Consider the following 288358-nt stretch of genomic DNA (forward strand, 5'->3'; position numbering starts at 1 on the left):
GAACCCCGGAGTTTCTGACATTTCAGCATACCTATCCGAACGGCATACTGTGGGCTAATGCGCATGCGCAGAACGTTAACACGCTATTTACGCATGCTCTAAACTTTGTTTTGCTCTTGTCTATCATTTCAGGATATCGCCGACTAAAGGTAAGTAGTTGCGCATTATTAGTACCATTTTTACTGTCCATTTGTTATATAGCTACAGTTAAAAAACATAGTTGTACTGTTTGAAAGTGAAGTTTTATTATACAAACCAGATTCCAAAAAAGTTGGGACACTATACAAATCGTGACTAAAAACTGAATGCAATGATGTGGAGGTGCCAACTTCTAATATTTTATTCAGAATAGAACATAAATCACGGAACAAAAGTTTAAACTGAGAAAATGTATCATTTGAAGGGAAAAATATGTTGATTCAGAATTTCATGGTGTCAACAAATCCCCAAAAAGTTGGGACAAGGCCATTTTCCCCACTGTGTGGCATCTCCCCTTCTTCTTACAACACTCAACAGACGTCTGGGGACCGAGGAGACCAGTTTCTCAAGTTTAGAAGTAGGAATGCTCTCCCATTCTTGTCTAATACAGGCCTCTAACTGTTCAATCGTCTTGGGCCTTCTTTGTCGCACCTTCCTCTTTATGATGCGCCAAATGTTCTCTAGAGGTGAAAGATCTGGACTGCAGACTGGCCATTTCAGTACCTGGATCCTTCTCCTACGCAGCCATGATGTTGTGATTGATGCAGAATGTGGTCTGGCATTATCTTGTTGAAAAATGCAGGGTCTTCCCTGAAAGAGATGACGTCTGGATGGGAGCATATGTTGTTCTAGAACCTGAATATATTTTTCTGCATTGATGGTGCCTTTCCAGACATGCAAGCTGCCCATGCCACACGCACTCATGCAACCCCATACCATCAGAGATGCAGGCTTCTGAACTGAGCGTTGATAACAACTTGGGTTGTCCTTGTCCTCTTTGGTCCGGATGACATGGCGTCCCAGATTTCCAAAAGAACTTTGAATCGTGACTCGTCTGACCACAGAACAGTCTTCCATTTTGCCACACTCCATTTTAAATGATCCCTGGCCCAGTGACAACGCCTGAGCTTGTGGATCTTGCTTAGAAATGGCTTCTTCTTTGCACTGTAGAGTTTCAGCTGGCAACGGCGGATGGCACGGTGGATTGTGTTCACTGACAATGGTTTCTGGAAGTATTCCTGAGCCCATTCTGTGATTTCCTTTACAGTAGCATTCCTGTTTGTGGTGCAGTGTCGTTTAAGGGCCCGGAGATCACGGGCATCCAGTATGGTTTTACGGCCTTGACCCTTACGCACAGAGATTGTTCCAGATTCCCTGAATCTTCGGATGATGTTATGCACAGTTGATGATGATAGATGCAAAGTCTTTGCAATTTTTCGCTGGGTAACACCTTTCTGATATTGCTCCACTATCTTTCTGCGCAACATTGTGGGAATTGGTGATCCTCTACCCATCTTGGCTTCTGAGAGACACTGCCACTCTGAGAAGCTCTTTTTATACCCAATCATGTTGCCAATTGACCTAATTAGTGTTTATTGGTCTTCCAGCTCTTCGTTATGCTCAGATTTACTTTTTCCAGCCTCTTATTGCTACTTGTCCCAACTTTTTTGGGATTTGTTGACACCGGAGGAACTTATGGCCATTACTGTACATTAACAAATCCATTTTGAAAGGCTCTAAGACTGAACATTGTAAAAGACTTTATAGTAATTACTCACTATAAATGAAACAGAAAGCTTTATATTTTGTCAAACACAAGAGCAAATTTAAAATGAAGGCTTACCTCTTGCTATCGATGTTGGGACAACCTATTTTTTCTTAAGCAAGGAAATAATCTGCGCCATAAAGCTGAAGGGTGATGCACATATCTTACCACTGCTCCATAGCATCTTTACAGTTGTGCTTAAAGGTTTGTGAACTGTTTAGAATTTTCTATATTTCTGCATAAATATGACCTAAAACATCATCAGATTTTCACTCAAGTCCTAAAAGTAGATAAAGAGAAACCAGTTAAACAAATGAGACAAAAATATTATACTTGGTCATTTATTTATTGAGGAAAATGATTGAATATTACATATTTGTGAGTGGCAAAAGTATGTGAACCTCTGCTTTCAGTATCTGCTGTGACCCCCCTTACTAAACGTTTCCGGTAACTTTTGATCATTCCTGCACACCGGCGTGGAGGAATTTTAGCCCATTCCTCCGTACAGAACAGCTTCAACTCTGGGATGTTGGTGGGTTTCCTCACATGAACTGCTCGCTTCAGGTCCTTCCACAACATGTCGATTGGATTAAGGTCAGGACTTTGACTTGGCCATTCCTAAACATTCACTTTATTCTTCTTTAACCATTCTTTGGTAGAACGACTTGTGTGCTGAGGGTCGTTGTCTTGCTGCATGACCCACCTTCTCTTGAGATTCAGTTCATGGACAGATGTCCTGACATTTTCCTTTAGAATTCTCTGATATAATTCAGAATTCATTGTTCCATCAATGAAGGCAAGCCATCCTGGCCCAGATGCAGCAAAACAGGCCCAAACCATGATACTACCACCACCATGTTTCACAGATGGGATAAGGTTCTTATGCTGGAATGCAGTGTTTTCCTTTCTCCAAACGTAACGCTTTTCATTTAAACCAAAAAGTCTCATCCGTCCACAAAACATTCTTCCAATATCCTTCTGGTTTGTCCACGTGATCTTTAGCAAACTGCAGACGAGCAGCATTTTTTTTTGGAGAGCAGTGGCTTTCTCCTTGCAACCCTGCCATGCACACCATTGTTGTTCAGTGTTCTCCTGATGGTGGACTCATGAACATGAACATTAGCCAATGTGAGAGAGGCCTTCAGTTGGGGTCCTTTGTGACCTCGCCGACTATTACACGTGTGCCTTGCTCTTGGAGTGATCTTTGTTGGTCGACCACTCCTGGGGAGGGTAACGATGGTCTTGAATTTCCTCCATTTGTACACAATCTGTCTGACTGTGGATTGGTGGAGTCCAAACTCTTTAGAGATGGTTTTGTAACCTTTTCCAGCCTGATGAGCGTCAACAACTCTTTTTGTGAGGTCCTCAGAAATCTCCTTTGTTCGTGCCATGATACACTTCCACAAACATGTGTTGTGAAGAGCAGACTTTGATAGATCCTGTTCTTTAAATAACACAGGGTGCCCACTCACACCTGATTGGCATCCCATTGATTGAAAATACCGGAGTCGAATTTCACCTTCAAACTAACTGATCATCTGTGAGGTTCACATTCTTTTGCCACTCACAAATATGTAATATTTGATCATTTTCCTTAATTAATAAATGACCAAGTATAATATATTTTGTCTTATTTGTTTAACTGGTTTCTCTTTATCTACTTTTAGGACTTGAGTGAAAATCTGATGATGTTTTAGGTCATATTTATGCAGAAATATAGAAAATTCTAAAGGGTTCACAAACTTTCAAGCACCATTGTATCTCTGCTACTTCGTGATATTATAACTCTACACTTCATTCTATTCACATGTAGATCCAATTCTGAACCATGCAAAGTCAAATTTGCTGCTTGATCTACACAAAAAGCAATGAAAGATTAGCTCTAATTTTAGTGCAAACGTAAAAAGCTAAAGGAAATGCATTTTCAGTCTACTGCTTTGTTCTAAATACACCGTGAACACAAACTTCCATATTCTTGAGAGGTCTTTTATTTAATTTAATGGAATGAGGTATAGGGGTCAGAGTTACATCACAACTTAAAATTGGAGAACCACTTTATCTCTAAATTCTCCCCACTGGGAGCCGCCACCTGGAAAGAGGATTACTTGAAACTTCTCATTTCCTGTAACACATGAACATAGGGAGAGAAATCCACACCCTGGATTGGTTCACACTTTGTACAAAACGCTGCAGAGCTCAACACCAGACCACTGCAACCCCGAATGGGATAATCAGGTTGCAAATGAGCCAGTAGACTAATATCGAGCATTGCATCTACATTTTGTGACAGGCTGAGCCATCAAAGCAATTATTTCTCAAAAAGAACAAATCCATCCACTCGCAAAGAACACAAACCTTTTAAAAAGTGGTTTTCATTTTTTTTTTTTTTAATTCGTCATATAACTTTAAAATAAGGTCTGGTTATGTTTGGCTTTAATCATCAAGTCCACATTAAGAAACCTGGCATTTCACAAACACATTACTTGATGTCCTTTTCATAGGGAACAATATACACTGTGATTTAAGAAACCTGTCGGCAGTTTATATTTAGTCTTTCCAAATTCAGAAATAAAAAAAAATAATCAAAAATTAAATGCACTTTGAAACCAGCTTGATAGTTTGTTTTTTTTAAAAAAATACTTTTGGATCTTCTTGGTCAAAGCATCTTGTGGACCCTAGGGGTCTCTACTTCTCCACACCCCACCCCCACTTCTCACAGAGGAGTGGCCTCCCTGCTGGATGAAAGAGCCAACGTTAACTGGGTATGCGGCCTACGAAAAAAGGCTTACATTTGAAAATGAATATAGAAAGGAAAAGCTTGTAGAATTGCTGGGGTTACTTTTCTTTTTATTTTAATCATCCAGGAAAAAATAGTTGCCGCTCTTCTTTTGTTCCACATCCTAAAAGACAGAAACAGAAACATGTCACTTACACATTTTAAAAGAGTTTGTTAGATTAAAAAAAAAATATATAATGTATATCTATATAATATCTATCTCTATCTATATACTGTATCTATATATATCTATATATTTATATATACATATATATATATACAGTGGAATCTCGGTTTTATTTCAGCATAATTCAAAAGTGAAACTCGTAATTAGTGCATTCATTACAATCCAAAGCTTCGTATATCAAAGTTTATTTCCCCATAAGAAATAATGGAAACTCAGATGATTCTGCTCCACAACCCAAAACTATTCATATAAAAATGATTAATACAAAATATAAAGTAAAAATACATAAAACAAATTAACCTACACTTTACCTTTAAAAAGAATCATGGCTGGTGTGAGTGAGTTTCTAAACTCATGTGGGATTCCACCCAACGGGACGACCAACGCTTGTGTTAGAGCGGATGCCCCAAAGCAATTGCAGTCTCCCAGCGCTGTAGCAGTTCGCCGTATAAGCACATTTAAAAGATCACAGACATGCTATAGCGCCTGCCGTCAATAAGGGCTATACAAGAAACATTATAAACATCCTGCTGCAATAAATAACAGCGCTGTTGCGGTTTCAAGCTGAAGGCGGCTGGTGTTGTTAAAGTAATGCGACTCAGCTTCGAGTTTTGGGGCGCAAGATGGGGAAATCGCACTTCACAGCGCGCACACAGTCACAATGCTGTAGTAAACAGTATACGCTCGTACAGATGATGACTATATGAGTGAGGCAAACAGACTCAGACGGAGAATAGGAGACAATTGCCCTCAAGAGGAGAGAGAGAGACTGCACTGTGAGCGGCGGCGGCGGCGAATAAGGAGAAAAAGACGCGCTTTGAGCAAGAGATAAGATAGAGAGAGAGAGAAGAACCATCAGCTCAGTTGTGATCACATGACACTCAGCAGACAAAGTGTATCCATACTGCTTTCGTATTGCAAGACATGCTTCGTTTATCAAGTCAAAATTTATTAATACATTTTGCTCGTCTTGCAAAACACTCGTAAACCAAGTTACTCGTAAACCGAGGTTCCACTGTGTGTGTGTGTATATATATATATATCTATATATATATCTATATCTATAATATGTATATATATACACATATATACACACACACATACATATACATACATACAGGTGCTGGCCATAAAATTAGAATATCATGACAAAGTTGATTTATTTCAGTAATTCCATTCAAAAAGTGAAACTTGTATATTAGATTCATTCATTACACACAGACTGATGTATTTCAAATGTTTATTTCTTTTAATTTTGATGATTATAACTGACAACTACCGTAGATCCCGTTATATAAGCCGAGAATTTCGTCCTAGATTTTTGGCTTGGAGTTTGGGGTCGGTTTATCACGAGTATCGTTTCAGATTCAAGATTTCCAGCGCAATGCGGTTTTGCCGATGAATACGAAGTAAATAATGACGAAACCACAGAGCCATCTTTCAGATGAAGAAGTAACTTTGCATGCCGGTACTTTAAATTAAATAAAGAATTTATTCAAAAAAGTGTTTTAGTTGTTGATTTTATGAATAAAATTTACAATAAATTATCGGGAAGTTTAAAATAAAAATTTTTGTTTTGATTTACGACCAACATCTTGCGTTACGACCGGATGCGGTCCGCGTGTATCGCTTGCGATTGTAAACAACCAACCGAGAGCGTTAGTAGCGTCAGTCGGAGCCCAGATACATGTGGTTGTGGATGTAATTTCCGTCATTGCAGTGATTTACCTATATATTATTTTTATATATATATATATATATATATAAATAAATATATAATTCATTAAGACCATGCAAGCAAGACACATAATTGCTAAGAGAGGAAGAGAAGGTAAAGAAAGCGATCACAATCGAAGCGAAGATGGACATTGTGTGGAAATATGAGAGTGCTGTTCGTGTGGCCGATCTCGCTAATATGTACAGCATGTCGAAATCCACCATCTCGACAATTTTACAAAGAAAAGGATTTGCATAAGGAGGCTCCTTCTAAACAATAACAACCTTCTGTTTCATTCTCCTCCCTTCCTGCAGCCCTAAAGATGTAAAATTAAATGGCGAGTACAGTATGAAATTGTTGTTTCTAGAATATAATGCCTTTTATTGTCACTATACACATCTACATGAGATTAAAAGCAGCTCCTTCAGTGCAGAAAAAAAAAGTTCTGTATAGGGCTTGTATGGTTGATTTTTAGCCTTTGCATAACGCCGGATCTGCGGCCCCTGCTTTCTTTCCCTCCTCCGTCTGTGTCATCTCCTAGACCCGACAACAATCCACGGAGAGACGGCTGGACTCGCTATGTTGTCTGGGATGTTGTGCGTGTGATGAAAAACACTCGAAACAGATGTCTGGCTCTGGACACCAATGTCTATAAGGTTCTGACGGGGACTGAAAAGGAGAGCCATGAGCCGCTGCGACCATGCGCGCCGCCATGCTCCTAGCTTAATGGAAGTAGGCTAGGCACATTTTATAACTTTTTGGTTAGCATATTAGAAAAATTATTGGTGTTTTGGTAAATTATGCACATTATACAACCATTTTTTATTATGAAAAGGTTAAGTAAGTGTTGCAGTGGGAGGTCCGGAACGCATTATGGGTTAGCCTTCGCAAAGGAATTAAGTTCATAAGTCAAGGGTCCACTGTATTGCGTATTTAAGTTAATCAAATTTATAACGAGTCTCCGGAAATCCACCCGCCGATGTACCGTATTTGCGTATATAGCTTCAACACAAAGGTTTCATTTTACCAAACTTCTCCGCAATCACTTCCTGGTTTCCATCAAAAATGCCGGCAGTCTCAAATTCTCGCCGATAAACATGATAAATATACCTGAAGAGATTGGAGAAGGGGGTCGGCTTAGATACCGGTCATCGGCAAATACATGTAATTTAGTAGGTAGAGAAGGGGGTTGGCTAATATACCGAGTCGGCTTATATTCCGGGATCTACGGTAATGAAAGTCCCAAATTCAGTATCTCGGAAAATTAGAATATAGTGAAAAGGTTCAATATTGAAGACACCTGGTGCCACACTCTAATCAGCTAATTAACTCAAAACACCTGTAAAAGCCTTTAAATGGTCTCTCAGTCTAGTTCTGTAGGCTACACAATTATGGGGAAGACTGTTGACTTGACAGTTGTCCAAAAGACGACGACACCTTGCACATGGAGGGCAAGACACAAAAGGTCATTGCTAAAGAGGCTGGCTGTTCACAGAGCTCTGTGTCCAAGCACATTAATAGAGAGGCGAAGGGAAGGACAAGATGTGGTAGAAAAAAGTGTACAAGCAATAGGGATAACCGCTTGTACCCTGGAGAGGATTGTGAAACAAAACTGTGGGGGAGATTCACAAAGAGTGGACTGCAGCTGGAGTCAGTGCTTCAAGAACCACCACACACAGACGTATGCAAGACATGGGCTTCAGCTGTCGCATTCCTTGTGTCAAGCCACTCTTGAACAAGAGACAGCATCAGAAGCGTCTCACCTGGGCTAAAGACAAAAGGACTGGACTGCTGCTGAGTGGTCCAAAGTTATGTTCTCTGATGAAAGTAAATTTTGCATTTCCTTTGGAAATCAAGGTCCCATAGTCTGGAGGAAGAGAGGAGAGGCACAGAATCCACGTTGCTTGAGGTCCAGTGTAAAGTTTCCACAGTCAGTGATGGTTTGGGGTGCCATGTCATCTGCTGGTGTTGGTCCATTGTGTTTTCTGAGGTCCAAGGTCAACACAGCCGTCTATCAAAGTTTTAGAGCACTTCATGCTTCCTGCTACTGACGAACTTTATGGGGATGCAGATTTCATTTTCCAACAGGACCTGGCGCCTGCACACAGTGCCAAAGCTACCAGTACCTGGTTTAAGGACCATGGTATCCCTGTTGTTGATTGGCCAGCAAACTCGCCTGACCTTAACCCCATAGATTTTATTGTGAAGAGGAAGATGCAATACGCCAGACCCAACAATTCAGAAGAGCTGAAGGCCACTATCAGAGCAACATGGGCTCTCATAACACCTGAGCAGTGCCACAGACTGATCGACTCCATGCCACGCCGCATTGCTGCAGTAATTCAGGCCAAAGGAGCACCAACTAAATATTGAGTGCTGTACATGCTCATACTTTTCATGTTCATACCTTTCAGTTGGCCAACATTTCTAAAAATCCTTTTTTTGCATTGGTCTTAATTGATATTCTAATTTTCTGAGATACTGAATTTGGGACTTTCATTAGTTGTCAGTTATAATCATCAAAATTAAAAGAAATAAACATTTGAAATACATCAGTCTGTGTGTAATGAATGAATCTAATATACAAGTTTCACTTTTTGAATGGAATTACTGAAATAAATCAACTTTGTCATGATATTCTAATTTTATGACCAGCACCTGTACACACACATACACTCTATATATAAAATCCTCAGCCTAAAAGTGCAACCATTTTATGTCACATTTTTTAATCACGCTTTAAATCAGGCTTATTTTAAAACCTACATATACATGTTTGGTATCATTCTTTTCAGAATTTTAATGTTGATGTTGTCAGATTTTCACATTCTTATTCCGTTTTTAAATTATAAACTAAAATATCAAGAACTTGTGTCCCGCAGCACGAGACTTTGTGGCAAGAGATTTAACCATACCCGGGTCTGGAAATAAAAGACAAAGAGTAGGACAGCTGCTGTACAGGCTTTTAAATGTTCGAAGCGCCGTGCGAGATGCAGATCATGCAGTACGGCGGCAGAAGGAGCAAGCCAGCAGCTGATTGAGCAAAGAGGAGATAGAAAAAAAAAAGTTTCCTATTGTATCACCATTTAAGAGGGGGCAACCACATCTCCTTGGGTGCGTTCAGCCCCCCTCTTCCCAATGTGAGTGGCAGACTGGCCACAACTAGGGGTTTGGCGACTAAGGCACCTTGGGGGTATATATATATATATATACAAATTATATTATACTATATTATATATATGTAAATTATATTATATTATACTAATACTAACTGCCATTTTCATCAAGATGGAGGAGAATATGACTTAAAATTACTTTAATGCGTTCATTTTTGTTTAAAGATCTGCCCATTAGAAGGTTCGAAAAATCAAGAGGACCACTCACAGGTCCTTTCCACCCAATTTCTTCAAATTAATAACACTAGTTTGAGTTTTTAAGGCCCCCTAAAGTTCTACTCTCTACCACACTATTTGGGAACTTATTCCATGTGTCTGTGGTTATCTATGGGAAGAAAAACTTGAATGTTTGTGTGGTGTTTCCATCCCTCTCTGTCTTGCGCCAACACTTTTAATGTGAGGTATGACTTAAGTCATATCTCACTGAGCTGGTCTAGATGGGACGCTCTACACAAATTGTACATCAGTACTCAGCCACTACTGTAGAGATGCGATTCAATTGCTGGTGAGCTTTGCCGTCAAGTTTCAGTTATCTACTACAGTGCTGCCATCTAGTGGAAAGATTTTTTATTCTTTTCAATACAATAGTGTTACAAATAGTTCATAGTTACGTCATCACAAAAAAAGCATAAAGCTGCTGATGTTTTGAAACAAGTAGATTAGTTGCAAATTAATATTTTTATGATAATAACAGTGATCAAGATAATGACAACTGACTGAATGATGTGGAACTTGTAAGCTGTGGCACTGATGCAGAGAGCTACTCCTAAGCCTTTTCTTTATCCTAAGGCATCCAACTTGTCACGACTATCAGAACAACACTACCGCCCGCTGAGTGCAAACTGTCACCAACTATCACGCCCGCTGAGTGCAAACTGTCACCAACTATCAAATGTGGTGTATGCAACAAGCCTGGAAAGTGCAAAGAAACTCGTTACAACCCTACGTGGTGCCATCTTTCAAGGACTCTCATTCAAATGGGGCCTTTTAGTCATGTTGCTGGTCAAAATAAAGTACAGTACTAACCCCTAATTTCTCTTCTGCTCTTTTTACAGTTTTCTGTGGAGGCAACCTGCACCATCTAATCAAAGCACATCAATGTTCCTACATTGACGGATTAAAAGCCAGAGGTCTACATGACCATCATCATCAAGTCCTTCCATGAGAACCCTAAATACAAAGAGGACCGTTTCATTTATGTTAGGTATTAAAGATGGATTAAAGGCCAGAAATCCACATAACTGTCCATTCATCCATTTTTTTCTAACCCGCTGAATCCGAATACAGGGTCACGGGGGTCTGCTGGAACCAATCTCAGCCAACACAGGGCACAAGGCAGGAACCAATCCCGGGCAGGGTGCCAACCCACCACAGGACACACACACACACACACACACACACACACACACACACACAAGCACACACTAGGGCCAATTTAGAATCGCCAGTCCACCTAACCTGCATGTCTTTGGACTGTGGGAGGAAACCACGCGAACACGGGAGAACATGCAAACTCCACGCAGGGAGGACCCGGGAAGCGAACCCGGGTTTCCTAACTGCAAGGCAGCAGCGCTACAACTGCACCACCGTGCCGCCCTCCACATAACCGTCATCAAATTCTTCCATGTGAACCCTGAATACCATGAGGACTGATTGAGATCATCTTTTTTCTCTTTCTTCATCATGTAAAGCACTTTGAGCTCCATTGTTTGTATGAAAATGTGCTATAGAAATAAATGTTGTTGTTGTTGTTCATGTCTACAATTTGTCATTTAATACTAAAACATGAAAAACATTTCTGTTTTAACAATGTAATTACATAGATTGTTGTAGACGCACATCAAATTATTTCCCCTTACAATTCTGGGTAGGTCAATTACAGATGATCAATCAAGGCAGGAACTGGGAGAACTTCTTCCCCGTTCTGCGGCGGTGGGCGGGATTGTATAGCAGGCTGCTTGGGCTTATCGACACTTTTACAAGATAAAAGAGGCAGACGGAGAGGTGCAAAGGGATTTAAAGTGGGCCGGATTTACGAGTTTTTTCATTGGCTCTGGTAATTCTAGTGTTAAAACTTGAATCCAGCGGCCTGTGTTTAGTCGAGCTACTGATTCCTTCAAGAGACGGTCACAGAAATTTTTTTTATAGCAGTGTAAAGTCTCACCTTCTTTTAACTTATTTTGTTGGGTCATTATGAGAAGCCCATTTTAATTCTCAGTACCAGCAAGTGGCTGTGGTGCACTGTGCTGAGCATAAACGCAAAGACCACTAAAGAGGCATTTGAATGCCAAATGTAAATGTCAATTAAAGATGGAATCTATTTTCAACAAAACGCGGACCAAAGGCATTTTTTGTGAAAACTAACACTTGTTGCGGGCTGTATTTAACCTTGGACATCCGGACCTTGAACATTTTAATGCAGCCCATAGGCCTGGATTTTTGACTTTTTTCTAGAGCTGTTGTGTCTTTTATTGTAATATGGAGGCCAAGCCTGCACACAGTACTCCAGGTGAAGCCTCAGCAATACGTTACATTGCTTAAGCATGACTTCCTTTGACTTGCACTTGTGCTGTATACAGTGCATCAGGAAAGTATTCACAGCGCATCACTTTTTCTACATTTTGTTATGTTACAGCCTTATTCCAAAATGAATTTAAATCTTTTTTTTTCCTCAGAATTCTACACACAACACCCCATAATGACATGAAAAAAGTTTACTTGAGATTTTTGCAAATTTATTAAAAATAAAAAAATTGAGAAATCACATGTACATAAGTATTCACAGCCTTTGCCATGAAGCTCCAAATTGAGCTCCGGTGCATCCTGTTTCCCCTGATCATCCTTGAGATGTTTAATTGAAGTCCACCTGTGGTAAATTCAGTTGATGTGACCTGATTTAGAAAGGCACACACCTGTCTACAGAAGGTCCCACAGTTGACAGTTCATGTCAGAGCACAAACCAAGCATGAAGTCAAAGAAATTGTCTGTAGACCTCCGAGACAGGATTGTCTCGAGGCACAAATCTGGGGAAGATTACAGAAAAATGTCTGCTGCTTTGAAGGTCCCAATGAGCACAGTAGCCTCCATCACCCGTAAGTGGAAGAAATTTGAAACCACCAGGACTCTTCCTAGAGCTGGCTGGCCATCTAAACTGAGCGATCGGGGGAGAAAGGCCTTAGTCAGGGAGGTGACCAAGAACCCGATGGCCCTCTGTGGAGAGAGGAGAACCTTCCAGGAGGACAACCATCTCTGCAGCAATCCACCAATCAGGCGTGTATGGTAGAGTGGCCAGATGGAAGCCACTCCTTAGTAAAAGGCACATGGCAGCCTACCTGGAGTTTGCCAAAAGGCACCTGAAGGACTCTCAGACCATGAGAGACAAAATTCTCTGGTCTGATAAGACAAAGGTTGGACTCTTTGCTGTGAATGCCAGGCATCACGTTTGGAGGAAACCAGGTACCGCTCATCACCAGGCCAATACCATCCCTACAGTGAAGCATGGTGGTGGCAGCATCATGCTGTGGGGATGGAACTGGGAGACTAGTCAGGATAAAGGGAAAGATGACTGCAGCAATGTACAGAGACATCCTGGATGAAAACCTGCTCCAGAGCGCTCTTGACCTCAGACTGGGGTGACAGTTCATCTTTCAGCAGGACAGCGACCCTAAGCACACAGCCAAGGTATCAAAGGAGTGGCTTCAGGACAACTCTGTGAATGTCCTTGAGTGGCCCAGCCAGAGCTCAGACTTGAATCTGATTGAACATCTCTGGAGAGATCTTAAAATGGCTGTGCACCGACGCTTCCCATCCAACCTGATGGAGCTTGAGAGGTGCTGCAAAGAGGAATGGGCGAAACTGGCCAAGGATAGGTGTGCCAAGCTTGTGGCATCATATTCAAAAAGACTTGAGGCTGGAATTGCTGCCAAAGGTGCATCGACAAAGTATTGAGCAAAGGCTGTGAATACTTATGTACATGTGATTTCTCAGTTATTTTATTTTTAATAAATTTGCAAAAACCTCAAGTAAACTTTTTTCACATTGTCATTATGGGGTGTCGTGTGTAGAATTCTGAGGAAAAAACTGAATTTAATCCATTTTGGAATAAGGCTGTAACATAACATAATGTGGAAAAAGTGATGCGCTGTGAATACTTTCTGGATGCACTGTACACCTAACAGTCTGGTAGTCTTCTGTCCACTGCCAGTACACCATGACTCCCAGGTGCTTTTCAATAAGGGGAACTTTCAAGTTTCAGACTAGCCATCTATAGATTCAAATCTAACATTTTTACTTCCCATGTTAAATACATTAAACTTACTAACATTAACATTAAGTCTGAACTGACAAAAACCTTCCCAAGCCTGCATTCAATTGTTAATCCTAGGTTAACTGCCATTCCACCTAGTTTGGTATCATGTATAAACCTTAACGTATTGATAGAGGTTTGTACCCACGGTTACGCCCGTTTACTGCCCCTTTGCTGGCTTTGCGGGAAGTGAAATCGCTGGCTGAGCAACAGGTGATATTAATCACTGATTAAGCCTCTGGGAGGGTCATGATGCATAAAAACCTGGATTTTTCCTTTGGAGGGGAGTCAGGTTTTGTGTTTGCTTGTGTGTTTTTTCCCTTCTTCTTAGCTTTTCTATTAATTACTCGCGCGTGTATAATTTTATTTTCCACCCCTAGACGTCTAGTTTTGTTATGTAAACTTTTCTTATTTTGGGTAAATAAATGGAGTTTTCCCCAAGAATGTGGTGTTGTGCCAGCCGTAACACCACAGTGAAGACATGATGTGTTTTATCACTTTGGTTGTCAGATGTGGCTGCTTCAGTTCTAGAGGTTCTAGAGTAACAATTTAAACAAAAGGCACAGGCTCAAACCTATGTATGGATTTAAAATTGTGTTATACATTTAAGAAGTTTAGCTTTAACGACAACTAGAAAATGTAAACTGAAGTTTAGTGAATATGGTTGTGCTAATGCCATAAAGTATAGTTATAGTGTCTTTTAACAATTATCACCATACTATTTTGCACTATTACATGTAAACATAGTAGCTACAATAATCTATGGTTTGTAATCAAACCATTTTTGCTGTTCACTTTTATCTTTAAGGGGTCAACCAGCTAACTTGGGTGAACCCAGAATTTGGTTGTTAAACCAGCATAGAGTGTCTTTTAAGATAGATCACATGCAGATATTTGTCTCATGTCAATTTAAAGCACAGAGTGTACTCTCTAACAAGTCTTCTGCGGAGAACAGGATATCCTTAGTAAGCAGACAGAGTCTAATGCAAGGATATGAAGACATGCAGACTATCCTAGCAGTGTTAAAAGTAAATCTGAAAAAGACATTAACACATTGCAGCGTTGTCACCGACAAACACACCCAAACTCACTCACAATGGGCTAATTCAGAGGCACCAATTCACCGAATCTGGGATACCAGAATAAGTTGAATGCCCTGGGGGGAAAGTCTCAGTGAAAAACAAAATGCAACAAACTAACTCCACACATGATGTATCTTGACCCAAAACACTAAGGCAACTCTCATTGATAGTTATTTATGCGGTGAACAAACATCTGATAATTTGAAACTTGCTAATATTAATGAATGGCTGTCCCCCTGCAGCTCCACTCATGTAGTAGTGAAACAGGACAAACTTTAAAAAACAATTTAAAAAAAAAAATAGAATTCTGGCCAAGCGGAAGGTAGGTACGCTCCAACGTCAAACACTAGCACTATATCTGACCGTGTTCGGCTCAGATGGAGAGCGTCCCCCACGTGGGGAGAAGAGCACAAGGCCGTGATATCTCTGCCAGTGAGCAGATAAACTCTAAAACACACGTAAGCTGTGATCTCTCTCTCAAAAACCCCAAACATTACTCCTTAACAATCTAGAGATGATAATGTCTGCTGAATAAACAGGTATCGCTAGCTAAGTGGCTAGGCAGGGTACGCTCCAACACGTGACCAGAGGTGGGCTGACCTGAACAGAGGCTGGTGTGTGAGTGAGAAGGGGGGCCTGCCCCCCTCGACCTGCTGCGCCTCTCTCTCGGGTTCACCCAAATAAATCAGTACCGCAAGCGAACTATGATACTTGGTATGATGAGAGAAGTTGGAAAATCAACCAGAATGTTCATGTAAATTATAGAAAAAAATCCCAATCTAAATCCATTAAGTAGTTTTCTCGTGAAAAACAGATATAGACAGACAATGGAGACAGACAGAGGAGATAGACACATAGACATACAGACATTGCAGATAGACAGACAGACACTGAAGAGATAGGTAGACATATAAACAGAAAGACAGACAGAGGAGATAGACAGATAGATAGATTTATATCTATATCTATATACATATGATATAAGGCCAGATCACCATTAAAAGAACATCAGCCTGTTCCACTGTGGATCAAATGCAGTCTACCTGACATAATCTGCTGGCAGGTCACCTGCTCCTAAAATATGATCTAAAAGCACACGTCAGTGGTGTAACTTTAACCGTACCATGTCAGTTAGTCAGTTTTCAAAGCAAAAGTTAAACAAGAAAGGCTTTGTGTTTTCCTCTTGCCATTGAAATTACTCGAAAAATAGACAATAATAAAATGTCACAGGTGTCTTTGTATGAAAACATACAAACATAAAAAGTGCATTCCAGTGTGCGACTTGGACTGAAATTAAAATAGCACCTACAATGAGAATTTGTGACAAAAATAGTATGACGCTTTTGTTTTTAAATTTAAGCATATAAAAAATTTAATTCTGGAAATGTAACTGCTTAAATAATTAAAGGGAATCCCTCCAATGTTTCTTAAATGATCCTTTTAAGGGAGTTCATGCTTCATTTGGTTAGCTGAGCTCACAAGTTTTCACCTAATTTCATACATTGGATGTTCAGTAACATTTTACTATTAGTTTATATTAAAAACAAAAAAAAAATTACAAGATATGTTTGCACGATTCCTGTTGGACAAGGAGATGCACATAATTTGTTGCTTACACCCAACTGTCAGACGGATGTCAGTGGTAGTCAGCTCTACTGAAATAGTTGCACGTGGGTAGTCATTTTACATCTTTGACATCTTGTAAAGCACTCTGAGCTCACTGTTTGTATGAAAATGTGCTATTTAAATAAATGTTGTTGTCATGCACTCATTGTACAGTCGGCCTCTTTCTTTTAAACAGATACTTCTAACTAACATGTTAAAGATGCTTCATGACCAGAAACCTAACTTTATTTGGATCACTACACCACAGCTTTGAATGCTATGTCAGTACCTTGATAGAGTTCATCTTGTTAATCCTTGGCCTGAAGTTGTTTGGATCTCTTCTGAAAGTGATCTCGAGCTGTGCTAAGAACTTGTTCATTCCAGCAAGTAGCGTCTGGGGTCTGAAGAACACAAAGGTCACAAATGCTTTTTAAGATCAGATCCACAACTTCGACATACTTCTGTAGAGCAACCCTACACTCTGTGCATGCACAGTGCTGCACAGATGATGAAATCATGATTTAAAAATCATTCAACTAATTCTTCAAAAAATAAGAAATCAAAAAGACACAGATTATGCAATGTAGTTAACAATAAATCTCAAAAGTACAAATTATGCAAAGTTGTATGCTGCAGACTAGCAAGTTAATATCTAGATAAAACAAAACTCCAGGGATCCACTTTGTTACAAAAAAATGAAACCCTTGGCTGATTAAGAAAGTTGGCCAACTGGCATCTACCTGGGAAACAGTGCATTTGGAAACTGCCCACTCAGAGGATAAGGATTTAATCTGATATGTGTGAAGAGAAACAGCAAAATCCACTCTGAATGAATTTTCAAGCACTTTACTGTGGATTATTATGCCTTGTAGCAGGAAGAAAACCATTTTACTTCAGAGTGGCAGTCTCTATGGTAGTAATACCTTAAAGAGCTCATGGTACACACAAAGACTGGCAGATGTACTCACGTGTTGGCTATTGTACACTGAGAGGGAATCCCATCAAATACAATAACTCTGTCTGCTAAGTAAGTGGCCATGATAAAATCGTGCTCCACAACAAAGGCAGTCTTCTTAGCATGAAGGATAAAACTGGAAAACATACAAATAAAACTCTTAAAGAAAATATACTTTAACCTACAAATAGATAATGAACACAAGCCAAGCCAGTATTTGATAAAGAAACAAAAATGAAATACCCACCAAGTAAATGAAAATGTCAGCACGTGGACATAATGTGACAAGTTAGGAACTTACTTTTTAGGAAACATACAACATCAGTATTTTTAGGTTAAATTTATTTAGCAGCTTGACAATTTGGACATTTCTCATATAGTTTGCCATTGTACAGTATTGTTCAACACTGACTTGCATTACAGCATAACCCCTTTTTTAAAATCTGTTCTCTGTGAAAACATGAGATTCAAAATTTTTCTTGGGCTGGGTTTATACTTCACACGATGCAACGCAAACTCCAGCTGACGCTCCTGCTACGTAAGCATTTTACTGTTTACTAGATAGCCGACGCCCGCCGTAGCATACGGCGGTGTAAGAATTGGAACGGAAAACGGTGCATTGCCTTCATCAAACGTTTGTGTCAAGAAATAACCCACTGATAGGAAAAGGCAGTTGCTGGATCCTGGAAAATAGATGACGTTGTACAAAAACCCGTCGACAGAGAAGATACTGTCGTTCATTTTATAACAAAGGCTTAGGAAACAACCACTGCAGTAAAACAAAAATAGCAAGGAGCGAAACCAATGCCAATGGTCGAGAGAGTACCTTCCTGTAGCAGGCTACAGAAAAGACTCCCAAGGCGCACATGTGGCCGAAGTGAAAGGTAACGCGGTCAGGCTAGATATCAGGCGGTGACGGGACACCAATGGAGTCATGAGAGAGGAGCGGGGAACGCGGTAGTCCAAAGGAGAAATAGGACTCGAGAAAAGCAGTGTGGGGAAAGGCTTGGAAGATGACGAATAGGAATCGAGAAATGCAGTGTGGGCGGGATTGGGTTTGAAGAGGAAGCAGGACGAACCAGAAGAGAAATATATATAAGAGATACTTGCATGAGTGAGTACTTTACGTAAACCTGGAAGAATCCACCAGGTGGCAGTACGAGATATTATCATGGTGAGAAAAGGTTCGGCTTCGCTGTGCTGTGAATTGCCTGGAACACCCGTTAAATTCTGATTACACCTTACCGCAATATCTCTGAAAAGGATGTTTAATGATTACATCCATCAATCCAGGGATGTGCCCATTCCAACAAGCATTGGGCACGAGGCAGCAACAATCCCTAGACAAAGCATCAGCTCATCGCAAAGTGAATACAAGCAACTCTCACATAAACTGGTGTCATTTTAGTGTCAGCAAATCTGCATATCTTTGGTAGGAAACCGGAGCACTCTTGTGAAAACCCAGCAGGAAAACATGAAAACTCCAGGCAGGGAAGACCAGTGATGTGACTCCCTGTGAGACAGCAGTGCTACCGCTCCGCCACCATGTCACCCCCATGTGTGTAATTATTAACAGTATTCATTATTTAAACAAAATTAACGATTTACCTGTAAAATGTAGCATACATACTTAAATGCATTTCATCATGAAAGTGGTATTAAGTATAAATATGAGGATTCTAAATGTGCAGAGAGTTGGAATATCGTACATTTAAGGTGTGCTGTGTGGAGATCTATTAATGCTGTCAGGTCAGGAGAAAAATCCCAGAAAAAAAAAGACGGCACAAAAGATGGTATATGAGACTTGTAAAATATGTCGTGTCATTAAAATCGGGAATATGCGACGCTTGAATATAAAAGCACCACGAATGCACCTGTATGTCGGCATTTTGCTTCACCACATCGAACCATTCATCAAACATCGAAGCGCGCACATCGATCCTGTAGGATCCGCATAGCGGCTTTCTGTCACATGTAGATAGTAATCAGAAACTCTGACATCACATTCCAACTTTTATCACACTGCGCCCCGTGACTTTTTGCATCACATTAATTTCTGAAGACCTGCTCAGAGGATGCATCAAATGAACGCTGGGAACGCGTGGCAGCCATGATGCATGTGTGGAGCATGAAGTATAAATGAGCCCTTAGTCATCACTACAGAACACATGGGGTAAATAACATAAAAAAAAATATATCTTTGGACGGAGTATGTTTTTAACGGGTCAATGTTCTGCTATTATTGTAATACATTTGTAAGTGAAACAAGAATACATTTACATTTGGACAATTCTTGAAACTTGAAATATCACAAGATGCAGAGTTGAGCCTGGTGCCCTGCCACTGCTGGGAATGCCAATTTCAATCCAGGGATGTGTCCAAGTGTAGTTTCACTCTTTCTATCTTCAAACTGTCTGTGCATGTGGACGTTTGCAACCTTGTTCATGCCACTTGAAAGTTGTGTGGTGAGCTTTGTCCTGCCTTCACTTTGTCTTTCCAACATATTTCTTTATACACATTTCTGCCTGCAACCTTTCAAATCAAGTGTTCTGTTCATTTCCACCTTTTTATGCTTTAACTTCATGCTCTGCTATTTCCTCCTACAACAGTGCCTTGGTGATGGGCCAGTTTAGATTGCACGCCTTGTTATCTCCTGGTTAGAGCCCAGAGTAGACATGTAGGCCTCCAAGTTAGTTAATGACTCAAGGGAGGACACTAAACACCACTGCAACTTTACCCCACTGTCATGCCATTTCTGGTTCCGAATTGAGAGGCAAATAACCTGTATCAGTATACAGTTGTGCTTGAAAGTTTGTGTACCCTTTAGAATTTTCTATATTTCTGCATAAATATGACCTAAAACATCATCAGATTTTCACTCAAGTCCTAAAAGTAGATAAAGAGAAACCAGTTAAACAAAAGAGACACAAATATTATACTTGGTCATTTATTTATTAAGGAAAATGATCAAATATTACATATTTGTGAGTGGCAAAAGTATGTAAACCTCTAGGATGATCAGTTAGTTTGAAGGTGAGGTATTGGGTGTTTTCAATCAATGGGATGCCAATCAGGTGTGAGTGGGCACCCTGTGTTATTTAAAGAACAGGATCTATCAAAGTCTGCTCTTCACATCACGTGTTTGTTGAAGTGTATCATGGCACGAACAAAGGAGATTTCTGAGGACCTCACAAAAAGAGTTGTTGATGCTCATCAGGCTGGAAAAGGTTACAAAACCATCTCTAAAGAGTTTGGACTCCACCAATCCACAGTCAGACAGATTGGGTACAAATGGAGGAAATTCAAGACCATCGTTACCCTCCCCAGGAGTGGTCAACTAACAAAGATCACTATAAGAGCAAGGCACACGTGTAATAGTCGCCGAGGTCACAAAGGACCCCAACTGAAGGCCTCTCTCACATTGGCTAATGTTCATGTTTATGAGTCCACCATCAGGAGAACACTGAACAACAATGGTATGCATGGCAGGGTTGCAAGGAGAAAGCCACTGCTCTCCAAAAAATACATTGCTGCTCGTCTGCAGTTTGCTAAAGATCACGTGGACAAACCAGTAGGCTATTGGAAGAATGTTTTGTGGACCGATGAGACCAAATTAGAACTTTTTGGTTTAAATGAAAAGCGTTATGTTTGGAGAAAGGAAAACACTGCATTCCAGCATAAGAACCTTATCCCATCTGTGAAACATGGTGGTGGTAGTATCATGGTTTGCTCTTGTTTTGCTGCATCTGGGCCAGGACGGCTTGCCTTCATTGATGGAACAATGAATTCTGAATTAAATCAGAGAATTCTAAAGTAAAATGTCAGGACATCTGTCCATGAACTGAATCTCAAGAGAAGGTGGGTCATGCAGCAAGACAATGACCCTCAGCACACAAGTCGTTCTACTAAAGAATGGTTAAAGAAGAATAAAGTGAATGTTTTGGAATGGCCAAGTCAAAGTCCTGACCGTAATCCAATCGAAATGATGTGGAAGGACCTGAAGCAAGCAGTTCATGCGAGGAAACCCACCAACATCCTAGAGTTGAAGCTGTTCTGTACGGAGGAATGGGCTCAAATTCCTCCAAGCCGGTGTGCAGGAATGATCAAAAGTTACAAGAAACGTTTAGTAGCAGTTATTGCTGGAAAGGGGGGGTCACACCAGATACTGAAAGCAAAGATTCACATACGTTTGCCATTCACAAATATGTAATATTCAATCATTTTCCTTAATAAATAAATGGCTGCCTGTTCCGGCGCCCAGACTGACGTCATTACCACTTTCGGCTTATAAAGCTGCCACCTTTTCTTAACGAGATCAGTTCAGTTTTGAAACTCTACCAAGGCACATCTTTGTTATTCTCTTTGCCCTTCCGCAGCCAGGGAAAATATACCGGTGGTTGTCCAAAACCTTTTTCGTTTGTTGAGACTACTTCTTTTACAATAGCTATACTGAGCTTTACTTTTAACCCCTTAAACTTCCACATACTTGGGGGTTAATGCACCTCTGGACGCCAAATATTTTTTTGCTGCACTTTTTAAGTAAATGTCACAATTCACAAAGGAAATGTGAAATTTTAATGGAACACATTTTTTCATGCAAAGAGCATCACAATTACTGCAACACTGATCATTTTACACCCTGCCAATGAACTGTAAAAACTATTAAAAATAACTACTGCAACAATCTATTATTATATGTACTAGGTGCAACTGACGCCATTGATGAAATTCAGTAAATCACCGAGCCAACTGCGCTTGAACTGGCTGCACGCAAGCACACAGAGGTAAGAGCTGATGCTTGCAGGCTAGTCTAGTGCAGCGGCTAAATCCCAGGGATGCTGCAGTTCTGCCGGGGCCGACAGTGGTCACGAGCTGGCTGCTCAACGAATATATGGCACTGATTGATCGGCTCCAGTGTGCTGGCAAATAGCTCTGGGAAGCAACTATAGCTGGTTCAATGAATATACGTTGCTGAATATACTCGGCTCCAGCATGCTGGCAAATTGCATTAGGAACCGACTATTGCCGTCTCTGGCGGTTTAAGGGTTAAATTGACTCAAATTCAATTATCACAACTACATGCTGTCACCTGTAACATGGAGTGTTTTTTTTTTTTCTTTACCTCAGATTTAAAATACAGGTCTGGACACACAATAACAAAAGTATGCTTACCGTTTGATGACTCTGGCAGCCATGAGACGCTGCTCAGAATCCAAATATGCAGAAGGCTCATCAATTAAATAGACATCAGCTGGTTTACCCAGACAGAGAGCCAGAGCCACACGCTGCAATTCACCTCCAGAAAGATTCTGAACCTATAAAGAATATTTTAAAAAAGACTTTCAATTTAAAAGGTGTCCATGGGAGGAGAGGGTACCGAATAAAGATCAGTTGAAATGAATAAATAATAAATAGAGTCACCAGGACTCATTCCTAAGTGCAGTTTAAAAAAATTACCAATGAGGAAACCATTATGTGTAAAGACCAAGGGAGGTAAACTGTAGACATTCTCTTCTGCAAGCTGGCTCATACATACAACCTACTTACATCTTGATCAATGATGCTTTCAATCTGTAGTGGTTTCATTACGTCTGTTACAAACTGTGGGTGAGTGTATGCATCTCTGATCTTCTCGTGAAGAAGCTGTCGCACACTTCCCTGCAAAGAAAAAGAGAAGCACACCACCATCAGAAAAAAAAAACACTCCATGCTGCTTATTGTACATTTGGAAATATGTGGAGCTGCAGGCTTTCTTACTTTAAACTTTGGGCTGATCTTCTGTGGTTTATAGCTGACATTGAGGACTGGAACCTCTCCTACAAACAGAAGGGGGGAATAAAAAAATAAATAAATAAAAATCAGTCATCTAAATGCTCACACAATGTCTGATGTGCAAAGGTCAAGATAACCAGAGGGACACAGAGACTGCTTTTTTTCAAAATGTTACTCACAAAGGCAAGTTATTTAAATAAGGAGGACATCGACCAACTCAAATCACAATTCATGGCAGTATTTAGATTAGGGCTGCAACTAACAACTGTTAATAACTAGTTTGTTTTTTTATTTTTTTCATAGTTTGTGCCAAATTCCTATCATTTTATTAAAAATGAAAAAGCTTTCTTTCTTACACAATGGTTCCTAACAATAGTACATGATACATGTCAGAGCCCGATAGAGAAGTATACTGATATGCTCCTCTTCTCAGCCTCATATTGTACTGGCGATTCAGGAACACCGCAACTAAAGTAACAGCGGTAGGGTTTCATGTCAAGAAAGAGCACCACAGATACGATGTTTGCTCTGAGGATGTTGATGGAGAAGTAGAGAGATGGCCAGAAGGAGTTGCATTACGTCTTTGTGGACCAGGAGAAAGCATATGACAGGGTGCCTTGAGAGGAGCTGTGGTATTGTATGAGGAAGTCGGGAGTGGCAGAGAAGTACGTAAGAGTTGTACAGGATATGTACGAGGGAAGTGTGACAGTGGTGAGGTCTGCGGTAAGAGTGCATAGGTAGGATTACATCAGGGATCGGCTGTGAGCCCTTTCTTATTTGCAATGGCGATGGAAAGGTTGACAGACGAGATTAGACAGGAGTCCTTGTGGACTGTGATGTTTGCTGATGACATTGTGATCTGTAGTGAGAGTAGGGAGCAGGTTTAGGAGACCCTGGAAAGGTTGAGATATGAGGAGAGAAATGAAGGTCAGTAGGAAAAGATGGAATACATGTGTGTAAATGAGAGGGATGTCAGTGGAATGGTAAGGATGAGGGAGTAGAGTTGGCGAAGGTGGAGAAGTTTAAATACTTGGGATCAACACTACAGAGTAATGGGGATTGTGGAAGAGAGGTGAAGAAGAGAGAGCAGGCAGGGTGGAGTGGGTGGAGAAGAGTTAATGAGTGATTTGTGACAGATGGGTATCAGGAAGAGTGAAAGGGGAGGTCTACAGGACAGTAGTGAGACCAGCTATGTTATATGGGCTGGAGACGGTGGCACAGGAGACCAAGCTGGAGGCAGCAGAGTTAAAGATGTGAAGATTTGCATTGGGTGTGACGAGGATGTACAGGATTAGAAATGAGGACATTAGAGGGTCAGCTCAAATTGGACGGTTGGGAAACAAAGTCAGAGAGGCGAGATTGTGTTGGTTTGGACATGTGCAGAGGAGAGATGCTGAGCATATTGGGAGAAGGATGCTAAGGATAGAGCTGCCAGGGAAGAAAAAGAAGGCAGCCTAAGAGAAGGTTTACGGATGTGGTGAGGGAGGACATGCAGGTGATGGGTGTGACAGAACAAGATGACGAGGACAGAAAGATATGGAAGATGATGATCCGCTGTGGCAACTCCTAACGGGAGCAGCCAAAAGAAGAAGAAAATTTTATAACATTTCAATTCAAATGCAAAACCAGCATGTAATTTTCTTCCCCCCCAAGTCAAAAGATTATCTGCTCAAGTTTTGTAACACTGAAAGCCAAATGTAACAAAATATCCTTTCAACATAATAAAACAGCTCCCACCTTATTGCACTGTACTATTTTCTACAGAATACACCTATGAGCCAAGTCATTCATGACTTCACAAAACTCACTTCTGCAATTTCCTGATCAATGGACAGAACTGCAAGACTGTTCAGTCTCTCTTGATACATCGATATGCACAAGTCAGAAATTTCTCATGGATTTCAGTCAGCCACAGTGGAACAACTGAAATCTGGCTGAGGTTGGGGGACCACTTTAATCCTGTGGCAGGCATGGAGAAAATAGAAGCAGGGAGCCAATTTCTATAATGGCCCACTCTGTTCAAGTCCTCATGCATTCCCACCTTCTGTAGTCACATGCAGTTGTCACCACCACTCTTGCTGCTGTTACAAAAACAATGAATTTCTGCACAGACTGTCCTAGGCCCCCTACAATCCCAGTGCCGGGATAAGTGCTTCCATTTTATCCTTTATTAAAATTTCATCTGTCAAAACAATGCATAGTAACATATCTGGTTAGTAACTTTAAGGTTAAGTGTAACATTATCAGGGCAGTTGTTGACAAACGGTAGAAGGCTTTCAGCACCGTCAAGATGCAATAAGTTTAAATGTGACTGTCACATATTGCAAGCTTTTTTTTTTTTTTTGAATAAAATGGCATTTCGATTATATTATCGAAAGATATATCTATACTAATAAAAGGCAAAGCCCTCACTGACTGACTGATTGACTGACTCACTCATCACTAATTCTCCAACTTCCCGTGTAGGTAGAAGGCTGACCCCATCTTCACGAAATTTGGTAGGTGGCTTCCCTGTGCTAACCGAAACCGATGTACGTACTGGTGGTATGACGCCACTGTCAGCCGCCATATTGAACTTTGCAACGTCACTAATTCTCCAACTTCCCATGTAGGTAGAAGGCTGAAATTTGTTACTTATACCGGTAGTATGATGCCACTGTCGGCCGCCATATTGTCTTTGTTACTTATGGGCCCATCTTCAAGAAATTTGGTACGCGGGTTCCCATTGCTATCTGAATCCTACTTACGTACATATATACGTCCATAGCCTGCAGCTCGGTCACCGTGTGAGGCGGCGTTCGATCCCCAATCCCAACGCCTCCAACGTTGTTGGCTGCCTGCCTATATAAGGCCGTCCGTCTCTCCGGTCTCTACATTCCCTTCCTTGCTTCGCCACGGGATTCATGTCTCCCTGCTGATAACTGCAGCCTTTTTATTTAATCCACGGCTTCTCCGCTGTTTTATTGTTCGTTTATTATGATTATAGTTATTGTGTGGGTATTTTAGACTTACTTTACTTTGTTCAGGTACCCATTTCCTTTATCATTCCAACTGTACCCCCATTAACATGTCTATCGAGGTGATCACCATCGATCAAAGAACTGTCACTTACCGAGTGGTTTCCATGCCCGGAGATGGCACCTACCTTTTCCATTCTCTTTGTTACATATTGCACGGCCATATCAGGCTCACTCTTGATATCCGGAGGAACATTGTGTCTTATGTATTGAATGACTGGGACAGGTTCAAGGTGTGGACTGATGACGGTACAGGAGATAATTAGACTACACAGGAGCACTAGAAGAGTGAAATGCTTAAGCCCTTCACCTATGGATCTGCATGTGAGTTGATGGCTGCCACTGAATTGTTCGGTTGTCGCTTTCAAGTGTACTGAAATGGCCAAATATTTCACACCTTCCGACAACCGCCAATGCCTCTTAAACATCTTAGACTCACAGGTGACGATTTCAGTAGTGGACACTTTGATGTTTATGAAAGTTTAAACTCTCAAAAGATGGATGTGAAGTTATCGATGAAACCGGTTGTGTACTTACAACGCTTGACAGATGCCGAATGTCTCTTCAACACAACAAATCCTACAAATACCGTCGTAATTGAAACAAACCAAGAAACTCAAACCGATTATGACAGCAGCAATCCAAGCTGTGAGATTTGAAACAAGATTACTGTTCACATGGCCAACTGTACGTTACATGCTCAAGAGTAAGCTCAGCGCACAGCTTGGTCATATTACAACCGGAGGGCCAAACTCACAATGTGGTATACAAAGAGATCCTTAACAAATAATTATTGGTATATTTTCCCTCAGTTTAAAAAGGTTCTTTTTTATTTTCTTCTTAATAAAAATTTTAAGGCAGTAGTTCACCGCTGCGAAGCGCGGGTATTTTGCTATCCTACATATTATTGAGGACTCGCATTGTGCCCTGTATAAAGAGGACTTTGAGCTGGCAGAAGAAACAAAAGAAAGTGATATTTAGTATTGTGCTGGGCTATCCACAAATGTGAAGGACAAGACGGGTCACCACTAGATAGGCGTGTTTTTAATTCAGGTGATGCCACATAACTGTTGTGCTCCTGCACACTCATTTTTATAGATCTTACAAGACACCGACTTCTTATCAGATGAAATGACTCCACACTTGAGTTTTTCGACCCTCCATTGGATTTACATTCCTTGTTCCCACCATATATCAAAATGTGATTAATGGTAGTGCTGAAATACCTAACAAGGCAACTAGCCAATAATATTTATCGGCTAGCTGTTTTCATCACTGATTATCATCAATGACACTGGTTAGGTATTGCGCCCATAACTGTGATTGCTCCATCTTAAAGCATCGTTCAAAGAGACAGTAAGAAATGGCAGATATTTGAGAGGAAAACAGTAAGCATTGCACAGGAAAACACATCTTGATATAAACATAAATTCTTTTTGAGCTTGTGCCACAATCCAGCTCTCCAGCAGACTGGAGACAAGATGACCAGCTGGGGGAACTCATACAGAAGTTTACCTCCTTCATCAGGCTTAAGTCTTCCTGCGAGCATCCTGATGAATGTCGTCTTGCCAGTTCCTGAAAAAGTGAAAACATTTTATAAATTAGGAATAAATGTGTGCTTATGTCAGTCAACTTCATTTTTGGAAGAGTGACTTTCAAATTTAACAACAATTACAAATTGGGGAAAGATAAATCAAACATTCCAATACAATGAAACCTAAAAAGGTAAATACTTCTGAGGAATAACCTAATGCATGGCACTGTACAGCACTGTCATTCGTGGTATGGAGGATGCATATACTTCTAACTGCTATAGATTTACAAAAGCAGCTGCACAGATCTCATTCTATTAATATAAATCTTATCCACAAGTGTCCTGCAAATTTCCGGTACATGGCACACAAATGTTAAAGGAGGAGACAGAAACTCAAATAACCTTGTGATTAACTTTACCCATGTTCAAAGTAGGGTCATTTATTAATCACGATTACAATTATGGCAGCCTCGATATACTAATTGTTGAAAGTTGACGGTTACTGCATTTCATGTAGTACTCCTGCTCTCTCAGAAAACAAGCTGCCCGAGTGACAAACAAACATTCAATAAGCACGAGTTCACTAGCAAATCACAGGCACTGACATCACAGGACTATCTATGTACTATACCAGGGATAGCAACTTACGGCATACATGCCAAGCGTGGCACGCAGAATAATTTTCAATGGCACTCTGACTGAATTGAAATATAGTAAAAAAATATATTTATTTTAATTACAGCGCATGCATTCGTTTTGCAAATGTGACTCAAATGTAAAGGGAAACCATGTTTTCGGAGCAGGCTGTGGTACATTGAAACAAACCTTATTATTATTATTATTATTAAGTAATATATTGCCCTAAAATGACTCATAAAAGACAAAAACTTGATGCTCGCTCTTTTCAAGACTCCTGGATGAATGAATAAGGATGTGAACAACAAAAGGATTGTGCTGTGAAAGTGTCATGTCAAGTGTACAAAGACATTATCAAAGTAAACATCAGTTCACATTTAAAAACTGTGATGAGAAAAGTGAAGCTATAAAAAGGGCCGTTTCTGGGTTTAAGAAACAAAACTACTTTTATTAGTCAAATAATTGGAACCAAAAATAAAGCCACTGAATGTAGTTATACAATTGCTTCGTATTAATGGATTAATAGCTCAGATTAATAATAAAGAATGATTAATCATATTAGAATTCTTGATAATTTTTTCTTATTCAAACTATGTATTTTGTATTAAAAAAATGTAAATTTATAATGTGTAATACAATTTTAATAAATGTTTTGAAAATTATAATTTGACAAAACATTCTTTTCACTTATGATCCAATGTATTTTTAAATATTGAATGACCAATAATATAAGATCCGGTAATTATGGGCTTCAAAAGTATGCCCATGATAACTGGACCAATTTTGATACTATATACAGTAATCCCTCGCTATATCACGCTTCAACTTTCGCGGCTTCACTCTATCGAGGATTTCATATGTAAGCATATTTAAATATATATCGCAGATTTTGCGGACAATGGGTCTTTTTACTTCTGGTACATGCTTCCTCAGTTGATTTCATACAAGGGACGCTACTGGCGGATGGCTGAGAAGCTACCCAATCAGAGCACGCAGTTAAGTTCCAGGGTGCTGATTGGCTCAGCGACGGAGTGAAGAATTCAATTCTGCTTTGCGTTAACCAGGAAATCTCGTCTAGCTTATTCAGCAACAATGTGTTTTGCTGTGTAAAGAGTTAACTTTCGTCAATGAGCTGCTCGATCCAAATCTCCAAGACGCTGAGCGATGAAGATTTGGCCGAGATGACCAAGTCAGCGAGCAAGCAAGATAAGGAACAAGAGGACCCAGCACAGGAAGAAGACACCGGCCTAACTCTTGAGCGTCTTGTGACCATTCTATGAATGGCAAAAGGTCTCTAGATATTGGTTGAAGAATGGGACTCGCAAATGATATCGTAATGGCTGTAACATATGTGATTTTGGAGACGCTTGATATCTTTAAAATAACATTTAGGTTGTACTGTATATAAACAGTGTGTTTACATACATAATTTCAACGAATTGTACCAAATATCTAAGAGAATATAAAGGGTTTATGCTGTATAACTGCGCTGGAAATGTTTATAAGAGTGTGGGAGAGTTTATAAGGGCATAAAATATATAAAAATAACCATATAAACATATGGTTTTTACTTCGCGGATTTCACCTTTCGTGGGGGGTTCTGGAACGCAACCCCCGCGATCGAGGAGTGATCACTGTATAACAAAACTGGTAGAATTATGTCGGTATAAAAGGTTCTGCAGGACACCACTGAAAGTTTGCCAACCCCTGTACTATACGCTAAACACTATTTTAGATGTCTGATCCCAAACAACATCCTTTAAAACCTGTGAATACATATGATTTTTTTGCTGTATGGCAGCTGCTAGAACAAGTGAGAAGTATAATTAACTAGCCGGCCTCCAGTGCTCCGCCCACGTAATAGTGAAACAGGACAGCGAGGGGGACCCTGCCTGGCTCCCTACTACTGACATGACGCTTCCCCCTGCCTTCGGCCCGCAGCCGCTGTCTCGGATTAGTGTAAATAAACCGCTCCGGCAAACGAATTATGATTCTTAGTGCGATGAGAGAAGGCGCAAAATCAGTCGGAATGTTCAAGCAAATTCTAGAAAAAAGCCTGATCTAAATCTGTTAAGTAGTTCTCTCATTCGCTAGGTAAGCGGATGTAAAATATGCCCGAGGCTGGATGTAAGATTATATATATATATATATATATATATATATATATATATATATATATATATATATCTATACTAATAAAAGGCAAAGCCCTCACTCACTCACTCACTCACTGACTCATCACTAATTCTCCAACTTCCGTGTGGGTGGAAGGCTGAAATTTGGCAGGTTCATTCCTTACAGCTTCCTTACAAAAGTTGGGCAGGTTTTATATCGAAATTCTACGCGTAATGGTCATAACTGGAAGCAGTTTTCTCCATTTACTGTAATGGAGATGAGCTTCAACGCCGTGGGGAGTTTCGTGTGACATCATCACGCCTCCCACGTAATCACGCAGTACATAGAAAACCAGGAAGACCTCAAAAGCGCTGAAGAAAACATGCATTATATAATTGAGAAGGCAGCGAAACAATAAGAAGCGGCGAGTGACATATACAACCATATTCATGAGTTCTGCTACTTGGAAACAAAGCACGATGTAAACCTACACTTTAAATTAAGTTCATAGACAGGCTGCGCTGGCGTTTGTAATTTAGTGCCTGCCCATATAAGGCCGTCCGTCAGCGGCAATCCAATAGCAAACTGCCACGGGTAAATATTCACGGGTGAAGGACTGTGCTTATGGAGAGGAAGATGAGATGGTCAGGGTGGTGTTTGACACAAACTCAGCGAAACTGCGAGAGAAAGTTTTAAGTGCCAGGACTAAGGTAACATTAAATACAGCCATGGACATAGCACGAGATGGCACCAGCACAGCTGGGAACCTTCGATGCATGTACACCGAGTGGCTCACGTGAACTGGCGCAGTGCACAGATAAAAGCAACAGTTCCAAAGAGCTGAACAAAACCGAATTACACAATTGAAAAGGCAGCAAAAATATGAAGCGTCTGATAAGCATATTCATAAATCCAGCTACTGCGAAACAAAGCACACGTGGAAAAAGTCAATGTCCCGCTAAAGGAAGACAGTGTAAAAAACCGTGCATGCAGTGTGTCAGGTCTCAGATAAAGAAGAAGGCGAGCTGTTTATTGATGCAGTAAGAAACGAATCGATGAATGAAACCTGTCATCTTTACAGCGATTGACAAACACGGAATGTAACTTGAACACAACACATCCTACAAATACGAACCTGATTGAAAGAAATAATGATAATCAAATCCTTGATGACAGCAACACTCAGTAACACTCACAAAACAAATACTGTATATTGACAGTCATGTTACGTTATTTTTAAAATGTTCCCTTTTCTTTTCTAGCTTTTTAACACACTACTTCTCGCTGCGATACGGGTATATATATATGTATATATATATATCCCGATCTACATACTCGAATAATGGATACTTTATTCGCCATCAATGATTGTTTTGGTAAAGCCATACTCAGTGTATTCATTAGATGAACGGTAAAAAGTAAGAGCGAGGGAGGATGACTTATTGAGGCATGCAGGCTGTAGTGCGTCAACTCTATCTGAATTGCGCGATCACATTTGAAAAATATATCTTTTCAAGTTCTATTTAGTCCATATGTGTCAAACTCAAGGGCAAGGCCACATCCGGCCGGTGTAATTATATCCGCCCGCGAGATCATTTTATATACTGTATTATTGTTATTAAAGCCGGGTATATGAAGCGCTGGTAACACAATAAACTACAGATCCCATAATGCAGCGCTTCAGCTGCCTTGCGAACACTTACCGTTAATCAAGTCTACCTTATGATGCTGCAAGTTATTGCGAAGCTAGCTCACACGATGCTGAAGAGAAAAGTTGATTCTGAAAATAGAGCCTTTAAAAACCGATGGGAGGCTGAGTATATGTTTACTGAACCCGTGTGTCTCATTTGTGGAGCTAATGTGGCTGTAATTACAGAATTTAATCTAAGACGGCACTATGAGACAAAACATCAGGGTAACCTGAATGCAATGCAGAAGATACAGAAAGCAGATAATTAAATAAGAATCTGACACTTCAGCGGACGTTTTACCCGTGCACAATCACAAAGTGATTTCAAGTGAAGCTGCTTTTATGGGAGACACAAATGCACCAGTGCAACTTGCCCACTTTCCCTGTTGCCAAGTAATGTTAAACCAAGTCGTCACTACGGTGTTCCCAAATACGCACTTTGCTGATAAACTGAACGCACTGAGTTTGCACGGCGCTTTGGTGACTTTGAAGAACAAAAAAAGTCCGTCTACATGCGGCTCGAACCTTGTGCATGTTTGGTAGCACATATCTGTGTGAGAAGCTCTTCTCAGTGATAAAGACTAACAAAACAGCACACAGGAGTCGCCTCACTGATGAGCACCTGCAATCCATCCTGAGAATCTCCACAACACAGAACCTCACACCAAACAGAAACGAACCTGTGGCCAAGAAAAGATGCCAGGCGTCCAGCTCTAAAATGACATATGAGCAAAGACAACTGAATGATTTGATTTGTTATTGCACGTAAGGCGGAGTCATCCGTTTTAACAAACAGCGTATTGCACTGATACGAAATAGCTGTGTGTGTATATATGTAGATATGTATGTATATGTATATATATGTTTATATGTGTGTGTGTATATATATATATATATATATATATGTATTTGTGTGTATATATGTGTGTGTATATATGTATGTATATATGTGTATATGTATAGATATGTATATATATATATATATATATATATATATATGACAACAACACTCATCACTCACAACAGTGACAAAACAATTACATTGACAATCAGGTTACGTTATTTTCAAAATGTTTCCTTTTCTTTTCATTGCTTCTTTAACACACTACTTCTCCGCTGCGAAGCGCGGGTATTTTGATTGATAGATAGATAGATAGATAGATAGATAGATAGATAGATAGATAGATAGATAGATAGATAGATAGATAGATAGATATGAGAACAACACTCATATCAATGACAAAACAATTACATTAACAATCATGTTACGTTATTTTTAAAATTTTTCCTTTTCTTTTTCGTACCTTCTTTAACACACTACTTCTCGCTCTTGAGCTTGGTATTCTATATATATATATATATATATATATATATATATATTATATTGAACTGTGTACTGGTTTGAGGAGACAAACTAATCCGTGTGGTTGGCAGGACACACCAGTAATTCATTTAGGAATTTCCCTAAAGTTCCAAATCTTATTAACAATGCATATACTTAGACCTACTCTTAAACAGGTTTAGGAACTGATCTTACAACAAATCAGTGCCACATTTAGGCTGAAAAACTATAAATATTACAATAACACTTACCATTCTCCCCCAACATGACCATTATTTCAGAGTCTGTGAATTCTCCTTCCACAATCTCCAAGACGAAGTCTCCCAGCTGCTTTTTCATCCGTGGGTATTGGTACCTACACATCTTTTTAACTTCCTCTTCATTTGCAGTTTCTGCTACCTTAAAAACTAATGATGTTTCCCTAAACCTCAAATTTTCTGTTGGAACGTAGCCATCAAGGAAAATGTTAATACCTATAAGCAAAAACAGACAAACACTTGTTATAGCCAATTTACTGAGAATTCGTTTGTCACTTGAACAATTATTAGATAACCAAGAACAAGATTCCAGAAAAATCGCTTTTATCCATTCCCAATTCCAATATCGATACTCCATTGAAGACAATCCAGCTTTCTATTGTAGGCAGATACAAGGGTGATCACTAAGTTAACACATAAAAATTCTATCTATAATTCAATCTCATCATTTATAATGATAAACAGCTTTCCACATAAAGATTAATGTTTAGTTATATGGTATTATGTACCATTTACCCTAACCGTTAAATTTGTTTTATGAAATCAGCTTACCTTGACAAACTAAAGTTGAACATCCACTACATGCGAGCCTGAGAACTCATCCTAACTATAGAATATGCCAAAGAAGATTTACAGTCTCTGATCTTATTATAAAGTAACAAGATTTTTGTTTTTCATATAAAAAACACCACCACACACAAACAATATTTTCTATTTAAATGAATTTACTATTAAAACTATACACATTTTAAAATTTATAATAAAAAAATCCTGCTATGGTGTTACCTTCCCGAACGCTGAAAGGCATGGTAACTACTCCATAAGCACTTGGCACTCCATACAGACAGCAAATGAAGTCAGACAGGTAATCCAGCACACTCAAGTCATGTTCTACAACTATGATATACCTAAGGAAAAAAAAAAAAAAGTTTTATAATGTTTACAAAGTATTCACATAAAACAGACTATTTAGGATTGGTGAACTGATAACTGAAACTCGTGGATCTTTACTAGCAGTCTAGAGCTAAAGACGAAAGGAAGATACATTTCAGCTTTGGTTTAGGAGATAAAAATGTCTTTATTTTTGTTCCGATTGTTTGACAAGATAGAGATGTTCAATAAAGTTTTCCATTAAAAATATGATATTCTTATATGCCACTTATAAGAAGAACCTGAACACAGTATTGTGTGACACTTTCCAATCACTGGCTTAATGGTGTATAAAGACAACTGTTACGAAAATTCTGCTGGAGATGCACCATTGGTATACATTAAAAAAATATCCTAACTGATTTTCTTAACCACTTATATCGATTGGGGCCAAGTTTTTCCTATCTTTTCTTTCTAGAAAAATAATTGCCCGTCCATTACATTGCACACAGTTGTACCAATACAATTTAAAAGTAAATGGGCTGAACACTATGTCCTTGATCACGTCTTACTGGTGTCTTTGGAGGAAATTTATACACACAGAGAGAACATGTATACTTGACTGGGTGACAACACAGCCTACAAATGAATCTGGGAAGAAGCACTATAAAGATACCTTGCTATTTGGAAAATATGAATAGGTCTTAGATAATTAATTCAGAAAGTATTCACACCCCTGCACTTCCTGCATGCTTTATTGTGTTGTGGTTTAAACTTCAAATGGAAAAAATTGCCATTTTTGTCCATCAATCAACAACCCAAAGTGAAAACAAGTTTTCAGAAAGGTTTACAAATGTATTAAAAAAAAAAAACTGAAATCTCTCATTCATAAAAGTATTCAGGACCCTTAATTCAGTTCTTTATAGAAGTTCCTTTGGCAGGAATACTAGCTTTGAGTCTTCGTGGGCAAGTCTTTCCCCAAGAGGAAATTCACACACTCCAGCAGCAGCATACTGATAAAGAACAATATTAAATTAAAGAGTGATAACAATGCAGATATAACAGACAATAACTTTGTATAATGTTAACATTTACCCCCCCTGGGTGGAATTAAAGAGTCGCATAGTGTGGGGTCTCCTCAGTCTGTCAGTGGAGCAGGACGGTGACAGCAGTCTGTGGCTGAAGCTGCTCCTCTGTCTGGAGATGATCCTGTTCAGTGGATTCAGTGCCCGTCGCTCTGCCACGGATGTCAAACTGTCCAGCTCTGTGCCTACAATAGAGCCTGCCTTCCTCACCAGTTTGTCTAGGTGTGAGGCATCCCTCTTCTTTATGCTGCCTCCCCAGCACACCACCGCATAGAAGAGGGCGCTCGCCACAACCGTCTGATAGAACATCTGCAGCATCTTATTGCAGATGTTGAAGGATGCCAGCCTTCTAATTAAGTATAGTCGGCTCTGTCCTCTCTTACACAGACCATCAGTATTGGCAGTCCAGTCCAATTTATCATCCAGCTGCACTCCCAGGTATTTATAGGTCTGCACCCTCTGCACAGTCACCTCTGATAATCACGGGGTCCATGAGGGGCCTGGGCCTCCTAAAATCCACCACCAGCTCCTTGGTTTTGCTGGTGTTCAGTTGTAGGTGGTTTGAGTCGCACCATTTAACAAAGTCCTTGATTAGGTTCCTATACTCCTCCTCCTGCCCACTCCTGATGCAGCCCACAACAGCAGTGTCATCAGCGAACTTTTGCATGTGGCAGGACTCCAAGTTGTATTGGAAGTCTGATGTAAGTTGGCTGAACAGGAGCGGAGAAAGTCCAGTCCCCTGATGCGCTCCTGTGCTGCTGACCACAATGTCAGACCTGCAGTTCCCGAGATGCACATACTGAGGTTTGTCTGTAAGATAGTCCACGATCCACCAATGCCACCAGGTATGAATCTACTGCCATCTCTGTCAGCTTGTCCCTAAGGAGCAGAGGTTGGATGGTGTTGAAGGTGCTAGAGAAGTCCAGAAACATAATTCTTACAGCACCACTGCCTCTGTCCAAGTGGGATAGGGATCTTTGCACAATTGGGCAGTTTATCCAATTCTTCCTGGTAGATCCTCTTGAGTACGGTTAGACTGGCATCTTCAGGTCTCTCCAAACGTGTTCTATGGGGTTTATGTCTGGGCCACTTAAGGACAGTCAGAGAGTTGTCTTGAAGTCACTCCAGCATTTTCTTCACTGTATACTTTGGGGGTCATTGACATGATGAAAGGCAAACTGTCGAGTGCACTCATGTATGTGTTTTATTTCAAGGTCCTCTGTGTATTTGACTGCATTTATCCTTCCCTCAGTTCTGATCAGGCTCTCCATACTGGATGCTGAGAAGCACCTCCAAAGCAAGATGCTGCTAACACCATGCTTCACTACAGTGATGGTGTTAGGCAGGTGGTGAGTCGAGTCTGTACTTTGCCAGACATATTATTTGGGGTCCTGCCCAGTGAGTTAAAATTGTCTCATCAGACCAGACAATCTCTTCCCTCAGGTTCTTAAGAGTCCTTTAAATGCCGCTTGGCAAACTCCATGTGGACTGTCACGCCTTTTCCTCAAGAGTGTCTTCCGTTAATCCACTTTACCATAAATGCCTGACTGTTGGAGTGCTACTATGATGGCAATCCTTCCAAAAGGTTCTCCCATCTCAACAGAGAACTTCTGAAGCTCTGTCAGAGTGACCTTTAGGTGCTAAGTCATCTCCCGGAACAAAGCCCTTTATGCCCAGTTGAATGGCAAACTCTAGAAAGAGTGTTAGTGGTTCCAAAAGTCTTAATGGTTCCAAAAGAGTTACTGAGGCCAATGTGTCCCTGAGACCACTCAAAGTGGTTTTATTCCCTAGTCCTAATCTATGCCTTACCACAATTAGACCAGCGACATCAAAAAGGAGTTAGTTCATTGGGCTTCACGCCTTGGTCTTTGTCCTGACAGGCAGTTTGAATTATAGGACCCTAGATAACCAGGTGTATGTGTGCCTTTCTAAGCAAAGTCCAATCAATTCAACTTGTCACAGGAAGACTCCAATCACGTTCTAGACACATCAAGGAAAATCAAAGCAAAAACGATGCATCCGAGTACAATTTGGAGTGTCACAGCATAGGGTCTGAATACCTCTAGGAATGAGAAATTTCAGTTTTTGATTTTTAATAACTTTGCAAAGCTTTCTGAAAGCATGTCGTCACTTTGTCATCACTGACTATTCAGTGCTGACCGAAGGGTGAAAATGGCAATTTTATACATTTACAACTAAATCTATAACAGAATGAAGTGTGCAGAAAGTGAAGGGGTCTGAATACCTTCTGAATCCGCTATACATATACTTTTACTTTTAACGTTTTCCCAATTTTTTTTTTGTGTGACCAGATTCTTTTTAAAATCATTTTAGAGTTTGTGAAGACAAATAAGCAGTGTAAAGTACATACATACCTGTCAGGGGTAATCAAAGACCGAATCGTAATGGCAGCTTTCAAACGCTGCTTGACATCCAAGTAACTGGACGGCTCATCAAACATAAAACTACAAGAAGAAAAAAAAAATATATATATATATTTATAAATAAATAAATTTATAAATAAATAAATAGGGGAAAAAAATTTTGAATTTGTTAAAGAGAAACCTGAAAGTTGGATCTTACATGTCTGCTTTTTGAATGCATACCACCGCACAAGCAAAACGCTGCAGTTCTCCACCAGAAAGGTCTTCCACATTTCTACCTCTAAGATGAGTCAAATCTATTTGAAGGAAGAACGAAACAAAAAGAGAAATTTAATATTTGTAAGCGACAAGCACAATACAGAGACTTTCAGTGGGACTAGCATTACTATGATGTCCCACAATAATAAAATGGTTATAGGAGATGAATATGCTAGACAGTACTGCTTCCCGAGTACCCTAGAACTCCGTAAAGTCAAGAGCTAAAAGCAAGAACAGGCTTCAAAAACTGCACTTTTGATATTGTGGAAACATTTGACTATAACAGTAAGAATGATGCAATATACCGTAAATACTTGCGGATAAGTTTTCCCGCAGATAAGTCAGGACTTGATTTTACTGTATAATTTCCGTTATTTTATAATGTTGGTCATATAAGTCAAATGTGGAAAACTCCCGCTATTGGTCCAAGAGATTACGATATGCTAACACCCACCTGAGAGAGTAACCACGGAGCACACAACTTTTTATTTTCTATGTATTGTGCCTACGTGACCACACGGTAATACCCGCACTATTCTGAAGCAACGTTTGCACAGTTTTGTGTTTTTTGTATGTCACACCCTCATAACACCTTTATCGTAAGAGCATCCCTTATCTACGATGGAGCGCTTGATCACAAGAAAATATGAAGCTGGTTTTAAATTAAACGTCGTTGAAAGTACCGCAAGAAATTGATAACTGCACTGCTGCAACAAAATTCGATGTGTCTGAAGACGACGTAAAAAAAATAAAAATACATACATACATACAAGTGTCATATTTTTGAACGGGCGTATAAATCAAGGTCTGATTTTAAGATCGATTTTTTGGGTTTCAAGAATTATACGTGAGTATTATACGGTAATTACTAAAGAAATTCACTGAGCTGTCATCCTTTTACTTTACCATTATGCCTGACATACATTGGCAAAGTATCCATGTCAATCTGGCCTGTAACCACTTTGAACAGTTTTAACACCTAATTTGTTTCTAAGATTAAAGAATCAACGAAACATGCTAGATGTTAAGCGAGAATGCAATACCGTATAGTACAAAGTAGTTTTAGGAGGGGGGAAAAAAAAAAAAACGATAAAGGAACCCAAAAGAGCATGTCTGCCATTATATTGTACTGTACAATTAGGGGTGTAACTAACAACCATTTTGCCAAATGATTAGTTGTTTAATTATTGTTTCAACTGACTGATTTAGCATATGCAAGTATTTTATTCAAGAACTAGCTCCGTTACCTGTATAAGATAGGTGGAAATCTAAGTAATCAACGTAGACCTCAGCATTAACATTTGCAGTGCACCATGCTCTCTGTTATATGGCATTTGGTATGGGATACTTAAAAAGCAGTGTTAATGTGTTTGTGATGTGCCATCGTTTGGAATGAAAGAGATATAGCAACCGGACAAACACACACACACACACACACACTTATCCTTATGTTAGATTAGATAACTTTTCTTAATCCGTTGGGGAAATTTAAATGCATACAGCAGCAGAAACATAAAAAACAAAGATACAGACTTACAAGACAGATAATGCAGCTAATCAATCAGTCAAGGTGGACAAAAGTTTCATTCCTCACACACTGTTCTCTTTTGTAACAATTGGTACAAGTATGATCTAAAATTATATTTCCCAAAAATGTACAGCAATAAGTATTGCTACTAACTTCCATCTAAAATCCAGTTTAACATTTCAAAAATTGAGGTTTACATGAACAGGAGGACTGAAACAATTGTTGAGCGATGACAAAAGTTTCATAAAAGTGTATTGTCTGATTTTATCCACTTGATGGCAGCAAAAATCACTAGATGAATTTCAAACTTTTTTTTTTTTTTAATACAATACTGCATCAAGTAGTGGCCACTGTGATTATTAAGAGAGATACTTTGCAAAATAACTTTTCTATATTGTGCATTATTTGGTGTTCTGCACTGTTTAAGCTGCCAAAAGAAACATAAGAAGGTGACAGAGAGTAGCTGGATTGTCCCCAATAATGAGTGAGAGTGGAGCATTATGGTTCTTCTCCCATATGGAGTGAGCTCAACTTTGCACACCTAGAAAGATAGACTTCTTACTACACGTGAAGGTGAAATGACTCAACAAGTTTGAGTTCATTGATTTTCAGTCCTCCACCAAATTTTAAAATGAGATTAATGTTATTCTTAAGTCAGTAAAATGAAACAGCTGTAAATAACAAGGAAACCGATTAATACAATTAATTGGCAACTATTTTTATTTTCAATTAAATCGCCCCCCTCCAGCTACCGCTCGCAGTGTCCCCAGGCTGAAGATGACGGAGAGGCAGTTACTGAGGCACATGCGTCACAGCTGCTGACCCGTTCGTAAGTCGAAGGTCGGATGTCTGTAACCTGGGGACTACCTGTAATGGCTTTCATTTTGAACATATTCTACTCAAGCAAACATTGGGTGGATACTTTAAAACTAGACAATATGGCACAAACACTTGCTAAGAAAATGATCAATTTCTGTAAATGCAAAAGTAATGCTGGCTAACTTTCATAGTAAAATAAACTCCGCAAAGGAATTTCTGTTGGACCAAATTCAACGTAGAAATATTAAAATAATAAGATGTTCAATTACACTATGACCTCAACTCCGGACAGGAATTACTAGGCCCAAATGAATAAGTGGTATGAAATCCAGCAAGCTCAGTTGTACTGCTGGGGGAATTATGGGTGACAGTGCTGTAAAGCACATTAAAAAAAGAGCGAAGTGAAGAACAGAAGAACACAAATATAACTGAAATTGGGGTAATGTGGTGCAGTGGTTAAAGCTCTGAAGTTCAAACCCTTGAGGCTGTGGGTTCAAATCCCACTAATGACAGGGTGTGACGCATGTCACTTCACCTGCCTGCGCTCCAATTGGAAAGACAAAAGGAATGGAACGAACTTTATCTGTCAGACGCTGCCTTGGATAAAAGGCATCAGCCAAGTAACAACAATACTATTTTCACACCAGTAGGTGGCAGTAAAATTTGCATTTTTTTTTTTTACAAAGCATAAGGCCCTTAACATACAATTGCTCCATCCTGGGTATGACATTAATCTGCATCCATCCCTTCATGTAGGCCCTCCAACCTCCATCCATCCTCTTCCGCTTATCCGAGATTAGGTCGCGAGGGCAGCAGCTTGAGCAGAGAGGCCCAGACTTCCCTTCTCCCCAGCCACTTCTTCCAGCTCTTCCGGGAGAATCCCAAGGCGTTCCCAGGCCAGCCGGGAGACATAGTCCCTCCAGCGTGTCCTGGGTCTTCCCCGGGGCCTCCTCCCAGTTGGACGTGCCCGGAACGCCTCACCAGAGAGGCGTCCAGGAGGTATCCTGATCAGATGCCCGAGCCACCTCATCTGACTCCTCTCGATGTGGAGGAGCAACGGCTCTACTCTGAGCTCCTCCTGGATGATTGAGCTTCTCACCCGATCTTTAAGGGAAAGCCCAGACACCCTGCAGAGGAAATTCATTTCAGCCACTTGTATTCGCGATCTCGTTCTTTCGGTCACTACCCATAGCTCATGACCATAGGCGAGGGTAGGAACGTAGATCGACTGGTAAACTGAGAGCTTTGCCTTACGGCTCAGCTCCTTTTTCACCACGACAGAGCGATGCAGAGCCTGCATCACTGTGAACACCGCACCGATCCGCCTGTCAATCTCCCGCTTCATTCTTCCCTCTCTCGTGAACAAGACCTTGAGATACTTGAGCTCCTCCACTTGGGGCAGGATCTCACTCCCAACCCTGAAAGGGCACTCCACCCTTTTTCGGCTGAGGACCATGGTCTCGGATTTGGAGGTGCCGAATCCTATCCCAGCCGCGCTAGTGGGCATACCTTCTGGGAACTCCCTCGTTCTGCTGGGAGACTTCAATGCTCACCGCTCACAATGGGCAATGACCGTGAGACCTGGAAGGGCGTGGTTGGGAGGAACGGCCCCCTGATCTGAACCCGAGTGGTGCTTTGTTATTGGACTTCTGTGCTCGTCAAAGATTGTCCATAACGAACACCATGCTCAAGCACAGTGGTGTTCGTATGTGCACTTGGCCTCAGTTCGATGATCGACTTTGTGGTCGTGTCGTCGGACCCGAGACCAAATGTCTTTGACACTCAGGTGAAGAGAGAGACGGAGCTTTCAACTGATCACCACTTGGTGGTGAGTTGGCTTCGATGGTGGGGGAGATGCCGGTCAGGCCTGGTAGGCAAAAACGTATTACAAGGGTCTGCTGGGAACGCCTGGCAGAGTCTGCAGGGCAAAACTTGGGGTTGGTGGCAGAATTGGCACTACAGCCACCATAAAAAAAACTCAACACTCTTCCACTCCATCTGAACTAGTATGGTGCTGAGGTATCACCCATTGCATGGCTGCACTTGGGTCCTAATCTGGATCCTGAGTTGGTTTGTCGTGGGGTCGTTGCGGCAGTGCACTGTATCAGTGCGTGCTCCTAACCCCTTATAGCACTTCGCTTCTGCACAAACTGTCCCAAAGTCATTTACTTGTTTTGGTTTGAAGAGAGAAATCCAAACACATTTGAAACCACTTTCTGGGGGCTTCTGCATCCCTATAATATTCAGTGCAGTGACAATGCAAAAAGTGGACTTTTCATTTTAATCCATCCACAGATTTCTCTAACTTGTTCATCCAGTTAAGGGCCTTTCCAACTACCCTGGGTTGGGTGGTAGATCATAACAAAGCACACTCAATTTTATAGACCTACATACAATCACCAATGAATCTAACATTCACATCTTCGAGATGTGGAAGGACAACTGGAGTACTGAAGAGATAACACCAAGCAGACAATGGAAGAAAATGCAAACTCTGCAAAGACTGATGTTGACAGGATCAGGATTCGTACCCAGGACTCTGATGCTGTGAAGTGACAGCACTAAATCACCACACCACACCACCGCTACTTTCTCTATAAACCTAACTGTGTAGCTTACCAAGTTGATCACAAACAATATCCTCAGTCTTGGTGTCATCTTTTCTGCTCAAGATGGAACCCACAGTACCCTGTGAAAAGGTTAAGAAAAATCAATGAACACGTTCTTGAAAACTTAAAAGCAATCTTAACTCACTGTCCATCTACAATCTTATATTATGTTGGCAACATTTGAGGGAAAAAAAATAGCAAACAGACCCTTTGGCAAATAATGTAGAAAAATAACCTTTCCAGAATGTGTGAGGCAGATATAGACAATAAAGTACTTTATAGCTAACCTTACAATAAGAATATAAACAGGATCTGTTAGAAATGGAATTATAGTCTTGTTTATATTATAAGTCAAGCACAAATTAGAAAATATAAAAAGATTCTGCTGCCTGCCAGATAAATAAAATGCCGACATCTTAAACTTTTATGACACACGATAAACTGCAAAGCTTTATTTTTCCCCTCACGAGTTGCTCAACATTTAGATGATTTGAACAGGTTTCAGAATATAACCACATGCAAAACTCAAAGCCAAACAGCATAAAACTTTTTCTTTTTAAATACTTAAAACTGTGAATAAGTATTAGGGGAAATAACTTTCCACTTAGGTGGTTATTAACTTTCTAACCTATTGTGTTGCAGATTTCTACTGCTAAGAATTCCATGTTTGACTCAACACCCAGGTAATACTGAAGTTTAACACTCAGAATATGCTTTTAAACATTTAAGCAAATCCAATCTGATTTTTCATATACAAGGTGAAAATGTCTATTATCGGTGCAGAAAACTGAATGGGGACTGAATTCTGTTTTGTTAGACTTTGTCTCTTTTTGTTTTGTTTTACTTTCTGATTTTTTTTTTCTAGTTTGTCTATGAAGTCATATGTTGTATAATTTTGACTCTGACTGAATGCAATGTTATTTTCTTCAAATACAGTCATATGAAAAAGTCTGGGAACCCCTCTTAATTCTTTGGATTTTTGTTTCTCATTGGCTGAGCTTTCAAAGTAGCAACTTCCTTTTAATATCTGACATGCCTTATGGACACAGTAGGATTTCAGACAGTGAAAATATGCAATACACATCATAAAATTAGACAGGGGCATAAATGTGGGCACCTCAACAGAGATATGACATCAATACTTAGTTGAGCCTCCTTTGCTCCAGACGCTGTCCTCCTATAGCCTGTGATGAGGGTCTGCATTCTGGATGGAGGTATTTCTGACCATTCTTCATACCAAATCTCTCCAGTTCAGTTCAATTTGATGGACAGCCTGCTTCAAATCATCCCATAGATTTTCGATGATCTTCAAGTCAGGGGGCTGTGACGGCCATTCCAGAACATTGTACTTCTCTCTCTGCATGAATGCCTTTGTAGATTTCCAACTGTGTTTTGGGTCATTGTCTTGTTGGAATATCCAACCCCTGCGTAACTTCACCTTTGTGACTGATGCTTGAACATTATCCTGAAGAATTTGCTGATATTGGGTTGAATTCATCCGACCCTCGACTTTAACAAGGACCCCAGTCCCTGAAGTAGCCCCACAGCATGATGGGACCTCCAACAAATTTGACAAGAGGTAGCAGGTGTTTTTCTTGTAATGTGCTGTTCTTCTTCCACCATGCAAAGCCCTTTTTGTTCTGACCAAATAACTCCATTTTTGTCTCATCAGTCCAAAGCACTTTGTTCCCAAATGAATCTGACTTGTCTAAATGAGCATTTGATACAACAAGCGACTCTGTTTGTGGTGTGAGTGCAGAAAGGGCTTCTTTCTCATCACCCTGCCATGCAGATGTTCTTTGTGTAAATTGCGCTGAATTGTAGAACGATGTACATGTACACCATCTGCAGCGAGATGTTCTTGCAGGTCTTTCGAGGTGATCTGTGTGTTGTCTGTAACCAATTCTCACAATCCTGCTCATGTGCCGCTCCTGTATTTTTCCTGGCCTGTCAGACCTGCTGCATTCGTTTAACAGCAACTGTGCCTGTGGCCTTCCATTTCCTGATTCCATTCCTTACACTTGAAACTGACAGTTTGAACCTCTGAGATGGCTTTTTGTGTCCTTCCCCTCAACCAGGAGACTCAACAATCTTTGTTTTCAGATCTTTGGAGAGTTGCTTTGAGGATCCCATGCTGTCTGTCACTCTTCAGAGGAGAGTCAAAGGGAAGGAAGCACAACTTGTGATTGACCACCTTAAATACCTTTGACAGGCATTCAAATCAGCACAATGACAAGGGGACCCACATTTGTGCACAGCCAGTTTTTCACATTTGATTTAATTTCATACAACTAAATACTGCGTCTCTAAAAATCTTTGTTTGGAAAACACCGCAGTTCTTAGATGTTCCTAGGATATGAAAGACATACCACTGTTATACCTTTTTTGTTGAAAGGAGAGTCAATTATTATGCAGGCTGAGAGGGGGTCCCAATTTTTTCATCTGACTGCAAATAAAAATGAAAAAAAGAAAACGGAATGCCCAACTGATAAATTTAATTTAATGCCAGTTTGTCTGGCATTAAAAATAAAGAGCAGTGTCTGCTTCTCTTTTAAACTCTCCAAACACGTTTACACAGAAACAGCACTGCACATTGCAAATGACTTGGACTTCATAATCTTTCTGCTGTGCCAGTTTCCCGATTTTACAAGAAAATCACAATACTCACAACGTATCTTTAATAACAAGAGTAACACAAACCTTGACTGTTTTGGGGATTTGGTCCACGTACTGAGGTTTAACAATGGCTTTAAGGTCATCTTCCAAAATCTTGGTAAAGTAGTTTTGCAGTTCAGAACCTCTAAAATAAGTAAGGATTTCCTGCCAATCTGGAGGTGCCTTATTGTGGGGGAAAAAAAGATAAAAACATTTTAAAATTTGCAAGCAAAGTAGCAAAGCCAGGAACAAAATTCCAGTATTATAAACACAGAACATGTTAGAAAATGCACAAGAGGCATCATATTCAGGTGTGTTTGGCAGCTACGTTAAGAGATATGAAAGTTGGAGTATTTCACTTTTTTATTTACTTCATTCAACAATCAGTTATTACATTTTTATAACTAGCTGTGTGAGGCCGTGCTGTAAAAAGCCCGGGCCCCTACAAACTACTGAAATCATCAGAAAAAAAAAAAAAATCATTGAAATGCAGAGTCGTCGGGTTTCATTTTGCTTTTGTGTTTGCCCCCGCTTGTCTATCAGCAGCTAAACGAGTTTCTCTCTCGTTTGTCTTTTCTTGGTGGTTCCATTTTGGTGATGGAGTGATTTTCTATCAGCTTCACGCTGCAGCCTCGTCCTTCTTTCTTCTTCCTACTTGTTACCTTGGGGCCGCCCAGTCAGCTCTTTGAGCTTCATGTTGTAGCCTTGCACTTCTGGGCCAGACAGACAGACACACACACACACACACACACACACACACACTTCCACGCGTAGACGTTTATATACAAGATTTTTGTTCTAGTGAGTCGTATTGAAAAAATAACAGTTATAATCGAATCCAATTACAGGTGTTAAGGGACAAAATCAAATACATACTTTTTAACATCACTTTTTAATGGAGTTAAAAACAAAACAAAAAATGGGATTGTGGTGACTTAAAAGATTTTATAGACAGCAGATTCTAACTGATTTCAAAATGGCATCAAATGATGTGCATTAGTGGTGGAGGGTCTGTGACTAACTGTTGTTCCGTTTCCTTAAATATAAAAATGTTAAAAGAATGCCCAACATAGTATCTAAACAGCAGCAAATGTAAAATAACCATTAGGGCTGTGCGATATGACCAAAATCTTATATCCCGATATTTCATTTCATATCCCGATATCACGATATAGTACATTTTCTTTGTATTCAGTGAATAGTTTATATAATCACCACTCCTTTTTTTCATTTAAATTAAAAAAATCAAAAATGAGAAGTACTCAACTTGTAATTATTTCTGTTCTTTTATTTAGAACATTTGAGCAAATGTTTGACTTAGAATGTAAACATAAAATGTTAATGTATCAAATATAACACACTTTTCAAAAACAAATTACTAAAGGCCCAATATAAAATACTGCTATATAAAATGCCTGACATAAGCAAAATGTGAACTGTAGCAGCAATAACTCTCACAACATATATTAAATATAAAAGAATCAAAGCACTAACAACTAAACTATATAAGGCCAATAAACCCTTTAAACAAAATAAATACAAGTCTAACATTAACTGTCAAAACCAAATGTAAACATTGTACTTCAAACTGTAGCAGCAATAAGGCTTACGACAAAAATATATTAAATATATAATATTAAATATAATATTTTTTAGGCTACATTCTAGTAAAATGTTAATTTGCACATCGTAGTGTGGCAAATCTCCGTTAATGAGTTACAGCTGATCGCCCCGTGGACTGGACGGCGCTAACGTGTTGATGCCGTCCAACCCCAAGCACGGGCGATCCGCGTAACTCGTTAACGGAGATTTGCCGTGTTAATGCAGTTGTGGCGTAAGCGTAATTTTAACAAGATTAACGCTGACAGCAAACGCTGCAGGGAAAATTATGCCTTAAGCAAATTGTTTTGGTAGCAATTAATCTTCCAAGCTTTTAACATGCTCCTTTAAATAGTACCTTTACAACTGTAATATCCTACGTGGCCTGCTTCTCAGTTGTAAACTCTCTGCACGCTCGCTCACGTGCTTTTTGCGGAGGTGGTAGAAGAGGTTTGTCGTGTTGGAGTCTGTGGTAGCGATCGGTTTGCAGCATAATTTGCACAGTACCGTTTTCTGGTCCGTGTCAGACTCTTCAAATCCAAACCATCTCCATACTACAGAGGTAGCCCCTCGTTTAAGAACAAGGTCCTTCTGTGTGGAGCTACCTGGTGTTGCCTCGTCTTCATCAGCTATGCTAGTGTGTCTGCATCCACGTGGTGGCCATCAAAACAATGAAAAAAATATTGCCGTAAACAGTTTATTTTGCGACACCACGAAACAAACGATAGCGTAATGTGCAGCGATAGACGTTTTCATATTGTCATCCGATATATATCGTTATATCGAACAGCCCTAATAACCATTAATACAAAATGATCAAAACCAATAAATACCCAATCACAGTATGAAGAGAGAATAGCAACTGAAAGCAGCTCCCCATCCAGCTGTTCAGGTCAGGGAATACGCACTGGTACAGCACATTGCCAAACCCACCACATGACAAAAGAGCTCGGGATCCCGGTTGGCAACCCCCTAGGGACACACGCAGTCCAGTCCCAACTACCCGGAAATGACCAGCTATCTGCCACAGCCAGGTGTTATGTGGGATCCCTTTGACCTGGTCCAGCCACTCAGGTCCTCAACAATGAGCCGGATCCCCCTCGGGTAACTGCGCCACAAGGATGTAGTGCCATAACTGACACTCCTTCACAAAGCAGGAAATGTGCCTGCTGTTCATCATCAAGTCCTTCCAAGAGAATCCTACAGTTGAGGCCAAAATTATTAGCCCCCCTGGAATCATGGAACATTTTCCTAAACTTCTTCCCAAAGTTTGCGACATTGATGAAACCTGATATAATCAAACATCCACCAGTGCGATTTACTAGCTTTTGATACATTTTGTAATATAAAATATATCTTTAGTCTTGCTTTATATCAAATATAGTAAAAAATGGGGTGGTCAAAAATATTAGCCCCATGTTAATGTTTGCTTTCAAAACACACCTACACTAATTAACCAATCAGCTTTGAAACCACACCTGTGCAATCAATTGGCTTCCTAACAACACTTAATCAGCATAAAAAGACTCCCAAGGCACAGGGCTCTTGAACACATGAGAGTGACTACTGTTACTGACCATGCCAAAGACAAAGGAAATCAGTCTGGAGCTCAGAAACAACATAGTAGAGGCTCATGATAAGGGGCAAGGCTACACTGCCATTTCCAAGCGATTCACAGTGTCTAGAACTGCTGTACGTTGCATCATTGCCAAGTACAAGACGACAAATCAAGTTAGAAACAAACCTGGCCGTGGCCGTAAGCGCACGTTTTCAAGAACTCTGGAGAGAAAAATAGTCGGAGATGTCAGCAAGGAACCCCGGACATCTGCCAAGATGATTGTTGCTGACCTGGCCTCTTCTGGAGTTGATGTTTCAAGGAACACAGTTGTGAGGGCTCTTCACCGTGGTGGGCTTCACGGCCATCGTCCCAGAAGAACCCCTTTACTCAAAGAGCGGCACATCACTGCCCGACTGAGGTTTGCCCGTGAACATTTGAAATGTAAGGATGATTTTTGGAAGTATGTGCTTTGGTCTGATGAGACTAAACTGGAACTGTTTGGGCACATGGATGTTGCTTATGTTTGGCGAAGAAAGGGACAGGTCTTCAAACCTAGGAACACAGTTGCCACAGTTAAACATGGTGGTGGGAGCATCATGCTGTGGGGCTGTTTTGCAGCCTCAGGCACAGGGAGCCTTGTTCGGGTGCATGGCATCATGAAAAAAGAAAATTATGTTGACATTCTGAGGGGGAATATGCAGAAATCTGCTCGTAGTCTAGGCTTAGGTCGTCGCTGGGTCTTCCAACAAGACAATGACCCAAAGCATACATCAAAATTAGTTCAACAGTTTTTCAAGGATACCAAAACCAAGATCTTAGAGTGGCCCGCACAGAGTCCAGACCTCAATCCCATTAAGAATCTGTGGCGAGTGCTCAAAGTGAATGTCCATGCTCGGAAACCACGCAATTTGGACCAGCTAGAACAATTTGCAATGGAGGAATGGACCAAAATCCCTCAGGAGACCTGTGCTAATCTAGTAAAGACCTACTCTAATAGATTGTTGTTAGTTGTGGCTCAAAAAGGGTACAGTATTGACTATTAATGGGCATGGGGCTAATAAATTTGGATGTCTCATTTTTGCCCTTTCTTGTTTCCACTCAGTGTGTCAATAAAATATCCAAACTACAATTAGTGGACCTTGTTATTTTGGACACAGATACGCTTTAAAAAACAAACATTTGTTGTTAATGGTCATTTTCATATTGGAATCAGGAGTGTTGCCTAATTTCATAAGGGGGCCTAATAATTTTGGCCACAACTGTAAATACAAAGAGGAGTGTTTCATTTATGTTGCCTCGAAAGTATGCATATTGTAATCGTTTTAGTTAGCCAATAAAAGGTGTCATTTTGTTTGGCTTTTCTCTACATTTATGTTAGGTAGAATGCCCAGATGGGGCTGGGTGGTCTCGTGGCCTCAGACCCCTGCAGATTTTACTTTCGTCTGGAGTTTTTTTTTTTTGTTTTAGATCACTGAAAGATGCTGAGAAATTAATTCACGCTTTTGTTTTCAGTCGACTAGATTACTGTAACGCACTCCTCTCAGGACTACCCAAAAAAGACATCAATCACTTGCAACGAGTGCAGAATGCAGCTGCTAGAATCCTAACTAGGAAAAGAAAATCCAAACACATTTCTCCAGTTTTGATGTCACTACACTGGTTGCCTGTGTCATTCAGGATTGACTTTAAAATACTGCTTATGGTTTATAAAGCCTTAAATAATCTCGCTCCATCTTATATATTGGAATGCCTGACACGTTATATTCCAAATCGTAACCTCAGATCCTCAAATGAGTGTCTCCTTATAATTCCAAAAGCTAAACTTAAAAGAAGTGGTGAGGCGGGCGGCCTTCTGCTGTTATGCACCTAAAATCTGGAATAGCCTGACAATAGGAATTCGCCAGGCTTGTACAGTGGAGCAGTTTAAAACACTGCTGAAAACACATTACTTTAACATGGCCTTTTTATAACTTCACTTTAACTTAATACTGATACTCTGTATGTTCAATTCTTCATAATAACTATTCACAGTGGCTCCAAAATCCATACTGACCCCTACTCTCTCTTCTGTTTCTTTTTCCGGTTTCTTTGTGGTGGCGGCCTGCGCCACCACCACCTACTCAAAGCATCATGATGCACCAACATTGATGGACTGAAAGCCAGAAGTCTACGTGACCATCATCATCAGGTCCTTCCATGAGAACCCTAAATACAAAGAGGACTGTTTCATTTATGTTAGGTAGATTGCCCAGAGGGGACTGGGTGGTCTCGTGGTCTGGAACCCCTACAGATTTTATTTTTTTCTCCAGCCTTTGGAGTTTTTTTTGTTTTTTCTGTCCACCCTGGCCATTGGACCTTACTTATTCTATGTTAATTAATGTTGATTTATGTTTATTTTTTATTGTGTCTTCTATTTTTCTATTCATTTTGTAAAGCACTTTGAGCTACATTTTTTTTTATGAATTAGTGCTATATAAATAAATATTGATTGATTGATTAAGCCTTAAATAATCTCGCTCCATCTTATATATCGGAATGTCTGACACCTTATATTCCAAATCGTAACCTCAGATCCTCAAATGAGTGTCTCCTTAGAATTCCAAGAACAAAACTTAAAAGAAGTGGTGAGGCGGGCTGGCGGCCTTCTGCTGCTATGCACCTCAAATCTGGAATAGCCTGCCAATAGGAATTCGCCAGGCTGATACAGTAAAACACTGCTGAAAACATTACTATAACATGGCCTTTCTATAACTTCATTTTTTTCTTAATTTAACTTAATCCTGATACTCTGTATGTTCAATTTCCTCAAAATAACTATTCATGGTGGCTCTAAAATCGGTACTGACCCCTACTCTCTTTTCTGTTTCTTTTTCCGGTTTCTTTGTGGTGGTGGCCTGTGCCACCACCACCTACTCAAAGCTTCATGATGCTCCAACAATGATGGACGGATTAAAAGGCAGAAGTCTATGTGACCATCATCATCATCAAGCCCTTCCGTGAGAATCCTAAATCCAAAGAGGACCGTTTCATTTATGTTAGGTAGAATGTCCAGAGGGGACTGGGCGGTCTCATGGTCTGGAATCCCTACAGATTTTATTTTTTCTCCAGCCGTCTGGAGTTTTTGTTTTTCTGTCCCCTGGCCATTGAACCTTACTCTTATTCGATGTTAATGTTGATTTATTTTGTTTTATAATTGTGTCTTTCATTTTTCTATTCTTTAATATGTAAAGCACTTTGAGCTACTGTTTGTATGAAAATGTGCTATAGAAATAAATGTTGTTGTTACTGTAACTCCCTGGTCATCGGACCTTACTCTTATTCTATGTTAATTAGTGTTGTCTTATTCTAATCCTTACTTTGTCTTTTATTTCTCCTCTTCATCATGTAAAGCACTTCGAGCTACCTTATTTGTATGAAAATGTGTTCTAGAAATAACTCCATCTTCTCACTCCAGTGTGAAAGAACACATACACAGCAAAAAAATATGCTCTAAAAATGACCAAATAATCATATTAAGCAATTACTCTACAGAAAAATCAGGGTTTATTTTTCTGAGCCTGCTTTTTCCATTACAGCAACAAAGGAAATCATAGCCTACCACAGTAGCATCAGACATAAGGCAAGAAGAAGCCCCTGAGGCCTGCACATTTCAAGGCATGTTAGCTCATTCTTGGCCAGGTTAGTTAGAAGGACTGCAAATTATCAGTACAGAACTTAGAACAGGACAGTTACAGAAATGTTTGGAACCAAGTTTCACAAATTCCAAACTTGGTGGTTTGAGTTGGCAAAGCTTCTCCTACTAAATCTAATTTCGAGCATATGTGTTAAAGTCTTCTGCATAAAAACAGGAAAATCTTCTAATAGGAGGACATAAACTGAGCAGAGCTGGATGTAACAGGCAGTCCAGTAGTATATAAAAAATAGGAATGGTAAGTAAATTAGCAGCTTTTAACTTCTTGATTTTACTTTTGTAATTTTGTTCAGCACATCTTGGCTAGCGTCAACTTGTCCCTTCAACACTTTTTTGACTATCAATGGTCACAAACTTTTATCAGCGGACTGTGGAGTCCACCCTCCCTGGGGGTATAACATCCCGAAATGACAACCAACTTATCTTATGGCCACAAAATGGTACCGAGTGTGGCTACTGTCTGATACGGTCCCTGTGGAAGATGAATGTTCTCTTCGTTCCCTTGTACTAATTCATGTCTGAGAAGTAAGCTTTACGAAACCATACATTATGTAAAAATATTTGTCCAAAGGACTCAAGATCGAAGCATTCCACACATGAGTCTGCCTTATCACGTTCTCCCTTAGTTTACATCTGAACGCCATAACAAAGGGGCCAAGAAATCAAGTTGCACAAGGGGCGTTGAAAGGGGCTCAAGGATTGTGTATAATAAAAGTGTTGACTGTTGCATTTCATAATGATATTAAATCACGCATTATAGGGGTATAAAAACTTTGCCCCACCCTACAGACGATGTCATGTATATTGATTGTCTGCTTTTCTGAAACTCTTCTCACTGTGACGCTGAAAAATAAAGCTGCTATATAACCACACCTGCTGTTTTGTCTGAAGTCTTCGTCCACATCCCACACTGAAGATTAGTTTTGAAAACAGAAACTGTTGGCATCAGAGGTAACCTACAAAACCGAATATCAAGTTGGTTCACCAGCATGAGGCTAGGGATGTACACTGGCAATCGGAGGGTTGCCGGTTCGAATCCTGTAAAAGCTAAAAATGACTCTGCTCTGTTGGACCCTTGAGCAAGGCCCTTAACCTGCAATTGCTGAGCGCTTTGAGTAGTGAGAAAAGCGCTATATAAATGAAAAGAATTATTATTATTATTAAAGAGTTTAGATAAGATGTGAAGCCATCAGTAGAGTCCCTCAGGTGTCTGTCCTTAGACCAATGCTTTTCTAATCTTCTGACATCGATTCTGGTGAAGTTATTAAACTTGTAGAATTCGCAGATGATACTAAAATTGGGTGGGATAGCAGATTCTGAGGCAGCAAAACAATTCAAGACGAACTGGACAATCTTTAGAACTGGGCAAACACTTAAGATAATGCAGTTTAACACAGAGAAGTGCTGAAAGTGGGCAAAAGGAAAAGTCAGAAAGCAACCGGTGAAAAGTATTTAAGGGTTTCCATTGACACAACATACTCATTAATAAAGCAATGTGCCAAAACAATTAGAAGGGCAAATAAAATGTAACCTATCATAAAAACTGCTGAAAGTAACTCAAGGGACATTACGCATCGATTATATAAGACACTAGCTGAAATACCCAACGTTGCTCGGGAGGAAACTAAAGTGTTTTTTTTTTTAATTGTTTGAGACAAATATAATTACAAAAAAAAAAAAAAAACACAACTTTAAAAATAAATCAACAAACAACGAAGACTCACTAATGTGCTTGTGTTGCGGTCTTGTATGTATGGTATCATCCAGCGGACGCTCAGAAACAGCCAACTCTGTTTAACTGCAAAAGCAACAGGGGTGCAGTGGCAATCAAACATAAAGAATGCTGGCAGTCACCTCCAGTTCGCCCTCTGGTGGTCATGCAGAGTGTCAACTGGATGATAACATGCATACAAGGCCGTAAGATCACTGCCCCCCATCCCACCTCCAGAAGTGGGTGGGTTAGGGTTGATTTCACCCTACAGTATTGTTAGTCAACCAATGAGACACAGGTGTACCAAGCTATATGAAAATCGCTCCGGCCATGATGCTGGAACATACATGCACACACACTGAATTATATATAGATAGATAGAGAGATTGAGAGATAGAACTGGGACAACTGTGTGTAGGGCAAGTCTTCAAAATTCTCAAAAGATAATGATACATTAGATCAGGGCTTCGTAACCTGAGGTTGGACCCTAGGGGGTCCGTGGATGGGTTTCGGGGGTCAGTGAGGGTCAGTGACCTGAGACGAAGACTGGACACCTTTGGTACTGTCTCTCTCCAGAAAATCCTTGGGTGCCGTTGGCTCGACTTTGTGTTGCTCATGGTGTCCCGAATAAGGCATATGACCTGCATTGTGAAGGAGTGTCAGTTACGGCACTACGGTCATGTGGCACCATTACCCGAGGGTGATCCGGATCATAAGATCCTCATTGTTGGGGACCCGAGTGGCTGGACCAGGCCAAGGGGTCGTCCACGTAACACCTGGCTGCGGCAGTTAGAGGGTCATTTCAGGTGGGACTGGACCGCGTGTCTGCCTGGGGGTCTGCCTGCCTTGTGGTTGCCAACCGGGATCCCAAGTTGTTTAGTTGTGCCAGTGCATGCTCCCCAACTTGTGAGGGTCAAATAAAAATTAACATTTATATTCACTATACAGCTCGGTTCTGTTTATTTCTCTCATGCATTACGTCTCTCGCCATTATTTTTCTAATTAGAAATAGATTGGATGTCCAAGATGATTTGCATGTCATCTTGTCGAAGACCACTCCACAGTTTCATATTCTTATTCAAGGCAAACAAGAACCACCTTCGCATTGAAATAAAGGAGATGTAATAGTAGTAATGGTAGTAGAAAACTAGTAGTAATAGATCAGTTTTAATTTACACATGGTTAGATCAGTTATTAATTTACAGGATGGTATTTCACAATCATAATAGGTGGCCATTACTTTTTGCATTAAAAAAGAGTGATTAAAATTGTTTACTTTAAAGTTTAGTAATACTTTGTGTATGTCATACATGTATGAGACAGTCAAATCTCAATAAATAAAGTACATTATAGTCATTGCACGCAAAGCTGTTTTTATGTGAAAATTTCTGGGGAAGGTGGGTCCATAGGTTTCATCAGATTCTTAAAGGTTAAGAATCACTGCATTAGATCTAAATTCTTTTGATTGAATGATGAATCCCATACATGAAGACACAAACATAAGCTAAGAGTGACGCCAAAAAGCACTTCTTTACTCAATGAGTTGTGGAAATTTGGAACAAACTATCAAGTCATGTAGTTAAATTAGAAACCTTGATAACCTTTAAGAGGTGTCTGTAAGAGATAATGGGACAGCTTAGCTATTAGCTAAATAAATAAGTTTAATGGACTGAATAATCTCCCTCTTGTTTGTCAAATTGCTTGTGTTCTTGTGGGGGACTGTGTGCTGTTTTGGTCACCATATTACAAAAAAAAAAATAAAAAGACATAGCAGAGAAAGTTTAGTTTTGATGTCGCTACACTGGTTACCTGTGTCATTCAGAATTCACTTTAAAATACTGCTCATGGTTTACAAAGCCTTAAATAATCTCTCTCCATCTTATATTCCATATCGTAACCTTAGATCTTCAAATGAGTGTCATCTTAGAATTCCAAGAGCTAAACTTAAAAGAAGTGGTGAGGCGGGCGGCCTTCTGCTGTTATGCACCTCAAATGTGGAACAGCCTGCCAATAGGAATTCGCCAGGCTAATACAGTGGAGCACTTTAAAAAAAAAAAAATGCTAAAAACACATTGCTTTAACATGGCCTTCTCATAGCTTCATCTTAGTTAAATCCTGGTGCTCTGTATATTCAATTAATTATCATTACTATTCATGGTGGCTCCAAAATCCATACTAACCCCTACTCTCTCTTCTGTTCTTTTTCCGGTTTTCTCTGCGCCACCATCACCTAATCAAGCACCGTGACGTCCTTACATTGATGGATCAAAGGTCAGAAGTCCACGTGACCGTCATCATCAAGTCCTTCCATGAGAACCCTAAATACAAAAAGGACTCTTTCATTTATGTTGGGTAGAATGCCTAGAGGGTGCTGGGTGGTCTTGTGGCCCCCTGCAGATTTTATTTTTTCTTTGTTTTTTCTCTCTTCCCTGGCCATCGGACCTTACTCTTATTCCATTTTAATTAGTGCTCTCCGATTTAAATTCTTACTTTGTCTTTTTTCCTCTTTCTTCATCAAGTAAATCACTTTGAGCTACATTATTTGTATGAAAATGTGCTTTATAAATAAATGTTGCTGTATAGAACAATGGCTAAGCTAATTCCGGGACTGCATTGTATGAGCTAGGTTTAAACAATTTAGCATCAGTGCATTCAACTTACATCATATTTTCCAAGGTTTGGCTTCTGCTTCCCTGCTAAAATTTTAAGGGCTGTTGATTTACCAATACCATTTGTGCCAACCAATCCTAAAACTTCTCCTGGTCGAGGTATAGGTAATCTGAAACAAAATAATTGATAATTATTTCAACTTTTAAAAGTTGTATCTGTACACATTGAATGATAAGTCTGTACTACTTTTTACCACACTTAAAAATCAACACATTCTGTGCACAGTAATTATACACAAATGTCACTTTACTAGTACAGACAACTATTGTTTTCCCCATAATAATTTAGCTGTATGCTCCATGTTAAACTTGAAATGTTACACAATCTATTACATTTGCTAAAAGTCATACGATGCACAAGCACATAAAAATAATGAAGCTTTCATATGTTAATGCATACCTGTGCAGCTTAAAGGAGTTAGCGCAGTATCTGTGAGTTGTTTCCTTCTCCAGGTTGCTTGGCAAGTTGACGATAGACAAAGCTCCGAAAGGACATTTCTTTAAAACACAAAGCGCAAATGGCAAATTAGATGTTAAAACAACACATGCTGTTATTAATATGAAGTATTTTCATATTAAATGAAAACTGGCAACAACAATAAAAAGAATACAAGCATTAATAGAATATACATTTTCCTTCTGATACAGCAGGGTTAACAATTTTTCCCTTAAGCCCATCAAAACCAAGAAGCAGGATGAAGACTTTAAGAAGCAGAATGCATTGTGGGGAAATATTTGTAGAGGGTCAGCAGCTTTAAGAGTGCCTGGAGTTACCATCACTGAAGTGGGAACACCACAAATTGGTCATATGGCGCTTTTCCACTGCATAGTACGGGCACAGCACGGTTCAGTACAGCTCACCTTGGTTCGGCTCAGTTCGGCTCGGTTTGCGTTTCGACTGCAGTTTAGTACCGCTTTAGAGTGGGCGGGATTATTCACGTGCCGTTATAGTTGCACCGCCTCTACTGCCGTGACATCATCGTAAACGCACCACAAACAAACACACAACAATGGAGCATATTGACGGAATGGTGTTCTTCATTCTCGGCATGTGGATGTTTTTAACTGTTTGTAAGTCCGATGGTAGCCGTGTGCGCCCAAGAGCTTAGCGACCTCCCGAAAAATTTTTTCATTCCGCGTCGCCCCATCCAGCTCTCGCTGGATCCGCTCCTCGGCTACCAGCGAGAGGAACGTCTGTACTTCCTCAATAGACCACGAAACAGCCATTTTTGGTTAAAACAAAATGGTGCGTCCGAACCTTCGCTGGCTGTGCTAAAAATCTAGCGGGTCTGTTGTGTCTCGTGTCGCAAGTTCAGTGACGCACTAATGACGATTTTCTCCGGCCAATCAGTGACCAGCAGAGTTTACACGTCCCGTTTTGGTAACGGTTCGGCGCTTGGAACCTCAACTGAGGTGGTACTAAAAAAAGGACCAGGTACCAGGTACTGTTCCCAGTGGAAAACCCCCCAAAAGTGAGCTGAACTGAACCGTGTCGTGCCGTACTATGCAGTGGAAAAGCGCCAATAGTCAAATAGGCTCACCATAGCCTTTACTTCCCTCAGAAGTCCGAGGAAAGCTCATATGTTTCCATTTATGGTCCGAAATATCTGTAGTTGCCTGGCAGAGTCTGTCCTCAATGGCTGCATTACATTCTAGAATGGCAACCTTCTCAGCCCACACTCACCAAGCACTACAGAGGATGGTGTATTAGTTCAGGTATCAGCATATCAGGATTATCACAATTGATTGTATTTTACTACTGTCATTGCTCGGTTGATGGACATGCAAATAATTTCCACGTACACTTGACATTTAAATTATTTCTAATTGTAAGAGCGAATCTTAGAAACTTAAAGCTGAGAGCTAAACTCAAATTAGTGTTTGCTTAATTTAAATAGAATATAATTTTCTTTCTTAGTCATAGACAATGGTATAGTATTTTCCCCCCTATAAGTTAAGTAAAAGAGAGAACTTTCTTGATATAACCGAGATAGTTATTTGTTAATTGTGTCAGTTGTTGTTTACCATGTTCATAGTAATGATGTCTGGATTTATAGATTAGTTGTTCAGTTTCTTTAGTTGTCAAGAGGTTTAGTTCTGAATGTAGAGCCTGCCTTTTCCTATGTAGAGTCTCGCTTGGTAGTCTCGCTTGGTAGTCCGGCATGTTCTTCATCTATTCTAGTAATTTCAATTTTTATCTCTGCTACTTTCTAGGCTTCGAATTTATTTCTGTGGGAAAGATATGAGATGATCTGTCCTCTTAAGAAGGCCTTAAGAGTTTCCCAGAGTATTCCTGCAGAGATCTCGGAGGATGTATTTGTCTCTAGAAAGAATTTGATTTGTTTAGATATAAATTCCATACAATTCGTCAGCTAATAGAAGCGGGTTGAGGCGCCATCTGCGGGGTGAGTGTATGGGGCTCCAAGATCATAGGTGCATGGTCAGAAATAACAATAGCATCGTATTTGGAAGATTTAATCATAGGCAAGAAGTTATTGTCTATAAAGAAGTAATCAATCCTTGAGAAGCAATGATGTGTTGGTGAGTTGAAAGAATATGTTCTTGAATTTGAGTTTAAAAACCTCCAGGGGTCTGATAAGCTGTGATCAGTTATAAACTTTGTAATTATCTTTGCGGTGTTAGATGCCGTTCCCCCTGTGGAAGAAGTCCTATCTAAAAGTGGATTTAGAACACAAAGTCCCCAGCCATTATAACTTTATGAGTGTTCAGATTATCAGTCAGTTGTTGTTTAGAACAGGTCCCTGTAAACAGGGCCTTAAAAGAACTCGGAGATGCGATGGGCATACAGTTTTCTGACCGTCGTTTTGAAATGGTTCAGTAACGTTTTGAAGTGATTTGTAACAAGATTTAAGCTTTGAACAGAACTAGTTTTAACAAGAAACCTTTCTCTTTTATGCCATTTTAATTTTCTCGTTTTTGTGTAAACTGTTTTACTTTGAATTTGAACTAAAACTTTTAAAAATGAGGCAGCGCGGTGGTGGCGCTGCTGCTGCCTCACAGTCAGGAGACCCGGGTTCGCTTCCCGGGCCCTCCCTGCATAGAGTTTGCATGTTCTCCCCGTGTCTTGTGTGGGTTTCCTCCCATAGTCCAAAGACATGCAGGTTAGGTGCACTGGCGATCCTAAATTGTCCCTAGTTGTGTGTGTGTGTGTTCCCTGTGGTGGGCTGGTGCCCTGCCCGGGGTTTGTTTCCTGCCTTGCACCCTGTGTCGGCTGGGATTGGCTCCAGCAGACCCCCCGTGACCCTGTAGTTAGGATATAGTGGATTGAATAATGGATGGATGGTGGCTCACCGTTTCCACAATTAATCAGTACTATTTTTTTATTCGTTAAAAATATTTCTCAGTCTGAAAAGCATATACTGTACAAATGTGGTATCTACTGAAATCATCACAATATTTTTTATATGACTTTTTGACTGTACTACTCTTTTATTTTATTGACTTTATTAAAATCAACATTCCATAGACATTGATTTTGTTTAAATCAAACAACATTTTATACACATAAATTTAACAAGAAAAAAAAAAAAAAGGTTTGAAACAAATCAACCTCCACCCCTGAGAAAGAGAGCTAGGCCAGCAGTGTAAGTGAAAATAGATATATTAATAAATGAATAGAGATAAATGGAGTAAAAAAGAGGGGAGAGAACCTGCTACCTCAATGTAAATGCTTAAACTAAAATGTTATTAATAAGATCCTGCCAGGTTTTCAACAAGTTTTGTCCAGGTCCTCCAAGTGAGAATCTGATTTTTTCCAGTTTCAAATAGTATATAACATCAGTTACCCACGGACTTCGAATAGGAGAGTTAGGATCCTTCCAATTGAGCAAGACAAGTCTACGTGTCAATAGTGTAGTAAAGGCCATTACAGTTTGTTTGTCCTTCTCCACTTTAAGCCCCTCTGTGAGCCCACCAGACACAACTGATAGTGGATTAGGAGGGATTATGACCCCAAGGCTGTCTGATAGGCATTTAAAGATTTTGGTCCAGAATGATGTTAATTTGGTGTAGGCCCAAAACATGTGGTCCAGTGAGGCTGGAGCTCGATTGCAATGTTCGCAGGTTGGATCTTGCCCTGGAAACATTTTGGACAATTTTAAACGAGAGAGATGTGCTCGATATATAATTTTAAGTTGAATAATTGAATGCTTTGCGCATGTGGAGCTCGAGTGAATTCTCTGCATTGCTACCTTCTACTCCTTTTCTGAGATACTGAGTGAGAGATCCTTTTACCACTGTTCTCTGGAATCTTTGAAAGGGAGGGACTGTAAAATAGTTTTATATATTACAGAAATGCTGTCCGAGTCCTCGAGACTGAGCAATATTTTTTCCGGCACAGAGGTAGGTGTGAGATGAGGAAAATTGGGCAGGTTCTGTTTAATAAAGTTTCTAATTTGAAGGTACTGAAAGAAATGTGTTGCTGGAAAGTTACATTTGGAGTGTAATTGTTCGTAGGATACAAACCCATTGTCTATGTACAGTACTGCTCATTTCTAACCATAATCGTTTTAAATTAACATACGCGGTTTATGTACAGTCAGTCATTCCTATAAGAAATACAACACAGAGATGGATTGCATTTTTTTTTGTCTCATCAATTTTACAATGATGAAAACTAGGAGACATACCGAGTAATACACCCTCTGCAGTTCGCATACCAGGAGAAGGTGGGAGCGGAGGATGCCATTATCTACATTGGGTACGGAAAGTATTCAGACCCCTTTCAATTTTTCTTTTTGGCCTTAATTCTAAGCGGTATGTGTGGAGACAACCAGGCACTGCTCATCACTTGTCCAATACAGTCCCCACAGTGAAGCATGGCGGTGGCAGCATCATGCTGTCGGGGTGTTTTTCAGCTGCAGGGACAGGACGACTGGTTGCAATCGAGGGAAAGATGAATGCGGCCAAGTACAGGGATATCCTGGACAAAAACCTTCTCCAGAGTGCTAAGGACCTCAGACTGGGCCGAAGGTTTACCTTCCAACAAGACAATGACCCTAAACACACAGCTAAAATAACGAAGGAGTGGCTTCACAACAACTCTGTGACTGTTCCTGAATGGCCCAGCCAGAGCCCTGACTTAAACCCAATGGAGCATCACTGGAGAGACCTAAAAATGGCTGTCCACCAACGTTTACCATCCAACCTGACAGAACTGGAGAGGATCTGCAAGGAGGAATGGCAGAGGATCCCCAAATCCAGGTGTGAAAAACTTGTTGCATCTTTCCCAAGAAGACTCCTGGCTGTATGAGCTCAAAAGGGGCCTTCTACTAAATACTGAGCAAAGGGTCTGAATACTTAGGACCATGTGATATTTCAGTTTTTCTTTTTTTAATAAATCTGCAACAATTTCAAAAATTCTTTTTTTTTTGTCTATCAATATGGGGTGCTGTGTGTACATTAATGAGGGAAAAAATTAATTTAAATGATTTTAGCAAATGGCTGCAATATAACAGAGTGAAAAATTGAAGGGGGTCTGAATACTTTCCGTACCCACTTTATATGCTACACCAATCCCTCTCCCACTTGGACAGAGGCAGTGGTGCTGTAAGAATTATGTTTTTGGACTTCTCTAGCGCCTTCAACACCATCTAACCTCTGCTCCTCAGGGACAAGCTGACAGAGATGGCAGTAGATTCACACCTGATGACATGGATCATGGACTATCTTACAGACAGACCTCAGTATGTGCGTCTTGGGAACTGCAGGTCTGACGTTGAGGTCAGCAGCACAGGAGCGCCACAGGGGACTGGACTTTCTCTGGTCCTGTTCAGCCAACATACATCAGACTTCTAATACGACTCGGAGTCCTGCCACGTGCAAACGTTCACTGACGACTCTGCTATCGTGGGCTGCATCAGGAGTGGGCAGGAGGAGGAGTATAGGAACCTAATCAAGGACTTTGTTAAATGGTGCGACTCAAACCACCTACACCTGAACACCAACAAAACCAAGGAGTTGGTGGTGGATTTTAGGAGGACCAGGCCCCTCATGAACCCCGTGATCATCAGAGTTGACTGTGTGCAGAGGATACAGACCTATAAATACCTGGGAGTGCAGCTGGACGATAAATTGGACTGGACTGCCAATACTGATGCTCTGTGTAAGAGAGGACAGAGCCGACTATACTTCCTGAGAAGGCTGGCATCCTTCAACATCTGCAATAAGATGCTACAGATGTTCTTTCAGACGGTTGTGTCGAGCGCCCTCTTCTACGCAGTGGTATGCTGGGGAGGCAGCATAAAGAAGAGGGACACCTCACATCTGAACAAACTGGTGAGGAAGGCAGGCTCTATTGTAGGCACGGAGCTGGACAGTTTGACATCCTTGGCAGAGCGACGAACGCTGAGCAGACTCTTGTCAGTCATGGAGAATCCACTGCATTCACTGAACAGGATCATCTCCAGACAGAAGAGCAGCTTCAGCGACAGACTGCTGTCACCGTCCTGCTCCACTGACAGACTGAGGAGACCCCACACTATGCGACTCGGGGGGTAAACGTTAACATTATACAAAGTTATTGTCTGTTATACCTGAATTGTTATCACTCATTAATTTAATATTGTTCTTTATCAGTATGCTGCTGCTGCAGTATGTGAATTTCCCCTTCATAAAGTATCTATCTATCTATCCACATGTCTCCAATTTAACTAAGTCATCCTACGTACTGATAATAGTGTCACTTATTTCTTGGCATGGAACTTTTTGAAGGTACCTTCAATGAATGACAGTACAGGTAGGTCTCTGATTATAGCAATTCTACAGATACGAACGAGCACATAAAACACCCACATTTTTCTTTTCAACTGAATTTCAATTAACTTTCACCAAGTGACTTATGGACAATGTGAACTAGTTCTGAAGCAAATGAGTATGTAGCAGCCATCACTTCAAGTAAGGGATAGTACAGTACAGACTTTGTGACTTTTTTTTTGATTAATGTGTGTTTTTGTGTGTTTATATTCACAATAATCTCTGGCACGGTATAAGTAGTGCACAGTTGTCACCTGGCAGATTAGGAAAGTGGTAGAAATCACTCCCTAGAATTCCCAGTGTCCTATATACACATCCCAGCTATGCTGTCTCAGGGAGTACAGCTGCTGGGAAAGAAGAGGTGACACTGGAGTGATCACCGTGCAAAGACAGCACACATCAGCCATACAATACATTCTCTCGCAGACAGGCAGGTGAATGGCACCTGGCTGTTTAGCTGAGCTGCTGCTTGTAATTCCCAGCATTCTAAGTTAGCCTTACAGCCATATCATCTCAGCTGCTGGGTGGGGCACGACACTCTGAGAGGTCCCTCCTCAAAGACTGTGACTTTCTTGGCATCATTTGGCCTTTTTTAACTTTGATGTTCTGTGCCATAATCAAAACCTGTAGATTGTTTAAGCAATAGGTTGACATACGGTTACATTCCCTGGTTCAGTTTAGCCTAAATTATTTGTTTTGTGATATCAAGTACACAAATACACATCCTTACCTTAATGCAGATACCGCAACCTATGCAAAGTGATTCTGAAATCCAAACGATTTTACTCTGGGGTGTAACCTCTATACAAAGTTTACCTATAAAAAAAAAACAAAAACAAAAACAAACCACATTATCGGCAAATTTCATATGCAATATCAAGAAGCAAAGTCCAGGCACGTGTTTTGGCTGCTGGTTTCCTGCATATACAGTGGGTATAGAAAAGAATCTCCCCTTTGAAATATTCCCATTTTGTATCCTTTACAGTCTTAAATGAAGACACACAAACAATATTTTTCCAGCTTTTCTTACTAAATGCAATCTCTAACATCCAAGTGAAAGAAATCACAGCCACAGTTCAGAAGAATTATAAAAAATAAAAAACAAGAAATACCGAGATTAATATAGGATCCCCTGCCCCCTAAATTCACTCAGGCATAAGTGCCCACCATTCCCATTGTGGTTACTGGCTTCCTTCCACCTGTGCTCAGCTGTAATGCGTGCGATTAGTGAAGCTGTTCCTGGTCCATTCATTCCCTTGCTTGGTAGAGCAACTGACAGCAAACAGCTCACTATGGGTGGCTGACCACTTTCAAAAGATCTCAAGATAGAGTTGTGGGCAGACATAAAGCAGGAGATGGGAGACAAAAAAAAATCTCAAAGGCTTTATCAATCCTAAGGAGCTCAGTCCATCATGAAGTGTTTGGTACTACTAGGACCCTCCCTGAATCCAGCCGTCCCTCCAAACTGGATGGAAGAGCATGTAGGAAACTGGTAAGAGAGGCTATCAAGAGGCCAATGGCCACTTTGAAGGAGTTACAGGATTTTATGCCAAAGATTGGTCATTGTGTGCATGTGACAACATTTTCACAAGCGCTCCACAATTGTGGCTTGTTCGTGAGAGTCACACTTCTCAAGAAAGGCCACATTAAGGCTCGTTTGAGCTTTCCCAGAATGCACCTTGAAGAATCTGATGCCAAGTGGAAAAAAGGTCTTATGATCAGACGAGACCAAAATCAAAGTATATGGCCTCAATACCAAACGGTCCACCAATGCAGCTCACCATCCACAACAAACCATACCTACAGTAAAGCATGGAGGGGGCAGCACCCTGTCGTGGGGGGCCTGGGGCTCTCGTTAGGGTAGAAGGAGAAATGGAGGGGGCAAAATATCATCAAATTCTTGAGGAAAACCTGCCACCCTCTGCCAGAAAGTTGAAGATGGGCAGAATGTTCACCTTTCAACATGACAACGACCTGAAGGACACAGCAACATTGAGCACACAGTGGCTGAAGGAGAAAAAAAGTGAATGTCCTGGTGTGGCCAGTCAGAGCCCAGACCTAAATCACACTGAAAATCTGTGGAAAGATCTGAAGATATCAGACCACCAACACTCACCAGCCAATGTGACCGAACTTGAACAGTTCAACTGGAAACAAGAGTGGAGGGCAAATATTGAGTGGGCTCAGTCGAGGTGTGCAAAGCTGATAGAGAAAAGTCAAGGCTGTCATTAAAGCAAAAGGAGGGTCAACAAAATGAGATTGACATGGGGGGGGGGTGGTCCTTTATTAATCTCAGTAGGCCTTGTTTTTGATTTTTTATAATTTTTCTGAACTGTAGCTGTGATATCTTTCTCTTGGATGTTAGAGGTGGCACTGAGTAAGTAAAGCGGGGAAGAAATATTTTGTGTGTGTGTTTTCATTTAAGGCTGTAAAGGAAAAAAAGGGAATATTTCAAAGGGGGGGATTCTTTTCTATACCCACTATATATTATATATACATACACACAGATAAACACTCTAATATACTGTATACGCCCTATATATTCACACATACAGGATCTCCAAGGAATTACTGTTGGAGAAATACAGAAAGAAAGTAGCTAGCATCCTTGGGTCACCAAGTCTCATGCCACCTCCATGCCAAAAGATTATTTTGAAGGCATGCCAGTAAAAAAAAAAAGCCTTTCTAGCCATTTAACCACAAACTTGAGTGCCTTGATTTTGGCAAATGCTACTGGAACTTTAAGTGGAACCGTGTTCTATGGTCAGACAAAACAGAAATTGGCCTTTAAGCAACAAACACTCAAGGTGGGATTGGTATAAAAAGGATGGCTATACCAAAAAACAATCTGATCCCCACAGTAAACTACAGTGGACATTCTCTGATGTTGTAGGGCTGTTTTTCCTCCAGAAGCCCTGGGAGCTTTGCTAGAATACCAGGAGATTTTAAATTGAAATCTGGTTGGCTCTGCCAAGAATCTAAAACTGGGGTTAGGATTAGTGTTCTTCCAGCATATCAATTAGGGTTAGGGTTAGGCACATCAATGATCCAAAGTCCATGTCCAAATTAATACAAAAATGGCTAAAGGAACACAAAATCAAGCTACTGCCATGGCCGTCTCAGCCCCCAGAGCTAAACCCCATTAAAACCTGTGGGGTCAACTGAAGAGGACAGTTTTACAAGGGAGGACCCAGAAGAACCCTGGATGGTACAAAGTTACTCTATTAAGAGGAATGGTCTCAGATTCCCTGCCCTATCTTCTCCAACGATATAAGATGTTATAGGAGAAGACTATAGGAGAAAACAGGAGTGCTGTTTTATTGTCAAAGGGAGGTTGGATAAAGTACCAGGGCACACATGGTTTTCTTAAAAATAACTATTTCTTGATGAAGAATTATTTTTTCTCAAAAAAAATATACTTCAGTTAAGGATTACTCTCAGTGTGAGATTAAAGTTAATTGTTTTTGGTAACCTTTCTTTTTTAGCTAATCTAATATGGAGTGACAATCGTAGAGCTGTTATGATCCAATGTATACCATTAAGTCCAAATAACACACAGGACAGTATTCTGTTGCCATCTACTGAATTAAATAACATCAGCCTGAAAATAGTCATGAATATCTGAAAGCGTTTTGCCATTCTAAGCTAACTCGTCAATATTCATTAATAAAGAAGAGTCGTGAAAGAGAAAAACTTATCTTGTTGTGATCCTTTACTCTTACAACCCTCTACATCAGAAATGTCAAACACGTGGCCCGCATGACAGATCCTAGTTAGCACTAAACTTCTACAAAATGTTTACTATCATTTGTGATTGAATCATTCTGCATCTTCGGCGTTACTTATCGACTTTTCTTACTTCCGCCTTCTGACAAAAGCACGTTTTCCCATGGCATTACAGTACCGGAAACGTCATCTGCTAGTATACAGTGGTGTGAAAAACTATTTGCCCCCTTCCTGATTTCTTATTCTTTTGCGTGTTTGTCACACAAAATGTTTCTGATCATCAAACACATTTAACCATTAGTCAAATATAACACAAGTAAACACAAAATCCAGTTTTTAAACGATGGTTTTTATTATTTAGGGAGAAAAAAAAATCCAAACCTACATGGCTCTGTGTGAAAAAGTAATTGCCCCCTTGTTCAAAAATCACCTAACTGTGGTGTATCACACCTGAGTTCAATTTCCGTAGCCCCCCTCAGGCATGATTACTGCCACACCTGTTTCAATCAAGAAATCCCTTCAATAGGAGCTGCCTGACACAGAGAAGTAGACCAAAAGCACCTCAAAAGCTAGACATCATGCCAAGATCCAAAGGAATTCAGGAACAAATGAGAACAGAAGTAATTGAGATCTATCAGTCTGGTAAAGGTTATAAAGCCATTTCTAAAGCTTTGGGACTCCAGCGAACCACAGTGAGAGCCATTATCCACAAATGGCAAAAACATGGAACAGTGGTGAACCTTCCCAGGAGTGGCCGGCCGACCAAAATTACCCCAAGAGCGCAGAGACGACTCATCCGAGAGGTCACAAAAGACCCCAGGACAACATCTAAAGAACTGCAGGCCTCACTTGCCTCAATTAAGGTCAGTGTTCACGACTCCACCATAAGAAAGAGACTGGGCAAAATGGCCTGCATGGCAGATTTCCAAGACGCAAACCACTGTTAAGCAAAAAGAACATTAGGGCTCGTCTCTATTTTGCTAAGAAACATCTCAATGATTGCCAAGACTTTTGGGAAAATACCTTGTGGACTGATGAGACAAAAGTTGAACTTTTTGGAAGGCAAATGTCCCGATACATCTGGCGTAAAAGGAACACAGCATTTCAGAAAAAGAACATCATACCAACAGTAAAATATGGTGGTGGTAGTGTGATGGTCTGGGGTTGTTTTGCTGCTTCAGGACCTGGAAGGCTTGCTGTGATAGATGGAACCATGAATTCTACTGTCTACCAAAAAATCCTGAAGGACAATGTCCGGCCATCTGTTCGTCAACTCAAGCTGAAGCGATCTTGGGTGCTGCAACAGAACAATGACCCAAAACACACCAGCAAATCCACCTCTGAATGGCTGAAGAAAAACAAAATGAAGACTTTGGAGTGGCCTAGTCAAAGTCCTGACCTGAATCCAATTGAGATGCTATGGCATGACCTTAAAAAGGCGGTTCATGCTAGAAAACCCTCAAATAAAGCTGAATTACAACAATTCTGCAAAGATGAGTGGGCCAAAATTCCTCCAGAGCGCTGTAAAAGACTCATTGCAAGTTATCGCAAACGCTTGATTGCAGTTATTGCTGCTAAGGGTGGCCCAACCAGTTATTAGGTTCAGGGAGCAATTACTTTTTCACACAGGGCCATGTAGGTTTGGATTTTTTTTTCTCCCTAAATAATAAAAACCATCATTTAAAAACTGCATTTTGTGTTTACTTGTGTAATATGTGACTAATGGTTAAATGTGTTTGATGATCAGAAACATTTTGCGTGACAAACATGCAAAAGAATAAGAAATCAGGAAGGTGGCAAATAGTTTTTCACACCACTGTAGTTGCAGCTGTGGCATCAGCTCCTTGATACCCTAGACTGGCCACTGGCAGAACTGACCTTCACGAGTAGTAATAGCTGGCAAATTTTCAAGTTTTTTTGCTCTAGTTTTATGTAATTTTGTTACTAGTATTGTAACGAACAGTTAGTCCAGACTACAGCTGAAGATCTGAAGTGGACGCGAGAAGTTGGTGAGTCGTTTATTAATTTTTTATTAATTTTTGAGTTTGTAAAATTAGTGCAGGTCAGGGGTCTTTTTGCATATTGGCTTATTTTACAATATAAACTTTGAAGTAAACTTACAAGTAAACTCAGTAAAGTAAAATTAGATTTTTGGAGGATTTGTTTTCCAACTTGAATTACTGAGCAATGGATTCAGTGAGCGTTTTCGTGATTTCAGTTCACACGAACAGGACTCTGCACGGCTTACATCACTCTTACAACATTGAGAATGTGCCTGAGAATATCCAAATAGAATTGATTGAAATGCAGTCAGATTCTATTCTGAAGCAAATACAACAAAGTTGGTGTGCCAGGCTTGTATGCTTACCTGCCACCCTCGTATGTGCAGATCCGTAAGTTTGCATCGAGAGTACTGTCTATATTCGGAAGCACTTACCTTTGTAAGCAATTGTTTTCGTTAATGAAAGCTACCAAAACCCCACATCGCTCAAGACTTACTGTCGAGCACCTTTCATCCCTCATAAAAGTTGCAACTGCACAAGATTTCAAGCCTGATGTTGACGAACTGGTTACTAACAAGAGATGCCAAGTGTTGGGACAAAAGAAATAGATCTCACACTGCAAGACTCCTATTTAAGGACCTGGCTAAGACTAACTGTACACTGTTGTACGGAGATTGTATGGAAATAAATTGCTTTTCTTTAAACAGTTTTCAGTATTGGAAAGAAAGCTACACTAACTTTGTATAATAGTATTTGTTACAGTGTGGCCCTCTGACGCACATATGGTAGTCGAAGCGGCCCACCGATGGTAGTGAGTTTGACATGCCTGCTCTACATGTACTTAAGTCCACTGGTAATGAACCAAACTGTCTATACGGGGTAGAGGTCATTCGATGAATTCTTTATCACAATTTCCAATCTTCCTTCAAAACTAACCTGAAAACCTCTCTTTTCCAAGTCTTATTTTCTGTAGATTTTGCTTTTCTTTCCTACATTTTGGGTGGTTGCTTTTTGTTTTCGGTTTTCTCTTATTGATACTTCAGTGCTGGTTCTGTCTTTTAATTTCTTTAATCAATGCTAAGTGTAGAAAACTTATGTTTGAGAAAGGTGCGGTATACAATAAACAGTAAATAATGTATTATAATCAAACGTAATCCTGTGTTTTTTTAAATAATAAAGAATATTAAGAAAACGTTTCTTGTATGGTTTTACGACTGGCAGTATTCCGCAGCCTTTAGCATGATGCCACCGCTATAGATCAAGAGAGAAGGACTCCTTTTCCTTACCCATTCGGACCACGGGGCAGCTCTTCTTGCATTCTTGCCTACACTTCTTGGGTTTGCATTTGTCATGGTTCACAATGGCAATCCTTGTTGGTTTCTCTGACATTTTCTGTGCTTATATATAGCCAGGCAGACTTCAAAGAGGTTCTGGGGCTCCAGTCAAACTGTTGGAAAATACAATAAATAAGTTAATTAAAAACACAAAAACCTTCCATAAATAAACAATACAACAAATGTGTCACTTTACTGAACATAAACATTCCATGTTTAGAATTAGGTGGGCATTATTCCACCATCAAAGCTTCTTGCAGTACATTGTAAGAAACCCTCTACATCAGGGGTCGCCAACTCCGGTCCTGTAGGACCACCGTGGCTGCAAGTTTTCATTTTGACACTTTCCAGAATAAGTGACCTGTTTTTGCTGCTAATTAACTTCTTTTGAGTTAATTTTAATTGATTTGTTCTTCAAGACTCGGACCCCTTAATTGTTTTTTTTTTTCTTAATTAGCAGCCAAACAATCATGAGATACAAAATGAGCCAAAACAACTGATGTCCATCATACAATATACAAAGATCTCAGGAATGTCGATCTGCTCAGGTACACCAAAACATTTTAACGGTGCTTTTAGAAAAGAGAAAATCAGCAATGTCAGAAATATCTGCTAATGCACCACAATAGCAGCAACAAGCCATGAAATTAAAGAATGGGTTTAATTAACAACAGGAATCAGCACCTCATTAACACTAGAATTACCAAAGCCAACGAAAAAACTCATAAATCCGGCCCACCTTAAATCCGTTTGCACCTCTCCGTCAGCGTCTTTTGTCCTGTAAATGTGCCGATCAAGACAAGCAGCCTGCTATCGCATCCCTCCACCGCCACAGAACATGCGCAAAGTTCTCCCAGCTCATGCCTCAATTATCTGGGAGTGTGTATTTCTGCTAATTGAAGCAAATCCTAAATGCAGTCATTGCGATTAAACCCCGCCTCCTGCGTATCTTAAACAGTAACAATAATGGCTGAGATGGAGGCAGAAACGAGTACGGTTATCAGCGATGATTTAGTGGCAAAAAAAGGTACAAATGTGACCTCCTTTGTTTGGAAATGGTTTGGCTTTAGACAAAATGATACAGAACAAAAGACTGTTATATGTAAACTTTGTAAGAAAGAAGTAGGAATGAAGAGCGGCAACACCTCGAACCTCTTCAATCATTTGAAAACAAAACACGTTATGAAGTAAAGAAGAATGTATTAAACTTCACGAGAACTCTGCTCAAAACGCAACAAAACACATCCCTGCCGCAAAACAAATCACGCTGGCGGCAACGTTCTCTCGTTGCATACCATATGAAAAAACAAGCCCCAAAGGGAAGGAAATAACAGCTGCAGTAACATACCACATTGCAAAAGATATTGTCCCTGTTGCCACTGTCGAAAAACACGGATTTCAGAAACTACTGAGAACGATTGATCCCAAATATGTAATTCACAGTTGGAAATACTTTGCCGAAGAAGCGCTGCCCAAATTATACAACGAGATAAAGGAGAAAATTCTGAATCAACTTCAGAACGTTCACCATTTCTCCACCACATTCGATCTGTTGACTAATCGTACCATGCAACCATACATGAGCCTAACGGTTCATTTTATTGAAAACTGGGAGATAAGAAGCGTTTGTCTTCAGACAGGATTTGCACCAGATGACCATACTGGAAGAAAACGATTGCGCGGGGGCTCAAAGATGCGCTTAAATCGTGGAAATTAGACGATGTGCAACAAGTGTGCATTACCACGGATAATGCTACAAATGTGATTAAAGCCGTTGATCTGAACAAATGGAAGAGACTGCAGTGCTTTGGTCACCGGCTGAATCTGGCGATTGGTATGGCGTGTGGGTGCGTGCTAGCGATGTGTCGATCACGAACGAAACGGTTCTTTGAGCCAGCTCTTTTAAGCGAACGGTGGGTTGCCGATTCCCGTTTTTTTGGAACCGATGTCTGTGTGGTGTTTGTAGCGAAACACTAAGTGCAAACATCTAATCATGGGTCAGAACACTGCTAAATTTGGCTGAATTATAAAAGGCTGGAGTGGGAAAATGAAGAGGCGTTTGGGAGCAGGAAGAGCCGATTCTTAGTGAGCTGGGCAAAATGAACCAGCTCACAACAAAGAGCCGAAATGCCCATCACTAGTGCGAGCGTGTATGAGAAATGTTTGAAAATAAATAATAACACATAATAAATATAAGAAATTTGTAATAATAAATGTAAAGTGTGTGTGTGCACGTATGAGAAATATGTTAAATTAAATAATAAATATGCTAAGAAATGGTAAATAAATGTAAATAATAGTGTGTATGAGAAATATGTTAAATAATAAATATGCTAAGAAATGGTAAATAAATGTAAATAATAGTGTGTATGAGAAATATTATTAATTAATAATAACGTAAATAATTAATAAGACTGTAATTTGTGTTTGGTGTTAGATAGAAGCATGAGAGATCCCCGCATTGAAGGGGCAATCGGTGTATGCAAAAGAACTGTTGCATGTTTTTCCTTCAGCTGGAAAAAAAGAAGGGATTGACCGCAACACAGAAAGAACTCGGCTCATAACAGAATCCCCCTACAAGATGGGGGTCAAGGGCAGCAATGATAGAGAGTGTTGGAACAAGAGAGGGCCACAACCCAAGTTCTCTCATCTGACAAGAAAACCAGACATCTGGCACTTACATGGCAGGACACAGATGTGCTAGAGTCAACTGATAAAGCTATTCGACCCCTCCTGGAATTTACAGATGCACTCTCGGCTCAGTCCTATGTTACAGTCTCCTATGTTAAGCCAGTGCTACACCTTTTTCAAACCAGCATCTTGGCTCACCAGCCAGAAGACACAGAACTCACTATGTCAATTAAGACCAAAATTCTTGATCATCTGAGAGAGAAATTTGAAGACCCTGCCACCCAGCAACTACTTAGACATCGCTTCTTTGTTGGATCCACGTTTCAAAAGATCATACATTCCTGAGGAAAAGTATGAAGAGCTCAACACAGAGTTGTGTCTGAAGTGGAGACCCTTCAACATGATGAGACCAGGGGCCAGCCTCGCTTAGCTGGGGAACTTTCAGAAGCAGCTGAAGCATCGCCACCACCAGCCAAAAAGGAGAAGCGAAGCCTTGGTAGCTTCTTTAAGAGGCCAACATCTTTATCGACATTGGCTGACAGTAATAATATTGAAGCTGAACTTTCAACCTACCTACAAGCAGCTGAAATTGACACTGAGACAAACCCACTTGCATGGTGGAAAGAGCATGAACCAATCTTTCCAACTCTCAGTCGCCTTGCAAAAAAATATCTCTGCATACAGGCCACTAGTTCGCCCTCAGAAAGGGCATTTAGCACAGGTGGCAACATAGTGAACTGCCACAGGGCATCTTTAAAGCCAGAGGCAGTTGACAGACTTGTCTTTCTTGCACAAAATTTGTGAAATTGTGTTACCTGAATGTATGTTCTTTGCCACGCTTTATTTGTTTATAAAACATAGCTTAACAAGAGCATATTGAAACATTTATTATTTTAAGTTTTTTTTAGGCAAACCTAGTAAAGTAGATAAAGCATCTACTCCTACGTCACCTAATATTCAGACAACTGGCTTTCTTGCGTAAATGTTTAGATGTGTTTCTTGCATTAATGAGTATATTTGGGTTTGTGCCTATGATGTAAAGTAGTAAGTTTGCAATTACATGTACATAACTAAAGAGCTATATAAATGTGTGGCTTCTTTAAGTAATAATAGATAGGAAAAAATATCAAAAAATATCATTGCATATCGTATATTGACTTTTTGTCCAAAAATATCGCAATTTGAATTTTGAGCCATATCGCCCAGCCCTACCTGAACAAATGTATTAGGAACGCCTGCTCCATTACAGGGCTAACCCTGGACACACTGTACTTGGTCTCTATAAGCACTACTGCGAGGGGATTGAAGAGAGCGAGAGGAAGGGGTTTGAGGCTAGTAAAGGATTGCTGGCTGGCTGGCTGGCTATGTAAAGTGCTAGAGCCTCCAACAACTTGAAGATCACTGGAGAATGAGCATCAGATGATGAAATTATGTATAATAAGTAATCTAGAGAGGACTGACGTATATACATTGGGTATAGAAAGGAATCCCCCCTTTCGAAATATTCCTTTTTTTGGCTTTACAGCCTTAAATGAAAACACACACAAACCAATATTTTTCCAGCTTTACTTAATCAATGCAATCTCTAACATCCAAGTGAAAGATATCAGAGATACAGTTCAGAAGAATTATAACAAATAAAAAACAAGATCTACTGAGATGAATAAAGGATCACCCCCTCCTAAACTCACTCAGGTGTCAGTGCCCACCATTCCCATTGCGGTTACTGGCTTCCTCCCACCTGTGCTCAGTTGTAAGGAGTGTGATTAGTGAAGCTGTTCCTGGTCCATTCATTTCCTTGTTTGGTAGAGCAACTGACAGCAAACAACTGACTTTGGGTGGCAGGCCACTTTCAAAAGATCTCAAGATAGAGCTGTGGTCAGACATAAGGCAGGAGATGGAGACCAAAAACATCTCAAAGGCTTTATCAACCCCAAGAAACCCAGTAAAGTCCATCATAAAGAAGTGTTTGGTACTACTAGGACCCTCCAAACTGGATGGAAGAGCAAGGAGGAAACTGGTAAGAGGGGCTACCAAGAGACCAATGGCCACTTTGAAGGAGTTACAGGATTTTATGGCACAGAGTGGTCATTAATGGTGTGCAAGTGACAACAATTTCACAATTGTTGCTCCACAATTACGGCTAGTTCAGGCGACTTCTCAAGAAAGGCCACGTTAAGGCTCGTTTGAGCTTTCCCAGAATGCACCTTGAAGATTCTGATGCCAAGTGGGAAAAGATCTGCTGGTCAGATGAGACCAAAATCAAACTATTTGGCCTCAATACCAAACGGTCCACCAATGTAGCTCACCATCCACAACACACCATACCTACAGTAAAGCATGGAGGGGGCAGCACCCTGATGTGGGGGGCCTGGGACTCTCGTTAGGGTAGAAGGAAAAATGGAGGGGGCAAAATACCATCAAATTCTTGAGGAAAACCTGCTACCCTCTGCCAGAAAGTTGAAAATGGGCAGAATGTTCACCTTTCAAAACAACAACGACCTGAAGGACACAGCAAAATTGAGCACACGGTGGCTGAAGGAGAAAAAAGTGAATGTCCTGGTGTGGCCAGTCAGAGCTCAGAGCTAAATCACACTGAAAATCTGAAGATATCAGACCACCAACGCTCACCAGCCAATGTGACCGAACTTGAACAGTTAAACTGTAAAGAAGAGTGGGGGGCAAATATTGAGTGGGCTCAGTCGAGGTGTGCAAAGCTGATAGAGAAGATTCAACAGACTCAATGCTGTCATTAAAGGAAAAGGGGGGACAACAAAATGACATTGACATGGGGGGGGTCCTTTATTCATCTCAGTAGGTTTTGTTTCTGATGTTTTATAATTTTTCTGAACTGTAGCTGTGATATCTTTCACTTGGATGTTAGAGGTGGCATTGAGTAAGTAAAGCTGGGAATAAATATTGGTTTGTGTGTTTACATTTAAGAGTGTAAAAAAAAAAAAAAAACTGGAATATTTCGAAGGGGGGATTCTTTTCTATACCCACTGTAGGAGGCCAGCAGTAGGTTACACAGATGTGGACTAATTGGTACCCCTCCACGACAAAAGAAACACCCACAAATGTCTATGAAACAACTTGAAACTAATAAAATTAATTGGAACCTATTATTGTTAAATTCCATATTTAACCAAAAAAAGACTTGGCTTTAGAGTATCGATTCAACAGAATATTTCAAAAGAACACAAAATGAAAATGGCATGGACAATGATGGGACCGTTAACCTTGTATCTGGCTACTCAATCACAATCAATTCCTGAAGCACTCCATGAGACCTCTGTGCCTGTCCTAAGATCGTTTGGCCCATTCTTCCTGAGCAAACTATTCCATCTGGGTCAGGTTTGAAGGGGGCCTTCTCCAGACTGCATGTTTCAGTTCCATCCATAGATGGAAGATAGACAGGCAACTTCAGAAGACTCCAAAGTTGTGTTCTTAGCCATTCTTGGGTGCTTGCAGCGGTTGGAGGATCCGTGACCTATGACTGAGACAGAGCTTTCTGACACTGGACAGTCATTTCACTCCAGAATGTCTTGTGTAGGAAACAATGAAATCTCAAGACTAACAAACTCAAGGCAATCCATGCAAGTCATATACAAGCAGCGCTAAACCCTAAAGGAGAGCCCACCATGTTTAACAGTAGTTTTGAGATTCTTTTCCTTGAACACTTCCTTTTTTTTTATCTATGGACACAAAGCTGATGCGACTGGTCAAAAAGCTTACGTTTTGTCTCATCTGTCCAAAGGACATCCTCCCAGAAGCACTGTGGCTCGTCAATATGCATTTTAGCAAATTCCAGTCTGGCTTTTTCTATGTTTTTATTTCAACAGTGGAGTCCCCCGGGATCTTCTTCCATTGAACCTATTGTCACTCGAACAGCTGCGGATCAGACACCGATGAACCTTGACCTTGGAGGCTGGCTTTTATCTTTTCGGAAGTTGTCCCTGGCTTTTTTCCTATCATTCTCATTAACCATCTGCACATTCTGGGGTCGGGCGGCACGGTGGCACAGTGGGTAGCCCTGCTGCCTCGCAGTTAGGAGACCTGGGTTCTCTTCCCATGTCCTCCCTGCGTGGAGTTTGCATGTGCTCCCCGTGTCTGCATGGATTTCCTCTCACAGTCCAAAGATATGCAGGTTTGGTACATTGGCGATCCCAAATTGTGTGTGCCCTGCTGTAGGCTGGCGCCCTGCCCAGGGTTGGTTTCCTGCCTTGCGCCCTGGTGATTGGCTCCAGCAGACCCCCCGCCCCCGTGACCCTGTAGTTAGGATATAGCGGGTTGGGTAATGGATGGATGGACATTCTGGGTTCAAGTTTACTCTTGCAGCCATGTCTGGGGAGGCTGGCTATAGTCCCACGGACCTTAAACTTTTTAGTAATATTTACAGCTGTTGTCACAGAAACATCAAGCTGTTTGGAGATGGTCGTCTAGACTTTGCCTTTAACATGCTTGTCTATAATTTTCTTGCTTATCTCCTCAGACGATCTCCTCTCCATGTTCAGTGTGAGAAACACAATGACAGCAAACAGCCGAGCTACTTCTCTCCGTTAACTCTTTTAGGGCTGATGTCGACTTTTGTCAAAATTCAGGAGTAGAGGACAGTAATCAGCTGTAATCTGCAACAAAACTTACCGTTACATTTTAGTTTGACTCTCTTTGCTAGAAATAAAGTTACAAAGCTCTGTTGATTTAACCTCAATTCCCTGCGCGTGCATAAGTAGCGAAGAGCAAACAACCTCTAAAATGACATCTGGTGAGAGACCAAAGCGAATATGCAAAGCAAAATACTAATAATTTCGTTGAATAGGACTCTGACTTGTCAGACTCCGAGTTTGATGGAAGTAATCTGGAGATGGATATCAGAATTGAAAGTGAGGTACCAGCATCATCTGATCTGTCTCCAGGTGATTGTGGCGCTGAACACTTTCGTGTAGCTGATGCGCCTACAACAGCGTTTGCCTGGGAGGACCACCACTTATGATGACAAGAGGTACAAACCATATTGTGTCACACTGAGACCGCTACCACCACCCACCTGCTGTGCGAAGACAGCCAGGCAGCTGGCCCACCGTGCATTCCTGCTGACCATCGAGGTACCCCCATGCAGCCACTGCCACCAGTGACGCCATATATGCGCCAACAGCAGCCACAGCACATAGCAACAGACGTTTTATGTTGACTTATGTGTGAAACCATTGCTTTTTGTGCTTTTCAGAAAACTGAGTTTTTTGGAAAAAAATATTCAGCCCTCAAAGAGTTAAAACAGGCTGAATGACTGATTGCACAATTGGAGACGTGGGATACGAAGAAAACAGCTAGTTTGAAAAATTTGTCAATTATTTATGATTTTTTCTAGTGGCACCAACAAATGTTTTCAGGTAATTTCAGTAGATCTTTGTAGAAAAAGCAATAATTTACCTCTTGTCACACTTTGCTTTACTGTACTTGATGACAAGTCAAAGGCATGCAGGCATACAGAGGACAACTGGTTTTGATTTAATCACTTTCCAGGAGACATACAGTGCATCCAGAAAGAATTCACAGCTCATCACTTTTTCCACATTTTGTTCTGTTACAGCCTTATTCCAAAATGGATTAAATTCATTTTTTTCCTCAGAATTCTACACACAACACCCCATAACAAAAACGTGGAAAAAGTTTACTTGAGGTTTTTGCAAATTTATTAAAAATAAAAAAACCTGAGAAATCCCATGTACATAAGTATTCACAGCCTTTGCTCAATACTTTGTCGATGCACCTTTGGCAGCAATTCCAGCTTCAAGTCTTCTTGAATATGATGCCACAAGCTTGGCACACCTATCCTTGGCCAGTGTCGCCCATTCCTCTTTGCAGCACCTCTCAAGCTCCATCAGGTTAGATGGGAAGCGTCGGTGCACAGCCATTTTAAGATCTCTCCAGAGATGTTCAATCGGATTCAAGTCTGGGCTCTGGCTGGGCCACTCAGGGACATTCACAGGGTTGTCCTGAAGCCACTCCTTTGATATCTTGGCTGTCTGCCTTAGGGTCGTTGTCCTGCTGAAAGATGAACTGTCGCCCCAGTCTGAGGTCACGAGCGCTCTGGAGCAGGTTTTCATCCAGGATGTCTCTGTACATTGCTGCAGTCATCTTTCCCTTTATCCTGACTAGTCTCCCAGTTCCTGATGCTACCACCACGCTTCACTGTAGGGATGGTATTGGCCTGGTGATGAGCGGTGCCTGGTTCCCTCCAAATGTGACGCCTGGCATTCACACCAAAGAGTCCAACCTTTGTCTCATCAGACCAGAGAATTTTGTTTCTCATGGTCTGAGAGTCCTTCAGGTGCCTTTTGTCAAACTCCAGGTGGGCTGCCATGTGCCTTTTACTAAGGAGTGGCTTCCATCTGGCCACTCTACCATACAGGCCTGGATTGGTGGATTGCTGCAGAGATGGTTTTCCTTCTGGAAGGTTCTCCTCTCTCCACAGAGGACCTCTGGAGCTCTGACAGAGTGACCATCGGGTTCTTGGTCACCTCCTGACTAAGGCCCTTCTCCCCCGATCACTCAGTTTAGATGGCCGGCCAGCTCTAGGAAGAGTCCTGGTGGTTTGGAACTTCTTCCACTTACAGATGATGGAGGCCACTGTGCTCATTGGGACCTTCAAAGCAGCAGACATTTTTCTGTAACCTTCCCCAGATTTGTGCCTTGAGACAATCCTGTCTCGGAGGTCTACAGACAATTCCTTTGACTTCATACTTGGTTTGTGCTCTGACATGAACTGTCAACTGTGGGACCTTCTATAGACAGGTGTGTGCCTTTCCAAGTCATGTCACATCAACTGAATTTACCACAGGTGGACTCCAATGAAGCTGCAGAAACATCTCAAGGATGATCAGGGGAAACAGGAGGCACCGGAGCTCAATTTGGAGCTTCATGGCAAAGGCTGTGAATACTTATGTACATGTGCTTTCTCAATTTTTTTTATTTTTAATACATTTGCAAAAATCTCAAGTAAACTTTTTTCATATTGTCATTATGGGGTGTTGTGTGTAGAATTCTGAGGAAAAAAATGAATTTAATCCATTTTGGAATAAGGCTGTAACATAACAAAATGTGGAAAGAGTGATGCGCTGTGAATGCTTTCCGGATGCACTGTACATTAATACCATTTCAATTGGCTGTTAGGGGACCAACAAATGTGTCCACATCAACCCATTTTACACAAAAGAACTTAAGCATCTGCGGCGGGTTCTGGAAACCAATCCTCTGTGGATACAAAGGGACGACTGTACTAGTACTACAGTATAGTTCAGTGTTCATCAACCTCTCTGAGGTCGCTGCCTACTTTTTCCTCATGAGCGTCATTGGTGCCCTCCTTTGGTAAGCTGATCATCAGAGCGCGTGTGGGTTACTCCTTGGTAATTCAAATGCCATCGTTAGAGCGGGAGGGGGTTTGCCACTGTGATCCACTACCAATATAAACAATAGCAACTCATGACCCACCGGTGGCAGTCCACGACCCTGTGGTTAAGAAACACCAGAAAAGTTCATATACAGGGTGAGCCAAAATGAAGTACCACATTTCTCAAGGTCATTACACGAGGTAGAGGCAGCCGAGTGGGGTGGGTGAGGGTCCTACGATAGGCAATCCCTTGAAGTTTTCAATCGGCCACATGCCTTGGTCCGGTGCATACCACTGCTTTTGCTGTCAAAGTGTTCATCAAAAACAACAAATCCATCACCACTACGCAACACGACTTCTGAACGCACTTCAGCATTCCTCTTGATGGCGATGTCCCAAATCGCAAAACAATTCTTCAGAGGGTGGCTAAACTTAGACAGACGGGTACAACACTGAACAAGAAATCTCATGGCGGTTTGAACACCTGAAAACATCCAAGCTGTAAGGGTATCAATTTTGGAGTCTCCTAGACGTTCAGCCTTAGGCATTTCCAACGCGTCTTTGTGAGGAGGATTTTGCAAAAGGACCTTAATTTCCATCCATACAAAATGATGGAAGTGCAGGAACTCACCAAGAGAGACTGGGAGAGCCGTAGAGAGTTGTGTGCCAACATTCTGCAAACCGTTTACCGAGATGCTACCGTCATGTGCGGCGACGAGGCACATTTAAATTTAAATGGTTGTGTAAATAAGCCAAACTTTTGCTATTGGGCTGAAGCCAAACCTCATAAACCTCATCAGAGACCCCTGCACAGTGAGCACACGTGTTACAGTTTGGTGCCCCATTTCAGAATTTGGTATTGTAGACCCTTACTCTTTTAAGGAGTGGGGGAGCAACAGTCATCGTCACTTCAGAACATTACATTTAAATGGTAGAGAATTGGAAGATATGGACGTGGTGGATGCCTGGTGTCAACAGGATGGAGCAACAGCTCATATGGCGTGAAGATCCATGCAAGTTTTGCGGGAGATGTTTCCGGGGAAGCTGATCTCCCTGCGCGGCAATGTCGGGTGGCCTTCACAATTCCATGCCATTTCTTATCTCAAGTTGAAGGTATCCACACACCGACCTTAAAACCTGGAAGCTTTCAAGAATGCTATTTGCCTCGAAATTGCTGCTATTTCCCCTGAAACGAGTCATGCAAGCGTTCAGAAATCGTCTCAAAGACTGTATTGCTAATGATGGCCAGAACCTTGAAGACACCATTTTTAAAACAAAGTGGGGGGAAAAAAAATCTATTTTGTATACCCTTTCTTGTGTCATAATAAAATGCATTTGATCTTGTAGTATTTTTGTCGAATAAAAGTTTGAAATTTGGTACTGCTTTTTGGCTCACTCTGTACTATACGCCTATATAATCCTTCACTCTCATTCTGACTGCTCTTTAGTTTAAGATAGGCCATTCCGGAGTTTACTTAAAGGGAAATTGTGGATATTTACAGTATTCAATGAGCTTCTGTACAAAAACAAATTTCCCCTTAGGAACAAATAAATTGCTATCTACTGTCTAGGCAGCAGGAGGAACAAAACTGCAATCGATCCAGGATGGCAGCTCAGTTCCTCACAGGTACATATGCACACATTCACACTCACTCACTTGGTGCCAATTTGGAAGAAAAACGAGAATACCCAAAGGAAAACCCCAAACAAACACAGAGACAGCATTTAAAATCCTGGAACACATTTGTTATGTGAGAAGTTTAAAAAAAAAGGTACAGATTATATTGTTTTCTGAGGTTATTTCAGCAAAAAAAGGATAAAGATGGTGGGGCCACCACATGTTCTCTGCAAACGAGTATGAAATTAGGGTGGGTAAGTCAATACAAGCCGGGAATTTGTTGTATACAAGAGTCATGCTGTCACAAATAACTGCTAAATGATTATTATCGCTTGTCACACTATAACTGGACTTGCAGATGGCGACCAAAACGCTGCCGTCTTTGATTAGGGCCACTGGCTCCTGCTGACACTCGCTGGTGACGAGACACTGACACGCGTCACACATTGGCACCACGCACGAGCCTGATGGGCGAATCCGGCCAGCATTAACTTAAAACGTAACGTCGGCATCCCATTGAGTCAGATTTCTAAACTCCATTAATTCCTCAGCTATTCCGCCGATGGTTTACTCTACTGAAACCGCGTCATTTCGTCGCACTTAGCGTCTAAAGCCTACGAGCAAAGATGACGCCAGCTCGAACTCGTCTGGATTAAAACCGTCATTAACTTACGTAGTCACCACCCAACACGCCGCACCGATTCTCGTTCCGACTGATCATAACGGAGTGCCTGCTGACGTAAGGGTCCGGCCTGCACCATCGAGGCCGCCTAGCAGCTAGAACAGCGTTTCACATGGGCCGAGCCGGTTGAGTTTGGGCCGCGGCTCATACGTTAAATCAAAGAAACACGCCACCGTCACACGCGCATTCGCGATCACACTCACCCTGGTGTTGCCTTCTGCTTCTGGTTCCCCCGGCGTGATAACTGTACGTCCGTAGCTTTTTCTTCTCCCTTCTCTACTCCTGCGCAACGTGTTCTCTGCAGGAGACAGAGAAAGCCGGGAACCAAGATGGTGGCAGAACACGCATGCGCAGAGCGCTGCAAGTTTGTTTTTTTTCGCCACACCTCCCGAATACAAAAGAACGATCAGGATTGGCTGAGGTGATCAGTTTTGCCATTGAATAGAGCCGAGAACGGGGAACAGGCAGGGATTAACCGACTCACAAATGGAATAATAATAATAATACTAATAATTTTATATAGCGCTTTTCACACATAAAAATACAGCTCAAACTACTTTCCATCGATTATAAAAATTATTTTAAAATCTCCTCACAGTGGATTGAGAAAGTTTTCAGACTCCTTCACTTTCTACACACTTTATTGTGCTGTAGATTTAATTTTGAATAGATACATTTGTCATTTTTTTCCCATTAATCTACACTTATACACATATCTACACTATAACCCATAATGACAAAATGAAAACATGTTTAGGTGGCATGAAGCAACACTGGAAAAAGTAAAAGCAAGGGGGCCAGAGAATGAAATGAAATCATGTCAGATGTGATGATGGTTTAATTACTAGGTTTTTTCTTAATGATTGATCACCAAAGGATAGAGTAAAGCAGGAAGAACATCGTTATTATCTTGTGTTTTTGTGATGGTTTGAGGTGCATGACCTAAAATCAGGGATCCCCAACTCCTGTCCTGGAGGGACGCACTGGCTGCAGGTTTTCATTCTAACCCTTTTCTTATTTAGTGACCTGTTTTTGCTGCTAATTAACTTCTTTTGAATGCATTTTAATTGACTTGTTTTTAAGACTTGTTCCCCTGAATTTCTTCATCATTCCTCTGAATTGCTTCTTTTCTTTCTTGAAACAGACATGAAGTGTGAAGTGAGGGATCCAAAAGAAGACCAGCTAAGTCAGAGCACTCAAACTCCAACCAATTTCACTCCAACCAGTTGCTTAATGAGGCGCTGATTCTTGTTGTTAATTAAACTCGTTCTTTAATTCCATTGGTTGTTGCTGCTCTCATTGTGCAATAGCAGATATTTCAGAAACTGTTGATTTTCTCATTTCTAAGGGCTCTGTTTGGGGAGATAGATAGATAGATAGATAGATAGATAGATAGATAGATACTTTATTAATCCCAAGGGGAAATTCACATATGGATATGCCTGAGACCTTCATCTTTCTTTATTTTCAGATATTGTTTTCATTTTTGTTTTGGTTCATTTTGTATCTCATTATTGTTTGGCAGCTAATTAAATAAAATTAATCAAAGTAGGAATGATGGATCCCTGCGGCACCCACAAAACCAGACAAGGCTGTCCTAAGAGACTATAGTTCCCAGCATGCCTTGAGGGAGGCTGCCACCTAGTGTGTCTGGGGAGCATGTAATCTTGCCATGTTGTCTCCTGCTGACCTTCTACTACAGTTGTGCTTGAAAGTTTGTGAACCCTTTAGAATTTTCTATATTTCTGCATAAATATGACCTAAAACATCATCAGATTTTCACTCAAGTCCTAAAAGTAGATAAAGAGAAACCAGTTAAACAAATGAGACAAAAATATTATACTTGGTCATTTATTTATTGAGGAAAATGATCGAATATTACATATTTGTGAGTGGCAAAAGTATGTGAACCGCTAGGATTAGCAGTTAGTTTGAAGGTGAAATTCGAGTCTGGTGTTTTCAATCAATGGGATGCCAGTCAGGTGTGAGTGGGCACCCTGTGTTATCTAAAGAACAGGATCTATCAAAGTCTGCTCTTCACAACACACATTTGTGGAAGTGTATCATGGCATGAACAAAGGAGATTTCTGAGGACCTCACAAAAAGAGTTGTTGATGCTCATCAGGCTGGTAAAGGTTACCAAACCATCTCTAAAGAGTTTGGACTCCAGCAATCCACAGTCAGACAGATTGTGTACAAATGGAGGAAATTCAAGACCACCGTTACCCTCCCCAGGAGTGGTCGACCAACAAAGATCACTTCAAGAGCAAGGCACACGTGTAATAGTCGGCGAGGTCACAAAGGACCCCAGGGTAACTTCTAAGCAACTGAAGGCCTCTCTCACATTGGCTAATGTTCATGTTCATGAGTCCACCATCAGGAGAACACTGAACAACAATGGTGTGCATGGCAGGGTTGCAAGGAGAAAGCCACTGCTCTCCAAAAAAAACATTGCTGCTCGTCTGCAGTTTGCTAAAGATCACGTGGACAAACCAGAAGGCTATTGGAAGAATGTTTTGTGGATGGATGAGACTTTTTGGTTTAAATGAAAAGCGTTACGTTTGGAGAAAGGAAAACACTGCATTCCAGCATAAGAACCTCATCCCATCTGTGAAATGGTGGTGGTAGTATCAGGGTTTGGGCCTGTTGTGCTGCATCTGGGCCAGGACGGCTTGCCTTCATTGATGGAACAATGAATTCTGAATGATATCAGGACATCTGTCCATGAACTGAATCACAAGAGAAGGTGGGTCATGCAGCAAGACAACGACCCTAAGCACACAAGTCGTTCTACCAAAGAATGGTTACAGAAGAATAAAGTGAATGTTCTGGAATGGCCAAGTCAAAGTCCTGACCTTAATCCAATCGACATGTTGTGGAAGGACCTGAAGTGAGCAGTTCATGTGAGAAAACCCACCAACATCCCAGAGTTGAAGCTGTTCTGTACGGAGAAATGGGATAAAATTTCTCCAAGCCGGTGTGCAGGAATGAGCAGAAGTTACCGGAAACGTTTAGTTGTAGTTATTGGGGGGTCACACCAGATACTGAAAGCAAAGGTTCACATACTTTTGCCACTCACAAATATGTAATATTCGATCATTTTCCTCAATAAGTAAATGACCAAGTAGAATATTTGTGTCTCATTTGTTTAACTGGTTTCTCTTTCTCTACTTTTAGGACTTGAGTGAAAATCTGATGATGTTTTAGGTCATATTTATGCAGAAATATAGAAAATTCTAAAGGGTTCACAAACTTTCAAGCACAAGTGTACCCCTGCCCTCCAGTTGGGTACTGTTCCTTGGTCCAAACACTACCCATTGCTGGACTGGCAACTTCTGCCTGTCCCCTGGCTGAGGCAGGATGATCTTTGCCCTGTATCTTGTGCAGCTGAAGGGTTGGCCTCCCATCTAGGTAAAGAACCTTCCCGTATCCCAGCTGGGATGCTCACCCATGTGTGCAAACCATCATAATATTTAAATTGAAACATCCTTGATTTGGATGCTTTTTTCATTTACAGCTAGCCTACATGATACTTTTAATAACGTTTTCATTTTTATTTTAGCTATTACTTTGTATTGACTTATGTTATATTACTAACTAGCTGTCCCCCTGCGGCTCCGCCTGCCTAGTGAAACAGGATAAACTTTAAAAATCAATGAAAAAAAAAAAGTAATTTGTATTGAGAAGAATTTATATTGATAGTGGCGGCCAGGTGGCGCAGTGGGTAGTGCTGCTGCCTCACATTTAGGAGACCCGGGTCCTCCCTGCGTGGAGTTTGCATGTTCTCCCCGTGTCTGCGTGGGTTTCATCCGGGTGCTCCGGTTTCCTCCCACAGTCCAAAGACTTGCATGTTAGATGCATTGGCGATTCTAAATTGTCCCTAGTGTGTGCTTGGTGTGTGTGTGTGTGCAAGCGCCCTGCAGTGGGCTGGTGCCCTGCTTGGGGTTGGTTTCCTGCCTTGCGCCCTGTGCTGGCTGAGATTGGATCCGGCAGACCCTGTAGTTAGGATATAGTGGGTTGGATGATGGATGGATTATATTGATAGCTTTCCTACCCTTTGGGAATCCTTCCTTTCCTATCCTTCCTTTAATATACCATATTTTTGGTTTTGCTATCACAATGCATGCTCTTCAGTTGTCTCACGTTCTCTCGCTTTGCCCTGAGGCGCGATGCACGCTCTTCAGTTGACTTGTACTCTCGCTGAGATGTGTGCTGTTGTTGATCCACTCTGAGGTGAGCAGTTCGCTCTTCTGAGGTTTCTCTTTGTCTGGATAAACTTTTTCTCTTTGCATCTGCAGTGTAACTTCTTCTTCTTCTTTCGGCTGCTGCTGTTAGGGGTCACTACAGCAGACCATCTTCTTCCATATCTTTCTGTCCTCGTCATCTTGCTCTGTCACACCCGTCACCTGCATGTCCTCTCTCACCACATCCATAAACCTCCTCTTAGGCCTTCCTGTTCTCCTCTTGCCTGGCAGCTCTCTCCTTAGCACCTTTCTCCCAATATACCCCTCATCTCTCCTCTGCACATGTCCAAACCTATGCATTTGCAGTGGAACATCCAATTGAAGAACTTTGACGGCGGGGCATATGTTTTATCTTGATAAATGAATAGGTATCAATGTAGCTGTGATCTCTTTCCAAAAAATGTAAAAATTTAGCAAGGTATCTCTGGCCAAGCGAAAGGTCGATGCACTCCAACTTCAAATGTTGCCACTGTATCTGATGGTGTTCAGCTCTGACGGGAGAGTGTCCCCCGCATGGGGAGAAGAGCATGTGACCGTGATTATCTCTGTCAATCAGCAGCTACACTCTAAATCACACGTAGCTCTGATGGTCTCTCTCAAAAACATCAAATGTTACTCCTTAACAATCTCTCGATGATAATGTCTGATGAACAAATAGGTATTGCTAGCTAAGTGGAGACAAGGTGGGTAGAACGACTCGAACAGAGGCTGGAGCATGAGTGAGAATGGCCCCGCTCGCTTCCTGTCTCTGGGATTTGTGCGAATAAAACGTTACCACAAGTGAACTGTGATACTTAGCGCGATGAGGGAAGTCGCAACATCAGCTGGAAGGTTCAAGCAAATTATAGAAGAAAAAACCCAATCTAAATCCATTAAGTAGTTCTCTCGTAAAAAGTGAACAGACATACAAACAGACAGACGTTGGATTTTATATATATGCTAGCCATCCCCCGTGGCTCTGCCACGTACTAGTGAAACAGGACAGTGAGGAGCATAAACATATATAGATAGATTCTTTTTTTTGTCTGTCAATATGGGGTGCTGAAAAAAATTAATTTAAATGATTTTAGCAAATGACTGCAATATAACAAAGAGTGAAAAATTGAAGGGGGTCTGAATACTTTCCGTACCCACTGTAAGTAACATTTCTCGGACTGCCTTCTTCCATCTCCAAAACATTTCTAGACTTCGTCCTATTCTTACACAACACAGCACTGAAGTATCGGTCAATGCCCGAGTCACCTCACGTATAGATTACTGTAATGCTATTCTGTCTGGCATCCCACAAAAACGTATCCATCACTTACCACTTCTTCAAAATTAGATAGATAGATAGATGTGAAAGGCTCTATATAAAAAATAGATAAATAGAATTTAATTTTTTTAGTGTAGTAGGGAGGATAGATAGATAAATAGATAGATAGAATTTATAACAACAACATTTATTTATATAGCACATTTTCATACAAAAAGTAGCTTAAAGTGCTTTACATTCTGAAGAAAAGAAAAATAAACGACAAAATAAGAAATTAAAATTTAATTTTAGTATAGTAGGCAGGATAGATAGATAGATAGATAGATAGATAGATAGATAGATAGATAGATAGAGTGAATGGTGCTATGTGATAGATAGATAGATAGATAGATAGATAGATTAGATAGATTAAATCCCAAGGGAAATTCACATAATCCAGCAGCAGTATACTGATACAAAGAAACAATATTAAATTAAATAGTAATAAAAATGAAAAAAAATGAAAACTATTTAAATAAAATTAATGTTGGCATTTACTCCCCCGGGTGGAATTGAAGAGTCTGCTGCCAGGGTGATAACCTGCTGCTCTAAATCCACTGAACACATCACACCGATTCTCTCTCAATGTCACTGGCTCCCTCTTCACTACTGAATACAACACTAAATCTCACTCTGAACATTTAAAGCTCTCCACACCTCACTGATCTCCTCCAGACTGGCACTCCTCTCGCTCACTCAGATCCTGTAATTTGAGAGTATTCAGTCTGACAATATGGTGCAGCCTTAGACACAACTAAAGAATGACCATGAAATGATGGTTGTCAGTTTCAAACTGTGTTTCCTTGATGTGCTCCTTGATAAAAAACACATCATTTGAACCAAAATCAGCCCGAACAAACTGATTGATCAAAGATACACGGACAGCTTGTCCTCATGTCGACTGTCAGATAACACGCTCAGCTACTTTGACCACCTTGACTGGAGCCTTAGAAGGAATCATCAAACCTCCTTTGTTTTTTAATGTGAGCGAGTGGTAGCTTTGATCATATGATGCCAGTACAGCGTCTTTTACCAAACTAGCACGGCACACGTCACAGGACAGCTTTCTCAAAATCCTGTCTAAGGGCTACCTGACCTCCCACTGCTTCCTGAGGTGGATTTATTTAGGAAACCTTCAAAGTTTGAGAAATGTTAACAGCTAACAACAACCTACATAGTTAGTGACTAAATACGTTTAGCCAAAACGCTGTTTGGAGGCTCACTTGAGCACATAAATGCATTGCTTTGCTATCTTAGGCTGGTGTAGCTAAAGTTAAGATTACAAAAAACGGGATTTTCAAATGGTCAAATATAACCAAAGCAATTGTTCAGCCTAACCTATGAAATGTAATCCCTGTGATCTGATTTGGAGCGTACAGCGGTTTGTACAATCCCAAACAGCACATGCGTCAGGCATCTTTATCCATTACTTCACTCCACAGAAGTGCCACTCGCAATATGGCAGCAACGTTGACGTGCAATGCTGCTGGTCATGCGGCGTCTAGTAATTCTATGTCTATGGTGAGGAGGGCCCCGCCCAACTCCCTACTCCTGACGTCATGCTTCCTCCTCCCCTTGGCCCACAGCCTCTGTCTCAGATTAGTGTGTATATATCGCTCCTGCAAGCAAACTATGATTCTTAGAGTGATGAAAGAAGTCGCAAAATCAACCAGAATGTTCAAGCAAATTATAGAAAAAAAAGCAATCTAAATCTGTTAAGCAATTCTCTCGTTCGTTACCTCAACGGATGTGTTATGCTCCGCGGTTGATGCGTGAGTGAGGAGGGCAACACCCACTCCCATCAGCCTGCTGTGTCTCTTGGACTTGCACAAATAAACCGGTACTGCAGTGAACTATGATTCTTAGCTCGATGAGAGAAGTCGCAAAATCGACCGGAATGTTCAAGCATATTCTAAAAAAAAGCCAGATCTAAATCCATGAAGTAGTTCTCTCATGAAAAGCGGACACGCAGATAGACAGACATTGGATTTTGTATATATAGAGATATCACCATTTTTTTAAAAACCTCTTCTCATACATTAGACACCCAAAATGTTTAAGCAATGTGGACTAAAGTCACTTGTGGGGCCCTTCTGAGATTAGGGGACCCAAAACTTAAGCTTCATTAATTTCATAGTAGATCCTGGAGGCTGAAATAGCTCTGCATGAGTTCTTCCAAATGACAGACTGGGACATGACGTGCAAGTCACATGGGGACAATATTGAGGCACTCAGTCACTGCAACACAGATTATATTAATATCTGCATCGACGCAGTGGTACCCTCAAAGACTGTACTTTGCCTTCCAAACATCAAGCCCTGGATTACGAAGGAGCTAAAAGGTCCTCTGAAATAGAAAAAGAGAAGAGCATTCAAGTCTGGTGACAAGAAAGGCACTGAAGGACGTTCAATGTGTACTAAAGATAAAGCTGAGTGATGTAAAGGAAGCTTACAAAGCTAAAACAGAAAAACAACTCACTCAGAATAACATGAGAGATGTCTGGAATTGACTTGGCAGCGTCATTACTGGACTCAAGCAATCCAGGGCTCAGGTGCTAGAAGGAGATGTGGACAAAGCTAACACTCTGAACCAATTTTTTAATAGATTTTCCATCCCACTGCCACCTTCTTCCAATGCCCAGTCTCCACACACCATCCCTACTACATCAACTAGAATGGCCAGTGACAAGTCCACCTCTGACCATCGGTGTGGCCCGTCCATAACTAAAGACCAAGTAAGAAGACAACTGAGGAACACAGGAAAACTGAGGGTACAGTTGGAGTCGGTTCTCAAGTACTTAAAGCCTGTGCTGACCAGCTTTGTGGTGTCCTCTGTCACCTGTTCAGGTTTTCACAAAGGCTCCAGAAAGTGCCACTGCTGTGGAGAACATCCAGCATTGTTCCTTTTCCAAGCAAGGCAGGAGCCTCTTCTCTTAATGACTACAGACGAGTGGCACTTAAGTCTCAAAATATGAAGACCTTTGAGAGGCTGCTCCTGGACTATATGAATTCTCTAGTGGTAGACCACCTGGACCCACTGCAGTTTGCCTATCGGACAAAGATTGGAGTGAAAGATGCAGTGATCTGTCTGCTCCACAAGTTTGGACAAAGCTAACAGTACTGCGAGGATTCTGTTTTTTTGATTTGTCCAGTGCCTTCAGTACCATCCAGACCTCCCTGTTAAGATGTAAACACGGAGATACGCAGGTGGATGAGCCTGTGGGGTCCTGGATGATGTACTATCTGACCGGCAGACCACAGTTTGTGAGACTCAAGGACTTTGTGAGCAACACTGGAGCACCACAAGACACAGGCCTGTCTCCTTTAACTTCACTCTGTACACGTCCAACTATAAATATAACAGCAGGCGAGGTCACCTGCAGAAATTCTCAGACAATTCTGCACTCATGGGGGCGTTTTGATAAAGGGGATGAGACAAAGGAGAGGGGTCAGGGGGAGATGTTTGTTTCTTGGTGCAAAGAGAATTGTCTGTATGTTAACATCAGCAAAACCAAGGAACTGCTTATTGACTTTGACTGCACCCAAGAGCCTCCATATCCGGTCACTACTCAAGGAGGTGGTCCACTGCTACCAGTAATTGGGGGTCCATATCAATGATAGGTTGGAATGGTCCTTGAACACAGAGGAACAACAGAAGAAAGGGCAGAGCTGACTCTTCTTCCCTAGGAGACTGTGCTCCTTTAATGTGGGGAAGTGACATCCTTCACATCTTCAGCAAATCTGTGATGGTCAGTGTGGTGTGCTGGGCTGGTGACATCACTTCAAGGAAGGCCCACCGAATCAACATGCTAATTAAAAGGGCAGGCTCTGTTATGAGAGGACACACTCTGGACCCCCCTACAGGTAGAAGGAGAATGAAAATGGCTGAGAGTTTGAGAGCCATTATGAACAACGCTGCACATCCTCTCTCTGACACAACAACACTGAGGACTTCCAGCCAATGAATTATTCAGCAGTACGGTGTGTCAAAAAACACTACTCTCGGCTCCTTTATCCCAAAAGGGCAATACATCTTGTCAACGACCGACAAATAAATGAGCCAGAAAAAAGGTTTGGTGCAGCCACCCATATAATATTCCTGGCTGCAAATGGATAAATTAGTTATACAGATGTGTACAGGTTCAAGTCCAACACAGAACTGATTTGAGATTGACAAGATGGCAGTCTTAAAGGCAAGCAGAGGAAGTGACGTCATTGATGTTGCCGGAACCGGAAATGGTGTTGTCAGCATAGACATAGAATTACTAGACGCCGCACGACCAGCAGCATCATACATCAACGTCGCCGCCATATTGCGAGTGGCACTGCTGTGGAGTGAAGTGATGGATAAAGATGCTTGACGCATGTGCTGCTTGGGATTGTACAAACCGCTGTATGCTCCAAACCAGATCCCGGGTGGATTACATTTCATAGGTTAGGCTGAACAATTGCTTTGGTTATATTTGGCCATTACAAGATCCTGTTTTATAATCTTAGCACTCAAAGTCACCTTACAATAAAATTAAACAACATTAGTAAAATTAAAACAAGAGAATGATAAATCAAAAAGCAATAATTAATAAACAAACAAAGATAACTGGCAGCAACAGTGCAAAATTCACAAGTGGTATGCCAGTTTGAAAAGAGTTTTGAGGGCAGTTTTAAAATGTGTTATTGAATCGAGCTGACGGATATGAGAGGGAAGAGAATTCAGGAGTTGAGGAGCACCAGGAGAGACGCTCGAGCTCCCATAGCACCGAGTCTGACGTGTGGTACAGAAAGTCGAGCTGCAGAGGAGGATCTGAGTGAGCGAGAGGAGTGCCAGTCTGGAGGAGATCAGTGAGGTGTGGAGAGCTTTAAATGTTCAGAGTGAGATTTAGTGTCGTATTCAGTAGTGAAGAGGGAGCCAGTGAAGTCGAGAGAGAATCGGTGTGATGTGTTCAGTGGATTTAGAGCAGCAGGTTATCATCCTGGCAGCAGAACTTTGAAGGAGTTGTAAGAGATGGATACGTTTTTGTGGGATGCCAGATAGAATAACATTACAGTAATCTATACGTGAGGTGACTCGGGCATTGACCGATACTTCGGTGCTGTGTTGTGTAAGAATAGGACGAAGTCTAGAAATGTTTCAGAGATGGAAGAAGGCAGTCTGAGAAATGTTACTTATATGGGAGGAATTATTTAATAATAATAATTATTTAATAATTGCCATTATTAGTGTATTAATGGATATAAATAATTGCATTTAAACGATTCACCAAAATGTGTTGTATGTAAACGATACTGTTTTAAACGTTATTGTTTTTTTATCAGAAAACCCGGTTTCCACGTCTACCTGTATTAGTTTAAAATGACACTTTTGCCACTCGCAATGTGGCGGATGCGCTGACGTATCGTGTCGACTGGGCAACACAGCGAATGCGGCGTCTACTTGATTTGGACTGGCCCGAGGATTTGTCGTCATCACAAACGCGACGAAGGTGGAGGTCGGTGACGTCATCTTCCTGCTGCTCGGGCTGAAGCGCAAGAGGGAGATTCGAAAGCGTCGCGCCCGATCAGGCTTTAATAACCTCTTAGTGCCAGCAGGACGATTTTGAAAACGCGAATCTGAGAGCCAACTCCCGTTGTCATTGGTACGTAATTTCTTTTTTCTTGCGCTTTCGGCTTCTCGCGGCTCGACTTATGTAAGGCGTTCCTTTATTTATTAACACAAGCATTGTAGCGTTTGGTAACTTTATTCCGATTTCTAAAATCGCTCCTGCAGGTTGATGTGTTTGACTGTCAATGAGCACATAGACAACACCCGCTTCATTAAATGGTGTTTCGTGTGGTGTTGCTGAAGAACTCAATTCAGTTTAATTTTGTATAGCGCTCTTTACTGGGTGCAGGCGGTAACGGTGTGACAAATTCTTCGGTAAAAATGCAAGTATAACTTTTACAGACTACTAAATACAGAATTAGCGCACATATTTGTTTAAACCTCAGGAACACAAAAATGTTTTTTTTTTTTTTTTTTTAAACAAAGTAGTAAATACAGAAATAGTGCACATTAAGAGGCAGATTGGTTTAAACACACAGGAAAACAAATGCTTTGAAACTGATAATCATAAACGGAACTGCACGATATTCTGACGACAACGCACACACTAAGGAAAATAGAAGTTTGTAAACGTATTTGGCCTCGGGCGCTGAAGTTTTCTTGAGGTTATCGAAGCTGGTTTATGGTGCGCTGTTTTCGATAAACTGGCAAACCTCTAACACAACCTGTGCCACAAAAGAAAACTTTTCTTCTCCCTCAGACAACCTGCCATAGCTTATTGTTTTTAATATACAGTGGGTTGAAAAAGTATTCGACCCCCTAGACAAAGTTTAAATTTCCTGTAATGTTTTTCTTTGAAAATTCCTCTTTAGTTTCATACTGTTAAATGAGGGCCTCTTGGACAATACATTTTCACTGAAAAATCCTGAAAATCAAATTATGCTGCAACGATAAAGAACATAACAGTGAAATGTGCTGTTGAATAAGTAGCCTGGAGCCTGTGTGATTGTTTACACCTCTATTCATTACCCTTATTGATTTGTTAACATTCAAGCCATTAATCCTCTAGCTCAAGAGTTCCCAAACATTTTTCGTCCGCAGACCCCTTTACCAAAAACTTTTAAAACCGTCGATCTCCAGGCCATTTATTTTACTTACTCAAATGAATACATTTGTACAGTACTTGATATGAAATATTTCACTAGATATCAAACTTCTCATTTTAATCACTTGTAATTAATGATTGAAAAAGATAAAAAGGACTAGGGAATATGGCATTATCTTGTGCAACATTTAATACTGAAACCTGCACTAACAAAAATGAAAGCAAAAAAATACGAGTTTTTTTTTTTTACATTTTTGACATTTATGAAATGTGTAAATTCAAAATAAGTACAAATAGTCCAAGCTGTACTGTCTGCATTTCTTTTTTGGTTCAGTCATATTATTATCTGAAGAAATAAAAACTTTTAGTAACAATTTTGACAGCCCCTGTGATAAAAAAACAATAAAGTATGTACTTACTTGAAACAGAAGATTTTTGTTCAAACTCGAATAAATAAACTGTGTCCTCTGACTTTCTTTTTCGTAGTACTGCTCCTCAATAAATAATTACAGTAATCCCTCCTCGATCGCGGGGGTTGCGTTCCAGACCCCCCCGCGATAGGTGAAAATCCGCGAAGTACAAACCATATGTTTCTATGGTTATTTTTATATTTTTTAAGCCCTTATAAACTCTCCCACACTGTTTCTAAATATTCCCTGCAGAGTTATACAGCATAATCCCTTTGTATTCTCTTAGATATTAGGTAAGATTTATTGAAATTATGTATATAAACACACTGTTTATATACAGTAAAACCTAAATATTATTTTAAAGATATTGAGTGTCTCCGATATCACATGTTACAGACAGGCCACCAGCAATAAATACGTACAATGCAAGAAAAACAGTACTGTATACAGTAAATGTGTGTACAGTGACACCAAACATACGTACATGTACTAAGTACTGTAAGAAGAAAATTAATTATGGTTACTCACCAACAATGACACGATGACTTGTCCGATAACAATGAGTTTAATTTTACTGCACACCAAAGGAGAGCGTTACAGCCCTTAAAGGAGCCACTTCAGGCGATTGTGTAGCACTGCCGTTGTTCTTCTTCAATCCAAATCCCTAAAGCAGATTCCATCCAGACTACTGCCTTATTATATCCACTAACAACTCGTTTTGCACCCTGGTTAAGAGGACACTGCGGCCATAGATCTTATATTCCTTTCCTACTTGTTAAATAAAAAGTATCGTAGCCTTCATCAAATCCAAAATGTCTACCTTTTCGGCAATCGTTAACATCTTCTTCTTGCGCTGGGCATGGCCCCTGAAGCAGTAGCAGATCGTTTTGGAGCCATAATGAAGGGCTTGACTATGCACAAAGATAAACACAAAAGAGCACAACTCTTTACACAGCGAAACACGTTGATGCTGAATGAGCGAGACTAGACTTCCTGGTTAACACTGCATTCAGCAAGCAGGAACTTAACTGCGTGCTCTGATTGGTTAGCTTCTCAATCATCCGCCAATAGCGTCCCTTGTATGAAATCAACTGGGCAAACCAACTGAGGAAGCATGTACAGGAAGTAAAAAGACACATTGTCCACAGAACCCGCGAAGCAGCGAAAAATCCGCGTTATATATTTAGTTATGCTTTCATATAAAATCTGCGATAGAGCCAAACCGCTAAAGTCAAAGCGCGATATAGCGAGGGATTACTGTACATTCAAAGTTCAAATCACAAATAATTACATGTCACATCAAACAAACCAATTTGTAGTGTTTTATGAAAGCATGACCGTACAAGACTGATCGATTCTGCTAATATCGAATATCCGTCGTCTCGTCCCACCGCGAGCAAGATGTAACGGTTTTTCATGTCCGCACTTGCTTTGATACGTTCGATAAGACAATGCATGTTTGTGCTACATGTATCTTCATGCGTTCTTACGTGTGACTCTTTTAATGACACATTTTACTTTTTCGTTCGCAAGTTTGGTATATGATGCGTTTTTAGCAAAAAAGTGTTTTTTTGAATTATTTGACTTCTTAATTAGGTGCCTATTGGAATCATAGATATTTTGAAGTAACAAACAAATAGCAGTAGTAAGAGAGTCTATTTTTGCTGTCGTCGACCCCAAAATTTTTTTGCTGAAACTATCGACCCCTAGAAAGTTCAAATCGACCCCCGGGGGCACTCTTGATCTAGCTGGTTGACTGATCTACAAGTGATTATTTAGGTCAGTTCTCAGGAACACCCGACTGAGAAATCAGTACAAGTGGCTAATTTGGTGAAACCTCAAAAACTGACAAAAATGAAGACGAGGGAACTTTCTAATGACTTGAGACACATTCTTATTAAGACGTTTAAAGATGGCAATGGTGCCAAGACGATTGCCAAGCTACTTAACCTCAGTGTCTTCACTGTGAAAGCCATCGTAGCGAAATTGAAGACAACTGGAAGCAGAGTGAACAGGCGTAGGTCAGGCCGCCCTGTTAAAATAACAAAGAAAACGTCAAGAAAACGAGTCAGAGAAGTAAGAACAAATCCTAAGGTGACTCTCTGCAGGTGGAGTGGATGTGCACAAGACTACAATATCGAAGGGGCTGTAGGGCAGAGTTGCCAGAAAAAGAGTTGCTACGACTAAAAAAATGTCATCTGAAAGCTCAATTCGAATTCGCTAGCAGACATCTTGACAAGAGTCCTGCATTCTGGTGTCCTGTACTTTGGTCTGAAGAGACCCAAATTGAACTTTTTGGCTTCATCACAAATGCGTTTGTCTGGCAGGTGGAAAGGACTGCCAATGATCCGGAAAACACCGTACCTATCATCAAGCATGGTGGGGGGAGCATCATGCTTTACGGGCTGCTTCTCTAGGGCAGGCACTGGGTCCCTTTGTCCATATTGAAGGAAGAATGGATAGTAAGAAGTATATGCAGATTTGGGAAGAAAACCTTCAAACGTCAGCCATGCGATTGGGACTCGGACGACGCTACCACTGTCAGCAGGACAATGACCTGAAACACTGTGCCAAAGTAACCAAAGCATGGTTTGACAAAAAGAAGATCCAGGTTTGGCAGTGGCCTATAGCCAGAGTCTGGATCTGAATCCGATTGAAAATTTGTGGCGTGATCTCAAAATTGCAGTTCAGGCTTCAAACTTTGCCCAGTTGGAGCAATTCTGCAAGGAAGAATGGTAAAAAATGGCCTCCATCCAGGTGTGCTAAGCTTGTAGATGGCTATCCAAAGCGATGGCAAGCAGTTATTGGTGCTGCTACCAAGTATTGACTATGTGTCACCCGAAGGGGTCCATTACTTTTTCAACAGCATTTTTCACAGCACGACTGTCAATTTGCATTTGTTTAGTTCACCAAGCTCTAAAGGTTTCAAAATATGTACTCCGAGAAATAAAAGTTTACTGCGATACTCTGCATTTGTGATTTTTTTAGGTTGAAAAGAAGTAAGATGGAAATATGGTGGCTTTGCAGAGGGTGTTGAATACTTTATCAAAGCACTGTATGATATGAAATGGCCTAACATGTTTGTTACCAATTGCTGTTATTTTAGTGATGCTTATTGGGCTGAGCATTTTTTGATGTTTTAACGACTAACTAGGGGGCTCCCCCTCTGCTCGCTTCTCTCTGAAGAATCTGAAAACATAACAACATCACATTAAAGTTCCATAAATTCTGAAAAGAATGATACCATACAAATATACCGTATGCAGGTTTTAAAATTAGCCCGATTTTAAAGCGTGACAAAAAAGTGACATAAAATTGTTGCACTTTTAAGGCTGTGGATTTTATACAGTGGGATGCAAAAGTTTGGGCAACCTTGTTAATAGTCATTATTTTCCTGTATAAATCGTTGGTTTTTACGATAAAAAATGTCAGTTAAATATATCATATAGGAGACACACACAGTGATATTTGAGAAGTGAAATGAAGTTTATTGGATTTACAGAAAGTGTACAATAATTGTTCAAACAAAATCAGGCAGGTGCATACATTTGGGCACCACAAAAAAGAAATGAAATCAATATTTAGTAGATCCGCCTTTTGCAGAAATTCCAGCCTCTAAACGCTTCCTGTATGTTCCAATGAGAGTCTGGATTGTGGTTGAAGGTATTTTGGACCATTCCTCTTTACAAAACATCTCTAGTTTATTCAGGTTTGATGGCTTCCGAGCATGGACAGCTCTCTTTAACTCACACCACAGATTTTCAATTCTATTTAGGTCTGCGGACTGAGATGGCCATTCCAGAACGTTGTACTTGTTCCTCTGCATGAATGCCTTAGTGGATTTTGAGCAGTGTTTCAGGTCGTTGTCTTGTTGAAAGATCCAGCCCCGGCGCAGCTTCAGCTTTGTCACTGATTCCTGGACATTGGTCTCCAGAATCTGCTGATACTGAGTGGAATCCATGCGTCCCTCAACTTGGACAAGATTCCCAGTCCCTGCACTGGCCACACAGCCCCACAGCATGATGGAACCACCACCATATTTGACTGGAGGTAGCAGGTGTTTTTTGGAATGCTGTGTTCTTTTCCTCCATGCATAACGCCCTTGTTATGCCCAAATAACTCCATTTTAGTTTCCTCAGTCCACAGCACCTTATTCCAAAATGAAGCTGGCTTGTCCAAATGTGCTTGAGCAGACCTCACGCGGCTCTGTTTGTGCTTCCTCTTCATCACTCTCGCATACAGCATCTCCTTGTGTAAGGTGCTCCGAATGGTTGAACGATGCCCAGTGACTCCATCTGCTGCAAGATGATGTTGTAGGTCTTTGGTGCTGCTCTGTGGGTTGACTCTGACTGTTCTTACCATTCGTCGCTTCTGTCTATCCGAAATCTTTCTTGGTCTGCCACTTCGAGCCTTAACTTGAACTGAGCCTGTGGTCTTCCATTTCCTCAATATGTTCCTAACTGTGGAAACAGACAGCTTCAATCTCTGGGACAGCTTTCTGTATCCTTCTCCTAAACCATGATGGTGAACAATCTTTGTCTTCAGGTCATTTGAGAGTTGTTTTGTGACCCCCATGTTGCTACTCTTCAGAGAAAATGAAAGGAGGAGGGAAACTTACAATTGACCCCCTTAAATACTCGGATTCACCTGTGTATATAGGTCAGGGGTCACTGAGCTTACCAAGCCAATTGGAGTTCCAATAATTAGTTCTAAAAGTTTGGGAATTAATAAAATGACAATGGTGCCCAAATGTATGCACCTGCCTGATTTTGTTTGAACAATTATTGCACACTTTCTGTAAATCCAATAAACTTCATTTCACTTCTCAAATATCACTGTGTGTGTCTCCTATATGATATATTTAACTGACATTTTTTATCGTAACAACCAACGATTTATACAGGAAAATAATGACTATTAACAAGGTTGCCCAAACTTTTGCATCCCACTGTATATAGAGAGTAGATTGTTTACAGTTAAATCTTAATATATATTGTAATGTGCAGCAAACAAACAATTATTTACTGTATAATATAAAGCTTCAGCCTCGCCTTTTGGCTCAGCTCTCTCTACACCACGATAGACCGTTGCAGAGCCCGCATTACTGTGTATGCTGCACCGATTCGTCTGTCAACCTCCCACTCCATTCTTCCCTCACTCATGAACAAGACCCCCGAGATACTTGAACTTGAGTCGATCTACGTTCCTACTCACACATATGGCCACGAGCTTTGGGTAGTGACCGAAAGAGCAAGATCGTGGATACTAGTGGCCGAAATGAGTTTTCTCCACCGGGTGGCTGGACTTTCCCTTAAGGATAGGGTGAGGAGTTCAGTTATCTGGGAGAGACTCGGACACATTGAGAGGAGTCAGTTGAGGTAGTTTGGGCCTTTGGTCAGGATGCCCTCTGGACGCCTCACTGGGGGGCTGTTCCGGGCATGTCCCACTGGGAGAAGGCCACAGGGTAGACCCAGGACATGGTGGAGGGATTATATCTCTCAGCTGGCCTGGGAACGCCTCAAGGTCCTCCCAGAGGAGCTGGAGGAGGTAGCTGGGGAGAGGGAGGTCTTGGCTTCCCTGCTTAGGCTGCTGCCCCAGCGACCCGACCTCAGATAAGCGGTGGACAATGGATGGATGGGTATAAAGCTTCAAAAAGTTATAGCATTATCTTCTTGTTCTTTCGGCTGCTCCCGTTAGGGGTCGCCACAGCGGGTCATCTTCTTCCATATCTTTCTGTCCTCTTCATCTTGCTCTGTCACACCCGTCACCTGCATGTCCTCTCTCACCACATCCATAAACCTTCTCTTAGGCTCTATCCCTAGCATCCTTTTCTCAATATACCCGGCATCTCTTCTCTGAACATGTCCAAACCAACACAAGTTATGCCATAGACCTAAAAATATCAACACCATACTTTCTATTTGTAATTCTGGCAACCACAGGTGCAAATTTTTTTTACAGTAAATTAAACAGAAGAGTGGCAAGAGTGATTTGTGATAGAAGAGTACCTGCTAGAGTACAACTGGAAGTGGCAGAGTTGAAGATGCTGTGATTTTTTCGCTCGGAGTAACGAGAGTAGACAGGATTAGGAATATCAGAGAGACGACATAGGTACACCAGTTTGGTGACCAAGTGAGAGAGGTGAGATCGACATGGTTTGGGTGCATTGTTGTTGTTACAAATGTCTCTCTATTATATAAAAAAAATCCTGGGACGAGATGAGACTTTTTTCAAGAGATTTTTTTCAAGTCACGCCTTCCTCTCCACGCCCACGGTACTCTCACCTCTCATTCGTGTGAATGTTTTTGACAGACATATTTCCTGCTCTCTTAGCTCTTGTACATTTTTACGTTTTCTTCACTTTAAGTTCCCAATTAAAGAAGGCATATTATGCCGAAATCTTATTGAAGAATTTCATCCCAAAGGGTTATCAACAGAAGAAATGAGTACACGGACAATCCTAGCACAGAGAAATGATGAAGTCAATCAAATTAACATGAAAATTGTCGATCGGTTACACAGCAAATTGGTTAAATGTGTTTCAATAGACTCTGCTGAAACAGTGGTGATGGTGCGGAAAACATCAACTTACAATATCATGAAGAATATCTACAACCGTTAACACCATCTGGTCTTCCACCAGCTGAATTACTGTTGAAAGAAGGACGTATCTAAGAAAAGTAATGTTGTCCATCTTCAGGGGATAACATTAGACAACAAAGGCGATCTTGATATGCCATTCGTATTAAAACGTTTACAGTTTCCCGTTAGAATAGCTTTTGCAAAGACAATTAACAAATCACACGGACAAAGATTCGAAAAAGTAATTTTATTTAATGGAGAGAAAGAAACGAAATTCACTCACGGGCAGTTATACGTTGTGTTGTGACGATGAAAGTCCACAGAACACAATCAAAACTCAATGTTATATTGACGAAAATTGAATTAAAAAAATTGTTTTTACAGTTAAAGTGTAAGTTTAAAAAGTATTTGTGTGTTAATTTCAAAGCCAAACAGAACAAAATCGTATTATGCAACGAATACCTCTAATGCAACATGAAACACAGTTTTCTTTCAAATTATTACGTTTTACTATTTTTTAATATGGTTGATTACTCGCTGTAATGTAAAATAGTTCTATTATGAATATGTAACAATTCCCATGTAAATAAAAATCTGTTTAAATTGTACATCCGCTTCTCACACACAAAGAGGCTAGGGTGTAGCGCCGGCCCAGCCTTTGGCAAACGAAGCGAGCAGAGGGCAAATCCCCCTAGTATTTATTAAGCAAAAATGTGATACCCTTGTCTTTGGCAAAATCTTATATATAAAAGTGAGAGGTGGAGTCAGTGTAAGGGCTCCACCTCCGAGGAAACAGAAAATTCGCTTAGCCACTAATGCACAAGCAAGGCCAGCACGTCAGCAAAACGAAACCTCAGAAGAAATACAGGGTGACACAGTTAAACGGGAACTTTAGAAAAACCCAATAAAAATAGAAGAAATCCAACAAAAAAATTTTATTGACAGCAATTGAACCACTACAACTTGCCTTTTAAGAGACAGTAATCCAAATTATCAATGTCTGAAAATTACGTCCTGTAGATGGCGCCCTCCTGTAATGTATGCATTCTTCCAATCTGCTGTTGAGGTTCCCCATTGATCACTGCAACATCTCAGCTGGGATACCACGAATTTTGTCTTGAATTCTTTGTTTCAGTTCATTCATTGTCCTTGGCCGAATCGTGTAGACCCGACTCTTAAGGTAGCCCCACAAGAAAAAAATAACAAACAGAAAAATCTGGTGATCTTGAGGGCCAGGGAATGTCACCGAATCTTGAGATTACACGGTTACCGAACAATTCTCACACAGCTGCCATTGCTTTCCTTGCAATTGATTACTAAATTACTAAACGGCGAGATTGTTTACAGCTCAAGGTTCCAGTGCTGTACATGGCTGCCACTACGCATTTCAAAAGTTCCCGTTTTTCTGTGTCACCCTGTACAAAGTTGCTTAGCCGCTAACATCGACAAATAGTATCCATTTTGCTTTTCCTCCCGCTTCTAATGCACAAGTGAGGTGAGCACGTCGGCAAAATGAATCCTCCTAGGCGGGAGATGCCCACAGTAGTTCCTTTCAGTTACCTGACATCTCTACCTCTCAGTTTTTTTCCCAAACGATTTCAATAATTTTTAGGAGCCCAGGCTTTTTACAGCACAGGCATAATTTTTTTTAATAAAAATTAAAGATTATTCAACTTTCTAAATAATTGATTAGGTCCTGGAATGTTACTGCATGCTTACATTTTTTAACTTTGATAGTTTGGTTTAGAGAGATTTGGCATGAAAATGTGTGAACTGTGAAATCCGGAATTAGTCGGAGTAATCCATGACAAAAAGAAATATGTCTTTAAATATTTTTTGTATTTGAAATGTTTGTGTATTGTGCTCTAGGCCACCTTCACAATGGCAAGCGCAAATAAGACTCCACCTGGTGCTGATCCAAAGCAGCTAGAAAGAACTGGAACTGTCCGAGAAATAGGATCACAGGCTGTGTGGTCTTTATCATCATGTAAACCAGGTGAGATTTAGAAGTACAGATAAGCTGAACTCAATCATATGTGATTAAATGGTTCTCCTGTATGTTTGAGTCCACAGGTACTGAATAGCAAGTCAAGCACTGTGATGGCCTCAAATGAGCTAAATGTTTGTACAGTACAGTGGTATCTCTGGTCACAACCATACTGTAATTCATTCCAAAACTTTGGACGCGAACGTAACGTAACTCCCTCATAAGATTGTATGTAAATACCATTAAACCATTTCTGACCGTATGAATTGTATGTAATTTTTTTTTAAAGATTTTTAAGCACAAAAATAGTTAATTATAGCATAGAATACACAATGTACTCTGCGGCAAGATCGGTAACACAAACACTCACACTCATACTTTTCAATGATTTCTTTCTTTAATTGGATTTCAGTTTTCTTCGATCCATTCTTCTCACCGGTGCTACCACTCTTCACTTGCTTAGAGACCATGGTTATTTGCAAAATTAATGCAAAAGCACACGAAACAGAGCACAAATGAATGCACATCTGACCGAGAACGCTGAACAGGGAGAGACTGAACATGTGCGTCGTCTTTGTTAGGCGCTGCATACGCAAACAAAACAAAATGGGAAACGGAGAATGGGAAATCATTGGCTTGTACGAACCGGAAGGAAAACTGGTGTGAGAGATGGCCGGCAGTTTATCCCGGCCAACACCCCCAGGCCTCTAGATGGAGTCCTCCCTGCAATATGGAGGTGCCCCGAATTCCGCAGGGTATCATGGACAATGGAGTTCGACTTCACAGCCCTGCTGGATACTGTGGGGGCTGCCCTGGGACGCTGCAGGGAGGCACAAATGTTTCTATTATAGCCCGGAAGTACTCCCTAATCACGGGGGTGGAAGAAATGAAGTACTTTCGGGCTAAAGAAAAGAAGAGTTTCCATCTGACCCGGAAGTGCTATGGAAACACATGGACTGAAGGATAGAAGCACTTCTGGTTCAAGGACTATAAAAGGACTATGGGAAACCCAGCAAGCTGAGCCGCAGTTTGGAGGGAGTGTGACAGAGCTGCTGGGTGGAGAGGAGGATTTATTATTAATTTATTGTGATGATTATTGATTATTCTTGTGTATCGTGGAGGTACTTCTGCACATTATTACAGAAATTAAATTAATTTCTTATATTTTTCCTGGTTTCTGGACGTGTTGTCTGCGGATTTGGAGGTGCGACAGCACCCGCTACTGTCACACTGGCCGCCAGTGTTTTTGTTCGCCACCAGATCGTGTGGTTGTGAACAGATGTGATATTTTGGTGAAACCTTTTGATTGTAACCTGATTTGTACGTGTCTTCGGAAAACGTTCGTGACCAGAGGTTCTACTGTACATAGGAATTGTTGTTTAACTATGTTTGCCGTGAAATAAATTAGCTTATACAGTAATCCCCCGCCTATCGCGGAAGTTGCGTTCCAGACCCATCCGCGATAGGTGAAAATCTGCGATATAGAAAGACCACATTTTTTTTTATAGTTTAAGCGTTAAAATACCCATCCCACATGCTTTAAACACATGTAAACTTATTAAAACACACTTTGTTAACACATATGATATGTGGATGTCGGGCTAAGGATATGAGTAACATCTCTCTATTATAAAACATTTTAACTTCACGCAAGACAAGGCAGTGAGACAGGATAAGAGCTGCTCTACAGGCTTTTAAATGATTGACACGCAGAGCGACGAGCTGAAAAACAAGCAGCACAGAGCCAGCACAAAGTCCACTTCTCCTTAGCGTGCATTCAGCTCCCCCCTTCCCAACACGAAGTGGCAGGAGCATAGTGCCCCTCGGGGGAGGGGGGTTTGAGCGAAGCGATCATGACCAGATCCGAGCACTTCTCCTTAGCGTGCGTTCAGCTGTCACACCCCCTTCTCCTCCTCCAGAACACGCAGAGCAAACAGAACCGGCAACACACAGCTGACCAGCAGCAGCAAGACACCAGCTGAACCTATCGCATCTCTTAAGCATGCGTTCAAACCCCGCCTTCACAACTCGAGCAGTGTTATAAGTGCCGCGAGAAAGATATTTAACCATGCCCGGTGCAGGAAATAAAGGACAAATATTGTTTTTACAAAAGTTTTAAAGTAAGAATGACAATAATGCATATGTAACAATTCCCATGAAAATAACAATCTCTTTAATTGCTTATCCAGTAAACCAAACGAGGGGGTGGGCAAGCGAAGCGAGCAGGAGCCGGAGCCTCCTAGTAATAATAATAATAATAGTATTAATAAATCCGCGATGTAGCAGGGGCGCGATAGCTGAACTGCGATAGAGCGGGGGATTACTGTAATCACAAAATGTAATATGGAAACACTAACAAAGAAAAGTCATGCAGTTAATGTAAAAAATATGGATACGTACATATGGTGACTTAAGGCTTATTTACACTTTTGTGTGTGGAGCCTGCGCCACAGATATTCCATAGTCCGTGTCATCTATGGTGTAATCTGACATGCACCTCCTTGTGAACTCTACTCCGACCTATACGACTCTAATTGGCGAGCTTGAAGAGGAGAAAAAGACATCACATTTATTTATCGCTTTTCTCACTATTCAAAGTGCTTTACATAGTCAGTGAGGAGCCACTTCAACCTATGAGCAGCATCCTCCTAGATGATGCAACAGCAGCCATTTTTATGCCATTATACTCCCTATACATTAGCTGTTAGGTGGTGAAGTGGTGAGCAAAAGAGTTAGCCAGTTAGGAACAGGAATGATTAGAGGGCCATAATAACAGGGTAGTGGTACACAATGTAGCTTTTGACACCGGAAAACACCATTCTCCTTATATAGGATGCCCAGGGATCTTTTTTTGACCCCCTCAGGAAGTTGGGACGTTGGTTTTATGTTTCTTCCGAAGGATGGTGCCATTTTTAGTACCAGCACCTCATCCAGCAGCTACCCAATTTTTTCTTAGATGGTCTCCCATCCAAATGCTGGCTGGGCCTGAACATGCATAGCTTCAGGTGCAGGACCTGTTCTGTAGTGCATGTGGTACACACTTGGTAATCGCGTATTTCCCATAATGCGATTCTATTCGACTTCCAGTCTGGAAGTCGATGAATGTATGAAAAAGTGGAAAAATGGGAGGGACAAATACATTTACCTGTGGAAGAAAATGTGTAGCAAGTGGAGCAGTGATCCTGGAGCGCAAAAACTGCCTGCATTTTCTTAATATACTTTATTGATCCCAAGGGGAAACTGAATTTTTGCATGACCCTTGGGGGTTCAGAGCACAGGGTCAGCCATTGCACAGCACATCTGATCGAGGCCCTTCACCCCTTGTTGCCTAAATTTATTTACAATTATTTCAAAGAAACTATTTGTGTTTTGCTGTCACATGGATGCTGAATTAAGTGGAGACTGTTAATTTGAATATAACACACAAGCAAACAATAACCTGATATTTGTTTTTATCTTAGTACAACTTACCTCAAATTTGGACAATTTCTCAAAATTAGCAGCCAAAATCCACATGCACAGCTACGCCAATACTTCGCTTCTATAAGACAGATGTAGTTTCCACTATGACTGCTAGATGGCGTAACTGGTGCTTCCAATGCGATCCTTGGTATGTATCGAATATGCATTCACTCGCATTGGCGGGATACATATGCCACCTCAGCGCCGCATTCAGGCTGGAAGCAGATTGATGCAATTTCACGACAATTGACTACAATTCTTTCAAAGACCCAACGGAGTAGAATTTTATAGGATCATTTACTCTTATTGCTTGTTGCAAACACCGCCAAAAAGTGTTTAGGCATGTGCCTGCTGCATGGCACAACACATAAGTAGAAACTGCTTTTGATGGCGTAGGGTACCTGCAATAACAGGTGTAACTACGGTGTAGTGTAGGCTTGATGCAGAAGTATAAATTAGCCTTTAAATTTTCATTTCTAAATGTCCCAGGTCACCCACGTTCTAAAAAAGATCATGAACAAGTTTAGAAGTCATCTGAAAACAGGTCACCATTTTTGACAATGCTTTTACACAAGGGTAGAACTAGGGTGTTGTACCATGTTAGCAATTATGGATGTAGTGAGAAGTTCAGCAAAATTGCACCTTTTTTTTGCTAACTAGAAAGATGCATCTTGCCCGAAGAAGGTGTCTGAGTTGCCTCGAAAGCTTGCATATTTTAATCTTTCTTGTTAGCCAATAGTATTAGGGTGTTGTACCGTGTTAGCCATTATGAATGTAGAGAAAAGCCAAGCAAAATGACACCTTTTGCTGGCTAACTAAAAAGATTACAATATGCAAGCTTTCGAGGCTAATCAGGCCCCTTCTTCAGGCAAGATCTTTCATTTTGCTTAACTTCTCACTACACCAGGGTAGGTAAAGTTTCACCAGAGACTTAGTAATGTCAGATCAAAAGCAATTTCTGTGATTAATTAAAAAGCAACATTAAGGATCAGAATGAAACCACCGCAGTAGCAACACTAACAAGAAAGTGCTATCCTAAAATAATGGTGCCCGAGTCTTGATGTGAGCCCCTAATGGGGTTCTGCTAATAAGAATACATAGATCACTGAAGAGTGGACGACCTCCCTGTGTTCACCAACGTTAGGAGGTTCATTTATGCAGATGATCTCTGCTTAGCCTCCCAGTCTTTTTTCCTTCCAAGATATCCAAAAGAGACTTCCCAATGCCCTCGGCATACTCTCAGAGTATTACACTAAATGATTCCTTAATGCCAACCCAGGGAAGACACTGGTCTGTACCTTCCATCTTAACAACAGACAAACAAGCACAACACTAGAGATTAGATGGAATATGAATTATTGAAGAACACCAAACATCCTGTTTACTTAGGCGTCACTCTGGACAGGACACTCTGTTTTATAGAACACTAGCCAACCCGCGGCGTACCATACGCCGCATAATCAGGCCGGTTTTTTAATGATTTTTAAGCACAGGGAGAAAATTAACATTTGAAAAATCGGAAATGTAATAAATCAGCAAGAAAAGCAACATTGTAACAATGCACAGAACGAACCAACACACAATCGTCTGTGCGGTGCTCAGGCGCTGAGGGGGGCACGGGAGGAGAGGAGAAGGACGTCCACTCTGCTGCCTCCGTCATGCTAGTCTGCTGATTTCTCGTCCAGTATGCACTGCCTGCTCATGTGCCCAGCTCCAACTCGTCACTCGAGTCGTTGTCGTCTGTGCACAGTCCAGATGCAGCTGTGACTCACATAGACTTTTCATTGCTCTGTGCAGTTTTGGCTGCCTTTCTATATATAATCAACGAAGACAACTGACCACAGTGGTAGTGAGGTGGGAGGGGGTGTGAACAAAGTGCAGGAGCATCTAAGAAGACGCATGTTTGTCGCGGATGCGAATTGCTGTATGTAGCATGTAAAACAGTTTGCTATGGTGCACGCGGTCGTGCGTCTTAACCGAAAACTCGTTTTTTTAAAGACTGGTTACTTCATTATGTATACGACTGTAGGTGAATGAAAAGATGTAACTCTGGAGAGGGCAACATACAATACAGAGTTTTACACGCTGCATACAGCGATTTACATTCGCGACAAATTGTTTTAAACGTTGCATAAAGCGACTACCATCCGCAACAAATATGAATCTTCTTAGATGGTGCTGTCGCGTCCACCCATGCTCTCGAAGCATATACACTGCCTGGTCATGTGCCTGCTCGCAAGAGCAACTAACAGAGACTCGCCCACCAACTGTAAGACTATGGGATACCCCTTGCAAACTGCTCTACACGCCGCATACAGCGATTCACATCTGCGACAAACAAACTGTTTTACACACTGCATACAGCGATTCACAGCCGCGACATGATTTTTCTTAGACGGTCCTGTCGCGTCCGCCCTTGCACTCGAAGCATACACACTGTGCCTGGTCATGTGCCCGGTCGCAAGAGCAACTGACAGAGACCCGGCCACCGAGTCTAAGACCATGGGAAACCCCTCGGAAACTGTTTTACATGCTGCATACAACGATTCACATCCGCGACAAACAAACTGTTTTACACTCCGCATAAAGCGATTTACATCCGTGACAAACATTCCTCCTCTTAGATAGTCCTGCCGTGTCGTGTGGTGCCTCTGTGCGAACCGGTCAGGCGCAGAGAAGGTCAGCTGCCGAGAGAGCGTCTCGACTGTTGCAGGGCCTGCATTGGTGAAGCAGGTGAGACGGTAATGAAACAGAGGCACAGGGCTTATTGGTTTTTAAAGGCTGCTTCCTTCATTGTGTTTTAACCTCAGTTTTAAAGGATTGTTTTAAGGATCCCATGGGATACCCCTCGCAAACTGTTTTACACGCTGCATATAGCGATTCACTTCCGCGAGAAACATGCCTCTATGAACAGTCAAAGTGGCTCAGAGCTGCATGTGGACTCTACGACAAACGAACATAAATGACGCCATTTTTCCTGTGTTGTCGTGTCAGAGTTGGTGGCCGTGGTTCTGTGAGTTGTCGTCGTATCCAATGGTCTTAGAGTTGGTGGGCGTGGCTCCTTCCTGCGTGCGCCATGGGCGTCTCACTTGTCGCCGGCTTAGTGAATCCGCGCCCCTTCCGGCGTGCTTTCCATGGTTATCTTGCCTTAGTGAATTATATATATAGATATTTTTAAACTCAAAAAGAAGATATCCAGCAGGAATAATCTCCTTAGCAAACTAGCAAACAAATCCTGGGGAGCAGACAATGGCACTCTGTTATTCAACTGCAGAGTATTGAGCCTCAGGGTGGTCTAGGTCAACCCATGCCAACAAGGTTGACTCTGAGCTAAATAGTGCATGCCGAATCATCACCGGCACATTGCGAACAACCTGCCCTCCTGCTTTATACAGGCTGGCCGGGATCTCACCTTCCCATATACGATGAGAAAGTAGCTCAAGAGTAGAAAGGTTCAAGCAGCTGATAGACTTCAGACACCCACTTCACCATCACCAGGAGATAAATCGCAGACTGCGTTCTCGTCAGAGCTTCGCCACAGTGGAACCCCTCAATCCAAAGCAGTCCACAACACACAGGCTCGAGAGATGGCGAGAGACTAACTGTAGCCCTCCCGACCTACACCTCAAGAGCATCTACCCAATGGAACATCCCTCTCCAGGAAAGACTGGGTCACGCTTAGCCGAGCTAGGTCAAAGGTGGGCAAAACAATGTACAACCTGTTTAAATGGGGCTTCACAACAAGCCTTGAATGTCCCTGTGGTGAGCACCCCCAAAAAGTGGACCACATTTTCCATGAATGTCCCAGAGGCCCTACATTTACCGATGAAGATCTTAAGGATTCTAATGATGCTGCTCTTACCTGGAATACGGCAGTGGCGTGATAAGATATGATGATAATTGAAGAGTGTAGGTGTCCTATAGCTCTGTCCCCCTACACTAATTTTTCATTTATTCATGAACTTTACAGGAGGTTTTGAGATCAGTGTATGCCCCTGAGTGAGCCTTTGATATGTGTGTGAGAAGATCTTCAGTTTAGAATGCCAATAGACTCCAGTGGTAGCACCTGGTTACACTATGGTTAAGCTTAGGGTTAGGGAAGGAATTGCATGACACAAGTCAAGTTAACAAAATGACAAAAACCTGCAGGCCAATCGGCTGTCCAGCAGAGCTACTGAATCATGGAGGTCTGCATTTGGACCCATTTCTAGAATGCAGGAGCTTAATGAAGAAAGAGAAGAAGTAGGTCTAAGAATTGAATCTGAAGAAAACCAAAGTCATGCTCATCCCACTTAGTGAAAGAAGGCAAATAGTAGTTGATGAAGAAACAATTACGTTTTGCTGAGGAATCAATTTACCTTGGTCAGTTGAGAACTTTAAACAGGAGTCTATCAGGTGAAACAAAAGAACAAAACCATCAGAGAATGCATTTGGAAAGTTACGAGGAATTTTTAAAAGCAATGTACCCATTTGTTTGAAGCGCAAGAATTTTAACCATTGCAACTTTACCTGTTATAACATGGAAGCGAAATTTTAATACAATGAGTACACAAAAAAAATGAGAGAGTTACTAAGGGAGCCATGGAGAGATGTATGCTGGGGTATTACTCACAGAGACAGAATGAAAAATCAATTAGGTCATAAAACCAAGGTAGAGGATGTCATTGCTACTGTGGACAGGTGGAAGGAACACTGGATAAAATGTTGGTGTGCCAGTTGGGGTGCCCCTTTTAATTTCAGTGTCTAGTAATACACAAAATAGGCTCTCATGGGTGCCAAATAGAACATAAGCAGCCTTTCCACTGTTATTGCGGGTTGAAATATTGGTTTTTCCATCCTCTAGGTTCTCCGGGTCCAAATGAGACTCCAACATTTGGGGGTTTTAGGATTTTATAGCCCTTTTGGTGCCAGAAGGGGCAGGATTAATTGCCCTCAAGGGACATTTTCTCGCTGCTGCGGGTGAGAAAAAAGATGACACTATTATCAGCAGTGCCCCCCTTACACCCTGGCGGGGTATTACATACCTTGGATGAGCCCTGACATGCATGATACTACCATTAAAAAAAAGAAGGTGGGATTGGGTAGGGCATGTATCCAGAAGAACAGATGGTAGGTGGACAGCAGAAGTTTTAAACTGCATTTCCAGAGATAAGAAGAGACCAAGCAGGCAGCTGATTTCAATATGGCTGGATAAGATAAGGAATTTTGCTGGAACAACCTGAATGCAGAAGACTAATAACATTTGTTGAGGGGAAAGCTGAAATAGACCTTTGTACAGTAGTGAGTTGATGGTTATGATGTGTGTGAGAGAAGGAAGGTTTTAAATTGTCTCTGACGTTTAATTGGAAGTCAGTGAGGTGATTAAAGAACTGAAGTTCTGTTTTTACTTATTTAAGTTTGTTCTGCTTACACTATTGGACAAAAGTTTTAGAAGAAAGATAGATAGATTCTTTATTAATCCCAAGGGGGAAATTCCCATACTCCAGCAGCAGCATACTGATAAAAAACAATATTAAATTAAAGAGTGATAAAAATGCAGTGCAAGTTTAAAAAGTGCAAGGCAGGTATAACAGACAATAACTTTGTATAATGTTAACGTTTACCCCCCCGGGTGGAATTGAAGAGTCACATAGTGTGGGGTCTCCTCAGTCTGTCAGTGGAGCAGGATGGTGACAGCAGTCTGTCTCTGAAGCTGCTCCTCTGTCTGGAGATGATCCTGTTCAGTGGATTCTCCATGATTGACAGGTGCCTGCTCAGCGCCCGTCTTTCTGCCACGGATGTCAACAACAACAACATTTATTTGTAGAGCACATTTTCATACAAATAATGTAGCTCAAAGTGCTTTACATGATGAAAAAAAGACAAAGTAAGACAACACTAATTAACATAGAATAAGAGTAAGGTCCGATGGCCAGGGAGGACAGAAAAAACAACAAAAAAAAAATAACACCAGACGGCTGGAGAGAAAAAAAAAAATCTGCAGGGGTTCCAGACCATGAGACCACCCAGTCCCCTCTGGGCATTCTACCTCACATAAATGAAATAGTCCTCTTTGTATTTAGGGTTCTCATGGAAGGACTTGATGATGATGGTCATGTAGACTTCTGGCTTTTAATCCATCAATGTAGGAACATTGATGTGCTTTGATTAGATGGTGGTGGCGGCGCAGGTCGCCTCCACAGAAAACTGGGAAAAGAAATAAAAGAGAAAGTAGGGGTTAGTACAGATTTTAGAGCCACCATGAATAGTTATGATAATAAATTGAATATACAGAGTATCAGGATTAAATTAAAATGAAGTTATGAGAAGGTCATGTTAAAGTAATGTGTTTTCAGCAGTGCTCCACTGTATCAGCCTGGCTAATTCCTATCGGCAGGCTATTCCAGATTTAAGGTGCATAACAGCAGAAGGCCACTCGCCACTTCTTTTAAGTTTAGCTCTTGGAATTCTGAACAGACACTCATTTGAAGATCTAAGGTTACAAATTGGAATATAAGGTGTCAGACATTCCGATATATAAGATGAAGCAGATTATTTAAGGCTTTGTAAACCATAAGCAGTATTTTAAAGTCTGCAATTTTGAATGACACAGGTAACCAGTGTAGTGACATCAAAACTGGAGAAATGTGCTTGGATTTTCTTTTCCTAGTTAGGATTCTAGCAGCTCCATTCTGCACTGGTTGCAACGATTTATGTCTTTTTTGGGTAGTCCTGAGAGGAGTGTGTTACAGTAATCTAGATGACTGAAAACAAAAACGTGAACTCATTTTTCAGCATCTTTCAATGTTATAAGAGGTCTAACTTTTGCTTTGTTTCTTAAGTGAAAAAATGCTGTCCGAGTGGTCTGATTAATATGTGATTTAAAATTCAGGTTACAGTCAACAGTTACCCCTAAGTTCTTTACCTCCGTCTTGACTTTTAATCCTAATACATCAAGTTTATTTCTATCTAGCAAAATACCCGCGCTTTGCAGCGGAGAAGTAGTGTGTTAAAGAAGTTATGAAAAAGAAAAGGAAACATTTTAAAAATAACGTAACCTGATTGTCAATGTAATTGTTTTGTCACTGTTATGAGTGTTGCTGTCATCAAGGATTTGATTTTCATTATTTCTTTCAATGAGGTTCGTATTTGGAGGATGTGTTGTGTTCAAGTTATATTCCGTGCTTGTCAACCGTTGTAAAGATAACAGGTTTCATTCATCGAAGTGTTCACCACCCAAATCGGTACTCGTGAATCTAAGATGTTTAACAGGCATTTCCGGTATTAAGTTGTGGATTTGCCTGCGAATATTTAGCAGCAGCGTGTCTATGAACTTAATTTAAACTTAAGCTTTACACCTTGCTTTCCTATTGAAATGTCTACAAAGGCTTGTTCAGATTCAGAGGGTTGTTCCTTTCTTACTGCATCAATAAACAGCTCGTCTTCCTCTTTATCCGAGACATCACACACTGCATGCACGGGTTTACCTTTCCCAGTCCTGCAAACTTTAGTGAAGTGGTTCAATTTACCACATTTTCTACACTGTCTTCCTTTAGCTGGACACTGACTTTTTCCACCGTGTGCTTTGTTTCCATAGTACCTGCACTTATGAATATGCTTGTATGCGTCACGCGCTTCATATTCTTTTGCTGCCTTCACAATTGTGTAATGCGTTTTTTGTTCAGCACTCTTTGGAGCTCTTGCTTGTTCTGTGCGTACTGCGTTCACAGTCAGTTCACATGAGCCGATCGGAGTACATGCATCGAAGGTTCTCAGCTTTGCTTGTGCTATCTCGTGCGATCTTGCAATGTCCACGGCTTTATTTAAAGTTAGCTCAGACCCGGCACTTAAAAGTTTCTCTCGCACTTTCGCTGAGTTTGTACCAAACACTAGTCTGTCCCTGACCATCTCATCTTTGTTTGCATAAGCACAGTCCTTCACCCGCGAATATTTAGCGGCAGCGTGTCTATTGGATCACTGCTGACGGACGGCCTTATATGGGCAGGCACTCAATTACATGGGAGGCGTGATGATGAGGGACGCAACTCCGCCTCACACGGCGACTGAGCTGCAGGCTATGGCCCGTATATATGTACGTAAGTAGGATTCAGTTATGACCGTTACGCGTAGAGTTTCGAAATGAAACCTGCCTAACTTTTGTAAGTAAGCTGTACGGAATTAGCCTGCCAGATTTCAGCGTTCTGCCTATATGGGAAGTTGGAGAATTAGTGATCAGTCAGTCAGTCAGTCATTCATCCATTTAGAAACACAAGTAAGACATTGGGGTCATCAGGTGCTATTGATAAATACAGCTGTGTGTCATCAGCATAGCTGTGGTAACTCACATTGTGCCCCGAGATAATCTGACCTAACCGGAAGCATGTAGATTGAAAAGAGCAGCGGACTCAGGATAGAGCCTTTTGGAACACCATATAGAATATCATGTGTCTTTGAGTTGTAATTACCACAACTAACAAAGAATTTTCTCCCTGCCAGGTAGGATTCAAACCAATTTAAGACACTGCCAGAGAGGCCCACCCATTGACTAAGGCGACTTCTAAGAATGTTGTGATCAATGGTGTCAAATGCAGCACTCAGATCTAAGAGGATCAAACTGTCCAGCTCCATGCCTACAATAGAGCCTGCCTTCCTCACCAGTTTGTCCAGGCGTGAGGCGTCCTTCTTTATGCTGCCTCCCCAGCACACCACTGTGTAGAAGAGGGCACTCGCCCCAACCGTCTGATAGAACATCTGCAGCATCTTATTGCAGATGTTGAAGGATGCCAGCCTTCTAAGGAAGTATAGTTGGCTCTGTCCTCTCTTGCACAGAGCATCAGTATTGGCAGACCAGTCCAATTTATCATCCAGCTGCACTCCCAGGTATTTATAGGTCTGCACCCTCTGCACACAGTCACCTCTGATAATCATGGGGTCCATGAGGGGCCTGGGCCTCCTAAAATCCACCACCAGCTCCTTGGTTTTGTTGGTGTTCAGTTGTAGGTGGTTTGAGTCACACCATTTAACAAAGTCCTTGATTAGGTTCCTATACTCCTCCTCCTGCCCACTCCTGATGCAGCCCACGATAGCAGTGTCGTCAGCTAACTTTTGCACGTGGCAGGACTCCGAGTTGTATTGGAAGTCTGATGTATGTTGCCTGAACAGGACTGGAGAAAGTCCAGTCCCATGTGGCGCTCCTGTGCTGCTGACCACAATGTCAGACCTGCAGTTCCCGAGACGCACATATTGAGATCTGTCTGTAAGATAGTCTACGATTCATGCCACCAGGTATGAATCTGCTCCCATCTCTGTCAGCTTGTTCCTAAGGAGCAGAGGTTAGATGGTGTTGAAGGCGCTAGAGAAGTCCAGAAACATAATTCTTACAGCACCACTGCCTCTATCCAAGTGGGAGAGTGATCGGTGTAACATATAGATGATGGCATCCTCCGCTCCCACCTTCCGGTATGCGAACTGCAGAGGGTCGAGGGTGTGGCGGACCTTTGGCCTCAGGTGGTGAAGCAGCAGCTGCTTCATGATCTTCATCACATGTGACGTCAGAGTGACAGGCCGTAAGTCCTTTCAGCTCACTAGGATGTGATACCTTTGGGACTGGGGTGATGCAAGATGTTTTCCAAAGCCTCGGGACTCTCCGCTGTTCCAGGCTCAGGTTGAAGATGCGCTGTAGAGGACTCCCCAACTCCAGCACACAGGCCTTCAGCAGTCGTGGTGATACTCCATCTGGACCCACTGCTTTGCTGGCACGAAGTCTCCTTAGCTCTCTGCTCACCTGGACTGCTGTAATTGTGGGTGGGGATGTCTCTCCTATGCTGATATCAACAGAAGGACGGGTGGAGGGTGCAGTACTCCGAGGTGAGAGTGTGTTAGGGTGGTCAAACCTGTTGAAGAAGTTGTTCATTTGTTTTGCTCTCTCCATGTCTCTCTCGATGGTGGCACCCCACTTCGAGCTGCAGCCAGTGAGGATCCTATCTCACACTTCCTTCATGCTGTTATTCTGCAACCTCTGCTCCAGCTTTCTCCTGTACTGCTATTTTGCCCCCCTGAGCTGGACTTGGAGTTCCTTCTTCACGCGCTTAAACTCATGCTGATCACCACATTTAAAAGCCCTTTTCTTCTGGTTCAAAAGGCCCTTGATGTCACTTGTAATCTATGGATTGTTGTTAGCATAGCAGCGTACTGTTCTTACTGGAACTACAATGTCCACACAGAAGTTGAAGTAGTCAGTAGTGCAGTCATCAACCTCCTCATTGTTCTCACTATGTGTCCCCTGCAGGATATCCAAGTCCGTAGTTCCAAACTCTTAGAGCCTGCTCTGCCTCAGGGGACCACTTCCTGAATGAATGTGGTTGTAGGTAGCTCCCTTACTCTTGGTTTGTAATGAGGCTGAAGTAGAACCAGGTTATGATCTGCTTTCCCTAGCGCAGGCAGCGGGTGGCGCTGTATGTGTCTTTAACGTTTGCATACAGTAGGTCAATAGTCCTATTTCCCCGGGTGTTACAATCCACATACTGGGAGAAGGCAGGTAATGTTTTGTCCAGCGTCACATGGTTAAAGTCTCCAGCGATTAGCACAAGTGCCTCAGGGTGCTGTGTTTGTAATTTAGCAACAGCGGAATGAATGATGTCACACGCTATATCTCCATGTCCGCTCGAGGAAGGATGTAAATAATAACAACAATGACGTGTCCAAACTCTCTGGGCAAGTAATAGGGATGCAGACTTACGGCCAACAGTTCGATGTCCCCGCAGCAAGTGGAGATTTTGAAGTTTACGTGTCCAGAGTTACACCACTTTGTATTTACATAGAGAGTGAGTCCTCCTCCTCCTCCTCCTCTCTGCTTCCCGCAGGTACTTGCGTCTCTGTCCGCTCTAACTGTGGTAAACTCAGGTAGCTCCACGTTAGCATCTGGGATGTTAGTTGTTAGTCACGTTTCACAAAAACACACATTCTCTGTAGGTCCTAACATTTTTCACCAGCGCAGCCAGTTCGTCGATCTTATTTGGTAGTGAGTTCACTTTTCCCAGGATCACTGAAGGCTTGAAACACCACTTTTTAGAGAAATTGCCAAAAAAAAAAAATCCAAGTGTCAGTGAGTCCAGTGGTGTCCTACACAATCCAAAGGCAATTGGAAACTGGAAGAGATCTGGCAGAGCCAAAGTCACAGTCCATTCAGAAGACAAGTTTCTGAGGGTCACCACCAGCTTGTGTGATCGGTACCTCACAGCACAATGACTTCAAGCACAGCTGAACAGTGCAGGTGATTAAAAGCAAGTGTCAGTGTCTACAGTGAAGAGAAGATTTTGTGCTGCAGGTTTGACATTGAGGATCTTACGAGCTGGATCACCTTTGGGGAAACGCGCCCCATGGCCGTAGTACCGTGACTGACTCTCCATCACAATGCAGGTCATGTGCCTCATTCGGGACTCCATGAGCAACACAAAGTCAAACCAACGGTACCCAAGGATTTTCCGGAGAGACACAATAACAAAGGAGTCCATTGGTCATCTCATTGTTGGGGACCTGAGTGGCTGGACTAGGCCAAAGAGTCGCACATGTAACACCTGGCTGCGGCAGATAGAGGGTCATTTCAGGAGGGTGGGACTGGACAGTGTGTCTGCCTGGGGGGGTTGCCAACTGGGATCCAGAGGTGTATGCTCCCCAACTTGACTTTACTTGTTTGCCATTGAGAGGGGCAGTAAGAACTAGCCATGCCTTAAAATACCGGCTGTGGACTGCAGCAGACTAGGAGAAAGTCTTATGGCCTGATGAAAAAGACTAAAATTGTTAAGTTGATCTTTGGTAGTGCTAATTTTGAGCAGATGCGACATAGTCTAAAAAGAATACACTGGGATAAGCTTTTAAGTGTGGAGACAATCGAGGAGCAGTGGAACAAGTTTAAAAATGTGTTACATGTAATGCAGGACAGATACAGATCTAAATTTAGAATTAATAGGAAACTAAACAAAAACTCCACGGTGGATTAATAAAGATTTAAAAAAGAAGTTGCAAAGGAAAAAGCTGCTGTATAAGGCATATAAGACTAATGACTGCAAAGTGAATCGTAGAGCGTATGAGAACACGAGGGCAACCATTAAGAAAGATATCAGGGAGGCTAAAAGACAGTTGGAGAGTAAAATAGCAGATAAGGCGAAAGACGACCCCAAGAGATTCTTTCAGTATTTTAGTAGTAAAAAAACAGTCAAGGAGGAGGTGAAGTGCATCAGAAATTGTAAAGGGGAATTAAAAGACACAGACAGTGAAATAGCGGATGCCCTAAACTTACATTTTTCTGAGGTGTTTACAAGTGAGTAAGTGAATAACCTCAGAGCAGTAACAGGGACTACTAAGGAGACACTGAGGGATTTGGAAATTTTAGAGGGAGAAGTGCTGCTGAGATTAAATAAGATGAAATCAAACAAATCACCAGGCCCAGATAATATTTATCCTCGAGTTCTTAAGGAGGCTAGCGAGTTCAGATATAAACCCTTGACACATATTTTTAGAAAGTCATTGCGCACTGGAGAGATTCCGAAGGACTGGAAAATGGCCAATATCATCCCATTATATTAAAAGGGTGACAGGACAGATCCAAGCAACTATAGGCCAGTAAGCTTAACTTGCATCACAGGAAAATTAATGGAAGGTATTATTAAGGAGAAGATTGAGCAACACATGGCAAGGACAGGAATTATTCTGAACAGGCAGCGTGGGGTCAGAAGAGGGAGATCGTGTTTTATTAAAATGCTGGGATTCTATGAGGAGGCAACAAAAGGATCTGATCAAAGTGGAGCAGATGAGATTATTGATCTTGACTTTAAGAAAGTATTTGATAAGGTGCCACATGAGAGGGTGGGCATCAAACTAAAAGAAGTGGGAGTTCAGGGTGATGTTTTTAGATGGGTGCAGAATTGGTTCAGACACAGGAAGTAGAGGGTGATGGTGCGAGGAACTTTATCAGAATTGGGGGACGTTAAGAGTAGTGACCAGCAGGGGGCAGTGCTACGGCCACTACTATTTTTAATATATATAAATGATTTAAATAGGAATATAAGTAACAAGCTGGTTAAGTTTGCAGATGATACCAAGATCGGTGGATTAGCAGATAATTTGGAATCCGTTATATCATTACAGAAGGACTTGGATAGCAGACAGGCTTGGGCAGATTTGTGGCAGATGAAATTTAATGTCAGTAAATGTAAAGTATTACACATAGGAAGTAAAAATGTGAGGTTTGAATACACAATGGGAGGTCTGAAAATCGAGAGTCCGCCTTATGAGAAGGATTTAGGAGTCACAATGGACTCTAAGCTATCGACTTCCCAACAGTGTTCAGAAGCCATTAAGAAGGCTAACAGACTTTCAGGTTATATAGCGCCTTGATGTGTGGAGAACAAGTCACAGGAGGTTATGCTCAACCTTTATAACACACTGGTGAGGCCTCATCTGGAGTCCTGGGTGCAGTTTTGGTCTCCAAGCTACAAAAAGGACATAACAGCACAAGAGAAGGTCCACAGAAGAGCGACTTGGCTGCTTCAGGGCTACAGGGGATGAGTTATGAGGAAAGATTAAAAGAGCTGAGCCTTTACAGTTTAAGCAAAAGAAGATTAAGAGGTGACCTGATTGAAGTGTTTAAAATTATGAAAGGAATTAGTCCAGTGGATCGAGACTATTATTTTAAAATGAGTTCATCAAGAACACGGGGACACAGTTGGAAACTTGTTAAGGGGAAATTTCGCACAAACATTTTGAAGTGTTTTTTTTTTTTATTTTATTAACACAAAGAACCATAGACACTTGGAATAAGCTACCAAGTAGTGTGGTGGACAGTAAGACTTTAGGGACTTTCAAAACTCAACTTGATGTTTTCTTGGAAGAAATAAGTGGATAGGACTGGCAAGCTTTGTTGGGCTGAATGGCCTGTTCTCACCCAGAGTGTTCTAATGTTGTAATGAATCTTTGAAGTCTTCAGTTCATCACGCAGGTTGTTTATACAACGTCAAGTTAGTGGACGGATGGATTCTCAGTGTGAGACACCAACTTTCAAACACGGAGGAGGAAGTGTGATGGTCTGGGCTTCTTTTGCTTGAGGCAGAGCTGATGACTTGCACAGAGTGACTGGCATTCTGAATCAAAAGGGTTACCACAGTTTGGCTGTTATATCAGCAAAAGGTGCAGGCCACTTTGATTAATCAAAACTTTGAATAAAATTTTGTACACTTAATGATTCCTTGAGTTATTTTTTTTAAAGATTTGCCATTGTTTATTTTTTCTTATGCAAGTGTAATATTGTTCAAGTAATACTTCAGAGCAGGGGTTGCCAAGTCCTGTCCTGGAGGACCACTATGGCTGCAGGTTTTCATTCTAACCCTTTTCTTAATGAGTGACCTGTTTTTTCTGCTTATTAAGTTCATTTGAACTCATTTTAATTGACTTGTACTTGAAGACTCAGACCCCTAAATTGTTTCTTTGTCCTTAATTAGCAGCCAAACTAATATGAAATAAAATAAGAGCCAAAACAACTGGTGTCCATCATGCAATATCTGAAAATAAAGAAAGATGAAGGTCTCAGGAATGTCGATCTGCTCAGGTCCCCAAAACATTTTAACAGGGGTCTCTTAGAAAGAGAAAATCAACCATTTCTGAAATGTCTGCTAATGCACCATGAGAGCAGCAACAAGCCGCGGAATTAAAGAATGAGTTTAATTAACAGCAAGGATTGGCACCTCATTATGGAACTGGTTGGAGTGAAATTGGTTGAAATTTCAGGCCCTGACTTAGTTTGTCTTCTGTTGGTTCACTCACTTCACATTTCATTTCTGTTTGGGTGCCATTTCAGGAAAGAAATTAAGCAATTCAGATGAACGATAAAGAAATTCAGGGGAACAAATCTTAAAAAAGCAAATTAATTAAAATGAATTCACAAGAAATTAATTAGCAGCACAAACAGAGCACTCATTTAAAAAAAAAAGGTTAGAATAAAAACCTGCAGCCACGGTGGTCCTCCAGGACTGGACTTGGTGACCCCTGCTTCAGAGGATGTAGTAACACAGTCTGTCCTAACTCTAATTTAAGGCAGAGAGTTTTTAAGTAATCAGACGAAGTTGGGACACCTGTACAAACTGTTTGTTTCAACTTGCAAGGCTTAATTTACTTTAATTGCTACAGAACATCTGTAGGTTATAAACTGTTTTCATCATTTTAGGTGATGAAAAACTTTTGACCAGTAGTGTGTGATCCTTACTGACTTGTTATGAGTTGTGTACAGAATAGTAGCTAAACAATTCAAAAATTCTGCCTATGAAGCATTGAAATAGTCAGCTCTGTGAGACGACTGATTGAGCTTTTCAGGGTCCGGCAGCTAAGGAAACTGATGTCATTTTGCAGTATTTATAAGCAAGGTTTAGAAAGTGCAGAAATGTATTGAATGAAGACTACCGTATATTCTCACATTTAGGATCTCCTGCAGATAAGTCGGAGCTTGATTTTAACATATAATTTCTGGTCTTTTATAATGTCGAAGGTGGAAAAGTCCATCTATTGGTCCAAGAGATTACGATATGCTAACACCCACCTGAGGGAGTAACCACGGAGCACACAGCCTTTTTTTCTCTCTATTGTGCCTACGTGACCACACGGTAATACCCGCACTATCCGAAGCGACGTTTGCACTGTTTTGTGTTTTTTGTATCTCACACCCTCATACACGTTTATCGTAAGAGCATCCCTTATCTACGATGAAGCATTCGTTCAGAAGAAAATGTGAAGTTGGTTTTAAATTAAAAGTCGTTGAAGTAGCAAAAGAAATTGTTAACTGTGCTGCTGTAACAAAATTCAGTGTGTCTGACAAACTGATGCGATATCGAAGGAAGCAGGAAGATGTAAAAAAAAAAAAAAATTGCCACATTTTTGAACGTGCCTATAAGTCGGGCACTGATTTTATGATCAACTTTTTTCGGATTTCAAGGCCCGACTTATATGCGAATATATACGGAAAATCCTTGTCCAAAATTAGATGTAACTGCTAAATTAATACTCAAGAGCTTTGAGTTAAGAGTATTATAGATAAATAGGTACAACTTAGATGCAATGTTCCCTCTAAAGAGTAGGATATAGTGAGCAAAAAACATTGTTTATGAGCGAGATTTTGTTTAAGCCAAAAATTTATGAGCACCAGTTTTCGCGATAAGTACGAGCGATGCTGTCGGAATGAGCGATCGTGTGGGAAGTATGAGCGACGCTCTGAATTCACACGCTCAGCTTAGAGGGAACATTGCTTAGATGTATAGTCCCCAGAGGGATATTTGGCTTTTCACAGGAAGTCTTTAAATAAATAGATAAGTTAATATATACACAAACAACAGAATGATTAAAGAGGATCAAAATTAAAAAGAGAGAAAAGTCCCGGTCCCACTAAGACGATATATAGACATATTGCTGTTTGCAGTAAAGGAGCCCCAGTCACATTTCTTGACACACTTCTACTGAAAAACTCGTTGGCTGAAAGTCTTCTGTGTCTTTGAGTCTGAGAGAGGATGTGCAGCATTGTTCATGGTGACCTTCAGTTTTGTTTTCATTCTCTTCTCCGCTATCAGAGTGCACCCCATAACTTGAGTCTGCCTTTTTAATTGGCTTGTTGAATCGGTGGGCCTCTCTTGAAATGATGTTACAGGCCCAGCACATCACAGTCTGGCCATCCCAGAGTTAGAGAATTGGTGAAGGATGTCGCTCTCCACATTAAAGGAGCACAGTCTTCTAAGAAAAAAGAGCCTACCCTGCCCTTTCTTCGAGAGGTCCAGTGTGTTATGAGAATAGTCCAACCTGACGTTGATGTGGACCCCCAAGTACTGTAGTATGCACCACCTCTACATCCACTCACTGAATAGTGACTGGACAAAGAGGCTGTTTAGTGCATCAAAAGTCAATAATCAACAACTATTATTGCCTTACCAGTAACGGCGCACTGCACGATAACGTGTAGTGAATCCCGTTGACTTGTCGTTTTCCTCCTCTTTCTCTGTACGTTTACCATTCATTTGCTCAGAGGTTGATGTGCTTGCTGTTTCCTGATCAGCTTTTATTTTCTCCATCTTAGCTGCCCACTTCTTCTCTTCTTTTGTCGGCATCTTTTCACGTTAAAACTCATTAAGTCAGTGTTTGTGTTGCAATTACTTAGTACGTTTTTTTTTAAATTTTTCACTTAAGCTGGCACTTCAGTCTTCAATCTGCCTCAAGAATAATTTAAGACATGAAGAGGTAGGGGAAGTGACAGCGAAGGTGGTAGGGAATGAAAATGGTGCCCATATGTATGCGCTGCACTGCCGCCTTGCTGGCTGCTGCTGAGAGTTGATTCTACAATACAATAAAATAAAATAAAAAGATTAATAACTTTGGAGGTCAGTCATCACCCCGAAAGCGGATAGTAGACGTCACATAGTATATGTGTACCAAATTACAGGTCAAATGGTTTGCAAGATACAGGTGATTTAAAATCCTGGACAGAGAAACGGACATCCACGGTAGCGAATTATATAAGAAGACTGTTCAGAGTTACCACTGAGTATATGAGGTTATATTTTTTTCTGAATTTAACTGAAACGCCTATCATTTATACACTTTTACTTCAGTAGTTATTTAAATAAGTAATTGAAGAAATGTTACTTGATTTAAATGGTAAATGCTTCTGAGTGTCAGCACACTAATCTATACTAATAAAAGGCAAAGCCCTCACTCACTGACTCATCACTAATTCTCCAACTTGCCGTGTAGGTAGAAGGCTGAAATTTGGCAGGCTTATTCCTTACAGCTTACTTACAAAAGTTGGGCAGGTTTCATTTCGAAATTCTACGCATAAGGGTCATAACTGGAAGCTATTTTTCCCATATAATGTAATGGAGTCTTGAGTTGGAGATGGCCGTGGGGGGCGGAGTTTCGTGTGACATCATCACGCCTCCTACGTAAGTACGTAGAGAACAAGGAAGAACTCCAAGCACAAAACGCCATTTCACAATTGAGAAGGCAGAAAAACATTATGAAGCAAATGATGCATATGCGGAAACAAAGCACGGCGTGAACCGTAAGTTTATATTAAATTAAGTTCATAGACAGGCTGCCACTAGCGTTTGTAATTTAGTGCCTGCCCATATAAGGCCGTCCATCAGTGGCAATCCAATACAAACACTGCCGGTAAATGTTCACGGGTGAAGGACTGTGCTTATGCAGAGGAAGATGAGATGGTCAGGGTGGTGTTTGGCACAAACTCATTGAAACTGCGAGAGAAACTTTTAAGTGCCGGGTCTTAGCTGACATTACGAGATGGCACCAGTACAGCTGGGAACCTTCGATGCAAGAACACCAAGCGGCTCACGTGAACTGACGCAATGCGCAGACAAAAAGCAACAGTTCCAAAGAGTGCTGAATAAAAACCGAATTACACAATTGAGAAGGCAGCAAAAAAATATGAAGCGTGTTATACATACAATCATATTCATAAGTGCAGCTACTGCGGAAACAAAGCACACGGTGGAAAAAGTGAATGTCCTGCTAAAGGAAGACAGTGTAGAAAAAAACCCGTGCATGCAGTTTGTCACATCACAGATAAAGAGGAAGACGAGCTGTTTATTGATGCAGTAAGGAACTAATCGATGAATGAAACCTCTTATCTTTACAACGATTGACAAACACGGAATGTAACTTGAACACATCCTACAAATACGAGCCTGATTGAAAGAAATAATGATAATCAAATCCTTGATGACAGCAACATTCAATAACACTCACAAAACAATTACTGTATATTGACAATTATGTTACGTTATTTTTAAAATGTTCCCTTTTCTTTTTCATAACTTCTACTTCTCCACTGCGGTACACGGGTATATATATATAAATGTATGTATATACACCCCGATCTACAATACATACTTTAGCATAGACAAGCCACACGCTGTGGCGTAATTGTAGAGTCTTCGCCTCTAACGCCGACATTCGAGGTTCGATTCGAGAGGGTGTACTGACTATGTACGCGCGCTACCTGATTCATTTTACCTTCGCATCTCCTTGGTTTGGAACGTATGAAAAATATTAGGTTAACGCAGAATCATGTTACGTTATTTTTAAAATTTTCCCTTTCTTAGCACAAGCACAGCTGAGAAACTTCGATGCATGTACTCCATAACGCGTTAAAAAATAACGCATTTAATCACACTTTCAATTCCAAGCAAACGGGAACTTTTGTCAATGCATGATTTACTGGTACATCCATTACACTGATGCACACATCACAGCTACAAAAATGTTAGAGTCGGAATAAAGCGCGTTCCTACGACTGATCATTTCGACTACCCGAAATAAGCCTTGATAAAAGCGTGGTTTTGTGCACACTGAAAAGCAAGCAAAATTAGATGCATTACAGAAAGCGGACTTTGTGGCTCTTACTGGGATCATTGGACTTCCGTGACCGTTAGTAATTCTAAATACATCTAATTACAAAATGTTCAATGATCACACTGTTTTAGCCTAATGTACAAAATAATTTTGGCTAATGTTACTCAGAGTTTAAAGAGTAAGCTGGTCAAATTACCTTTTATGTTTCTGACTTATTTTTTTAAGAAGAAAACTGCACTTTATGTTGAAATTTTGGTTATTATTATTTAAAGACAATACTATTCTGAAAATGTACTTAAAGTACTTAAACTACCACTTTATTTTTAAGTCTGCCCAATTTTAACCAGGGATGATATTTTTGTTTCTGTTTTGAATTCAAATGCAGTTTAAAAGCTTTTTTTCAGAAATTAAAACAGCTTCAGTTTACAATATTCATGTCCATGTCTATTATTTGATTCTGTCGCCCACTAAAACCGTTTTAAATTAAAAAAAAAAACATTTGCGATTTGGGGCAAATTTACGTGCGATTACATACGATTGATCAAGATTAATTCTTACACAGCCTCTAATTAATTGGATTAATTTTTTTAATCGAGTCCCACCCCTAATATATATATGTAGATTTGTATATATACAGTATGTGTATATATGTATATATATGTATGTGTGTATATGTATATATATATAACTGTATATATGTATGTGTATAGATGTGTGTATATATATATATATATATATATATATATATATATATATATATAGCAACACTCATGACAATTACAAAACAATTACATTGTCAATCATGTTACGTTATTATTAAAATGTTTCCTTTTCTTTTTACTTCTCCGCTGCCAATCACAGGTATTTTGATATATATATATATATATATATATATATAATATAAATAGATAGATATGACAACAACACTCATATCAATGACAAAACAATTACATTAACAATCATCTTACGTTATTTTTAAAATGTTTGCTTTTCTTTTTCATAACTTCTTTAACACACTTCTTCTCCGCTGCGAAGCGCGGGTATTCTGCTAGTGTGTATATATTGTAAAGGACCGAGGAGACAGTAGCAAGGGTTGGGGTTTTCCGGCCCCGTATATTGTAAACCACAAACAAAACTGGTCAAAATTATAAACAAAATAGTTCATATCGCGACGCCGACTCCTGGCGTCGCGCCATTTTATTGGGGAGGAGCCGGAAGTGGAGGGATGCGGGAAGGACCGCAAGGGAGGATGGGAAGGATGACGCCAGGGCAAGATGGCGGAGGAAGGGCGGAAGTATCGCACTGCGGTCAATCCAGGCCTATGGTGCAGGAAGGTCTTTCTTTCTATGAGGAAGCAGAGGGAGAAAGTTAATACCCCACCATTCCCTGGCGGCGAGTGGTTTCCCAGGTGCTATCGAATCAATCCGCGCCTCCTACTCGCGCGTGCGTGACCGATCCCCCCCTTAGCCCAGGACCGTCAGGTCGGGCGGACCTAACCGAGAGGTCGTGAATACGAGAGAGGGCATCGGCATTGGCCTGAAGGGTGCCCGCCGATAAGTGACAGTGAACTTATACGGCTGTAAGTCCAGGAACCACCTGGTGACCCGCGGATTCGACTCTTTGTGTAGGGACATCCACTGAAGTGCAGCGTGATCAGTCACCAGAGCGAATTCGCGACCCAGCAGGTAGTAACGGAGGTGGGTCACTGCCCACTTAATGGCCAAGGCCTCCCTCTCCACTGCAGCGCACGGGTCTCCCGGTCCATCAGTTTCCGCTAAGGTACATCACAGGGTGCTCGACACCATCGACGCTTTGGCTCAGCACGGCACCCAGGCCTGTGTCCGCGCCGGTCTGGAGAATAAACGGGAGCCCAAAATCGGGCGTCCGTAACACAGGTGCCGACGTTAGGGCCTTCTTTAGGTCACTGAACGCTGTTCTGCTTTGTCGGTCCACACCACGTATAGGGAGCGCCCTTTTGTCAGGTCAGTCAAGGGTGCTGCTCTTCGAGAAACGGGAACAAACCGGCGGTAGTAACCGCAAGCCCCAAGAAAGCCTGCACCTGTTTCTTGGTACTCGGACGGGGCCATTCTAAGATGTCTTTAACTTTGGAGCTCTGTGGCCGCACCTGTCCTTGTCCCACGAGGTAGCCTAAATATTTGGCCTCCTTTAATCCAAAAACACTTCGGGGGTTTATGCGGAGGCCGGCTTTAGCCAGTGTTCGGAGGACAGCTGCGACCTGCAGTAGATGCTCCTCCCAGGTGCCGGAATAGATGACAACGTCATCCAGGTAGGCGGCGCTATAGGACTGGTGGGGCTTCAGCACTCTATCTACCAGACGCTGGAAGGTCGCCGGGCCCCGTGCAGCCCAAATGGGAGGACCTTGTACTGCCAGTGCCCGCTAGGGGTGCTAAAGGCCGTTTTCTCCTTTGCGGATGCCGTTAAAGGAATTTGCCAATACCCTTTGTCATGTCAAGGGTAGTCAGATATCGAGCCGCACTCCAGCCGCCAAGGAGGTCGCCAATGCGGGCATGGGGTAGGCATCGAACTTGGAGATCTGATTCAGACGCCTAAAGTCATTACAGAACCTCCAGGAGCCGCCTGGCTTGGAGACGAGGACAATAGGGCTGGACCAGGGACTATGGCTCTCTTCAATTATGTCCATGTCCAACATACGCTTCACCTCCAGTTCGACCTCTGCGCGCTTTGCCTCCGGAGTCGGTAGGGCCTCTCCCGGACGATTACCCCGGCTCCGTGACTATATCGTGCTCAATCAGCGCGTCCGCCGGGTGACTCGCCACTACCTCGGGATGGCTCGGAGTGTTTGGGCTAACTCCTGCCGCTGCTTGGGGTCAGCTCTTCCGAGGTTAAGGGCAGTTGTGCTTGCGAAAGGGAGAGTGACCTACGGGAGCTGGGAGCTCCTCTCTATCTCTCAGGGCTTTAACAGGTTGACATGATAGATCCTCTCACTCGGTCGACGATTGGGCTGTTTCACCAAATAGTCGACGAGTCCTTTTCTCTCCTTAACCTCGTAAGGCCCTTGCCAGTGAGCGCAGCTTCGAGTGGGAGGTCGGACGAGCACCATAACTCGGTCCCAGGCGGAACTCCCTGAGGACGGAGTTGCGGTTGTAACACCGGCCTGCGCTGCTTGCGCACGAGTCACGCGTGCTCTTTTAGGAGGGGCCTGATCTTTGTGAGTCGGTCGCGCAGTTGCGCTCGCATCAAAATGTTAGAGGAGGGAAGAGCCTCGCCTCCCAGCCTTCTTTTAGGATGTCGAGGATTCCCGGGGTTGTCGCCCGTATAGTAATTCAAAGGGGAGAAGCCTGTAGAGGCCTGGGGTACCTCCCGTTAAGGCAAAAGCACGAGCGGGAGGAGCTGGTCCCAGTTCCTGCCGTCCGCGCTGACTACCTTGCGGAGCATCTGCTTAAGCGCCTGATTAAATCGTTCACCAACCCGCCAGTTTGCGGGTGATAGACTGACGCTTTCAGGTGCTTTATCTGCAGTAATTTGGCTACCTCCTTGAACGTATCCGAAGTGAAGGGCGCCCTGGTCCGTGAGGACCTCCTTGGGTATGCCCACGTGGAAAACAAATTAACCAGTTCCCGTGCGATGCTTTTAGTATTAGCGGGCCGCGGGGGCACCGCCTCTGGGTACCGGGTGGCATAGTCCACCATGACTAGGATATACTTGTGGCCACGGGTTGAGGGCTCCAGGGTCCCACCAAATCGACCCCTATCCTTTCAAAGGGATGTCCACGAGGGGAATAGGGACTAGAGGAGCACGGTCCCTCCTAGGAATCTGGCGGGTCTGGCACTCGGACAGGATTGACAGAACCGCCGGACCTCCTCATTGATCCCAGGCCAGTAAAAGCGGGCTTAATCCTCTCCAGTGTTTTTCGCCCCGAGGTGGGCCTAGGAGGTGAGCATGTGCCAACTCGCATATCTCCCGCCGGAAGGTACGCGGAATTAGCAACAACTTCCGCACCTCGCCCTCATGGGTAGCCACTTTCGGTACAACAGATCATTCTCAAGGACAAAGAAGGGTTCCCGCGGTGTGGATCCGTCCGCTGTGAGCTGTTAGGCAGAACGATGCATTCGGGCAAAGCGCAGGGAGTCATCATTCCACTGCTCCCTCTTAAAGGAGGCGGCGTGGACCGAAATTGATGGTCCAGGCCGCCGAGGGTCTTGGGGCCTGGGCCCGGGAAGAGTTCCCTGGCTAGTCCCTTCTCCGCGGAATCTTCCGGTCAAGGTCCGTAGCCACGAAAGGTCCCCGAGACACCAGCCCCATAGGGCCTGCCCTTGTGCACGGCGTGGAGGCCGCGGGAGGGGTGCCTTTTCCCCTCATAACAAGATCCAACGAGGCCCCGGGAGCGGCGAATGGCTTACCGCTGATTCTTTTAGACCAGTCTTGTCCCAGAATCACTGGGAAGGGGGGGTCAGGTAACACAGCGACCGCCATTTGATTGGTTCCCCTTCCAGGTGACATAGCAGTGAGCGGAACGATATGACCTAGTCCCCCCATGCACACAGGTGACCAACAAATGCTGTTTTAACCACTGTTGCGGTAAGACAAAACGGCGAGCAACAATGGTAATGTTGCTGCCGGAATCAAACAAAGCCACCACGGCGTGCCCATTTAGCAACACCACTCCCGATTCGACTCGCCAAGGGATGCGGCGGGGTACAATACCTCTCCGATGATGTCCAGCTGCAGTCCATAGGCTCCGGGGCGATGTGATGGGGGCAGTTTGGCAGCAGGTGACCGGTCTCGCCACACTTAAAACAGCGCGCGGACCCGCCTCTCTCTGGCTCTGGCTGGCGCTTCTGCAGCGCGCCGAGGGGCTCGGGGTGGCCGCCCGTCCCTGCGGTTCCCGCGAGCAGGCTTTTCTGACCCCCAAGTCGGAGGACCGCCAACTGACGCTCCAGGACGCCGAGGAGGCCCGACATGTTCTGATAGGCGTGTCCCGGACCTGCTGGGCGAGGGAACTGGGCATCGCATTGACCAGGCCTTCACAGGCCACCCGCCGACCACTTTCCGCCCGTCGGGCTCTCTGGCCGTAGCCAGCGCCCATCTTGCCCCAGAACTCAACGCCTGGGCGCGAAGGGCTTTTCGGGTCAAAGACCCAGTTCCGCCATTCGCGCCTGCTGGCCCGGCTAATGCCGTAGCGGGCCAATATTTCGGGCTTGAGGAGGTCGTAATTAGCGCCTCCTCCTCAGGGAGGTCATAATAGGCAGCTGGTCCTTCAGGTATGGCGCCAAGATGGACGCCCACTGACCGCTGCCACTCGCTCCGGGTGGCCGCCCTCTCAAACATGCCCAGGTAGGCATCGACGCCCTCCGGCGGGCCCATCGGAACCATAGGAGGAGGCGGCTGCCTGGGCGGGTCTGGTCTCGCCCGTTGGGCTTCCACTAACCTGGCCTTCGTGGCCTCCAGCTCCCGGGTGGTGGCGGCTTGCGCAGCTGCAGGCCTGGAGCTGGTCGCTCATTCCTGCAGCACGTGTTGAGGTCCTGTCCCTCCGTCATTCCGGGATCTCTATCCTGCCGACTACGCCACTTGTAAAGGACCGAGGAGACAGTAGCAAGGGTTGGGGGTTTTCTGGCCCCGTATATTGTAAACCACAAACAAAACTGGTCAAAATTATAAACAAAACAGTTCATATGCGCGACGCCGACTCCTGGCGCCGCGCCATTTTATTGGGGAGGAGCCGGAAGTGGAGGGATGCGGGAAGGACCGCAAGGGAGGATGGGAAGGATGACGCCAGGGCAAGATGGCGGAGGAAGGGCGGAAGTATCGCACTGCGGTCAATCCAGGCCTATGGTGCAGGAAGGTCTTTTTTTCTATGAGGAAGCAGAGGGAGAAAGTTAATACCCCACCATTCCCTGGCGGCGAGTGGTTTCCCAGGTGCTATCGAATCAATCCATGCTGCCTCCTACTCAGCAAGTGCGTGACAATATATATATATATATATATATATATATATATATATATATATACTGTATATATATATGTGTATAGATGTGTGTGTATATATATATATATTTATATATATATATTTATATATATATATATATATATATATATATATACCAGCAACACTCATGACAATGACAAAACAATTACATTGTCAATCATTTTACGTTATTATTAAAATGTTTCCTTTTCTTTTTACTTCTCCGCTGCCAATCACAGGTATTTTGCTATATATATATATAATATAAATAGATAGATATGACAACAACACTCATATCAATGACAAAACAATTACATTAACAATCATCTTACGTTATTTTTAAAATGTTTGCTTTTCTTTTCATAACTTCTTTAACACACTACTTCTCCTCACAAGCTGGTATTCTGCTAGTCTATACTAATAAAAGGCAAAGCCCTCACTCACTGACTGACTGACTGACTGACTCATCACTAATTCTCCAACTTCCCGTATAGGTAGAAGGCTGAAATTTGGCAGGCTCATTCCTTACAGCTTCCTTACAAAAGTTGGGCAGTTTTCATTTTGAAATTCTACGCGTAATGGTCATAACTAGAAGCTATTTTTCTCCATTTACTGTAATGGAGTTGAGCTCGAAAGTCGTGGGGGGCGGAGTTTCGTGTGACATCATCATGCCTCCCATGTAATCACGCAGTACGTAGAAAACCAGGAAGAGCTCCAAAAACCGCTGAAGAAAACATGCATTATATAATTAAGAAGGCAGCGAAACAATTAGAAGCGAAGCGAGTGACATATAAAACCATATTCAGCGGCTCACGTGAACTGACGCAGTGCGCAGACAAAAATCAACAGTTCCAAAGAGTGCTGAACAAAAACCGAATTACACTGCTAAGCTCAAATAGACAAACCACACGCCGTGGCGCAATAGTAGAGGCTTTGCCTCTAGCGGCGGCGTCCAAGGTTCGATTCCCAAGAGGGGATGCACTGAGTATGTACGCGCTCTTCTCGATTCATTTTAACCTCGCATCCCCTTGGTTTGAGACGTATGAAAAATATGCGGTTAACGCAGAAAGACAGATCACCAATTGAAGCTTTATGAATAATGGATACTTTATTCGCGATCAATGATTGTTTTGGTAAAGCCATACTCAGTGTATTCATTAGATGAACGGTAAAAAAGTAAGAGTGAGGGGAGGGTGACTTATTGAGGCACGCAGGCAAAACCACAATAGCACGCGGGCTCGATGCACTGTAGTGTGCGTCAACTCGATCTGAATTGTGCGATCACATTCGAAAAAATATATCTTTTTCAAGTTCTATTTAGTCCATATGTGTCGAACTCAAGGCCCGCAGGCCACATCCGGCTCGGCGTGTAATTAAATCCGGCCCGCGAGATCATTTTATATATTATTGTTATTAATGGCCCAGGGATATGAAGCACTGGTAACACAATAAACTACAGATCCCATAATGCAGCGCTTCAGCTGCCTTGCCGAACACTTACGCGCTAATCAAGTCTAGCTTATGATGCTGCAAGTTATTGCGAAGCTAGCCCACACGATGCCGAAGAGAAAAGGTGATTCTGAACATAGAGCCTTTAAAAACCGATGGGAGGCTGAGTATATGTTTACTGACATTGCTGGTAAACCCGTGTGTCTCATTTGTGGAGCTAATGTGGCTGTAATTACAGAATTTAATCTAAGACGGTACTATGAGACAAACCATCAAGATAACCTGAAAGACCTGAATGCAATGCACAAGATACAGAAAGCAGAAGAGTTAGAGAAGAATCTGACACTTCAGCAGACGTTTTTACCCGTGCACAATCGCAAAGTGATTTCAAGTGAAGCTACTTTTATGGGAGACACAAATGCACCAGTGCAACTTGCTCCACTTTCCCTGTTGCCAAGTAATGTTGAACCAAGTCGGCACAACGGTGTTCCCAAATACGCACTTTGTTCATAAACTGAGCGCACTACACACTGAGTTCGCACGGCGCTTTGGTGACTTTGAAGAACAAAATAAGAATTTTCAGTTGTTTCGCAACCCATTTGCTGTCAATGTGGAAACTGCACCTGTGCAGATTCAGATGGAGGTGATTGAGCTGCAGTGTAATGGCACACTGAAGGCAAAGTACGATACTGCACGGCCCGCACAGTTTATTCACTCCATTCCCGCACAAATGCTCCAGCTCCGTCTAAATGCGGCTCGAACCTTGTGCATGTTTGGTAGCACATATCTGTGTGAGAAGCTCTTCTCAGTGATAAAGACTAACAACACAGCACACAGGAGTCGCCTCACTGATGAGCACCTGCAGTCCATCCTGAGAATCTCCAAAACACAGAACTTCACACCAAACAGAAACGAACTTGTTGACAAAAAAAGATGCCAGGCGTCCAGCTCTGATAAAATGACATAAGAGCAAAGACAACTGAATGATTTGATTTGTTATTGCTGAAAGGAACACATTTTATTTATATTTCCAGGTTTTGTTATGCAGCATGTTCATATTTGAATTTGTATAATTTTGACAGGATATATTTTTATGGAGAGCAAAATCTTTTGGGATATTTAAAATTTAAGTTTATTTTTTATATAAAATTACATAAGAGTAAAGAAATTTGAATGTTTGTTCTTTTAACGTTTACTTTATTTCTAACTTGTATAATTTAGACAGGATATATTTTTATGGAGAGCAAAATATTATTAAATTATTTAAGGTTTGAGTTGATTTATTCCGGAATAATATTTTGTCGACTAAATAAAAATTCCTTCTATTTAAAATTTAAATATAACTTGAACAGATACGATAGTTCATAATATCCACAAAGACTTGCACGCAAGAATGGGAGTCATCCGTTTTAACAAGCAGCGTTATTGCACTGATACGAAATAGCTTGCCCATTTAATTATTTAGGAATGGATAAATAAATTAAGATTTTGTACAAATAATGCTTTTCATTTTTCTTCCTTCATGGATTCTGGCACCCCCAGCAACAGTTGCTCGCACCCCAAAGACTATATACAGTGGTGTGAAAAACTATTTGCCCCCTTCCTGATTTCTTATTCTTTTGCATGTTTGTCACACAAAATGTTTCTGCTTTGAAGGTCCCACTGAGCACAGTGGCCTCCATCGTCTGTAAGTGGAAGAAGTTTGAAACCACCAGGACTCTTCCTAGAGCTGGCCGGCCATCTAAACTGAGTGATCGGGGGAGAAGGACTTTAGTCAGGGAGGTGACCAAAAACCCGATGGGCACTCTGTCAGAGCTCCAGAGGTCCTCTGTGGAGAGAGGAGAACCTTCCAGAAGGACAACAATCCACCAATCAGGCCTGTATGGTAGAGAGGCCAGACGGAAGCCACTCCTTAGTAAAAGGCACATGGCAGCCCACCTGGAGTTTGCCAAAAGGCACCTGAAGGACTCTCAGATCATGAGAAACAAAATTCTCTGGTCTGATGAGACAAAGATTGAACTCTTTGGTGTGAATGCCAGGTGTCACGTTTAGCGGAAACCAGGCACCGCTCATCACCAGGCCAATGCCATCTCTACAGTGAAGCATGGTGGTGGTAGCATCTTGCTGTGGGGATGGAACTGGGAGACTAGTCAGGATAAAGGGAAAGATGACTGCAGCAATGTACAGAGACATCCTGGATGAAAACCTGCTCCAGAGCGCTCTTGACCTCAGACTGGGGCGACGGTTCATCTTTCAGCAGGACAACGACCCTAAGCACACAGCCAAGATATCAAAGGAGTGGCTTCAGGACAACTCTGTGAATGTCCCTGAGTGGCCCAGCCAGAGCCCAGACTTGAATCTGATTGAACATCTCTGGAGAGATCTTAAAATGGCTGTGCACCGACGCTTCCCATCCAACCTGATGGAGCTTGAGATGTGCTGCAAAGAGGAATGGGCGACACTGGCCTAGGATAGGTGTGCCAAGCTTGTGGCATCATATTCAAAAAGACTTGAGGCTGTAATTGCTGCCAAAGATGCATCGACAAAGTATTGAGCAAAGGCTGTGAATACTTATGTGATTTCTGAGTTATTTTATTTTTAATAAATTTGCAAAAAACTCTAACTTTTTTCACGTTGTCATTATGGGGTGTTGTTTGTAGAATTCTGAGGAAAAAAATGAATTTAATCTATTTTGGAATAAGGATGTAACAGAACAAAATGTGGAAAAAGTGATGCGCTGTGAATACTTTCTAGATGCACTGTATGTATGTTTGTCCGCCATACAAATCTGGACTGGGCATCCGATTGCAACCAAACTGGGGATGGGGCTCCTTTGTGACAAGGAGAAGGTCATGGGGTATGTTTGGTTGGGAAAAATGTTTGTGGTGACCCACAGGGCACCTTTTTACTGACACAACGTTTACCACACGTCCCTGTAGTTATCATCGCACGTTGCAACAGACGTTCACCGCAGCGCCATTTAGCGGCAGCTTTGGTCTCTATGTGTCATTCGCCAATGTCTGTTATATGCAAGCACGTTTGAACAGAGAATCGCCTTAAAAAGACAGCATCCTTCCCCCGCCAATTTCCCCAAACGCAGCACTGGTTGTATGTCACTTCTCTCTGTAGTTACCATCGCCAACATCCGTTAGATGGCATCACGGTTCAACACAGACCCTCCTTACAAACAGAGCACCCCTCCCCGCCATTTTTCCCAGTACGGTTTCAGTGCTACTCTTTCTCACTGGCTTTCCGTATATGTGGTGCTATTTGCTCACTTTCTGACTGACAATATGTTCTCAGTGTTACTCTTTCTGACTGACTGGTGCTATTTGTTCGCTTTCCGACGTATTGTAAATAACATAAGTTCATCTCACTGTTGTGCTTATTCTGTACGTAATACCATGTAACACATTATAATTTCCTGCTTTTTGCTAATATACCCATGCCACCGAAAAAAAGATGTAGAATTGGAAGGTCCACTTCAGATGCCACAACAAAGTCTATTTCAAGGGCGTCTGAAACGCAACAGCAGACATAATCCAGAGTGGAGCAACTTACAATAAAATGTGAATCAGAAAATTGTTTGTTCTATTTCTATGTTCTGTTTCTTTCATTTGGGAAATTCACTGATTATAGATTCCTGGGCAACGCCGGGTACTCCTGCTAGTCTAACATATAAAAGAAAAATCAACACTTTGTAGTCTTAGCTGTAAGTAGAAGAGTTGCTTTAAAATTTGTTTGACATCCAACTCTGTCGTTTTTACTCTGCCGGGTGTTGTTGCAGTGGACTTTATCCCACAAAACGTCCATTTTCAATCACCAGTACCCACAAACCATTTCTGTGACAAGTTGCTCAGCCCATCTCCAGTACATATTGACTTGTACATTGTTGCAAAATGTTTTAAGCAGATGATTGTCTGTGCTGTCAACACCTTGACTGAAATCTTCCTACTTTTCTGTCACAGGTTTCGGTGTTGACCAGCTACGTGATGATAACTTGGAAACCTATTGGCAGTCTGATGGATCACAACCTCATCTTGTCAACATCCAGTTTAGGTAAGGATAAATCAAAAAGAGACAGGTGAAAGTTTCAAACTTAATGTCATTAATGCTTCTTTCAAAGATAATCTGAATATTTATATTACTCAGGCTCTGAGTGAAAACCACATGGTTATAATTATTTCCAAATTCATACATACAGATTTCTTGTTAGGAGCCTGAAAAGTCCAGATGTCTGGTTACTACCAAATTCCTTTCTCAAATTACTATGCCATAACTTAATTACTTCTTTTATAAAAATACAACATAAAAAAATACAAGTGTTACTTGTACAAGAGCTTTTGACAGATCAGTTACAGTTGATTCAAAACTATTCAGACCCCTTTCTGCACACTTTTATTGTGTTGTTGACTGAATTTTAAATGGATACATTTGCCATTTTTTTGACCATCAATCTACACTCAATAATCCCCAATGACGACATGAAAACATGCTTTAAAAAGGGTTTACAAATTGGCCCATTCTGGGCAATAAAAGTAAACGGTTGGGGCCGATTTGTTTGGTACAGGGGTCTGTAACCTTTCTTCCCCTGAGAGCTACTGTACTTTTACAAAATGAAAATGGCTGAGAGCTACTCATGTTGTCTAACGTTTATTCTCATAGCTTATTTCAACCCAAACAAACTGAATACGCTTGCTTTGCCTGTTGTGTGTCCACAACTCACATTTTGCATTAAAACATCACAAAAAAATATTGAGCTCACCACAGATATGACATATTCCTTTGTCATCTTGTCACATGTCACTGTGTCACTTTATTCACATGTCCAGTCGCATGTGTGATGTGTTTGTTCTTGATGAGTTTGAGTCCGGATATTCTCATAAGTGTGTGCCACATTGAAAAGATAGATTGCAATTCAGATTGTGGATCGTGATTTTGTGTTAAAGGGATTGTGATATGATTTTTTAAAATGATCGCCTACCCCTAATTTGACTAATCAAGTTTTCAAATTTATAGTATGTAGGATTCATTAACCCTTTGGCGAGCTACTTGGAAAGGGGTTGCGTGCTACCAGTTGCTCATGAGCGACGTGTTAGAGACCCCTGGTTTACTACAAATGACATAGAAAATATTTTAAAAATGATAAAATTGTGTAAAATTGTTTGTATTCAGTGTCTGGTTTTGATTATGCTTGTTTTTATCAGACAAAAACAAAACCAGATAGTAAACCATGTAGTGCTGTAAGCTTCCACTAACATGAAACTCCTATCCAAATGCATTAAGTGTACAGTTCTGTCTGATTGTGACACACAGCTAAACTCTGTAGGAGCTCCATGTCATAATTACTTAAACTGAAACTAATAGATATAAAAATAAAATAGAAATGTCTTTGTGAAATAAAAACTAAATTTAAACTAAAATTTCACGATGGAGGAAAACTAAAACTCAGAAATAAAAACTAAAAAGCTATAATAACCTTACTACTAGGCTGCCCTCTTAACTGTCAGAACTAGGCATAAGACAATACACTTACCCCATGATACATTTCATATTGTGAGTCAGGTTTCATAATAAAATTTTCCCACAATATAACGTTTTCATTAAAGATACAGGGTGGCACAGGGAAAGGGGAAATTTTGGAAATGTGTGTTGGCGACCCTGGGGCAGTTGTTTGGGACCAATATGACCTCATTTAGATTGCCTCATTGCCATTAGTTATAATGGAGCATTGGAGTGGTGGTGCGCAACGAGAGTTTGCTTTGAAACTCTTTTATAAAAAAGGTGATAGTGTGACTGCTGCGCAATGGGAATTTCAGTGTCATTATCATGATCGTGTCCTGTCGGCTCATGCGATTACAACATGGGTACATAATTTCGAAGAAATGGGTTCAGTCTTAAAAAAGTAGTCCCCAGGTGGAGCCACTTTGCATACGGCCTGACAGTCGATAGATAGATACTTTTTTAATCCCAAGGGGAAATTCACATAATCCAGCAGCAGTATACTGATACAAAAAACAGTATTAAATTAAAGAGTAATAAAAAAATGCATTTAAAAACAGACAATAACTTTGAATAATGTTAGCATTTACTCCCCCGGGTGGAATTGAAGAGTCGCATAGTGTAGGGGAAGATACGATCTCCTCAGTCTGTCACTGAAGCTACTCCTCTGCCTGGAGATGACACTGTTAAGTGGATGCAGTGGATTCTTCATGATTGACAGGAGTTTGCTTAATGCCCGTCGCTCTGCCACAGATGTTAAACTGTCCAGCCACAATAGAGCCTGCCTTCCCCACCAGTTTGTCCAGGCGTGAGGCGTCCCTCTTCTTTATGCTGCCTCCCCAGCACACTACCACATAGAAGAGGGCGCTCGCCACAACTGTCTGATAGAACATCTGCAGCATCTTATTGCAGATGTTGAAGGACGCCAGTCTTCTAAGGAAGTATTGTCGGCTCTGTCTTCTCTTGCACAGAGCATCAGTATTGGCAGTCCAGTCCAATTTATCATCCACCTGCACTCCCAGGTATTTATAGGTTTGCACCCTCTGCATACAGTCACCTCTCATGATCACGGGGTCCATGAGGGGTCTGGTCCTCCTAAAATCCACCACCAGCTCCTTGGTTTTGCTGGTGTTCAGGTGTAGGTGGTTTGAGTCGCACCATTTAACAAAGTCCTTGATTAGGTTCCTATACTCCTCCTCCTGCCCACTCCTGATGCAGCCCACAATAGCAGTGTCGTCAGTGAACGTTTGCACATGGCAGGACTCCGAGTTGTATTGGAAGTCCATGTATGTTGGCTGAACAGGACCAGAGAAAGTCCAGTCCCCTGCGGCGCTCCTGTGCTGCTGACCACAATGTCAGACCTGCAGTTCCCGAGATGCTCATACTGAGGTCTGTCTTTAAGATAATCCACGATCCATGCCACCAGGTGTGAATCTACTCCCATCTCAGTTAGCTTGTCCCTAAGGAGCAGAGGTTGGATGGTGTTGAAGGCGCTAGAGAAGTCCAGAAACATAATTCTTACAGCACCACTGCCTCTGTCCAAGTGAGAGAGGGATCAGTGTAGCATATAGATGATGGCATCCTCCGCTCCGACCTTCTCCTGATATGCAAACTCGAGGGTCGAGGGCATGGGAGACCTGTGGCCTCAGGTGGTGAAGCAGCAGCTGCTCCATGGTCTTCCTCACATGTGATGTCAGAGCGACAGGCCGGAAGTCGTTCAGCTCACTAGGACGTGATACCTTTGGGACTGGGGTGATGCAAGATGTTTTCCAAAGCCTCGGGACTCTCCCCTGTTCCAGGCTCAGGTTGAAGATGCACTTTAGAGGACTCCACAGTTCCTGCGCACAGGTCTTCAGCAGTCGTGGCGATACTCCATCTGGACCCACTGCTTTGCTGGCACGAAGTCTCCTGAGCTCTCTGCTTACCTGGACTGCTGTAATTGTGGGTGGGGATGTCTCTCCTATGCTGGTATCAGCAGAAAGATGGATTGAGGGTGCAGTACTCCGAGGTGAGAGTGGGTTAGGGTGGTCAAACCTGTTAAAGAAGTTGTTCATCAGGTTTGCTCTCTCCACGTCTCTCTCAATCTTGGCACCCCGCTTCGAGCTGCAGCCAGTGATAATCATCATCCCATCCCACACTTCCTTCGTGCTGTTATTCTGTAACTTCTGCTCCAGCTTTCTCCTGTACTGCTCCTTCGCCGCCCTGAACTGGACTCAGAGTTCCTTCTGCACGCACTTGAGCTCATGCTGATCACCGCCTTTAAAAGTCAATGGGAGCTATTTGACGATTGTTTAGAAGGCGCGTCATTTCACACAACGGTGACATTCCATGGCCTCCGAGATCCCGAGATCTCACTGTTTGTGATTTTTTTTTTTCTTTCCTGTGATGACATCTTAAATGCCAAGTGTACCGCAAACGTCCTGCAACCATTGCTGAACTAAAAAGGAGGACTGAAGAGGAAATCTCTGGCATTCCTCTTGACATGTTACATCGAGCAATGCAGAATTTCCACAACAGGCTGTTAGAATGTGTATGGACACAATGGACAACACCTTTGTGATGTTTTCTACAAAACATAAAATAAATATTGATACCATCATTAATTGCATATCCTGAACAATACATTTCATCATTAAATGTATTTTATAATGTGTTTGTGCATTGAACATCAGTTGAAAATTTCCCATTTCCCTGCGCAACCCTGTATAATTATTCACACCCTTAATTCATTACTTTTCTAGAAGCCCCCTTGGCATCACTTACATGTTTGAATCTTCTTAGGTAAGTTTCTCTAAGCTTTGTACACCTAGATTTGGACAGTTTATCCTGTTCTTCCTGGGAGGTCCCCTCAAACTCCGTAAGACTATATGGGAGGCGTCTTTGAAATGTCATCTTCAGGTCTCTCCACACATGTCCTATTGGGCCTTGTCTGGGCTGCTCAAAGACAGTCACAGTCTTGTCTCTAAGCCACTGCTCAGAGAGTTCAATTTTTGTCTTATCAGGCCAGGAATCTTTTTTTTCCCTCATGTTCTCAGAGTCCAAGTGAGCTTTCATGTGCCTTTTACTCAAGAGTGGCTTTCGTCTAATGTGGAAGAAAGGAACATATTAAATAAAGAAATGTTTGAAGTTTGGTAAAATCAGGCAAGAGGAGACCTGTTCATTGTGTCTTTAATTTACTCCACAGCAAATGCTGAAGAGGGAGCAGGTTGTTACAGAGAGCTCAAAAATGTAAGGGCAGAGGTCAGGTTTATAAGCAGCTGAATTTACATAACAATGCTGAAATGGCACATTATTTCCCTGCCTACAGAAAAGATGTAAAACGTGTACTCACATTTATAATACAGACCGTGTAGTTATGCCACACTGCCGACTAGAACATTGCATAAAGGGATCATTTTTGTGCAGATCATCTAATGTGGCCTACCTAATTCTTTGTATGAAATGTCCTGACACTGTTCTCTATGTAGGAGAAACTGGACAAACACTTCAAGACTGGCAACACAGATGTTCCTGTAGCAGCTCACTTCAACAGCCATGGGCACTGTGAAAGAGACTTTAAAGTCCCAGTGCTTATGGGCAACTTCAGAACACAGCAAGAGAGAAAAGAATGGGAAGTTAAAATGTAACACATTACAACATGGGTTAAATAGAGATGAGAGTTTTATGGCCAGATATGAGGATTGTTTTCATCTCTCGGACTGACACAGGCAGCCTGTCTACAGACCCACATTGTATTGAAAAACTCATTAGAAACTTCAAAAGACTTTGTTGGACAATTCTCGACTCTCCACGCTAGTGTTTGGATATGGACAGTGTATATGCCCCATTGCTCGCGTACTGAAGTGTCAGCAGGCATTTTTCATGGCATTACATGTGTACTTTGTGAGCATGCCCTTGTCGATCAAACAGAGGAAGCGCTGCAGTCTACTTGTGACTTTACGCTGTAGGAAGATAAGTAAATAAATCAAGGTAAATAACATTCGATCTGGCTTTTATATCACTCTGTTATAAAAAAAAATCTTGAAAGGAGAGAAGACGTGATTTTTTCAGAGAGACACTTATAAGTCCCGCGAGACGAGTCCACTCCTGGTGCCAGAAATAAAAGACAAAGAATAGATGACAAAGTAGAACATCGTAAAGAATTCAAAAACTTTGGCGCAGTACACATGCAGAGCAGGTTAAAGTTAATAAAGGTACTAAAATTCAAAAGTCTCAAAAAAAGGATAGTAAAGATCGCATTGGCACAAACAAGCCGAAATTATTACTCATGTAAAATAACGTAAGAGCAAAAAGAGATCAAATATATTGTTCAAAGATTTGTAGATCGTCTGATTCGTGTTGCCAGCGAGAATTGAAAGATTCTAAAAATGTTGGCGCGGTATGAAGTCCCGTGAGGCGGACACTTTTAACATGAGATTCTTTCAAGTCATGCCCTACTTACAACTATTTTCAAACAAGACCACAGCCATCTAACCTCTCAGTCGTGTGAATGCTTTTGGCAGACACAGTTCCTGCGCTCTCACCTCATAGATTTTATCCATCCATCCATTATCCAACCTGCTATATCCTAACTACAGGGTCACGGGGTTTCTGTTGGAGCCAATCCCAGCCAACACAGGGCGCAAGGCAGGACACAAACCCCGGGCAGGGCGCCAGCCCACCGCAGATAAATTTTATCAGGACAATAATTTTATACATTCTAGATGACACATCAACGACAAAGCGAAGAAGAAAGAGAATTGTCAAACATTCGAGAAAGTAATTTTATTTACTTGAGAGAAAGAAACGATATTCACTCACAGGCAGCTATATGTTGTGTTGTCACGATGTAAGTCCAAACATGGAATCAAAATTTATTGTGATCTTGAAGAAAAGTTAATTCCAAATATTGTTTTTAGTAAAGTTTTAAAGTAAAAGTGAAAATACTGCATATTTAACAATACCCATGAAAATAACCATCTCTTTAAATTGTATATCTGGTTAACCAAACCCGGGGGTGGGTGAGCGAAGCCCCCTAGTAAGTAACAAACAGTATAAATGTTTTTATATAAAGACCATCACCAAACTTAATCACAAACAGGAGTTTGCACAATACATTGGCAAGCTCTGTAAGCTGTGCTTTTTCTTTGAGGGACAGGTGTGTGGCAGACTGACTGGCAGGATGATGCTGGACCTTGCCCTGCATCCAAATGGTGCCATCTTTCGCCTTTAAGCCTGGTGCAGCTGCATTGTTCTTATACAGTCATGGCCAAAATTATCGGCACCCCTGGAATTTTCCCAGAAAATTGTTGCAATTCCAAATGTTTTAGTATACACATGCTTATTTCCTTTATGTGCATTAGAACAACACAAAAAAACAGAGGAAAAAAAGCCAAATCTGACATCATTTCACACAAAACTCAAAAACCGGGCTGGACAAAATTATTGGCACCCTCAACTTAATATTTAGTTGCATGCCCTTTGGAAAAAATAACTGAAATCAAGCGCTTCCTATAACCTTGTTACGCTTCTCAACTGGAATTTCTGACCACTCTTCTTTTGCAAACTGCTCAAGGTCTCTCAGATTTGAAAGGCACCTTCTCCCAACAGCAATTTTGAGATCTCTCCATAAGTGTTCAATCGGATTTCGATCCGGACTCATTGCTGGCCACAGAACTCTCCAGCGCTTTGTCTTCAACCATTTCTGGGTGCTTTTAGAGGTATGTTTGGGGTCGTTGTCCTGCTGGAACACCCATGACCTCTGACGCAGACCCAGCTTTCTGACACTGGGCCCTACATTGTGCCCCAATATCTTTTGGTAGTCTTCAGATTTCATGATGCCTTGCACACAGTCAAGGCATCCAGTGCCAGAGGCAGCAAAACATCCCCAAACATCTTAGAACCTCCACCATGTTTGACTGTAGGTACTGTGTTGTTCTTTTCTTCGTAGGCCTCATTCAGTTTTCTGTAAACAGTAGAATGATGAGCTTTACCAAAAAGCTCTACCTTGGGCTCATCTGTCCACAAGATGTTCACCCAGAAGGATTGTGGCTTCCTCAAGTACATTTTGGCAAACTCCAGTCTGACTTTTTTATGTTTCTGTGTCAGCAGTGGGGTTCTCCTGGCTCTCCTGCCATAGCATTTCATTTTGTTCAGATGTCAATGGATAGTTTGAGCTGACACTGTTGCACCCTGAGTCTGCAGAACAGCATGAATATGTCTTGAAGTTGATTGGAGCTGTTTATCCACCATTCGCACTCTCCTTCATTGCAGTCTTTTATCAATTTTTCTTCCGTCCACGTCCAGGGAGATTAGCTACAGTGCCATGTGTTGTGAACTTCGTGATTATGTTGCGCACAGTGGACAAAGGAACATGAAGATCTCTGGAGATGGACTTGTAGCCTTGAGATTGTTGATATTTTTCCACAATTTTTGTCCTCAAGTCCTCAGACAGTTCTCTGATCTTCTTTCTGTTCTCCATGTTTAGTGTGGCACACAACACAAAGGTTGAGTCAACTTGTCTCCATTTTAACCGGCTTCAGGTGTGATTGTTATTTTGCCAGCACCTGTTTCTTGCCACAGGTGAATTCAAACAAGCATCATATACTTGAAGTAAAACGATTTACCCACAATTTGGAAAAGGTGCCAATAATTTTGTCCGGCCCATTTTTGGAGTTCTGTGTGACATGATGTCAGATTTGGCTTTTTTCTGTTTTTTTGTAAAGGAAATAAACGTGTATACCAAAACATTTGTAATTGCAACAATTTTCTGGGAGAAATGGTGCATTTCCTGGGAAAATTCCAGGGGTGCCGATAATTTCGGCCATGACTGTATGCGAGTGGACGTTTCTTGTGGAGGGCTTCTGTTCTGTTTCTCCGATGTAGAATCCTCATCATCATCTGAGTTCACCTTTGTTTTAGCTCGTCTTTAATTGAAAACAACAGTGTCAGATCGGGGCAAGTGTGAACGCGACTGAGAGAATTAAACTGCATAAAAAAATGCTAACCTTTATAAGTACCATACATTTACACTGGCTGTTACAGACACTAATTAAATGTATGTTTTTATTGTATAATAGTAACAATAAGAGCAGCTCACTACTCAAAAGTAGTACAGACTCGAACCTGGGACCTTTTGAATAGGAGTTAGCAATTCTTACCACTGTACTACCAAAGAAGTCACGACAACAAGCCACACTAACCCGATTTCTTTTTCTTCAGTTATAGTCTTGAATAAAAGCCCAGTTGTTCTGTTATATTTGTACCTTTTGTAAAAGTGCTATACGATATTTGGACTTCAGTCTTCACACATTATACACTTCATGTCAAAATTTTGTTGTAAGTACTTAAAAATGGAAACGGTTGGTCTTTTAAGTATGTGTTCAACATCTCTGTCATCCTACACTTACATAGACAGTAGATCTTCGTAGACACAGAACACACGTGAAATGCATATGTTCCAAATAACGATATATTTTTTAGCTTATACAGTTCTAGGTACCTCACTCCCTGATAAAAAAGACTTGAGCTGGGAGAGCTTTTTGCAGTTTCTGCAGCCGGTTGGGATGGTATAGCAGGCTGCTTGGGCTTATCAACACATTTACAAGACAAAAAACACTGACAGAGAGGTGCGAATGGATTTAAGGTTGGCCGGATTTACCAGTTTTTTCGTAAGCTTAGGTAATTCCAGTGTTAAAGGTTTTCCAATGCGTATCTGTCCTGGTGTCTATATAAACACAGGGAACTCCAGTTTCTCTATTACATCTCGCCTGAAGAAGGGGCCCAAGTTGCCTTGAAAGCTTGCATATTGTAATCTCTATAGTGATCCAATTAAAGGGGTCATTTTGCTTGACTTTTCATAACAATGCTGATTAATGCATACGTTTACTCTGATTGATTGGTTCATTGGCTTACATCCAAATAACGTATTGAAATAAAAGTCCATTCTATTACACTCTTGTTCTTCTTATATCATCATTTAGGTTTGTATAACATCCTTGAAATCTCTGGGTATTTGACAACTGTCCAGTCTTGTTGTTTGCAGGACATCTGTTGATCTCTTAATCCTCTCTTATTTTGTGTATGACATTAGCCTTCCTTCTAGTACATTCTTGTCTTTTATTTACTTAGCCATTTCAATAGCTATTGTCATTGACATTTCTAAAGCAAATGCTTATATATTTCAATGCGCATTGCAAACCATAATACTTAACAATTGTTACCTCTAAATTATTCTCTTACACTAGCCACTCTGATTTAAACACCTGAATGATGGAGTGTTGCTGAGATTTTTCCATCTCAGCAGAGGACTTCTGACGCTCTTTTAAAATGACTGCTGGGTCTTTGGTTGTCTCCCTGACCCAAGGCCTTTCTTGCACAGTTATTCAAGTTGGCGGAATAGTCAACTCTGGGAAGGGTCCTGGTGGTTTCAAACCTTTTTAATTTTTAAAACTCTTTGAGGTCACTGTGCTCCTGTGAACACTAAGAAGATAGAAAGGTTAGGAGCAGGTGGTGATAGAGCCCATGACATGACAAATCAACTCAGGATCTCCAGATTAGGACCCAAGTGCAGACATGCAATGGGTGACACCTCAGCACCACACTAGTTCATATGGAATGGAACATTGTGTGAGGTTTTTTTTTTATGGTGGCTTGAGTGCTAATTCTGCCACCAACCCCCAGGTTTTTCCCTGCAGGTTGGAGGGCCTGCTTGCAGGGCTGGATGCAGATTAACGACGAAGCAATTGCAGGTTAAGGGCCTTACTCAGGGGCCCAATGGAGTAGAGTAACTTCGGGCGTTTTACGGGATTTGAACTGGCAACCTTCCGATTACCAGTGCAGATCCCTCCCTCAGAGCCACCACTCCGTGAATACTAAAAGCTTTGGAAATGGTTTGATTCCCCCCTTAACCCTGATCTATGCCTCATCACAATTTGATCGCAGAGATCTGCCATAATTTCTTTGGATGTCATGGCTTGGTTTTTGTCCTGACATGCAGTATGAATGGTGGACCTTTTATACACAGGCACACATGTGCCTTTCTAAGTGATATCCAGTCAATTCAGTTTGCCATGGATGGACTCCAGTCAAGTTCTAGAAACATCTCAAGGAGAATTAAAGGAAACAGGAGCCACCGGACCACAATTTAATACATCTGGGATTGAGAGATTACAGTTTTAGATTCTGAATACATTTGCAGACCTTCTGAAAACGTGTTATGGCTTATTGGGTGCAGAGTGCTTTGCAAAAATGACAACAGCAACAACATTTATTTATGTAGCACATTTTCATACAAATAATGTAGCTCAAAGTGCTTTACATGATGAAGAAAGAGAAAAAAAGACAAAAATCATTAACATAGAATAAAAGTAAGTTCCGATGGCCAGGGAGGACACAAAAAACAAAAAAACTCCAAGAGCTGGAGAAAAAAATAAAATCTGTAGGGGGCCACAAGACAACCCAGCACCCTCTGGGCATTCTACCTAACATAAATGATCCGTCCTCATTGTTTTTCGGGTTCTCATGGAAAGACTTGATGATGATGGTCATGTGGACTTCTGGCCTTTAATCCATCAATTTAGGAACATCATGAGGCTTTGATTAGGTGGTGGTGGCGCAGGTCGTCACCACAGAAAACCGAGAAGAGATCAAAAGAGAGAGTAGGGGTTAGTACGGATTTTGGAGCCATCGTGAATAGTAATGATAATTAATTGAATATACAGAGCATCAGGATTAAACTAAAATGAGAAAGCCATGTTAAAGTAATGAGTTTTTAGCAGTTTTTTTTTTAAAGTGCTCCACCATATTAGCCTGGTGAATTCCTATATTCCAGATTTTAGGTGCATAACAGCAGAAGGCCGCCTCACAAATGTAATCTATTCAAATTGTAAAGCACAAAATATTAAAGTGTGCAGAAAGTGGTGGGGTTTGAATACTTTCTGAATCCCCTGTACATTTCACCTGGTTGTGTTGTGCTTCTCATATTCTAGACCTTTGCACAAGTACACTTTAAAAAGTAAATGCAGTTTATGTGTAAACCTAACAGTCATTTAAGGTGGTTATGCCTATTTTACTGTTGGACCCGTCCAGACATGGCCTTTCCTGTATTCAGTGGGCTGAAGATTTTTATTTTTTCTCTTGCTTTATAGACTTTTTGTTTCCCAGCATTTACCATCTGTAATGGGCTCTTCTGGGTTTACTGTGCTACACCATTAACTTTTCAAACACATATCATGGTTTCCACAGTACATTGTTCTGTATTATTGATGTCTGATCCTTTTCACTCTTGTACAGTGGGGGAAATAAATATCTGATGCCCTGCTGAATTTGTAAGTTCGCTCGCTTACAAAGGAATGATAGTTTCATTTAAATGGAGAGAGACAGAATATCAACCAAAAATCCAGAAAAAAAAGCATTACATAAAAGTTATAAATTGAATTGCGTGTCATTGAGAGAAATAAGGATTTGATCCCCTACAACCCAGCCAGAATTCTGGCTCCCACAGATTGGCTGTGTGCCCACGTGGCACTCAGATTACAATCAATCAATCACAGATACTCATTATCTCAACTCGTGATGTGTATAAAGCCCACCTGTCCTCAGAATCAATTTCTTCCATTCCAACCTCTCCACCACCGTGGGCAACACCAAAGAGCTGTCAGAGGACGTCAGGGACAAGGCTGGAATGGAGTACAAGACCCTCAGCAAGAAGCTTGGTGAGAAGGTGACAACTGCGATTATTCGGAAATAGAAGAAATATAAAATGACCATCAATCTCCCTCGGTTTAGAAAAGTAAAAATGATTCAATATTTCTGAGCTCAGGTGGTAATGAGTTCCAGAGCTGGGGAGCAGAGCAACTGAATGGTGGTAAGATGGATGAAGGGGACAGTCAAGAGGATCTAAGGGTGCGGGAGGGAATGGCAACATGGAGGAGGTCAGACAGATATGGAGGGGCGAGGGTGTGGAGAGCCTTAAAAGTTAGTAGGAGAATTTTGAATTGACTATGGAGCTAAACTGGAAGCCAGTGAAGCAGCTGCAAGATGAGAGTGATATGGTGAATAGAGGGGGCTCTAACAATGATGCGGGCAGCTAAATTCTCGACCAGTTGAAGCTTATAAAGAGATTTGCGAGAAAGACCAAAGAAAAGGGAATTACAATAATCGAGACGAGACGTGACAAGGCTATGAACGAGGATAGCAGTGGTGTGGGGAGGGAGGGACGGGGGGCGAATACAATTAATGTTACGCAGGCCGGAAGATGTTATTGATGTGGGACGGAAAAGTTAAAGTACTCTCAATTGATGACACCCAGACTCTTAACCTGTGGGGAAGGGGAGACAGAGAAATTATCAATAATAAAGGCAAAATGATCTGTTTTGGATAATGTTGATATTGTACCAATAAGGAGAACCTCAGTTTTGTCGTTTGTTATTTCATTTAAGAAAATTTGAAGAAAACCAGGATTTGATTTCTGCTATGCAATCAATAAGCGAGGAGGGTGGAAAGGAAGTGTACAGTTTCTTTAAAAGTAATTTATATAAATATGTTTTAAGAGGTTTTTAGGCAGTGCCCAGGGATGTTTTAGAGGTTTTTAAAGGCTCCTATTACCTAGGATAAAATGTTGGGTTTGGGTAGTAGATAGGTACTATCTCCATGAATAAGTGTGCCCGTGCATTTTCGGGCAAAAGGGAGTCACCAGTCAGCTTAACCTAAGACATGTTTGAGGATGTTGAACGGAAACTTGAGTAACCAGAGGAAAACCCAGCAGATGTGGGAGAATGTGTAAACTCCACACAGACAATAACTGAAAGCCAGATTCAAATCCAAGACACTGGACCATGTCACCTCCATGCCACCTGTTGTCGCATATTGTCAATGCCAGGCACTTTACTGTACAAGCAGGGTGTGTTTCTGCTTCTTATCTGCATTCTTGGTGGGAAGTCACCTGTAAAAAGATTTTTCTTATTCAAAAAGAATTAAAACCCTAACCCCTATTCACAAATAGATTAATGTAATCAATATAGGGAGAAATCTGTTTTTGTTTAAAAAACGTGTAGATATGGTGGATAGGAATTGATCATTAATATAGTTTTGCCTATATTGACAGTTTGTGGAAGGATGGGAATAAAATCATCCTGCATTTATTTTTTTTATTCTCTTTTTTCTGGATTTATTGTTACAATTGTAATTGCTGTGTAATTTACATTTGTAAAGTGTTAAAAATGCTATCTCTAGTATGCATCACTGCCAACCAAATTAATTCCTAAGTTTAAGATGATGCATTTTTAAATGTGTGTTTCTATGCAGGAGAAAAACCACAGTGAAGATGCTCTGCATTTATGCCGATTATAAATCCGATGAAAGCTACACACCCAGCAAGATCTCGGTCAGAGTGGGGAATAATTTTCACAATCTTCAGGAAGTAAGGGTATGTGAGAACTCCAGTTTTAATTGAAGCTCTCCATAAAGAGACTTGTAATTTACGTTTAGGTCATTGAATAATAAAACATATAAATGAGTTCAGTCCAATATAATAGTTTAAAAATGCTTTGTGCCCATGTTTTAATAGCTTGAGTTTTATCCCAGCTAATTCAGATTTGACTTTGTTACTTGAGCTCACACTCGCGGTGGATAAACACCATTGCAAGGCAAGCTATGATGTCTGCTTGTTGCAAAAGCTCCTGCTGTGAGGAGAGTGAAATTGTAATTTTTCTGTTCCATGTAAATGATTTGTATTTTCGAATTCTAGTGAGATTAATACAATTATTCAATTTGTAACATATGGCAGAACCCTTATATTTACTGTTTTTTCCAAAATGAAAGCAATCATTTTGTTGCTTTGTAATTGATTACACTGAATCATATGTAAGTATACAGTTAATTCAGAAAGTATTCAGACCACTTCACGTTTTAGTGACATTCCATTATGTCACAGCCTTGTGCTTAGACGGATTAGTTGGGCAGACATTTGGAGAACGCCACAAACCAAACTGCTTTCTTTCTTTCTTTCTTTCTTATAGTGTCATTATCTATCTGTATGTCTGTCTTCTATAATATAGTGCTTTTCATCTCTATCTGTTATGCAGTGCCTTTCTTTCTTTCTTAGACAAATTTGAAAGGCACAATATCTATATTATACACTTTCTTTTTCTTTCTTATAGTGCCCTATCTATCTATCTATCTTTCTGTCTGATTTTCTATACTATAGTGCCTTTCATCTCTATCTGTTATGTAGTGCCTGCCTTTCTTTCTTTCTTTCTTTCTTTCTTATAGTGCCTTTCAAATCTCTCTATCTATTATACACTTTCTTTTTCTTTCTTATAGAACCCTATCTATCTATCTATCTATCTATCTATCTATCTATCTATCTATCTATCTATCTGTCTGTCTGTCTGTCTGTCTGTAATATAGTGCCTTTCATCTCTATGTTATGTAGTGTCTTTCTTATAGTCCCTTTCATATCTATCTATTATATAGTTTCTTTTTCTGTCTTATAGTGCTCTATATATCTGTCTGTCTGTCTGTCTGTCTGTCTGTAAGTAATATAGTGCCTATATGGTATAGTTTCTTTCTTTCTTATAGTGCCTTTCAAATCTATTATAAAGTTTTTCTTTCTTTCTTTCTTTTTCTTATAGTGCCTTTCAAATATATCTATTATAAAACTTTTCTTTCTTTCTTTTACAGTACCATATCTGTCTGTCTATCTATTATATAGTTTCTTTTTCTTTCTTATAGTGCTCTGTCTGTCTGTCTGTCTGTCTGTCTGTAATGTAGTGCCTATATTGTATTCTTTCTTTCTTTCTTTCTTTCTTTCTTTCTTTCTTTCTTTCTTTCTTTCTTTCAGGATAAGCAGTTGCCCCACAATGTTGTAGATTTATTTAAGTGACAGGCAAAAACTGCCCCCTGATATTAAACTAGCATGTAATTGCTAACCCACCAGACAGAATTTAGTAAGGTCTGATTTACGAGAAATCTTTAGACCAGTTTCAAAAACAATATTCAGTTTTGAATTGTTCATTTAGTCTGATTCAAGCCTAAAACAAATCTGATGCTGTTTATGTTCTTAAATCCCTTTTCAAGTTCTCCTGTAATATTTTTCTCTATTTAGTTATATTAATTACCGTTTCTGCACACTAGGTGTCACCATTATACTACTCAGTGGTGCTTTTCTGCTGAGCTGCCGGGTGTAATTAGCTGCATTTCAGCACAGCAAAGTCAAAAAGAGAAATATTTACTTTACCAACTTGTTAGAAAAATAAAAAGTAGTCGTTTGGATGGTTAAACTTTTCAGTCAATCCATTTTATTGCATGTGAAAGTGAAAACAATTGTAAATTACTCAGTTATTTAGAGCAGATATTGAATACAGTTTATGTTGTGTATTAAGTAGTGGTTTTATTTTTTGATTTGTCAGATTCACATATGATTATATCACTCCACACTTCTGGAAATGTGTGCATTCATGGTTTGTTTCACCAGAAGCTGCTTAGCTGCTCATCTGCATAGGCTTTGTTTCAAACAATTACAGGGCAAACTTGATACTCTTTAATAACCCCTTCCATTTTCTTTTTCTAACAATATCAATCTCTTCATGAATATCTTTCGTCCATGCATTTTAGCTAAGGAGTTGCTCCAGTGACATCTAGACACGGGTATCTGCCAACTTCCTGCACTTAAGTACTGTCAATATTTGTAATCTCATTCTGAAATGACGCATGTTATCTCATTGTATAAAGAGGATGATCGGGCAGATCCAAGCAACAGTAGGTCAGTAAGCTTAATGTGCACCAGAGCTAAATTAATTGAAGGAATTATTGAGGAAACACATGGCAAGAACAGGAGGTTTACTGAATATTCAGCATGGGTTCAGAAGAGGGATGTCATGTTTTACCAACATGCTGGAATTCTATGAGGGAGCAACAAAAGGGTATAATCAAAGTGGAGTATATGATATTTATCTTGACTTTCAAAAAGCATTTGGTAAGGTGCCACATGAGGGGTTGGGCATCAAACTAAAAGAAGTTGGAGTTCAGAATGGGGTGTGTAGATGGGTGTAGAATTTGCTCAGACACAGGAATCAGATGGTGTCAGGAACCTTATCAGAACTGCCAGATGTTAAGAGTGGTGACCAGCAGGGGGCAGTGCTGGGTGCCACTGCTGTTTTTAACATATTATAATAATTTGGACAGGAATATAAATAACAAGCTGGTTCCGTTTGCAGATAATACCAAGCTAGGTGCATTGGCAGATAATATTGAATCTGTAAAATCATCACAGAGAATTTGAACAGCAGACAGGCTTGGGCAGATTTGTGGCGTATGAAATTTAATGTCACTAAATTGAAAGTATTACACGTAGGAAGTAAAAATGTAAGGTTTGAATATGCAATTGTAGGTCTGAAAATGAAAGTCCACCTTATGAGAAGGACTTAGGAGTCGTAGTGGACTCTATGCTATTGACTGCCAGACAAGCCATTAAAAAGGCTGACAGAATGTCAGGTTATATAGCGCCTTGATATGTGGAGTACAAGTCACAGGAGGGTCTGCTGAAGCTTTATAACACACTGGGTGCAGTTTTGGTCTTCAGGCCGCAAAAAGGACATAGCAGCACTAGACAAAGCCCAAAGAAGAGCGACTAGACTGACACCAGGGCTACAGGGGATGAGCTATGAAGATTAAGAGAGCTGAGCCTTTTCAGTTTAAACAAAAGAAGATTAAGAGGAGACCTGATTGAAGTGTTTAAAATTATGAAGGGAATTAGTCCAGTGGATCGGGACTGTAACTTTAAAATTAGTTCATCAAGAACATGGGGACACGGTTGGAAACTTGTTAAGGGAAAATTTTGCACAAACAAGTTTTTTTTTCACACAAAGAACCAGACACATGGAGTAAGTGACCAGTATGGTAGACAGCCGAACTCTAAGGACTTTCAAAACTTGATGTTATTTTGGAAGAATTAGGTGGGTAGGACTGGCGAGCTTTATTGGGCTGAATGGCCTGTTCTTATCCAGACTTGTTCTAACAAGTTATCTGAAAGTGCGTGGAGCCACACTGAAGAAGCTGTGGATGATCAGCATGGCTGCAGAAGCACAGGAGGGAAGGTGAGAATGGAAACCATAGCCTCAGCTGTGGAATACCCGTTAGGGAGTAGTGTGATCAGCTTTCCACTCCAAACAACTGTAAAATTTGCTTATTATTAGGCATTCTTAAAACAGAACACTGCAAAATAAATTGAAATCAGTACATTCAGCTTTTAGTTTTTTGTAATCTTTTTCTTTTTTTTTAATAATGTTAAAAATTGACATACATTATTTGATCTGCAGTGACATAAGATGAGTTGCATGTTCATGTTGATTAGCACATGCAAGTAAGAATTTTATTTTTTCTCTATATACATGACAATAAGAACCCTATAAACCTATAATATAACGTTGCTGCACTGCAGAACTCTCTAAATTTCAATTGTTCTTTTTGTTTTGTGAGTTAATATGAAACATTGCTCCAGTGATGGTAGTTTGTTTTTATTTTCTGTGTGAATTAACCATTTAAGCTGTGGGTCCTGACTGGATCTGTAAAAAACTTGAAATGTTATATTTCCTTTTAAGATGAATGAGAGTGTCAACACTTTGTGTGAAGCCGATTCCCCTCAGCTGTGACGATTTTCCCCCTGCACTCCCCTGGCCATAGATGTAGCGGGAACAGACATGTGATTTGACTATATCAATCAATCAATCAACATTTATTTATATAGCACATATTCATACAAAAAAAATGTAGCTCAAAGTGCTTTACAAAATGAAGAATAGAAAAATAGAAGGCACAATAAAAAGTAAAAATAAGTCAACATTAATTAACATAGAATAAGAGTAAGGTCCGATGGCCAGGGTGGACAGAAAAACAAAAACTCCAAAGGCTGGAGAAAAATAAAATCTGTAGGGGTTCCAGACCAAGAGACCACCCAGTCCCCTCTGGACAATCTACCTAACATAAGTCAAACAGTCCTCTTTGTATTTAGGGTTTTCATGGAAGGACCTGATGATGATGGTCACGTAGACTTCTGGCTTTCAGTCCATCAATGTTGGTGCATCATGATGCTTTGAGTAGATGGTGGTGGCAGGCCGCCACCACAAAGAAACCGGAAAAAGAAACAGAAGAGAGAGTAGGGGTCAGTATGGATTTTGGAGCCACTGTGAATAATTATTATGAAGAATTGAACATGCAGAGTATCAGGATTAAGTTAAAGTGAAGTTATAAAAAGGCCATGTTAAAGTAATGTGTTTTCAGCAGTGTTTTAAAGTGCTCCACTGTATCAGCCTGGCGAATTCCTATTGGCAGGCTATTCCAGATTTTGGGTGCATAACAGCAGAAGGCCGCCTCACCACTTCTTTTAAGTTTAGCTTTTGGAATTATAAGGAGACACTGATTTGAAGATCTAAGGTTACGATTTGGAATATAACATGTCAGGCATTCCGATATATAAGATGGAGCGAGATTATTTAAGGCTTTATAAACCATAAGCAGTATTTTAAAGTCAATCCTGAATGACACAGGTAACCAGTGTAGTGACATTAAAACTCGAGAAATGTGTTTGGATTTTCTTCTCCCAGTTAGGATTCTAGCAGCTGCATTCTGCACTCGTTACAAACGATTTATATCTTTTTTGGATGGTCCTGAGAGGAGTGCGTTACAGTAATCTAGTCTACTGAAAACAAAAGCTGAATTAATTTCTCCGATCTTCAATGATATAAGAGGTCTAACTTTAGCTATGTTTCATAAGTGAAAAAATGCTGTCCTAGTGGTCTGATGAATATGCGATTTAAAATTCAGATTACAGTCAACGGTTACCCCTAAATTTTTTACTTCCGTCTTAACTTTAAATCCTAGTGCATCAAGTTTATTTCTGATAACCTCATTGAATCCATTATTGCCAATTACTAAAATATATATATATATAAATATAAAATTTATAATAAATATAATATTATATATATATTAATAAATATAATATAAATATAAAATTTGATACTATCCATATGTATGGTGTTCGCGTCAATACCTCGACTCAATACAAATTAGAACCATACAATGGGACTCTGCCACTGTAGTTCGAACATAACGTGGCAAACGCAGACGCAGTATTGCACGTTTGCATAAGAAAGTTCGAATGCTTCAGTGACATGCTGGACGGCCGAGTATAGTAAGTCGGTATTGGCTCGAGCAGATAACAGTAAGTTCTCTTGGTTTTTGGAACGTTGGTTTGGTGGGGCGTACTTTCCAGGACTAACATCGCCGACTGACTTAAACCCTTCGACAGCTCCGGAACCGTAAGTAATTTAGAACGTATCGCCATTTGCTTGGTACGTCGAAATCTATCTTTGTGCAGTTCGGTTTTGGCATCCGTCCTTCTAACAAAACTATAACTATAATATAACTCTGGCGTGTTAAACCTTAGTTCTTATTTTCAATTAAAATCTCTTGCTTTCAATGAAAGATGTTTTTGCTTGCCCTTGTGGTTCATTTTCAGTCATGTGGAGATGTCACACAATAAATGAAGGCAAATGTCAAAGGTAAGGTTTTTAAGACAACTACGACATTTATTTATATAGTGCGTTTTTATACAAATGATGTAGCTCAAAGTGCTGTAAAAGATGAAGAAAGAAAAATCTAAAAATAAGGTTAGGCAATACTAAGTAACAAAGAATAAAGTAATGTCCGATGGCCAGGAGGATGGAAAAAACAACAACAAAAAAAAAAAATCCCCAGAGGGCTGGAGGAAAAAAAAAAAAAATCTGCAGGGGTTCCGAGACCACCCAGCCCCCCTAACATAAATGATGTCAATAAGTCCTCCTGGTTTTCAGGCTTCACATGGAAGAAATTAGATGATGAGTGTCATGTGGACAGATGACCTCCAATCCATCAATGGAGGGCCTGCCTGGTGCCGTGAACAGGTGGTGGTGGCGCAGATCGCCCCCATAGACAACCGGAAAAAGAACAGCAGAGAAAATAGGGGTTAGTACGGATTACAGAGATATGATAAAAGTGATAATTAAATGCATATACAGAATATCAGGGTTACATGGTAAGACCAGCAATGATTTACATATGTACATTTTACATTTACATATTTGGCTGACGCTTTTATCCATAGCGGCTTACAACCTTTGAGATACAATTAGTTACATTTCTTTTGTTTTTCCAATTGGAGCACAGGTGGGTGAAGTAACTTGCTCAGGGTCACACAGTGTACGTGGTGGGGTGTGAACCCACAACCTCAGGGTTGAAAGTCCAAAGCCTTAACCACCATGCCACACTGCCTGACATGATGTATGGAGCTGAGGGCAGTAAAGGGAGCACAGGAGAAGAAGCTGGATGTGGCAGAAATGAGAATGTGGAGATGGATGTGTGGAGTTACAGAATAAGAAACGAGACAATCAAAAGTGTGAGAGAGAGATCTAAGAAAGTACAAGAAAGTAGTTTGGAGTGGTATGGACAAGTGATGACGAGAGGCAAAGTGGAAGATTGTGACGGGAGTGAAAGTACAGTGGATGAGAAAGCGAGGGAGGCCGAAGGTGAGGTGGGTAGATAAAGTAAAAGAAGGGCTTGACTGAGGAGGTGCAGGTCCGAGCTGAATGGAGAAGGTCCACATAGAAGTGGGAAAAGATGAAGAGTTCCTCTTCATTGTAATACCATACAATTCATGATATAAGGGGCACATTTTGTATCGGCAGTATTTTGTATTGTAAAATTCAATATAACGTAATTTTCTCCCATGCCCAGTCAAAACTTACTACCACCCTAGATTAGTACTGAACAGTGCCTTCACCTTAATTTCAAATGTCAGTTTCATTAAAACTTTCATTTTATAATAATAATGCATTTTATTTATTTGTAGGCGCCTTTCTAAACACTCAAGGACACCGAACAATAGACAAAACACAGATTATAAACAAAAGTAAAATACAAAAAGTTAAAATCAGACAGAGCAATTGTAATCAAAGGGAAAAAAAGAGAAAATTTTATCATCTTTCTTTCTATGAAACACTGGATAACTGTTATCAATGAGACCTCCTTAAATAAAAAAAAATGGTGGAAAATGTAGATAGATAGATACTTTATTAATCCCAAGGGAAAATTCCCATACTCCAGAAGCAGCATACTGATAAAAAACAATATTAAATTAAAGAGTGATAACATCCATCCATCCATTCTCTAACCCGCTGAATCCGAATACAGGGTCACGGGGGTCTGCTGGAGCCAAACCCAGCCAACACAGGGCACAAGGCAGGAACCAATCCCGGGCAGGGTGCCAACCCACCGCAGAAGAGTGATAACAATGCAGGTATAACAGACAATAACTTTGTATAATATTAATGTTTACCCCCCCCGGTGGAATTGAAGAGTTGCATAGTGTGGGGTCTCCTCAGTCTGTCAGTGGAGCAGGACGGTGACAGCAGTCTGTCGCTGAAGCTGCTCCTCTGTCTGGAGATGATCCTGTTCAGTGGATGCAGTGGATTCTCCATGATTGACAGGAGTCTGCTCAGTGGCCGTCGCTCTGCCACGGATGTCAAACTGTCCAGCTCCGTGCCTACAATAGAGCCTGCCTTCCTCACCAATTTGTCCTTCTTCTTTATGCTGCCTCCCCAGCACACCACCGCGTAGAAGAGGGCGCTCGCCACAACCGTCTGGTAGAACATCTGCAGCATCTTATTGCAGATGTTGAAGGACGCCAGCCTTCTAATGAAGTATAGTCGGCTCTGTCCTCTCTTACAGAGCATCAGTTTTGGCAGTCCAGTTTAATTTATCATCCAGCTGCACTCCCAGGTATTTATAGGTCTGCACAGTCACCTCTGATGATCACGGGGTCCATGAGGGGCCTGGTCCTCCTAAAATCCACCGCCAGCTCCTTGGTTTTGCTGGTGTTCAGGTGTAAGTGGTTTAAATGTAATTATATGTAAATTAAATGTAGGGCAAAACGGTAAAATAAATTTGAACAAGCGCAGGATGTGTGCCAATCTGTGAAACCTTCACCACTTCTTCTTGATTATTTCATTAAAACAAAAATTGTATAGTAGACGCAGGAGTACAAATGGGATCAAATTAGCCGGTCATCTGTTAACTAGCTTTGTATCTCATTATTGTTAAGCTGATGGTTATGTAACCAAAAATAAAATAATTAGGTGTTTCATGTCTTAAAAATCAAAAGAAATAGATTTCATTAGCAACAGGATTTAATTACTAATTAAGAAAGTAGCTGAAATGAGAACCTACAGCCCTCTAGGATCTGAGTTTGACACTCCAGGTCTACTGTGTGCTGTATAATAGAACACTGGCCCTTTCACAGATGAGATTTGACCATTTGCTTTATCAAGATTATCTGGTTAACGAGTGGCTGAGTTGTCCCAGTTTCTCATTTTGATACTTTTGAAATCTTCTTGCTTTGTTTCCATGTCACTTTCTTTACAGATTTCCCTGACTTTTTGTGTGAAGTGCCTCATAGGTTCTGTCTTAAATTGCATTTCTCGTTGGTCTTCACTGTGTGTCCTCAGTCGCATGATTCAATATTTAATTGAACAAATTCTGATGGATCCAATACCTCCACCACTGGGCCGTACCATCTGCTTACTTGTTTCAGGTTTATTTTGCTTAGACAGCTGTTGGTGCTCCTTGCAGAAGATGTTAAAAATATAACTACTGATTCACTGAGCTCTGCCCATAAAGACTCGAATCAGTAAGAAATTGTCGTGGTGTTAATGGGGCCTTTTTAACCTACCACTTGTCATAACTCTTTTCTTCATTCTGCATTTATTTTATCCATATTTTCAAATTACAAAATGCTTCATTTTCTCACAAGTTAATGAATAGAATCTTTCATATGTGGTTATAGATATTTTTCCATGGCACTGGTACAAAGTAGTACCGGCATTTAATAATCATGCTCTGTGTGTCTAAATAGTGCTCTTTTCAATTTGGCAGGTATGCCTGAAGCGAAAATCAGAAGCTGTTTTGAAGTTAGGTCACCATGGCTTTAAGAGAGAGCTGCATGTTTTAGCAACCCAAAATCTGTATTTTACTTCACCTTAGGATGGCAGCTTAGCTTAACGTATTTGATTGTTTCTGTAAATTTAACATATTCAGCTTAATGGCTGTGCTCATTCAACACCCAAAGACCCGTCAAGTAAGTATTACCTTTTAAAGCTCCTTGGAGAGGAAGGCAGTAATAATCTAAATCTTTAATGAAAGCCTGCTGAAATCGTTAAAATACTACTAAGGGATAAAACATATAGTATATGTGGAATGTATTGCTGAGAGAAGTACTGAGTCATTTAAAAAAGAACTCTGGGCTTTTAATGCTTAATATTCTGGTTAAACTGAGACTCATAACAATTAGCATGTTATATTGCTTCAAATAACTGATTATTTACAGAAACCTGATTCCTAAAATGCCATGTAAACTCTTAACCTGATTTCTTTAATAGGAATATCGGCCAGGTTGTCAGAGGTAGATTTCTCTGCACATAATTCGATTATGTGGTCATGAAAACCCTTAACTGGGCTACTGTTAAGGATTTTGTAGTCTTTTGTAATAGTTTTATAACCTTCTGTAGTTTTATCTTGACTTTCCCAACCTCTCACGTGGCACCTTATCAAATGCTTTCCTTTGATAAGGTGCCACGTGAGAGGTTGGGTATCAAACTTAAAGAGGTGGGACTTCAGGGTGTGACGTGTAATTGGGTGCAGAATTGGCTGAGACACAAGAAACAGAGGGTGATGGTGTGAGGAACCTTATTAGAACTGGGTGATGTTAAGAGTGCTGGAGCTGCTACTATTTTTAATATATAGAAATGATTTGGATAGGAATACAAATAACAAGCTGGTTAAGTTTACAGATGATACTAAGCTAGTAGGATCGGCAGATAATCGAGAATCTGTTGAATCACTACAGAGGAACTTGAACAGCAGACAGGCTTGGGCAGATCTGAGGCAGATGAAGTTCAATGTAAGTAAATGTAAAGTGTTACATGTAGGAAGTAAAAATGTTAGGTTTTGATACACAATGGGAAAATCGTAAATATGCATTATGAGAAGGATTTAGGAGTTGTAGTGGACTCAACACTTTTGACTGCCAGACAAGCCATTAAGGCGGCTAACAGAATGTCAGGTTAAATAGTGCCTTATTGTGTGGAGTACAAGTCACAGGCGGTTATGCTGAAACTTTATAATGCAATGGTGAGGCCTCATCTGGAGACATGTGTGTAGTTTTGGTCTTCATGTTCCAAAAAGGACATAGCAGTGCTAGAAAAGGTCCAGAGAAGAGCAACTAGGCTGAGGTCCAGGACTACAGGGGATGTAAACTGCTCAAAAAAATTAAAGGAACACTTTGAAAACACATCAGATCTCAATGGGAAAAAGAAATCCTCCTGGATATCTATACTGATATAGACTCGGTAATGTGTTAGGATTACGAAAGGATGCCACATCGTTTGATGGAAATGAAAATGAACAACCTACAGAGCCCTGAATTCAAAGACACCCCAAAAATTTAGAGTGAAAAAATTATGTGGCAGGCTAGTCCTTTTTGCCAAAATTTAATTGCAGCAACTCAAAATTGTACGCAGCGCTTTGTATGGCCCCTGTGTTCTTGTATACATGCCTGACAACATCGGTGCATGCTTCTAATGAGATGACAGATGGTGTTGTGGGGGATCTCCTCCCAGATCTGGACCAGGGCATCACTGAGCTCCTGGACAGTCTGAGGTGCAACCTGGTGGCATTGGATGGACTAAAACATAATGTCCCAGAGGTGTTCTATTGGATTTAGGTCAGGAAAGTGTGGTGGCCAGTCAATGGTATCAATTCCTTCATCCTCCAGGAACTGCCTGCATACTCTCACCACATGAGGCCAGGAATTGTCGTGCACCAGGAGCCACTGTACCAGCATAGGGTCTGACAATGGGTCCAAGGATTTCATCCTGATACCTAATGGCAGCCAAGGTGCCTTTGTCAAGCCTGTAGCGGTCTGTGTGACCCTCCATGGATATGCCTCCCCAGACAATCATTAACCCACCACCAAACTGCTCATGCTGAATGATGTTACAGGCAGCATAATGTTCTCCATGGCTTCTCCAGACCCTTTCACTTCTGTCACGTGCTCAGGGTGAACCTGCTCTCATCTGTAAAAAGTACAGGGCACCAGTGGTGCATCTGCCAATTCTGGTATTCTATGGCGAATGCCAATCGAGCTGTATGCTGCTGGGCAGTGAGCTCAGGGCCCATTAGAGGACATGGGACCCTTGGGTCACCCTCATGAAGTCTTTCTGGTTGTTTGGTCAGAGACATTCACACCAGTGGCCTGCTGGAGGTCATTTTGTAGGGCTCTGGCAGTGCTCATCCTGTTCCTCCTTGCCCAAAGGAGCAGATACTGGTCCTGCTGATGGGTTATGGACCTTCTATGGCCCTCTCTAGCTCTCCTAGAGTAACTGCTTGTCTCCTAGAATCTCCTCCATGCCCTTGAGACTGTGTAGGGAGACACAGCAAACCTTCTGGCAATGACACGTATTGATGTGCCATCCTGGAGAAGTTGGACTACCTGTGCAACCTCTGTAGGGTCCAGGTATCGCCTCATGCTACCAGTAGTGACACTGACTGTAGCCAAATGCAAAACTAGTGAAGAAACAGTCAGAAAAGATGAGGAGGGAAAAATGTCAGTGGCCTCCACCTGTTAAACCATTCCTGTTTTGGGGGTCATCTCATTGTTGCCCCTCTAGTGCATCTGTTGTTAATTTCATTAACACCACAGCAGCTGAAACTGATTAACAACCCCCTCTGCTACTTAACTGACCAGATTAATATCCCATAAGTTTCATTGACTTTATGCTATACTCTGATTAAAAAGTGTTCCTTTAATTCTTTTGAGCAGTATATTATGAGGAAAGACTGAGTTGACTCAGCTGAGCCTTCTCAGTTTAAGCAAAATAAAATTAAGAGGAGACCTGATTGAGATGTTCAAAATTCTGAAGGTAGTTTTTCCAGTGGATCAAGACTGTGACTTTTAAATGAGATCATCAAGAACACGGGGACACGGTAGGAGACTTGTTGAGGGTAAATTTCACACAAACATTAGGAAGTGTTTCTTCACACAGAGAACCATAGACACTGGGAATAAGTGACCAAGTAGTGTGGTGGACAGAAGGACTTTAGGGACCTTCAGAACTCGACTTGATGTTTTTTCTGAGGAGTTTAGTAGACAGAACTGATGAGCTTTATGACACACTGGTGAGGCCTCATCTGGAGTCCTGTGTGCAGTTTTGGTCTCCAGGCTACAAAAACAACATGACAGCACTAGAAAAAGTCCAGAGAAGAGCGACTAGGCTGAGTTCAGGACTACAGGGGATGAATTATGAGGAATGATTTAAAGATCTGAGCCTTTAAGCAAAAGAAGGTTAAGAGGAGATGATTGAATATTTAAAATTCTGAAGGGAATTAGTGCAGTAGAGTTCTTCAACAACATGGAGAGACAGTTGGAAACTTGTTTAGCATAAATTTTGCACAAACATTAAGAAGTTTTTCTTCAGACAGAGAACCATAGAACCACAGAGTAAATGACCAGGTAATTTGGTAGACAGGAGGACTTTAAGACCCTTCAAAACTCAACCTGATGTTATTGTAGAACTACGTGGATAGAACGACTAGCTTTGTTGGGTTGAATAGCCTGTTCTCATTTAGATTGTTCTAATGTCTGTTGCACTTTATTGGCCTGCGAATGTGTTTGTTCTGCACACACTTTCAGCAGCCACCGTTAGAAGCATTCACGAAGCGGGGTGCCGCCATCGAGACAGACGTGGAGAGAGCAAACCAAATGAACAACTTCTTTAATAGGTTTGACCACCCTAACCCACTCTCACCTCGGAGTACTGCATCCTCCAACCATCCTTCTGCTGATACCAGCATAGGTGAGACATCCCCACCCACAATTACAGCAGCCCAGGTGAGCAGAGAGCTGAAAAGACTTCGTGCCAGCAAAGCAGAGGGTCCAGATGGTGTATCGCCACGATTGCTGAAGGCCTGTGCGTTAGAGCTGGGGAGTCCTCTACAGCGCATCTTCAACCTGAGCCTGGAACAGGGGAGAGTCCCAAGGCTTTGGAAAACATCTTGTATCACTCCTGTCCCAAAGGTATCACGTCCTAGTGAGCTGAATGACTTTCGGCCTGTTGCTCTGACGTCACATCTGATGAAGACCATGGAGCGGCTGCTGCTTCACCACCTGAGGCCACAGGTCCACCACGCCCTCGACCCTCTGCAGTTCGCATACCAGGAGAAGGTGGGAGCGGAGGATGCCATCATCTATATGCTACACCGATCCCTCTCCCACTTGGACAGAGGCAGTGGTGCTGTAAGAATTATGTTTTTGGACTTCTCTAGCGCCTTCAACACCATCCAACCTCTGCTCCTTAGAGCCAAGCTGACAGAGATGGGAGTAGACTCACACCTGGTGGCATGGATTGTGGACTATCTTATAGACAGACCTCAATATGTGTGTCTTGGGAACTGCAGGTCTGACATTGTGTTCAGCAATACAGGGGCACCGCAGAAGACTGTACTTTCTCCGGTCCTGTTCAATTTATATACATCAGACTTCCAATATGACTCGGAGTCCTGCCACGTGCAAAAGTTCGATGATGACACTGCTATCGTGGGCTGCATCAGGAGTGGGCAGGAGGAGGAGTACAGAAAGTTAATCAAAGACTTTGTTAAATGGTGCGACTCAAACCACTTACACCTTAACACCAGCAAGACCAAGGAGCTGGTGGTGGATTTTAGGAGGCCCAGGCCCCTCATGGACCCTGTGATCATCAGAGGTGACTGTGTGCAGAGGGTGCAGACCTTTAAATATCTGGGAGTGCAGCTGGATGACAAATTGGACTGGACTGCCAATACTAATGCTCTATGTAAGAAAGGTCAGAGCAGACTATACTTTCTGAGAAGGTTGGCATCCTTCAACATCTGCAGTAAGATGCTGCAGATGTTCTACCAGACAGTTGTGGCGAGTGCCCTCTTCTACGCGGTGGTGTGCTGGGGTGGCAGCATAAAGATGAAAGACGCCTCACGCCTGGACAAACTTGTTAAGAAGGCAGGCTCTATTGTAGGAGTAAAGTTGGACAGTTTAACATCTGTGGCAGAGCGACGGGCACTAAGCAAACTCCTGTCAATCATGGAGAATCCACTGAACAGGATCATCTCCAGGCAGAGGAGTAGCTTTAGTGACAGACTTTTGTCACCGTCCTGCTCCACTGACAGACTGAGGAGATCGTTCCTCCCCCACACTATGTGACTCTTTAATTCCACCCGGGGGAGTAAATGCTAACATTAATTTTATTTTAATTTTTTTCATTTTTATTACTATTTAATTTAATATTGTTTCTTTGTATCAGTATACTGCTGCTGGATTATGTGAATTTCCCCTTGGGATTAATAAAGTATCTATCTATCTATCTATCTATCTATCTATCTATCTATCTATCTATCTATCTATCTATCTATCTATCTATCTATCTATCTATCTATCTATCTATCTATCTATCTATCTATCTATCTATCTATCTATCTATCTATCTATCTATCTATCTATCTATCTATCTATCTATCTATAATACATTTCCAGAGGTGAGTAGATTAAGCATTGCAAACATTAACACTGCTTTTAACAATCCCATACCAAATGGCACATAATGAAGGCATATGTTTTGCCTTTGTCGTTCCAACAGATGGCACATCACAAATGTGGCATATAACAGAAACATGTGCATTGCATGGTGCACTACAAATGTTAACACAGAGGTTTACGTTGGTTATTTAGATATCAACATGTCTTAAGATGGATAGCACAGCTAGCATCTAGAAAATCTAAAGTAAAGGTATATCAAAATAAAATAAAATATTACAAGTCGTATTTAAGAAACTGTGTATCCACTTTACACTAAACATAAAGCCAAGGCTACACGGGAATGGCTTCAAAACGAAAATATTGATTTCCTGAAGCTTGAATCACCAAGACACCTGACAGAAGCTGAGCAGTTTAGCAAAGAAAAATTGGAGAAAAATGACAGAGCTGGCAGAGAGTCACCTGTGCACACAGACTCATGGCTGTTATGGCTGCCTAAGGCTCATCTGCTAAATACTCACTTGACGGTGAATTCTTACACGGCCAATTATTTTTTGTTTTATATTTGTAATAAGTTTAAACCAGGCTGCAGAGAGCTGTTACTATTTTGATTTTAGAGTCTTTCTGTTATTCATTGCTTTAAGAAGACACAAGTAAGATCAATTTTAGAAGCCAAATTGGCAATACTTGATCATATTTAAATTTGTATGAAGGTAGGTGTACCCCACAATGGGGCTGGCATTTTAGCCACAAGTGTTTTTTACCTCACACCTAAAGCAGATGGGGTAGGCTCTGTTTCCCTGCAACCCTATAGTGGAATAACAAAGTTTGGATATTAAAAGGGCGAGGTAATGATTTTTCTCCATATCTTTTTGTTGTTTCTCAGTGGCTGTGTTTGTATGGTGTACTGTTGTTTTATGAGTAATACAGTGCTGCAATGGCTGATTATTTGTATTCTTGCTGACACACAGCTTTTTCATAACTGCCAAGTAATTGTATTTTTTTCCTCTTTTGGAAATGCACTGTAAGCATTGCTTTTAGAATAAGGACATGGCCATGATTGTTAGTAGGCTGAGGCTGACAAATTTTCTAGTGACGAGCCATTTTGTCATAAGCACAACCTCTGCGGAGCAGAGGAGTGTGGGGTGGTTCATCACCCAGGCTGTTGATGACATCTGGGCGTATTATTGAGAGGTTAGAACAGTTGTTAGGAAGAGTGGGGAGTTGTTAAGAATGACCAAGGATTATTGTGAGAAAACAATGTAACCTGGAGATGAAAAATGCCATTTGAATAAAGTTATGGTGGGCAGAGGTCTAAACCGGAAGGTCGATACTAACTGGAAACCAGGAACAGAAGGGCAAGATGAAAATCAAGAATGAAAGAGAAAAGCAAAGTCAGTAGCATACCTTATGCTATGTCCTACTTAGAAATAAAGACAATTACCCCTCCAGCAGTTTTGACTAGGGATGCTCAGATTGATTGTCTGCCAATCTAAAGTGGCCGATTTTCACTAAAAAAGACTTGATCGGTATATTGGTTGATCACAAAAAAACGATCTTTTCAACTTTTTCTAAGCTTTACGATAATTTAGTGGCAGTACCTGTACTTCTTTAAAGCTAGGTATTACAGCACTCGAGCTAGTGGACGTCTTTTAAATTATTATTTATTTATTTATTTGCAGTAGACTTCCTGCAGTGTAAACAAAGAGCAGCAAGTCAAGCTTTGTTTTACCAGAGAGCTTTGCCTTTATGTTAAAGAAAGGAGAATTGGAGTTGTCCTGTACAATTAGACAATTGGCAAGAAAAGCTACTTTAATGAATTCAGAGCTTTTTATTTTATTCTTTAAAACAGACACCATAGCAGACACCATGGATAGCATGGTTGTGTTAAGTGCAGCAGCTTTAACTTTTAAGTGGTTAAAAGAAAAGATAAAGACAATTTTGAAATTACTTCTTAGTTAACAATAGGCTTGTTAGTTTAACTGACAAACCTGTTAAGCATGTTAGTCTCTGCCTTCTTGATTAACAACTTATGAGCATTTGTGGTTTTTTTTTCTATCTGATATACTGAAGAAAAAAAAAAACACACCTGTATAAATATAAATAATTGTATATTTTAACAGCAAAAAAAAACAGTAGTGCAATTAAAGATTAAAATGATTAGAACCAATAAGTGCTTGTATACTTACATTTAAGCAGTGTTTAATTGCCAACATCAATTAACTAAATGTTTGTGTGTGTGTATATACAGTGGGATGCAAAAATTTGGGCAACCTTGTTAATAGTCATTATTTTCCTGTATAAATCGTTGGTTGTTACGATAAAAAATGTCAGTTAAATATATCATATAGGAGACACACACAGTGATATTTGAGAAGTGAAGTGAAGTTTATTGGATTTACAGAAAGTGTGCAATAATTGTTCAAACAAAATCAGGCAGGTGCATAAATTTGGGCACCGTTGTCATTTTATTGATTCCCAAACTTTTAGAACTAATTATTGGAACTCAAATTGGCTTGGTAAGCTCAGTGACCCCTGACCTACATACACAGGTGAATCCGAGTATTTAAGGGGGTCAATTGTAAGTTTCCCTCCTCCTTTAATTTTCTCTGAAGAGTAGCAACATGGGGGTCACAAAACAACTCTCAAATGACCTGAAGACAAAGATTGTTCACCATCATGGTTTAGGGGAAGGATACAGAAAGCTGTCCCAGAGATTGAAGCCGTCTGTTTCCACAGTTAGGAACATATTGAGGAAATGGAAGACCACAGGCTCAGTTCAAGTTAAGGCTCGAAGTGGCAGACCAAGAAAGATTTCGGATAGACAGAAGCGGCGAATGGTGAGAACAGTCAGAGTCAACCCACAGACCAGCACCAAAGACCTACAACATCATCTTGCAGCAGATGGAGTCACTGGGCATCGTTCAACCATTCGGCACACTTTACACAAGGAGATGCTGTATGCGAGAGTGATGAAGAGGAAGCACAAACAGAGCCGCTTGAGGTCTGCTCAAGCACATTTGGACAAGCCAGCTTCATTTTGGAATAAGGTGCTGTGGACTGATGAAACTAAAATGGAGTTATTTGGGCATAACAAGGGCGTTATGCATGGAGGAAAAAGAACACAGCATTCCAAGAAAAACACCTGCTACCTCCAGTAAAATATGGTGGTGGTTCCATCATGCTGTGGGGCTGTGTGGCCAGTGCAGGGACTGGGAATCTTGTCAAAGTTGAGGGACGCATGGATTCCACTCAGTATCAGCAGATTCTGGAGACCAATGTCCAGGAATCAGTGACAAAGCTGAAGCTGCGCCGGGCTGGATCTTTCAACAAGACAACGACCGAAACACTGCTCAAAATCCACTAAGGCATTCATGCAGAGGAACAAGTACAACGTTCTGGAATGGCCATCTCAGTCCCCAGACCTGAATAGAATTGAAAATCTGTGGTGTGAGTTAAAGAGAGCTGTCCATGCTCGGAAGCCATCAAACCTGAATGAACTAGAGATGTTTTGTAAAGAGGAATGGTCCAAAATACCTTCAACCACAATCCAGACTCTCATTGGAACCTACAGGAAGCGTTTAGAGGCTGGAATTTCTGCAAAAGGCGGATCTACTAAATATTGATTTCATTTCTTTTTTGTGGTGCCCAAATGTATGCACCTGCCTGATTTTGTTTGAACAATTATTGCACACTTTCTGTAAATCCAATAAACTTCATTTCACTTCTCAAATCTCACTGTGTGTGTCTCCTATATGATATATTTAACTGACATTATCGTAACAACCAACGATTTATACAGGAAAATAATGACTATTAACAAGGTTGCCCAAACTTTTGCATCCCACTGTATATATGTGTATCAATCAATCAATCAATCAATCAACATTTATTTATATAGCACATATTCATACAAAAAAATGTAGCTCAAAGTGCTTTACAAAATGAATAGAGAAATAGAAGACACAATAAAAGATAAACATAAGTCTACATTAATTAACATAGAATAAGAGTAAGGTCCGATGGCCAGGGTGGACAGAAAAAACAAAAAAAAACTCCAAATGCTGGAGAAAAATATAAAATCTGTAGGGGTTCCAGACCAAGAGACCGCTCAGTCCCCTCTGGGCAATCTACCTAACATAAGTCAAACAGTCCTCTTTGTATTTAGGGTTTTCATTGAAGGACTTGATGATGATGGTCACGTAGACTTCTGGCTTTCAGTCCATCAATGTTGGTGCCTCATGATGCTTTGAGTAGATGGTGGTGGCGCAGGCCGCCACCACAAAGAAACAGAAGAGAGAATAGGGGTCAGTATGGATTTTGGAGCCACTGTGAATAATTATTATGAAGAATTGAACATACAGAGTATCAGGATTAAGTTAAAGTGAAGTTATAAAAAGGCCATGTTAAAGTAATGTGTTTTCAGCAGTGTTTTAAAGTGCTCTACTGTATTAGCCTGGCGAATTCCTATTGGCAGGCTATTCCAGATTTTGGGTGCATAACAGCAGAAGGCCGCCTCACCACTTCTTTTAAGTTTAGCTTTTGGAATTATAAGGAGACATTCATTTGAAGATCTAAGGTTACGATTTGGAATATAACGCGTCAGGCATTCCGATATATAAGATGAAGCAAGATTATTTAAGGCTTTATAAACCATAAGTAGTATTTTAAAGTCAATCCTGAATGACACAGGCAACCAGTGTAGTGACATCAAAACTGGAGAAATGTGTTCAGATTTTCTTTTCCCAGTTAGGATTCTAGCAGCTGCATTCTGCACTCATTGTATATATATATATATATATAGTGGAACCTCGGTTCACGAATGTCTTGGAACATGTACAAATCGGTTTACGACCAAAAAGTTCGCCAAACTTTTGCATCTCTTCACGACCACACACTTTGTATACGAACAAGCCAGTTTCCCTTTCAGTTTGTATGTGTTCAGTCTCTTCCTGTGCATTCCCTGTGCAGCAAGAGTGAGAGCGAGAGAGCGCGACACATACACGAGAAACACACACACACACACACACACACACACATGCATGCAGGCAGAGAGTGAGAGAGAGAGGGTTGGACGCATAAGGTAGAGGAGGCAGTTAAGGAATGCACTGGGCTTGTTTTTGTTTTCACTTCTGTTTACAGCGATTGGTTCGTAGCGTGTATTGTTGCAATGTTACTTTTCTTGGTGGTTTATTAAATTACGGATTTTTCAAATGTTCATTATTTTCCCTGTGCTTAAAACTCATTAAAAAAAGTGTTTTAGCGAGCGGGTCGTAGCGCTGTAGCGCAAACTCTTGCAGTGTTACTTTTCTCTGTTGTTCAAAGTTTTCTCAGTGTTATTCAATGTTTTTACATTTAGTTTATTATTACTCTGTGCATTCTATGGTATAATTAACTATATTTGTGCTTAAAAACTTAAAAAAATATATATTTACATACTGTTCGTACAGTCTGGAACGGATTCATTGTATTTACATACAATCCTATTTGGGAAATTACTTTGGTTCACAACCAAGTTGGGTTACGACCAGACTTTTGGAACGAATTCTGGTCATGAACCGAGGTTACACTGTATATATAAAATCCACCGTCTCTATGTCTGTCCACTTTTCACAAGAGAACTACTTAACGGATTTAGATTGGGTATTTTTTTTATAAATTGCTTGAACATTCTGTTGATTTTTCACCTTCTCTCATTGCAGTATGCATCATAGTATGCTTGTGGTACCGACAATGCAGCTGGCTGAGGGGAGGGTGGCAGGGCCCTCCTCACTCATGCACCAGCCTTGGGCCGTTTACCTTACTTCCACTTAGCCAGCGAACGAGAGAACTACTTAACGGATTTAAATCTGTTTTTTTTTTCTAGAATTTGCTTGAACATTCAGGTTGATTTAACGACTTCTCTCATTCCGCTAAGAATCATACTTCACTTGAATAAGTGGTATATATTTGCGCTAATCCGAGACAGAGGCTGTGTGTGGGCCGAAGGGAGGGGGAAGCGTGACATCAGGTTTATAGAGCCAGGCAGGGCCCTCCTCACTGTCCTGTTTCACTACTACGTGGGCAGAGCCGTGGGGGATGGCTTATATACATATATGAGAAATGGTGAAAATCACTTTTAATTTAACCCTCTTTCTGATATGTGCATTGTAAAAAAAAAAATAAATAAATAAACAGTATGACTGCCTTGCGCACTGTGTTGGCTAGGATCGGCTCCAGCAGACCCCCGTGACACTGTAGTTAGGATATAGTGGGTTGGATGATAGATGAATGGATTTTATTTTCTTTTATGCCATACGTATTATGGTTAAATATTTTTGTATGTATTTTATTAAAATATGTATTTTAAGGAAATTTTATTTATTTTAGTAGTTTTATGGTCCCTAAACAGTAAGCTTCCAGAATTTCATTTCAGGATATAATGCTTATATGCGTCTGGTTATGCAGAAGCTTAGTGTAAAACGTTTTTTAACGGGATAAAGAAAGAAAATCCTAATCAGTATGGGAATCTGCCAATCAAGTAACATGAAATCAGTGATTGGTATTGACCTAAAAAAAACCTGATCAGATCATCCCTAACTTAGACAGATAGACACATAAATAGAACTTCATTTGTGCCCAGGGGAAAATTTTGCTTTTTACAGAAGCTCTTTAAATAAATAATTACATATATTCATATATGTATATATATTCATATATGTATATATGTATATATATTCATATATGTGTATATATATATATATATATATATATATATATATATATATATATATATATATATATATATATATATAATTACATATATTGAAGTCAAACAAATCACCAGGCCCAGATAATATTTATCCTTGTGTTCTTAAGGAGGCTAGTGAGTGCAGATATCAACCCTTGACACATATTTTTAGGAAGTCACTGAGCACTGGAGAGATTCCAAAGGACAGCTGGGCCTGTCCATTTCATTAGTTTAATGATTCAGTGGGCCTCTCTTGAAGTGATGTTACCAGCCCAGCACACCACGCTGGCCATTGCAGAGTTGTAGAAGATGTGAAGGATGTCACTTTCTGCCTTAAAGCAGCACAGTCCCCTAAGGAAATAGAGCCAGCTCTGCCCTTTCTTATATATTTGCTCTCTGTTACGAGACCAGTTCTTCCTGCCATTGATGCGGACCCCCGTAAGTACTTGTAGGAGTGCACCACCTCTTCGTCCTCTCCCTGAGTAGTAACTGGTCATAGAGGCTCTTTAGTGCAGTGAAAGTCAATAAGCAGTTCCTTGGTTTTTTAATGTTATGTTGCAGGCAATTCTTTTTGCACCAGGAAACAAAGATCTCCACCTGCCCCCTCTACTCTTCGGTGGGCCTCTCTTGAAGTGATGTTGGCAGCCCCAGCACACCACAGTGTAGAAAATCACACTGGCCATCACAGAGTTGTGGAAGATGTGAAGGATGTCACTACCCACATTAAAGGAACACAGTTTCCTAAGGAAAAATCCCCTTATATATAGGTGATCTTTAAGTCTTATCTGATTGATAAGCAAGAGTTTGTTGTCAACAGGTGGTCCAGCTCACTGCTGGTCACACAAGGAATTCTGCAAGGCGTTGTCCTCGGTGCTGCTTCTATTCTTTATCTACTGTACATGCTTCCTCTGGGCCTTATTATACATAACTTTGGGATGACTTATCATTTATATGTGGATGATACTTGGATTTCTTTCGGCTCACAAGTCATCCAAGTGAAATTAAAACCAAGATGATATATAACGGGTGGCGCGGTGGGTAGCGCTTCCACCTTGCAGTTTGGAGACCCGGGTTCGCTTCCCGGGTCCTCCCTGTGTGAAGTTTGCATGTTCTCCCCGTGTCTGCATGGGTTTCCTCCCACAGTCCAAAAACATGCAGGTTGGGTGCATTGGTGATTCTAAATTGTCCCTAGTGTGTGCTTGGTGTGTGTGTGTGTGTGCGCACGTGCCCTGCCCGGGGTTTGTTTCCTGCCTTGCGTCCTGTGTTAGCTGGGATTGGCAGACCCCCGTGACCCTGTGTTAGGATATAGCGGGTTAGATGATGGATGGATGGATGATATATTACTCGTTAAACTAAACTGTTAACAAAGCCAAACTCCTGCTTAAGGATATGAGCTCCTTCTCAGTACTTCCCAGGGGTGGCTGTTGATGTCATTGGATCTTTTTCTGCTAGGAATCTTCTTGCCATTTTTGAATTCTCCCTTTGTTATCCTACCCCAGGGGTCTCCAACACGTCACTCGAGGCTACTGGTAGCTCCCAACCCCTTTCCAAGTAGCTCGCCAAAGGGTTAGTGAATCCTGCATAAATTTGAAAACTTGATTAGTCTAATTAGGGCTGGGCGATCTTTCCAAAAAATCATGTCATGATCCACAATCTAAACTGCTGTCTATATTTTCAATGTGACACTTAAGAGAATATCCGGACTCAAACTAATCAAGACCTAAGTAACACTTTATTTTAAATATCAGACAAAGTTGAATTCAATTGTTCTCTCATTCGCTAATTAAGCGGAGTTAAGGAACGCGCAACCAGGAAGTTGGTGAGTGAGTGAGGAAAGCTCCTCTCCTCAGCCTGCTGCTTGCATCTCGGATCGCACAAATAAATCGGTACCACAAGCGAAATGAGAGAAGGCGCAAAATCAACCGGAATGTTCAAGCAAATTATAGAAAAAAAAAAACTGATCTAAATCCATTAAGTAGTTCTCTTGTGAAAAGCAGACAGACAAGAGAGACATTGGATTTTATATATTACAAATTCGTAAACCTTCAAAATAATGTGCAGTTAAAGACTCAACAACATTCTCAGCATTTCTGGAGCTTAGCAGAGCCAGAGAACTATAAGAATCTCTGCCAAGCAGCTCTGAAAATGTCCAGTTGTGCTTGAAAGTTTGTGCATAAATATGACCTAAAACATCATCAGATTTTCACACAAGTCCTAAAAGTAGATAAAGAGAAACCAGTTAAACAAATGTTTACAAAAATATTATACTTGGTCATTTGTTTATTGAGGAAAATGATCGAATATTACATATTTGTGAGTGGCAGAAGTATGTGAACCTTTGCTTTCAGTATCTGCTGTGACCCCCCTTACTAAATGTTTACGGTAACTTCTGATCATTCCTGCACACCGGCTTGGAGGAATTTTCGCCCATTCCTCCGTACAGAACAGCTTCAACTCTAGGATGTTGGTGGGTTTCCTCACATGAACTGCTCGCTTCAGGTCCTTCCACAACATTTCGATTGGATTAAGGTCAGGACTTTGACTTGGCCATTCCAAAACATTCACTTTATTCTTCTGTAACCATTCTTTGTTAGAACGACTTGTGTGCTGAGGGTCGTTGTCTTGCTGCATGACCCACCTTCTCTTGAGATTCAGTTCATGGACAGATGTCCTGACATTTTCCTTTACAATTCTCTGATTTAATTCAGAATTCATTGTTCCATCAATGAAGGCAAGCCACCCTGGCCCAGATGCAGCAAAACAGGCCCAAACCCTGATACTACCACCACCATGTTTCACAGATGGGATAAGGTTCTTATGCTGGAATGCAGTGTTTTCCTTTCTCCAAACATAACGTTTTTCATTTAAACCAAAAAGTTCTATTTTGGTCTCATCCGTCCACAAAACGTTCTTCCAATAGCCTTCTGGTCTGTCCACGTGATCTTTAGCAAACTGCAGACGAGCAGCAATGTTTTTTTTGGAGAGCAGTGGCTTTCTCTTTGCAACCCTGCCATGCACACCATTGTTGTTCAGTGTTCTCCTGATGGTGGACTCATGAACATGAACATTAGCCAATGTGAGAGAGGCCTTCAGTTGGGGTCCTTTGTGACCTCGCCGACTATTACACGTGTGCCTTGCTCTTGGAGTGATCTTTGTTGGTCAACCACTCCTGGGGAGGGTAACGGTGGTCTTGAATTTCCTCCATGTGTACACAATCTGTCTGACTGTGGATTGGTGGAGTCCAAACTCTTCAGAGATGGTTTTGTAACCTTTTCCAGCCTGATTAGCATCAATAACTCTTTTTGTAAAGTCCTCAGAAATCTCCTTTGTTCGTGCCATGATACACTTCAACAAACATGTGATGTGAAGAGCAGACTTTGATAGATCCTGTTCTTTAAATAACACAGGGTGCCCACTCACACCTGATTGGCATCCCATTGATTGAAAACACCCGACACCTCACCTTCAAACTAACTGCTAATCCTAGAGGTTCACATACTTTTGCCACTCACAAATATGTAATATTCGATCATTTTCCTCAATAAATAAATGACCCAGTATAATATTTTTGTCTCATTTGTTTAACTGGTTTCTCTTTATCTACTTTTAGGACTTGAGTGAAAATCTGATGATGTTTTAGGTCATATTTATGCAGAAATATGGAAATTTCTAAAGGGTTCACAAATTTTCAAACACAAATGTCTGCTCTGTTTGGGTCTCCATACCTCTGTGAGTCTGACATGAATGTCATGAAATCAAAGTTCAGAACAAGACCGACAGACGAACATTTAAATGACTCCATGAGAGTGAACCTGAGTGGCTCCACTCCACCATACACCTCAGTGCTAGTCATCTGACTAACTCAAAAACACATCACCCATGCGACTGGACCTGTGAATAAAGTGACACAGTGACATGGAGCAAAATGAAGAAGTCATATCTGTGGATCTGGAGTTGCATTGTTTTGTTTGGACAGCATTCGTGTTTTAATTCAATAGCGTGAGACTAGAAAATGCATACAGACGTACAAAATGCACTTGCAGGTGAACTCAATATTTTTTGTTATGTTTTCATGCAAAATGTGAGTTGTGGACACCAACATTTGTAAATATTCACAGTTTGTTTGGGTTGAAATAAGCTTTGAGAAGAAATGTTACAAAACAAGAGTTTAGCTCTCAGCCATTTTCATTTTGTAAAAGTAGCTCTTGGGGGGGAAAAAGATGTCCTACCCACATTCGTCTGATTAGGAAAACTTTGTTACATCCACCTGTATAACATATCCCGCGTTCGCTCAATTCTGCTGGAAGATCTGTGCTCAGCTGGTAAATGTGACATGGCCTGCGGTTTCAGTTGTGTGTTGTGACATGGTGCAGTGACAAGGTCAGCAACTTCAGTCAGTCCATGGCAATAAAGTCAGGTGATGTGACTTTGGCTTCAGTATCACTCTCTGGAAGTGGATTTTGGACTTTCTAGCTGGCTTAAGCCAGTATTGCCTAGTCAGTGAAGAATTTCATCCATCCATCCATTTTCTAACCCGCTGAATCCGAACACAGGGTCACGGGGGGTCTGCTGGAGCCAATCCCAGCCAACACAGGGCACAAGGCAGGAACCAATCCCGGGCAGGGTGCCAACCCACCGCAGGACACACACAAACACACCAAGCACACACTCGGGCCAATTTAGAGTCGCCAATCCACCTAACCTGCATGTCTTTGGACTGTGGGAGGAAACCCACGCAGACACGGGGAGAACATGCAAACCCCGCGCAGGGAGGACCCGGGAAGCGAACCCGGGTCTCCTAACTGCGAGGCAGCATCGCTACCACTGCGCCACCGTGCCGCCCTCATTGAAGAATTAAATAGTATATTTAAGTGGTTTGGGTTACATTTCCATCACTGATTCAATATTTGATTTAAGTCACCTCACCTGCCTGTACTCCTTTTATAAAATTATTGTCACACTTGGGTCACAAAGTTGCACAGATACACTCAGGAGATTCCAGAGACAAAAACTTTATTCAAACTCAAACAAACATAAGTCTCTTTCAGGAGTGATCCGGGCTCCGTGTCTACCCGGAGGGCACAGCTCCATCTCTCAATTAAAATCTTCCTTTTCATAAGGGCACGCCTCAGGAGTGGGGAGCCTCAACAGGAGCAGAGGATGTCTTGTGGGAAAGAGAGAGACAAGGCAGTGAGACAAAAGGACAGCTGCAGTGCAGGCTTTTAAATGTTCAAAGTGCCGGGTGAGATGCAGATCAGCAGCTAATCAAGCAAAGAGGAGGTAAAAAACTGTATTTGTTTCCCATTGAATCACCGTTTTGGAGGAGCGTCCACGTCTCCTTCGGGGTGCATTCAGCCTGTTCACACTATAGAAATGATTATGGTCAGTATATCTATCCTTAAATAAATGCAACGGCTAAATAAATAAACGTAAAAGAGGCCGAATAAGTAATGTAACTCCTAACAAAACTCTGTTCATCTGATAAATTTCTAACATGCGTGTTGCTTTAAAATGCAGCTTATTGCAGGAATTCACACAAATTGAATTTAAAACCATCTGGGGAGCCTTTACAAGGGTACCCAAATTCCCATGAGCCGCGTTCATTGCACACTAGCCTGGTAGCAGTTCTTAAAAGAAGAAGGAAAAAAAAATACAGTACAATATTTTCTTCTGGTTGTAATTTAAATAAATGAGCAGACCACCAAGAATACATCATATGTTTTTAAGCAGCTGTTACAAGATCAGATTAGAAGTTCAGAACTTCCTGCCAGAGCTTGACAAGTGCAGCAAGGGGAAAAGCAACAAAAGTTAGAATTTTGCTTAGGTTTTAAAAGTATTTATAGAAAGTCATTTAGCTTTGGATGTGCTTTGTGCAATGGTGACAGTTATCGGAGTTAACTGCAGGCATTGATGCGTAATGCTGGATAAGATCACCGCGTTGCTGGCAACAGTGCCTTTCAAGATTGCTCAGACCCTTGCAGACGTTTTATATTTTCATTGGTTTTGTGCTTTCATTTATTCATTCTTCCATTTTTTTGGTTGTACTTAATCCATTACTAGGATATGAGGAACTGAAGCTGTTTTTCTCACTTTCAACCACCATGTGCTCATAGCTCCAGTATGTGGAGAAAAACCAAAGTGTCCATAGACCAGTGGTTTGAGGCGGGGCGCGAAGATGTGAAAAAAAAAGAAAACAAGAATCGAAAATATGAAAAATACATCTATTGAAACTCAAACAAATTAACTTAAACTACATTCTGATAGTAGAAAAATAAATATAGAGTTAGATAAATGTCGCTAAATGTAAAGTAGGTATAATAAAATATGCTTCTATGATATATCATTAATTAAAAAAGAACAGATTGGTATTAGTGGGCTCCTTTCAAAATAATGTTACGGGGCGCGATTCAAACTGTTATGAAAACTTGTGTCGCAAATACGTAAAGGTTGAGAAACGCTGCCATAGACAACCGTAAGGGAAATGGGCAAACTCCACTTGGTCACTGAGACTGCAAGGTGCAGCATTTTGACTGGTCCTGCTTTGTTTTTTATTCAACAATATTTTTTAAACTTTCTAATCTTTTTCGTCTTTTTTCGACTTCTCCCTTTAAGTGTTGCCACAGCGGATCACCTTGTTCCATCTCTTCCTGTCCTCGTCATCTTGCTTTGCCACAACTCACCACATCCATAATCCTCCTCTTGGGCCTTCCTCTTGCCTGGCAGCTCTATCCTTAGCACCCTTTTCTCATCCAAACCAATGCAATCTCGCCTCTCTGACTTTTGTCTCCCAACCGTCCAACATTTTTTTAAACTTTCAAATAATCTATTTCACAGTGATTTCTATTACGTACAGTTAGGTCCATAAGTATTTGGACTGTGACACAGTTTTCATAATTTTGGCTCTGTACGCCTCCACACTGGATTTGAAATGAAGAAATCATTTCACGATTAAAGTGTAAGCTTTCAGTATTAATGAGCCATTTTATATTAATGATGGCCATTTTCATACATGGTACCCCCATTTACAGGGGCTCAAGAGTATTTGGACATTTGACTGACAAGCTGTTCCATAGCCAGGTGTGAGCAGGTCTAACATTATTTTTATCAACTGTTAAGCAGGTAGAAGGACTGCAGTTGATTCCAAGTGTGGAATTTGCATATGGAAGCTGTCACTGTGAATTCTCAATATCCATCCATCCATTATCCAACCCGCTATATCCTAACTACAGGGTCACGGGGGTCTGCTGGAGCCATTCCCAACCAACACAGGGCGCAAGGCAGGAAGCAAACCCCGGGCAGGGCGCCAGCCCACCGCAGGCGCACACACACACCCACACACCAAGCACACATTAGGGACAATTTAGAATCGCCAACGCACCTAACCTGCATATCTTTGGACTGTTGGAGGACAACCACACAGACATGGGGAGAACATGCAAACTCCACTCCTAACTGCGAGTCAGCAGCGCTACCCACTGCGCCACCGTGCCACCCAATTCTCAATATGAGGTCCAAAAAAAAAAACATGCCCTCATTAGGCAGAAAAAATAAAACAAATCCATCTGAAAGATAGTAGAAACACCAGGAGTGGTCAAATCAGTGGTAGATCCCTAAAGAGAAGGAACACACTGGTGAGCTCAGCAACTCCAGAAGGCCTGGAAAACCACAGAAGACAACTGTGCTGGATGATCACAGAATTCTTTGCTTGGTGAAGAAGACCCCCTTCACGACATTCAGCCAAGCCAAGACCGTTCTCCAAGAGGTTGGCCTTTCCGTGCCAAAGTCTACAATCAAGAAAAGACTTGATGAAAGTAAAGACAGAGGGTTTGTCACAAAGTGCAAAACACTGGTAAGCCTCAAGCATAGGAAGGACAGGTTAGACTTTGTCAGAAAATATAAAAAAAGGATAACAGCTCAGTTGTGGACAGTTTTCTTATGACAAATGAAACTAAGAATAATATGTACCAGAATGATGGAAAGAGAAGAGGATGGAGAAGAGAAGGTACTGCTCATGAGCCGATGATTTAGCTGCAGGTGGAAGCTCCTGGGCGGCATGGTGGCACAGTGGGTAGCACTGCTGCCTCGCAGTAAGGAGACCTGGGTTCACTTCCTGGGTCCTCCCTTGTATAGTTTGCATGTTCTCCCTGTGTCTGTGTGGGTTTCCTCCCACAGTCCAAAGACATGCAGGTTAGGTGCATTGGCGATTCTAAATTGTCACTAGTGCGTACTTGGTGTGTTTGTGTGTGCGTGCCCAGCGGTGGGCTGGCGCCCTGCCTTGCGCAAAGTGTTGGCTGGGATTGGCTCCAGCAGACTCCCATGACCCTGTAGTTAGGATACAGCGGGTTGGATGATGGATGGAAGCTCCTGTCACACCCTACGCAACCGTGTTTGATCTTGTTCAGGATTCCAGTCGCCCCACAGGAGAAAGACTTTCCAAGACTAAGGTCATAAAGCTTATGAAACCATTTTTGGACAAAGGAAGAACCGTAACAACAGTTGTGTAGAGCTTCCCCCTACAGCTGAAGTCACTTCAGTACACATGTAGTTTGTCAGCGTGCCCGTGTCGATCAAACACAGGAAGCTCTGCAGTCTACTTGTGACTTTACGCTGTAGGAAGATACGTAAATAAGTCGAGGTAAATAAACATTCGATCTGGCTTTTATATAAGTAACATATAAATGTTTTTATATAAAGACCATCACAAAACATAATCACAAACAGGACTTTGCACGAGGCCTTGGTGAGTTCAGTAAGCCATGCTGTTTCGTTGGAGGACAAGTGCGGGGAGGACTGACTGGCAGGATGACGGCCAACCTCGTCTTGCATCCAAACGGTGCCATCTTTCGTCTTTACGCCTGGTGCAGCTGCGTTGTTCCTATATGTGAGTGAACGTTTCTTGCGGTGAGGGCTTCTGTTCTCTTTCTCCGATGTAGAACCCTCATCCGAGTTCACTTCTGTTATAGCACGTCTTTATTTGAAAACAGCAGTGTCAGATCAGGGAGCGTGAACACGACTGAGAGAATAAAACTAAATAAAAACATGCTAACCTGTACAAGTACCATACATTTCCACCGGCTGTTACAGACTCAAATCAAATGTATGTTTTTATTGCATAATAGTAACAATAAGAGCAGCTCACTACTCAAAACGTTTATTTTAGGAAGCGGCAAAGCTTGAACCCACGACCTCTTGATTATGAGTCGGTGGTTCTTACTGCTGTACTACCAAAGCAGTCGTAACAACAAACCACACTAACCCGATTTCTTGTGAAAGTGCTTATTTGATATTTGGACTTCAGTCTTCACACATTATACACTTTGTGTCAAAATTTTGTTGTTAGCACTAAAACATGAAAAAAAAAGTTTTAGGTATGTCTTCAACATTTCTTGCATTTCCTGTCATCCTACACTTGCATAGATCTTTGTAGACACGGATCACACTTGAAATGCATGTGTTCCAAATAACAAGTGTGGCAGTAGGGGTCGCTGTTGCCCCGTGAAACCCCACAGAAAAACGTCCAGACAACAGGTAAAAGTACCAGAAATAATTTTAATTTCTTCTTTCTGATATTGTGCCACAGTAGACACCACAAACACCACCATAAACAAATAAATCTATCCATCCATCCATTATCCAACCCGCTATATCCTAACATGGGGGTCTGCTGGAGCCAATCCCAGCCAACACAGGGCACAAGGCAGGAAACAAACCCCGGGTACGGCGCCAGCCCACCGCAGAGCAAATAAATTAATAATCAATAATACAATAAATCCTCTTCTCCTCCCAGCAGCTCCGTCACACTACCACCCACCTCCGGCTCAGCTTGCTGGGTTTTCCCATAGCACTTTAATAATTCATGTCCCGGAAGTGCTTCTGTCCTTCAGTCCATGTGATTCACTAGCACTTCCGGGTCAGTTGAAGATCCATCTTTTTCTTCAGCCCGGAAGTACTTCTGTTCTTCCGTCACCCATGACTTGGGAGTACTTCTGGGCTATAGGGAGAATAGAAATCCCTGTGTCTCCCTGCAGCGTCACCCGATGGCACCCAGCAGGGCTTTGAAGTCGAACTCCATCTCCCACGATGCCATGCAGGAATCCGGGGCACCTCCATGCTGCAGGGAGGACTCCATGTAGCGGCCTGGATGTGTTGGCCGGGATAAACTGCCGGTCATCTCTCACACAAGATATTATTTACCCTCTACAGCTCCCGGTACCTCACTCACAGATAAACAAGGCTTGAGCTGAGAGAGCTTTTTGCCCTTTCTGTGGCGGTGGCAGGATTGGATAGCAGGCTGCTTGCATTTATTGACACGTTTACAATACAAAAGACACTGATGGAGAGGTGCGAACAGATTTAAGGTGGGCCGGGTTTCCGAGTTTTTTTCGTAGGCTTCAGGAATTGTAGTGTTAAGTAAGATATATGTAAATTATCTGTAGTATAGTGTGCAGTTCTGGTGACCATGTTACAAGGAAAACAGAGCAGCACTTAAAGCTGTGCAGGTGAAAGCAACCAAGTGCATCCCAGAACTTAAGGTCATGTCGTAACTGTGACCTGGTGGTGTCCTGGTTCCAAGTGAATGCTTCCTTCTAGGGATCACCCATTTTTTTAATAGTGTACTGGCCGGAAGGGATGAAGCCTTCTCTTGGCTAGCCAACATTATTCTGGAACTGCAGAGGATAGAGGAAAGATGGTTAGCATCACTGCCCCTTCTCGTTCCAGGGTGGTATTGCTTACCTTCTCAGAGCCTGTAAGGTGGTCCCCAGATGCGCATGTGTGACATCGAAAATAAATGCATCTGAAAGGCCAGATTGCAGTGAGCATATGATAGAAAATTGGAAAAAGTGCTGAAGAGGCTTATCCTCAATATTTTAATAAGAAGTGAAATAACTGAAAGAAGTTTATTACTTATTTTGCAAAATATCCACTGGCCCTTAATGCAGAAGCACCACTGGCTCATCGTTAAGTTTCAGTATTTTACAGATTTATGTTTGCATTTATATGTATTTGCTTACGGGACCTTTTTGTCCAAAGTGACTTACAAATAAGATCAGCATAATCGAGTAGACATCAGTTTGGGAGACTGTTTAAGAACAAGTGTCACGGGACAAGGGTACAAAATCAATCATATCAAGTAAAGCCCTCAGAATAAAATGAATTACAAGAACCTATTAAAACCATCATCAATTAGATTAGTTTCAATCGGTTAGTTTCATAAATGTTGTAAGTCGGCCGAATAAGTAAGTGCAAATGCAACAAATAATAACATACAAAATAGTTATCAATCTTATTTGCCAGATGTAACACATTTTACATTCCACTACATCTCCTAAAGGTGGGAAGTAGAAAACAACAATTTAGTGAATAGAAACCAAAAATTTTGGAATACAGGAAAATCTGCAGAGATTCAAGTACTGAATGCTTCTTTTGCTTGTAATGTCAATCGTACCTTCCCTGTGTCCATTGCTACCAAAGTAGGTTGTGTTTCCTGAGACCCTGAATTGTTTTAAGCCATCCATCGATCCATTTTCTTAACCTGCTTAACCAGAACAGGGTCACTGGGAGGATGGAGTCTAGCCCAGCAGTCATCAAGAGCAAGGCAGGAATATGCTTACGTGGATATGCATTCAAAAAACTGGTATTTTAATTTGTTGACCAATTGAAGGAACCAATCTGGTTATAATGAAGCAAAACCTGACATACATAAGTAGGCCGTTTTCAACATCCAAGATTCTGGGGTAATAGTTGACTTGCTTTAGCTTTTTATCTTTTTTATTGTAAGTGTGGCACTTTCTTTGCTTACAAATTCTGGAAAATGATCTAAGATGAGGGTTGCTAATGATAAAAATACGGACTGTTTTATAGTGGGAGAGCCCTTTGAATAGTTTGGCTTGGTGTGGAGTCTGGATTCATAAAGCTTTCATGAAAATTAAGAATGTGCTGAGAAGCGACTCTAAGTAATTAGCTTTCATCACTTTTGAGATGAACTGAGCTCTAAAACAGATTTAGATAATGGACTGAAAATCTGCTGAATTGCATGAAATTTAGTGCACAACACTGTCATCATTTTTGCTTAGTCAACATCAGGCCATTACTCATTCTTGCAAAATATATTCTCAGCATATGTTAATTGACATGGCGGCCAGTAATTGTAATGTATTGTGCCAACATCAGTTCTGCGATGTCTGAAAAGCAGTACAATAAAATCTTTCAATTCAAGAATATGACACAAACATGATAACAGTGTACTTCTAGGTAGAAAAAAATGGAGATCTTTTTGTCATATAGTCCTATGCTTGATTAAGCTGCTTATGATCAATGACGTCATATGAAGATTGAACTAAAACGAAAAGAGCTGTGTAGAGGGGAAACAAAAAAGTAGGCCAGGGGCTACCGTACTCAAAAGGAGATATTGCGGAAGATTTAGTGGTTTCATCTGCAAATCTTATACCATAGCAAAAGAGCACATGGTGGGTGATGAGACATGAGGTACTCATCAAGCAGACAGGAGTGTCCAGATGTGCTGCACAAGCTCTACTGCAAAAAGCAGAAACAAAGAGGCAAGGTGTATGACTGGAAACTAAGTGGTCCGGTCATATCAAGGTGTGGAGTATTTCTGTATCTCACACTAAAGATGAATCAGAGGTAACCTCCAGAACTGGACCTCTAGTTGGTTAACCAGCAGGAAACAAAGAGTACAGATAAGAGGAGAATGGAGTAGTGTCCCTGAGGGGTCTGTCCTTGGACCCGTCTTATTGTTTCTGATTTATATTAATGACATTGATTCTGGTGTAGTTAGTAAACATGTCAAATTCACAGATGACACTAAAATTGGAGGGATGGCAGACACTGAGGAGACACCTGGACAACCTTCAGAACTTAGCGAACACCTGGAAAATGCAGTTTAATGTAGAGTGAGTGAGATACAAAAAACACAAAACTGTGCAAACGTCACTTCGGAATTGCTTGGATATTACCGCGTGGTCACTTAGACACAATACATAGAAAAAAAAAGGCGTGTGCTCCGTGGTTACTCTCTCAGGTGGGCGTTAGCATATCATAATCTCTTGGACCAATAGCGGAAGTTTTCCGCATTCGACTTATACGACCGACATTATAAAATACCGGAAATTATACGGTAAAATCAAGTCCTGACTTATCCGTGGGAGAACTTAAACATGAGTATATATCGTATTACTAGCCGTCCCAAGTAGGTCCACCCATGTAGTAGTGAAACAGGACAGTGAGGAGGGCCCCGCCCGACTCTCCCACTGCTGACATCACGCTACCTCCTCCCCTCGGGCCGCAGCCTCTCTCTCGGATTAGCGTGTATATATTGCTCCTGCATGCGAACTGTGATTCTTAGTTTGATGAAAGAAGTCGCAAGATCAATGGAATGTTCAAGCAAATTATAGAAAAAAAACCTGATCTAAATCCGTTAAGTAGTTCTCTTGTTTGCTAGCTAAGCGAAGATAAGGTACACACCCAGAGGCTGGTGTGTTGAGTGAGGAGGTCCCCACCTCATGTCTCTCGGATTCTAGCAAATAAATCGGTGCCATGACCGAGGCTGGTGCGTGAGTGAGGATGGCCCCGCCACCCTCCCCTCAGCCTGCTGCGTCTCTCGGATTCACGCAAATAAATTGGAACAGTAAGTGAACTATGATTCTTAGTGCGATGAGAAAAGTCGAAAAAGCTACCGAAATATTCAAACAGATTTTTAGAAAAAAACCCGCTCAAAATCCGTTAAGTAGTTCTCTCGTGAAAAGCAGACAGACAGACAGACGTTGGATTTTATATATATATGTGGAGATTATTATTCATAAAGTTGTACAAACATACAGTATAAACTTAAATGCACCTTTAATCTACAGTGGTGTGAAAAACTATTTGCCCCCTTCCTGATTTCTTATTCTTTTGCATGTTTGTCACACAAAATGTTTCTGATCATCAAACACATTTAACCATTAGTCAAATATAACACAAGTAAACATAAAATGCAGTTTTTAAATGATGGTTTTTATTATTTAGGGAGAAAAAAAAATCCAAACCTACATGGCCCTGTGTGAAAAAGTAATTGCCCCTGAACCTAATAACTGGTTGGGCCACCCTTAGCAGCAATAACTGCAATCAAGCGCTTATATAACTTGCAATGAGTCTTTACAGCGCTCTGGAGGAATTTTGGCCCACTCATTTTTGCAGAATTGTTGTTATTCAGCTTTATTTGAGGGTTTTCTAGCATGAACCGCCTTTTTAAGGTCATGCCATAGCATCTCAATTGGATTCAGGTCAGGACTTTGACTAGGCCACTCCAAAGTCTTCATTTTGTTTTTCTTCAGCCATTCAGAGGTGGATTTGCTGGTGTGTTTTGGGTCATTGTCCTGTTGCAGCACCCAAGATCGCTTCAGCTTGAGTTGATGAACAGATGGCCGGACATTCTCCTTCAGGATTTTTGGTAGACAGTAGAATTCATGGTTCCATTTATCACAGCAAGCCTTCCAGGTCCTGAAGCAGCAAAACAACCTCAGACCATCACACTACCATCACCATATTTTACTGTTGGTATGATGTTCTTTTTCTGAAATGCTGTGTTCCTTTTACGCCAGATGTAACGGGACATTTGCCTTCCAAAAGTTCAACTTTTGTCTCATCAGTCCACAAGGTATTTTCCCAAAAGTCTTGGCAATCATTGAGATGTTTCTTAGCAAAATTGAGACGAGCCCTAATGTTCTTTTGCTTAACAGTGGTTTGCCTTGGAAATCTGCCATGCAGGCCGCTTTTGCCCAGTCTCTTTCTTATGGTGGAGTCGTGAACACTGACCTTAATTGAGGCAAGTGAGGCCTGCAGTTCTTTAGACGTTGTCCTGGGGTCTTTTGTGACCTCTCGGATGAGTCGCCTCTGCGCTCTTGGGGTAATTTTGGTCGGCCGGCCACTCCTGGGAAGGTTCACCACTGTTCCATGTTTTTGCCATTTGTGGATAATGGCTCTCACTGTGGTTCGCTGGAGTCCCAAAGCTTTAGAAATGGCTTTATAACCTTTACCAGACTGATAGATCTCAATGACTTCTGTTCTCATTTGTTCCTGAAATTCTTTGGATCTTGGCATGATGTCTAGCTTTTGAGGTGCTTTTGGTCTACTTCTCTGTGTCAGGCAGCTCCTATTTAAGTGATTTCTTGATTGAAACAGGTATGGCAGTAATCAGGCCTGAGGGGGGGGGCTACGGAAATTGAACTCAGGTGTGATACACCACAGTTAGGTTATTTTTTAAACAAGGGGGCAATTACTTTTTCACACAGGGCCATGTAGCTTTGGATTTTTTTTCTCCCTAAATAATAAAAACAATCATTTAAAAACTGAATTTTGTGTTTACTTGTGTTATATTTGACTAATGGTTAAATGTGTTTGATGATCAGAAACATTTTGTGTGACAAACACGCAAAAGAATAAGAAATCAGGAAGGGCGCAAATAGTTTTTCACACCACTGTATATGTGTATATATAGGCACTAATATGAAAGCTTGCCTAGAGTGTTCCCATAATTAAGCCTTGAATGCTTAGAGAAACTTGTTTAATCCTCATCAGGCAGAAGACCAGCACTTGTGTTCCTACAACAAAATCTAGCTGCTCGTTTGCTCACCTCCTGCAAAGAACAAAGCAAGTAAAAGAACAGGCAAGTCACCCTTTAATGCTAAAATCAGTTGTGTCCTTTCTTAATTAACTCCTTCATGGTCTAAGACTCACTGCAGCCCTTACTATATTAATGTGCACCAGGATATAAGGCTTATTTTCATATATGCTCATGATTCTCTTTGAATATATGCAAATCGTCAACTTCAAAAATACAGGTTGTCATTAAAAAATCCGGCCATCGATAATCCGGTTCCTTCAGATTTCTGGCATGGATTTCGAAGTGCATTTTCAAATTTACTGCGTTGGCACTCCACTGTTTTCTGGAGGTGCCATTTATGTTTTGATGGCACTGTAGTCGATAATCAGTTGTTGGGTCTTGCTTATACCTGCTAACAGGCTTTCCTGCTCATTCCTTCTCATTTTATCATTTTTTGCTGCTGTATAGCCCCATTATGGATTCAGCAAAGAAAAGAGGTGGCATAAAATGTAAACATCGTGTGTTGTTGATCGCAGAGAAAGTGGAAGTGCTAAAAAAACTTGATAGCGGCGTGTCTGTGCGAACCATTTGCGTTTCATTTAGTGTTTAATTTTCTTTCTTTAAAGGACTGTATAGGTAGTCATTTCCTGTTATATACAGTGGTACCTTGGTATACATCCTTAATCCGTTCCAGATCCATAGACTTATACCAAACAGGATGTATACCAAACAAATTTTTCCCATAAGGAATAAAGGGAAAATGATTAATCCGTTCCCATGAAAAAAAATCCTATTGTTATTGGCATATTATACATTGATGGGGTTGTATAAAATAATTTAAACACTGCTTAATACTAAAATACATAAATACTAAAGCAATTAGATGAAATAAATGAAAATTTAACCTCACTTTACATTTTAATAACGTCTTTGTTTTTCACAATTGTAGATACCGTCGTATGCAGCAGCCAAGTCCCAGATACGCATACCATCTTCATACTTTTCAACAATCTCTTTTTTCACCTCCATGATGATCCTAACCATTTTCTTCGCTCCTTGGCTCTTCTCATTAACTGTTCTTAGAAGTCATGGTTAAAGAATTTACTAAAAATTTACGCGTGAAAAACAGCAAATCACGTGAAAATTCAGAGAGAGTTATAGCGCTGGTTATTCACTGAATGATCGCAACTGGCGTACTGACGCTCGTGGGCAGTCGTGACTTTGTCTTGAGAGGGGTAAACAAGGGTAGTGCACGGCGTCATGACTCATTTTGACCCATACAAGTTCTAGCACACGAGTCATATTCCAAAAAATGTTTTGCGTCCAAACAGGACATATATCAAGTTGGACTTATTCCAAAGTGGACGTATACCGAGGAACCACTTTATATACAGCATATATAACCATCCAAAATCCGGCATTTTCGAAAATCCGCCACTCCACAGGTCCGGAGGTTGCCTGATTTTTGAATGTCAACCTGTATACTTTTCTATACATGGTACAAGAAAGACATAGCAGCACATGAAGCTGTGCAGAGGAGAGCAATCAGGACTTTAGGACATTACGTACTGTGGCAGACTCAGAGAATTAAACCTGTTCAGTCTTGAGCACAGGAAACTGCTTGAGGACCTAATCCTGATCTTCAGAATTCTCAAAGATATTGATAAAGTTGAATTAGCAACAGTTTTTCAGCATAAGGGTGAATCAGGTCCTCGAGGACATCAGTGGAAATGAAGGGGAAGTGAAGCCAAGGAGCACTTCTTTACGCAAAGAGTTATGGGAATCTGGAGCAAATTACTGAGACATGGAGTTAAAGCACAAACCTTGAGAACCTTGGTGAGGAGAATGGTCTCCTCTCGTTTTTTCAGATTTCATATGTTCTCACTGATATATGTGGATAGATGAAGGGAAATAAATGGCAATGAGAGGCCTAATTCTGTAAGCTGTTAAATTTATGGGGTGAAAGAGTTTTCCATGAAAAATGGTGTCTGGAATGAAGCACTGCAGAGATTGTAGTACTTGATCAGTTTGTTTTAAGGCAACATTTGTCAACATTTTTGGTGCCATGATCCACCAATTGGAGTGATAAATTGAGCGTGGTAGTCAAGCAGGGGTGTGGGGGGGGATCCCCTTTGGTGAGAGTTTGATCGCCAGAGGTTTCCTCCGTGGTTATTTGAGTGCAATCGTCATAGCTAGTGGGGCTATCTCCTTAATGAATCAAGCATGATTGTCAAAGCTCGATCATCGGAGTGGCAGCCCACTTCAATCCACTATTCATTATGAACAATAGCAACTTGTGACTCCAAAGAGGCAGCCAAAACACTGGTTTAATGTATTTATCCCTCCTTGTTTGTTTGGAACATTTTTTGTTTGTTTGTTTTTGTCCAAACTCTGGAGCGATTGTCACTGTAGTCCTGTTCATTCAGATGTGAATATGCCAGTCACGCTCTGGTGCGGAATAAAACAGCCAGGCCGAGACTCCATGGAAACTGTGGTCTCTGTGCTATATCAAGTGAACCCTGGTGCAGTTCGTGTGAAGTATGAATGTGATCCAACACAGGACTATTCTAACTACAGCAAATACAGTGCATCTGGAAAGTATTCACAGCGCATCACTTTTTCCACATTTTGTTATGTTACAGCCTTATTCCAAAAATGGATTCAATTCATTTGTTCCTCAGAATTCTACACACAACACCCCATAATGACAACGTAAAAAACGTTTACTTGAGGTTTTTGCAAATTTATTAAAAATAAAAAAACTGAGAAATCCCATGTACATAAGTATTCACAGCCTTGGCCATGAAGCTCCTGTTTCCCCTGATCATCCTTGAGATGTTTCTGCAGCTTCATTGGAGTCCACCTGTGGTCAATTCAGTTGATTGGATCTGATTTGGAAAGGCACACACCTGTCTATAGAAGGTCCCACAGTTGACAGTTCAATCAATCAATCAACATTTATTTATATAGCACATATTCATACAAAAAAAATGTAGCTCAAAGTGCTTTACAAAATGAATAGAGAAATAGAAGACACAATAAAAGATAAACATAAGTCAACATTAATTAACATAGAATAAGAGTAAGGTCCGATGGCCAGGGTGGACAGAAAAACAAAAAACTCCAAAGGCTGGAGAAAAAAATAAAATCTGTAGGGGTTCCAGACCAAGAGACCGCCCAGTCCCCTCTGGGCATTCTACCTAACATAAATCATCATATTTTCATGGAAGGACCTGATGATGATGGTCACGTAGACTTCTGGCTTTCAGTCCATCAATGTTGGTGTATCATGATGCTTTGAGTAGGTGGTGGTGGCGCAGGCCTCCACCACAAAGAAACCGGAAAAAGAAACAGAAGAGAGAGTAGGGGTCAGTACGGATTTTAGAGCCACCATGAATAGTTATTATGAATAATTGAACATACAGAGTAAGTTATAAAAAGCCCATGTTAAAGTAATGTGTTTACAGCAGTGTTTTAAAGTGCTCTACTGTATTTGCCTGGCGAATTCCTATTGGCAGGCTATTCCAGATTTTAGGTGCATAGCAGCAGAAGGCCGCCTCACCACTTCTTTTAAATTTAGCTTTTGGAATTATAAGGAGACACTCATTTGAAGATCTAAGGTTACGATTTGGAATATAACGTGTCAGGCATTCCGATATATAAGATGGAGCGAGATTATTTAAGGCTTTATAAACCATAAGCAGTATTTTAAAGTCAATCCTGAATGACACAGGCAACCAGTGTAGTGACATCAAAACTGGAGAAATGTGTTCGGATTTTCTTTTCCCAGTTAGGATTCTAGCAGCTGCATTCTGCACTCGTTGCAAATGATTTATATCTTTTTTGGGTAGTCCTGAGAGGAGTGCGTTACAGTAATCTAGTCTACTGAAAACAAAAGCGTGAATTAATTTCTCAGCATCTTTCAATGATATAAGAGGTCTAACTTTAGCTATGTTTCTTAAATGAAAAAATGCTGTCCTAGTGGTCTGATGAATATGCGATTTAAAATTCAGATTACAGTCAACGGTTACCCCTAAATTTTTTACTTCCGTCTTAACTTTTAATCCTAGTGCATTAAGTTTATTTCTGATAACCTCGCTGAATCCATTATTGCCAATTACCAAAATTTCAGTTTTCTCTTTATTTAGTTTGAGAAAATTACTATTCATCCATTCAGAAATACCAGTAAGACATTGTGTTAGTGTATCGAAAGAGTCGGAGTCATCAGGTGCTATAGATAAGTACAGCTGTGTGTCATCAGCTTATGTCAGTTCATGTCAGAGCACAAACCAAGCATGAAGTCAAAGGAATTGTCTGTAGACCTCCGAGGCACAAATCTGGGGAAGGTCACAGAAAAATGTCTGCTTCTTTGAAGGTCCCAATGAGCACAGTGGCCTCCATCATCTGTAAGTGGAAGAAATTTGAAAATACCAGGACTCTTCCTAGAGCTGGCCGGCCATCTAAACTGAGTGATCGGGGGAGAAGAGCCTTAGTCAGGGAGGTGACCAAGAACCCGATGATCACTCTGTCAGAGCTTCAGAGGTCATCTGTGGAGAGAGGAGAACCTTCTAGAAAGACAACTATCATTGCAGCAATCCACCAATCAGGCCTGTATGGTAGAGTGGCCAGACGGAAGCCACTCCTTAGTAAAAGGCACATGGCAGCCCGCCTGGAGTTTGACAAAAGGCACCTGAAGGACTCTCAGACCATGAGAAACAAAACATCTGGTCTGATGAGACAAAGATTGGACTCTTTGGTGTGAATGCCAGGCGTCACGTTTAGCGGAAACCAGGCACCGCTCATCACCAGGCCAATACCATCCCTACAGTGAAGCATGGTGGTGGTAGCATCTTGCTGTGGGGATGGAACTGGGAGACTAGTCAGGATAAAGGGAAAGATGACTGCAGCAATGTACAAAGACACCCTGGATGAAAACCTGCTCCAGAGCGCTCTTGACCTCAGACTGGGGCGACGGTTCATCTTTCATCAGGACAACGACCCTAAGCACACAGCCAAGATATCAAAGGAGTGGCTTCAGGACAACTCTGTGAATGTCCTTAAGTGGCCCAGACTTGAATCTGATTGAACATCTCTGGAGAGATCTTAAAATGGCTGTGCACCGACGCTTCCCATCCAACCTGATGGAGCTTGAGAGGTGCTGCTAAGAGGAATGGGCGAAACTGGCCAAGGATAGGTGTGCCAAGCTTGTGGCATCATATTCAAAAAGACTTGAGGCTGGAATTGCTGCCAAAGGTGCATCGACAAAGTATTGAGCAAAGGCTGTGAATACTTATGTACATGGGATTTCTCAGTTTTTTTTATTTTTAATAAATTTGCAAAAACTTCAAGTAAACTTTTTTAACATTGTCATTATGGGGTGTTGTGTGTAGAATTGCGAGGAAAAAAATGAATTTAATCCATTTTGGAATAAGGCTGGAACATAACAAAATGTGGAAAAAGTGATGCGCTGTGAATACTTTCCGGATGCACTGTACTGTGCATTATGGGACACATTTCTACAAGTTTGCATAGAAACAGCTTGCACAAGTACCAGTCAATCAGAACATTCTTTGACCTCATTCTGCGTCGGGGCCTCTTTTTCTGTCTCAGAATCGGATGAGACAGCAGTTGACTGCATAAAAAAGGAAACAATAGCTGGAGGACAATATCCATAAGCTCTAAGAAAGACAGGAGGAGAAAAGAACAACAACAATCCCTTTCATTATCCCCCAACCCAAAATAACCAATTTAATAAAAAATATATACAGTGGAAATATCACTCCCCCAGTTCCTCTTCCGAAGTTCACACACAAGTCCAAAGTTCCAGCCCAACTGTTGGCAGCAGATGAATGAAGTATAGAATTAGAGGCTGACCCCAAACACTAAGAACAACATCATTAATTTCTACAACACATTTTCATACAAATGATGGAGCTCAAAGCACTTTACAGAATGAAGAAAAATATAAAAATAAAATTAGGCAATACTAATTAACAATAGAATAAAAGTAAGGTCTGATGGCCAGGTGTGGACAGAAAAATCAAAAAAAAAAAACTGGCTGGAGTAAAAAAAACAAAATCTGCAGGGGTTCTGAGTTCACAAGACCACCCGCTTAGCCCCCACTAGGCATTCTACTTAACATAAATGATGTCGATCAGTCCTCATGGTTTTCAGGCTCCATTTGGAACAATTAGACAATGATGGTCATGTGGACCTCTGGCCTCCAATCCATCAATGTAGAGACTGCACGGTTGCTTTGATCAGGTGGTGGTGGCGCAGATCACCACCACAGAAAACCCGAAAAAGAATAGCAAACTATGAAAGTCTTAACTGTAAAATGTTCTACAGTCAGTCTGCACCATTGTTTAAAAATAAATAAATAAATAATAATTTTCCGCTAGAAATAACGGACCGTCAAATTCATAATTCAGGATTGAATCGCCGACTTCCACCTAACAGTCTTTTGGAGCTGCAGAACCTCTTCTCATGGCCCAGGCAGATGCTAATCTGTTTAGTAAGATTTTTCCGTATTTTTTATGGCTGTCCTGCCCTCATTTTTAAGAATGGCGCAGCTTATGCAGATAAACCGTATATCCCACCTTCTGTGGCACCGCTGTCAGTCACAGTCTGTGTGGGCTTTCCACTCAAGCAAACCCGACAGGCAGCAGAAACACCCATTACATCTGTTTATGTGGCAGCGCAGCAAAGTTACTGAAAAACAAAAGGCGTTTTGTGACCAACGATCAAGCAGCCTAATCCTACACCGAAAGGGTGGTGCACTTGCAGAGCCAGTCAATCCATCAGGTGACATTGGTGGCCACCTAGGGCTCTATCATGTGATGGGTGCCATTTACGCAAGCCAAGGAGCGTGTCTGGATTCCATAACAAGGACTGGCTGCATACTGCGGAACCCAAACTTGTTATTGAGTTTTCTACCCCTGAAAGGGGCTAAACGTGAATGCCTTAACAATGGTGGAGACCAACCTGCGCTTCAGAACAGGTCATCCACCTGAAGCTAAGCATGTTCGGACCCAGGCAGTACTTGGATGGGAGACCAACCAGGAAAAAGCTTGGGTTGCTGCTAGAAGAGTAGTTGGTGAGACTAGCAGGGGTTGCTTACTGTGTGGTCTGTGTGTGGATCCCAATGCCCAAGTGCAGTGATGGGGAAACTGTACTGGTAAATATGGTGCTGTCCTTTGGTCAGGTTGGGGAGCATCCACTGGTACAGCGCGTTGCCACATCCACCACACGACAAAACAGCTTGGGATCCTGGTTGGCAAACATGTGGTCCAGTCCCACCCTCTGGAAATGACCCTCTATCTGCCGCAGCCAAGTGTTACATGGTTGTCCCCTTGGCCTGGTCCAGCCACTCGGGTCCTCAACAATGAGGATCCTGCGAGATGGATCACCCTCGGGGAATCGCGCCACATGGTCGTAGTGCCCTCACAATGCAGGTAATGTGCCTCATTCGGGACTCCATGAGCAACACAAAGTCAAACCAGCGGTACCCAAGGATCCTTTGGATGAGATGTAAAACTGCGGTTCTCACTCTGTATGGTCATAAAAGATGCCAGGGCATCTTTCGAAAAGAGTAGTGTATACTGATGTCCTGATTAAATTGCCCCCCACGACCTAGTCATTCTGGCCCCGCAATCATCCCTTATCTCTAATTGGCTATCTCTCTCACCACTTCACCACCTATTAGCCCATGTGTGGTGAGCGTACTGGCGCAAGAATGGCTGCCATCGCATCATCCAGGTGGGTGCTACACAGTGCTGGTGGTTAAAGTGGCTCCCCACTCACTAAAGGCGCTTTGAGCTACAGTATGTCAATGTAATTAATTAATAACTTGAGCAAACTGTGACCAACTGATCTTTTATTCTCAACTCATTTTTCCTCCATCCTTCTCTGTTTTTTTATCCTTTCGGCCTATCATGTCGCTATCCTTTCCTGTTTGCGCGCTTGTTTCTTTTTTTTTTCTTTACAGTTTTACTTCAGAACACACCTAGTGAAATCAGAACAGCTGAAACTAAAGATGGCACCATTTTGGATTTATATAGCTGGATTCAGTGGACAATTTTTTTAAGCTAAATCTGATTTGTCACTGACCTTTTGAAGTCTTTTTTTTATTTTTGACATGAATTTGTTTATTTCATTTAGTGCTAAGGAAAGCTGTTTGGCAGAAAATATGGAGCCTCCATGTGTTTAGCAGCCTCATCAACTTGTGGGTAAAAGTCCAAAAGTTAAAAACATGACGTGTAAATAAAACCACACTTTAAGAAGTGCCTTAGACATGAAAATGAAACAACAACAACATTTATTTATATAGCACATTTCCATACAAATAATGTAGCGCAAAGTGCTTTACATGATAGAATATGCTGTACTAATGCTTATCAATGCCAGTCCATCATCTGCTGAGAGGGGCAAAGAGATGGGAGTAAGCTATCTAATAATAGGAAGGAATAGGCCGGTGATCAGAGAAGAACTGTGCAATTTTTAAAAATGGTAATCATAATAATGATTCAATGATATTGTCATTTTACAGGTACAGCGAAATGTAGTTATACGTAGTTAGCATACCCCTTGGGGTCAGAGTGCAGGGTCAGCTTATTATACACAGCGCCCCTGAAGCAGTTTGCAGGTTAAGGACATTGCTCAAGATCCCAGTTTAGTAGAATCCCTTCTGGCAGAAACGGGATTCGAACTGCCAGCCTTCCAGATACAGTGGAGCCTCGGGTCACGATTGTAATTTGTTCCAAAACTCTGGTCGCAACCCGATTTGGTCGTGACCTGAAAGGATTGCATGTAAATACAGTTAATCCATTCCGGACCGTGTGAACTGTATGTAAATATATATTTTTTAAAGATTTTTAAGCACAAAAAGAGTTCTCTCTCTCTCTCGCGCTCTCTCTTTCTCGCTCGCTGCACAAGGAATACACGGGGAGACTGAACACGTGTGGAAATCATCGGCGCATACAAACCAGAAGGGAAACTGGCTTGTTCATGTGGTCGTGAACAGATGCAAAAGTTTGGCAAACTCTTTGGTCGTAGCCCGATTTCTACGTGTTCAGAGATGTTCGTGGACTGAGGTTCCACTGTACCAATGCAGATCACTTAGCCTCTGAGCCACCACTCCACCTAAAAAAAATTGGGAGTGCTGTCCCTGCGACTTTCTCGTATACTCAGATAAACGGATGGACATTTGAGAAGTAAACCACAAGACAATCATTATACAGTATTGCCCCCGGAATCCAAACGACCCAGAACTCGAACAACTTGGAATCCGAAAAATCGAGTAAATTTTACCCTGGAATCAGAACGGCCAGCACGTTGTTCGTGTGTGTTTGTGTGTACGTTTCCCCAGCGCTTGGGCCACCCATGCGCTTTGTCGTTCAATTCATTGTCGGAAGCTGTAGTGAAAGCATCTTGTGTGATTTTTTGCTGCTATTTTCTCTGCTAATTTTATGCTTTTGTGCCTATTTTGTGTTTTTTTTTATATAACAACTTAGTGTATTTGCCATGGGTCCTAAATAGTGTAGTGAGGAAAATAAGAGCAAGAGGAAAGCTGTTAGAGCTTTTTATGGTAAATACAGTTTTTTATATTTTTAATTTTATTCATTTACATTTTTATTAAAATATTATTTATTTATTTATTTTTTTAATATTTTACATTAAAATCAAGTGTATTTAAAGTTAAAATCATTTTGAAAATTCGAGTCATGGGACCCAGGAACGGATTATTCCAGTTTCTATTATTTTAAAGGGGAACAATTGTCCTGGAACTCGAACGGCGTTCTGGAGCAGATTAAGTTCAGATTCCAAGATATCACTGTATTTTTATATTATGTACATTAAAGAACCATCAACAGCAAGTCAAATCAAATTAATAACATAGTGAACAATTATTATAAAAGTAAAGCTGAATAAATCAGACTCTGCAGCTGCATGGTAAAGGTACTGTAAAGTACCACTTCTGGTTAGTGGAAATAGCCCAAAGTTGATAGAAATCTACGTTTTGTACCTAATACTGGTATGCAAAATTTAGTTGGCCTAAGTGAAAGTGTACTCAAGTTATCGTGTTTACACTCACACACACACACATAATTCCAAAAATGGTATTTTCGGACTCGGGTGTTCTAAAATGTCAAGATTCAGCAAAATCTTGAGGTCAAATGTTTGGACGATTACAATACTTTCCCCAAACTTCATATACGAGAAAGTTAAAATGGTATTTTCGAACTCAGGGAGGTCTAAAACGTTGAGATTCATCAAAATCTCAAGATGGAATTTTTGGACAATTAGCAATACTTTCTCTACGAGAAAGTAAATCGGACTCAGGGAGGTGTGAAATGTCGAGATTCGCCAAAATCAAATTTTTGGACGATTACAATACTTTCTCTACTCTTAGTATACAAGAAAGTAAAAATGTTTTTTTCTGATTCAGGGAGGTCTTAAACACTGAGATTCATCAAAATCTCAACAAGGGAATTTTTGGACAATTGCAATACTTTCCTTATACTTCGTACACGAGAAAGTTAAAAGAGTGCACAACATGTGTTTCATCCTAATCGGGGCTCATCAGGTGTACGCTCTTTTGCTTCCCCTTGTGGGAATCGAACCTCAGACGTCAGCCTTCAAGGCAAAGCCTCAGATGTTGTGCCATGGCACTGTGGTGTTGTTTTTTTATTAGTAGTCACACTAATTCAGCTCTTCTGGCCTCTTTGGATTCACAATTATTTGATTCATCAGAATTAATTTATTTTAAGCATTGTAACAACCACAACCAGGCAGGAAAGAACATCACAGGAACACAGGTCTTATGCAGCACTGACACACCAACCCTGCTGCTGTCACCCATTAACAACCCTCCAACCACACTCTGCACTGTTCCCTCTCATAGCCGCACATATTATGAGCAAAATTTCCATTAATTTAAACAATGTGTACAATGAATCAACCACATTGTGGATTAAATCTATTTAGTGTGAGATTTTGTATCACACTTTATAGAATCGCAATGATTAGGTTTGATTTTGCTTCTGTTGTTGGTGTGTCAATCAAACAAGTTTGGGAAAGCTTTCTTTGGGAACTTGTGCCATGTGAAAATGCAGCACTTGTTAACCCATCGAAATACATTAACCTTAATTTGTTTTTTACTGGAAGTACCATTTCACACCTGTCGAGTTCTGAGCCCATGAAAGTCATCAGGATGGGCAGGGGACACGTGCTTGAAAAGCTTCCACGTGTTGTCTCCTGCTAGTTGAGGTCTCTCTTGGAGCACCATGCATTTTGTAAGCCTCTAATTCCATGTAGCCCTTGCAGAAAATCCATGCTTTCCATGGATTTTTTTTTTTTTTTTAAGTGGCAGGCTAATGCAGGTTGCGTATATGATATGCTTTTAAGTGGCTTCCAGTCAAGGTTTGATTCTTGCTAGCACAGGCTCTGACCAAACCTTCATAATGCATTATTTGAATAACTAGCTGTGCTATCTAGGTAATTAATGTAGACCTCAGCATTAACATTTGCAGTGCACCATGCAATGCATATGTCTTTGTTATATGCCATTTATTGTGGGATTCGTATAAGCATTGTTAATGTCCAGGGATCTTGTATGACTACAGAGAGTCAGGACCTTGGTTTTACATCTCATCTGAAGGGCAACCCCATTTTTACAGCACTGTGTCCCTGTCACTGCACTGGGGGATTGGCATTCACATTCAGACCACAGGATAAGCGCCACCTGCTGGCCTCACCCACACCTCTTCCAGCAGCGACCCAAGCTTTTTCTAGACGGTCTCCCATCTAAGTGCTGACTGGGCCCGAACATGCTTAGCTTCAGGTGGTTGACCTCTTCTGAAGTGCATGTGGTACGGCTGCTGTTGAATCATTAACTCAATGCATATGTCTTTGTCAAATGTCATTTGGTGTGGGATTCATAAAAAATAGTATTAATGTTTTTGATGCGCCATTTTGTGGAATAACAAATGTAATGCACATGTCTCTGTAATATGCCATTTGGTGTGGGATTTGTAAAAACTGTGCTATTGTTTGTGATGTGCCATCTGTTGGCATGAAAAATGCATTACATCAATGTTCCCCCACCATAATTATTTGGATGGAAGGTGCATCTTTCCATGATTTAGCCCTCTGTTCTACAGTTTAAAGTTACAAATCAGAAAATTCAGGTGTGATTAAAGTGCACTTTGTAGACTTTTATTTAAAAGGATTAGCATACGTTATGGTCACACCATGTAGAAATGGATGGATAGATAGATAGATAGATAGATACTTTATTGATCCCAAGGGGAAATTCACATACTCCAGCAGCAGCATACTGATAAAAAAAAAATATTCAATTAAACAGTGATAACAATGCAGGTATAACAACAACAACAACATTTATTTATATAGCACATTTTCATACAAACAGTAGCTCAAAGTGCTTTACATAATAAAGAATAGAAAAATAAAAGACACAATAAGAAAATAAAATAAGTCAACATTGATTAACATCGAATAAGAGTAAGGTTCAATGGCCAGGGGGGACAGAAAAAACAAAAAAAACTCCAGACGGCTGGAGAAAAAATAAAATCTGTAGGGATTCCAGACCATGAGACCACCCAGTCCCCTCTGGACATTCTACCTAACATAAATGAAACAGTCCTCTTTGGATTTAGGGTTCTCACGGAAGGGCTTGATGAAGATGGTCACGTAGAGTTCTGCCTTTTAATCCATCCATCATTGTTGGAGCATCATGAAGCTTTGAGTAGGTGGTGATGGGGCAGGTCGCCACCACAAAGAAACAGAAGAGAGAGTTGGGGGTCAGTACGGATTTTAGAGCCTCCATGAACAGTTATTATGATGAATTGAACATACAGAGTATCAGGATTAAGTTAAATTGAAGTTATAGAAAGGTAATGTAGTAAAGTAATATGTTTTCAGCAGTGTTTTAAATTGCTCTACTGTATCAGCCTGGTGAATTCCTATTGGCAGGCTATTCCAGATTTTAGGTGCATAACAGCAGAAGGCCGCCCGCCTCACCACTTCTTTTAAGTTTTGTTCTTGGAATTCTAAGGAGACACTCATTTGAGGATCTGAGGTTACGATTTGGAATATAACGTGTCAGACATTGCGATATATACGATGGGGCAGATTATTTAAGGCTTTATAAACCATAAGCAGAATTTTAAAGTCAATCCTGAATGACACAGGTGACCAGTGTAGTGACATCAAAACTGGAGTAATGTGTTCAGATTTTCTTTTCCTAGTTAGAATTCAAGCAGCTGCATTCTGCACTCGTTGCAAACGATTTATGTCTTTTTTGGGTAGTCCTGAGAGGAGTGCGTTACAGTAATCTAGTCGACTAAAAACAAACACGTGAACTAATTTCTCAGCATCTTTCAGTGATATAAGAGGTGTAACTTTTGATATGTTTCTTAAGTGAAAAAATGCTGTCCTAGTGGTCTGATGAATATGCGATTTAAAATTCAGATTACAGTCAACAATTACCCCTAAGCTTTTTACCTCCATCTTGACTTTTAATCCTATTGTATCCAGTTTATTTCTAATAGCCTCAGTTTAGTTGACACCTCAGTTTTTCTTCAAATTTAATCGGTTAGAATGCAATGAATGACCTCAAATGGGGAAAAGGTAATAGTAACACAGTCTGTTTCACTTCAGAGGGTTTCTAATTAATCAGCAGAAGCTGGGACACCTGTGCAAATTGTTTGTTTCAACTTGCAAAGCTTCATTTACTTGAATTGTTGCAGAGCATGTGTAGGTCGTAACCTATTAGTTGTTCCGTGAAGAAGGCCCATCTTCTTATATAATGCGCTACCATGGCTGTCCGTTTGTCTGTCCAGGATTTTAAATCACCTGTAGCTCGCAAATCATTTGAACTATTGACCTGAAATATTTGGTACACATATACTACGTGACCTCTACTGTCTGCTTTTGGGGTGATGATTGATCTCCAAGGTTATTCCTCTTTTTATTTTTATTTTATTTTATTGTAGAATCAACTCTCGGCAGTGGCCAGCAGTGCAGCCGTACGGCACATGAATACAGGTGCCATTCTTCTTCCTACCTCCTTTGCCTTCACTTTGTCTGCCGCTTCATATCTTAAATCATTCTTGAGGCAGATTGAAGAGTTAAGTGCCAGCTTAAGTGGAAAAATTAAGGAAAGCATACTACCATATTTATGCGTGTACCACGCGCACATTTTTTCCTGAAAATTAGCATTAGAAAATCAGGTGCGCATCATATACGAGGAAATGTAATTCTGTAATGTTTACTTCTTGTGCTTGGGCTCGTGCTCTCTCTCGTCCGTTTGCTCGCACTCTCTCTCTCTCTCTCTCGCCCGCTTGCTCGCGCACTCGCATTCTCTCTCTCTCTCTCTCGCTCGCGCGCTCTCTCTCTCTCTCGCTTCCTTGCTCGTGCACTTGCACTCGCACTCTCTCTCACTCACTCACGTTCTCGTGCTCCTTCCTGCTCTCTCTCTCTCTCTCTCTAAACGCTTCCTATACAATCGCAACACGCATCGTACACGAGGCAAAATGATTTTCGCGATTTTCTTTGTAAAAAATTAGGGTGCACGTGTTCCATGAGGGTGCATGGCACACGAGTAAATACGGTAAGTAATTGCAACACAAAAACTGACTTAATCAGTTTTAACATGAAAAGATGCCGCTGGAAGAAAAGAAGAAGCAGGTTGCTAGGGTGGAGAAAAGAAGAGCTGCTCAGGAAGCAGCAAGCACTTCAACCTCTGAGCAAACGAATGCTAAACGTACAGAGAAAGAGGACGGAGACTATAAGTCAAGTGGATTCACTGTATTTTATCGTGTAGTGTGCTGTTACTGGTTTGTAATATTCTGATATTTCTTTTTTTTAGTTTTTGCTAACCTAAAACTTAAAATTGAAACATCTGGCAGTTAACTGCTTACCTTTTCACCATTTTAGGTCATTCATTTTATTCCAACTGATTTGATTTGAAGAAAAACTGATGTGTTCCGTTCAGCTTTTGACCAGTAATGTATGTTTCTATAATACACCATATGGTGCGGGATTTGTAAAGGCAATGTTAATGTTTGTGATGTGTGTGCCAACTATTGGAATTAGGGTTGTTAAAATATCAAAACTTTCATACAATGCTGAGAAAAGTATTGAACACACACACAGTTAAGAGCTTTGTAGAAATGCAAACAGTACATATCGCCTTCTTGTGCAAATAAACTACAGTGTCTTTATTTTTTTTTCTTTTGCAAGAAAGACTAGCATGTCAGTGTGCTCTCTGTCAGGCCACACGTGCTTTATTTGGGCTGCAAACTGAGCCCTAATGTATTAAATGCACTAAGTATATGAACACACAGAGCAGTAGCGCCACTGTTTATGCAACTGAGCACTGAAGAGTTATACTACAGTAAGTGTGATGACATTTAATTTGAAAAGGACTCATAACAAAAGGAAGTAACGTGCTATGGTAGCACACTTCACGGCAAGGGGTCAAAAATCGAGGAAGCGACAAAACTCTAGTGCTAAAGTGTGCCAAATCAACAGCACAGAATAAAATTGTCACAGAGATTAAAGTAATTTCATACGCCTGTTTTGATCCATTAAATGTTTAACTGACTACAAAAAGCACAGTAACCTGTAGAAAAGTTTACACTTATTAGTGACTTTGGGTTTTGTATTGTAATTTAGAAACAAGACACCCTTCAAAATTCTTTGTATTGACTGGCATGTCAATCCTTCAAGTGTTTGACTAATTTGGTTGTGTTAGCCACTTTACTGGGCATTGTGTAGTAGCAAATCTTGCCTACATGCTTGCATTTATCTTGTGATTTTCCATCCCCATGTGCCATATTAACCTCCTTAGCATTAGACCCAAGTGTCATTCAGGCTGTAAAAATAATGCTATAAGCGCCAGGCCCAAGTGTTACCCGGGCAACAGTATAGACGTGTCTTGCATAAGCGCCAGGCCCGAGTGTTACCCGGGCAACAGTATAGGTGTGTCTTGCATAAGCATCAGGCCCAAGTGTTACTCGGGCAACAGTATAGGCGTGTCTTGCATAAGCGCCAAGCCCGAGTGTTACCCGGGCAATGGTATAGGTGTGTCCTGCATAAGCGCCAGGCCCGAGTGTTACCTGGGCAACGGTATCGGTGTGTCCGGCATAAGCGCCAGGCCCAAGCGTTTCCTGGGCAATGGTGTAGACACGTCTTTTCCTAGCCTCATAATGGCGTCTTGTAAGAAATACCTCTCATTAGCAGTGATGACAAAGTAAATCTGTCTTCAGACAGTGAAATTGAAACGGACAGTAATTCTGATAAATCTGAAAGTGATGCTTGCGTCACTGGCACGTGTACTGTTCTTATTATTATTACTATTTGCATTATTATTATACTTTCTACACTTCTGACTTTGTACAGTTAAAGGTTTGCACGTTTTACAGTAGAAAGATGAGATTTAATAAAAGGTTATTTTTCAAGCAAAGAAATGGAATGCTTTTTACATGTGTTTTTTTTGAAATGTAATGTGCTGGTGAAGGGTCTGACGTCTCTGAAGTTGCCAACTCTGCGAGTGGGTGGGAACGGGGCTGCAAATCCAGCCATGCCATCTGATAGCCCACAAAGCTCAACTGTCAAAAGCAAGAACGAACCAGAAGTGCATTTTGTAATGTATGCTGTAGAATCGATACCATAAAAAAAAGAACATTGAAGTAATTTAAAAATGTTAAAATCGATCTTCTTCTTCTTCTTTTGGCTGCTCCAGTTAGGGTCGCCACAGCGGATCATCTTCTTCCATATCGTCGTGTCCTCGTCATCTCGCTCTGTCACACCTTCACCTGCATGTCCTCTCTCACCACATCCATAAACCTTCTCTTAGGCCTTCCTCTTCCCTGGCAGCTCTATCCTTAACATCCTTCTCCCAATATACTCAGCATCTCTCCTCTGCACATGTCCAAAAAAAAAGTTAAAATCGATACTTATCAATATTTCCATACTTTTGACATCCCTTGTCGGAATGACAAATGCAATGAATTTTATTACTAAAAACGTTTGCGATGCTCCATCTTTTGGATTGACGACCACATAGCAGCCAAACAGACATAGAGATGCTTATCCTTTTATTGAGGTGTTAAAGAGGACAAAACAAAGATAAATATTTTAAGTGACATTGTGACCCCATATATTGTAAACTAGCAAAATACCCGCGCTTCGCAGCGGCGAACTACTGCATTAAAATTTTTATTAAAAAGAAAATTTAACCTTTTTAAACTGAGGGGAAAATATACCAATAATTATCTGTTAAGGATCTCTTTGTATACCACGTTGTGAGTTTGGCCCTCCGGTTGTAATATGACCAAGCTGTGCGCTGAGCTTACTCTTGAGCATGTAACGTACAGTTGGCCATGTGAACAGTAATCTTGTTTCAAATCTCACAGCTTGGATTGCTGCTGTCATAATCAGTTTGAGTTTCAAGATTTGTTTCAATTACGACAGTATTTGCAGGATTTGTTGTGTTGAAGTGACATTCGGCATCTGTCAAGCGTTGTAAGCACAGAACCGGTTTCAGCAATAAAATCACATCCAGCTTTTGAGAGTTTAAATATTCATAAACATCAAAGTGTCCACTACTGAAATCGTCACCTGTGAATCTAAGATGTTTAAGAGGCATTGGCGGTTGTCGAAAGGTGTAAAATATTTGGCCATTTCAGTACACTTGAAAGTGACAACCGAACAATTCAGCGGCAGCCATAAACTCACATGCAGATCCAATAGGTGAAGGACTTAAGCATTTCACTCTTCTAGTGCTCCTGTGTAGTCTAATGTAGTCCTGTACCGCCATCAGTCCACGCCTTGAACCTGTCCCAGTCATTCAATACATAAGACACAATGTTTCTCTGGATATCAAGAGTGAGCCAGATATGGCCGTGCAATATGTAACACAGAGAATGGAAAAGGTAGGTGGTATCTCCGGGCATGGAAACCACTCGGTAAGTGACAGTTCTTTGATCGATGGTAATCACCTCGATAGACATGTTAATGGGGTACGGTTGGAATGATAAAGGAAATGGGAACCTGAGCAATGTAAAGTAAGTGTAAAATACCTACACAATAACTATAATCGTAATAAACGAACAATAAAACAGCGGAGAAGCTGTGGATGAAATAAAAAGGCTGCAGTTATCAGTAGGGAGACGTGAATCCCGTGGCAAACCAAGGAAGGGAATGTAGAGACTGGAGCGACGGACGGCCTTATATAGGCAGGCAGTCAACAACGTGGGAGGCGTTGGGATGGGGACCCAACGCCTCCTCACGCGTGACCAAGCTGCAGGCTATGGACGATATATGTACGTAAGTAGGATTCAGTTAGCGTTGGGAACCCGTACCAAATTTCTTGAAGATGGGCCCATAAGTAACAAAGACTGTTGAAAAGTTCAATATGGTGGCCGACAGTGGCATCATACCACCGAAATAAGTACGTACATTGGTTTCGGTTAGTGCAGGGAAGCTGCCTACCAAATTTCGAGAAGATGGGGCCATGAATAAGAAAGTTCAATATGGTGGACGTTGTTGATCGTTATGACCGTTACGCCTAGAATTTCGAAATGAAACCTGCTCAACTTTTGTAAGTAAGCTGTAAGGAATGGGCCTGCCAAATTTCAGCCTTCTACCTACACGGGAAGTTGGAGAATTAATGACGTTTGGAAAATTCAATATGGCGGCCAACAGTGGCGTCATACCACCAAAATAAGTACGTACATCGGTTTTGGTTAGCGCAGGGAAGCCACCTACCAAATTTCGTGAAGATGGGGTCAGCCTTCTACCTACACGGGAAGTTTGAAAATTGGTGACGTTGGAAAGTTCAATATGCCGGCCGACAGTGGCGTCATACCATTGAAATAAGTAAGTACATCGGTTTCGGTTAGTGCAGGGAAGCCGCCTACCAAATTTCGTGAAGATGGGGCCATAAATAAGAAAGTTCAACATGGCGGACGTTGTCGACCGTTATCGACCGTTCTGACCGTTACTTGTAGAATTTCAAAATGAAACCTGCTTAACTTTTGTAAGTAAGCTGTAAGGAATGAGCCTGCCAAATTTCAGCTTTCTACCTACATGGGAAGTTGGAGAATTAGTGATGAGTCAGTGAGTCAGTCAGTCAGTGAGGGCTTTGCCTTTTATTATTATAGATGTAATCAAATAAATGCAGCTTTTCTGCAAAAGAATGCCCCTAAGGACACGAGTCTCGGATTGGACTATCCAAGATGGTGACACTTCCGGTTAAATGCCAGCCAAGCAGGAAGAGGCGTGTCCAGGTAGACGGACACAGGAAGTGATGTCAGAGGCTGTCAATTATCTGGTCTGTAGTGGGAGGAAGTGAAGATGCATAAGAATACAGTGGCACCCTGTGGATTGTTAAGGAATTACCACCACCAGAGCCTTTACGCTGTTCCTAAGGGTCATGTGTGTGACTGTGGATTCAGTTAAGAAAATGGATTGATGGATAATGTCCTTGTATAAAACCCATTGAACCAACTCGACAGAACCCTCACGTCTTCTCGTACTTGTGCCACGTTTTTACTGCTGTCCCTGCATACTAAACTATAGAGCTTATTGGTTTGTTGTTTCTTCCTTATGGGAATGAGAGTTTTGCCTATTTGGGTGTATGTTAGTAATACATTGTCATATGTGAGAAAAATCAGGTTTGTACTTTTTTTTTTTGGGTATATTTTGTTTTCTCTTTAAATATTGAATGTGCACCTGCTAAGAATTCAGTATTTATAGGGACCTTAGCTGGAGCAAGCCATTTGTTTTTTTTTGCTCGCCAACCCCAAGGCCTGCACTACGCGCCAGCTAATTCACATCTCTGCCGCTCGCGTATGTGGATTTCACTTTAACCAAACAACAAATCTTTTATTTCTTGAGGATATGCATCTTTATTGGGGGGAAAAAAACACTACTTTTCCCTGATGGCAACATGAATTAGACAATCTGCAAGTCTCAGACTTAAAGTTTAAATCCGAACAATATATTCGATTTCTTTTCACTGTTCCGTTATTTCACCATGTAATAATTTCCATTTGTTTGTGTTAAAGCGATCTTTACTATCATTTTTTTTGAGACTTTCGAATTTTCGTACTTTCATTATCTCTAAACCGGCTCCGCATGTGTATCGTTCCAACTTTTTTGAATTCTTTACGACGTTCTACTTTGTCATCTGCTCTTTGTCTTTTATTTCCGGCCCCGGGCGTGGTTCAATCTCTTGGTACAAAGACTCGTCTCGAGGGACGTGAAAGTATCTCTCTGAAAAAGTCATGTCTCGTCACAGGCTAAAAAGTCTTGTCTCGTCCCAGGAATTTTTTTTTTTAATATTAGTGAGATTTCAAATAAAAAGTATGTGTCTTTCCAAAGTGATGTTTTCCATATTGGTACGATTATATAGAATGAGAACCTGTTCCCCATGTTGTATATGAAGCTGTCTTTGTCCTACCGTTTTTCAGAAAGACAAAACGTTTGTTGTGAACCGGGATGGATCAATCTTCCTGAATGCTTCCAGGTGACACCCATTTAGAAGTAGGCTGTGGTCCAAACAAGCCAGCATGTTGTATTAGGGCCTGCATTCACATCTGAGTGCTTTAACAAGAGTTCAGAATTTCACCATCTGGAATCCACTCCATAAAGTATTTTAATATTCTTTAATTACATCTTCAACTTGAAGAGCCACACAGAAGCAGTACTTATAAATTTCTTCCACCATGCTAATGAATATTTAATGACCATCCTCTGAAAGACCTTGAATGTTCAAGCCCTGCTCCATTAGCAGACTATCAATTGAATGAAAAAATTGCATTTTAGTTCTGTGCAAATAGGCCAGGCAGGTTAATGCAAGTGCTTGGCTGACAGGGTATTATGATTGGGCAGCGTACAGAATGTGTAAAAACAAATCGATTTGTGCCAAAACAAATTTCCCATAAAATTATATTTTTAAATATCACAGAGTATGTTGTGTTTTTGTTTTTATTTTTATATGTATTTTTTAAATTGCTTCATATTTCCTGCCCTGTGAGTAAAGGCTGATTCAGTGTCTACGGCAAGCACTGTGAAGGTAATTACTTCATGTATTAATGTATAAAGTAATCACCATACAGAAATCGACTTAAAAAAATGACAAATTAGTATTAGCAAGGCAAGATAAAAATAATACTTTCACAAAGAATGCCATTTTACCTTTCAAATGAAGAAAACATTTCAGTTTTGGGAGCAATGTATGCAGGGCTGTTTCTAGCTCTTTTGAGGCCCTAAGCAGTAGTAAGCCTGTTTAATAGATTATGTGTGTCTGTGGGTGTGTGGGATGGGGGCCCTCAAAATTTGTGCCAAAAAAATACAAATCTCCCAGTTCAAATCTACAGTCAGAAATGCTGTCAAGTTCACCTGCATCACTTAGCAACATTTCGAGATGGGTCCAGCTGAAGACCTCCACCACTCAGTAGCTCCATTGGGCAGCCAATTGGATGGCAGGGCTTTTCTCACTTGAATTACTTGACCACCATAGTTGTAACCAGGTGTTATCACTGACGTTTAATAGAAATGGAGTGGAGCTCTGGAGGTCTGCAGCTCGAGTCTCTTGAACGTTTCAGACTGTTTTGCCTTGGTGGAGTCCTATATTACTCCACTTTTACCTTTTGTATTCTTTAATAGATAGATAGATAGATATATAGATACTTTATTAATCCCAAGGGACAATTCACATATGTAGCCTTTGTCAGAATTCCTCAAATCCCATAGAGCAGGAATTTCCTAACCTGGTCCTTTGGGACCCACTGTAGCTGCAAGTTTTTGTTCCAACCAGCTTCTGTTATTAAGTGGACTCCTGGGCTAATTAAGTGAACTGTTATTTCCCAGATTCTGTGTTTTGGGAACAGTATAGAAATTAAAAAACTAAGTTTGGCAATTAAAAAAAAAATGTATTACTCAGCTATATAGGAAAAATGTATTTTTCTTTCTTTTTAACGGTATTTTCATCTTGATTGTCATTCTACTCTTCCAGGTGTTCTAATTGTTTAATTAATTCATTAGTTACTAATTAGTAGGGCTGACGCTAGTACTTGCAGCCTTTCGTGATTCAGTGTTCTTTGCCTGGGTGTCTGCTCTGCTAGTTTTTAATTGTCATTATTAAGGCACAATGAAGGGAGCAAACCACACAGAGACAGAGGACGAAATATAATTAAATCAACAAAAGAGAGATAACCATTTAAATCTGTAGCAAAAATAGAAATATTTCTAAATATCTTATTAATGGAAATATCCTGCTGTGGTGCTTTCTTAATGTGCTGTAGAATAAGAGAAGATGAAAAAAAAATACCAGCTAGTTAAATGTGATAAGTGTTATCAGTTGTTGTCACTGATTATGAATCTGGTTGGAACAAAAACCTACAGCCACAGTGGGTCCCCAGGACCGAGTTTGGGATTCCCTGCCATAGACGTACCACGTTTTATAAGGTATTGTACTTTACTTCTCCCCACCTTCCCTTCTGCATCTATAACCTCAGGCAATTACACAGAGTAAAAGATAAGCAAGAGTTAAGTTACAACTATAAATAATGCATTATTCATAATATCTCTCTATTATAAAAAAAAAATCTTGGAAGGAGAGAAGGTGATTTTCTCACAGAGACACTTTCACGTCCTGCAAGATGAGACTTTATGCCTAGAGATGTAACCAACGCCTGGGGCCGGGAAATAAAACAAAGAGTAGATGACAAAGTAGAATGTCGTAAAGAATTCAAAAATGTTTGCGTGGTACACATTCAGAGCAGGTTAGAGATAATGAAAGTACTTAAAATTCGAAAGTCTCAAATAAAGGATAGTAAAGATCACATTAGTGCAAACAAAGAGAAATTATTACTCTGTGAAATAACAGATCAGAGAAAACAGATCGAATATATTGTTCAGATTTAAACTTTAAGTCGGAGACTTGTTGAGGGGAAAAAAAAAATAGTGTTTCTTCCCAATGAAGAGCCGTATCCGTGAGAATTAAAAGATTTGTTGTTTGGTGAAAGTGAAATCCCACAAGAGAAATCATTTTTCATTTGTGTGAATGCTATTGTCAGACACATTTCTTGTAGAGAGAAAGAACTGATATTCACTCACGGGCAGTTGTACATTGCGTTATTACGATGCAATTCCAAACATGGAATCGAAATTTAATGTGATATTGATGAAAAGGTAAAAGCGAAAAGAGATCGAATATATGGACATAGGTGATATGACAAAAGTGTGCCGCAAGCCAGCAGCTGATCGAGCAAAGAGGCGGTAATATATATATATATATATATATATATATATATATATATATATATATATATATATATATATATATATAATATTTGTTTCTCATTGTATTACTGTTTAAGAGAGGATTTTGGAGGAGTGACCGCATCTCCTTGGGGTGCGTTCAGCCCCACTCTTCACAACGCGAGCGGGAGAGACACGAAGTGGCGAGCGAAGCCCCCTACTTCATAAAAATAATAACAATAAGCAAAGTACAAGTGAATATTGGCAACCATACAGCCTGCTACAGTAAATGCTGATGTGTAGTTTCAGGTGGCACACAGACTTGTAGTTATTTAAATGTCTTTAGTTAAGTCATCATTTCTAGCCTTCTTCAGGACACACCACATGCCTGTCTCAATATGGCTGCTGAGCTGTGCTCTTCATTGTGTTGTACTTTTCATGGTAATAGTGTATGAGAGAGAAGGAGGGGAGGGGTAAAGCGACCGAATTTGTACACTCTTTGTCCAAATCCTAAAGCCAATAGGACATTGTAGTACAGAAAGGCTTCTGATTCTAAACCAGTTCCAAACAGCCATGCATCAGACCAACATAATTCTGGTGCAACAAATCCCCAAGTTACTGGCTTAATTTCACACCTGCCCCCAAAACCATGTGTTGAGTGGAGCTTGCCAGCTAGGTAGTTTGGTCTCCTTGCGGAGGTTGGTTGAGAGTATGTCATGCAGAGAAATCTCTTTTCAAACTGGTCTGAGCCACTGCCATCAAAAGACTGGAGGTTGGGGTAGACAGGAAAGTACTGCCACTCTCATCAATGAAATAAAACACTAATATTTCATTTGCTTTGTCTGACATACATATTAAAACATGCAAAATATTTAACAACTTATCTACAAAATTTTACACCACCACACAGACCCAGAAGCAAAGGGGCATCATATTTAGACAATCATGGTGTAATGGTCTCTTAGCTCCAGAGTTCTTGGTTTGAAGCCCAGGCCCTGTGGAGCTTGCATATTCTCCTCCTATTTACAGTACCATTCAAACTTTTAGGGTCACCCAGAAATTTAAATGTTTTTGATAGTAGTGAATACCTTTTTCTTTTGTGATACCATTAAATCAATTTAAAAATTACAACAAATGCAGTACAATCCCTTATGGTAGTAACGGGATCCTACTCCATTAGGTCTTTGAACAAGACCTTTAATCTGAACATTGCTCCTGGGGAACTCTACAATGGCTAAACCCTGTGCCGTGACCCCCAAAGGTCATAGTAAAAGACAAATTCCCTTGAGGGGGGTTATGTGTATATGTATATGTATGTATATGTATGTATATATATATATATATATATATATATATATATATATATATATATATATATATATATATATACACATGCAGCACTTAAGAACATGAGGAAGGACTCCATCAGTTTACTCAGCAATTCCTGTGTGTTGCTTTCTCAGTTGTCTCCTTACTTGGTCTTTAGTTATGGACGGGTCCACACAGATGGTCAGAGGTGGACTCGTCACTTGGCATTCCATTTGACGTGGTAGGGATGGTGTGGGGAGATGTGGCAGTGGAATGGAAAATCTATTCAAAAATTGGTTCAGGGTGTTAGCTTTGTCCACATCCCCTTCTAGCACCTGAGCCCCGGATTGCTTGAGTCCAGGAATGATGCCCAGACATCCTTCATGTTATTCAGAGTGAGTTTGCGTTCCCTTTTATCTTTGAAAGCTTTCTTTTCTTCACTCATCTTTTTATGAGGTTTAATGATAAATTTAGATTTAGAAATTAGCCTTCAGGGAGAGCTATTGAAAAGAGTGGATACATCTAAATATACAGGATCAGTGGTAGCTCAAGATGGAAAATTAGATGCAGAGATAACCCACATAGTGTAGTGTGGATGGAACCATTGAAAGAAGGTATCAGGAATATTGTGTGATCAAAGAATTAAGGTGAAGGTTAAAGATAAAGGTTTGTAAGTAAGACCAGCAATGATGTGTGGAGCTGACACTTGGGCAGTAAAGGGAGTGTGGGAGAAGAAGTTGGCTGTGGCAGAAATGAGCATATGGAGATGGATGTGTGGAGTTACAACAAAGGACAGAATTAGAAATGAGACAATCAGAGGGACAGCAAAAGTGGGTCAGACATCTAAGAAAGTATAGCAAAGTAGGTTGAGGTTGTTAAGGACATGTGATGAGGAGAGACGATGATGATGTGGACAAAAGAGTGATTTGAATGGAAGTACATGAGAAGAAAAACTGAAGGCCAAAGCTGAGATGGATGGAAAAAGTAAAAGAAGATCTGAAAGAAAAGGATCTGCATGAGGAGGAGCTGCAGGACCGTGCTGTATAGAGAAGGTTGATCGAGCACATGGACCCTTCATAGAAGAGGGAAAAGAAAAAGAGGAAGAAGAAAATTATTGTTGTTCAGCATTTCCAAAACATTCCACCTTTCTCGGGATATGCGTACCAATGTGTCTAAACTTCATCTTTTGGCAGCTCCTATGAGTTAGGACACCACATGAGCTCTCCTGAATCACAGCGAAGTTAGGTATAGTTTCTTAAATGAGCAAAGTTGATAAAATGCTGTTACACCTCCTCCTAACAGTAGGAGCAAATTTGTGCCACTCTGAGATTTTGGAGTGGTTGGGATTGTTTTCCTAGTCCAGTTCACTTGATAAATATTGGCATCGGTTTACAGATATGGTGAGTTCAACCATAACCTCCGTCCATCTCTTTGCTTTTCCCATTCTGTTGTAGTGTGATATGCACGAGATATTAGAGATGCCTCTGTTCTGTTTGAGCTGTGGGCTATTACTGCTTGAAATGACTGGTTTATAATTGATTATTAATTTGTGACTGCATTTTTGGCAGCAATTCCTATTGTGTCCTAAAGGTAAACTCTCTTCATTCATCCTTAATCAGCTTTAATGCTAATTGGTTATTATAAGCTGAAGCCATTTATTGTGGTCAGTAAAGCATGTCAGTTGTCTTTCCTTGGGATGCAAGACACTGCCACTTCTACCATTGTTTTGCAAGATGAAAGATGATTTTTATTCATTCTGGTGTGTGTTTAGACTATGGTGTGTGTGCATATCTATCTATCTATCTATCATATAGTGCCTTTCATATCTATCTATCTATCTATCTATCATATAGTGCCTTTCATATCTATCTATCTATCTATCTATCTATCTATCTATCTATCTATCTATCTATCTATCTATCTATCTATCTGTTATATGGTGACTTTCATATCTATCTATCTATCATATAGTGCCTTATCTATCTATCTATCTATCTATCTATCTATCTATCTATCTATCTATCTATCTATCTATCTATCTATCTGTTATATGGTGACTTTCATATCTGTCTGTCTGTTATATGGTGCCTTTCATATCTATTGAATATCTATTAAATCTATGATATAGTGCCTTTCAGTTGTCTGTCTGTCTATCCTGTATTTAAAGCTGGGCTACTGGAAAGCATGCCTGGACTCCCTGGTTTGTAGAGCTGGTAGCCCAGCAGACCACCTTACACATTTACAGTTTGGAACAGGGTAGTATCAACTGTTGTATAACTTCATACAAAATGTTCATTTTTTGAAAGAATTTTAAAGGGCTGTTAGTCATAGTTTAGTTAGCAAGCGTTTGGAATCATAGACATGAGGGAGACATAAAGGCCGGTTTATTTCACCTAAAGTGAAAGCGACAATATGGGTAGCACAGGATCTAGTGGTTTTACAGTCCAGTGCACGTGTCTGAAAGCTGCTCTTTCAGCAGTGTGGGTGGCAGATTCTACGGTCATGTCATGAATTGTAGTTGGCTCTTCACACGTTGCCAAAGTCATCATTCATCCGCTTGAAAACTGTTTATATTGTTCTGTGAATGGGGTGAAGGTCTGAATTCGCAAACACCAAGTTGTAATTGCTGACATTGAAATCAGATTTGCATATTTATAATGGTGTTTTGTGTGCATGTGTGAGTCATGGAGATATGTAACTTGTTTTCCCTGTAGTCTTCAGCATGTGAAGTAAAGCACAGTAAAATAAAACAAGCAGAAAAAGGTGCTCTAAGTCAGACTTTCCATTTTATCATTATTTTTCTTTTCCTTTTCAGTATTTGCACTGCTGCCTTTGGCTTCAAGTTGTTTACTAAATAATCCAATTTCTGGTAAGAATTATGTGCTGAACGTAGTGTGAGGTCCTTTTATAAATGGGATCTGGAACCTTTTATGGGGCTTTTTTCTTCACTTCTTCAAGTTTTTCTGGTACTGTTCTTTATAAAGAACACTTCAAGTAGATTTTTGAAAGAAAGAAACCAGGTTACTCTGCTTTCAGGAGGCTCTTTCGGGATTTTTCAACATGTGAAAGCTATTACTTTTTTTTTTCTTCTTCCTCCTCTTCATTCTCTTCTCAATTCACGACCAAACTTCTTTTTTTTATTTTTGCCGTTTCTGTTGTCATTGTCAGGCTCTTCAAGCATCAAGCCTTGTGGTCGACACCTGCCAGTACTTTTTATTGAAGTGCACAGGAGCAGCTTTGGGGGTCCAAGTGTGTGGCAGTGATTTTATAAAATGTCTACTTTTGCAAATAGATAAAAACAACTTTTTTTAGCATCATTGTGTTACAGGCACAGTTATGCTTGAATGTCATTCGCTTTAGTAAATATGACACTTGCACTTCTGTATAGTGTCACTGTTTTTCAAGCTGGATAACACCTCGCTTTAACATTGTTTTTAGATTATGATAAATATGTCCAAGGCGCATTGTTTAGTTTTAGTGTGCATGTGCTAGGGTTAGGATAAAATTAGGTTTAATAGCGCATTATCATGTGTCACTATCAAGGTGAAAATGGACCTAAAAGAACCAGGAAGAAAGTTGGACTAGCAAAAAGAATATGGAGTTAGTGTAGGGCTATGTCAACCCGCTGAATCTGAACACAGGGTCACAGGGTCTGCTGGAGCCAATCCCAGCCAACACAGGGCACAAGGCAGGAACCAATCCTGGGCAGGGTGCCAACCCACTGCAGGACACACACAAACACACCAAACACACACTTGGGCCAATTTAGGATCGCCAATCCACCTAACCTGCATGTCTTTGGACTGTGGGAGGAAACCCACGCAGACGCAGACTCACATGGGGAGAACATGCAAACCCATGCAGGGAAGACCCGGAAAGCGAACCCAGGTCTCCTAACTGCAAGGCAGCAGCACTACCCACTGCGCCACCGTGCCGCCCTACATCAACATGCATCTGCCAATGAAAAAAATAGCGTGTATCCCCCCCACTTCAAAATACTCACATTTTGTTGCTTTTGCAGCCTGAAATGAAGATTTACGCAAAAAAGCCATATTTACTCAATACAATGTATGCAACATATAACAGCTAAGTGAAAGAGATGATAGCAACAGTTTGTAAAGGAAGCTTAAAGGCGGTGATCAGCATGAGCTCAAGCACGTGCAGAAGGAACTCCGAGTCCAGCTCAGGGCGGCGAAGGAGCAGTACAGGAAAAAGCTGGAGCAGAAGTTGCAGAAAAACAGCACGAAGGAAGTGTGGGATGGGATGAAGATCATCACTGGCTGCAGCTCGAAGCGGGGTGCCACCATTGAGTGAGACGTGGAGAGAGCAAACCAAATGAACAACTTCTTTAACAGGTTTGACCACCCTAACCCACCCTCACCTCGGAGTACTGCACCCTCCACCCATCCTTCTGCTGATACCAGCATAGGTGAGACATCCCCACCCACAATTACAGCAGCCCAGGTGAGCACAGAGCTGAGGAGACTTCGTGCCAGCAAAGCAGCGGGTCCAGACGGAGTATCACCACGACTGCTGAAGGCCTGTGCACTGGAGTTGGGGAGTCCTCTACAGTGCATCTTCAACCTGAGCCTGGAACAGGGGAGAGTCCCGAGGCTTTGGAAAACATCTTGTATCACCCCAGTCCCAAAGGTATCATGTCCTAGTGAGCTGAACGACTTCCAGCCTGTCGCTCTGACGTCACATGTGATGAAGACCATGGAGCGGCTGCTGCTTTACCACCTGTGGCCACAGGTCTGCCACGCCCTCGACCCTCTGCAGTTCGCATACCAGGAGAAGGTGGGAGCGGAGGATGCCATCATCTATATGCTACACCGATCCCTCTCCCACCTGGACAGAGGCAGTGGAGCTGTAAGAATTATGTTTCTGGACTTCTCTAGCACCTTCAACACCATCCAACCTCTGCTCCTTAGGGACAAGCTGACAGAGATGGGAGTAGATTCATACCTGGTGTCATAGATCGTGGACTATCTTACAGACAGACCTCAGTATGTGTGTCTCAGGAACTGCCGGTCTGACATTGTGGTCAGCAGCACAGGAGCGCGGCAGGGGACTGGACTTTCTTCAGTCCTGTTCAGCCAACATATATCAGACTTCCAGTACAACTCGGAGTCCTGCCATGTGCAAATGTTCGCTGACGACACTGCTATGGTGGGCTGCATCAGGAGTGGGCAGGAGGAGGAGTATAGGAACCTAATCAAGGACTTTGTTAAATGGTGCGACTCAAACCACTTACACCTGAACACCAGCAAACGAAGGAGCTGGTGATGGATTTTAGGAGGACCAGGCCCCTCATGGACCTCGTGATCATCAGAGGTGACTGTGCTGAGGGTGCAGACCTATAAATACCTGGGAGTGCAGCTGGATGATAAACTGGACTGGACTGCCAATACTGATGGTCTGTGCAAGAGAGGACAGAGCCGACTATACTTCATTAGAAGGCTGACGTCCTTCAACATCTTCAATAAGATGCTGCAGATGTTCTATCAGATGGTTGTGGCGAGAGCCCTCTTCTTCGCAGTGGTGTGCTGGGGAGGCAGCATAAAGAAGTGGGATGCTTTACGCCTGGACAAACTAGTGAGGAAGGCAGGCTCTATTGTAGGCACGGAGCTGGACAGTTTGACATCCGTGGCAGAGCGACGGGCGCTGAGCAGACAGACTCCTGTCAATCATGGAGAATCCACGGCATCCACTGAACAGGATCATCTCCAGACAGAGGAGCAGTTTCAGCGACAGACTGCTGTTACCGTCCTGCTCCACTGACAGACTAAGGAGACCCCACACTATGAGACTTTGGGGGGGATTCGGGTAAACGTTAACATTATACAAAGTTATTGTCTGTTATACCTGCATTGTTATCACTCTGATATTTAATATTGTTTTTTATCAGTATGCTGCTGCTGGAATATGGGAATTTCCCCTTGGGATTAATAAAGTGTCTGTCTGTCTGTCTATCTGACCCGTGGCCTAGCAAGCTGATTTACGTTAGACTAAACAAGCTGTACTTCTTCCAAATAAACAATGATCAAAGATAAGCCAAAAGACAACTACTATGTGAAATAATAAATACAAATAAATACAAACTGTATAAGACAGAAACACATTCCGCACATCACTGGATAGAGGAAACTTCAAAGTTTGGTCCTCACCCTCAACCCCTTCTTCAGGCAAGACGTAATCAATTACAATCAGTTACAAACAATTTCAATTACAAGCTATCAATTACAAAACAATTCCATCTTGCCTAAAGAAGGGGCCTGAGTTGCCTCGAAAGCTTGCATATTGTAATCTTTTTAGTTAGCTAATAAAACGGGTCATTTTGCTTGGCTTTTCTCTACCCTGAATGTAAAAAAGACCAAAGAAGTGAAATTTGATTTTAAGAGACAGAAATCTATATGTTTACCCATTGTAGTTCTGGGAGAGGAGATAGAAATAGTGACTGAATATAAATACTTAGGAACTTACCTAGATAACAATCAAATACAAAATACAATACAAATACAAAAAAAATATATTCTCTAAATGCAACCAGCACTTATTTCTCTTCCATAAACTCAAACTATTTAAAGTAGACAAGCACCTCATGTTGTCCTTCTATCGCAGTCTGATCCAGTCTGTCATCACTTTCAGTTTCATTGCCTGGTTTAATAGTCTGACAAACCAAAACTCAAAAAAGCTCCAGCAGATTAGGAAGTATGCAGCTAAGGTTACTGGGGCTGATGGAGATGATTTGACTAGCGTGTGTCAAAGGGCAATGGTAAAGAAACTGGAAATTATCTCAACTGATGACAGACATTTATTACACGGAGAACTAAACTTCAGTAAATCAGGAAGGAAAGTCGCTTTGAAAACCCACACAAATCGCTCCAGAAACTCCTTTCTTCCTAGTGCCATATGCCTTCTCAATAATAAATATCGGAGATAATGATTAAGGTTTTAATAGATATCCTGTAACCATTTTTTTTTTTTGGTGTAAATATGCATTATTAAACTGCCTTACCTTAACCTTTTTTGTTTCTATTTGTCTGTTTTATTTCATTCTGTCTGTGATTAAATGCAACTGAGATGGCAAATTTCATGTTTTCTTGTGTAAACATGACTAAATAAAGAAACCCATCCATCCATTATCCAACCCGCTACTTCCTAACTATAGGGTTACGGGGGTCTGCTGGAGCCAATCCCAGCCAACACAGGGCGCAAGGCAGGAAACAAACCCCGGGCAGGGCGCCAGCCCACTGCAGGGCACACACACACACACACCAAGCACACACTAGGGACAGTTTAGGATCGCCAATGCACCTAACCTGCATGTCTTTGGACTGTGGGAGGAAACCCACGCAGACATGGGGAGAACATACAAACTCCACACAGGAAAGACCCGGGAACGAACCCAGGTCTCCTAACTGCGAGGCAGCAGCGCTACCCACTGCGCCACCGTGCCGCCCCATAAAGAACTTAAACTTTAGTCAGGACTTGCTGGTGAGTTTTGGATCATTGTCCTGCTGCAGAACCCAAATGCGTTTAAGCTTGAGATCACAAACTGATGCCCGGACATTCTCCTTCAGGATTTTTTGGTAGAGAGTAGAATTCATGGTTCCATCAGTCATAGCAGGTTGTGCAGCAGCAAGCAGCCCCAGACCATCACACTACCACCACCACTGTTGGAATGATGATCTTTTTCTGAAGTGCTGTGTTACTTTTACGCCAGATGTAACGGGATGCACACCTTTGTTTCGTCAGTCCACAGAACATTTTCCCACAAGTCTTGGGGATCATCAAGAGGTTTTTTGGCAAAAGTGAGACGAGCCTTTATGTTCTTTTTAGTCAGCAGTGGTGTTCACCTTGGAACTCTGCCATGCATCCCGTTTTCCCCAGTCTCTTTCTTATGGTTGAGTCGTAAACACTGACCTTAACTGAGGCAAGTGAGGCCAGCAGTTCTTTAGATGTTGTTCTGGGTTCTTTTGTGACCTCTTGGATGTCATCGCTGCACTTGAACAGTGGACTCACACTTCGCAAAATGATTTCTCTTCTGGTGTTGTCACCTTCTTCTTATATAATACGCGGCTGTCTGTTTGTCTGTCCTTGATTTTAAATCACCTGTAGCTCGCAAACCGTTTGACCAATTGACCTGAAATACAACGTATGCAACATATAACAGCCAAGTGAAAGAGATGATAGCAACAGTTCAGGGATAAAAAGATCAGAATCACAGAGATGGTTAAACAATCATCTCGTTTTTCAGTACTTTGTTGACCCCCTTTTGCTTCGATTACAGCCTGAGTCTGTTGGGATTCTTCTCTACCAACTGTGCACATCTACAGTAGTTGTAATATTTGACAGAACCATTCAAGCTCAGTCAGATTGGGTGGTGACCGTTGGTGGACTGCAGTCTTCAAGGTGTGCCACAGATTTTCAGTAGGGCTTAAGTCTGAGCTCTGATGAGACCACACAAGGACATTCACCTTTATCTCCTTCAGCCACTCTGTAGTCAACTTTGCTTCAGGTCATTGTCATTGTTTTCCTGTTGACCACAATTTTCCTCAACAATTTGACGGTATTTTGCCCCCTTTCATTTTTCATTCTATCTCCGTGCTTCCCAAACTCGGTCCTGTGGTCAGAAATGATCCCTGGACACCCTTTGTAAAGAACAAGGTGTATCCCGATTTCCAGGCTAAGTTGCCCATCACAGCCTGGTCATTCTAGTCCTGTAATCATCCCCTTTTTCTAATTGGCTGTCTCTCTCAACACATCACCACCTAACAAGGTCATGTGTGGTGAGAGTACTGTCACAATAATGGCTGCCCACCCATCATCCAGGTTGATGCTGCACATTTAGTGGTGGTTGAAGTGGCTCCCCACTCACTATGTAAAGCACTCTGAGTAGTGAGAAAAGCACTATATAAATATATGAATTATTATTATTATTATTATCATTGGGGTTCCTATTAGAAGTGTGTGTTACAAGATCTACGCCTGCCTTGATCGAAGGCCTTGTACACAATACGGGAAGGGTTTCCCCTATGGCCGCCATAAACGATTATTTTGTAAACGATAAATCTGTTGACTGTTCTTTCTATTAATCGATTAATCTAACAACTAATTTTTGTCTGAATAATTAAAACAGGCATATGAATGTGAATATTTCTTGAATAATTTGATAAATAGAATTTGATAGTGAAAAAACAGCTAAAATAGCTCAAACAAGACAATACTAGTGTCAATAAAATAATTATGTAAAACCATGCTAAAAGTTAAAAGCATTTTTGATGAATAATAGCCTTATTAACATAACTTAGTGTCAGCAGTCCAGCAAGATCAAACATTTAGGCTTTTGGATTCTTTTAGATCTCTGTGTTACAACGGCTCCGCTCAGTTTACTTGTATTTTAAAAAAGTCCACCATAGATTGAGATAGATGTTATTCATAGGCATTATGGCATATTTTCCATAAAACGGCTTCTGTCCTGTAAACTATTAATGATGCCAACTGAAATCATATTGCAGGAGATTTTTCTTGAAGAGAAGACTGAGGTTAACGCCAATGTTCTATACTTTTGCAACCAGAGAGCATTAAATAATTACAGTTATACATACAGTGGGTACGGAAAGTATTCAGACCCCCTTCAATTTTTCACTCTTTGTTATATTGCAGCCATTTGCTAAAATCATTTAAATTAATTTTTTTCCTCATTAATACACACACCCCATATTGACAGACAAAAAATAATTTTTGAAATTGTTGCAGATTTATTAAAAAAAGAAAAACTGAAATATCACATGGTCCTAAGTATTCAGACCCTTTGCTCAGTATTTAGTAGAAGCCCCCCTTTTGAGCTCATACAGCCATGAGTCTTCTTGGGAAAGATGCAACAAGTTTTTCACACCTGGATTTGGGGATCCTCTGCCATCCCTCCTTGCAGATCCTCTCCAGTTCTGTCAGGTTGGATGGTAAACGTTGGTGGACAGCCATTTTTAGGTCTCTCCAGAGATGCTCAATTGGGTTTAAGTCAGGGCTCTGGCTGGGCCATTCAAGAACAGTCACAGAGTTGTTGTGAAGCCACTCCTTCGTTATTTTAGCTGTGTCCTTAGGGTCATTGTCTTGTTGGAAGGTAAACCTTCGCCCAGTCTGAGGTCCTTAGCACTCTGGAGAAGGTTTTTGTCCAGGATATCCCTGTACTTGGCCACATTCATCTTTCCCTCGATTGCAACCAGTCGTCCTGTCCCTGCAGCTGAAAAACACCCCACAACATGATGCTACCACCGCCATGCTTCACTGTGGGAACTGTATTGGACAAGTGATGAGCAGTGCCTGGTTGTCTCCACACATACCACTTAGAATTAAGGCCAAAAGTTCTATCTTGGTCTCATCAGACCAGAGAATCTTATTTCTCACCATCTCAGAGTCCTTCAGGTGTCTTTTAGCAAACTCCATGCGGGCTGTCATGTGTCTTGCACTGAGGAGAGGCTTCCGACAGGCCACTCTGCCATAAAGCCCTGACTGGTGGAGGGCTGCAGTGATGGTTGACTTTCTACAACTTTCTCCCATCTCCTGACTGCATCTCTGGAGCTCAGCCAAAGTGATCTTTGGGTTCTTCTTTACCTCTCTCACCAAGGCTCTTCTCCCCTGGTAGCTCAGCTTGGCCGGACGGCCAGCTCCAGGAAGGGTTCTGGTCGTCCCAAACATCTTCCATTTAAGGATTATGGAGGCCTCTGTGCTCTTGGGAACCTTAAGTGCAGCAGAATTTTTTTTGTAACCTTGGCCAGATCTGTGCCTTGCCACAATTCTGTCTCTGAGCTCTTCAGGCAGTTCCTTTGACCTCATGATTCTCATTTGCTCTGACATGCATTGTGAGCTGTAAGGTCTTATATAGACAGGTGTGTGGCTTTCCTAATCAATTCCAATCAGTAGAATCAAACACAGCTGGACTCAAATGAAGGTGGTCTCAAGGATGATCAGAAGAAATGGAAAGCACCGGAGTTAAATATAGGAGTGTCACAGCAAAGGGTCTGAAAACTTAGGACCATGTGATATTTCAGTTTTTCTTTTTTAATAAATCTGCAACAATTTCAAAAATTCTTTTTTGTCTGTCAATATGGGGTGCTGTATGTACATTAATGAGGAAAAAAATTAATTTAAATGATTTTAGCAAATGGCTGCAATATAACAAAGAGTGAAAAATTGAAGGGGGTCTGAATACTTTCCGTACCCACTGTATGTGATTCATTTAGGGTGAAATGAAGCACGTTGATGTAGACCCTGAGGACTCTCTCGCCTGTGCCAAGTGAAAACTTGTGTGCCAGACAGCAGACCCCGCACCAATGTGGGATAGCCACTAAGATGATGAAGAAGAAGATCCACTTGTGATTCATTAAGGACAAAATGAAGCATATTGATGTAGACCCTGAGGACGCTCTCGCCCGTGGAAATGTGTGTGCCGGACAATGGACCCTTTGCTGACGCAGGATAGCCACTAGGACGAAGAAGAAGATGATCCACTTGTGATTCATTAAGGACGATATAAAGCACGTCAACCAGACCCTAAGGATGCTCTCGCCCGTGTCAAGTGGGAACGTGTGCCAGACCGCAGACCTGACAGCAACACAGGATAGCCGCTCAGTCAAAGAAGAAGAAAATCCACTTGTGATTCGCGATTGTTAGAAGAGCAGGACCCCCACGAATGCAAAAATCCACAAATACAGTATGTTTTGAGCCCGTGATTATACAACGTGCTAAGTTTATTGCACTAAATGAGATGCAAAAAATGCAAGATAGAACAATCACTGTGCGAGCAAATCATATGTGCAAAGCTGGCTGCCGAGACAACGATATGTTGGCATAGTTCTGAAGTTCTTTAGGGAACTATGGGTTTTTGCTAAATTTTACTTAGAATTGTGTGTATATTTGTGGTAGTAAATGATTGAAATGATTAGTATTACAGATCCATCCATCCATCCATTATCCAACCCGCTATATCCTAACTACAGGGTCATGGGGGGTCTGCCGGAGCCAATCCCAGCCAACACAGGGCGCAAGGCAGGAAACAAACCCTGGGCAGGGTGCCAGCCCACCACAGGACACACAAACACACACCCACACGCCAACAAAAGAATAATACAAAAATGATACACACTTCACAGACGCCTATGATGGTGTATTTAGGAAATGAAATCCCCAGTGAACCGTCTCCTGAAAGTTATGCAAAGTTTTATCCTATTATAATGCCGATGTAAGTGAAGATTTGAAGAAATCTGAAGCGCTCCTCAGATGAACATGTTTTCCAACTTGAATGAATTTACACAAATTGATTCTTTATTCTGTTTAGAATCACCTGTGTACCTCTAGGGAAGGATATAAGATATATCATTATGTCTATAGCTAGAGTCCTCACCCACACAAAGTGTTTTGCTCACATCTCACGTGTTCTCTCCCAGCTTCACTGGTTAGCGGTTCCATCAAGGATTATATTCAAGATTCTGCTTCTCACCTTCAAAGCCCTACATAACCTTTGCCCCAACACACCTCACTCAGCTCCTTACACTCCTTGTTGCTCTCTCAGGTCCTCGAGCATTCATCTCCTGACTGTCCCACGCACCAGACTCTCCACCTTGGGAGGGCAGGCAGGTCCTTCAGTGCTATGGGACTCTCGTCCTGAGTCTCTCTCCGAGTTTGCTCCTGTTTCTGCACTTTTAAATCTCAACTGAAAACTTTCCTCTTCTACAAACTTTTGTTATCTGTTTAATTGTTTTTTTTTTTTACTCTGTATGTAAAGAGACTTTGGGTTTGTGAAATGCGCTCAATAAATGTAACCTATTATTATTATTATTGTTTGCCTGGTAATGGCTGCAATCTCTAACAAACCTCTTCCTAGGGTGCATGTGCCCCCTGCTGGGTACATCTGTATTATTTAAAGTATTATTACTAACCAGTAACGGCGCACTGCACGATAACTTGAGCATTCATCGTTTTCATATTCTTTCTCTGTATGTTTACCATTTATTTGCTCAGAGGTTGATGCGCCTGCTGCTTCTTGAGCAGCTCTTCTTATCTCCACCCTTGATGGCCACTTCTTCTCTTCTTCCGTCGGCATCTTTTCACGTTAGAACTGATTAAGTCAGTGTTTGTGTTGCAATTACTTAGTACATTTTCTTGAATGTTTCACTTAAGTTCGCACTTAAGTGTTCAATCCACCTTAAGAATGATTTAAGATATGAAGAGGTAGGGGAAATGACTGCGACGGTGGTAGGGATGAGAACGGCACCCTTATGCATGCACCACACTGCTGTCCTGCTGGCCGCTGCTGAAAGTTGATTCTACAATAAAATAAAAATAAAAAGAGGAATAACCTTAAAGGTCAATCATCACTCCAAAAGTGGACAGTAGACGTCACGTAGTATATGTGTACCAGACTCCAGGTCAATCGGTCAAACAGTTTGTGAGCTACAGATGATTTAAAATCCTGGACAGACAAATGAACAGCCACGGTAGCATATTATATATAAAGATAATAATAATAATAAATGTTTGTCAGCGATTTTTCACTTTTTCAAAAGCATCCTGCTTAGATGCCTTAATCAGTAGGTTACCACATAATTGAGCATTAATAACCCCGTGCAACACACAAATTAGTACACTTGGAACATCTCCTGATGAAAAAAAATACCGTGCCAGCCATAGAAGGCAAATAGAAGAAATTACAAACAACTTTCACAATTGTTCACTTTTTCAGAAGCATCTTACTAGATGTCTTAATCAGTATGTTTCCACATAATTGAGCATTAATAACCCTGTGCAAAATGCAGATCAGTACATTTGAAACATCTCCTGCTAAAAAGAGTACCGTGACAGACATAGGAGGCAAATAGAAGAAATTACAGAAAACTTTCAGACCACACAGCACTTCACAGTAGGGATGGGTGGATTGATATTGAAGTATTGCTGCTTTCAATCCTGACCTTTTAATTTAAACATCAATGTTCACATTAAAAGTATCGATATTACGCATTTTCAATAATATGCAAGTTTATTAGAAAGTATTTTTAAAAAAAGCTTTTAATGGTGAGAGCATTACTGTTAAATTAAACGTGTCATATTGTGTAAAACGGGAGCTAGTTTTCCTTCCACGCTTTTCATCACCCTGCATTCGCACTGGCAGTGCTGCGATCCACCAGCCCAAGCAGTGGAGTGGAGTATGTGAGGCAATGACAGAAAGGAAGCGAAGCATTGTTTGGAGTTATTTTACTCCACTGAGTGAACTATAATGAAGCAAAATGTGATATGTGTCAGAGGACCGTAAATTATTGTGGGGACCGATGAAAACACATGAAAGTCGGTGCTATCTATCTATCTATCTATCTATCTATCTATCTATCTATCTATCTATCTATCTATCTATCTATCTATCTATCTGTCTGTTAGATAGATATGAAAGGCACTATATAACAGACAGATAGATAGATAGATATGAAAGGCACTATCTATCTATCTATCTATCTATCTATCTATCTATCTATCTATCTATCTATCTATCTATCTATCTATCTATCTATCTAACATATAGTGCCTTTCATATCTATCTATCTATCTATCTATCTATCTATCTGAAGAGAGTTGCACTGACACTCAGGCTGAAGCGCCTGACATGGTTGCCAAAGCGGGGGATGGGAGGAGGAGGAGGTGGTGGGGGTTGGGTGCGTGCACTGATCTCACGTTGCCACACCCACCACATGCTGAACCACCTGGATTGGGACCCGAGTACAGTGGGTGACACCTCAGCCCCACTCCGCTGTAGCCTAATCTTAAAGAACCCTTCCAGAAAGGCAGGCAGTACCCAGGTAACGTTAGAATTGTAATCTGATGTAAGGTTGTTGTAATTGTTTGAACAGAAAATAATAAACGTCTGTTTTTAGTGAGGAATATATTACATTTATAGCTTGATGAATGGACATACTTAGAACACATTTTCAAACTTTCTGTATTATGTCCATTTTGTAAAAATATAAATAAATAAATAATTACTCAATATTGGCTTTACTTTACTCAGACTGTAAAAACACTTCTAAAAGTGGTACAGTAATCCCTCCTCGATCGCGGGGTTTGCGTTCCAGAACCCCCCGCGATAGATGAAAATCCACAAAGTAGAAACCATATGTTTGTATGGTTATTTTTATATATTTTAAGCCCTTATAAACACTCCCACACTGTTAACATTATTAGAGCCCTCTAGACATGAAATAACACCCTTTAGTCAAAAGTTTAAACTGTGCTCCATGACAAGACAGAGACGACAGTTCTTTCTCACAATTAAAAGAATGCGTGTCAGGAGCAGAGAATGTGAGAGAGAGAGATAGAGAGAGAAGCAAACAATCAAAAAAATCAATACGTGCTTTTGGGCTTTTAAGTATGCTGAAGCAGCATTTTTTAGAGGAGCGTCCGTATCCTCTAGGCAAACAGTCTCTGTGCAAACAGCTCCTCTACTCACACCCCCTCCGTCAGGCGCAGAGAATGTCAGAGTGTGAGAGAGACAGAGAAAAGCAAAGAATCAAGCACCGTGCTGGAAGCATATCGTATATCATTGAGGAGTTTTAGTTAATACATAATACATGCTCTGATTGGGTAGCTTCTAAGCCATCCGCCAATAGCGTCTCTTGTATGAAATCAACTGGGCAAACGAACTGAGGAAGCATGTACCATAAATTAAAAGACCCATTGTCCGCAGAAATCCGCGAACCAGCAAAAAATCTGTGATATATATTTAGATATGCTTACATTTAAAATCCGTGATAGAGTGAAGCCGCAAAAGTTGAAGTGCGATATAGCGAGGGATCACTGTAGTTCCGAACGACCCAGTGACCTGTTGACGTGTCTAGTAATAATGGCGTCTTGTAAAAAAAAAAAACGTTTTTCACCAGTGGCAGTGATACGAGCAATGATGTTAAGGCCTCAGCTTGGTTAACACTGTAACTCCTTTTGCAACATCAGCTGCTTTAATGGCCTCTGTCTTTTTTGACTTCTTGTACTCGGCGGCAAGATCAGTAACACGAACGCCACGCTCATACTTTTCAATAATTTCTTTCTTTAATTCGATTTCAGTTTTCTTTGAACCTTTCTTCTCACCAACACTACCACTCTTCCCTTACTTAGAGGCCGTGGTTCATTGCAAAATTAATGCAAAAGCACACGAATTCGAGCACAAAGAGTTCACAGCGAATGCACGAACGTCTGACCGAGAACAATGTACAGGGAGAGACTGAACACATGCGGAAATCATTGGCGCGTACGAACCGGAAGGGAAACTGACTTGTTTGTCACCTGAGAGTGTGGTCGTGAACAGATACAAAAGTTTGGCGAACGTTTTTGTCGTAACCCTGGGTCTGGGTTGGAATTACCCTCATTCAAGCCCTTTAGCTGCCTCCCATGTGCACGTGTAGCAGAAATCAACTTCTCCTTAAGCAGTTGGGGTGGAGTAAAAACCTGCAGCCCTGCGTGACTAAAGTGGCTCATCACTGCCCTAAAGCATTAAGACAACTATTTTCATTACTGCATTTTTCTTTGTCCTTTAATCAATAAGGTAACACTTTTTAATATTAATTTGGTTTAGATTTTTCCATTTTTTTTTGTTCTCAAAGGTTCATATAGGGCTAGGGTGGTTAAGGGTTAGGGAAAATGAACTGCAGGATAACAGAGGTTTCAGATGTCCAACAGGTATCGGCTTTGTTACAGCGCCATTACCAGAGGCAGGGCCCAGAGCTCCGGAACTGTAGGGTGAATCTTAAGGGCCCTAAGGTCACCACTGCCTCCTGATCTCCCACCCCAGAGCCTGTGACAAAGGGAAGGATAACCAGCTCTGAACTGTCTACCTCTGCTGTAGCCTTGTGTACAGAGCCAGAGTTTCACCGCACTGGACACGGTTATGTTGTATTTTAAATGACTGATGTTTGTATTTGAGTCTGTATGTGCGTACTGTATAAATGTTAATAGTCACAGCAAAACCAAGTTCTCTGTACTTTCTGCCTTGTACTTGTAATATTTCTATTGCAGTATTGTATTGTATTGAGGATTACTTGTGTTCTGTTCTGTTCTGCGTATTGTATTATATTGTATTGACCCCTTCTTTTGACACCCACTGCACTCCCCACCTACCTGGAAAGGGGTCTCTCTTTGAATTGCCTTTCCTGTGGTTTCTTCTGTTTTTTCCATACAAGGTTTTTTTTTTTGGGAGTTTTTTCTTGTCTTCTTAGAGAGTAAAGGCTGGGGGGCTGTCAAAGGGCAGGGCCTGTTAAAACCCCTTGTGGCACTTCTTGTGTGATTTTGGACTATGCAAAAGTAAATTGTATTGCACTTTATGGGAAATCCATTTTCTAAACCCACTTACCCAGCACCGGTTTGCAGGGAAGCTGTAGCCTATCCCAGTAAGCACCACTTTTAAGATCTCCTAATTCTGATTAGGTTTCCTGTCCCCATAACCTGTTGCTTCCTTTGTTTGAGCCAATTTTGCCTTGAATTTTCACTTTTAGTTTGATCAGTTCGGTTCAAAACCACAGAAGTCTTTCCAGGAAAGAATAATCCATGGACAGGGATGAACAGGTAAACACACATATGCGGTACACATATATCAGGGTCACAAAGGGCAGATGGGTGTGCCAACTGGACGGGAAGATGATTTCTTCTCAGGCTGGAGGTATATAAAGGATGGACCAGCGGAAGCCAGAGTCCAGGAGTAGTTCCATTCCTCCATATGACAGGCAGCAGTGGTCCTCCTAAGGCATCCTAGTTTGGAAACCCGCAGGGATCGCTGGGTGATAGTAGAGGGCACTGTCAGAGGAGGACTTTCCTGGTTTCCATTTGACCTGGAAGTGCTTCCAAGAGGACACACTGTGGCAACCATGTTAAAAGGAGCCCTCTGCCTCACCTGGAGGAGTGAGAGTCGGGAGGCAGTGGGCGACACTCAAAAGGAGGAGTGGCAGGAGAGAAAGAAGAGACAGTTATTTGTATTTGTGCTTTGGTTGGCTATGCAAGTTTGACAATTTGTACTTGTGTAATAAAATCCTTTATTTGAATTGTGTTTGGTGATATTGTATCTGAGGTTTGGAGCTCAGTGGCTCCTCCTTGTGGTCAGACAATCTGTCACACCTGCATGATGAAACCAGAGGGAATGTGCAAAGTCCAGACAGTGAGCACTTGCGACTTGAACCCCAGCGCCCTGGTTGTGAGGCAGAAATGCTACCACCATCCTGGACAGTTCATTACATGCGTTTTTTTTTTTTTCGTTTCCTAATATAGTTTGAGCCTAGGATTAACTTTTACTTGAATTATATTTACATTTTAATATTTCAACTTTCTTTGCTTCCTTTCAGCAACTCGAACTGGTAGAACCCAGCGGTTGGATTCATATACCCCTTCTGGATCTTCTCAACAACCCCATTCGAACCTTCATGATCCAGATTGCCGTCCTGGCAAACCATCAAAACGGAAGAGACACACACATGAGACAAATTAAAGTCTACACACCAGTGGAAGAGAGCTCAATCGGCAAATACCCAAGGTGCACCACTGTGGATTTTATGATGTACCGTACGATCAGATGATAATCCCATTTGCTCATTTTTATGTTTTGCCTTGAAAATGCCGGATTGGGTGCAGTTTTATAGGAGAACGGAAAGCCATCGTCCTCCTTACTGGATGGACATATAAAAGTTGTCAAAAGAGAAATGTCACCAGATTGAAGTTACACTGCCCTGTTCAAAATTGTTTTTTGGTTCAAGCGTTTTATATTGGATCTCTTCTGTAAAAACCCACTGCTTTGCTCCAGGTGTATGTGTTTTGTTTTTTATTTTTTTTTTTAATTAATATTATTTTTTTTTTGTACAGTTTGTCATTCTTTGTAAAATACACCCTAACACTTATTTGAAGCTCTTTGGAATTCGTCAGCTCATTTTTAAATTAAAAGGTTACATGCTAAAGCACTTTTTTGTTTTTTGTTTTAAAGACCTTCTGACAGTTACATGTGGAAAAGTTATTGGATGTACCAGTGGAAAATATGTAAAGTATTAACATTTAGTATTAAATGTCAGAACGTTCCTATTATCGATTGCCGTTGTGTTGATGATGCACAGCTCAGTTCTTACTTTGTAGCCGCAGGTTTCAAAACCTTAACAGCTGATTTCTACTTCTGTGTCTTGCCTACGGTAAAGTCTGACGCGGACCTGCTCAGAAACGTGACTACACGCCGCATCAATGTGGACCCTACACAGACCCCTACCACTCTGATTGGCCAGTTTGGTAACGTATTTCCTTTAATGCATTTCCGTTCACCCTCTGCTATTCAGAAGTAAAGAAGAACATTGAGAAAAGACTTGTTAAAGAAGTTAGAAATTATACAGTACCCTCCATAATGTTTGAGACTAAAACACATTTTTACTTGATTTACTCTGCACAGACCCCCTACAGCTCTGATTGGCTAGTTTGATAATGTATTTCCTTTAGCGCATTTCCGTTTGCCTTCCACTTTTCAGACGGGAACATGGAGCAGATCGAGAAAAGAGTTATCGAAGAAGTAAAGAAACGTACATATCACAATCCATAGATGCTTCATCACTACACTACAAAGGCAACTGATGTCAGCCAATTCACTGGGTAAAATATCAACCAACATCGGTTTGAAAGTGAGAGAGTTCATCAAAAAGCTGAAAAATGCGTGGGACAAATACATTCGTCCACAGAGGTAGATGTGTAGCAAGATGAGTGATGATCCTGATGGGCAAAAGCTCTCTGCATTTTAGCGGATCATTGTATTTTATTACAAAATAAAATGTCTAAAGAGTGATTTATACTTCTGCACGTACGTAGCCTACGGTGTAGACCTCTAGCATATTTTAAAGTCTGACACACACCTCCTTAGAAATGTGACTACGCATCACTTTGACGTGAACCCTGCACACACCCCTGCGACTCTGATTGGCTAGTTCGGTAACGTATTTCCCTTAACGCATTTCCATTCATCTTCCACTATTCAAAGGTAAACAAGGAGCACATGGAGAAAAGACTTTAGAAGCATACAGTTAGGAAATTAGACGTTAGGAAGCATACATATTATCACAATCCATAGATGCTTCATCACTACACTACAAAGCCAACAAATGGCGGCCAGTTTGCATGGTAAAATATCAACTAACATCGGTTTGAAAGTCAAGAGAATGTATCAAAAAACAGAAAAACGTGGGACAAATACATTTGTCCTCAGAGGTAGATGTGTAGCAAGATGAGCGATGATCCTGGAGGGCAAAAACTCTCTTCGTTTTAACGGATCATTGTATTTTATTGCAAAATAAAATGTCTAAAGAGTGATTTATACTTCTGCACGTAGCCTACGGTGTAGACTTCTACGGTAAAGTCTGACACACACCTCCTTACAAATGTGACTACGCATCGTGTTGACGTGAACCCTGTACACACCCCTACGACTCTGATTGGCCAGTTTGGCAACGCATTTCCTTTAACGTGTTTCCGTTTGTCTTCCGCTATTTAGAAGTAAACATGGAGCAGATCGAGAAAAGGCTTTTTGAAGAAGTTAGAAAATCTACATTTCATCACAATACCTAGATACTTCATCACACCTTTACGAAGGTAATCAGATGTTGGCCAGTTTGTGACACAAAACATCGACTAACATCGGTTTGAAAGCTAGCGAATGTATGAAAAATGTTAGGGACAAATATGTTCATCCATGGAGGAAAATGTATAGCAAGAGCAGCTGTGATCCTGAAGGGCAAAAACTGACTGCATTTTAATGGGTCATTGTTTTTCATTTCAACAGAAAATTTCCAAAGGATGGTTTATACTTCTGCGTTGAGCGTATGCCACAGTCCAAATCACCTACGACATATCCACAGCACAGCCTGACACCCACCTTCTCAAAAATGCAATTACGCTTCATGTTGACCCGAACCCTATGCAGACGCCTATGATTCTGATTTGATAACGTATTTACTTTTACGCATTTCTGTTCATCTTCTTCTGTTCAGAAGTTAGCAAGGAACAGATTGAAAAAAGACTTGTCGAAGAAATTAAAAATATATATATATATATATATATATATATATATATATATATATATATATATATACAGTATATATATATATATATATATATATATATATATATATATATATATATATATTCTGTGCCCTTCATGATGTTAGGGCCAAAGACCCATTTTTACTTGATTTACTTTGTACAGACCCCTACAACTCCGATTGGCTAGTTTAGTAATGTATTTTCTTTAACGCTTTTCTGTTTGTCTTCCACTATTCAGGCATAAACAAGGAACAGATCGAGAAAAGACTTGCTGAAGAAGTAAAAAAAAAAAATATTCAGTGCCCTTCATATAATGTTAGGACCAAAGACACATTTTTACTTGATTTATTTTGCACAGACCCCTGTAACTCTGATTGGCTAGTTTGGTAATGTATTTCCTTTAACGCGTTTCCTGTTCGTCTTCCACTATTCAGGTGTAAACAAGGAGCAGTTCGAGAAAAGCCTTATCAAAGAAGTTAGGAAGCATACATATCATCACAATCCATAAATACTTCATCACAACACTACAAAGGCAACAGATTGGCGCCAATTTGTAAAGTAAAATATTGACTAACATCGGTTTGAAAGGCAGCTAATTTATGAAAAATTGGAAAAATGTGAGGGACAAATATGTTCGTCTACTGAAGAAGATGTGTAGCACGTGGAGCGGAGATCCTGGAGGACAGAAACTTGCCTGCATTTTAACGGATCATTCACTTTTCCTGCAAGTTACAAAACCAGCAACTAGCGTTCAGACACGTGCCTGCAGCACGGCACGATGCAAAGCTGCTGTCGATGGTGTAGCCTACAATGTAAGCTATCAGCATAACTACAGCGTAGGTTCAACACAGAAGTATAAAACTGCCTTAAACTCGATCCGGCTTTGAAACCCAACACTCGTTATTTTTACATGTATTACAAATGTGCCTTTCTCACCCACCTCTCTTACAATTTCCTCCAGCTCTCTTCTAGCATTTTGCCTATGAAAGTCCAGCCAAGTGACATCAGTGACGTCTGATATTCAGGTAATGCAATGTGAATTAGATTAAATGGATGAACCGAACTTGTGGATATACTGTCTGTAAAGTGTGAAAATGGACGATTGAATACAACCTTAGCATTTTTAACAAGTGAGAAAATGTATGCGTGGCGTAACATTCAGGTGTGTTCGAGGGTTGTGCAGACACTGTAGCCCTCAGTAGGTACTGTAGGTTCATGAATACTAGTCAAATTACGTGGCAAACCTGGCGCATACTGCTTAAATCGCATTGGGCCATCTGACTTGTGACAGTTTTCTGACAAGGAGCATGCTGCAGCAAAATTGCAGTTGGGTTAGGGTTAAATCGAGGTGCTCATTATCATACAACTGCTACATGTCTGATGGCCAAACGAGATTAAAACCTTTTACAGTGCCTGATAAATATCATAGTGGTAGATCCATCATCATATCTTATCACGCCACTTCCGTATCCAGGTAAGAGCGGCGTCATTTGCATCCTTAAGATCTTCATTGGTACATGTGGGGCCTCAGGAACATTCATGGAGAATGTGGTCCATTGTTTGAGTGGGCTCACCATGGGGACATTCAGCGCTTGTTGTGAGGCTCCTTTTAAACAGGTTGTATCTTGTTTTGCCCACCTATGACCTAGCGTGGTTAAGTGTGACCCAGTCTTTCCTAGAGAGGGATGTTCCATTGGGTAGATGCTCTTGACGTGTAGGTTGGGAGAGCTACGGTCAGTCTCTTGCCATCTTTCGAGCCTATGTTTTGTGGACTGCTTTGGATTAAGGGGTTCCACTGTGGCGAAACTCCGACGAGAAGGTAGTCAGCGATTTACCTCCTGGTGATGGTGAAGTGGGTGTCTGGAGTCCATTAGTTGCTTGAACCTTTCTACTCTTAAACTACTTTCTCGTCGTATATGGGGAGGTGCGATCCCAGCCAGCCTGTATAAAGCAGGAAGGCACGTTGTTCGTGTGGTAAATAAGAAAGAATCAAATTTGCCACTGATCAGAGCTGTTTGAAGAAGTAGCTGCACGTATGCATGTGACTTTAGACTCGTAAAACAAGGGTCAAATATTCAGTTCAAAATATTAGTTGGTACTGCTTTGGGCTTTCTGTGTCAAAGTGTCTAAACTGATACGGCCGGTGCAGCTCACCGTATCTCACACTGGCTCATTCGCTTTGTGATCGTCTTCTCTGATACACCGTATAGATCTGCAATCTGCTGTATTTTTACTGTATGTCAAAGGATTGGCATCCAGGGCAGGTAACTTTGTCACCTGACCTGGGGCCTCTTGTATAAACGGTGTGTACGCACAGAAATGTCGCGATGTATAAAACCTACACTTGGCGTAAAAGCCACGCACTTTCCCACGGTACCTCATGCCTTGTCGTACGCAAGTTCTCCGCTCGGTTTTGCAGACTGGCAGCACCCAGCGTCAAAGCAGTGCTACTGTTCCTGTGTGGTTACACCTTATTTTCCTGACGCGGCTTTATAAATACACAGAAACTAACCGCATATTGTTTATTAGTGTAACGCATCTGATTGTAATTAACTTGTAACAATATAATGGTCCAGGGAACAGCCATAGTATTCCAAATACCATAACTGCTTTAGCGTTGTTACTCTCACTTCTCCTTCTTCTTCTTCTTCTTTCAGTTGCTCCCGTTAGGAGTTGCCACAGCGGATCATCTTTTTCCATATTACTCTCACTGCACCACTCGGAGTATTTATATCACTGTATCTGAGTGTGAATCACAGCAGCAGCTGATCGGAAAGAGAATTATCGGTATACAGCTTCAAGGACACACTGTCTCAGCCACGGCAAAACGTTTTAAAGCCTTTCCTGTACGGACCTCGTGGTTCAGAAACAGTTTCATCCCAAGAACTTTAAAAGCACTCAATCAATTGCACCTTATAGAACTGTTAGGACTTATAAGTACAATCACCTCACTGTAAACTTGCACTACAGTTATAATATCACACAACCTGAGCCACTTTATAAAGCGCGTATTTACATATGATGACGATATAATTTTTAAGATGAAATGCAGCAAAATATTTTTATTATATTATAGAGATAAAACTTTAACTGCATTTAAATAATCTATATTCTTCACTGGGACTGTCGTGAAGGATAGAATAATTACACATGTACTAACAACACAGCTAAAAATGCAGCAACAAATTTCGGCAAAAGTTAAATGCTTATGTCATGAGCACAAGGCGGCTATGCAGTGTCTGCAACGGACGTGGCCATCCACCGTGCATAAGCTGCCTTACTGACATTGACGGGCGAAGGAGCCACCGATTCTTCCTCTGCCCAGTGCCACCACAAGCCTAGAGCCGCCCCTGAGTACTGCTGCAATAAATTATTTCATCGAAGGTTGCACACAATCACTGCGCCACCGTGTTCCTATGTTTAATAACGTGCTTTAACTCCTATCATCATGAAAATGATATCACGTATACATCTCAGTATTTTAGTTATTCAGAGAGCTGTAATATCACGAATGTCATGGACTCTGTGTCCAGTTGGAGGAAGAGAGCCGGTTTAAGAATCGCGTAGTGATTCACACACACAGAGCACATAGAAGATCAAATACAAAACAAAGCATTTAACGTGCTACTTTAATTACGATGGGATTTGAGAAACTGGTTAATTAAACGATTTTAAGATGAAGTTTATGATGTTCTTCTTTAATGACAAAATAAACTACGTGATTAAAGTGGAAATGTCGAGATTGAAGTGGACATTTCGTGCTTTTCCCCCACTGTGTCCCTATTTTTTTTTCTCTGTACCCTAATAAGCTTTCATATGACACTCAGACAGTGGGCTACAACTCGCCTTTTCACTGCGACTTTGATATGTGACTTCTTTTTTATTTCCGGCACTGTGCGATTTTGTGAATGTGAGCTTTCAAGTTTCTTCAACACGCTTTGTCACTTGATCAACTTCCTTTTGTTGATTATTCTACAGTTTATTTTAACAAATAGTATGTTTTTGCCTCCACTTGGTATTCGCTGAAATTCTTATGTTTTCCCCCGTGCTTTTCCCATTGTCTTTTCACAGAAGGCTGAGCTTAAGGGCGATTTATATTCATTTGCATATTCAAAGAGGCGTATTTCTGGGAGGAGTTGGGGCGTTACATAAAGCGCGTGCACGAGCGTTACTTTTCATGCTGATCGGGATTTATGTAGCGGAAGAACGTGGAAGTTGGAGTACGCACAGGTTCCTGCATCTGGATTTTTCTGTGCGTACGCACATTTCGGCTTTTGTGCTTACGCCATGTTATAGTGCGAGTTCTACGCACGGCGTTATACATGAGGCCCCTGGTGTGTAGCCCAGTTTGTTGCACCAACTCTTCAAAGTTTTCAAAAATATTTAAAAAAATATCATAGTATTAAAAGGCCGCCTACTTTGTAATTTCTTCTGATTAATCTTCAGTTTTCTCTCTGAATAACTGTACGTGATAACTTTGGTAGAATCCGTTTCCTCGGCAGTGGTAAACCTAATTAATTCTTGTGCTGTCTCATTTACTACCATCTCACACACTGACATGTTGAGTTAGGCATGAGCAATCTACAGAAGACGACTCACCAATCAAAACCCAGTATGTGCTAGAGCCCACCCTCTCAACTTTGATGAGTGACAGTGACAGTTTTATTTCACGGCGTATAATTCATGATGCATTTGGAGGAATATTATGGACAAAATAAGTAAATAGGCAACAAAAAGCATATTTTATGACAATTATTTTTGCTTACATTTCATGCAGATTTTATTTATTTATTTGGTTGTTTATCTGTTTATTTATGTCCAAAATATTCCTCCAAAGTTCACTTCCATCAGCCTATTCCTAATCTTCGAGGTGGCCACCCCAGACTGCTTTGCTCTCCGAAAACAATCCTTCTCCTGGACTCAGATGGGTCATGTCTATTTATTCCTCCACCATAAAATCTCGGGCTGTCTTTTCTTCCTTCTCTTCCTGCCTTTTCGCGCCCCTATTTAAATAGTGCGTCCGCTTCCATGGCACTCCCGGAAATCACAGTGACAGCCCCGTACCCCTCAAAAGGTCCTCCCTGTCCAACCCGCCCATCTTATGCTACAATATTCTCAAACGGCAATGGGATTTTACATAGAGAGACAAAAATAACAAACCATATACAAATTTAGGTGGCAATGCTACAATCTCATTTTCCTACCGTAAAACATGCAAAACACTAAAAGTAGAAAGTCGGAATAACAATATCCGGTTTCCTCCCACAGTCCAAAGACATGCAGGTTAGGTGCATTGGTGATCCTAAATTGTCCCTAGTGTGCTCTTGGTGTGTGTGTGTGCGTGCCCTATGGTTGGCTGGCACCCTGCTCGGGGTTTGTTTCCTGCCTTGCGTTGGCTGGGATTGGCTCCAGCAGACCCCCGTGACCCTGTAGTTAGGATATAGTGGGTTGGAGGTAAAAAATAAATAAAGTTCATTATGGCTTTTATGTATTTACTGTTATACCTTGCACTGTATTTGTAATAGAGCTGAATAGTAAGTAGATGTATGGCTTAGAAAAGACAATGTATTTTTGATACAGAAGTCCCCTGTTGTGCATGTGTGTCTGGGCTCCACCTTCCTGCCTCTGGTAAGATAAGCATTTCCACCCCGGGGATGAGAGGGGGCGCTGACACTCACATCGCCTTCTCCTTCCTCCACCTCTGCAGCATCCAGGACAGGATGCCAAATGAGACAACCTAACCCTGCCACCATGCCCAGAAATGGCCCCGCCCCTTCAGTCCCAGTTCTATAAGGCCGGCACGCTCTAGGAAGGTGGCATCAGATATTTGAACGACTCACACCAAAGACTGCATTCCATCTCAATACAAAGAGACAGAAAATGTGTTTTTGACTCATTTTGACAACTGTCTTTTTTTTTTCGATTTTTAAAAAGGGTTTGCCCACCTGACACCCCAACCTTTCCTGGTTGTGTCCCACAGTCTGCTCCCCTCAGGCCACACTTACACCCCTTATGAATCTCACAACTAGCAGCATACATAGAAAAAAATCAAAGGAAGACATAATATCGGGCATTTCATATTAAAGGGTGCTTTTGATAGGTGGTGCCATTGGGCAGATCATTTGACTCAATCAGTCCAAACCTGCTCACACGGCGTCCGTTCGTTTCACGAGGAGTTAACTTAGTAGCCTCAACTCTTCCCTCCAGCTGGCTGATTCGTATTTGTGACAATAAATTCCAGGAATTTACAGCAAAAGTAATCGAATCCAGAAGAATACATGGAGAAGTCTCACGTCGATGAGGGAAGATAAGCATCCAGGCTAATGGGGTAGGACTGTTAACACATCTTCTTCTTATTAACTTGAGACAGATGCAGGAATATGCTCTTTATTATCCTCAGTTTTATACTTTTGAGATGCCAGGCCACCTTATATTTACAAGCGGTGTCTGGCTGTTCGTTGGTAGCTGGCATGGACTTGCACTTTGTGTTTTGCTCTGCGGAGAGCATACAGAGATCTCGTCTGTTCGCATTAATTTGCACCAAATGTTTGAGGGAAAAATGGTTGATTTTTGGAATGCATGCACTTTTTTCTTGTAGTCAACAACCAAAAAAAAAAAAGGAATACGCATTTATTTGAAAAAGATAATGAGCGGGAAATCTCCTTGGTCTGAAATATCCATGAAGTGTGCAGGCCAAACACAATGCGTTCTACAGTAGGTGTCTGGGAATTGTAAAAATAAATGGCAAAGGTTTCTTAATGCTGCTGCTTGAAACGATTTAATAGTCTTATACAGTGCTATGTAAAAGTATGGGCCCGCCTGATTAAGATCGCTGTATCAATTTAGAACTTGCTAAGCTTTTGAGGCAGCAACTTCATTTTAACATATTGTTGTGGGGCACAACATCCATACATTTTGGTTTGTATTTCCATTATATTTTGTTCAAGACAAGACAACAGATGAACTACATTTAGGGCAAATCACAGCACGTCGTCTTCCCAGTTATAGCTCACTTTTAAAACAGCTGTTCCAACAAAGAAGGGAAGACATGCTGGTGGCTCAATTACTTTAGAACCTGAGAAAGGATGGACATCCAAGTATTTTATAGCCTGGGAAAGGAAGACATAGCGACACCTCAGAGAACATAAAAAGTTTTATTGTTTGGGAAAACAGACAGTGAACTGCGGTGGGCTGGCGCCCTGCCCGGGGTTTGTTTCCTGCCTTGCGCCCTGTGTTGGCTGGTATTGGCTCCAGCAGACCCCCGTGACCCTGTAGTTAGGATATAGTGGGTTGGATGATGGATGGATAGATAGAAAATGGACAATGAATTCATTCATCATATTGACAGCCAGACAATCAGAATAGCTAACAATCACATGTTGCAAACCCCCCGATAGAATTTTAGAATAAATAGGCCTCGTCTGAGGAGCGATATAGTCAGGAAGGAGCGTGGAAGAAGAAAGGACGTCAGTGTGCAGCCGTTTCCATCTGGTCGTCAGAAAAGTATCATGAGCAACTACGAGTGCTAAATCACAAGCCACCTTTGACATTCATCCTTGTCATCTCTAATTTTTTGTAAGGTTTTTCTAAAGACTATATATATCCAAACTTTTCTATTATTCTTTGTTCCAGTGGTATTATTACTATTTCTGTAATAAATACCATGCTGCTTTTATCTTTCTACTATATGCTTTGTCTTAAGAGTGATTGAAAAGGTAGATTTCTTTGAGCACCTGCTGCGGCCGGAGGTTTGCCATACACTCTGTGCTGTGAGGTTTATTAAGGCTGAGGGTGAGCGCTCCACTCAATATTAGGGAACAGGACATAAAACAGGGGTCCTGGAGGGCCGCAGTGGTTGCAGGTTTTTGCTTAATAAGAAGCACTTATTGCACAAGTAACACTTCTGCATCATTTTAGTTGTCTTGCTTATTAAGCTTTTGAACCCTTATTGCTAATTTTAGTCTTAAACATCCGTATTCTTGGTTTTTGATTGCTCCTAATTAGTAATAACATGCAAATAACGACCAGCATTTCTCCATTTAACTTGTTACCATTTACACCTCTGTGTGTAATTTATCACGCACTATTGGGTTTAATTAAATACTGTGAAGAGAAAAAAGTGAAGGACTGAGAATTAGTCATCCATTTTAGCCTTCAAATCATTAGAATGATATCCTTAGAAAGGAGAAGAAAATGAGAATTACTTGACATAGCATAGTTACAACACTAACAAGCCATGAAATTAAATTACTGGCAAGAATTGCTTTCTAATTAAGCAACCAGGCTAGAACAAAAACCTGCAGCCACTGCGGCCCTCCAGGACTGTGACTGAAGACCCCTGACGTAAAGTATGGTATTCTAGGCTGATAAATGGCCGATAGCCAAGAGTGCTGAGTCTTTGTATGTTTAAATGTATTCTTGTAGACCAAAAGTAATATTTAGGTCTGAGATGTCATTAAATCGTTGTATTTTGTTCGTGCCGATAATAAGTAAGTCTCTTGAAGTGCTGAGAGAGTGGCAGGCTGTGTTATTCCTAAGGCACGTGTGTGGTTTAAAGTGCTAGAGGTTAACCAGCTGTGTGTTTGTGTCATTCATGGGGCACTGTTGTGATTAAGGACTCTGCGTGTATCTAAGTCTCATGAGGTCCTAGGAGGTGACTAGTTGTGTTATTCCTAATGCACTTGTGTGGTTTAAAGTGCTAACGGTTAATCCGCGCGTGTGTGTCATTCATAGGGCACTGTTGAGTTTCTGTGTGTGTGTGTGTGTGTATAGCTATGTGTGTGTCTTCATCTTAAAGTGCAACAGTAGACCAACCTGGTAACGAACTTGACGAGTACACTTACCCTTGAAGAAAAACAGGTAAAGGGTAAGTAGAGGGATATACTATGATAACACACATAATTTATACCTTATGGAAACGGCAACATTTTATTAGTGTAATATTTTGCATTGGATCAACAAACCGATTTAATGTGCATTTAAACAGAAATAGGCAGGTGCATAAATTTGGGCACCCCAGAGGAACAATCCCATCAATATTTATTATTACTGAAATAACAGACGTCTCCCTCCTATAGCCACTGACAAGTCCCTGAATTCTTGCCGGTGGTATTTCAGACCCTTGTTCCATACAAAACGCCTCCAGTTCAGTCAGATTTGATGGCTTCCGAGCGAGGAGAACCTGCTTTAAATCAATCCATACATTTTCAGTGATGTTCAGGTCTGGGGGCTGGCATGGCCATTCTAGAACATTGGACTTGTGCCTCTGCATGAGTTCCTTGGTCGATTTTGAATGGTGCTTTGGATTCATTGTCGTGCTGAAGCATCCAACCCCGGCGTAACTTCAACTTTGTGACGGACTCTTGAACATTCTTGTCAAGAATCTCTTGATACTTGGACTAATTCTTGTGGCCCTCAACGTTAACAAGGTTTCCAGTTACCTGTGCTATCCACACAGCCCCATAACATGATGGACCCTCCACCAAATTTTACAGTAGTCAGCAAGTTCTTCTCCTGGAACGCCATGTTTAGCGCCTCTAGTTGTAACCACATAACTCTACCATAGTCTTATCTGTCTAATGTATTTTTTTCAAAAATGCTTCTGCCTTGTCCAGATGTGCTTTTGCATACCTCATACGACTCTTCTTGTGGTGCGGACTCAGAAAAGGCTTTTTGCGCATCACCCTTCCACCAAGCTGTTCCTGGTGCAAAGTTCGCTGGGCTGTGTGCTGAACGACATACAAGGAAACCATCAGCAGCCAGATGTTCTTGTAGCCATGTGGACGTGGTGGTCAGTGGTTTGTCTGTGACCACTTTAACCGGCCTTTGGCTGTACCTTTCAGATATTTTTCTTGACCTGCCATATCTTTCCTTCTCAAGGACTGTTCCTGCAGCCTTCCTAACGACATTTCTGACTGTGGAGACAGACGGTCCAAACCTTTGTGATCATTTCTTGTACCCTTCTTCTAATTCATAACGACAAATTATCTTAGTTTTTTAGATCAGCAGAGAGTTCTTTAGAGGTTCCCATGTTGCAGAGAGAGAACCAAGGACAAGCACAACTATCAATTACCTACACTACAGTATGTTAAATAACCTTTATCATGATTGGTTGCATCTGTCTTTGTAGTTTAAGATCTAATGAGCTAATGAAAGCTATTTCGTACTGCAACCTGTCAGCATTAAATGACTACAGATCTGCAAATTAATGCACTTAAAAGGGTGCCCAAACTTTTGCACATCCCATTTTTTTTTTTAATATATTATTTTATGTCATACAATTCAATAATGTTATACTGCGAATTTTGGTCAGATCAACATCCCTTTGTCTACATTTCTCTAGTAAAAAAAATGTCATATTGCTGTGATCTTCTTTTACGAAGACAGAACAGATTATCATGCAACATCTGACGGGGGGCCCAAACTTTTGCATGACCCATTTTTTTTTACTTGTTATTTTATTTCATACAACTCAATAATGTTACACTGAGACTTTTGATCATATCAACATCCCTTTGTCTACATTTGACATTGACCTATAAATACCTGGGAGTGCAGCTGGATGATAAATTGGACTGGACTGCCAATACTGATGCTCTGTGCAAGAAACGACAGAGCCGACTATACTTCATTAGAAGGCTGGCGTCCTTCAACATCTGCAATAAGATGCTGCAGATGTCCTACCAGACGGTTGTGGCGAGCATCCTCTTCTACACGGTGGTGTGCTGGGGAGGCAGCATAAAAAACATGGACACCTCACACCTGGACAACTGGTGAGGAATGCAGGCTCTATTGTAGGCACGGAGCTGGACAGTTTGACATCCATGGCAGAGCGACGGGCGCTGAGCAGACTCCTGTCAATCATGGAGAATCCACTGCATTCACTGAACAGGATCATCTCCAGACAGAGGAGCAGCTCCAGTGACAGACTGCTGTAACCGTCCTGCTGCACTGACAGACAGAGGAGACCCCACACTATGCGACTCGGGGGGTAAACGTTAACATTATACAAAGTTATTGTCTGTTATGCATGCATTGTTATCACTCTTTAATTTAATATTGTTCTTTATCATTATGCTGCTGCTGGAGTATGGGAATTTCACCTTGGGATTAATAAAGTATCTATCTATCTATCTATCTATCTATCTATCTATCTATCTATCTATCTATCTATCTATCTATCTATCTAATCCTGCCAACTACACTATCTATCTATCTATCTATCTATCTATCTAGTAAAAAAAATCTTTTATGAAGATGGAGCAAATTATCATGCAACCTCAGAAGGGGGCCCAAACTTTTGCACATCCCATTTTTTTTACATGTTATTTTATTTCATACAACTCAATAATGTTACACTGATAATTTTTGTCAGATCAACATCCCCTTGTCTACATTTCTCTATTAAAGAAAAATGGCACATTGCTATGATCTTCTCTTATTACCTTAGAAGGGGCCCCAGACTTTTCCATAGCACTGTATTACGAGGAACATCCAGAAAAAAAGGTTACAAGTGCCCTGGAGGATGCAGGGAATTTTTTTTTTTTTCGAAGGTTGTCATACCTGCGTGTAGGGGGGTCCTAACGGTCAAAAGAAGCCCGGGGCCGCGTCAGTCAGTTGTGAAATGTCATCACAGCAAGCGAGTTCGTCAACCTCTGCTGAGGCCGTTTGCTCCACATACCGCCGATGCGAGATTCGTTCGGTCATAAAGTTCCTCACTTTGCGTCGCGAATCCGCCGCCGAGATCCATCGTCAGCTAGTGGCAACTTATGGAAAGAATTCTTGGGTGGGAAACGTTTTTCCAACGATGAGGAGGTGAAGGAGACAGTGGAGAAGTGGCTTTCGGAGGTGGAGCGGAGCGTATTCGACGAGGGTATAAAAAAGCTGGTGCCCAGGCTGAAGAAGTGCATCGAAGTTGACGGAGATTATGTTGAGAAATAAACACATATTTTGGAACGTACCCTGTAAATTTGGTTGAGATATATTCATTTTTCGATTTTTAACAGCTGTTGTAACCTTTTTTTCTGGATATCCCTCGTATCATTTGTGCAGTGAGGTGCCATGTCGGGTGTTTTTTTCCAGTATTCCCAAGCGTGAAAGTGAAGTAATAATTTCCCCCTCACTCAGCCACCAGGGTCGCACAAGCCAGTGTCTTCTTAGTGCCGCTCCCAGGCCCGGGTAACTTGGGGAGGAACAGAGGAAGGAAGACAAAGAGACTTGGTGGTGGAATGAGGAGGTACAGGAATGCATAAAGAGGAAGAGATTATAGAGAAAAAGAATTGGGATAACCAAAGTGATGATAAAAGCAGAGAGGCGTACAACGAGATACGGTGCCAGGTGAAGAGAGAAGTGGTGAAGGCTGAGGAAAGGTGTAAGTCGAGCTGTATGAGAAGTGGGACACAATAGAAGGAGAAAAGGACCAAGCGGGGAAAGATGTGCTGCAGGTCACGTGATAAAGGATGCAGATGTAAATTTGCTGACAAGCAGGGAGAGTGTGTTAAAAAGGTGGAAGGAATACATTGAGGGGATTACGAATATAGAAAATGAGAGAGAGTGTTGGTTGGATGAAGTGGAGATCGGAAATCACAAAATACCAGGGCTTAGCAAGGGCTGAAGTGAGGGAAGCTATGAAGAGGATGAAAAGTGGAAAAGCAGTTGGCCTGGACGATATACCAGTGGAGGCATGGAGAGGGTTAGTTGAAATGGCAGTAGGGCTTCTAACTAGAGTGTTTGACAAAATCTGAAAAGCGAGAAGGTGCCTGAGGAGTGGAGAAGAAGTATCTATCCATTCATCCATTATCCATTCCATTATTTCCTAACTACAGGGTCATGGTGGTCTAATGGAGCCAATACCAGCCAACACAGGGCGCAAGGCAGGAAACAAACCCTGTGTAGGGCGCCAGCGTACCACAGGGCACACACCCGCACACACCCGGGACAATTTAGAATCGCCAGTGCGCCTAACCTGCATGTCTTTGGACTGTGGGAGGAAACCCACGCAGACACGGGGAGAACATGTAAAGACCATGCAGGGAGGACCCGAGAAGTGAACCCTTAAGGGTCTCCTAACTGCGAGTCAGCAGCGCTACCCACTGCACCACCGTGCCGCCCACAAGAAGTATATTAGTACCAGTTTTCAACAATATTGGAGAGTTGCTGTAAACGCAAGGAAATAAAGTTGATGAGCCACACCATGAAGACCTTGGGAGAGAGTGATGGGTTCTAGGCTGAGAAGAGAGATGGCGATCTGTGAGCAGCAATGTGGCTTCATGCCAGGCAAGAGTCTTACAGACGCGATGTTTGCTTTAAGAGCATTGATGGTGAAGTACAGAGAAGGTCAGAAGAAATTGCGTTGCGTGTTTGTGGACTTTGAGAAAGCGTATGCCAGGGTGCCAAGAGAGGAGTTACTGTACTGTATGAGGAAGTCAGGAGTGGCAGAGAGGTATGTGAGGGTGGTACAGGATACGTGTGAGGACAGTGTGACTCTGGGATGGCAGCCTGGTTCAAGGTGACAGTGGGATTCCATCAAGGATTGGCTCTGAGCCCTTTACTGTTTGCAGTGGTGATGGACGGGCTGACAGCTGAGGTCCGGCTGAAGTCTCCATGGACTGTGATGTTTGGTGATGACATTGCGATCTGTAGTGAGAGGAGACAGCGGGTTCAGCTAAACCTGGAGAAGTGGAGAATGAGATTCAGTAGGATTAAGATGGCGTGAATGAGAGGGAAGGTGGTGGGAGGGTGTGACTGCAAGGAACTGAGGTGGTGAAGGTAAATGAATTTAAATACTTGGGTTCAACAGTCCAAAACAACGGAGAATGTGACAGGGAGGTGAAGAAGAGAGTGCAGGCAGAGTGGACTGGATGAAGAAGAGTGTCAGGAGTGATTTGTGATAGAAGAGCACCTGCTAGGGTGAAAGGGAAGGTTTATATGAAACCAGCTATGTTGAATGGCAGGGAGATGGTGGCACTGACAAGAAGACAGGAGGCACAGCTGGAGGTGGTGAAGCTGAAGATGTAATGAGGGTAGACAGGAGTTAGGGATGGAGTGCATTAGAGGGACAACACAGGTGTGACAGTTTGGTGACAAAGTGAGAGAGGCTGGATTGAGATGGTATGGGCACGTTCAGAGGAGAGATGATGGGTACATCGGGAAGAGAATGTTGAGGAAGAGGATAAGAGGAGGTTTATGAATGTGATGAGGGAGGACATGAAGGCAGTCGGTGTGCAGAAAATGATGTTAAATACAAGGAGAGATGGAGACGGGCGATCTGCTGTGGTGATCCATAAAGAGGAGCAGCTGAAAGAGGAGGACCTTTTGCTAAACGCCATCCAGCTGTCCATCCATCCTTCTTCTAAACCTGCTTAATGTCTATAAAAAAAATGAAATGTCTCATCTCAGCTCTCGTCTTCCCTTCTGCTTTTCCTGGTGAGGGTCTCGGTCGCAGCAGGCCCAGCTAGGTAGCCCTGTTACAGAGTCCAGGCATTCCCAAGCCAGCTGAGAGATTTAATCTCAGGGTCTGCTGCAGGGTTTCCACTCAGTGCCACAGGCCTGGAGATGTTCCATCGGGAGCCTCCTAGGTGGGCATCCTTACAACATCCCTAAACCACCCCAGCCTGGCTCCTGTCGATCAGGAGAAGCAGTGACCTCCACTCTGAGGTTCTCCTGAATCGCTAAGCCTCATTCCTGTTGTTTGTGCTCGCCATCTCACTCTTTAGTTCTTTATCTACAGCTCATGACTCCAAGTGAGGACAGGGATGTGGATCGTCTGGTCTTCATACTCGCCACCACTGCCCGCTACATCATCCATGAAACAGCTGCCACCTGACAATCCACTTGTCAATCCCACAATTCCTTACTCCACCACTTGTGAACAAGATCCCAAGATATTTGAACTCTTCCTCTTAGGGCAGTTGTTCCCCCACCTCACCTGGACGGAGCAATCCACTCTTTCCTAAGAAGAAAAAAAAATAAATCAGGACCTCAGACGTGGAGGTGCTGATCCTCAACCCTGCCTGCCGCTTCGCACTCGTCAGCGAATCATTGGAGTGCGTACCCGAAAGTCACAGTCAGAGAGGACAACATCATCATCATCATCATCATCATCATCATCATCTACAGATGGCAGCCATGCTACCCTTACCCTCCTTAAGCGGACACCTGCCTTGACATCCTGTCCATGAAAACCACAAACCGCAGTGATGACAAGACACAGCTTTGAGTCCGACACCCACGGGGAACGAATTCGACTTAAGGCCAAACATTTGGACGCAGCTGTCACTGCACTCGTATGCGTTGGAGGGGCTCCGTTACCCCACATTCCTGCAACATCTCCCACAACACGTACTGCGCGAACCTCGTTGAAATGGGACGTTCTAGAAAATGGCGAAGTTACAAATAAATTCCGCAGGTCCTCCTAATTCATTATAATGACACATTCTTGGGTGCGCCATTTTATGCCTTTTGTTTGCTGTGTATATCGGAAGAGGGGGAGTTTGGAGGATTGTAGACAAGATATTCATTACATTTTGTTTGTTGCGTCTTTCCTCTGAGTGGTTTTGTAAAAATCGCTTTTATTTTTGTAAGTCCTCTTTCTGCGCCGTGGGAAGGGGCTGAGGGCAGTTTGGGGTTGACCTGCAATCATCAGTTCAGTTTTCACTATAAACGTAGCGAAGCGTAGCGGTTACAATCGTTACAACATTTCATAAAAATGTCATTTTTCAAGCCAAGAGAGGCAACACTTGTTACAGGTAAGTAATCAACAGAAGTCAGGCCACCTGTGCAAACTGTTTAGGGTTAGGGTTAGGGTTAGCTTTAACTTTCAAGGCTTCATTTACTGTGACTGCTGCAGGTTGTAATCTATTCGTTGTTCCATGATGTTGTTGCTGACCTAAACTTTCCATTTACACCTCTTGGCAGTTTACCGTTTACCTTTTCACCGTGTTAGGTCATTCATTGCATTTCCACTGATTTAATGCGAAGAAAAACTTGAGGGGCTGTAAAACTTGTGACTGGTACTGTAAGCATTGCATTCTCCATTCCAACAGATGGCGCATCACAGACACTTGTAGTGATGATGCATTTTATTACTACAAATGTTTGTGATGCGCCATCTGTTGGAATGGAAAATGCAATGCATTATCAAGTGCCAAGGTAGCTTGTGATTGGGCTTTATTTGAAACGCACCGTACAGAAACTGCTTACCTTTTCACCATGTTAGGTCATCCGTCCTGCTATATCCTAACTATAGGGTCTGCTGGAGCCAATCCCAGCCAACACAGGAAACAAACCCTGGGCAGGGCACCAGCCCACTGCAGGGCACACACACCCACACACACGGGACAATTTAGAATCACCAATTCACCTAACCTGCATGTCTTTGGACTGTGAGAGGAAACCCACACAGACACAGAGAGAACATGCAAACTCCATGTAGGGAGGACCCGGGAAGCGAACCCATGTCTCCTAACTGTGAAGCACCAGCGCTACCCAGTGCGCCACGTGCCGCCCTAGGTCATTCATTGCATTTCAAATTTGAAGAAAAACTTGAGGGGCTCTAAAACTTGTGACTGGTACTGTAAGCATTGCATTCTCCATTCCAACAGATGGCGCATCACAGACACTTGTAGTGATGATGCATTTTATTACTACAAATGTTTGTGATGCGCCATCTGTTGGAATGGAAAATGCAATGCATTATCAAGTGCCAAGGTAGCTTGTGATTGGGCTTTTTTTGAAACGCACTGGACAGAAACTGCTTACCTTTTCACCATGTTAGGTCATCCATCCCACTATATCCTAACTATAGGGTCTTCTCTGGACCTTTTCTTGTGCTGTTGTGTCCTTTTTGGAGACCCAAACTGCCCCCAAGACTCCAGATGAGGCCTCACCAGTGTGTTATAAAGCCTGAGCAGAACCTCCTGGGACTTGTACTCCACACATCAAGGCGCTATATAAGCTGACATCCTGTTAGCCTTCTTCCTGACTTGTCTGACAGTTGATAGTGTCGAGTCCTCTACGACTCCTAATTCCTACTCATAAAGTGGACTTTTGATTTTTAGACCCCCATTTTGTATTCGTAATTCACAGTTTTACTTCCTATGTCTATTAATTTACATTTACTTACATTACTTTACTTCTGCTTAGACTGTAAAGGCTCAGCTCTTTGAATCTTTCTTTATAACTCATCCCTTGTAGCCCTGGAATCAGCCGAGTTGCTCTTCTTTGGTCTTTCCCTTGTGCTGTTATGTCCTTTTTGTAGTCTGGAGACCAAAACTGCTCACCGTACTCCAGATGAGGCCTCACCAGTGTGTTATAAAGCCTGAGCAGAACCTCCTGTGACTTGTACTCCACACATCAAGGCGCTATATAACTTGACATTCTGTTAGCCTTCTTAATGGCTTGTCTGGCATATGATCGTGTCAAGTCTACTGTGACTCCTAATCCTTCTTATGAGGTGGACTCTCGATTTTCAGACCCCCCCATTGTGTATTCAAACCTCACATTTTTACCTCCTGTGTGTAATTCTTTACATTTACTTTTATTAAATTTCATCGTCCACAAATCTGCCCAAGCCTGTCTGCTGTCCAAGTCCTTCTGTGATGATTCAATGGATTCTCATTATCTGCTAGTCCACCTATCTTGGTATCATCTGCTAACTTAACCAGCTTGTTACTTATATTCCTATCTAAATCATTTATAGATATTAAAAACAGCAGCAGTGGCCCCAGAACTGCCCTCTGCTGGTCACCACTCTTAACGTCACCCAATTCTGATGAGGTTCCTCACACCATCACCCTCTGCCATGTCTGTGCCAATTCTGCACCCATCGACAACCCCACACCCTGAACTGCCACTTGTTTTAGTTTGATGCCCACCTCTCATGTGGCACCATATCTGAAAGTCCAGATCTGGTCACCAGGAGCAGATAATATTTATCCTTGTGTTTTTAAGGAGGCTACTGAGTTCAGATATAAACCCTTGACACATATTTTTAGGAAGTCACTGCGTCCTGGAGAGATTCCGAAGGACTGGAAAATGGCAAATATCATCCCATTATATAAAAAGGGTGACAGGGCAGATCAGAGCAACTAGAGGCCAGTAAGCTTAACAGGCATCAGAGGAAAATTAATGGAAGGAATTATTAAGGAGAAGATTGAGCAACACCTAACACTGGGTCAGCTGTTAAAAAACCAAATACAGTTGACAATCAGATTTACACTGAAACGTGTTTATATATTAACTGAACAGGAAAGAGAAGGAGAAGGGACGTCATTAGGAGTGGCCGGAAGTGATGTCATTGTTAATGGTCGGAAGTGATGTCATTGTTAATGGTCGGAAGTGATGGCATCATTAATGGCTGGAAGTGATGTCATCGGTAGTAACCGGAAGTGATGTCATCGGTAGTAACCGGAAGTGATGTCATCAGTAGTAACTGGAAGTGATGTCATTGTTAATGGTCGGAAGTGATGTCATCGGTAGTAACTGGAAGTGATGTCACTGTTAATGGTCGGAAGTGATGTCATCGGTAGTAACTGGAAGTGATGTCATTGTTAGTGGCCGGAAGTGATGTCATCGGTTGTAACTGGAAGTGATGTCATTGTTAATGGTCGGAAGTGATGTCATCGGTAGTAACTGGAAGTGATGTCATTGTTAGTGGCCGGGAGTGATGTCAGCAGGACTGGCAAGAATCGATGTCATCTGAGGATGGATGGAATTGACTTAATTTGTGTGGGACGGAAACCTTTATAAATTTATTTTCTTTGGACTGGGGTGGATAAGTAGGATTAATCTTCTGCAGCTCTGTGGGAAGAGGAGACAAGGCATTCATACTTGTTTGCAGCCCCCTAGACTTCGTATTTTCGCTGTTTTTTTGGACCTTTTGGCTGCCCCCTAAGTGCCCGTGTGTGACAGTTTCCTTAACTCCAGAAAAATACCACCAGGAATCTGCGATAAAATGAATGTTTCCAGGTCCCTTTTGTTGACAAAGCTGCATTGGAAACATGGAATGCATGTCTTCTTTCTTATAACGAATGTTTTGCTGCTTCATTGGTAAGGTTTTTGGCTTTTATTTTCTAGTCGTACCCCGTGCCCTAAGCCTCCAAGGTGCCAGTGCGGACAAGATTTTTTTTACGTTTATAGAAAATTCTCATTTTAAGAACACAATTATGAATATGTGGCAAACGCATACATACCGTGTTTGGTAAGAATGATTTAACGTGATACACAGAACTTCCAGGACCGCAAATGCAAAATGGCCACCGTGAGAAAATATGACAGCAGCCTGAAGTCAGTCGGTCATTATCCAACCCACTGTATCCTAACTACAGGGTCACGGGGGTCTGCTGGAGCCAATCCCAGCCAACACAGGGCGCAAGGCAGGAAACAAACCCCGGGCAGGGCGCCAGCCCACCACAGGGCACACACACACTTGGGACAATTTAGAATCGCCAATGCACCTAACCTGCTTGTCTTTGGACTGTGGGAGGAAACCCACGTAGACACGGGAAGAACATGCAAACTCCACGCAGGGAGGACCCACGAAGCAAACCCGGGTCTCCTAACTGCGAGGCAGCAGCTCTATCCACTGCGCCACCGTGCCGCCCAGCAGCCCGAAGTGATCAAATCAAATGATGAATTGTTTACTAAATTCAATTATAAACCTACTAGGGGGTTCACCTCCTGCTTGCGTCACTCGCCAACCCCCCCCGGCCTGCACTTTGCATCTCTGCCACTCGCATTGTGAAGAGGGGGGCTGAACGCACCCCAAGGAGACGCGGTCGCTCCTCTGAAACCCCCTCTTAAACGCTGATACAATGGGAAACAAATGCAGTTGTTATTTTTTACCTCCTCTTTGCTCGATCAGCTGCTGCTACTGCCGTGCCGTGTGATCTTCATCTCGCGCGGCGCTTCAAACATTTCAAAGCCTGTACAGCAGCAGTCCTACTCTTTGTCTTTTATTTCCGGCCCCAGGCGAGCTTAAATGTGTTGGCACAAATTCTCGTCTCGCGGGACGTGAGTTCTTGAACGGAATAAGAATCTGAAAATCTAACAACCTGACATTAAAAGTTCTATAAATTCTGAAAAGAATGATACCAAACATTGTAAGAACACTAGAGGGCGCTGTTGCCCCGCGAACCCAAGAGACAGATACGCAGACAAAGGGTAAAAGCACAAAGAAGATCCTTTAGTTATTTTTCTTCTTCAGTGTCCTTTTAAGCACCACAGCCACCATACACAAATAAACCAATAACAAATAATACAATAATTCTCCTCCACACCTCCCAGCAAGCTCTGTCATACTCCCTCCCAACTCCGGCTCTCTTGCTGGGTCTCCACCAATCCTTTATAGAGTTCTTGACCTGGAAGTGATGATGAATCACATGGACAGAAGAGTAGGAGCTCTTCCGGGTCAAGAACTCTATAAAGGACTGGCGGAGACCCAGCAAGAGAGCCGGAGTTGGGAGGTAGATGGAGACTTGTATTTTCTTCAGCCCGGAAGTACTTCTGTCCTTCCGTCCCCACGACTTAGGAGTACTTCTGGGCTATATGGGAAATAGAAATCTCCGTGTCTCCCTGCAGCAGCACCCACGGTACCCAGCAGGACTGTGAATCCGAACTCCATCTCCCATAGTGCCCTGCGGGAATCCAGGACACCGCTAAGCTTCAGGGAAGTCGCCATCTAGTGACCTGGGTGTGTCGGCCGGGTGGAGCTGCAGGCCATCAAGCACAACATACAGTCGTATGAAAAAGTTTGGGACCACCTCTCAGCCTGCATAATAATTGACTCTCCTTTCAACACAAAGATCACAGTGACATGTCTGTCATTTCCTAGGAGTACTGCGGTGTTTTCTGAATAAAGATTTTTAGTGACGCAGTATTTAGTTGTATGAAATTAAATCAAATGTGAACAACTGGCTGTGCACAAATGTGGCTCCCCTTGTCATTGTGCTGATTTGAATGCCTGTCACTGCTCAGTGCTGATTACTTGATGAGCTCGTCAAGCCTTGAAGTTCATAGACAGGAGTGTCCAATCACGAGTGGTCAAAGGTATTTAAGTTGTGCTTCCTTCCCTTTGACTCTCCTCTGACAGCATGGGATCCTCAAAGCAACTCTCAAAAGATCTGAAAACAAAGATTGTTGAGTCTCCTGGTTTAGGGGAAGGCGACAAAAAGCCATCTCAGAGGTCTAAACTGTCAGTTTCAAGTGCAAGGAATGGAATCAGGAAATGGAAGGCCACAGGCACAGTTGATATTAAACTCAGCAGGTCTGGCAGGCCAAGAAAAACACAGGAGCGGCATATGGGCAGGATTGTGAGAATGGTGACAGACAACCACAGATCACCTCCAAAGACCTGCAAGAACATCTCGCTGCTGATGGTGTATCTGTACATCGCTCTACAATTCAAAGAACATCTGTATGGCAGGGTGATGAGAAAGAAGCCCTTTCTACACTCACACCACAAACAGAGTTTCTTGTTGTATCAAATGCTCATTTAGACAAGTCGATTCATTAAGAACAAAGTGCTTTGGACTGATGAGACACAAATGGAGTTATTTGGTCAGAACAAAAAGCGCTTTGCATGGTGGAAGAAGAACACCGCATTACAAGAGAAACACCTGCTACCTCCTATCAGATTTGGTGGAGGTCTCATCATGCTGTGGGGCTGTGTGGCCAGTTCAGGGACTGGGGTCCTTGTTAAAGTCAAGGGTTGGATGAATTCAACCCAAGATCAATAAATTCTTCAGTATAATAATGTTCAAGACTCAGTCACAAAGTTGAAGTTACATAGAGGTTGGATATTCCAACAAGACAAGGACCCAAAACACAGTTCAAAATCTACAAAGGCATTCATGCAGAGGGAGAAGTCCAATGTTCTGGAATGGCCGTCACAGTCCCCTGACTTGAAGATCATCGACAGTCTATGGGATGATTTGAAGCAGGCTGTCCATCAAATTGAACTGAACTGGAGAGATTTGGTATGAAGAAGGTCAGAAACACCTCCATCAGAGTCCAGACACTCATCACAGGCTATAGGAGGACAGCGTCTGGAGGCTCAAAGGAGCAAAAGGAGACTCAAATGAGTATTGATGTCATATCTCTGTTGAGGTGCCCACATTTATGCACCTGTCTAATTTTGTTATGATGCATATTTTCTGTTAATCCAATAAACTTAATGTCACTGCTGAAATCCTACTGTGTCCATAAGGCATGTCAGATATTAAAAGGAAGTTGCTACTTTGAAAGCTCAGCCAATGAGAAACAAAAGTCCAAAGAATTAAGAGGGGTTCCCAGACTTTTTCACATGACTGTATGTATGTAGGTTTTAAAATAAGCCCAATTTAAAGTGTGACAAAAGACATGACATAAAATCATTGCACTTTTAGGCTTAGGATTTTCTATATACAGTATGCATTATCAAGTGACAAGGTGCTTTGTCATGGGGCTTTATACGCGATGCACCATACAGAGGCGGCTCAAGTGGTCAGAGATAATACTGACGTGAAGTTGACCCTCACAGCTCACAAACTGGGCGTGAAAGTGCCTGCGCCAGTTACGAGTTACGCCAGTACCTGCCAAATAATATAAAGAGTACCCGACACGCGTTTTACCCTAATTAAATAAAATGAAAGGGGGTGCCATTAAGATGCTGAGTGACGAAGCTTCATAATAAAATACTTGTGACCGATGCTGGCTGTGAAAGGCGCTATATAAAGTACTGTAAATATTAATAATCCGTACTTGTTAATAGTGCTAAGACTTGTGATGATTTTGATGTTATTCTCCCTATGAATGGCACAATATAAATCTCTACAGGTATATGAAATATTGATTAATAAGCTGGATTTGTTGACTAGTATTAAAACTTAAGAAGTGATGCTGTTATATATATTGATATTAAAGGCACAATATGAAGAACGGCCATCACGTACACATGATAAGACTTACTTTGAAAGGCACTATATAAAATAATGACTAATAAGCTGATGGGTTGATTAGCATTGAAATATGAAATGTTGATTTTATTATTATCTGCAAGTGTATCTGAAAGTCATAATATAAATACCGGCCATGAAGAAGACTGTACTGCCATATTAAAAAGAATGGCTGACAAGTTGGATTCTTGCTGACTCAAAACAAAAGAAATAAAAATATAAAATGACAGAGCTGTAAAACTTACTATGTTGTAAAATATGGATTGATTTTCTATCATGAGGCTTCATTTGAAAGGCACTATATGAAATAACGACCAATACGCTGGATGTTTCAGTTAGGATTCAGTCTTAAAAGTGATTGAGTGATATGTCTTGATATGAAAGGTCCAATAGAAATACTGGCCAGGTATAGGAGTGAAAGGCGCTATATGAAGTAATTGTTGCTGATGCAGATACAAAAGAAAAATAAATAAAATGACAGGACTGTAATGCTGATGTTGTAAAATATAGATGTATGCGTTCATGATTAGGCTGCGAAAGGCACTACAGTGTATATGAAATAATGACGAAGTGCTTGATTCTTAGTGATGCCGATACAACACAAAATAAAAAAAAGTATACATTGACAGGGTTGTTAAAGATATGCTCTAAAATGAAGATTTATTTGCTGTTCATTTGAAAGGCACTATATCAGCTAACAGTTACATTGGGTGTGTCATTAACTGTAGTTGTTAGCGTTTGTGATTCAGACCTATGAAGATGTATGACAATCTGATTATCTGGGTGGTCACTTACCAGGTAACGCTTGTGGGTGGTCAGCCAGTCGGCCAACTTCCATCACGCCCTCTCAGTTGCGAGAAGCAGCGCCTAGATATGTATTACATCCATCCATCCATCACGCTATATCACGGGGGTCTGCTGGAGCCAATCCCAGCCAACACAGGGCCCAAGGCAGGAAACAAACCCCGGGCATGGTGCGCGTGCACACACACACACCAAGCACAATTTAGAATCACCAATGCACCTAACCTGCATGTCTTTGGACTGTGGGAGGAAACCCACGCAGACACGGGGAGAACATGCAGACTCCACGCAGGGAGGGTCTCCTAACTGCCAGGCAGCAGCGCTACCCACTGCGTCACCGTGCCGCCCCCTGTATTACAGTATCTGCCAAATACTATAAAGAGTACACGACTCTTGTTCCGCCCTAATTGATGCTCGTCTGGTGGACGCACTTTTTGCTTCCCTTTACTGGGATCGAACCTCGCGCGTGAGGAGAAGTCTCTGACATTACGCTATGGCGGCTGGTTCGCTTGCTTGACAGGGTGAAGATCGGAGTACTGCAGCCATAGGTCTGAATCACAATTTGATTATTTGGTTGGTCACCTAGGTAACGGTTGTGGGTGGTCGGCCATACCCTGTCAGTTGCGAGAAGCAGCTCATAGATAGGTGGCACCTGTACCTGTCAAATAATACAAAGAGTACACGACACGTGTTTTGCCCTAATTGGGGCTCATCATTTTGTAACGCACCTTGACTTCCACTTACGGGGATCGGACTGCGACTGACGTGAAGCCTCTGACGTTGAGCCGCGGCGACTGGTTCTTTTACCCAATTCGGGTGAAGCACGAGTCGTGTACTCTTTATATTATTTGGCTGGCACTGTACCACATGTCAATGATCCCCATCTCGCAACTGAGACGACGTGGCGGATGCTTGCCGACTGGCCGACCAACCACAAGCGTCACCTGGTAGGTGACCATCCATATAATCACTGTGATTCAGACCTGTGAATGTAATACTCTGGTATTCAAGATATCAAGTAAGCGAGCGCGCCGCCAGTGGCGCAAAGTCAGAAGCTCCTCCTCACGCGCTGACGTCAGAGGTTCGAACCCAGTAAGGTGCGTCCACGTGACGAGCATCAATTAGGGCGGGGCACGAGTTGTGACGTCTTTGTGTTATTTGGCAGGTACTGTGCACACACACACACACACACTCACATATATATCTGTATAATGTGATGACTACAAAGTAACTTCAACACTTTCTATGAACGGCGCATTATAACATTTTTAAATATTGTCAGTCAGCAAGGCGCTATATGAACTAAAGAATAATAAACTGGACCTCCTGATGGTATGTTCTGCTCATGTTTAAGAACACCCGCTAAAGGCCGTTTCCCATTAAAGTGAATGCGCGACCTTAGATATGACGAACCTTCGCGTGTTGAAAGGCGCTATACTGTACAGAACAACGGCTTATCGCCCGATGACATCACCTGTATTGTCCGCTCCGGTCCTCGTAACGCTGAGATTTGTGGCGCCTGCTAACAGGAGAGGAAATGGCGTGATTCTCTGACTTATGATGGTAGTGGTAGTGGTGTATGTGTGTGTGTGTGTGTGTGTGTGTGTGCGCGCGCAGGAAGCCCCTAACCCCCCCACTCCCCCACTCCCCAGCTCCGTTCTCTTTTACCTAAACTCCCTGCAAACGTCCCCCGGCTCTCTGCCGGCACCCAACTGTCTCCGCGACCCCACAGAAATGTCCTGTCGACATGAGTCAGTGCCGCCCTGAGGGGGGACCACCCAGAGACAATGTGGGTGGCTCAGCCTCCGTGCCCTTTGAATCATTGGCATCCTTGGCTGCCACAGCAGCACAGGTGCCAAATGTGACTGTTTATGTTGGTGGCTTTGTCAAGAGGACACTTGTCTAGGAGGATATCTGAGACCCCCTGAGTGCCTGCCGTCACAAAGGCCCCTTGATTGAATCCGAGAGCCGCCAGATGGGTTTTCTTTCAGACTTGAAGGCCTTTCAATTCGGTTTTTAACGCCTCCTCCTCCTCTTTAAAGAAGCTGCCGGCTGGAGGAGAAGCGGCCATCGAGATGTGAACGTGCGGGCAGTGGGGCTGCGCAGGCGTCGGGGTATTTAGAGGTCCCTTCTGCACGACTGGCGCGTCCATCTTCACTCCCACCGATGTCATCTTTTTAGGGACCTCCACCCTCCTGTGCTATCTGACCAGGAGAACTACGTTACCTTCGGGGGGTTTGTTTGGGGTTTGATGGCAGAAGACCACGGCAGCAACATTCACGTGACATCGAAAATATTAGCCATTGATACAAATGGTCAGATATTCAAAACTTAAACTTCAATATGAAAGGACGGCATGGATAAGAAGGCAGGAGCAGCGCGACATGACCCTGACCTGGACGACACACAGAGAAAGAAAGAAAGAAAGAAAGAAAGAAAGAAAGAAAGAAAGAAAGAATTGCGAGAGCAAAATGATTTAGAAAAGAAAAAAAAAAGAAAACAAGGGACCGGGAGCGACGAAACACCTCGGAAATCGGCCAATCGGGCCACTCGAAGGTCAAGGAGCGACCAACGGGACAGCTAGTGACCAAAATGACCACAGCAGTCAGGGACGAGGCTTTAGGAAGTGACCACACGGACTGGAGGAGATGAAAAAATGCCTGACCGACACAAAGTGGAGATCAAAAGTAAAAATGGACTCGCACACCCGCCGAGTCAGCATAAACAGGAATACTAAAAAGAAAATGACACCCACTAGAAATAAAATAAATCAAAACTGAGCACACAAGTCTTAGATCAACGTACATACGCAATAAAAAATGACGATGTGAGCACAAACTGGAAATACTAAGATATATTAAAACGACCACCCGGTAGTCAAGTATCGGAGTAAAAATGTAATAAGAAAGTACAATAGTGGGCGTGTATAACAAATAACAATGAAATAAAAATAACCACAATAGTCAGCATACATATTCAATAAAAATATCCATAGTGGAGACAAGTTGGAAGTAATAATGAATATAAAAATGAACAGACTGGTCGGTCACTCTTTAAAGTAAATATTTACAAAAAAAAATATCACCATATTGGAAATAATAATAATAATAATTTATTGTTATTATTTATTAATAATAAATATACAAATAAGCATACAAGTCACACATTAGAAGAAATTTTTAATAAAAAAAAGACCACCATGGACACACACAGTAAATATAAAAATGACTACACTGGTCACACATTAAATATTTCATAAATTTGGACACATATTGGGAATTGTAATAAATAAATAAATAAATGACTACGTTAGTCGCTCATTACAGTAAATCTCTTTCTATATATATATATATAAAATCCAACTTCTGTCTGTCTGTCTGTTCGCATTTCACGATAGAACTACTTCACGGATTTAGATCGTTTTTTTTTTTCCTATAATTTTCTTGAACATCCCGGTTGATTTTGCGACTTCTCTCATCGTGCTAAGTATCAGAATTCGCTTGCAGGAGGGATATATTCGTGCTAATCCAAGAGACAGAGGCTGTGGGCGGCGTGATGTCAGCACTGTCCTGTGTCACTACTACATGGGGCGGAGCCACGGGGGACGGCGATGAGACGCGATCTTCTCGGAAGACACTAAAAAGACCCGCGAGATGCAAACAATATCAAATAAGAGAGCACGGCCAGCGAAACACTCAGTCGTGTGAAGGCACGTAGCACACACAGATCCTGTGCTCTGAGCACATATAAAGGGTATCAGGACAATACGTTTGAGATGAAACATCAACGACAAAGCAAAGGAGAAAGAGCAGCGCAGAGAAAAGAGACTCAAAAGCGTTGGAGAGAAAAAAGGCAGATAAGAGATTATGAAAGCAGTGGAATTCAAAAGGCTTAAACAAACGATGGCGCGATACACACGCAGAGAAAGGTACAGAATATGAAAGCAGGAAAATTCGAAAGTATTGTAGCGTCCCAGCCAGGTTGAGGCCTTTTGTGTTTTAAGTGACTGTTAGGTCCGATTGAGGGAGGGCGGAGTACAGCACGGGAGACTGATAGCGGGGTATTGATTGATGCGGTTTGGAGAAGGTGCTAGAAAGTTGTTTTTGGGGTTACAAAGTCGGCGATTGATCAAGTAAAACGTTTGTGACACTTTATCATGTCAGTCGCTACAGTATCATAGAAAAGATAGTAAAGATCACATTACCGCAAAACAAAAGGAAATGAATCATCAGGACCAGGTGTGACTGAAAAAATAGCAGGACAAAGTGAGGTCAGAAATAAAAGACAAAGAGTAGAAAACAAAGTTTTCAATGCATTCAATGCAAAAACGTAGATTTACACAATAACAGCACATACGCTATGAGAATCTGTGGTCCCGCAACAGTTAAAGCAACGACAAGTTGAATTTCACAGAAAACGCAATTCGGTCAGGTGAATATTTATGATCACGGAGAAGCGATGCAAATTTTAACAGGCGAAAAGAAAGGTAATGTAGTATATATTCTCGCAAAATAACATTAGACACCAAAGGAGATCGTAATATGCCATTCGTATTAAAATGTTTACAGTTTCCCCTGAGAATAAATTTTGCTATGACAATTAACAAATCACGGGACAAACATTAGAAAAAGTCGGATTATTTATTAGAGAAATATAAACAATATTCACTCACGGGCAGTTACACATTGGGCTGTCACAATGTGTCTCCAAAAACGGAATCAAAATTCAATGCAATCTTGAAGAAAAGGTAGTTCCAAATATTATTTTTAATGAAGCTTTAAAGTAAAAGTTCAAATAATGAAAATGAATCAATTCCAAAGAAAAAAAAAACTTTTAAAATTGGATATCCAATTAACCAAACACAGGGGTTGGCAAGCGAAGTGAGCAGGGGGTGGAGCTCCATAGTATCGTATAATAAAAGGCAAAGCCCTCACTGACTGACTCACTGACTTACTGACTCATCACTAATTCTCCAACTTCCCGTGTAGGTAGAAGGCTGAAATTTGGCAGGCTCATTCCTTACAGCTCACTTACAAAAGTTAAGCAGGTTTCATTTCGAAATTCTACACGCAACGGTAGACAACGTCCGCCATGTTGAACTTTCTTATTTATGGCCCCATCTTCCATAGGGAAGTCAATATTTAGTAGATCCGCCTTTTGCAGAAATTCCAGCCTCTAAACGCTTCCTGTAGGTTCCAATGAGAGTCTGGATTGTGGTTGAAGGTATTTTGGACCATTCCTCTTTACAAAACATCTCGAGTTCATTCAGGTTTGATGGCTTCCGAGCATGGACAGCTCTCTTTAACTCACACCACAGATTTTCAATTCTATTCAGGTCTGGGGACTGAGATGGCCATTCCAGAACGTTGTACTTGTTCCTCTGCATGAATGCCTTAGTGGATTTTGAGCAGTGTTTCGGTCGTTGTCTTGTTGAAAGATCCAGCCCCGGCGCAGCTTCAGCTTTGTCACTGATTCCTGGACATTGGTCTCCAGAATCTGCTGATACTGAGTGGAATCCATGCGTCCCTCAACTCTGACAAGATTCCCAGTCCCTGCACTGGCCACACAGCCCCACAGCATGATGGAACCACCACCATATTTGACTGTAGGTAGCAGGTGTTTTTCTTGGAATGCTGTGTTCTTTTTCCTCCATGCATAACGCCCCTTGTTATGCCCAAATAACTCCATTTTAGTTTCATCAGTCCACAGCACCTTATTCCAAAATGAAGCTGGCTTGTCCAAATGTGCTTGAGCAGACCTCACGCGGCTCTGTTTGTGCTTCCTCTTCATCACTCTCGCATACAGCATCTCCTTGTGTAAAGTGCGCCGAATGGTTGAACGATGCCCAGTGACTCCATCTGCTGCAAGATGATGCTGTAGGTCTTTGGTGCTGCTCTGTGGGTTGACTCTGACTGTTCTTACCATTCGTCGCTTCTGTCTATCCGAAATCTTTCTTGGTCTGCCACTTCGAGCCTTAACTTGAACTGAGCCTGTGGTCTTCCATTTCCTCAATATGTTCCTAACTGTGGAAACAGACAGCTTCAATCTCTGGGACAGCTTTCTGTATCCTTCCCCTAAACCATGATGGTGAACAATCTTTGTCTTCAGGTCATTTGAGAGTTGTTTTGTGACCCCCATGTTGCTACTCTTCAGAGAAAATGAAAGGAGGAGGGAAACTTACAATTGACCCCCTTAAATACTCGGATTCACCTGTGTATGTAGGTCAGGGGTCACTGAGCTTACCGAGCCAATTGGAGTTCCAATAATTAGTTCTAAAAGTTTGGGAATCAATAAAATGACAACGGTGCCCAAATTTCTGCACCTGCCTGATTTTGTTTGAACAATTATTGCACACTTTCTGTAAATCTAATAAACTTCATTTCACTTCTCAAATCTCACTGTGTGTGTCTCCTATATGATATATTTAACTGACATTTTTTATCGTAACAACCAAACGATTTCTACAGGAAAATAATGACTATTAACAAGGTTGCCCAAACTTTTGCATCCCACTGTATTTCGGTGGTATGACACCACTGTCGGCCTCCATATTGAACTTTCCAACGTCACTAATTCTCCAACTTCCCGTGTAGGTAGAAGGCTGAAATTTGGCAGGCTCATTCCTTACAGCTTACTTACAGAAGTTAAGCAGGTTTCATTTCGAAATTCTACACGCAACGGTAGACAACGTCCGCCATGTTGAACTTTCTTATTTATGGCCCCATCTTCATGAAATTCGGTAGGCGGCTTTCCTGCGCTAACCGAAACCGATGTACGTACTTAGTTCAGTGGTATGATGCCACTGTCGGCCGCCATATTGAACTTTCCAACGGTCTTTGTTACTTATGGGTCCATCTTCAAGAAATTTGGTACGCGGGTTCCCAATGCTAACTGAATCCTACTTACGTACATATATACGGCCATAGCCTGCAGCTCGGTCGCCATGTGAGGCGGCGTTGTGTCCCTCATCGTCACTCCTCCCACGTAGTTGGCTGCCTGCCCATATAAGGTAAATATTCGCGGGTGAAGGACTGTGCTTAGCATATTCATAAGTGCAGCTACTGCAGAAACCCTCTGACGCTGAACAAGCCTTTGTAGACATATTGATAGGAAAGCAGGGTGTAAAGCTTAAGTTTAAATTAAGTTCATAGACACGCTGCCGCTAAATATTCGCAGGCAAATCCACAACTTAATACCGGGAATGCCTGTTAAACATCTTAGATTCACGAGTACTGATTTGGGTGGTGAACACTTCGATGAATGAAACCTGTTATCTTTACAACGGCTGACAAACACGGAATATAACTTGAACACAACACGTCCTCCAAATACGAACCTGATTGAAAGAAATAATGAAAATCAAATCCTTGATGACAGCAACACTCATAACAGTGACAACACAATTACATTGACAATCATGTTACGTTATTTTTAAAATGTTTCCTTTTCTGTTTCATAACTTCTTTAACACACTACTTCTCCGCTGCGAAGCGCGGGTATTTTACTAGTATATAAATATATATATAAATATAATTTAAATATATATATAAGATTCTTTTCGCGTTTGATACGGAAATTACGTGTGAACACAACAGTCAGGTTACACAGAGAAAGTGAGACAGAAGGAGATCGAGAGAGAAGGTATTAACGTATATGACAATCACGATTGAGGGCCTCACAAACACCCGAACAACGTGCAGAACAGAATCGGACTCGCCGGACGCAGTCTTCACACGCGTTAGGGTCTGTATGTGGAGGGATTCATTTATAACATTAAAAAAGATTATTGCCTACATTCAAAAGTTACAATAGGAGAAATGGACATCATGTGTGAGTACTGCCAAGCACAGAGGGTTACATTTGAGTCACGTGGGATGTGTTGTTCAGATGGCATTAATGCTCAGTGAGCGAAGCCACAGGGTAATCTTCTAGTATATAGACATACAGTGGTGCTTGAAAGTTTGTGAACCCTTTAGAATTTTCTATATTTCTGCATAAATGTGACCTAAAACATCATCAGATTTTCATTCAAGTCCTAAAAGTAGATAAAGAGAAACCAGTTAAACAAATGAGACAAAAATATTATACTTGGTCATTTATTTATTAAGGAAAATGATCAAATATTACATATTTGTGAGTGGCAAAAGTATGTGAACCTCATGGATGATCAGTTAGTTTGAAGGTGAAATTCGAGTCAATGGGATGCCAGTCAGGTGTGAGTGGGCACCCTGTGTTATTTAAAGAACAGGATCTATCAAAGTCTGCTCTTCACATCACGTGTTTGTGGAAGTGTATTATGGCACGAACAAAGGAGATTTCTGAGGACCTCACAAAAAGAGTTGTTGATGCTCATCAGGCTGGAAAAGGTTACAAAACCATCTCTAAAGAGTTTGGACTCCAACAATCCACAGTCAGACAGATTGTGTACAAATGGAGGAAATTCAAGACCATTGTTACCCTCCCCAGGAGTGATCGACCAACAAAGATCACTCCAAGAACAAGGCACACGTGTAATAGTCGGTGAGGTCACAAAGGACCCCAACTGAAAGCCTCTCTCACATTGGCTAATGTTCATGTTCATGAGTCCACCATCAGGAGAACACTCAACAACAATGGTGTGCATGGCAGGGTTGCAAGGAGAAAGCCACTGCTCTCCAAAAAAAACATTGCTGCCCATCTGCAGTTTGCTAAAGATCACGTGAACAAACCAGAAGGCTATTGGAAGAATGTTTTGACAAAATAGAACTTTTTGGTTTAAATGAAAAGTGTTATGTTTGGAGAAAGGAAAACACTGCATTCCAGCATAAGAACCGTATCCCATCTGTGAAACATGCTGGTGGGAGTATCAGGGTTTGGGCCTGTTGTGCTGCATCTGGGACAGGACGGCTTGTCTTCATTGACAGAACAATGAATTCTGAATTAAATCAGAGAATTCTAAAGGAAAATGTCAGGACATCTGTCCATGAACTGAATCTCAAGAGAAGGTGAGTCATGCAGCAAGACAATGACCCTAAGCACACAAGTCGTTCTACCAAAGAATGGTTAAAGAAGAATAAAGTTAATGTTTTGGAATGGCCAAGTCAAAGTCCTGACCTTAATCCAATCGAAATGTTGTGGAAGGACCTGAAGTGAGCAGTTCATGTGAGGAAACCCACCAACATCCCAGAGTTGAAGCTGTTCTGTACAGAGGAATGGGCGAAAATTCCTCCAAGCCGGTGTGCAGGAATGATCAGAAGTTACCGGAAACGTTTAGTAAGGGGGGTCACACCACATACTGAAAGCAAAGGTTCACATACTTTTACCACTCACAAATATGTAATATTCGATCATTTTCCTCAATTAATAAATGACCAAGTATAATATATTTTGTCTTATTTGTTTAACTGGTTTCTCTTTCTCTACTTTTAGGACTTGAATGAAAATCTGATGATGTTTTAGGTCATATTTATGCAGAAATATAGAAAATTCTAAAGGGTTCACAAACGTTCAAGCACAATGTAATATATATACATACACATACTAGGGGTCTTTGCCCCCTACTCGTTTCGCTCGCCTACCCCACATTTCCCCACCACCCTGGGGGCATGCTTCTCGCTCGCCACTTGGTGTCTCTGCCGCTCGCGTTGTAAATCGGGGAGCTGAACGCACGCTAAGGAGATGCAGACCACCTGCTACCGAGCTGCAGCTGCGTGTTCTGCATGTCGTGCTGGGCGACGATCATTTAAAAGCCTGTACAGCAGCTGTCCTTTTGTCTCGTGGGACGTTAAAGTGCCTCCGAGAAATTCTTTGTAAGTAGGGCGTGACGTGCAAGTCGTCATCTTCATGACTATGATGATCAGGTCTCAACCAGTTTTTTTAATATATATTGCTTCAACATGATCAAGACTTTATGGGGGAATCCCTGTCCTTCCATTGTTTTGATGTTTGGGTCTTAATGATGGAATTTATTGCTTCAACGCAATTTGGTGACCCCCAAACCCAATTGCTTTGACATGGTCTGGACTTGACAGCCAGCAAGAGGGAGTCAGTGTGTAGTGCAGTGGTGTGGAAACCTAGAGAGGCTGGACCAAGACAAGGGTGGGTTTGCAGTTATCCATGATCTGCTTCTCTACTGTTCTGCTACCAGCACTGAGGTCCAAAACCTGGTATCGATGCTGACGTCACAATTTCAGTACTGATCCAACACTACCTGTGAGTGGCCGTCCTGTGAAGATCACTCTGAGAACACCAAGGACACTCCTGAAAGCGGTGCATAAGAAGAACACAAGGGTGGTAAGGAAAAGAACCCTAGGAAAGTCTACAAAGTTATGGAAGTCCACCACCAGAAAAAGTCCTGAATGATAATAGCTTTCATGGAAGGATACCATTGCAGCACTTCTCAAGTTTGCCCAAGACCACCTGGATGTTCCGTGGACAGATGAGACAAACGTTGAACCTTATGGTCGGAGAGAACACCAATGGTGGAAGGAGTTTATGGGAACAATGAATTCAAAGATGTAGCAAGACATTTTACAGGTGAGGGTCAGGGCAGCACTTCCATGATCTCAAGCTTAAGAAACGTTGAGCTCAGGGCAGCCAAGTAAATCATTTAAAGAATGGCTGAAACAAAAGATCTGCCATCCAGGGTGTGGCACTGCCACAGACATCTATGTGCTGGTTTATCTTTTATCTCTCTATTACGTTAAAACCAATGTGAACTCTGTTTCCGTCGGAGCACGTCGATATCTATGTACAGTAAAACCTTTGGATTGCGAGTAACTTGGTCTGCGAGTGTTTTGCAAGACGAGCTAAAATTTTTAATACATTTTAACTTGCTAGACGAGTAGTCCGTGTACGCTTTGTCTGCCGAGCGTCACGTAATCACAACTGAGCCGATGGTTCTTCTCTCTCTCTCACTGTGGGATTGTGGGTAATCGTCTCCCATGCTTGGTCTCAGGGTCGGCGTGCCTCACTCATATAGTCAACATCCGTACGAGCGTATAGTGTGTGACCTTGTGTGTGTGTGTGTGCACTGTGACGTGTGAGTCCCCGTCTTACACCCCAAAACATGAGGCTGAATCTCAGTACTTTAGCAACACCATCTTTATTCAGCTTGAAACAGGAACAGCGTGGCTATTTATCATAGCGGGATCTGCCACTAACTATACATGGGCACAGCAGTCAGGCAGGGTCAGGGGGGCAGGTTAGTGCCCTGCATTTACAATGTCCTGTGCATCACCCATGGACAGCAGGTGCTTATAGTGTGACCGCGATCTTTTCAGATTCGCTTTTACGACAGACTGTTACAGTGCTGGGAGCCTGCGGTTGCTTCTCACGACGCTCTTCCGCGTGTCGTCCCCTTGGGGTATGGGAATCCCAAAAGAGTTTAGAAACCTTACAGTGCGTAAAGTCAGTCATGTCAGTCAGTGTCAAAACCGCTATATCCTAACACAGGGCGCAAGGCAGGAAACAAACCCCGGGCAGGGTGCCAGCCCACCTCAGGGCACACACACACACACACCAAGCACACGCTAGGGACAATTTAGACTTGCCAGTGTACCTAACCTGCATGTCTTTGGACTGTGGGAGGAAACCCACGCAGACACGAGGAGAACATGCAAACTCCACACTGGGAGGAGCTGGGAAGCAAACCCAGGTCTCCTTACTGCGAGGCAGCAGCGCTACCCACTGTGCCACCATGCCACCTAGTGTTTAAAGTATTTTTTTATTTTGTGTCCAAGTGTAGTGACTCTTCAGGCAAAAGCAACTGTCATTTGGAGAGGCTCCTTGTTAAAGTCGCAAAAAAAAGAAGAAGATCCCAGTGAGCTGACAGACAGCAGGGACTCCATTAGTTAGAGATAAAGTCATCCTACACAATAACCCTCCTCCTCCTCCTCCTCCTCTCTCACGTCTCCTTCACGCCAGCCACGATTCTTTTCCAAGGTAGAGTGCAGGTTAATTTGTTTGATGTATTTTTACTTTATATTTTGTGTTAATCATTTTTATATGAATAGTTTTGGGTTGTAGAACGAATCATCTGAGTTTCCATTATTTCTTATGGGGAAATTTGCTTTGATATACGAGTGCTTGGGACTGCGAGCGCGTTTCCAGAACGAATTACGCTCGCAAACCGAGGCACCACTCTGTATATGCATACTAAGGGCTTCGCCCCCTGCTCGCTTCGCTTGCCAACCCCCCTGGCCTGCACTAAGTGCCAGCCACTTCGTGTCTCTCCCGCTGATGTAGTGAAGAGGGGGGCTGAGTGCACCCCAAGTAGACGCGGTCGCTCCTTTGAAACCCCCTCTTAAGTGCTGATGCAATGGGAAACAGTTTTTTTTTTACCTCCTCTTTGCCTGATCAGCTGCTGCTGCTACTGCCGTGTCGTGTCGTGTTGAACGTTTAAAAGCCCGTAGAGCAGCTGTCCTACTCTTTGTCTTTTATTTCCGGCCCCAGGCCTGGTTAAATCTCTTGGCACAAAGTCTTGTCTCGCGAGACATGAGTTCTTGATATTTTTTAGTTTATAATTTAAAAACAGAATAAGAATCTGAAAATCTAACATCATCACATTAAAGTTCGATAAATTCTGAAAAGAATGACACCAAACATATATATGAGGGTTTTAAAATAAGCACAACTTAAAACGTGACATAAAAAGTCACATAAAATTGTTGCACAAAATTATTGCACTTTTAGGCTTAGGAGTTTATATATATATATATATATAGTGATCGAATCGGGCTACAAGTTCTACGTTTGTGAAATCCATACTTTCTGTGCAAAAAATTATTTGTTTTTTAAGTCCTTGAAATGATTTTGTTATCATGGCACTGATTTGTGCTTAAAATAGACCTTTTCGGCCGATGTAATGAAGAGCTTCCTGTTTAAACGGGGCTGCGAGACGTGAACTCAGCTCTTGGCACCTCATTTGATTTTTTTCCGGAACACAAATTTTCAAAAGAAACCGTATTTTACGACTCTAATCAGAGTCGGAGTAATAATTATGTTGCTGTGGTCATTTTAGATCTGAGATCGCCTAAAATTTAAACAATGATCGTTGTTAATACCCAGCCGTCATTACCCAGTTTGCCAGTTGATGTCAGAAAGACGGATGCCGAAACCGAACTGCACAAAGATAGATTTCGACGTACCAAGCAAATGGCGATATGTTCTAAATTACTTACGGTTCTGGAGCTGTCGAAGGGTTTAAGTCAGTCAACGATGTAAGTCCTGGAAAGTACGCCCCACCAAACCAACGTTCCAAAAACGAACCGAACTTACTGTTATCTGCTCGAACCAACACCGACTTACTATACTCGACTGTTCAGCATTCGAACGTTGTTAGCCAATCACGCAATACTGCGTCCGGGTTTACCACGTGATGTTCTAACTACAGAGGCAGAGTCCCATTGTATGGTTCTAACTTGTATTGAGTCGAGGTATTGACGTGAACACCATCATACGGATAGTATCAAATTATATATAAGGATAGAGAGTAGATTTATATAAAATCCAACGTCTGTCTGTCTCTCTGTCCGCTTTTCACGAGAGAACTACTTCACGGATTTAGATCGGGTGTTTTTTTGACTTATTTTTTTAAGATTTGTTCCCCTGAATTTCTACATCGTTCCTCTGAATTGTTTCACTTCTTTCTTTAAATGTGAAGTGAGGGAGATAACATTTATTTCTAGAGCACATTTTCATACAAACAATGGAGCTCAACAGAAGATCAACTAAGTCAGGACCTCAAACTCCAACCAGTTGCTTAATTAGGCGCTGATTCTTGTTGTTAATTAAACTCCTTCTTTAATTCCATGGCTTGTTGCTGCTCTCATTGTGTAATAGCAGACATGTCCGAAATTGTGGATTTTCTCTTTTCTAAGAGCACCATTTGTGGTCCTGAGCAGATCGACATTCCTGAGACCCTCATGTGCTGCTACAGCAGCCCGTGATAATATTGTTATTAGACTGTTTGGTACATTCCTACCCGCTCCTCCTGTCTACCATAACTCTTAGTGGAGGTACACGACGGTGCCCAGAGATCTATCAGCAACAGTTCAGCTACTTTGAAAACAGTCGACTTGGTTGACAGGATGGATTGAAAACATCTGGAAATGACAACAATTGAGTGCAAAACGGTGGTGAGATGTCGCTGCTACAATGTAGCATTCAACGAGAAGATCGGCAGCAGCATACAATTCATGGTCAGCCATCGAGGTCAGAGTTGATGGTAAGAAGATATTGAATGTTGACTGCATCGAGACCGTCAAACTGCTGTTTTAGTTATGTATTCAATTTTTTTTAAATCTATATGGGCTCCGAGTTGGCCCCCCTCATGCACAATCTGCACAAGCCATAGCTACGCCCAGTGACGTGCGGTGAGGTTTGTGGCTGGTGACTCCTATTGTACAAATACACGGGTACCTCGGTATACATCCTTAACCCGTTCCAGACCCCTTGACGTATACCAAACTAAATTTTACCATAAGAAATAAAGGGAAAATGATTAATCCATTCCTATTGTTATTGGCATATTATACATTGATGGGGTTATATAAAATAACTTAAACACTGCTTAATACTACAATACATAAATACAAAAGCAATTAGATGAAATAAATGAAAATTTAACCTCACTTTTTAATAACGTCTTTGTTTTCCACAATCGTGGATATTGTCGTTCTCGTCATACGGTATGCAGCAGCCAAGTCCCGGATACTCGTGCCACCTTCATACAAAATCACGTGAAAATTCACAGAGTTATAGCGTGGGCTGTTCACTGAATGCTAGCAACTGGCGTAATGATGCCCGTGGGCAGTCGTGGCTTTGTCACTCGAGAGGTAAACGAGGGCAGCGTGCGGTGTTCTAGCACGCGAGTCGTATTCCAAACAAAGGTCGTATACTGAGTTGGACTTATTCCAAAGCGGACGTATACCGAGGTACCACTATATATGAACCATAAAGAGTCGCTTATTCACTGTTTGATTGACAGCCAGCATGCTCACTGACTACTTACTGGTTATGTTTCATATCCAACCATCCATTATCCAACCCGCTATATCCTAATGACAGGGTCACAGGGGTCTGCTGGAGCCAATCCCAGCCAACACAGGGTGCAAGGCAGGAAACAAACTCCGGGCAGGGTGCCAGCCCACCACAGGGTTTTATATCTCATCAGCATTCCTTACACACACACAGGTAAGGTGCATATTTGGATAAGAAAGAACGTTACATTCATAGAGAGAGCGGAGAGAGCGCATTTGCTCCTCATCCTCATTCTTCTTCTTCACCTTTCAGCTGCTCCCATTAGGGGTCGCCACAGCGGATCATCTTCTTCCATATCACCTCGGAGTACTGCATCCTCCACCCATCCTTCTGCTGATACCAGCATAGGTGAGACATCCCCACCCACAATTACAGCAGCGCAGGTGAGCAGAGAGCTGAGGAGACTTCGTGCCAGCAAAGCAGTGGGTCCAGATGGAGTATCACCACGACTGCTGAAGGCCTGTGTGCTGGAGCTGGGGAGTCCTCTACAGCGCATCTTCAACCTGAGCCTGGAACAGCGGAGAGTCCCGAGGCTTTGGAAAACATCTTGTATCACTTCAGTCCCAAAGGTATCACGTCCTAGTGAGCTGAATGACTTCTGGCCTGTCACCCTGATGTCACATGTGATGAAGACCATGGAGCGGCTGCTGCTTCACCACCTGAGGCCACAGGTCCGCCACGCCCTCAACCCTCTGCAGTTCGCATACCAGGACAAGGTGGGAGCGGAGGATGCCATCATCTACATGCTACACCGATCCCTCTCCCACCTGGACAGAGGCAGTGGTGCAGTAAGAATTATGTTTCTGGACTTCTCTAGTGCCTTCAACACCATCCAACCTCTGCTCCTTAGGGACAAGCTGACTGAGATGGGAGTAGACTCACACCTGGTGGCATGGATCGTGGACTATCTTACAGACAGACCTCAATATGTGCGTCTTGGGAACTGCAGGTCTGACATTGTGGTCAGCAGCACAGGAGCGCCACAGGGGACTGGACTTTCTCTGGTCCTGTTCAGCCAACATACATCAGACTTCCAATACAACTCGGAGTCCTGCCACGTGCAAAAGTTCACTGACGACACTGATATCGTGGGCAGCATCAGGAGTGGGCAGGAGGAGGAGTATAGGAACCTAATCAAGGACTTTGTTAAATGGTGCGACTCAAACCACCTACACCTGAACACCAGCAAAACCAAGGAGCTGGTGGTGGATTTTAGGAGGCCCAGACCCCTCATGGACCTTGTGATCATCAGAGGTGACTGTGCTGAGGGTGCAGACCTTTAAATACCTGGGAGTGCAGCTGGATGATAAATTGGACTGGACTGCCAATACTGATGGTCTGTGTAAGAGAAGACAGAGCCGACTATACTTCATTAGAAGACTGGCGTCCTTTAACATCTGCAATAAGATGCTGCAGATGTTCTACCAGATGGTTGTGGCGAGCGCCCTCTTCTACACGGTGGTGTGCTGGGGAGGCAGCATAAAGAAGAGGGACGCCTCACGCCTGGACAAACTGGTGAGGAAGGCAGGCTCTATTGTAGGCACGGAGCTGGACAGTTTGACATCCGTGGCAGAGTGACGGGCACTGAGCAGACTCCTGTCAATCATGGAGAATCCACTGAACAGGATCATCTCCAGACAGAGGAACAGCTTCAGCGACAGACTGCTGTCACCGTCCTGCTCCACTGACAGACTGAGGAGACCCCACATTATGTGACTCTTCAATGCCACCTGGAGGGGTAAACGTTAATATTATACAAAGTTATTGTCTGCTTTTACATGCATTGTTATCACTCTTTAATTTAATATTGTTTTTTGTATCAGTATACTGCTGCTGGATTGTGTGAATTTCCCCTTGGGATTAATAAAGTATCTATCTATCTATCTATCTATCTATCTATCTATCTATCTATCTATCTATCTATCTATCTATCTATCTATCTATCTATCATATAGTGCCTTTCTATCTATCTATCTATCTATCTATCTATCTATCTATCTATCTATCTATCTATCTATCTATCTATCATATAGTGCCTTTCTATCTATCTATCTATCTATCTATCTATCTATCTATCTATCTATCTATCTATCTATCTATCTATCTATCCTCGTCATCTTGTTCTGTCACACCATCATCTGCATGTCGTCTCTCACCACATCCATAAGCCTTCTGTTATACCTTCCTCTTCTCCTCTTCCCTGGCAGCTCTATCCTTAGCACCCTTCTCTCTCCTCTGCACAGGGCCAAACCAACACAGTCTCGCCTCTCTGCACCCTCCATGTGCTCTAAATTTGCCGTTGCAATTCCACAATTCATACTCATACAATACAAATGAAAGTATTGAGTGGTGTACAAAAAAACAGATTTCAATTTTGACCTTAATTTAAATATTTAGTTGTTTTCAAAAGCTTTTAATATTGATGCTATAATCAGTTTTAATACAGACTGTTTAACAAAAAGGATAGCAAGAAAAATAAAAGAATATTTTATTTAAGGTCAACATTTAGTTTTTAAATATTGGAATGCTTTTTTTAGTCTGATCCTATTTTTATAAAATTGAAACACGTTTCTGGTCGTACCTTTATTTGTAAATGAAGTCCATGCGCCTATCCTTCTCCACAAAAATGTCCGTCACTTTCTTGTAAAAGTCCTCTTTATTTTCCTTTAGTTTTTAAAAATCTTAAACTTCCTTTTTGTCAGTCAGTCGGAACAAAATATAAAAAATAAACGGCCTGCTGCAGTGCACTTGACTTTCTGATGTCGCTAACTTATCGGCGCCTCTGCGTAGAAGAACAGCAGCAACGGGCACCTGTTGGGCTCACATGCGCCCCCTTTGGTGCGCCACGGTACTGTCTGCTTCGCTCACCTTGTGCCTTTTCACTGTGGTTTTATGTCCAATCATCAAGACTAAATATGTCACCCACATTCTTTAAAGATATTAGTCAGACTCAGAGTCAGAGTGTATAATAAACGTGTCTGCAAACCTTATATTGGCGACATACGGAGAGACAGCGACTGGCACGTGCCAACTGCAGACATCAACCCTGCAGTGTGAGGGAGAGCGCAGTCCGAGGGGAGGTGAGGCTCGTCATTGCTGCACCCCGTGTTTCTCCCTTGTATTTGAACAGAAAATGCGCCAATTCAGCGATTTTAACTATAAAAATGTTCAAAATTATTGAATCATATAGAAACCACATTTATAGCACAGACCAGTGGACACATTTATTTTATGTTATCATTATTAGTTTTTTATTTTTCGTGATGACACCTGCCTCCCGTGACCGTATGTCCCTGGCTACACCAGTGCCTTGAGCATTGACTAAGTGTCCGTGAAAACATTTCCGCACGTAACAGTAAAGGTAAGCCAGCTTGATGAATGGCGCTTACTGTGGTGTGCCGCGGGTGCGCGCTGCGAAACGGCGACATGTCCGAGCCCCTATAATGGACAATACGAGCTCCTCTGCAAGTCGTACGGCTTCACGCGCCAGCTGGTGTTCTGACGGTTTGGGCTGCCTTGTCGAAATACGCTACACATGCAAATATTTGCACGTCTAAAAGTCAAAACATCGACATGAACATAAGATTTTTTTATGGCTGCCATTTTTATTCCCCAAAGGTTCGCCTTACAATCACAGCAATATTGGTGTAGCTGCTGGTAGGTAAGGCAGCATCAAGCACGCGTGCCGAAAGAAATCCCTCAGTCCAAAGGTTCGCTTTAAAAGATTTTGTGAAAATTCAAAGCAAGCGGTCCACACAAGAATAAAGAAAAAGGTTGTTACACACGTCGTATTTACGGAAACCGAGAGAGGACGTGCAATATCGTTATTTTTTAAAAAATTGTTTCCTCGAGAGGGCGGCACGGTGGCGCAGTGGAGCAGTGGTGGCACTGCTGCCTCGCAATTAGGAGATCCGGGTTCGCTTCCCGGGTCCTCCCTGCGTGGTGTTTGCAGGTTCTCCCCGTGCTTGCGTGGGTTTCTTCCTACAGTCCAACGCCATGCAGGTTAGGTGAATTGGTGATCCGAAATTATGAAATAATTGTATCTAACGTTTAATGTTTAGCTAATTAAAGCCACGTCCTGTTTGAAATGGCAGAAGAGCAGAACTGTATTGATCAGCGCGTCACATTTTGTTCAATCAAGGGCTGACGCAGGCAGAAATATGTTTATGCCTTAGTTTAAAAAATAATAACGTTCTCTCCTTTTATTATCCAATCCGTTATATCCTAACTACAGGGTCACGGGGGTCTGCTGGAGCCAGTCCCAGCCAATTCAGGGCGTAAGGCAGGAAACAAACCCCGGGCGGGGCGCCAGCCCACCGCAATAATACCGTTAGTGTCCGTCATTTAAGAAGACGGTTAGCAAGGCTTCAGCTGTTATAGGCGTCGCAGTGTTAGCGAGCCTGATGCCAGGAGCAGAGGTTAAGTTTCGTTTTCTCGAGATCGCGATAAAATTATTCCGTTATCTCGAGGAAACAATTAAAAAAAAAATAACGATATTGCGCATCCTCTCTTCTCGGCTTCTATTCTCTAAACTTAGCTTTTTCTTGTTAAACTTAAGTTATTTTCTATACTAAAAGATGATTTTACTTCACCTTCAGTTTGTTCTAATCGGACGGTGCTGCACATTTAGTACAACGTGTTGCGTTGCGTTAAACAATACAATACAATACAGTTTATTTGTTGTATAGCCCAAAATCACACAGGAAGTGCCGCAATGGGCTTTAACAGGCCCTGCCTTTTGACAGCCCCCCAGCCTTGACTCTCTGAGAAGACAAGGAAAAACTCCCAATGAAAACCTTGTAGGGAAAAATGGAAGAAACCTCGGGAAAGGCAGTTCAAAGAGAGACCCCTTTCCAGGTAGGTTGGGCGTGCAGTGGGTGTCAAAAGTAGGGGGTCAATACAATACAATACACAGAACAGAACAATTCCTTAATACAGCATAATAATAAAAATTTTAGAAGTACGGTTTAACAGTAGATGATATGACATAATTAGGTTTGGATATTTTTAGAGTCCTGGAGACCTCATCCATCTAGCTGCCTCCCCATTTGGCCATGCCACGGCTGAAACGTTGCTCCGATGAAAGGACCCTCTTTCCCATGATTCCTGTGATCCTCCATCAGGGATGACTTTACCATAGGCAGGCAAACAACTTGGCAGGTGGGCCGTGGCACCAATTGCCACATTTGGGTACCGAGAACAGAAACAGAATAGGTGAGGGTTAGTATTCAAATATAATTATCATGTTACTTATGTTATAGTGCTAATGACTAACAACAGAGATGCAGTCTGTACAGTTAATCAGCAGCTCTAGTCAGGATATGCTAAACTGAAGTAGTGAGTCTTCAGCCAGGATTTAAAGGCTGAGACTGAAGGGGCATCTCTTATGGAAGCAGGAAGACCATTCCACAGTTTAGGGGCCCTGTAACTAAAAGCTCGACCTCCCACTGTTATTTTATTAATCCTTGGAATCCTAAGCAGACCGGCATCTTGAGATCTTAATGTGCGCAGGTTTGTAAGTCATGATAAGTTCAGACAAGTAAGCGGACCTTGGCCATTTAATGCTTTATATGTTAAAAGGAGGATTTTGAAATCTGCCCTAAACTTAACTGGGAGCCAGTGTAAGATTTAAGAACTGGGTTATGTGTTCGTATTTTCTTGTTCTTGTAATAATTCTTGCAGATTAACTGGAGGCTGTATAGAGAACAGTTTGAACAGCCAGTGAACACCGCATTGCAGTAGTCAATCCTACTAGAGATAAATGCATGAATTAATTTCTCACAATCCTGTTTATTTAGAAAGCGCCTTAATTTCCTAACATTTTTAAGATGGAAAAAGCATGTTTTGGACGACTTTGTAATATGCGCTTTAAATGACTTGCTAGAGTCAAAGATAACTCCTAGATTGCGGGCTGATTCAGTAAAATTAATTGGGATTCCAACTGAGTTAAATGACGACAAAATATTGCTGTGATCAGCGTCATTCCCTCAACAATTAACATCTCTGTTTTATCTGTATTTAAAGACAAGTAGTTCTCATTCATCCATTCCTTTAATTCACTAACACAACTAATTAAAGACAACATCGGAGAAACTTCATTTGATTTAAATGAAAGGTATAACTGGGTGTCATCTGCATACGAGTGAAAATTAACATTATGTTTCCTAATGAGAGATCCCAGTGGAAGCATGTAAAGTGAAAACAGTAAAGGTCCCAGTACTGAGCCCTGCGGGACACCATATTGAACTTCTGTGTATAATGATGGAGTACTGTCAGCACATTTCTGTACATACTGGAATCGATTTGATAAATAAGAACTGAACCAAGCGAGCACGGGGCCTGTAAGCCCAACATCGTTTTCTAGCCTGTGCAGTAAAATCGAATGGTCAATGGTGTCAAATGCTGCACTTAAGTCCAACAACATAATTACAGTGGAGTTTCCTTCATCAGAGGATATCAGAATGTCATTTACAACCCGTGTTAGTGCCGTTTCTGTACTATGACCAGTGCGAATTGCGTTACATTCTATTGGGCACGTTAAGGCCCGGTTTGAAACCGTGTGCCCTCCATGCCATGCTCTGGGCAAGGCAGGTCACTAACTGAGACTAATCTGTGGTCAGATGGGCAAGAAACAGTTAGAAAATACCAATTCAGTTCAGCTTGTGGGGGTTATAAGACCCTCCCATAGACCATCCATCAATATATAGGCAAACATTTATATATATAAACTGCTCAAAAAATGAAAGGTCCACTTTGTAATCTGAGTAGAGCATCAAGTCAATGAGACTTCTAGGCTGTTGATCTGGTCAGTTAAGTAGCAGAGGGGCTTGTTCATCAGTGCACTAGAGGGGCAACAATGAGACGACCTCCTAAAACAGGAATGAATGGGTTAACAGGTGGAGGGAGGCCACTGACATTTTTCCCTCGTCATCTGTTTTGTCACTTGTTTCACATTTGGCTATGGTCAGTGTCACTATTCGTAGGTAGCATGGGGCCATACCTAGACCCTACAGAGCTGGCACAGGTAGTCCAACTCCTCCAGGATGGCACATCGATACGTGGCATTGCCAGAAGGTTTTCTGTGTCTTTCAGCACAGTCTCAATGGCATGGAGGAGATTCCAGGAGACAGGTAGACAGTTACTCCAGGAGAGCTGGACAGGGCCCCTCGTAGAAGGTCCATAACCCATCCGCAGGACCCACCAGTATCTGGTCCTTTGGGCAACGAGGAACAGGATGAGCACTGGCAGAGCCTACAAAATGACCTCCAGCAGGCAGGCAGGCCACTGGTGTAAATGTCTCTGACCAAACAATCAGAAGCAGACTTCATGAGGGGGGCCTGAGGGCCCGACGTCCTCTAGTGGGCACCGTGGAGCTTGGTTGGCATTTGCCATAGAATACCAGAATTGGCAGGTCCAGCACTGGCAGGTGCCCTGTGCTTTTCACAGATGAGAGCAGGTTCACCCTGAGCACCTGTGACAAACGTGAAAGGGTCTTGAGAAGCCATGGAGAACGTTATGCTGCCTGTGACATCGTTCAGCATGACCGGTGTGGTGGGGGGGTCAGTGATGGTCAGTCTGGGGTGGCATATCCATGGAGGGACACACAGACCTCTACAGGCTAGACAACGCTGGACACCTTGACTGCTATTAGGTATTGGGATGAAATCCTTGGACCCATTGTCAGACCCTATGCTGGTGCAGTGGCTCTGGGGTTCCACCTGGTGCAGGACAATGCCCGGCCTCATGTTGGCGAGAGGATGAAGGAATTGATACCATTGACTGACACCCCCTAACCACCACTCACTCGCCTAACCTCAATCCAACAGAACACCTCTGGGTGGGACATTATGTTTGGGTCCATCTGACGTCTCAGCCTGTCCAGGAGCTCAGTGGTGCCCTGGTCCAGATCTGGGAGGAGATCCTCCAGGACACCATCGACTCATTAGGATGCTTTGGTTGGTTATGCAAACTACTGAGTAAGATTTGGAGTTCACCACAATGGACTCGCCTGCCTGCCTACTGCATCATTCCTTCATCACTTTGATTTCCAGGATGTCTTTGAATTCTGCCCTCTCTCTCTTGGTTTTTCATTTTCATTTCCATCCTTTCGTTCCTCACACATCACCATATCAGTCCATAGCAGTACAGATGGCCACCAGATTATTTCCCCATTGAGATCTGATGTGTCCTCAAAGTGTGCCTTTAAGTTTTTTGAGCAGTTTATATACGACTCTTCAACACCATTGTCATTCCAATTGTAATTTATGCCAGTGATACGTGGAGAACCACAGCAAAGGTAGCAAGTAGATGGAATGTTTTCCAACAGCTCTACCTAAGAAGAATTCTGGGCATCACTTATTGTGATCATAGCACAAATGAAGAAATCCAGCAGTGTAGCGGCATGAAAAGACTGGAGGACGTTGGAAGAGAACGTCGCTTATGATTGGCAGGAAACATTCCTCGCCTACCTGACCATCGACATCCCAGGATAGCAATGACATGGACACCACCAAAGGGGAAGAGAGACCAGGGAAGACGTGGCGCAGAACATTCCAAGAAGATCTAAAACTTATCAACATCAAGTGGGAAGATATGGATGCACTTGCAAGTGACTGACAGAAATGGAGAAAGCTTACTGGCCAATGCAGTCCAAATAAGTCTAAAGTAAGGAGCAAACGTAGAGGGAGAAGAGGCACTCATCTTTGAGGTCCAGCTGTGGAGAGTTTCTGGAGGAGAAGATAAGGAGTCGCACCAGGTGACGATAAAAGGATGGATTGGAAAGTGACGAGTTGAACCAAAGAGAAGCTGGCTTGGTGGTCCATCAGTTTCTCTTCCGTTACCCCGTCTGCCTGCACTCACATTTGTGATGGGAGGCCATAAAACTGGACGAGCTGTGGATGTGGCCGGGCCTGTGGACCTTTGCACTTCATTCACATGCCGTCCGGCTGTCCAGAGGTCCCCCAACGTGCAGAATTCACTCCGTCTGGGCAAGAAAATTGTTGTGGAGCCTCAAATGGCTTAGCAGCGCGTATCGTGCAGTAATTAGCACAGCATGTCAGGCACTAAAGAGGCCATTCTGCAGCGGGCTGCTGAGCTGTAAGGTGAACTTTTATGGACTTTTAACAAGTCGTTGTGGAATGTGGTCAGACCATCAGCGGTTTATAAATCTTAATTTATTTCTTGGGGCGATGGGGGCTCATTATGCTGTGATTTTATAGCTCCATGCCAAGAGTTAGGCTTGGCTTCCTATAAAACCCACAGAATGGCCACAAGATGGCAGCAGCTGTCACACTTGAATTGGGGATTTTGGTTGCCTGAGGTGGCATTCCTGTGTGTTGTCTTGGTGCCCCAGGATGCCCTTTACTCTATAGAGCGCCTTTCAGTCCATTTTTATACTCACCCTGGGTGCCATGCATGCACTGTGGCCTGACAGCTCCAGGAGATTTGGTTAAAATCCCAGCCTGGTCAGTGTCTGGGTGAAGTTTTCTGGTTCTCCTCATGTCTCTGTTCTTCTTCTTCATGCAGTCTGCTTGTCCTCCTATATCTCCAAGACAAGTTGTGGGTGAGTGTACCCGGCCTTGCTTTGGGGTTCCCATCCAGGGTTTGTTCCTAAATTGCACCCGGTGCTGCTGGGATCGGCTCTGACCCCATAATTCTGAAATGCACCAAACAACAGGAGATAATGGATGGACTTCCCATGAGATAACAACTTAGGCAGGTGTAGGGCGCCCCCCCCACCTTGGGTGTCAGTGGTGAAACTTCATAGTTTAAGTGTTTCTTAAGCTATGGGTCGTGACCCAGTTTGGGTCGAGTGATGTCGGTGCTGAGTCGTGGATCACAATAGTACGGAATGGGAAAGAGTCGTGAATGATTTACGGAATGCCTCGCAATGGGTCGAGCCAAGGAGAAATGACACCCCACTTAGGGGAGGGGGCGATTATCAATGGTGAATCTCCAAGGGGGTCCCTTCAACCCCACTGTGATGACGACTGATGGTGATTTTCCAAAAGGGGATGGGAATGACGATCAGCGGTGAGTCTCCAAGCAGGACTCCTCCACCTCAATGTGATTCCGATTGGTGGCGGTTGCCCAAGGGGGTCTCCTCACCCCCCACCCCCCACTGTGGTGGTGATTTTTCAAAGGGGAGGAAATGATGATCAATGGTGAATCTCCAAGGGGGTCTCCTCCACCCTTATGTGATGATGGTCAGCAGTGATTGTCCTTTGGGGGTCCCCTCACCCCCACTGTGATGACAATCATTGGCGGTTTTTCAGAGAGGATGGGGATGACGATCAGCGGTGATTCTCCAAGTTGGGTTCCACTACCCCACTGTGGTGGTGATTTTTCAAATGGGAGGGGAACGATAATCAATGGTGAATCTCCAAAGGGGGTCCCTTCAGCCCCACTGTGATGACGATTGATGGTGATTTTCCAAAAGGGGATGGGGATGATGATCAGTGGTGAGTCTCCAAGCGGGACCCCAATGTGAAGACGATTGGTGGTGGTTGTTCATGGGGGTCTCCTCACCCCCCACCATGGTGGTGATTTTTCAAATGGGAGGGGCTCGATAATCAATGGTGAATCTCCAAGGGGGTCTCCTCCACCCTTATATGATGATGGTCAGCAGTGATTGTCCTTGGGGGTCCCCTCACCTCCACTGTGATGACGATCATTGGCAGTTTTTCAGAGAGGATGGGGATGATGATCAGCTGTGATTCTCCAAGTTGGGTCCCACTACCCCACTGTGACAAAAATTTGTGGCAGTTCTTCAAGGTGGATGGGGACAACAGTCAGTGCTGATTCTCCAAGGAGGACTAACAACCCCACTGTAGTGACAATCAGTGGAGATTCTACAAGGGTGTGCGGTCCCCCCACCCCACCATGATGAAAATTTATAGCAATTCTTCAAGGTGGATGGGGACAATGATCAGAAGTGATTCTCCAAGGGGATCCCCATCACCCCACCCTGATGGAAATCGGTGGCGATTCTGCAATGGGGATGGGGACAACGATCACTGGTGATTCTCCATGAGGGATCAACAACCCCATGGAATGACGATTGGCGGAGATTCTAAAAAGTGGATGCGGGGAAAAAAACGTTTTAAGAAAAACGTTTTAAGAGCCATGACACCTGAGGCTTCAAGTCTGACGTAGGGTTCGGAGTAATGTTCAATAGAAAGGAAAGACACGACTTAGGGGTTGGAGTTGAACACACCAGTAAGGGATCAACAAAAATAGGATTTTTAGTTGGTATACCACCTAAGGATCACCAGAGGAAATTCATTCATCCCTCCGTTTTCTGACACTTATCTGGGTCCAGATTGTGGTGGGAAGCAGTCTGTGTAAAGATGCCTACATGTCCCTTACCCCTGTCACCTCCGAGGTCTTCTCAGGCTAGCTGAGAGATATCCTCTCTCCAGCATGTCCTGGTCCTGTTCAGAGGTCTCCTCCAAGTTGGACCTGCCTGAAATACATCACCCCAGGAAGGTGTCCAGGAGATGTACGAATCAGATGCCCAGACCACCTCAACTGTCTCCTCAGGGGAGCAGAGGCTCTACTTTGAACTGAGCGTCGCTGCTCCTCACATTGTCACTAAGGCTGAGCCCAGAAATCCTGCGAAGGAAGTTCATTTCTGCCTTGTAATCACGATCAGAGGTCATTTGGTCACTGCCCAAAGCTCGTGATCATAGGTGAAGGTTAAAATGTAGGTCGACGATTGGCTCAACTCTCTCTTCACGATGACTGAAGATGCCGCTCCGATCCACCTGTCGATCTCCTGCTCCCTTCTCCCCTCGCTCGTGAACGAGACCCAGAGATCCTGTACGAAGCTCTTTCAGGGCGGACATGGCCTTACATCGACACAGAGGGTTGAAGGCGAATGTCGACTTGAGTCGATATCTCAGGGGAGAGGGTGGGAATCAGCCGTAAATGTTTTCTAAATCTTTGCTAGAAGAGAAGTTAGCTTCGTCGATTCGACCTCGAATCCCTGCATTAATGGCATCGACAAATGGCGGGAGAGCAAAGCGAACGTGCAAAGCGAAATACTCTGCGGACGACGACGTTTTGCATATCATTTCTGAATCGGATTCTAACTTTTTGGCCTTAATTCTAAGCGGTATGTGTGGAGACAACCAGGCACTGCTCATCACTTGTCCAATACAGTCCCCACAGTGAAGCATGGCGGTGGCAGCATCATGCTGTCGGGGTGTTTTTCAGCTGCAGGGACAGGACGACTGGTTGCAATCGAGGGAAAGATGAATGCGGCCAAGTACAGGGATATCCTGGACAAAAACCTTCTCCAGAGTGCTAAGGACCTCAGACTGGGCCGAAGGTTTACCTTCCAACAAGACAATGACCCTAAGCACACAGCTAAAATAACGGAGGAGTGGCTTCACAACAACTCTGTGACTGTTCTTGAATGGCCCAGCCAGAGCCCTGACTTAAAGCCAATGGAGCATCTCTGGAGAGACCTAAAAATGGCCGTCCACCAACGTTTACCATCCAACCTGACAGAACTGGAGAGGATCTACAAGGAGGAATGGCAGAGGATCCCCAAATCCAGGTGTGAAAAACTTGTTGCATCTTTCCCAAGAAGACTCCTGGCTGTATGAGCTCAAAAGGGGGCTTCTACTAAATACTGAGCAAAGGGTCTGAATACTTAGGACCAGGTGAGATTTCAGTTTGTCTTTTTTAATAAATCTGCAACAATTTCAAAAATTCTTTTTTTTTTGTCTGTCAATATGGGGTGCTGTGTGTACATTAATGAGGGAAAAAATTAATGTAAACGATTTTAGCAAATGGCTGCAATATAACAAAGAGTGAAAAATTGAAGGGGGTCCGAATACTTTCCGTACCCACTGTAATCTTTCCGCCCAGCTCACCAATAATGTTTCTCTTGGGTATCCTGTCCAGGTAGTAATTCGTGCTTTCTCCTGGCCGGGATGCCTGTTCGCATGCCACATGGGTCACTTGTGGTCCCTGTGCCACTTTGGTGTGCTAACCTTGTACTGCTCCCCAAACTGGCACAATTATAATATGCACTGCTGTCCCAGAGTGGCAGCAAAGTGAGAGAGAAAAATAAAGAAATAAAGAAGTGATCCGGGGTGCGCGCGACCAACACTACATCCCAACTAAACCACCATGAGTACAGAAGCACACCAGCGGAAGCAAACGTTGAGTTACATGAGAATTGTTATCATCCAGTAAAATAAGGAATTGTAGAAAGCAAACAAATCCCCAGTACACAGAGTACCGCAGTGCAGAGCTTCTAGCGCCCCCGACACGAATCACGGAACAAAACACTCAACAAAATCCACCACTAATACACAAATGTGAAATAAAAAAATAATGTAATGAAACCAGAGTCCTTCCCTGCTATGCATAATCATTACTGTTTTGATATTGATAATTGCATAATCATTATTGTTATTATGCATAATCGTTATTGTGAAGGATGCGCCGAGCCATATACCTCGTAAACAAACACAGTCCTGTACCGGCCCGTCAGCTCTGCACCGCATCCAAAAGACAATGAAGAC

The 288358-nt window shown here is 41.7% G+C and overlaps 2 protein-coding genes across 2 annotated transcripts; one reads left to right on the forward strand and one right to left on the reverse strand.

The window, feature by feature from the left end:
* Positions 1-3716: 3716 nt before the first annotated feature.
* On the reverse strand, positions 3717-83859 carry abce1 (ATP-binding cassette, sub-family E (OABP), member 1). The gene is made up of 18 exons (XM_039750198.1): positions 83709-83859; positions 71137-71297; positions 64852-64937; positions 57748-57845; positions 57340-57457; positions 46165-46302; positions 43475-43544; positions 38450-38546; positions 38242-38331; positions 34698-34819; positions 33906-34127; positions 27853-27912; positions 23306-23364; positions 23096-23206; positions 22721-22863; positions 17562-17684; positions 16883-16994; positions 3717-4644 (listed from the first exon to the last, which is right to left on the reverse strand). The coding sequence occupies exons 2-18, from the start codon at positions 71237-71239 to the stop codon at positions 4597-4599; spliced, it is 1800 nt and encodes a 599-aa protein (XP_039606132.1). The 5' UTR covers positions 71240-71297; positions 83709-83859; the 3' UTR covers positions 3717-4596.
* Positions 83860-94524: 10665 nt separating this feature from the next.
* anapc10 (anaphase promoting complex subunit 10) lies at positions 94525-233951 on the forward strand. The gene is made up of 5 exons (XM_039750199.1): positions 94525-94676; positions 104549-104675; positions 138870-138960; positions 152689-152809; positions 233346-233951. Exons 2-5 carry the CDS (start codon positions 104561-104563, stop codon positions 233574-233576), a joined length of 558 nt encoding a protein of 185 aa, XP_039606133.1. The 5' UTR covers positions 94525-94676; positions 104549-104560; the 3' UTR covers positions 233577-233951.
* Positions 233952-288358: the final 54407 nt, after the last annotated feature.

Source organism: Polypterus senegalus, chromosome 4 (genome assembly GCF_016835505.1).
Source record: "Polypterus senegalus isolate Bchr_013 chromosome 4, ASM1683550v1, whole genome shotgun sequence".
NCBI classification, from domain to species: domain Eukaryota; kingdom Metazoa; phylum Chordata; class Cladistia; order Polypteriformes; family Polypteridae; genus Polypterus; species Polypterus senegalus.

What these genes read in the sequence shown, in the direction of transcription:
- abce1 (XM_039750198.1), bottom strand. Translation starts at nt 71,239, where the DNA reads ATGTCAGAGAAACCAACAAGGATTGCCATTGTGAACCATGACAAATGC. An exon ending in GCCTTTCAGCGTTCGGGAAG is followed by an intron (nt 34,128 to 34,697) that starts GTAACACCATAG and finishes TTTTGCTTATAG; the next exon opens with GTATTAACATTTTCCTTGAT. An exon ending in GGTCATGTTGGGGGAGAATG is followed by an intron (nt 27,913 to 33,905) that starts GTAAGTGTTATT and finishes TCACTTTTTCAG; the next exon opens with GAACTGGCAAGACGACATTC.
- anapc10 (XM_039750199.1), top strand. Translation starts at nt 104,561, where the DNA reads ATGGCAAGCGCAAATAAGACTCCACCTGGTGCTGATCCAAAGCAGCTA. An exon ending in TTTATCATCATGTAAACCAG is followed by an intron (nt 104,676 to 138,869) that starts GTGAGATTTAGA and finishes TTTCTGTCACAG; the next exon opens with GTTTCGGTGTTGACCAGCTA. An exon ending in CTTGTCAACATCCAGTTTAG is followed by an intron (nt 138,961 to 152,688) that starts GTAAGGATAAAT and finishes GTTTCTATGCAG; the next exon opens with GAGAAAAACCACAGTGAAGA.